At 36.1% G+C, this 270000-nt stretch overlaps 5 protein-coding genes and 2 long non-coding RNA genes across 25 annotated transcripts in view; 5 read left to right on the top strand and 2 right to left on the bottom strand.

Annotated features, from left to right (window-relative positions):
• Positions 1 to 37173, top strand: part of LOC6035297 (calmodulin-binding transcription activator 1) — a 380289-nt gene extending 343116 nt beyond the window's left edge. For 9 of the 15 annotated variants that reach the window (XM_038260373.1, XM_038260371.1, XM_038260370.1 and 6 more), the window contains exons 6-23: positions 1106 to 1173; positions 8088 to 8223; positions 8287 to 8503; positions 8561 to 8883; positions 14547 to 15347; positions 20518 to 21714; positions 21775 to 22044; positions 22110 to 22804; positions 22864 to 22989; positions 26554 to 26825; positions 27112 to 27321; positions 30162 to 30229; positions 30288 to 30457; positions 30512 to 30714; positions 30778 to 31201; positions 31271 to 31345; positions 35402 to 35429; positions 35537 to 37173. In XM_038260373.1, the coding sequence (XP_038116301.1) occupies positions 1106 to 1173; positions 8088 to 8223; positions 8287 to 8503; positions 8561 to 8883; positions 14547 to 15347; positions 20518 to 21714; positions 21775 to 22044; positions 22110 to 22804; positions 22864 to 22989; positions 26554 to 26825; positions 27112 to 27321; positions 30162 to 30229; positions 30288 to 30457; positions 30512 to 30714; positions 30778 to 31201; positions 31271 to 31345; positions 35402 to 35429; positions 35537 to 35653 (5400 nt within the window). In that variant the 3' untranslated portion in view covers positions 35654 to 37173. The remainder of the gene's footprint in view (positions 1 to 1105; positions 1174 to 8087; positions 8224 to 8286; positions 8504 to 8560; positions 8884 to 14546; positions 15348 to 20517; positions 21715 to 21774; positions 22045 to 22109; positions 22805 to 22863; positions 22990 to 26553; positions 26826 to 27111; positions 27322 to 30161; positions 30230 to 30287; positions 30458 to 30511; positions 30715 to 30777; positions 31202 to 31270; positions 31346 to 35401; positions 35430 to 35536) is intronic. The other 6 variants (XM_038260374.1, XM_038260376.1, XM_038260377.1 and 3 more) reach the window with 6 other exon arrangements.
• Positions 37174 to 68532: 31359 nt separating this feature from the next.
• LOC6035294 (elongation of very long chain fatty acids protein 7) lies at positions 68533 to 122676 on the top strand. 2 transcript variants are annotated; one of them, XM_001845462.2, is made up of 6 exons: positions 68533 to 69063; positions 119522 to 119712; positions 119823 to 119903; positions 119993 to 120155; positions 121270 to 121406; positions 121479 to 122676. In XM_001845462.2, exons 1-6 carry the CDS (start codon positions 68922 to 68924, stop codon positions 121962 to 121964), a joined length of 1200 nt encoding a protein of 399 aa, XP_001845514.2. In that variant the 5' UTR covers positions 68533 to 68921; the 3' UTR covers positions 121965 to 122676. The 2 variants fall into 2 exon arrangements, with proteins under 2 accessions (XP_001845514.2, XP_038118614.1); XM_038262686.1 differs by lacking the exon at positions 68533 to 69063 and adding an exon at positions 114779 to 114859.
• LOC119769602 lies at positions 77137 to 78649 on the top strand. Its single transcript, XR_005278445.1, has 3 exons — positions 77137 to 77402; positions 77461 to 77526; positions 77595 to 78649. It is a non-coding gene; the product is annotated as an uncharacterized LOC119769602 (long non-coding RNA).
• LOC119769603 lies at positions 85723 to 86738 on the top strand. Its single transcript, XR_005278446.1, has 3 exons — positions 85723 to 85988; positions 86047 to 86112; positions 86181 to 86738. It is a non-coding gene; the product is annotated as an uncharacterized LOC119769603 (long non-coding RNA).
• Positions 122677 to 127124: 4448 nt separating the features above from the next.
• Positions 127125 to 130132, bottom strand: LOC119769343. The gene is made up of 6 exons (XM_038261373.1): positions 130058 to 130132; positions 129723 to 129995; positions 129217 to 129639; positions 128667 to 129170; positions 127872 to 128477; positions 127125 to 127610 (listed from the first exon to the last, which is right to left on the bottom strand). Exons 1-6 carry the CDS (start codon positions 130130 to 130132, stop codon positions 127125 to 127127), a joined length of 2367 nt encoding a protein of 788 aa, XP_038117301.1.
• A 2702-nt stretch (positions 130133 to 132834) lies between these two features.
• LOC6035292 (RING finger protein nhl-1) lies at positions 132835 to 203789 on the bottom strand. 4 transcript variants are annotated; one of them, XM_038261867.1, is made up of 11 exons: positions 203502 to 203789; positions 196358 to 196660; positions 150685 to 151104; positions 149331 to 150617; positions 148193 to 148863; positions 147354 to 148105; positions 147110 to 147293; positions 146842 to 147001; positions 146628 to 146768; positions 145384 to 145460; positions 132835 to 133434 (listed from the first exon to the last, which is right to left on the bottom strand). In XM_038261867.1, the coding sequence occupies exons 3-11, from the start codon at positions 151096 to 151098 to the stop codon at positions 133221 to 133223; spliced, it is 3900 nt and encodes a 1299-aa protein (XP_038117795.1). In that variant the 5' UTR covers positions 151099 to 151104; positions 196358 to 196660; positions 203502 to 203789; the 3' UTR covers positions 132835 to 133220. The 4 variants fall into 4 exon arrangements, with proteins under 4 accessions (XP_038117795.1, XP_038117794.1, XP_038117797.1 ...); XM_038261866.1 differs by having other exon boundaries at positions 203648 to 203789; XM_038261869.1 differs by lacking the exon at positions 148193 to 148863 and having other exon boundaries at positions 147354 to 148125; positions 203648 to 203789.
• Positions 203790 to 217097: 13308 nt separating this feature from the next.
• LOC6035291 (5-hydroxytryptamine receptor) overlaps positions 217098 to 270000 on the top strand; it is a 160053-nt gene continuing 107150 nt past the window's right edge. The window contains exons 1-2 of the mRNA XM_038264335.1: positions 217098 to 218471; positions 257620 to 257643. The gene's annotated coding sequence lies outside the window, so the exon portion shown is untranslated. The remainder of the gene's footprint in view (positions 218472 to 257619; positions 257644 to 270000) is intronic.

Genomic DNA, 270000 nt, shown 5'->3' with positions numbered 1-270000 from the left:
CCCGTCCTTTGACGAGGGTGCCCGTGAGGGCCATGTGGAAGGTCTTGTCCTTGTAGGGGACGGCGAGCTTCGTTTTCACTTGATCGTTACCAATCGCATCGCCAACGGATCGGATTTCTTCAAAGGTCGCCGTGTTCCACTTGATGGGGTTTTTGAGTCTTGAAAGTAGAAAGACCACCGCCAAGTGTTTCAATTTCTCCTTTTGAAGATCTTCGCTGCTGCGGATCAGAAGAATTCGTAACGAGATCTAGCTTAGCAAGATCATTTCATACTTTGGTTTAATGGAGGACCTCCTCCGACACGGCACCCCAACCAGCACTCCGATCTTCTGGGGCGTCGGATTGGGCAGCTTCCGTTTGGGGGGTTTCTTCGGTGACGGTTCAATCTGCGAGATTCCCTTGGTGATGTCCGCGGACGGAACCTGCACTCGTCGGCTTTTGAACGGTGGTTCGACTTTGGGTTCCTCCTTCGGCGGACCCAGCTCCGTCTTCATGACGAGAGTTGAGGTTTCTGGTGGGATGTCGTCGGGGTCGATCAGCTCGCCGGTTTCGGACGTCATGACCTGCTGGCTTTTGGACTTGGTGAGTTCAACGCTGAACGCTTCTGTGGATGATTGTGCGATGGGGAAATCCGTGGCGTCCAGGTACGGCAAGGTGGCGTTGAGGTCAACTGGTTTGTCGTCTTTGGGGATGTCGGTGAGATCCAAATCCGTTTCTTCTATGGTGTCGAGGGTATCATGATAAATGGTGGCGTTGAGGTCAACCTCGGGGGTGGTGTCTTCTTCAACGTTGGCAGTGAGCTCAGCTTCAGGGATGGCATCATCCTGAGCGGTTTCGTTGAGCTCATCGGGCCTACGCTCCTCCTCTGGCTGTTGCTGAGGTTCGGAAGTCTCTTCGAGAGCGTTGGAGCTAGGAGATTCCTGCTCTGGCACGATTTCGGGGACGTCTCCAGGGACGTTTTCGGACGACATGTTTTTGGTAACTTTGAATTTTGACTTTTTTGTGCAAAACTTGTAAAAGTTTGAATTGAAGAATTTTCGAGCCTGCTTTGATCAAAACATCTAAATTTCGCCAATAAAAAACAATCCAACTTTTTTCTCTTTCAGGAAATCGCCGCCATTCTCATCAGCTTCGACAAACATTCCGAGTGGCAGTCCAAGGAGGTGAAAACGAGGTGAGTCGATTAACTAAAATTTCACCTGTTGTTTCATGAAGCCGGGAAACTGACAAGATCGTCACTTTTAAACGGTCGTCAACCGCGCGCTGTTTTTTTATGGTTCAGAGTTATGAAAAATGGGGTGCCAATAAAGCCGGTTACACACCACTTCCCCAAAAAAAACCTTAAAACACACGTGGATTCGCGTCGTCACACCGTGTTTGTAAATCGCGAAAACGAGCTTCATAAAAATAAAAATTCAAAATATGAACGCTTGTTACTGAACGACGGTTGACTCACCGTTTATGGCACGTCGTGGAAGAGGTGCCATAAAATTTAGCGCGCGAGGGTGTAAATTTCCCCAGCAGTTTGTTTGCCCAGCGAGCTTATTAGCCGTTTTACGTGACGATTCCCATGATGGTTCTGATTAAATTTAAATGGACACTTTGAGATGAAGGTTGATTAATTCTTGGGAAGCTCCCAGAAAACCCCTTTATTCCGCCTCAAGTTATGAATTTATTTTGGACGACATCTTTATGTCTGCTTGCCTTGAAGTTGGAAGAGGATTTTCGTCCCAAAAAGTGTGCCATAATTTCAACCCTTTCCCGAGAAAAGCATGATTTACACTCACAAATACATATTAATTAAACTTTATCACCCGGTGTCCATATAAAACAAAATAAACCTCACACCTCGAAACGACCTATTTATGATTGTTGGTCGTGGTGGCACTGTGAAAAGTTTACTTTTATTCCCATTTTTTCGTTTATTTTAAATCAACTCGAAAAAGGATTCTTTAATTTTTGAAGTCACTTTTAACAAAAATCTATTAACATTTTTTTCACAGTGCAATCGCCACCCAAGGACAACGTTGTAATTTTAAGCAGTTTTATTTCGCACTGTTGCAATCTTCAGCAGCTTTGGAACTGGAGGCTCAAAAATGGCCACATAATTTTTACTCTGTCCACTGTTGGTCCCTTTTGCCAGAGGGTGGAAAAGTACACACAAATAAATATGTGCAAACATAAGTCCTGGCTGGTTAGTGCTGCTGCTGGTGCTGGGAAATTTATGACGAGCTCCGCCAAAAACAACGAACTCCGTAAGCTGACACAGGGCTTATGCTTTCGTGGGGTGGGTGGATGCTGTGGATGGTACAACTTTATGAGGGGGGTTGTTTTTTTTCTCTCGATGTGACCAGATCAGCAGAGAACAAAAAAAATATGTTGGAAAATTGGGTGAGTTTTCGGGAAGCGTAATTAATTTTTGGTCATGTGTCGCTGGTGAATGCTTTGAACAAGCAAATTAATTAGACACTTGGGATTTTGCCTTGTTTTAATTTTGCCTATTCTTTCGAATAATATTCTTTTTGCAATTTTGTCGTGAAACTACTTACTTTTCCTGTCATTCTTGAACGACGAAATAGCCTACTTTTCTGTACCAAAAATAACAGAATCGAATAGCAACACTTTTCAAAATAAATGCTGAAAAGTTCTACTTTTCAGCACACAAATGGGTGCTGAAAAGTTGAACTTTTCATCACTTGTTTTGAAAAGTAACACTTTTCAACATTTTTTTGATTTAAACGATTTATTGACAAAATACATGAAAATTTGACATAAAATTTCACTCAGTGTGTGTTTTTTGAAATTGCAAAAAATGTTGTATGTTGCAAAACTTGATTTTTTCAGCACTCTTCGTATTTATCCAACTCGGTGAACCTCGTTGTATAAATGTACGACTCGTGCTGAAAAAATCCTCTTTTTGCAACTTGTTGCATAAACTACTATTTTGATAATTTCAATAGGACAGGCTTTTTCAATCAGTTAGGAATTCCCTTCTAGGCGCTATTATGAAAAGCCATAATTTATTTTTTAACATCATTTTGTGTAAAGTTGATAACTTAATTGTGTTTGGTATCAAAACAAAGGAGCTATTTTGTATCAGAAGTTCTTCTTTGAAAAATTATGTCAATATATTTTTTTTTCAAAATTTGCCTTCATCAGATTGGTATTCTGATCGATTCGATTTATCCTGCAATGAATTGTATGATATAAATGCAATTTTGTAAATAAATTGGGTCATATGAGCAATTTTTGTGAATATTTATAATATGATTAGGGAGCGTTCTAATATTACGTAATTTGACTTTTTAGAATTCTAAAAAAAAATATATGGAGCGTAACACGGCTTCCGACTCTCCCCTCCCTCCCCAACTGCGTTACGTAATAAAAGTACGCTCCCTTATGAGCTCACGAATTGGTCCACAAGTTTTTTTTTGCAGCCTAAAATATTGAAAAAACTTTCACGATATACAACAATCTCCAACTTCGAGATAACAACCATATAGACTGCAACTATGGATTTCCTTTAGATATTCTTTCCTGATAATATTTAAATGATGAAATCTGCCATATTTTGAGCTATAGCCAGGGTTACCAGGCCAAAATCAGAAAAATCTTGCTAAGTATCGATTAAAAATCGGGAAAAATCTGGCACGACAGAAATTAAACAATTCTGAATGGTGAAGGGAAGAAAGAACATGAATTTATTCAAAAGTTCTGTTCATCTGAATTTGATGGTTAAACTGATTGTAAAAATGTTGAATTTACATCTTATTTTTGAAAAATATATTCTGTTTTCATTTTATTTTTTTTGTATACTGTACATTGTAATCTTACAAAAAATCAAAATATTTTCGAATGAACCCAAACATGCTAAATATGATAATCAATACAGGAAAATGCATTTCTAATTGTTTTCATTTAAACTTTAAAGTTTTTTGAAAAAAAGTTTTTATTTCCTGATTTTTTGAACCGATTTTGAAGAGGAGGGCAATATAAACTTTGAAAAATATTTGCGAAGGCTTCAAAAATTTGCTCATAATAAACATAAAGTTAAAAATCTGACACAATCTGTCAATATCTGGCAAAGAGAACGGTGAATCATTATTCTGGCTGACATATGAAAAATCTGGCATTCCTAGATTTATCTGTCAACCTGGCAACCCTGGCTATAGCACAAGTCGGTAAACATTCATTTGAAATTTTTGTCATTTATAATTTTTTCTGGAGTTTTTGCTTTTTGGATATTTTTGATCAACCTCAGGTCAGGGGTATTCAAAAACACTCAAACAAGTGAAAAAAAAAATATGTTTGTTGGTCCTTTAAAAAAACTCTAGATCTGTTCTAGGTTTGTGATTTTTCCAGACAAGTTTCTTTAAGATGAAATCAGCATTAACTTTTAAACCGCTAAAAGAGTTTTTTATTGATCTTTTTATTTGAAAAACAAAAAATTCCTGAAAATCTCGTTTAGGAAAATGAGGAATACTTTAAATCAGATTGAAAATTAAGCAAAAATTAACCCTCTGCAACTCAACCCCGCCTTTTGACCGGCTTCGATTTAAAAAATCACCAAAAATCAATTTTTCAATCAATTTTGGATCTTTTGAGAGAAGTAAATTTTTCGTAGAACAAAAGTTGCTCAAAATGACCTCCTGAGCACGGGAAAAATAAAAAAATCTCGACAAAAAAAATTTGGGCAGTAGAGGGTTAACCAAGAAAAATTAGGTTGATTTTTATATGAGAATAGCGTCCATTTTTTCATTTTCATACGAAGCAATCACGTAATAATATTTTCAACATTTGTAAATCAATTCAGAAATTTGAAAGGGACTACGACCAATATAAAAAAAAATCCTAAGAAAATTCCATTTTTTTTTTTAGGGAGGCTAAAGTTATGACAAATGGTTCAATGATATATTTTAAATAACATTTTAAAATTTCTACTGGATTGATTACTTGAGCAGTTCTCTCAGATTTCGGTCATTCGATTTTTTTTTTTGTATTTTTTAATCCGACTGAAACTTTTTTGGTGCCTTTGGTATGCCCAAAGAAGCCATTTTGCATCATTAGTTTGTCCATATAATTGTCCATACAAATTTGGCAGCTGTCCATACAAAAATGATGCAGGAAATTTAAAAATCTGTATCTTTTGAAGGAATTTTTTGATCGATTTGGTGTCTTCGGCAAAGTTGTTGGTATGGATATGGACTACGCTGAAAAAAATGATACACGGTTAAAAAAAATTGGTGACATTTTAAAAGGCGTAATTCAAAAATTTTAAAAATATTTTCATCGAAAAGATCGGAAAATTTCACAAATGTTTCAACTTTTAACATTGTGAATCGGACCATTAGTTGCTGAGAAATCGACGTTAGAAAATGGTGGGTTGTTTGGGTGAGACTTGGCAAACATTAATTTGAATGTTTTAAACATTTGCATGGCAATATCTCAACAACTAAGGGTCGTATCAACAAAGTTCAAAAAAGCAAAATATAGAGAATTTGTTCAGCCTTTCAATTTTTTTTTTTCAAAAGTGGACAAACATGTGCATTAATTTAAAAAAAAATAAAAAGTGCGAATATTTTCAAAAAAGTTACCCAAAAATTGCTTTAACTTGAAAACGGTTTACTTTATCAAAATTTCACTGAAGTACTTTTTGATTGCAAATTTGATTTTTCAACGAAAAATTAAGTTGAAAAATGTTTGCGACCAACATTTCAATTTTTTGAATAATCAGTATTGATTAAAAAATTCATAACTCGGTCAAAGATTTTTTGCACAACCTGGAAATTTCTGAAAAGTTGGCATTTTATGTCCACTAAAAGATATTAAAAAGTAACAATAATTAAAAATAGTGTTTTTTTGCAAATTAAGTTTTAGTGACAAAAAGTCAAATAAAAATCACATTTTTTTTACCGTGTATCATTTTGTTTAGTGTAGTCCGTATCCATACCTACAACTTTGCCGAAGACACCAAATCGATCAAAAATTCCTTAAAAAGTTACAGATTTTTGAATTTTTATACATCATTTTTGTATGGACAGCTGCCAAATTTGTATGGAAAATTATATGGACAAAATGGCTTCTTTGGGCATACCGAAGGCACCAAAAAAGTTTCAGTCGGATTAAAAATACAAAAAATTAAAATTCTAAAAAATAACCGATTTCGCAGAGAATTACTCACTTGCTCTTGGACTCACGCTTTGAAATTGTTAAAAATATTCGACATTTTGATATCACGCTCTTTTTACATAAACACTAACTTAAAGTAAAACTATGTTTGCTTACAATACTTGCTTATGACTTTTTTTTTACAATTAGCTCAATCTTCGATTTTAGATTGCTCAGTTTGACTCATCGAATTACAATATTCTATGATAATTTGTTTTTCTAGGTTTTGTCAAGAGCTGTTACTTTTTTCCTTTTTTCATTTTTCTTTATTCACCTTTCTTTATAAGTTTTCCAAAATAAAAATTGCGTTACGATCTCTTCAAATGATAAACTTTCTTCTTTTGAGTTTTGACTTTCCGCCGAGCAAAATATAACTCGATTGGAAGAAAACTCCAGCAACTCAAGCCAAGCCTAACAATTTTGTATGGGAAAAGTCACTTTTCAGTTACTTGCATTTTAAACAGATTAGACATTTTTACCGTTTCTTTTTAAGCGAAAGAGAAAGTAAAACATATGTCGTTTACGTCGCTTTGTGAGAAAATCTCATGTTTTTTACATGAAGTGATTTAAAATTGGTTCAAAAATGGAATTTTACTGATTTTTTATATCGAAGCCCGCCTAAAGGTGGGGATGGGATAGATGTGATTAAAAGTTTGAATTTAGAGGATAAAACGTTGAATGATTTAGATTTTTAGAATAAATCTTGAAAAAAAATATTCAAATTGATACTAAAATTTTCAATTATTTTCATATTTCAATTCTAAATTTAAACCAATAGAATCTTTATGATCCGATAGCAACATGCATGAAAGCCTCAAGTTGAATGATATTTTCGTGTGCAACTAATTTTATACCATCCCAACACTTTGGTTTCCATCTAATCTAATCGTGACCATAAATTAACCCCATCTTCACTGTACGCACCCTCTCAACCACCGGAACAATTTCAACCAACTTTTCCAAGAATCTTGGAGCAACTTGCGGAATGTGATCCGCCAACCGGTGTTAAATAACTTTGCAAAAAGGCCCGCAAGCTAAATAATTAACTCCTTACCAAGAAAATACACACATAGAGGTGTGCCCATACTTTGTCGAAGGGAAAATTGTTTCAGGGGGTGTGCACAACTTTTCCACCGGAAATAAATTATGATATGCGAAACGGAGCGCGCAGCCCGGAATTTCTTCGCCGTGTGAAGCCAGTGAGCTTCGCGCCGGGTTGGGCACTGTGAAAAAAAATCATCAAAAACTAGTTTAATTCTCCAATTCCAATATTGATTAATTTAAGAAATATCAAACAATTAGTAGATAATTTTGACTGATCATTTTTAACAGTGCGCGTAAAAGCAAATAGTTTCGACAAGTGTATCCGTTTGTACCATATGTGTGTGTGTGTTCACCGTATGTGTGTGTGTGTGCTCAGTTCATGATATTAAGTGCTTACGCGCCCGGAGAGTGTGTATTGCACAAATTATCCTCTAATTAATTCCGGGGAAAAGCCTTCTCCGGGTAGAACAAAACGCAGAAAACTAGTCCTGGTGTAGCCGCAAACATCCCCCGTAGTTTGTACCGTTGGGGTTCCACTTGCCAGGTTAGTCAAGGTTGCAAACTTGAGCAAATTGGCATCGGCAGGTTTCGAGCAATTTGCCTTTCCCGAACGTGACTGTAATTGGTCACTTCTTGAGCTCGGGGAGGGAAATTGCACCTGTTGATGAGCAAATTAGTGCAAAGTGAGAAGTAAAAGTGGGAAAATTTTGACAATGCTAAGTGGGTAATTTTGTTGTTCAAATAGTTTTAGTTAAGCAGAAGTTTTCCTTAGCATAATGGAAAAAGACTTTAAACTTGTTTAAATATCTACGTGTTAGCATCAAATAAAGTTTTGACTGATTAGGAAATTAAAATTTGACCTTTTCTTCTCCTCAGACCCAAGAGTGGCTCGATGCTGCTGTACTCGCGGAAGAAGGTCCGCTACCGACGGGACGGCTACTGCTGGAAGAAGCGCAAGGACGGCAAGACGACCCGCGAGGATCACATGAAGCTGAAGGTCCAGGGCACTGAGGTAAGCTCGACTCTGCTAGCAACTCACCAATCGACCCAATGTAACGCCTATTGTTTCTCCCAGTGCATCTACGGCTGTTACGTCCACTCGGCGATCCTGCCGACGTTCCACCGGCGCTGCTACTGGCTGCTCCAGAACCCGGACATTGTGCTGGTGCACTACCTGAACGTGCCCTACCCGGACGACAACAAAATGGCCGTCATCACGCCGAACCTGGCCCTGTGGGGTGACAAGAAGGAGTGGACCAAGGAGGAGCTGGTCAGCCAGCTGAAGCCCATGTGTAAGTGTCGACCGCCGAGCGCAGGAAGTCAAATCTATCAACCTAATCGGAGGGCAGTTTTTCCTGCAGTTTTCAGCGAGGACGAACCGGACGCCACGAACGAGATCGAGATCTCCACGGCGGAAACGGTCGAGGCCATCGTGAGCCAGCTGATGGAGAAGCAACGGATGGCGCGGCAGTCGGCGCTCGTCAAGCAGCTCGAGTGTGGCTGCCCGGACGCGAACTGCGTCGACGGGAAGAGCTGCTCGCACCCGATGAGGCGGATCAGCGCGGCCAAGAGTGCGAGCACCGAGCTGGGCAAGCGGACGACCGAGGGAGGAGCGGCAGGCCATCTGGGTGGCGGCGTAGGGACGGCGCCGAACGTGCTGATCGGATCGAGGGTAGGTGGCTTAAGTTGATATGTTTAAATAACCTAATTCAATTTAAAAGTATTTAATTAAGTTGAAGAACTTCAATCACCTTCGTAATTCAACCAAAAAAAAAAAAAAAGGAAAAAAATAATCCATAAACGTTTGACTTTAAAATCACGCCCTTCCTTTTAATCCGCTACTTTTATGACAATAGTTATACACGACGGTCACCAAAAGCCCAGTCAAATAAATTATCTATTTAATATTCTCCCTAAAAAATAAGACAAAAAATGTCCAATTAACAATCATTATTTGTAAAAGGTTCGTTAAATTGTAGATATTTTGGTTTTAATAATTAAAAAAAAACTATAAAAATTCTGGAGTTTTTTTTTTTTGAAAAGGTTCAATATACCAAATTTCCAGTTTTTGCTTTTTGGGTGTTTTTGAAACTGCCTTGAGACAGTATTAAAAAACATCCAAAAAGAAAAAAAACTGAAAATTTGGTTTATTGGACCTTTTCAAAAAAAAAACGCCAGAATTATTAAATTGAGTGGAAAAATATTTCACATGAGCTTTCGGGCCATACGAAAAAAAATGTGTTTTTTTTAAATTTCAATCAATAAAACTTGAAAAAATACAAAATATTAGAAAAAAATAATGAATTAACAGTTTTGTACTAAAAACCTTGGTTAAGTTTTATTAAAATCAGAAAATGAAAAAAAAATATTATTCATCTGCTTTTCATTGCAACTTTTGTGCCTCAACAATCGCGATTTAACAATTTTAAAGAAAAATGTAAAGTTGTGTTTGAATTGATTTTTTAATTTATTTTTTAAATATGTTTTAGAAGGTGTGACACTTACTTTGTATAAGCGTTTTATTTTCCTTTTTTAAATTTTTTGCAATCCTAATTATAAGAGTTATTTAAGGATTTTTCAATAATCATTCCTCCAATTTTAATAAAATTTCAATAAATATTTGATGAAAATGTTGACATAATTTACTCTTTTTCATTACATTTAATCGTGTTACGATAAAATAGATAGATAGATAGATTTTTAACACAATATTTGTTTCATGTAATCGGGATCAAAGTATTGGTTTGCCATACTTTGATCCCGATTATACAATTATTTTTATATTGACAAAATCTATGAAGGGCCATTTTACATGATCATTCAAAATAAGTCCGCAGACCACAAAAAATGACCTCGCGGGCCACGTTTGGCCCACGGGCCATACTTTGGTCACCCCTGGCTTAAAGTCTCTTACAGAGACTAGAGTGGCCATTTCAAATGGGTGAATATATGAAAATGTTTCAAGTTATGATTAGAAGTTTTGAAAAAACAAATAAGCATTCAATTTTTTTTCGTTCGGTACAGAACTTCAAAGTTTGGCATTTTTTCAAAAAATCGGCCCCGGCAAAAAAAATGCGTCGCGCCTCGCGACGCCCTTGACGCCATTTGATTTTGCCGGGGCTGATTTTTCGAAAAAATGCCAAACTTTGAGGTTCTGTACCGAGCTCTAGGGTGCTCCAAATTTAAATGTTATAAATACCAAAAGAAGCGCAAGGATCTGGCCACACGTCAATGATGTTGAAAATAAACGCTTCAGTAACCAAAATGCCTCAAAAAGTGACATTCTTGAAAAAAATCTTTTCTTACGGGTTAAATCCCATTTAAAATTGAAGTGCGGAGCGCCAGCTCCTGTTACGTCAAATCAAGCTCATATTTTGGATTTGGGCTTAGTATGCCCACCGGAACAAACCCTTGAATGCCCGCAAAAAAGTCATTTTTGTTACATCCTAATATTTAAGTTTAGAAATTATGATTTACATTTTTATTGGTTACTGTTGCAGTATATTGATTTGATGTTAAATATATAAAAATGAAATTTGTTTGCAATTTTCTGAAGATTTTATAAAAAAATATTTTGAAAATTATGAAATCAATCCAAACATTTTTTAACACCTATTTGTTCCTATTTGACTTGATTTCGAAGTAAAGAAACTGTTATTACTTAAAATAGCAGAAAATTTCGCAATATTCAATTCGTGAACATTGAAATTCAGACAATTTTTTTCTAAAAATTTGAACTTCAAAAGGCTACATTTCAGCAGCCAGTTGTCCGACTAAAAATGTCCTAAAAAGAAAATTATAGACATTTTTTCATGTTTTCTTGCTTTTTCGAACATTTTTTCACTATTTTAAATTTATTTTCAAAGATTTAACAATCTAAAATAATACCAATAAAGCCAATAATTGTATACATTGTATTTTTTTATGTCTTTCAAAAATACATCAAAAAATCAGTGCATTTTGCTGAAAATCACCGACTCCAAGCAAAAAATTCCCAAAAAAAAGTGGGTTCAAAAAATATTATTGCTTAAAATAATATTTTCAATTTCAAAACATGAACAATTGATGTTGCACCGATAAAAATATAGGGAATAACGTTTATTATTGTATTTTTTTTTTTATCCAAAAAGGAACACTCAGAGAATTTGATAATTTGGCATTTTGAGACCAAAGATCGGAAAAGACATAAAACTTGAGAAAAAAAAATTCACTGATATTTTGCCAATTTCGGATAAGAAACCAAATTTGCATTTTTTATTACCATGGTTTTAAAATAAAATGAGAGCTCTGTGATCTCATTTTAGTCAATTTGTATATTTTTGAAATTAAATATGTCTTTATTGAACTTTCTTTTAATAATTACATTTCATTTACATTCTAAGTGGTATGGCTACATGCTCTTCATCTTTGTTATATTTTTCGTTTTCTTATTAACTGTTCACATTCATTTATTTACTTCAAATTGTTCTACATTTTTGCATTGAATCGAATACACTTGGGTAAAAAAGAAAAAAAAATCACTTCAACAACTAATCCTAACTTAAAACTAAAAGAGCAAATTCATTGAAATATTCAAAATTATTAGAACGAGTAAACTACGAACTGTATTTTAAGATAAATCCTCCAAGCGTTCTTACTTGTTCCGCACGAGTTTTGCACCCTCGCAGTGTTGTTGTCATCTCGATGAAAATGTTCAGAAGTTCTTGTGGTGAAAACAGGTCACTGCTGTCTTCATCCGTTGATGCTGGTTGGTTTTCCCTCTGTTGCTGACTGAAGCCAGGAGGTGTTGTATTCTCTGCAACTTTTTGCCACTGATTCAACGGCAATGGCTGCAGATTTGGAACCACTCGAACAGATCCCGCTCCAGGTGACGCCAAAGCAGGAAAATCCACGTCCGTGAAAGTTGGTGGTGTTTTGCGACGATTTAGTTGGTGCCTCGTCGTCGCTTGCTGCCGAATTTTCACAAACTCAGCTCGTTTTGGGCAGCTTCGATTCTTGGTCGAATGGTCACCGCCGCAATTGAAGCATTTCGCTTCGATGTTCTCGTTGATTGTGTTGCAAGCTTCAGTTTTGTGCTCACCTCCGCAGGTTGCACAACGACTCTTGATGAAACAGTTCCTTCCACCATGCCCAAACTGCAAACAGTTCGAACATTGCGTCACGTCACGGTGCACTGGACGATAACGTTCCCAAGTCACGATGATGTTGAAAATTGCCCGAACTGCTTTCAGCTCAGACGGCGTTGTAGATCCTTTCTCGAGATGAACCAGGTACAGTTGATCACGATACTTGATGTCCTTGTTGTGTCTCGTCATCTTGAAGACTTCGATCACGTTCAACTTAAGAGTTTTGAGCTCTTCTTTCAGCACATTCACATCCATGTCATACAGGCCTCGGAGGACCTGTTTCATGGGGCGTTTACCTGGATCGTCATGGCTGTAGTATTCAATCTTTGTGTTGTTCAGGAAATCCCGAACGTAGTTGTAATCCTTTCTGGTAGGTAGCAGAATTTTGAGTCCATCAGCACACAACCGAATGGAAGCTCGTAATGCACCAGATTTGATAAATCCGGTCAGCCACTTTCGCACCGAATCCGATGACGATGTTTTCACAAAAATGGGTGGCAACTTTTCCCGTCGTTCAAATTCTTCCTTCTCGCTCACGTCCACAGGGAGGGTAGCGAACTGGTTTCCAGACAATTTTTGAGCGTCCTTGCTCAAACTGCCTGGCTTTGCAGGTAGCGCTTCGGCATTCTTTAGCTTCTTCAAATCTGCCGATCCTGCTGGTGAGGACCGCCTCTTTTTCTTGCCGTGAGGCATTTTTTGCACTTTTTAGCACTTTTTTGGTTTGTGAGGGACGCACGTCTGACTCGCTTCTCTGCTGATCGCAGACTCCGTCAATTTGTATATTTTTTTTGATTGCCTTCTAAATTTGAAATCATTTTTTTCAACATGTCATCAAAGCCATTGTGGCCGCCATCTTGGATTTAAACATCTAAATTATTTTAGAGATGACCTCCGGATAATCGAGTCTGGAGTCTGTTTTGTTTGAATTTTTGTTTCATAATTTAGAATGTTGGGCTTGAAATTGTGTGTCATGTCATTTTCGATTGTAAATTTGCGATTTTGTATCTGAAACTAATTTTTTAGTTTGGTATTTTTATGTGACATTTTTTGTTTTTTTTTTTTTTTCTCAAAATGTTATGGCTCTGGTAACAGATTTTGCACCATCCCAAATTCAGGCGCAAAAGATCCCGGTTTTATTCTCATTCACAATACAAAAAAAATTAATAAAAAAATACCGCTCTCGACTTTTAATTTTAAAATTTAAATAAAAAATTGTATTTTTTTTCCTTGTATTCGTTTTAATATACAGTCCTAATCATAACCTAAAACTTCCACGACTTTGTACAACCAGTTCACAAAATTGATATGACAATGACTAATGATGCAAAATGAATTATTTTGCCATAGAGAAAAAAATGTTTACTGAAAACAAAACGTACAAAATTAATAAATCGCAAAAAAAAAATGCGAAAATGTTTGAGATAATTTTTTATTAGTATTCATAAATATATATAAAAAGTGTCTTTTTATCTCCGGAGAAAATTGCTGTTTCAGCATGTCCAAAATTTATAAATTCGTACTTTCACTTAAATTCTTTGATTTTACGTCTTTTAACGATGTTTAGTTCCAAAATTCAAAACTTGTAAAAAGATAATTTCCATTTTATTAAAAAAAACTCAAATAAGCGTTTTACAATGTAATAGTTTACAATCTTTTTAAAAAGTTTTTGTTTTCAATGAAAAAAATAATTTTAGTAAATATTTTTTGGCGCAAAGATTTTTTGGGCTTTTAAAAAAAAAAGCGTGGCGGGTGGAAAAAATTTCAAAAGCCTTAATAATCATTCAAGCAAAACAATGCAAAAATGCCGTTGTTGGTTAGCAAACAAAGAGTGTATCCCTTTTGCATTGTTTTGCTAGAGTTTAAACATCTTTAAATGAACGGCTATGATATAAATTTTATTTGGGGATCAAAATTCATTTACATACCACAGTCATCGGTTGTAACTCATGTTTATTACACTACATTACATCACCCCCGATTCCGAGATTTTCTCTCAACCACATCTCGGCACAAATCGAGCAATATAATCCAATAATCATCATCAATCGAGCCCAATTTAGCACCTTCTGCTCGATATGAACTAGAATCAACATCATAAGATAACTTTCCTCCCCCTCCATTCTCACGTTAACCACAAAATCTCAATTAACTTTCTCTGCTTCTCGTTTCCTCCCCTCTCTCCCCCTCCCACATCATGACCAACCCACAGATGTACCCCCGGTGGATAGACAACCGCCAGAGATCCCGAGAGCAACAGCAGCAAGCCCTCCTAGACAGTGCCCGACAGTCCGGCCAGAAGGACACTCCGATCCACTTCCAAGTCATTCCTACCTCTCAGCAGCAGCAGCAGCAGCAAAACTCAAGCAGCACGAATCACTCCAACAATCTAAATTCAATTAGAGCAGCAATTGCCGGCAATCATCACCCTTCCTCGGCGGCCGGAACAACCCCGGCTTCGTCGACCTCCTCCATCGTGGTCAGCAGCAGTAATTTAACGCTCACCCAACATCTCAACTCACTCAACGGCACCGCCAGCAACAACTCACAATTAACAAGTGTCAGTAGTCACATTACCAACGGTCATTTGGCCGCGGCCCAGCAGCAGCAGCACCAACTCCACCACCATCAGCAGCGGGCTCACATGATCATTGCCGGCAATAACTCGTCCTCGGTCGCGGCTTCTAATAATGGCCGCGAAGCTCACATTTCAATGGCGACCGCGAGGACGACCCCCACGTCGTCGTCATCGTCGTCCTCGGGGATGGACTCCAGCGTCGTCAATCAGCGGCAACCGGCGGCGGATGCTGGCAACACTGCTGGCGGGGGTGGATTGATTAGCAACGGCACTAATGGCAGCAATAGTGGTGGCCATCATAATCACATTACGGTTAATAATGGTGCGGTCACGAGTGCGTCAATGGTTAGTGCGAATGGTGGTGGTGGGGGTGGGGCAGTGACGTCGGGGGCGTCGTCCGGGGGAACACCCTCGCTGGTGCTGAGTCTGTCACAGGTGAGAGGAATCTTGGGGATCTTTAATCATGCTTATCAGACATAATCAGAGTAACTGTGATTAATTAAACAGATTATCAATCATTTATTAGAATTGACATAATTCACCTAGTTCGTAACTTTTTTTCAAAAATGTTTTATTTGATTACTTTCTAAATCAAATTTAAAACTCCAACACGTCAAACAAACGTGGAATTACACGCGTAGGCATTCGAATGTTGCTTTGGTGATTCATTTCTACGCAGGCAAGCCGTGCGCGATGTATCTCAGCTTTAATCGACAAGCCCCGCCCTAAAGAACGTTTGCATCAATTGGATTCAGTGCTTCAAAGGACCTTCTGAATGCAACTAAGGGAGTTGGAATTGATGAAACTTTACGGAAAATGCGAGCCATTTTAAGATTTTTATTTTATGTTTTTTGGACCTCAAACTTCCAAACCCGTTTTACCCCACTTCTATTTGTCGTAGAGGGCTCATATTTGGCAAACAATCGCAGCAAGTTTCATCCACGTCACGTCGATACGAACTCTTCACTTTGACGAAAAATTCAATCCTAAATCATTTGAAATTTAAAAGATAGGTACATTCTGATATTTCGAAAATTAAAATTCAACAATTATAAAATTCATTTAGGCCGTTGCATACATTTTTTTTGAAGTTTATGTGTCTCGACTCTGACCAAAGTTTGAAGCAAGCAAAAATAAATTAATAAATAAAAAGGTTACAAACCAATTTTTTTTTCAATTTGAATGAAAAAATGGATTTAAAATGCATTTGACACATGTGCACTTGTTTTGCAATTATAAGTTTCCAAAATATCCTAATATCTTAATACAAGTTGAGTTTTTTTGTGGAAAAAAGGTTTTTGCTAAAGTACATTGGAATTCCATAAATATTCAAAATTTAAAAATAAAACTTTAAAATTTATCCTTGCTGAATTTGATTATTAAGGAAGAAAAATGCATTTTTGATTGTTTTCAGTTGATAAGACTTTTATTTCCATTGAAATTTTAAAGTTTTTTGATTTTTTTGCCCCTTGATTTTTCGGAAAATTTTGAAGGGGGATTAACAAAATCATTCAATAATATTTGCAACGGCCTAATTGAAAACTCAAGAATAAAAAAAAACCTAAAATTAAATGAAAATTTGAGATCCAAAATTGTTAAACCTTAAAAATTTGGATTCTAAATATTTAAAAAAACTAACTTAATCCACCTATGTGGTTGATGCCTTCCTCACTTTTTACCAAAAATGGGTATATGAGTGATTTCATCATTTTTTTAGATCCAGAAAAAAAGAACACAATGTATAACTTATGTGGTCATAACTCGAGACAGGGTTGCCAGATCTTCAATGTTTTGGACTCTTTGGAAAGCCCTTTCAATTACCTAACCAACGATGGGTCGGATGAAGGATCCGGACATTGTTTACATACATTTAAGTAAGATCCGGCTTCAAAAAAGTACATAATTATCACTTAAGTGGTTATAACTCGAGACAGAGTTCCCAGATCTTCAATGTCTTGGACTCATTGGAAAGCCCTTTCAATTACCTAACCAACGATGGGTCGGATGAAGGATCCGGACATTGTTTACATACATTTAAGTAAGATCCGGCTTCAAAAAAGTACATAATTATCACTTAAGTGGTTATAACTCGAGACAGAGTTCCCAGATCTTCAATGTCTTGGACTCATTGGAAAGCCCTTTCAATTACCTAACCAACGATGGGTCGGATGAAGGATCCGGACATTGTTTACATACATTTAAATAAGATCCGGCTACAAAAAAGTACATAAATATCACTTAAGTGGTCAGAACTCGAGACAGGGTTGCCAGATCTTCAATGTTTTAGATTCGTTGGAAAGGTCTCTTGATAACCTAACCAACGATGGGTCGGATGAAGGATCCGGACATTGTTTACATACATTTAAATGAGATCCGGCTACAAAAAAGTACATAAAAATCACTTAAGTGGTTATAACTCGAGACAGGGTTGCCAGATTACCAATGTTTTGGACTCGTTGGAAAGGTCTTTCAATTACCTAACTAACGATGTATAACATAATGATGTTTGGTTCAGTTTACTGCCATTTATTCAACATCCAAAAAAATGCGAAAACACATTTTTATACATAACTTTTGAACTACTTATCGAAACTTCAAACAATTCAATAGCACCGTATGGGACCCTAAACCAAGTCGAATGCGACTGGTTTGGTCAAAATCGGTTCAGCCAGTGCTGAGAAAACTGAGTGACATTATTGGTCACATACACACACACATACACACACACATACCCACACACATACACACACACATACACACACACATACACACAGACATTTGTTCAGTTTTCGATTCTGAGTCGATATGTATACATGAAGGTGGGTCTAGGAGCTTTTAATAGAAAGTTCATTTTTAGAGCAGGATTATAGCCTTACCTCAGTGAGGAAGGCAAAAATCAGGATAATTTTTTTTATATCAAACATTCCATTAATTTTATAAAATTATTAATTTAAACTTCCAAAGATCATAAAACAAAAAAAAAAATATACACTCAAATGCATAGATTCTTGAATTCCCAAATGCCGCTATTTTGATGTCATCTTTGAGTGTAGATGTTTTTATAACTTGAAAAACATGGCTAACTTTGAAGCAGTATTGGAGTCATAGTTAAGATTAGAGAATCAAATTCTGAGAAAAATAAAAATGCGTGATTCGATTGTCAAACAAACTTTTTATATAAAATCAAATCCCTTTGTTTTGACCTTCTAATTTTTTGAATTTTAAATTTAATTGTCAATTTTTAAATATTTGTGCTTTTGAACCAATTTTGAACTACTGATCTTTTTTCAATTTTTAAGGCTTTGAATTTTAATTTTTTAATTTAAAATTTTTGGTTTCTGAGCAGTTCTCTCAGATTTCGGTCATTCGATTTTTTTTTTGTATTTTTTAATCCGACTGAAACTTTTTTGGTGCCTTCGGTATGCCCAAAGAAGCCATTTTGCATCATTACTTTGTCCATATAATTTTCCATACAAATTTGGCAGCTGTCCATACAAAAATGTATGATGCATGAAAATTCAAAAATCTGTATCTTTTGAAGGAATTTTTTGATCGATTTGGTGTCTTCGGAAAAGTTGTAGGTATGGATATGGACTACACTGAAAAAATATGATACAAGTTAAAAAAAAATTTGGTGATTTTTTATTTCACTTTTTGTCACTAACACTTGATTTGCAAAAAAACACTATTTTTAATTTTTTTTATTTTTTGATATGTTTTAGAGGACATCAAATGCCAACTTTTCAGAAATTTCCAGGTTGTACAAAAAATCTTTGACCGAGTTATGATTTTTTGAAGCTACACCGATTTTTTGAAAAAATCGAAATATTGGTCGCAAAAATTTTTCAACTTCATTTTTCGATGAAAAATTGAATTTACAATCAAAAAGTACTAAAGTGAAATTTTAACAAAGTGCACCGTTTTCAAGTTAAATCCATTTTTAGTTGACTTTTTTGAAAATAGTCGCAGTTTTTCAATTTTTAAAATTAGTGCACATGTTTGCCCACTTTTTAAAAAATATTTTTGAAAAGCTGAGAAAATTCTCTATATTTTGCACTTTTAAACTTTGTTGATACGACCCTGAGTTGCTGAGATATTGCCATGCAAGTGTTTAAAAACAGTAAAATTGATGTTTTCTAAGTCTCACCCAAACAACCCACTATTTTCTAATGTCGATATCTCAGCAACTAATGGTCCGATTTACTATGTTAAAATATGAAACATTCGTGAAATTTTCCGATCTTTTCGAAAAAAATATTTTCAAAATTTTTAAACCAAGACAAACATTTTAAAAGGGCGTAATATTGAATGTTTGGCCCTTTTGAAATGTTTGTCTTGATTAAATTTTTAAAAAGTATTTTGTATGGAAAATTATATAATGATGCAAAATGGCCAAAATTAAATCTTTGATTTCTTTTGGCCTGAACATTGTGTGAGAATTGTATTGCTTTTCTCCCTGTTTTATTTCTCTCTGAGCAAAAAGCTAAATCCGCCTTTTTAATTTTTCGAGTATATAAATAACATTGATGTTTAGAGCAACCTGGAGCTCGGTCCAGGCCTTCAAAGATTTGCATTTTTCTTCCGAAAAAATGGCCCCGCAAAAACAAGATAGGCGACACCATTTGAATTTGCTTGGGCCGATTAAAAAAAGTTTAACTCTGAAGGCCTGTACCGAGCTCCAGGTTGCTTGAAACTTCAAAGTTACAAAAACTACAAAAACTTGCGCAAGGATCTGGCCTACATACCAATGGTGTTTAATGTAAACGCATTAGTGACCAAAGAGTCTTGAAAATTACCTTTAAAAAATGTGTTTTTTTAAGAGTTAAATCCCATTTAAGCTCATGATTGGGATTTGGGCTTAGTACCACTAGAACAGGACGCTGAATGGCCGCCAGAAAGTCATTTTTGTTACACCCTGGTTTATTTATATAATTTGAAAACGGCTAAATACACTTAATTTTCATTAATTTTTAGCTTTTCAATTGTTTGAAGATTTGAATGGATAAATCAATAATGCAAAATAGGCTCTTTGGCCTAAGAAAAAATAATTTGATCGTTTCTTGCTTTTCGCTTACCGTAATCTGGGGTGAATCGGGACTACAGTCTGAATAGGGACAGCTGTTTTAAGAGCACTTAAAGCTTTTAAATTTGAAAATGGATGTACACATTTTGTTGGCCTGAGTCTGTTCTAACCGAAACCAACCAGAAAAATCAAAATATTGTGCTCCAACATGGTTAAAACTGCTGTCCCAGTTCGCCCCATGTGTCCCATTGACCCCGGTTTACGGTACTATCGTATAGGATTTTAGATTTTTCGGGAAAAATAATCATAGGAATTGGAAACTTAACATTCCACAATGGTACAATCCTAGTTTGGGCATCGTAGAATTGTAAAAAAACCAGAGTTATTTACAAAACGAAAAGAAATGTAAAATTGATTTGATTTGATTTTTGTTAAACTTTCATTTCAATTTATAGGCAAAAAATTTCAAATTCAAAATTATCTATAATAAATGTTATGCTTCGTGATAAAACTTGCATACCTTTCTTTGGTCAAACGAAATTATACTAATCAAATTTATATAATCTTGTTTCCCATCTCTAGCTCCAAGGCTCCCCCGGATCCTTGCTGATCCTGAACGGCCAACAGCAATCCTTCGTCTGCCATCCCTCCCAGCAACAGCAGCAGCAGCAGCAGCAGCAACAGCAACAACTCCACCAGCAACAACTGCTCCAGCAGCGCAAAGCTGCCCTGGAGAATGCGGCCGCCAAAGCGGACTCCAGCAGCAGCGGCAGCAGCTCCGGCGGAAGTATCAAGATGGAAAACTCCCCCTCGGACAGTTGCAGCTCGTCCGGGCTGGTGCCGAAGCAGGAAGTTATGGACGCCTCGTCGTCGTCGTCGGCCTCGCCGGGATCGATGCTGGGTCACCACCAGCACCAGGGTCCGACGTCGAACGGGCTGTTCGGAGGGTTTTTGAAGCACAGCCTGGCTGGGCAACACCATGACAACATGCCGTTCTTCAACGAAACGCTGGATCTGTCCCAGGAGGACATCCAGAAGACGCTGAGTGCCAACATGCCGTTGGGCCATGGCCAGGGTGGAGGAGTTGGCACGGGGACTCAGTCGGGGACGCCGACGGACGATGTCATGAACGGGGAGATTAACCCGATGGACTTTATCGAGAACTGTGGGGATAACCACGACGCCGTTGATGACGACGTGTTTGTCAACTTGGATGCGTTCGATATGCTGGTGGAGTTCCCGGAGCTTGAGCTGGACGCCAAGAGCAGTTTTCTGAACGAAAGCGAAACGGGTACGGACGCTGGAGGCGATCTGGACGATGCAGCGAGTGATCTGAGTCATTACAAGTTGTCCGCGGACAGTGGGATCGTAGCGGACGGAAGTCTGCATCATGGAGGCTCGAACGCGTCCACTATTACGGACTTTAGTCCGGAGTGGGCGTATCCGGAGGGGGGAATCAAGGTGCTAGTGACTGGCCCGTGGAGTGCCAGCTCGTCTTATACAGTATTATTCGACTCGTTCCCGGTGCCGACGACGCTGGTCCAGAACGGAGTCCTGCGGTGCTACTGCCCGGCCCACGAGGTGGGCGTGGTCACGTTGCAAGTGGCCTGCGACGGCTATGTGATATCGAACGCGGTCAACTTTGAGTACAAATCGCCGCCCAAGTTCGAGACCAAGTGCGAGGGCAGCGGGAACGACATGCTGTACAAGTTCAACCTGCTGAACCGGCTCGAGTCGATCGACGAGAAGCTGCAGATCAAGGTGGAGCCGGGCGAGCTGGTAAGTGCTTGTTACTGTTATTGACTTGAAACAAAAAAAAATCGAACCTTTCTTCAACAGCCCGAAGACTCGACCCTGTTCAAGCAGACCAACTTCGAGGACCGACTGGTGTCGTACTGCGAGTCGCTGACGGCCAAGATGTGGCGCTCGGTAACGCCGGGCTCGTGGCTGGGAAAGCACCGCGGCATGACGCTGCTTCATCTGGCGTCCGCCCTCGGGTACGCCAAGCTGGTCCGGACGATGCTGACCTGGAAGGCGGAGAACTCCAACGTCATACTGGAGGCGGAGATTGACGCCTTGAGTCAGGACCAGGACGGGTTCACGCCGCTGGTGAGTACAGGTTTTGGGGGGATTGTGTCTGTTAGATTTCAAATCTTGGCTCGCATGCTTCACAGATGTGGGCCTGTGCCCGAGGTCACATTGAGGCCGCCGTCGTCCTCTACAAGTGGAACCAGACCGCACTGAACGTGAAAAACAACGCCCAGCAGAGTCCGCTGGAGGTGGCCAAGTGCCGCGGGTTCTCCGGACTCGTTGCCGAGCTGGAAAAGCATGAAACCAAACGACTCCAAACCAAGAGCAAATCGCTGGCGTCAACTTCCGCTTCGGCGATGCCAACGCTGGCATCGATTACCTCATCCTGTACCACTTCCACTTCCACTGCTTCCGCCGTAGCCGCCCCATCGCGTCCTTCTTCCGCTTCAAGTATTGCTTCCGCCACTACGCTTGCCGCCGGTTCGCGTCGTAACAGCCGCAGCCGAACGGCTGCGATCGAGCCGCCAGAAGTGGCCGCCACCGACTCCAGCCCGGAGCATAGCTTCATCAGCGATCTGTTCAGCTACAACGACGCCCTCAACGCCAGCAACAGCGATAGCTGCAGCAACGACAACTTTGGACTGTCCTCGTCCTTCAACCCGTCACTGTCGCCGTACGGTGACCACAAAAGTGGCGGTTTGTCGACGAGCGGAACGCTGCACTACGCCCTCGAGAACAACAACTCGAACCCGATGCTGTCGAACGCGCTGTCCCCGAACTCGGACAGCAACCGAAGCCACGACGGTGTGTTTCTGCGACCGGGAGCGGTGTTTTCGAGGTGAGATTCGTGCGAAGAAGTGATTTGGGTCTTATTTGACGCATGTACGTCTTTTACAGTGGCCAAAGTCCGCCGGGGGCGCGCCTCTCCAAGCGGTCCTCCATCGACAGTGGCATCAACATGGAGACGCGTTCGTCGCTCAGCAAAGCTGGCAAGTCGCTGCGGGAGTCGCAGCGGCTGAACAGGTTAGTACAAAGTAACTTTTCAAGGCCTTGGACATGAAGATTTTGTTTACTGAATTCTAAATTCTTTAAAATTTTACCGGTTTCAGTATAAGAGTTTATACAATTTTAATTTTTTTCTACCGATATCGGTAGCTGATAATTTGATTAAAAATTTGGTAAAATTTTCTGAATTCGGTAACAAAAATATGGTAACGCAATTTTAGTTTTTTTCTTGGATTTTTCAACCGAATTTGGGTAGTAGTTTCCGGTAGTTAGTCGGTAGTTTTAGATTTTTTTAAACCAAATTCGGTACGTGATAAAACCGTAGTTTGAGATCGGTAAAGCATCTTTAAAAATTAACAAAAAAGGCATATCCTATTTTTTTTTACTGAAATCTAAAAGTTGAAAAATCGGTGAAATTCCACCGAATTCAGAAAAAAAAAGTCGACCATTTTAGTTTTTTTAACCAAGTTTGGTAAATTTTTCCAAGTTCGGTAAAAATATCTGAGCATATATAATTTTAATTTTTTTTCAACCGAATTCGGTATTTGATCAAATAATACTGGATTCAGTGAAAAATCTTTATTTATTATTTCAAAATCAATAAAAATACTTTTTTACAAATTTAAGGTTGAAATTCAATAAAATTTTAACGGAATTCGGTAAAATATCTTAGTTTATAAAATTTAAGATTTTGTTTGACGAATTCGGTAATTGGTAAGATAAGAGTTTAGATTGGTAAAGCATCTTTGAAAAGTAGCCGAAAAATTTAAGCCTAATATTTTATACTGAAATCCGTTGTTTGAAGTCTACGAATGTTCAGCAGTTGAAAAATGGCTGAAATTTCACCGAATTCAGAAAAAAGTAAGTTTATATAATTTTAGATTTTTGTTAACCGAATTTGGTAAAATTTTCAACGCATGGTAAAAAAAATCATAACTAATAAATTTTGAGTTGTTTTATTGGATTCGGTAAAAATTTTATCGGTTTTAGTAATAATCTAAGTTTATACGATTTTTTAAATTTTTTTTACAGATTTCGGTAATTGAAAATTTGGTCGGTAATTCGGTAATTGAAAAATCGGTGAAAAAAATAAAAACTTTTTTATAATTGAATTCGATAGTTGAAAATCTGTTAATTTTTTTTTGACAGAATTCGGTAATATATGGGTCATTCCAGGTCAACTGAGTACACTTTTGGACTCGACCTTCACCGATTTGGACCAAACTTGGAGGGAACGTTTATCTATCGATAGTTAACAGAAATCCCAAGTTTGGTGCTGATTGGACCATCCCTCTATTTTTGGCACCGCCCTCTTTTTTTGGCGATTTTCTGAAAAACTTTTTTTTCTTTTAATCATAACTTTGCAACTATTTGAGCAAAAGACTTTCTACAGGTTGCATTTTATAGAAAATTGTCCAAGGAATTCGATAAAAATACTATTTTAACCCTTAAATGCCCACTAACATTATATTTTAACGTTTTAAGTACAAAAATTCAGTTTTGACCAATTCATTATATTTTTATTTTTTTTATTTTATCGCCATCGTGTTCCCCGGACAATTTTACATAATGATTAATATAGACATCAAACTAAAATGAACTATTGGCGAGATACAGCGATTTTACTGAAAAAAGTTTGATTTTGCACTGCACTCTGTCCTATGAATTCAAATCCGAAATAAGTTTCTCACATATAAAAACCGAATTATGCGAGATTCATTCCTTTTTGTTGAAAAGTACACCATGAACTTCTGATTGCTGCGCAAAATCAAACTTTTTTCAGTAAAATCGCTGTATCTCGTCAATAGTTCATTTTAGTTTGGAGTCTACATTGATTATTATGTAAAATTGTCCGGGGAACACGATGATGATAAAATAAAACAAATAAAAATATAAGCAATTGGTCAAAACTGAATTTTTATACTTAAAACGATAAAATATAATATTAGTGGGCATTTAAGGGTTAAAATTTTATTTTTATCGAATTCCTTGGACAATCTTCTATAAAATGCAATCTGTAGAAAGTCTTTTGCTCATATAGTTGCAAAGTTATGATTAAAAGAAAAAAAAGTTTTTTAGAAAATCGCCAAAAAAGAGGGCGGTGCCAAAAATAGAGGGATGGTCCAATCCGCACCAAACTTGGGATTTCTGTTAACTATTGATAGATAAACGTTCCCTCCAAGTTTGGTCCAAATCGGTGAAGGTCGAGTCCAAAAGTGTACTCAGTTGACCTGGAATGACCCATATTGATTCGTAGAGTTTAGATTGGTTATGTTTTTAAAAACAAAATTTAAACCTGTTTTTTCCTGAAATCGATTGTATTAAGTTCACGAATGTATGAATGTCATTGAAAAATCGGTATAATTTTACTAAATCAGGAAAAACGAAAAAAATAAAATATTTTTTTATTTTTTTTCCGAGTCAGGTATTTTTTTAAATTTGATACTTAATATTTCTGTTCAATTTCTCAAACTCGGTAAAGAAATCTAAGTTGATAAATTTTGAGTTTTTGTTAATCGAATTCGTTAAAATTGTATCAGTTTCAGTAAAAATCTAAGTCTAAACAATTTTACAACAAACAGTTTTTTTTACAGAATTCAGTATTTTCCAAAATCAGTACTAAATGGAGTTACAAACAGAGTTATTAAAAAATAAGTAAAACTAAAATAAATAAAATAAAATTTAAGATTCTTTCGCCGAATTTGGAAATTGAAAATTTGGTAAATTTTCCAAAACAGGTAAAACATAAGTTTACGCATTTTTTTGTTTTTAACCGAATTCGATATTTAATTGAAAATTCGGTAAAATTTTACTGGATTCGGTAAAAAATCTAACTTTGTACGGTTTAAGATTTTTTTATCCGGATTCGATTGTTGATAAATCCGTAAAGTATAGATTAGTACTGCATATGTAAAAATATTATTATATTCTGATTTTGCAGTTTTAGATTTCTTTTTTTTCAATTGGGTAGTTGATAAATCCGTAAAAAATATACACTTAGATGCTGAACAGTTCGGTAAACTAAATATTGCCGATTTTGGTAAAAACTTACCGAAATTCGGTTATGCTGTTCATTTTTTTGTAGTTCAATTGAAATTCGGTAAAATTCTGTTAATTTTGACAAATGTTTTACAGATCTTTACTTTAACGATTTTTCAATTACCGAATTCGGTAAATAAAATCTTAGTGTGTTGATCGCATTCAAAAAAGTAATGCAAAATATTTAAAATCTGTTTTTTACTGAAATTGAACTCTCAGCAGTTGAAAATCGGTAAAATTTTAAAGAATTCAGTAAAAAGCTTAGTTTGTATGTTGGAAATCTGACATAAAGTTCACACATTAGATTTTTTTTACCGAATTCGGTAGTTGAAAAGTCGGATAAGTTTGGATCGTTAAACCGTCTGTCGAAATGAACATTTTTACCAGATTCAGTAATTTTCAGTTTACCGAACTGTTGAAAATTCGGTAAGCTTTACCGAATTCGGTGAAAAAAATCTAAGTGTGCAGAGATTTGAAAAGCTACTGTTACAGGCATAAAGTTAAAAGTTTAAATGTAATAATCCTTCTTTCTTTCCCCCACAGAACCGACCGCAGCATGTCGCTGCCACTGACCGCCGGTGGTTCCGTTTCCGGTGGCCAAGGGTCGTCACCGTTCGGGGTGTCCGCGGCGATCGTCGGATCTGCCACCGCCAAGGGAACCACCTCTTCCAGCGGTGGTGGGGGACCCGGCAGTGATTCCGACAACTTTTCCCTCTCGTTGAACGACCGTTCGACGGAATCTCCGTCGCAGAATTCCAGCAATCTCAGCAATACGTCGCTGCTTTCGCCACTGCGCAAGATGGACTTTGCACTGTGTGAGTACTTTTTTTTGGGGACATAAGCTTAAAAACGACAATTTTTTGGCATTTTATTAAATATCTTTTGATTGAAATCAGAGAGGAATAGACCCAGTTTACACATAGTTAATCAGCACACTTTAATACAGTAGAAATATATAAATCTTTACAGTGAAACTCAGAATTTACACTCTTGAACAGTTGTAGTGGCTTTTTCGCAAAATTTGCTCTTATGATTCGTTTCGTTTTCGTTTTTTACTCAATTCAATACAAAAAAAACAAAATCCACACACGCTCCAAACAGGTGAAGTTTCAGCGGCCGGATCGAGTCCGATGTGCGAGGACACGGATTCGCTGCAGGACGACGACCGGCACTCGGTGGTGACCATTACGGGGCACCACTCGCATCACGGTCACGTTTACCACCAGGAGATTGGAGCAGGAGGAGGAGGTGGAGGAGGAGGAGGAGGTGGAGTAGGTGGTGCGGCCGCCGGAGAAGGGACCTCGGGGGGAGGTTAGTTTCTGGTGCTGGTGTTTCGACGGGCTTTTCGTTGTTAGATCTTTTTTGTTTTTTTAGTTAGTTTTATTTTTTAAAGCCTTGTTTTGTCTCCTTAAATCTTGGTGTATTCTTTTAAATTGTTTATTTTTTTGTTTTTTTTTTGTTTAATCCTACTCCTTACCAAACCCTCATTCAACAAACTCTTGCAGTCCTGTAAATATTATTGTTCTTATAAATATATGTCTTATACATCTTTAGACTTGATCAACAGAAATTTAAATTTGTTTCAACTTCATCAGAAAATCTGTGCAATTGTATTTAAAATTTCTCTTATTAACTCTCAAAGATTCAACCCTACATCGATACAAAAATTCACCAGAAACATTTTCAATCAATCTTGAATCATAAAAAAAGAGAAATTCTGTAGAATTTCGCATTTTCTTTTTGGAGGTGGTCATACAAATGGACATGTGGAAATCCTAAAATCTGTATCCATGATTTTCTGATCGATTAAGAGTCTTTGGCAAAGTTTCAGGAGGCACTCAAATAAATATCAATTTTTGAAATTAGATTTTATTTTACTAAAATATGAATTTAAAATTTTCACATTTTTTGTTATGTTTAGGGGTGCCAACACAGGCATCTTTTGTAATAGAGTTAGGATAGCACAGATCTGGTATCAAGGATTTAAAAAATAAAACAATTTTTTTTAAATACAGAATTTGTGTCCGCAAATCGCAAATCGATTTTTCTTTGTTTTTTAATTTCATTTTGATGAAATATCTTCCTTGTTTTCGCTGTGTCTATAAAGCTCATATTTCGCTTGAAAAAAATAACTTTTTTTCTTTTTAAAAGCAGGTAAAATCTCTATGAATTGTAACTATCATCTTTCGTTCATTTATTTTGTCTCCAAATTTCATGAAAAGGAAAAAGAACCTCTACGATCTTGTTAAGATGACCCTCCAATCAATTTAAAAAAAAAAAAAAACAAATTTTAAAACCAAACCCAAACCCAAACCCAAACCCAAACCCAAACCCAAGCCCAAACCCAAACCCAAACCCAAACCCAAACCCAAACCCAAACCCAAACCCAAACCCAAACCCAAACCCAAACCCAAACCCAGAAACCTTAGAAACCTTAGAAACTCTGGGTTTGATTGAATGGTTAAAATGAATTGTTGATGAAATTTTCAAATCGTTTCAATAACTATGCCGAAGATAAAAATCAATACAATCAATTTAAAATTTTCATATCAGCCATCATTATTGAAAGGATCTCATAATATATAATTTTCCATATTGGATTACAAATTTGAAAAAAAAAAAATCATTAAAATGATCAGAAAATTTCACAAATATTTCAATTTTTAACATTGTAATTCAAATCAATAGTTTTGAAGATGTCGTGGTAATTCTGTGTGCTGCTTTATCTCAGAAGCTAATTGTTCGATTGTCATAGTCTCGGCTATTTTTTTTTTAAATTACTCAACTATTCAAATATATTTTTTTCTGGATTGGCTTTCCCTCGTAAAGATTTTTTTAAATGATTAAAATTTGATTTAGTTTTTTTAAAAATGTTGGATGTTTTTCAAAAAATCTCATTTTTTATGTAAATATATTGATCGAATCAGAAAAAAAACTTTAACAGAGACACCAACTCTATCAAAAATTTCCTACTCAAGTCACAGATAATCGAATATTGACATGTCCATTTTGTATGACCTGCTCGCAAAATTGTATGGAGTCTTGTATCGAATCACATAGGGGAAAGTGGGGCAAGTGTAACAAGCGAAGGAAATGCTCGTTATAACCCATTAAAAAGTTAAAAAATCTGTCGGATTTTATTTTAATAATCTTATTTCAGGTCTTGACTAAGACTTTGTTAGAACAAGTTTTGAAAAAATCCTGTTTTTGATCGTTTTACGAAAAAAATATTACTTAGATGATAATAAGTAAATTTTCATAACATCACTATATTTTGTATGGACAATTTTTTTTAACAATTGTTTATCAGTTTTTAAGTACTTTCATGTATTTATTTCCCAATAAAATATGTTGTTGCAGCAATTCGTAATTTTTTCCATACTAAAAATGGGGCAAGTGTACCCCCCACATGAAAAAGATTTTTTAAAAGCTCTCAACAAAAATAGCCAAAAGTTAAATCATACTTTGTAATAGGTGCATGTTATTGGTAGGGACACTACTGATCTAGGAAAAATAGCATTTTGATAAAATAAGCCTTTAAATGAACCCTAAGCCTTATTTTGTACTTTCCAAATATTATAAGAAAACAAAGGTTTTGAAAAAAAACTTCACTAAATCTTATGTCCCGTGGCGTTTACGTCGTTTTGGCGATTATGTGGTAGTAGAATCAGCTAATTGCATTGCTAGCAACAATTCCTCATACTGGAAATAATCAAAATTGTAAAAATTACGGCCGTACGAGCAATTGTTCCTCTTGCCCCATATGGTCGTCTTGCCCCACCTTCCCCTAATACAAATAAAGAGATAAATGTGAGTAGAGGGCTATATTTTAAATCTCACTACAGACTAAAACCGGTTACCAAAATCTGTAAATACTTTATAATATGATTCATTCACCTTTTCAACTAAACCTTAATTTTGTTTATTCTAGGTAAGTATCCTGCTTGCATGTGTCGGCTTATTTTCCTTCTCGCTTCCGCTAGACTGTAGTTAGTAGAAATTTTAAAACCCTGAACCCTAAATAACCTTCCAGCTGTTAGTCGTCCTTATTGGTGTTCTAGGTGTCTCTCTTCGATGTCTCCAAGTTGAGTTACCCGTTGTAGTTTCGCAAACACTAACCAACCCGGTGCGCCCTTTTCTATCCTTTCCAGGGGATTCCGACGCCAAGGTGCTCACCCTAGCGGAACAGATCATCGCCGCGATGCCCGAACGGATAAAGGTAACGTCTCTTGTTCTTGAAACTCTTTCGGGAATGATCTAAAAAATTTGTTTCTTAGAACGAATCCGAGGAGATCATGTCGCTGGGCAGTCCCATGCCAGAGTCCCTCAGCGAGGACACGTCCGGAATGGGGATGCTAAACGATTCCTTCATGGAGCCACTGCTGGACTCGCTGCCGTCGTCCCAGTTTGAGGAGTTTAACTTTGAGTTTAGCGATCACAACTATCGGTAAGTCATTCTTAAAATTTAAAGGTTACAGTTAGTTCAACGTTTTAATTCCAGGTACCACGACGTTGGAACGCCCTGCTCCAGTCTGAGTCCGGCTTCGTCCGGTCCGTTGCAATCGCCGGCCAGCTACTCAATCCCGCAGGATGCTCCCGTTGGATCTCCAAGCCCTCCACCAACGACGCAGGACTTTACCGAGTTCCTGCAGTCCACGAACGCAAACCCCTTCGAGAAGGACTTTTCCAACCTCAAACTGACCGGTAAGTTATCATCAGGAGCACCCTTCGACACAAACTCAACTTTCCAACCCCCCCGCTCCGCAGAACGTGAGCAGCGCGAGCTGTACGAGGCGGCCAAGTGCATCCAGAAGGCGTACCGCTCATACAAGGGCCGCAAGAGCCGCATGGAGGAGCAGGACAAGGAACGGTCGGCGGCCGTCGTCATCCAGAACTACTACCGGCGGTACAAACAGTACGCGTACTACCGCCAGATGACCCAGGCGGCCGTCATTATCCAGAACGGGTACCGCTCGTACTGCGAGAACAAACGCTTCAAAAAGTCCCAAGCCGGCGGAGGTCACCAGGCGCTCGCGTCCGGTGTGAGTGGCGCCACGGACGGTTGTCCGGAGGCGGCCGGGTCGACGTCGTGCTACTACAAGAAGCAGCATTCGCCCCAGCAGCAGCAGCAGCAGCACATGAACAATCAGGGTGGTTCGTCGAAGGAACCGAGCCCGTCGGGACCGTTGAAGTGAGTGGCGGCAGCAGGGCTTGATGCAGGATGTGGGGGACTAATTTGGGGTTTCTTTTTGTTTTGCAGACGAACTTATTCGCAACGAACTCAGAATCAAGCCGCAAGGAAAATTCAACAATTCATGAGACAATCGAAAAATAAGTGAGTAATGATATCTTTATCAAACCTATCTTAATATTTTATATTTTTTGGCAGTATTTTTATCATAGTGTCCTTCTAGGAGTTTCAGAAATAAATTTTAGATTTTTTTTTTCAGTAATTTGTCCGCGTTAAAGTCGATAACTTTGTCAACAACCTATATCAATTATTTTATTTGCTAATCATTGAATTTCAAATGGCACATTTTGTCATTCTGAAGACCGTGGACAATACCGAATCCATTTTTTCTACATGGTTTGTTATTTTACAATTGATTTTTAATAATTTTTGATGAGCAATTTTCCGAGACTTCGGACAACTGGTTATTATTTGTATTTGGGACATTTGGATCAAACTTCGTGTGTACTTTTTCACTGACCAAGGAATTAATTTTGTCTCATTCGTTTGTCCGTACAAGTCACTATACATTTTTGCCAACCTAAAGTACAAAAAGAATTTTAAAATATTCAAAAACCTGCAAATTTTAATCAATTTGGTCTTGTAGACAATAGTCAAAATCGAAAAAATACTCATTTTTTTTCACACAAATCTTGGATTGCGCAAAATATTCTACTGATTTGCAATATTTGAGATGAAAAAATCTAATAATTTTTAAATATTTGAAATATTTAAAAACATTGAAAGAAGATGTAGAAGATATAAAAATGTATAAACAACAAAGTTCAGAAATAAAAAAAAATAAAATTTGAAAAATCTTGGGAATAGGGGTAGCGGCTTCGGCTGCCGATCCCGATGATGCTATGAGACGCGGGTTCGATTCCCGCCTTATCCACTGAGCTTCTATCGGATGGTGAAGTAAAACGTCGGTCCCGGTTTCTCCTGTCTCGTCAGAGGCACTGGAGCAGAAATCCCACGTTAGAGGAAGGCCATGCCCCGGGGGGCGTAGTGCCAATAGTTTTGTTTTTTGGGAATTCAAAACCCAAATCGTTCATAACTTTCAAAAAAAAAACAAAATCATTTCATTACAAATCCAAAAACTGAATATTTTTAAATCAAAAAGTATAAAATAACATTTTAAATTTTTAATATTAAAAACATAAGAAATTTTAAAAATGTAAGACTAAAATTTCAAAATATACAGATAATCGAAAATAAAAAAAATATCAAAAAGATTCAGAAATATAAAAATTTAAAAGTTCAGAAACCAACAAAAAAAATATCGAGAATTTAGGAAATCTAAAACTTAGAGCTTGCCAAATTCGAAAATTAAAAATATTTTCGATTGTAAAATTAAAAAGTTTAAAAGTTCAAAAATTTAACAATTCAAAGCTTTGAAAGTTCGAAAACATAAAAGTAATATCCACAATTTCTAAAATTTGAAAATTTAATAATTTAAAAATTCTAAAATTTTAAAAAATGATAAATCTTTTTTTACTCAAAATCGTGACATTTTCGAAAAAATCTAATGATGGGAAAGGATTCAGCAGACAAAAATACATTATAAATGAGTAGTTAGATTGACGAGACATTTACATTTAGTCCTCTCTAAGTCATACTTTAGCATTAAATAAATTTTATTTTGAAAAAATCATCGAAAATTAAATTTTTACTCAAAAAGTTGACCTTTTTGAAAAAATCTAATGATGAGAATGGATTCAGCAGACAAAAATACAATAAAAATGATCAATTAGACTGACGAGACATCGACATTTAGTCATCTCTGAGTCATACTTTAGCATAAAATAGATTTTATTTTGAAATTCAATTTTTACTTAAAAATCTGACCTTTTTGAAAAAATCTAACGATCAGCAGACAAAATTACATGAAATATGATCAATTAGATTACCGAGACATACTTATTTAACGTTCTGCAAAGCATTTTTGATTTTTATTATTGATATCCCAGCATAATTTGACTTGCATGCAAGTTGGAAAAACTTTAATGAGAACCAACTGAAAATATAATTTTAAAATGGCTATAAATATTCGTAGAAACAATCAAATTTTAAAAACCAGGGGTGTTTCAGAAAGGAGAAAACGTGAACTATAAGATACATGTATTGGTTTAGTTGTTTATCCAATAGTTCTTTTGTAAAATAGTCAACAAAGTAGCTAATTTTGGCCTAAACTAACATTTCAAGCGGGTGTATCTCAAAATTGGGACCATTTGGAGCAATTCTGGACCCGGATTAGGATTCAGCAGGCAAAATTCTACTAGGAACACATATACTCGTCTCAGAGACAAGAAACATTTGATTTTTTGTTGAACTGTGTAATGAATTCAAAAATTAAATTACACAGATAATCTTAAATTCAAAGAATAATAAACAAGAAAGTTAAAAAGTTTTGAAACCAAAAAACAATAAAATTTGTTTTAATTCACAAATTAAATAGTTCATAAATTCCAATATTTAAAAATTCTTCTTTTTTAAATTCCAAAAACTCAAAATTTAAAGAGTATAAAATGTTGTTACGTCAGTTCGCAAAATTTTTAATTCATAAATGTTTCATAATTTAAAATCAGAATTTAAATATCTAGGGATGTAAAAAAAACTAAGCGAAGTACTACAGTGGACTCTCTGGCTGTCGATCTTCCCGATATCAATATTGCTCCAGTTCTAAATTTGTCAGTCCCTTAAATAGATTACTTTGATTTTTCGTTATATCATTTGATAACTTCCGCTCTCGACGGTCCCTTCAATATCGACAACGAGAGAGTCGACTGTATTACAGTAATATTCGAAGTCCTCAATAAAATTTTACTCCGAATAACTGAATAACTAACATCAGTGACCATGTTTGACCAACCGATAACGGACGATAGATCATTTTTGAAATCTTTCTTAAATTGACTTAATCCATCAATATCGTGTTAAATTTTCAATGCATTCGCTTAAAATATATTTTCTGATAGTGTAATAAATTTCAAAGCATAATAACTAAAATTTTCACAAAATAACGTAATTTTGTTTGAATGTACTCAATTTTTTACAATTAGCAATATGGGTATCAAACCATTCGAAATGTTGCTTGATTTTTCACTGTTTTGAGTTTTAACTCAAATACTCAAATTTTCACAAAAAAGTAATTTCTCGAAAATACTAAAATTTTTATAATTTGCAACATGGTTATCAAACGAATCGAAATGTCACGGTTATAGAGTTTTTTGAATGAAATACTATTTTTTTTACAAAACACCGTATTTTTTGAAAGTACTCAAATTTTCATGAGCTGCTTTTTCATTCAAATAACTCTAAAACATTTAAAATACATGCAAAATTTCGAATCGTTTGAAAATCATAAAAATCATAAAAATTTGAATATTTTTCAGAAAATACGGTATTTTGTGAAAATAAAAGTATTTTATTCAAAATCTCTTTAACAGTGAAAATGCATGCAAAATTTCGAATTGTTTGATATCCATATTGCGAATTATAAAAATATCAGTATTTTCGAGAAAATATGGTATTTTCTGAAAATTTGAGTATTAAATTCAAAAACTCTTAAACATTCAAAAAGTCCATAACATTTTTATACATTGAAAATCTTAAGCATATTGCTGAGTAAACATTTTTCTAAAATTTGACGCTTTTTTGAAAATGTAGAGAAAACTACATTTTTCCAGATTCCTTTAGTAAAAAAAAAAAAGTTTTTAGGTGGTCGGTCATCAATGTTAGGTTTCAAAGTTTTTCAAAAACAATGTTTTTTTTAGAAAAATTGGCAACACTGCCAAATGAATTTCAACTATCCTTGGACATAGAAACTAAAGTTTTTCGTCATCCAAAAATATGAATTTTTATAAATGGTTATTTTGCGAAGATAACAAAAAAAATGTATGGATATAGATTTCTGCTGTGAATTTTTTTAAAATTTCTATAGACGAACTAATGATGCAAAATTACTTCTTTGGCCATTGAAAAATAATCACTCTTCAGAGAATTGCTCTTCAGGATTTTTTCATGTTTTTTTTCTGAACACCTTTTTTTAATTTTGTCAAATTAAATCGAATTAGATTCACTGTAAAATAACATTATTGTTAAACTAACACATTGTGATTACATTTCCAATGCATTCCTGACGTATTTCAATAAATGAAGTACATGGGATGAACAAATGACAAACTTGGTAAGAATGGACTTTCTAACTATTAAGTAGAGCTAACCCTTCACGTCTCAATTTTGTTTATATCCCTAACAAACTTGTCTGTTTTTTTTCAATCTTCTCACCAACAGGCTACAGAGAGAACGAGCCGAAAGAGAGAGGCAGGTCCACCAACGCCGGGCGGAGTACCACCCAAGCTCGCCGTTTCACGGAGCAGCAGCGGGTACCAGCGATCCAAGGTGAACTGAAAGCAGCGGGGGGAGCCGACCATCGGGCGGAAACGGTATAAAGTGACCCAAGGGCAGAGCCAGAACTAGAGCCACAAGAGTGAGACTAAGCAAGAGTTTACTTTGTTTTGGGAAATTTGTTAACAATTTGTTATATCGTTTGCGAAACGCTGCTGGAAATGTTAGATTTCATTGAAATTTGTTTTTAAAATGTTAACCAATTCTTTACGTTATTAAACATTACTCAAAGTTTGCGTTCGCCACGTGTGTTTGCTTTGGGTTGAAACATTTCGCGCGCGCGAGCGCACGAGTGCAAGCTTGGGTGCAAGTTTGAACGCAAGTTGCGTGCAACGTATCGTTTTGTTGGCGCGCGGTGGCTTTGATTGAAAAAGAAGAAGAAGTAGAAAAAAACGTGCTAAGGGTAGAGTCAGCAATTTTGAGATGGCAATGACTACTAATCCAGATACCTGACTTTTAAAAAAACTTAGTAAACTTGCGATAAATATGCGGACATTAAATTAAAGGAAACGGAGGAAAGAGCAAATTGTGATTATTGACTTTTTTTTAGCGAAACTGAATTGTACTTTGTATAATCATCCACAGGAAGCGGTAACACACGGTTAGATAGAGTAGTTGTTTCGAAAAAGAGGGGGGAAACGTGGAGAACAAAAGTAACTAATTTAGCAGAAACGGAAATAAAAATCAGATATTTTAAATTGTAGATGAAAGAGGTAGACAGAATATTTATAGAGAGACAGATAATTTTTTATTCCGAATAAAACCGGATTGCAATCCGCAAAAGTTGAGCAGCAATTAAGTATTTTTATGAAAATAGTGTGTATAAAAATGGAAGAAAAATCTTTCGCAAAGAATAACTATATGGGAGAGGGCAAATCTCCGTTGTTTTGTACAGACAAAGGCTTATCAAGAGAAAAAAAAAATAATAATAAAAATCTGTTCAAATTCCTTTCTGAACACCACTGCTAATCAGTAGTTGTTAGACCCGTTCATTACAAGGGTGCCATTTGTAGATACGGATCGGGCTAAGCAAGTGTTAGGATCTTACGGAATAGTGAGCGAATTTTGCCGCCGGAAACTCTTTTAATTTTCTATTTGATTGTTGTTTTTGTTGTTCTTGAGATAGTATATAAAGGTAAATCCTAGTCATTGTAAGGTTGCAAACTTGAAGCAAGAAAAAAAATCTATTTATCTCTTTACATATAAACCGGAAAGACTATTTCGAACGAAATATTGATGAATATCGAAGCGCTGGCGATTCGTCAGTCGGAACCTAAACTGTTGAGAAATTAACACCTAAAAACACGCAGTGATTGCACACGGGGGAAATTAAACCGTTCTCTGTAGACAAATTACTTGCAGACGTGCGTCCATCTTATGACTTTGAAGACTTGTGAGAGGGAAAAAGATAAACAAAAAAATACTAGGACAAAAACGCATACAAACTGTTCATCAATATTTCTACCAAAGCGAAAGTTTATTGCATCCATTATCAACTTTATCAAAAAAAAAAAATCAAGAACATATTACTACAACGCATTCACAGCATAGAAAACTTTGATAGACAAGAAATGATAGGTCAACGCCACATTTGAGCAACAAAAAAAAAATCTCCCAATTCTATTCGATACATTTGACGAAAGCAAAATATTTAATCAACAAATTCCTACTTCAAGCAAAAACATTTTCATATAAAGAAAAACAACAACAAAGAGTGAAATTCATCCATTTAATCCAAAAAATCCATTTTCGCATTCGCATTAATCTCTACGAATTACGTATACATAATAGGAAATAACGACACATAACCTAGCACGTAAGAGCAGCAAAAAACGACCTCTAGAACACAAACAAACAAACAAACACTACTTGAAACAATTGGATTACAGTCGGTTCTCACAAACACCCAACACACGGACTTACAGCGTTTCTCTCTTCTCCAAAATATACAACAGTTAACATTTAAGGTTACCAAACTACACTCTGACTTTTTTCCCTACAAAAGTGAAAATACCGTCTTTAAACTGGTTAAAGTGTAATTAAGTTTGACGCACCGTGCACCTTAAACCTCTCTCACACACACACAAAAGAGTTTTCAAGAAACCTCACACTTTCAAACTTCTTTCTTACGCACACACACACACACACATTTGCCAAAAGAGCAACTCTACGAAATTTCGGCCACCATTTATTTTTTGTATTTATTAACTAGTCTTCAACTTTGTAGGGGCTTTCCCTATGACAAAAATAGCCATTTTGCGACATTAGTTCGCCCATACAAGTTTCCAAGCAAATTTGACTCTTTTTTTTTTGTTTATTCAAGGTCAAACATTAAAACGCGCTTTTCTCGGAACGTCAAAAAGCGACGTGCGACAAGACAGCACGAAAGCGTCGATTTTAAAATTGAGTAAAGAGCAGATTTGCTACTTCTGATGGAATTTCATTCGAATGACAGACAGCTGTCAAAAGCTCGAAACCACGCAAGGTATGTAAATTAGATAAGGTAAGGTGGGTTTTCGAGCTGTCAAAAAATTGCATGTTAAACAACCCTTCAGGAAAAAATCTGGTGAAATTTTCCCGGAAAATGGTTATATTTTCACTTTTCTGAAAATCTTTATATAAAATCAGGTTTTCATATGAACTATTTTTTGACAGCTCGCAAACCCGCCTTACCTTATCTAATTTACATACCATGGAAACCACGTGATCGGAAATCGTCGAACAATGGGGTTGAAATGTCAACATCAGTTTGACAACTGGTTGTGACGTTTGAGTGCTTTTTCATTCGAATTAGCGGACACTCGAAGTAGCGAAAATCGAATTAACGAATCCGCTCTGTACAATTTGAGTGATAACCAAGAAACCTCATTTTTTACATCTTTCTATTTCTAGTTGTATTTGTACGTGGTTCAATCCAATATTTTCTTAGACAATTTAGTGCTTTCCATTTCATTAGGGCACAAAACTTTTGTAAACAAGAGTGCAAACTGTCATTTGAGGGAAAGGAACTATTGTTTACAAAAGTTTTGTGCCCTTTTGAAATGTTTTGTTCCCTTTTGAATTGATAGGACATTTTCTTCCATCTTCGAAAAAAAAAATATTTTGAGCAATTTTTTCCAACTTTTTTGACCAACTATTCATAGTTTTTCAAAAATAAAGTAGATTGTCTTTTTAAGGGAAAGCCGTTTACCATATGGAAAAAATATCATCACTCTAAAATGCCCTGTATTTACAGTCATCCCACATATTCGGAACACCCACAAATGCGGAACACTTTTATAATAATTTGTCAATAGCATGCCAAAAGTAGCTTTTCTGACGACCTTACTATTTTTAGAACCTTCATTTGGACATTATCTTGCTATTTCACTAGTAAAAGTAGGACTTTTTGAACAAAAAACTTCATTCCAAGACTATTTTGTCCAGAGCAGCAAAATACTGCCTCCAAAAGGCCTGTTTCATGATTGTGGGATGTTATTGTGCCTCCCACAATTGTGGAACACCTGAATTTAACTAATATTTTCACAAAAAAAAAGTTATCAAACCATGTATAGAACATCACTAAGCTTGAGTTTCATTGGTTTCAGTGTGTGAAGTCATTATTTGGTAATAAATATGTACTCCTGGAGAGATCCAAAGTTTGTTTACATTCGTAAGAAAAAAGTGTTCCGAATTTGTGGATTTCAAGGGTCAAAGTAATTCTTCAAAAACTTCCTATAAAAGTTAAAATTTGCAGATGTTCGATACATCATTCGAAAGATCGCAAGAAAAGCTTTCAAATGAAGGTAAAAGCGAAACATTAAGTTCAATTATCGATTTGCTATGATTTTTTGAACATAGGCCGATCTGGAAACCGTTCCGAATACACTCAACCCCCGGTGGTTGGTCACTTTTTCGTTTGACACTTTTTTAGTTTGTACCCCGTTGGTTGGTCAAAGTCAAACTAAAAAGTGACGAACTGTCACTTTTTACACGGCGCTCACGCACACTATCAAAACAAACGTTTGGTAGTGTGTGTGAACTCCGTGTAAAAGGGGTGTCAAACTAAAACGTGACCCCGTTCGTTTGACAACAGTTGGTGTCAAACCATCGGGGTTTGAGTGTATGTGGGATGACTGCAATTCAATTTTAAGAATTTCTAAAACAAAATTAATAAACATGTGCTTGTGGCATTCTTGGATCCGCTGAAGGAATCTTTTTCAAAGTGTCTGTAAGCTACTCACTACACTCAACCCCCGGTGGTTGGTCACTTTTGCGTTTGACACTTTTTTTGTTTGTACCGCGTTGGTTGGTCAAAGTCAAACTAAAAAGTGACAAACTGTCACTTTTTACACGGCGCTCACGCACACTATCAAAACAAACGTTTGGTAGTGTGTGTGAACTCCGTGTAAAAGGGGTGTCAAACTAAAACGTTACCCCGTTCGTTTGACAACAGTTGGTTTTGCTTTTCCCCACCGAATTTTCCTAAAACTGCCGAATGCATCAGAAATCAGAAACATTCTCAAGATACTTTGAACACTTGAATACTTTGAAACAATGTTTGTATGAACAGCAATGCAACCACTGACGCAAAATAACTTCTTTGTTCACATTGAAAGCCCCCATAATGTTTAAGGCAAATACAAAAATGCAAAAAAAAATCAATTCTAGATAAAGTCGGATTTCTGGGAGAGTTGCTCAAAGACGAAGAGAACAAAACAAATCTTATTTCTTCCAACAACGCGTACATTAACACACACACACAGAAACTCACTGTCACACGATATCCAGAAAATTTAGACAAAAATAGTCCAAAACAGTACGATTTGTAGGTTAGGTATTGTCGACGAAAGCGAACGCGGATTTGTTTTTGTTGCTGTTAAAGCTTTCGATTGTTAAGTTTACCGTGTTAGTTTTCCTTTCTCCTTCTTTGCGTTCGTTCCACTTCCATTATCTAATCGACTGTAAAGTATCAAGTTAGGTTATATTTTTTGCGTTATGTTAGCTCTATATATATTTTTTGCAAGATGATAATAAAGAACGTGATACTATTTATTGGTTGTGGTTAAAAGTTGCGTTTTTCATTGCTTTTTTCGGTTCCTGCTGCCTCTCTCTCTTACGTTATCAGCTTTTAAAACAGTAAAACAGTGATACAATTGTGCTACAATTGGCACCGTCAATTTTCGCGCAGCGTGTGTAATGAACCGTTAGAAAGTCAAGGTGATGCAAGTCGGCAGAGGTGTGCACTTGTCAAACGCTGGTGTTTTTTTTTATGGCAACCTGCCATAATGGCCTCCAGCACACGCAGATGCTGGTGGTGCGTTATAATCGATATTTTACAACGGTTTGATCAAAACTGGCGGGAGAGAGAGAAAACAAAGGTGCCAGACACCAACCGAAAAGCCGAAGGCAGACCTTCTGCCGAGCAGCCGCGGTGCTTTGCCGAGTCTACCTTGGACATTGGACGCGCATCTTGGCGTGGAGTGTTTACTCTACGCGCGCGCGACAATGATGAATGGATTGGAGTCAACTCGTGAGGAGAGTGAGGAAGTGGAGTAAGACGAAATCGATTTCTAACAAAACTTGACTAGAGGGCTGTTTTGAAAACGGCTAGTTTGAATCAAGTTCTGACGTTTCTGGATTGATTTTTAAGTCAATATAAAATAAATTGTTCTAAGCAGACCATGACAACCCAAATCTTACCACGATCAACAAAACCAACACGAATTTCGCGTCCATTTATCCCTGGAACCAGATTCCATGCAAACTTTTCGATGATTGAGCGTGGCTACCGAGAAGCGAAGCCTTCAATCAAACACACGGAGCGACGTCAGCGACCTTGCCGAAAACACATTCACGCAGCAGGCAGGCAGCAGAGCGAGCGCTGGCTGTCGATTTGTGCCCTACTTCAAACGTCACACTGACTGTCTCGTAGATGGCGGCTGTGTGGCCTGTTCAAAGTCAAACGTCCAAGTAGTCATTGAACTGCAAATTGGCTTTAAATTTCGGAGTGGGTTTTCGGTTGCTTGTGGACTTTTTTGTGTTTTACCTACTTCCCAGTTATTTAATTAATTAATTTTTTGTTGTACATTTTCATCTCACGGAAGCTTGTGGGTTAATTTTTTCCAAATATTTTTACATTTTTTCCATGGCTGGAAAGTATGAATTTATTATGAATTTTTTTATAGTAAAGTTAAAATTATTGTAAATCATAAGACTTGGCTGAAAAAAAAACTTAAATATGATCAGTTGCCTAAAAGTGCGGAGATGATGAAAATTCCTATTTTTTTATTGGGTCATATTTTGCATACACATCTAACCCTCTACAACCCAACCTCGCCTTTAGACGGGCTTCGATTTAAAAAAAACGCCAAAAATTAATTTTTCATCCAATTTTTGTTCTCTTAAAATTTTAGAAAATTTCTGGGTTGGAAGTTTTACTTTTTTTTTGTGACTTTACCAATGTTTTTAAAAATGTCATTTCTACAGGGGTCAACTTTGGCTGTGTTTTTTTTACTAACATTTCACATATTTTAATTAAAAAGAAGTATGCAGTATTTTTTTCTAGTGCCCCAGACTATGCCTCTACGCATTTATTTACAATATAAATGATAATGGTGCCATTTTATAGCAGATATATGAAAACATGCATAAAATTTAAAAAGTTTCTGTAAAAACATGAAAAAATTGATAGGAGATGGTAGAGTAGGACTAATACTACCAAAAACAAACATGAATTAAACAAGATAAATGAAAATTAAAATACTAAAACTGATGCAACAAAAACATGAAATAAGAGAAGTAATGTTTTTCGTAGAACAAAAGTTGCTCAAAATGCGAGAGAAATAAAAAAAAATCGAAAAAAAATTGGGCAGTAGAGGGTTAATGGGCCAGCCCTGTTACGATCTGCTTGAAGTTGATTTGGAACCACCCTAGAGGTGCTTAAATGATCAAAAATTCTGAAAATTTCTGGAACTATCTTATCGCTGCTGTTTCTTTAGCAAAGTTGTACGTTTGTGCAAGTAAAACACATGGCAAAATAGAAACACTCTTACAGAAATAAACTTACATTTTTATATCACGATTTAACTGAAAAAATCATAATGCGCTTAAACACATTTTTTGTCATTAAGTTATCTCGACCTGGAATAGATCTTTGTAAAATAACAATGTTGATGTTTCAAGTTGTTTCTTTCATCTAATTGCTGAGATATCGGCATTTGAATATTCAGTATTATTTGTGAAATACTCAGAAAACGTTTGTTTTGCTTTCAGACACTGTTTTTCAACAAAAATGGTTTAATCATCAATCAATCAATGCCATAAGAAAATAGCAGGATTTTCAGATCTTCACAAAAAAAAACTATTTGAAATAATGGTTGAAAATTTTTACTCTTGTTCAAGAATCATGTTTTTATATAGCAAATTCGATTTAACATAAAAAAAAAATATTATTTTTTTCATGAGGCTGGTACAAATTTTATTTGAAATTTTTGTCACCCCCCTTCAAAGTTAGTCCGAAATTCAGGTGCAAAAAAATTTTTTTTTCAAAATACTTCAAAATTTCAATGGAAATTCATGTGCAATAAACTGAAATCAATTTAAAATGCATTGCCCTGCATTTAGAATCATTTTAAGCATGTTTGGGTTGATTTCAAAATATTTAGAATTTTTGAAATTTTTTGATGATAACTTTCGTAAAAAATTGTTTTCGTCAGATCTTACATTAATTGAAAACTAATGATGCACCCAAATGTTGAGACTATGGCTTGTTTTATTTTTTTCCCCCACCTGCCCCCTTCCTTGACCCCACCAGAGTCGAGGATCAAAAACTTAGAAAATATTTGCATTGGCCTAATTCAGACAAAATCAAAATTAATATGAAGCAGTTTATGATTTCAAAAGTTATTAAACATTTGAAATTGTTTTAACAGGTATTCATATAATTGAAACTTGTTTTGTTTGTTTAAAAAATAAAGTGTGGCAAAGTATTGAAAGGTATTAATTTTCCATTTTGTTGTTTTTCAAAGGGAAAAGTAGGCTGTTTCGTTTCTCCAGAAGGACAAGAAAAGTTAATAGTTTCACAGCGGAATTGCAAAAACTTTGACGCGGTTTCGGACCTGCCGTAACAAGGCGGAGAAATTCCTGGCCCTTGGGGAGCTGATGATCAAGCACATTTATAAAGGATAAATAACTGTGATCTAATTTTAAGCTTTCTCTATTTCTTTCCCCTTTCCCTTGCAATTTTAGTAAGTTTTTTTTTTCATTTTTTTCTTACTCTTGGTGACACCTTTATTTACAAGCAATAACTGATCCAAAATGGGTTATGATGTAACACACAGCTGTAAGGAACTCCAAAACTCTGTTATGTACCTCAAAAGAACTTATTGTATCTTGATTATTCACCAATAAAACCGAATTGAATTGAGGGCAGATTCAGATTCAGCGGGCAAAATTACATGGGAAAACTTTTATGTGTACAATTTTCAAATTTCGTTAGTGTGGTACCACATAGGTTCCCCTTCAAAATTAGACTTTTTCAAATGAAGATATCTCGAGTCCTCGATCTCCATTTTCAAATGCAACTTTGCCATAAAGCTGTCTTTTCTGATTCGCTTTTCCCATCGAGATCTAATTGAAGAATATCCTCTAAATCAAGTACATTCATTTTGTATCGATTTTGGACAATACGACTACTTCATTCCCACACTTCCTTTGCTCTTGGGAACTCTTTTATTCTGTGTGAATTAGAATTAACTCCACCACATTTGTCGCATACAGCTGAAGTCAAGTTTCCAATATTGTAACTTAATATTTTTTCTTTGTTTGGTAACAAATCATCTACGAAACCAAACATTTTTGCACGATCTTTCATTTCGAGGAAGCATTCACTACAATTTTTCCAAATTAAAGTCCACTTTAAACTCATTTCCATTCAATAGCTGGTGTTTTACTATTTAGTGAAACAAAATAATTATGCATCAATTTTACAGGATTTAAGTTATGATTGGCAACAACTGCCTTCCCTTCATTCAACCATTCCCTTGCATTACGTGTAAGTTTCTGCGGTGAATCTAAATCTATCAAATAACTTTCATCCAGTTGTGTTCCATGTGCATTTAAATTATAAAAAAATGTTTTTTAGAAATAATGCCATAGATTTTGCTTCTGGGTCAACAAGCCTAAGACCTCCTTTGAAAAAATCTAAATAAAGTTGTTTTCTATCTAATTTAAAAATGTATCCTTTCCAAATAAACTTTTCGCTCGCCGATTTTTTTTGAGCTAGATGGGAATTTACAAAACAATTGTGCAACGTACCATAATTTCGATAACATAGAGGTGTTCAAAACAATACATCTTTCGATGATGTTAATTTTCCTTACATTATGCTGAAGCATAGATAAATTGATATTCGTGACAAGTCGTTTATAATTATCATTCACAGTACTTGACCAACTTTTCTCAAATATAACCTCAAGAATTGGCTGAGCTTCCGTGGCCGTGAGGTTACGGGTTTCACCTTGTAAGCGTAAGGTGATGGGTTCGATTCCTGTCTGGCTCGGCAAAGTCAGATCCCTTCAAAGAGTAAATCTGCTCACTGGGAATACTGACCGGTAGGGGATGGGTTCCGACTAACGGCGTGCTGGATTTCCAATCCAGAGGTCGTGAGTTCGATTCTCGTACCGAGATGATGAAGTTTTTTTTTTTTAAAAAAAGAACTTTCAATGCTTCAGTCTCTTTGAATGCCTGCGGACCAATTTTAGCATTGTTCAGCCTTAAAAATACTGATTTAGAAAAATTTAAAGTTTTGACTCTTAAGTCCAAAATGACTTGTTATAAAATAAAAATGTTTGTTTTTAAGAGCTCTAAAAGTGCCTCAAATATTACTTTTCTCAAAAACTTAACCCTTGCAACGGTCAAAAAACGGATTTTTTAAGGTTTGCTCAGATGCTTTCGTAGAAGGCGTAGATTCTGAGATAAAATTTTGGTGTCTTCGACAAAGATGCTTGGGTTGACAAGCCCAACATTTTTTCAGAAGACAAAAAAATCCCAAAAATATTCCTGAAAAGTTTGGGTTTTCAAAATCACCCTAATCGTGAACCGCCCTAATTTTCAACCAAACCACTCTGACTCTTTTGAAGACACCAAAGCTCCAAACTTTGCAAATTTTTCGGCACAACCATTTTCCATTTAATTTTGCGATCTGGACCATTGTGCCGTAACTCATACGAAGTTCTATTTTTTTGCAGACGCTAAATAAGCCGATAGCAAGCAACCTGTCGAGTTCAGAATTTTTTTTTAGTAATTTTAGTTGAATCGAAGTTGTCCAAGACTGATGTCCCTTTTCATCTTGAGGATGCACAAAGAAATTTTTTATCTTTTTATTAAAAAAAATTCAGACTTTTGGACTCAATCCTGCTTTTATGTGATTATGAAAAAAGTCAAACTTTATTGTAAATAATTGTGTAGACAAGCGGATTAATGTTGATGTGCACTAGTGTGTTTGATATGTAATTGTAAGTTCTTCACGATCTGACAACACAATCACATGTGGTTATGTGCGTAGGCCGGCAGTGAAATTATGGGAAAGAATACTTTGACTTGGTATTGGGAGGTGAAGCACCAGAATGATCCTTGATTTTCTTTAGACCTTACAATACCCGCAGGCAAATCAACTTCATCATGTCATTGCTCGAGTGTAAACCTTCTGATTTTCGAAGGTTTAGCGCCCCAGAACTAAAAGGTATAAAATTATGACATAAAATCATATTAAAAAAACGTAGCAGAATCTAGCTCTAACTATGAACACCAGCAAAAAGAAGAACTTTTTATTACCAGTTCACACAGTTCAGTGCCCATGTCAAACAGAAAGCATTTAGGTTCTGTTTATAGGACAACTAAGTGGTTTCTCGCGGGCGGTTTACAATGTGCGAATAACGATGATAATTCTGTTCGGAGAAGGCACGTGCTTCATGTCTGGCAAAACCCCCAAGCCGTTGTAAATCAACTGGACACTTTTGAATCACTGTTTTTTTTGTTTTTTTTTTCGCCTTTTTTAATTTTACGTCTAGAGGATCGACTTTTTGAAAGATTTCAGCAAGTGACAAATTAAAACTCAAGAAGTTCTAGCAACAAAACAGCAGATGAAAACGTCCATAAATTTTCTAAAATAAAACCAACTTACAGTAGAAATTATAGAAAGAACAAAGTGAACACTACTAGGGGCAGGAGACAAGCATGGAAACGCAGTAGAATAGCTATATTAAGGCAACCAAAATGCTTGCAAAAAGAAGTTTATAGATAGTGACCGACTTACTCTAGTGATTCTTTCTCGATTTTCTCGCTCTAGAGAACAAACCCAACTAGACTTAATTCTATACGGTTCGACACATGAAGCATAGAAGTTATATATTTTTCTACTACCCTACCACTGAGAACCTCTTTCTACTAACTGACTTCTTTCCAGCTTGGTAGATTCCAACTAGAGAGCTATTCAATTCTGGGAAAGATTTAGAAGTGAGTTAAAACTAGTTTGTGATATTTAGAACGGAACGGAACTTACTTTTCTTCAGCTTCTCAAGCCACATACACACACTATCGAACTCTAGAGAGGGGAAACCACACAACAAAAAAAAATCTGCACCGTGTTTGTACTTTTCACTATGACGTCACTTTAGAGGAGGTAAATCTATAGGACAATTGACACACACACACATAGTTAAGACACATTTTTCACCTCAAGCAAATTTGGCTTAAAAAGTAATCAGAACTAAGCAGAGGATAACCCAATGTAAGCTTTAAGGAAAACTTATTCAAAACTCTTTGACAGAGGCGTAGTTTAATGGATAAGAAAACACCAAACCAAGAAGACAAGCGCTTTTTTCTGTCATGAAATATGCATTGAAAGTTTTTTTTTCTGGGAGATGAAACACAAATGCACAGGAGAGAAATTTGAAAAAAAGTCTGATGATTTATTGCATTGATTTTCACAGTTTTTGGTTTTGTTTTGAAGGGATCATTTTTATTTTTGATAATTTCATAGGTGTTTGAGATACTGAAATATCAAATACATTAAACTAAAACAAAATTACGGCGATTGAAATTTTTGCGATTATTCAACTCATTCACAAAAGAGTACTATGCTGAATATTAAAAGAAGAACAAAATATTTAGACTAGACCCAGAGATAGATAGACTTTTTCTCTACTTAAAATTTTTACACACAGAAATCAAGAGAAATCAGATAATAAACTAACGCACTAATGAAAAACAAAAAAACAAAAAAATACTTACACGCATACACGAAAACTTATTCAGCATGTTCGAATGAATGGCAACTGCTTATTTTCGTTTAATCAAAAAGATTGTAAATAACTGTAGAAAATGTTTGAGTCAACCGAGATAAACAGCAAAACAAAACTGAAGTACCTAAGTCCGACAAGGGAGGACATTCAAAAGAAAGAAGAACAAAAAAAAAACCACACAAAAAATGTGTTTGACACTATTTCACGACACGAAATCAGACAGTATTGGGGCAAAAGTTTGACAGAGGGAACGAAAACGCAAAGCAAATAACACAACACCAACTTGTTCTCGAGAATGGAGGAAACAACCATTTGCATACAAATAAGCAAATAAAACGCTATCAAAGTCAATCAAAAGTATCTAGGAGAAAGCTAGCGAATCGACGGTATGAAACATACACTAAATATCAATGAAAAATTCTTTGCAATAACCACTAGGAAAATGCATTTACACTAATTTTATTGTTCGTTTTCCCCACTTACTTGTTGACTATTGTTTAAGAATCGCAACTCACTCATACCCACAAATACGTTAGTTTTGAAGCGGCACGGTTGAACGAGTCTTCACCAACACCATTAACCATACAAACACACAAACTTATAGGCACATTGCATTCAAAACTTTCGCTACATTGGAATGATATGGAGGAAAGGAGGAAGTAGGTTGCGATAAAAAAGCAGGTTTAAAATCATTAAATTTAACATTTGAGAGGAAAATGAACTTACTATGCCATTTTTACTACACACAAACACACACACACCCACACACTACTAAAACTGCAAGCAATTAGAGCAGAATCAAGAAAAAAAACGCAGCAAAAAGAAATTAAAAAAATCTCTTCAAACTCTATTCAGCATTGTTTGTCATTCTCAACTAGAAAAGGATAAGCAAGATTGAAGGACACTGCAAAGCATAAACACGTATGTAAGAAAGGAAGAAAAGAAGAAAAAAGATAATTATTCTTATAATTAATTTATTGAGAAAACAAAAAAAAAGTTCTATTATATTGTAGCTATCTTTGAAAACAATTATTATACTATATTGTACTTACAAACAAAAAAGGCAACATTTAACGATTTTAACGATTTCAGAAATAAAGAGAAAATTCATTCAAAGCTGTTGTTGTGTCTTGTTTATTTATGAAAGAAATTACTTTTATCTATTTTTTGCTGCTGAACTTTTTACAGAAGACATTGTAAAATCTTGTTTTGTAATAATTGCAGTACATTCGAGAACACCCGAAAATGTATTGTAAAAATTAAAGCGGCCAGCCCTACTACGTTTTGCTCACCGCAGTGAGGATTCTGAGAACGGATCACATTTCACAGAGTCTAAATGAGAGGAAGGATGCGTGGACATACCGTACCAAACGCTCCAGTTTACAGTTTCATATGTGTTTTGTGCGATGTGTTTAGTGTAAAAAATATTGTTGATATATAATAAATTAAAAAAATATAAATATTTAAAATCCTTTTTTTAAGTATAATTGTTCGATTTCTTTCGTTCGTTTACATTTCAAAAATATCTCCTGAATGAAAAAAGCAACACTGAAAAATAGAGCGTCCAATTTCCCGGGGTTACAAAATTTCCGGGAAACAGGAAATTTTCAACAATTCCCGGGAATTCCGGGGAATTCTAAATTTAACGAAAATTATTCTGATCCTGTTTCTGATAAATCTTTAACAACAAAATTGTATAGAACAGCAACTATAATGGTCAAAATGAGTGCGAGGATCAATGAATGGCTTGACTGCTTGTCAAAAATCATGCAACTTTGAGAACATATATAAACTTTCTAATTTGTATGCCGTCTTTCAAATCGTCCCTAATAAAAGAAAAAAAATATTAGTATTTTTGTTGAAATGAAAATCTATGCTCCACAACTAGAGGGTGACGATTCTCGAGATTTTCAATTTCCCGGGAATCGAGAGTTGAATTTGGCCATTTCCCGTAAATTCCCGGGACCCGGGAGTTTTTTTTTCTATGCCAACAGTGGCAAAAATTTGAAAGATAATGAAACATATTAGAACAATATTAGTTTCTTTTCAATCATTTAAGTTATATTTAATTCATACTTATTCTATGAAACGTTAACTTCAGTATCCTCTTTATCTGAGGAACTATATCTACCTTTTGATTTTTTTTTTCTGAATCTGCAAATACAAGATCGTTTCTTGGGCTTTTTGGGACTCAACATTGTAGTTTAAAATGTTAACGAATCTTTATTCGCACTGAGTGATTTTTCAAAAGTTTCACAAGCTTGTTGCATGATTTTTGTGAAGTAAAAAAATATCCCCCTTCAAAATTGGTCTGAAAAATCAGGGGGCAAAAAAATATTTTTCCAAAAAACTTCAAAATTTCCATGAAAATAGAAGTCTAATCAACTAAAAACAATCTTAAATGCATTTCTCTGCATTGATAATCATATTTAGCATGTTTGGGCTTGTTTAAAAATGTTTAGAATTTTTATAAAATTCTAATGTACAGCACCGCCAAAAATTTTATTTTTCGCAAAAAATAAAATTTTCGTCAATACTTAGATATTTTGGAAACTAGTGATGGCAAAACAACTGGACAGGTGTATAATACATTTAAAAACACTTTTTTCATTAAAATGTTGAAACCATGGCTCGTTAATTAAATTTTTATACTTTTTTTTTATTTTTTTTTGCTGATTTTTTGGTCAGAGTCTAGGGACATAAACTTCAAAAAATATTTGCAACGGCCTTATTGGTATCGGGATATTTGCAATATGATAAACCACGAATTAAAAACAAAAATTTAAACTTTTTTTTTCTTTTATAAGGTCAACTGTAAATATTAATTGAAGAAATATTTACAGTTATTAGGAAAACCCAAATTGTTTTCCAAAATATAATTGAATATTGAGGTTGACGTGAAACACAAAATGACTTATATAGACATCAAAAAATGCTATGCTCGAGAGAAGATATGGAATATTTTTGAAAAAAGCTTTCCCCTCATAGAATCAATAAATAAAAATAAAAAAAAACTTTAGATTTCATTTCTGGGGTGTAACTGCTAAGTATGCTTCAAGATAAATTTTGGGGTTCAATTTTTGGTCTTCTCTCAATTAAAGTTATTGAACATCAAAAATTGAATTTCCAATGTTCTAAACAATTTAGAATTTGATAAGTTTATATAATTTTGCTTCGATATAAGTATAAAATTTATAAAGTATAAAATTTCCCGGGAGTCTCGACCGAATTTCCCGGGAATCGAGAGGTCCAAAAATGGTCGATTTCCCGGGAAATTTTTCCCGGGAATTCCCGCTCGTCACCCTCTATCCACAACCATAAAATTGCTTTTAAATTTGTCAAAATAAAATGAAAAAAAAAAAAATCATGCAGAAATTTTGTTTTTCATGATAATTAATCTCAGAACAAGTATTTTCAACTTGTGAATAAATAAATAATCATTGAATTTACCTTAAAAATCGTATATTTAGCGCATCTTAACTTGAAACACTATTTCATGAAATCACAACTCATAGTTTTCAAATATTTGGAGCGAGTTTTTTTTTTAAATATAGTTGCATTCTTTGGGTAACTTTCATATGATATGAAATTGTTTTTTAATGGTTTTTCATGGTTCTATAATATGATTTTAGTTATATATGGTATTATATATGGTATTCAGCCTAATAAATGCATTGGAATAAAATAATTTTGAGCATTTAAAAGTGGTTGAAATAAAACGATTTTTTTATATTTAACAGTTTATCAGTTTAATTTTCATCCTCAAATCTCAATGTTTAAAAAGTTTAAAAGGTTGTAAAACTAAAAAAGTTTATATTTATTCCGTAACAGCGTAATTTTTGTTGTCCAACATATAAGCAAGCAATATTCCTAGTGGTGAATGCTTCAGAAATAAATATTATCTGAATTAAACCTTGACAATTTCATTTTACAGACAAGCTGATTAGTTCAATATGAACAGTGTATTGAAATAAATAAAATCAAATAATTTCAAAACATTTGGGCCAAAAAGGCAGGAAAATGTAAACTTCTGCTTGTATTTCGGGAATTCCCGGGAAATTTGCAAATTTCCCTGGAAACGGGAATTATTTTTCCGGGAAATCCGGGAATTCCCGGGATTTTTTTCCCGGGAAATTGGACGCTCTACTGAAAAACTTTCAACTGACGATGTCTCGGAAATTATTGTTCAGATTTTCAATGTGTTTTGTGAAATGTTCAGATCTCTTGAAAAAAAAACAGCTACGAAATTCTTAGACAATTTAAGTTAAAAAAAAATAAAATAAAAAATATGATTTTTTTCCGTGATTTTTTTTTCCCGAAAAAGTCCTAATCATAACTATAGTTACGGCATTACGCTGAAAAATTGCAATTTTAAGGGAGACCACAATTCCAAATTTCCAAATTTCACAGATGTTTCACGGAACGTGGAAAATCTTAAAATAAAGTTAAAAATCTAGTGTTACAGAAAGCACTTTTCATACCTTATTTTATATTATTCTTCAATCAACCGTAGATTTTTTTAACATTATACTGATAAAATTAAGATTGCGTTTGACAAGACATTTTCTAACGAGTAAAGCTAAAAGTTTTTACTGATTCGCTTCTTTTAAGTTTTTTTTTACAGATAAGGCTGCTACAAATTTTATTTAAAGTTTTTGTCGCCCCCCTTCAAAGTTGGCCCGAAAAATCAGGGGGCAAAAAAAATATTTTTTTCAAAAACCTTCAAAATTTCAATAGAAATTTAAGTACAATCAGCTGAAATTTATTCAAAATGCTTTCCCCTGCATTTCATTTTACAGACAAGCTGATTAGTTCAATATGAACAGTGTATTGAAATAAATAAAATCAAATAATTTCAAAACATTTGGGCCAAAAATGCAGGAAAATGTATACTTCTGCTTGTATTTCGGGAATTCCCGGGAAATTTGCAAATTTCCCTGGAAACGGGAATTATTTTTTCCGGGAAATCCCGGGAATTCCCGGGATTTTTTTTCCCGGGTAGGGAAATTGGACGCTCTACTGAAAAAACTTTCAACTGACGATGTCTCGGAAATTATTGTTCAGATTTTCAATGTGTTTTGTGAAATGTTTGGTTGATTTAAACGTCTTATTGCAAATCCGTCGTGAAACTACTTACTTTTCCTGTCATTTTTGAACGACGAAATAGCCTACTTTTCTGTACCAAAAATAACAGAATCGAATAGCAACACTATTCAAAATAAACGCTGAAAAGTTCAACTTTTCAGCACTCAAATGGGTGCTGCAAAGTTGAACTTTTCAGCACTTGTTTCGAAAAGTAACACTTTTCAACATTTTTTTGATTTAAACGATTTATTGACAAAATACATGAAAATTTGACATAAAATTTCACTCAGTGTGTGTTTTTTGGAATTGCAAAAAATGTTGTATGGAACTCGTTGCAAAACCTGATTTTTCAGCACTCTTCGTATTTATCCAACTCGGTGAACCTCGTTGGATAAATGTACGACTCGTGCTGAAAAAATCCTCTTTTTGCAACTTGTTGCATAAACTACTATTTGAATTTTGGAAAATTTTCGATGTTAAGTTAATAAGTTTTTTTTTGCATTATTTTTGTTTTCTTTAAATCTTACTTTTTTTGAACTATTAATTGCAAAAAAACTGAACTAGCGAAAAATGCATTTTAAAACACTTTTGCATTAAAATGTTGAGACTACGGCTTGTTATTTATTTTTTGTTGCCCCACCTCGACCCCGACTGAGCCGAGGGACAAACATTTTGAAAAATATTGGCATCTTCCTTATTGAATTTAAAATTCAAACAGGATTTAATAGCCATGCCCCAAATTTGAAATTTGATGTCAAAGGGACTTTTATGTAAAATTAGACGCCCGATTTGATGGCGTACTCAGAATTCCGAAAAAACGTATTTTTAATCGAAAAAAAAAACACTAAAAAAGTTTTAAAAATTCTCCCCAAAACTTTTTTTCGTAAAATCGTGATAACTCGTGATGTTTACAAGCAAACCCCGTATGTCTATACATAAAAATTTTTGTAATTGTTTGCTCTAAACTTTGTAGAACATTGTTACACTCTAAACAATAACCCTGCAAAGTTAGAAAAAACACGAAATTTTAAAATGAAAAATTTTGTTCTAAATGAAAAAATGACCCTTCTGGGTCAATGTAGATTCGAAAAGTACATTAAATTCCCATAAATTGACATGTTTCAAAATTTTTTACAGTCATGTAACTTGAAATGGCAGAGATTTTTAAACTTTGTTGTATTTTTTTTCGATGAAAAATGCGTTTTTTCGAAATTCTGAGTTCGCCATCAAATCGGGCGTCTAATTTTACACAAAAGTCCCTTTGACACCAAATTTCTATCTCATCACCGTTTCAGGCTGCGAATTATTGAAAAACACCTCTTTTTTTCACATGTTCAAAAATGGAAGGGGTCGTACCGCCCCTCCGTCACGAGATATCAAAAAACGGACCTCGGATTCGTGATCAGAGACAAAAGTTACCTCTTAGGACAAAGTTTTACGCAAATCTAAGACTGGTTGGGGCAACTTTTCCCGATTTCGTTTGAGTTGGTAGAGAATTACTCATAACTCGTGAAGAATAAGTGCAAACCCCTTATGTTTGTACATCATATTTTTTTTGTTTTTGTCTACTCAACAACCTCGTAAAATATTGGTATGCTTTAAAAAGTAACTGTGCAAATTTACAAATTCATGACATTTTAAACTAACATTTTGAATAATTACTTAAATTACCTGGTCAAAATGATTAATGACTTTAATTACTTATTAACTTTAATTTCGGGATTAATTTTATTAATTGCACAGCTGATAACTTAAAAAAATAAAACTGATAAAAACACTGAATATCAAAAGAAGGACTGTAAATATTTATTTTGATTCAAAGTTATTGATCGTGCTAGTTTGATTTTGTTTTACATGTTTGGATTATGAGAATTTTACTATTAGCAAAAAATTTCACAAAAGTTTCAAATTTTACATTGTTTGCAAGTCAAGTTCCATTGAAATTTGAAAACTTTTTCGTTTTTATTTTGTAAAAAATATATTAAATATTGTGATTTAAGAAATTTTTGAGTATACTGTGTTAAAAAAATGTTTGAAATGGATTTTGAACCCTAACAATATACTATATTTTGAACAAGAACAATTTTCAAAATTTTAAATTGCTTTAAATACTCAATAATTAACTAAATTACTCAATATTTTCTTTAATTTACTCTTATTGCCATTAATTACTAAATAACTAATAAATTATCGAATCAGCAGCTTAAAATGAAAGGAAATAGTAATTATTTGCCAGTCGGAAACCCTTGAAATGTCATGCCTCTCGAAATTCGACAGTTGAATAACGGGAAAGTTGGTGGAGAACGATCAAATTGTGTTCAAAGAGACTGCTATCGGAAAGTCCAAAACTTCAGGTTCAAATTTTGCCATTCAATTTTACAAATCAATTATGTTACGAAAGTCGAAAAGATCAAACACCAAAAACAATGAGTTGATGGTTTCCCCCCTTTGCAAGTGCGTAATTCCCAACCGGATGAATTTTGGCAATTTCAATACCAAAACATCGAATTCATCGGCTCCACCTCCAAACCTTCCCGTGTTCTGGCAAGCCACCATATCGCACCATGTATTGGTTGGTGGAAGAATTCAATTATAACGAATCGTCATGAGGATCAATTTTGGAATTAATTACTTTACCGCAGAAAATCCCAGGCCAGTCACCCTGGCCAGCCAGCGTGCGCGGTTCGCCGTGGTTCGCCAAAGGGCGTTACAATTCAAATTGGCCACGGCACGGTGGGTTAAGCTATGGGTTGGTTTCTTTTTTTCATTATGGAACATATTTAATTATCATAAGCTTAAACAAAGTGTAAATATTTTTTTTTTAGGTGAAGACACTAAAGATGATCCGAAAAAAAAGTCGAGTCGTCTAAATAAAAAAAAAATACATAGATATCATTAAGTGGTCATAACATGAGACAGGGTTGCCAGATCTTAAATGTTTTGGAATTGATGGAAGTGTGTTTTTTCGAATACCTAACCAACGATGGGTTGGATTAGGGACCTAGACATTGTCTGTATGATGTCACTAGAGCTTCTGACGAAACATTTGTTCCGTGCGTTAAAACGGTTGGAAAATTGACCTGTTTTGTTTGCTCCCCGCCCCCCATCAATGTTTTCTCATCGATGCTAACATTGATTTACTGGAAAACAGATTCAGTGCCCGTGAACATGTAATTGAATAATTTATGCCCCACCTTCTTTCCCCTCGCCCCCCCTTGTCGGGAATTTTCAACGATGTGTGAAATATGTTTGCATAAAATATTGATTGATCGCCATTATCTTTTGGGAAGGAACTGTACAATAATTAAGCCCACCTGGGAACCAAAACCGGTGGGAAGCAGCTGCGATGAGTTGTCGCTGTTAATTAAAATTATACGTTTTTTTTGTTTGGGGTTTCCCTCGCCGCCGACATGGTTGATCCGTTTGACAAACACCGAACAATATTGGTGCAATTAATTTTTGCATATGTGCATTATTAACCTGTCAACAGCTGTCACTGTCAGTCCCTTTGAGTTGATTTGATTTAATTGTGGTTGTATTTTTTAATTATGTTTCTTTGATTATGATTTCATTGAATTACTACAAAATACAATCACAACTCTCAATGTTCAGCAAAATAGTCAAAAAATAAAAAGAAAACTATGACCTTCGTAAACGGATAGAAATCTTGTAAGCTTATCCAAAATTGTGAACATTATTTTCGATTTTGAAAACCTTGCAGCGAAATCGAGAAAAGTAACACTGTTATAATTTAATTGCATTTAAGGCCGTTGCAAATATTTTTCAAAGTTTATGTTGCCCCAAAAAAATATTTTTTCAAAAAAATATCAAAATTTTAATTGAAATAGAAGTCTAATCAACTGAGAACAATGCCCTTTTCTGCATTGATAATCATATTTAACATGTTTGGACTCGTTTAAAAATATTTTGAACTTTTATGAAATTACTATGTACGGCACGCACAGCACTTTTTTCTCGCAAAAATAAAATTTTCGTCAGTAGGGTAGAGGACCCAGAAATCGCCCACTTTATAGTGGCAATCTAGGAAATTTGATGAAAATTTGATGACAATTTATGGTTTTTGGTTCTATTTGTTGTAGAACGTTGATAAACTATTTGATTTTAAGTTTCCACAAGGTTTTTATCATTAACGTGTTCATTTTTTTATAAAATTTTGCGTTTTAATAAAGTGCTCTGAAGAGCCTATTTTCGCCCCCCTAAATCCAATTTTCGCCCACCCTTGGAACCAGTTTTCGCCCACGACAAAAATCAAGAAATCAAATGAAATTATGACACAAAGCTAAGCAAATATGGTCTCCTATTGATACACAACATGTTCCCGAATCTAAATTCCATTGATGTGCACATATTTTGTCGTACATATTATAAATTGAGGTTCAAAAAATCCTAGGAGTTTTTTTTTCAGATATCCTTCTTATTTTGAGATTCTCTGTCTATTATAACTAAAACCAAAACATGTTCTCACTCTCTCTAAAAAAAATATGACTGAATCAAAATTTGTGATAGAACTCATGTGTCCCTGTTCACCCAAGCTATGGGCACACAGTTACAATTAGCTCCATGTTGTTGTTGATTTTGTTAGGGGAGCTTTAACCCTATGGGTCATTTGCTCCCGAATTGACTTAATATAAAACATCAAATACCTTTTAATAAAATATTAAAGCACATGTGTAACTACTTCTCCATCCTCTGCTTAATTTGTACTCCTATGTACCAGTAAACTTTTACAACATTTGAACCAAAACCCCTTATGAATGAAAGTAATTAAAATGATTATTTAACATTTAAAAATAATCTAGAATGTTCCAAATATATTTTCAAGCACATTTCGCTGCGATTAGATTCGTTTTTATGGTAAACGAAAACTGGTTCTAGATAAAATTTGAAAACACAATAATAGATTTCGCCTTGGGCGAAAATTGGATCTCATGTTTTTTCATGACCCCAGAAATCTCCCACTTTATTTTATTGAAATAACCTTTGGTAAACGTTTCAAACAAGTAAATCACTAGATTTTCATGAAATTCAGACATAAAGTGAACTAATGAATTATTCATTTACATTATTTTCGGACAAAATGAATTGTTTTCCCTCATTAACATTATTACCCGCTGTAGTCTAAATTGACAAAAATATGGCGGCTGCAGTAAGGCTTTTTTTGAAAAGCTTATAAAAACTTAATAAACAATAGAAATTCATTAGGAAAGTTTAAATTAGTACTAGAAATGAATGGATATGTAAACCTGCATAAATAATTCAACCAAAAAACGGTATGAGTTTGCTAAATACAGATTAAATCCAGTAGGTGGGCGAAAACTGGAGCAGAGCGAAAACTGGGTCCTCTACCCTATTTAGAAATTTTGGAAATCAATGATTGCAAAACAACTGGACAATTGTATGATGCATTTTTAAACAATTATTTCATTCAAATGTTGACACCGTGGCCTGTAATTTAAATTTTTATACTTTTTGATATGTTTTTGTTTACATTTTTGAAAAAAAAAAACAAATAGATCTTATTTACTCTGTGGTCAATACGTCAAATGCTGTATCAAGTAGGTAAAAACCTGTTTGACACCTAATCCAACAAATTGACAAAAAATATTTTAATTCATTCTAAATGGCATTTTTTCCAATCAAATTTTCAACTCCAATACTTCTAACTATCGTGAAATTTTCCGAGGATTCCGAATATGACAAATTGAGACCAAAAAGTACCGCTATGGAAGCCTACAAGGCAAAAACTAACGTTGTAAAAAGTTTGTTATAGAAAAATCGAAAAACTAGGAGAAAAAACTGGCCAGTATGGGTGCAATTTTAAGATTTTTTATGTTTTTTGGACCTCAAACTTCAATGCCCGTTTTACCCCACTTCCCTTTGTCGTAGAGGGCTCATATTTGGCATGAGTTCATCTCATGTATAGACAAACAAAAGCTGAAATTTTCATCCAAATCGGAGCACCTCGATACGACCTCTAGAACAAACCGAGCAATATTTACAAATACTGCCTCTTAATTTTTTTTAAATTTATTGGTAAGGCATTTTCCTGTAAAAAAATCTAATATAAGAGTAAGCTTTACAGAATGCTTGACAAACAGAAAGAAGTAGCAACTTGATGGTTAGCGATATAAAAGCTTTTAAAAATTTTATGATTATGCAAACATGATGATTTATGATTATTCCGAGATGTGCGAAAACTCTTCAATGTAAACTAGAGGGCAGACAATTGAGACTACACTTATTGCTAGCATCATGGTCGAATCTGGCTGAGCTCCACATATTGCAAATATTGATGTTGTAAAGTACTGCAAATGGAATCCTTTTAATGCAGCTATAAATGCTATTACCCGGAACTCTTGCATTGAGATAAGACCTCTTTGGTGAATATGGGAGAGGCAATGGTTCAATGATTCAAGAAGAAACCCAACAAATCATTTGAAAATGCTAAGTGCAAGTTTCAATCAAAGTTTCGCTTTGTGATATTTTCAAACATGTTTACAGTTGTCAAGATGTGTCCTTTTTTATTCAATTTTTTTTGAGAAATGTACATAATTGTTTATTCCAACTTCAGTACGACTTTGCAAATCAATTGAATTAAATTCCAAAAATTGAGTTGATTTGAAAATGGAATATGATCCAAAATAAATAGTCTTTAAAAATAGTGGAACAAAGGTTTGATTAAGTCAACAAATAAAAACATAAATCACTGTTCCATAAGTGAAAATACTGGTTCTATCATTTTTCTCAGAATGACCCATTCCCCCAGAATGTTTTGGACCTCGAAAAGATGTTAGTTTTCCGTCCTTTAAATAAGGGAAAAACAAACTTTTGTCAGCAGTAATCACAAGTTAAGAGAGTTTTTCCATCTTTAAAAAATGAAAAATTGAACTCTTGACATCCGGTATCACAGAAAGGTGAAATCTCAACACATTACACTTTGAAACTGATCCCTCTTTGAAATAAAAAAGTACATTAAGGCTTCATCCATAAAGTATGTCACGTAAAAATCGGCCAAATTAACCCCCTCCCCTATGTCACACTTTGTCATACAAAGTTGAACCCCCCCTGACCTACGCTTGAAAAGGACACAATTTTCTTTAAGTTTGCCAACTTGTATTACCGTAATCTAGGGTGAATCGTGACTACAGTCTGAATAGGGACAGCAGTTTTTAGAACACTTAAAGCTTTTAAATTTTGAAATAGATGTACATACACATTTTGTTGGCCTGAGTCTACTCTAACCAAAACTCAAAATATTGTGCTCGAACATGGTTAAAACTGCTGTCCCAATTCGCCCCATAATAAATAAAAAAATGTTAACTTTATCATTTTTTTTTTAAGTTTACACTACAATCCATTAATCAGATTAAATTTTTTCCACCCATACTGGTGCGTCCATCCCAGGAAATCCTGGGACAAAATTCCCGGGATTTTTTTTCCAAAACTGGGAATTCCCGAATCCCGGGGATTTTTATATTTTGTCTCGGGGATTCCCGAAATTGAAAAGAAAAATAAAATTTTGATCTCGAAATCCTGATTTTTTTGGAAATAGATAAACAGTTGAATACTTAGTAATCGATAAGAGATTTACAACATTTAGAAAAATTATTCAGCATATAGGGATCGTTCTTTTATTACGCAACGCGAAAAATCGGATTTTTGATTTTTGATTTTTTTTTAATATGAGATCACCATAATTCTCACCAATTTATTGTATTGAGGTAATTAAATGATTTATGCTTAAAAAAACTTTACAAAAAAAATTTAAAGCCCTAACCCACGGGTGCCCAACCTTTTGGCCAGGTCAGATTTTTCTGAAGCAGTGGTGGGCCAGAACTAATATTTGATATAAGTTTAAAAAGTAAACACATTTTTTTTCAAGTTCGTTATTCTTTGAAATTCCAAGTTAATGAAAAAATATGTTTTTTCTTCCCTGATTTTTGACTCATTTCGAAATATTTTCAGTATGAATAATTAGGTTTTAAAGTTTTTTTAAACTTTGTCACGGAAAAACTGTCTATTAATTTTTGCTTAGTTAATTATTTATAAAAATAGAAAAAGAAAAAATCAATTCGAAGCTTAAACAATAAAAACTGAAACAAATATTAGTGTATTTTTGTACATTTTAGACAACAATCCTTGTTTATTCCATAAAAATTAAATAATTTAATGAAATGAATAATTTTGTTTTCTTGCACCATTTTACAGTTTAAAAATAACAATATAAAAATTACTAGAACTAAAATCAAACATGAAGAATGTTGTTACAATATGTTAGAATTTGATCTCAAGCTTTTTTTATTTAAATTCAGACAATCAATTTATATATTCAATCAATTTATTATTTGAAAAACAGCCTTAAGGGCCGGTAATAAAACAATTTTGAAAAGCTGTTGCGGGCCAGATGAAATGGCTTCACTGGCCTGCCCTATACCATACAAAAATCATTGAGCAATCAAGTTTAACTAAAAAACTAAACTTAAACAAAATAACATGTAATATTTAGCCGTAGTCTCAACATATGAATAAGAAAAGTGTTTAAAAATGTAACTAGTTCAGTTGTTTTACACTCATTAGTTTTCAAAAAATGTAAAAAATAGTCCAAAGCATAATTTTTTTGCTAAAAATGACCAAAAGAGCAATTTTGTGTCATTTGTTCACCCATACAAGTTTCCATACAATTTTGGTACCTGCCCATACAAAAATGGTACGTAAGTATTCGAAAATCTGTAACTTTTGAAGGAATTTTCTGATCAATTTGGTATCTTTGGCAATGTTTGTGATAAGGAATATTAAAAAATAGGTACCAGAAATCTAGCCGATTCTATCATATTTATTTTTTCTCAAAAACTATTTTTTTATGATGTTCGGGAATGTTTTAAAATACTTCTCTATGACTCAAAATTGCTAGTTTTTGTATTTTAAATCATAAGTACAAAAACTAGCAATTTCGAGCCATACAGAAGTATGTCGGGTTGCTAAGATGCAGCGTTTGAAAAAAAAAAAGAAATTGAATTGAAGTTTTTTATGTCATACCCAAACAACCCTGAGCAACTAAGGGAAATTCTCATATGTTTGGCAGGTTGAGCTCTCGCTTCTAACTTCGTCCAATTTGCTGCAACTTATTTTGCTAAATTATATATATAAACTTGCTTGTTCACTTCCTATCACTCGGTTTCAGTTATTTCAACGCTTTTTATGAGCTTTTATTGAACGTCAAAGTGCTGATCATATGGCAACATTAGAGGTTGATTAAAATAGAAGCTGTACCTCTAATGATCCGATTTTCAATGTTAAAAAATGAAATCGTTAAATTTTCCGATCTTTTCGGAAACAATATTTTTTAATGTTTTTGAAGCATGATTAACATTTCAAAAGGGCGTAATATTAAATGTTTGGCCCGTTTGAAATATTAGTCTTAATTTTTGAATGATTTATAATTAATTAATTAATATTTATTATTGTTTTGAATGTGGGGTTAGGACGTAAAATTTTTTCGGTGTCGTAAATTTGACGTTTTCTCCGGTGTTTTTTTTTCAAGTTATTTCTCGCATCTTTTGGCCAATTTTTACAAAATTCCACCACGGTTTCGGATTTGTTCTTCGGATGACTTATTCTGCAAGAGAATCTTTATGTGGCTGAAGACAAAAGTGAAGCTCACCGTGAACTTTTTCGTATGGCGGAACGGTGAAGATTCCCTTCCGGCAAAGCCAGAAGCTGTTTGCAACCTGCGGAGCCTTTCCCTTCACTTAAACAGCCCCTAAATGGAAGCAGATTCTATTCGATTTGGTTCGTCGACGGAAAACTATCAAGAACCTAGAGGAGGTGACGATCGTCACGCCGTCAGGCTGTGTCCAATTCCGGTTGCAGGAAAATGAAGATTGAAGCTGCTTATTTAAAATATCCAGATTTTGGTGAGATCTTTTCATATTTTTTTGCTGTTTTTTTTTACATGCATACCACACCAATATAAATCATATACTATTGATTAAATGAAATATCCTTCCTACCCCTTCTCCATCTTCCGTTTTCCCAATCCCCATTTCTCAATTTCCACGAACCCCCTTTAAATATAATTATTTGCTAAATTTACACTTACACACCCAACCACAACTATTTCGGAGCGTTTGGTACGGTATGTCCACGCATCCTTCCTCTCCTGTACATTCTGTGAAATATGATCCGTTCACAGAATCCTCTTTGTGGTAAACACAACGCAGTAGGGCTGGCCGCTTTAATTTTTGCAATTCATTTTCGGGTGTTCTTGAATGTACTGCAATTATTAATATTGACAAGAAAAGTGCTTGGAGCGTAATCTAATCACAAAACTTTCCAGCATGCTTTCATCGGACTGGCTGCGTTTGTGTTAGATTAGATTAGAGATTAAATTAGATTAGAATTATTATTGTTTTAAATGTGAACATTCGCACTGATGCTGTTTTTTTTTCTCAAATTAAGACACTTATTAGTTCAATATAACTCTAGTTGCCAGTTTGTAGCTCGAAACCGCGAAGAGATAGAAAATTGGCGGACGAATGGCGTACTCAGAATTCCGAAAAAACGCGTAAAAAAGTTTTGAAAAAATAGAGCTCGGGTTCGTGATCAGGGACAAAGTTTCACGCAAATCTAAGACTGGTTGGGGCAACTTTTTCCGATTTCGTGTGAGTTGGTGGAGAGTCACCCATATTTGAGCATTTTGTAATATTTTTTGCTATCTATCGATTTATTTATTGGGCAAAATGTGGTCCGTTAAGGGCCCGGCCCCGGTTCCTCTCCAAGCCAAGGTGGGCCAGTTCTCATTGATCTTCTCCCATCAGCGATGGATGCAGGTGAAGGTCTCACACACTTCTGCTAGGGCCTCAAAGACCAGCTCAAACCAATTCCGAAAAGGGCCAACAACGGGGGGCTGGACGGAGAGAAGGGTGGTGGGTGTAATTTTGAATTTTTAATTCGGACGCGGGAGGGCCTTCAAAATTTCGGTTATGAAACAATCGAGTTTTTGAGGTTTTATTGTTGTTGTAGTATTAATCGTGGTCCAAGCCCAAGCCCCGGGTTGTTTTGGTTAGTTTGGAATATCAACCAAAGTGCAACGGATCCACGGTGGGCGAGTTCGAATAAAGTTGCTTTATTTGACTGTTTTTCTTTTCTTAGGTTTGATTTTGATCTCGTGATTGGCACGAGTGTCACCGAGTCAGGGATGTGTGATTTTTTTTTCAACATCTTCGATAGCATTTATATTTGATTTTCATGTATGTCCTATGCTCATTTGATCGTAATTTTCTTAAAATGATTAATTTTCAGAAATTGATCTTTTATTTAGAAAAGCTTTCATCACTGCCCGAGTGCCTCCACCAATGTGGCCGTCGTCTTTTATGTAGGAAGAAGTTGGTGACTTTTGGGGTGTTTCAGGTTCATTGTGGCCCACGACGGCCTCAGCGGCAGCAGCTTCATTTTAATGACCCTGCGTCACGGTTAAGTGAAACGCATCAAACGGTGGCGTGGCATTCGCAGTTTGCCGACTTCGTTTTATGGCACGCTGTAATTAGTGTGTAAGGAAATTTGTTTTTCGCCGACGTAGATCTAGAAAATCTACGCACATCGCTGGGTGGACTTTGAAGCTTAGCTGAGAATGTTCTGAAGTTTGATGTGTATCATGGTCATATTTAAAAACATTTTTTTTTTCATGAATTAAGTTCAACTTTGTACTTGGTAATCGAACCGAATGTAAAAAGAAAACCAATAATAATAATTATTATAAATTTCGAAAATATTAATGAAAAATATTTTGTACAAAGAAATCAGTTTTTTTTCCTTTTAGTAATGATCATGTTTTTCTTCATATAAACAGAATAACTTCCAAAACATTTTTGAGAAGTTTTCCTTTACCCATAATTATATTAGTTTTTGTAATAATATATGTAATACTATTGTAAGTTATCCCTTTCATTCAAACATAAGCAGTTCTTAAAAAAAGTTCGACTCAAATAATCTTGTGGAAGTTTATTTTAATTTAAAAAAACATCACATAACGTGATTGTCATAATATTTTTGTGATTTTTTATTCTTTCAAACATGAGCAGACTTTGAAAAATAAATTTTACTGTCAAAAGATATTAAAATGTTTTTATTTTATTTTTGAAACAAAAACCTGCTCTTGATTGTAAAAATATTTTTGAAAGCTTTTCCACTATTTTATACATGATTATTCATAAAAAATGTGACTTTAAAACTTGCGCGGTTCCTTAAAAAAAGTTTGACTGCTAATATATTTGTTATGCTTATTTTTTATTTATTCTTGACTGACGCAATATTTTTGTGAATTTTTGCATTGTTTGAAATATGAGCTTTTTTTAAAAAATAGTACTTCTTAAATTTGTTGTAAGTTTTAATATTATGTATAAAAAAGGAACGAATATTTTGGTGGCTTTTTCATTCTTTCAATTATATACAGATCCGAAAAATATAAAAAAATATTGGTTGTTAACAATAAAATTATCGAGGTCTATCGTTATTGTAATCGATGTTCCGATAATTCTTTCGGCGATAATTTTATCGACGATAATGGACGATAACTTATTTAATATATATATTAAATATTTCTTAAATTGACTAAAACCAACCAAATTATCTTGAACTTGAATTTTCAAGCTTCCTGTTAGTAAATATTTTTTTTGATTATATGATGAGTTTTAAAGTGTAAATATCTAAAACAAAACAAAATAACGTATTTTTTGGAAGTACTAAAATAATTATAATTTGCAATATGGATATCAAACGATTCGAAATTTTGCATGAATTTTCACTGTTTTAGAGTTTTTTTTTGAATGAAATACTAAAATTTTCACAAAATACCGTATTTTCTCGAAAATATGGGTATCAAACGATTTTAAATTTTGCATGTATTTTCACTGTTTTGTAGTTTTTTGCATGAAATATTTAAATTTTCACAAAATATTTTCTTGAAAGTTCTCAAATTTTTAAATTCGCACTATGCAACGGTATCAAACGATCAAATTTTGCATGTATTTTAACAGTTTTTTTAATCAAATGCTCAAATTTTCACAAAATATCGTATTTTCTCGAAAAATTCTATTTTGTATGATCCGCAATATGGTTGTTAAATGATTTCAAATTTTGGATGTATTTAAACTGTTTTAGAGTTTTTTAAAGAAAAGCAGGTAACATTTCGCTTTGTTTGATACCCATATTAAGAATAAAATTTTGTTTAGTATTTTCAAGAAAATGCGGTGTTTTGTGAAAATTAAGTATTTCATTCGGAAAACTCTGAAACAGTTAAAATACATGAAAACTCCAAATCGTCAGATACCCATATTGCGAATCATAAAAAATAGTATTTTCGAGAACATACGGTATTTTGTGAAAATTTCAGTATTTCATTAAAAAAAAAACAGTTTAAATACCTGCAAAATTTTAAATCGTTCGAAACCCACATTAAGAATTTTTTTTTGTATTTTCGAGAAAATACGGTATTTTGTGAAATTTTAAGTAATTCATTCAAAAAACTCTAAAACAGTTAAAATACATGCATAATTTTAAATTATTTGATACCCATATTGTGAATTAAAAAAAAATTGAGTACTTTCGAGAAAATACGGTATTTTGTGAAAATTTTAGTACTTCGTTCAAACAACTCTAAAACAGTGAAAGAGCATGCAAAATTTCTAATCATTTGATACCTATATTGCAAATTATAAGAATTTAAGAACTTTAAAAAAAATAGTATTTTACTTTGAAACATACCATATTATTAAGCTTAATGATTTTTCACGCTCAAAAAAATGCGAATTTCTCGGGGACCTCAATTTCAAAACACCAAATTTCACGCAAGTTTCGCGGAACTTGAAAAATGTTAAAATAACTGTGAAAATCATTTGTTTAAATCACAGAAACTAATTTTTATGTTTAATGGTATATGATTCTTCAATAAACTAAAAATTCTTTACTAAATTTGAATGCGACACAAAAAAAAAATCTCCTAATTTTCAAAACAAAAATCTTTCTGGTTTATGAATGGGGATGGGCTAAATTTCGAAACAAAATGTCATTTTAAATTTTACAAAATTTCATATAACAATCTTGTCCAGTCGAAACATTTTTTTTTTAAAAGGGTTTTAACTCACTTTTCAAAAACTGAATTTAAAACCAATTCTAGATTTTTTTTTGAAAAAGTCCTATAAACATATGAAAGACAATAGCTTGAAGGACCTTTAAAAAAAATCAAGAATTTTAAAAAATAAAATAATTTTTAAACAAAATTGAAATTTTTATTCTAAATGAGAAAAGAAAACAGAAGAGAAGTATTTTTTAACTTTCACGGGAATTATCCACCCAAATAAACAAATATAGTTAAAATTAAACAGGCCGAACAAAAACTTATATGTTTTTAAATGTGATTCTTTAGATAGAATTTTTTATTTTGAATAAAACAAAGTTCAATTCTTTTATTTTTTTCCACTACCCCCTTCAAATAAAATAGCAGTAAAATTTTGAAATTTGTGTCCACTTTATTGACTCTTAAATATTGATTGATACTGATTTTGTTTTCTAAATGAAAGTTACTTTTATAAATATTTTTTGGTTCATGGTTCTTCGTTCAGTTTAGAAAAAAGTAAAATTAACATAAGGAAGTTTATTGCTAATGACAAAAATTTACATTTTCATATAAAAACCTTGTAAAATAAACAAAATTTTTTTTAGAAAAATTCCATAATGCTTGTTTATGGATCATTATCAAATAACGCCTTATAATCTTTTTAAATTTAATGAATTTTTAATAATTGAACAAAATTCAAAACCCCGATGCAAAATCGCTGAAATCGAAGTTTGAGCAGCTCTGGTGTTATGTTTTTTGATAGCAAATATAATTAAAACCAGCTAGTAGTTTCAACAAACCGCCCAATTTGGCGATACATTTTGGCAACAACCTTTTCGGTCCAATCGTCCAAATGTAGTGTGTTGTTTTTTTCGTTTGTTGTGCTTTACGATAACTGGCCCAGTTTCGTTCGTATTTTCAAGTGTATGCAATAAACTTTTCCGCACATTCAGCACAAAATTTGACATCCATTTGGTATGAACGATCGTCGACGATCACCACCGGTGCCAGTTTCGCGTACGCCACTGAACACCATCGTCTAGAAACACACACACAGACCGGAACATTAACCATCGAGACACCCCACCGATGGGTAGTCGTGGTTGTGCAAGATCTTCTTCCTAGTCGCTAGTCGAGACTTGAAGACGACTTCTAGCGGAGATCACCCCGCGGCGGCGTCGGCGTTGAGAGAACGAACTCTCTAGCTCGAGCTCCAAGGACGACCTGGCTGAACTTGATCTCTCTCTCTCTCGTCTGCGCCTCAGCCTCACTCACACCGTGCAAGTCTCGTGCGAACGGGCGCGAGCTTTTCCGTGTGATCTGACGCCTCGCAGCGAGGATCAACGCGCGAGAGAAGGCTCTTGTGTCGCAGGTGACCGCACCTGGCCGCCAGTTGCCGTTTCACTTTCGTTCGGTTCGGTGCGTTCAGCATCTCTCCAAGGGTGTCAACCCCGCGCGCTGGTCGATCGGTCGAGTGTGTAGCTAGAACTTTGCCTGCGAATTCCCAGTTCAAGTTCGTGCGTCCGTGCAACTGCTCGAGAAGAGATGATGCTCAAGATCGCCGCTGCTTGCCCTTGATGGTCCGCGAGGAAGAAGTGCTAATTTTTTGCAGGTGGTCCACGCAGACCACGCTGCCACGCCAAGTGCCGCAAGTTGACCGTGAAGATCGTGCTTGCGCAGTTTTGGCGTTCAACTGACAGTCGGGCCGTGAAGATCAGTGCGTCGTTTGGGGGTCGTTTCTTTGGGGTGGACCAGCAGTGTTGCCAGCATGAGTTTGGCGGATAACTTTACGGACTTTGCGGCCGGATCGCGGTTCGTGTTCCAGATGGCCGTCGAGGAGTACCACACCGGCCGGAACTGGTCCGGTCTGCTCGACCGGTACTGGCTGATCGTGGAGGAGCTGATCGCGGGTAAGTCCTCCAAGGGATCGTCAATGTGGGTCAATTTCGGTGGTGTTGAAATGTTGCTGCAGATTTTCCTTTGTGTACGCTGAGTTGGATTAAGTTTGACCAAGTTTTGGGCCGCGATGTTTACGAACCGTACAGAATGCGGAATTCGTTTTGGGGTTTCGGTTGGGAAAGCCATACGTGATGGTGAAGATGGTGTGTCACTTTTCGTTTGGACAAGGTGCTCGCTCGAGCGCGGCAGGTGACGTACGGCCAACGGGGTGAAAAGTGTCGAAAATGTCAGATGAGTGCAACACCTCAAGACGACGAACCTTGACTCTAATGGGGGTGGTAGCGAGTGTCACCAATGTGGATCATGTGTCGGAAGGCCCAAGTTTTGAAACAAATCGATGAAAAGTGATTACAGTAATACTCTATTCGCACGGGTTCCTTAAAGTTGTTTATAAGCATATTTAAAACTTTAACTTTCAAAGTTGAATGAGTTTTTAAATCTGGTTTGCATTATCAAACCGGTCATAAGAAGCCTGGGCGACTGGGGTACTACGAAGATGAAAAATTGAAAAAATAATTATTATTTACTTAGTAAAAAAATTCAGCCCGAGGCTGGATCAACTTTTAATGGAAACTCAAAAGCATATAATTTTTGTAAAAACAGTTAAAAAAGACTAACGAAAATTGCTGGATGGAGCAACTCTCCTAAAAAAAATACAAAAATCATTTGCTGAAACTGTTTTTTTGAAAAGTGCTCTAAACATCAGAATTCGATTCCCCAGACAATTTTACATAAAAATCTCCTCATACTTTGTTCTAGAAATCAGGAGGAAATTAAGATTTTTCGTGAAAACTTAACACGTAGCCTTATGTGTGGGACAAACTTCAAATGCGTTTTTCTCAGCTTGCTGTTTTTGCATATGGGACATTTATGCGAACATGGGCAGTGAACTACACTAAAAAAAACTGCTGTCGGGAACAATCAATGTGATTAAGCTTTTATCTTTCAGCCCATACTTCCAATTGAAATGCTGTCAAAGGCAAACTTATGGGAAATTGTACGAACTTACCTGTAAAAATATTTTTGAGACTAAAAATCAAGTCTGTCATATAGAAATTGCCAAAATCCACCAAAAAACTTTTTTTTCAACAATTTTATTTTTAAAACCGCTATAACTTCACATGGATTGGACTTAGGATAATGGTCAATATGGAGACTTTTAAATAAAATTGTGTGGAGAATCGATTCCCGTATTTGGTTTTGGAAAATTTTGACGTTTAGAGCACTTAAAAAAACAGTTTTAGGAAATTATTTTTTTTAGGTGAGTTGCTCCATTTTGCATTTTTCGTGAGTCTTGTTGTACCATCTTGGACTATTTTCACACAAATTTTGAGCGTTTGTCTTTACATGAGATGAACTTATGCCAAATATGGGCCCTCTACGACAAAGGGAAATGGGGTAAAAAGGGCATTGAAGGTTGAGGTCCAAAAAACATGAAAATCATAAAATTGCTCCCATTTGCGTAAAACTTGATGAATTCCAACTCTCTTTGATGCATTCAAAAGGTCTTTTGAAGCACTTCAAAATGTGCTATATACATCTAAGATTGGTTTGATTTTTCTCATTGCTTTCGCAAACTAGTGAAAAAAATTGATTTTTTAAAAACCTTAATATTTTTTTTGCAACAGCCTCCAACACCCATACCCCCATAAGTCAAAAAATAGGTAATTTAATGGACTATAAGCCTACTGAGTTAACTTTTTGGTCAATCGTAGTTTTTTCATAGATTTAAGATTTTTCTATGACAAACTTTTTACAGCGTTAGCTTTTGCCCTAATGCCCAATAAGACGGCATTTTTTGGGCTCAATTTTTACATATTCGGATTCCTTTGGAAATTTCACGTAAGAATAAAGTTAAAAAGTTGTTAATTTGATTGAAAAAACATTCAATTTAGAATGAATTAAAATAATTTTTAACATTTTGTCGGATCAGGGGTAAAACAGATATTCGCCTACATCAGCGATTCTCAACCTTCTTCTAGGCCGGTACCCCCTGCCATGTAAATCAAGTAGGCCCGGTACCCCCGTTGAGAATCGCTGGCCTACATGATACAGCATTTGACGTATTGATCACAGGGTAAACCAAATCTAACTTTTTTTTTTTCAAAAATGTGTTGTTTAATTATTCTTTAAAATCATATTACGACTCAAATACTTCAAACTTACGTGGAATTTCCCGAGGATTCCGAACGCTGAGAGTTTCATCCAAATCGGAGCACCTCGATACACACTGGTGAAAAACTCGCTCTTAAAACTCTTACGCCCTTCTCAAATGTCATCATCGAGTGAAACTGGCTCCATATACACAACAATGGCTTATATAAGTGTAGGATAACATGTCTACAAAGTTTCATTGAAATCGGAGATGGTCGAGAAAAAGTACATAAAAAATCCTGTTTTGGGCTGGAATTGCTCTTTCCTTTTCGTCGCTGTCATGCTATCTTGTCGCTCGTGCATTTTGGCAGAAATGGAGTTAAGGAAGCCATTTTGTGCAGCTCACCTATTGACCTTCCCAGATCCCCAAAATTCGATTTCAATCCTGAGATATTCAAAGAAACCCGAAACATCTCCACGGATTGTTTTTTTTCTGTTTGAGTATTAAGACACGGAATCCTGATTACAAGGACTATTGTATCGTGTTACCTATTTTTACTGTTATTAAGCATTTCCAGATCTATAACACAATTCCTATTGACAGGAAAAGTGCTGTTCCATCCAGATGCTGCAAACTCCATTCCTTGTGCCTTGTGCGCTATGTATCGCTAGAACCGCGGTGACAATTTTTACGTGTCATTTTTCAAGCTCTTCCCAGCAGCTATTATTTGCCGCGCGGGGTCTTGTAAAGACAATTGTCTTATATTGCGGCGCTACTCTTGGGAACACCTTTGCTCTGATTTGGACAATGTGACTGGACTGAAGTGCAATACCGATCGGCTGGGCATTATTTACATGCGAAGATACGAGGAAAGTATTTTGGGAAGAGGCGCAAAAGAATATCCCAAGATCGATCACATGCTTGAAGAGCACGTTAAGCAACCGTTTTATACTCATGCGGTTGCTGCTACCTCAGAACTTAAACTTAAGGCTGCCACCCTGAGAAGAACCCATGACTTTCCGCTTATGAGGCGAAACCCGTAACCATTCGGCCACAGGAGGTTGGCTCCACGGATTGTTGTCACCTTTCATATGAAAGAAGTTTCAATTTTGCCGAGCTATCTTGACACAACCTGAAAATTGACGTAAGTGTGACACCTGGCCAAAGGGATTTCAGGTTAGAACGCGGTTAAAACACGTACGAGCCCGACAACCAAATTTGATCCAACTTCGGGACAATACACATAATGTGGTAATAACGTGTTTTTATTGTTTACATTGCATGCTCTATGTTTTGTTTATTCATGGTCAAACATTAAAACGCGTTTTCGCGGAACGTCAAAAAGTATAAAGTTGCAATACAGTCATCCCTCATATTCGGAACGGTTTACAGATCGGCCAATGTTCAAAAAATCATAACAAATCGGTAATTGAACTTAATGATTCGCTTTACCTTCATTTGAAAGATTTTCATGCGATCTTTCGAATGCTGTATCGAACAACTGCAAATTTTAACTTTAATATAAAGTTTTGAAGAAAAACTTTGACCCTTGAAATCCACAAATTTGGAACACTTTTTTCTTACGGGTGTAAACAAACTTTGGATCTCTCCAGGAGTACATATTTGTAACAAAATAAGAACTTCACTCAGTGCAACCAGTGAAACTCAAGCTTAGTGATGTTTTATCCATGGTCTGATAACTTTTCTTGTGAAAATATCAGTTAAATTCAGGTGTTCCACAATTGTGGGAGGCACAATAACATCCTACAATCATGGAACAGGCAATTTGGAAGCAGTGTTTTGCTGCTCTGGATAAAATAGTCTTGAAGTGAAGTTTTTTGTTCAAAAAGTACTACTTTTACTAGTGAAATAGCCAGAAAATGTCCAAATAAAGGTCCTAAAAATAGTAGGGTCGAGAGAAAAGCTACATTTGGCATGCTATTGACAAATTATCACAAAAGTGTTCCGAATATGTGGGATGACTGTAATACCAAAAATCCATAAATTAATCCATAAATTAATCCATAAAACTACCTAATATGCGAATTACGAGAACATTGCATTTCCTAGTTTATCGACTAACAGTAGTTTTGTAAGTGCAGTACAGAGTTTTGCGGGACCCTTTCAGCATTTATCACAATGGGTGCAAATAAAGTTGTTTGTAAAGGGAAACAGAAAACAGGAAAACAACTCTTAAAAAACTATCACTATTGCTGGGAGTCCCCTTTTTCTTTTATAATTGGTGAAAAAAAGTATTTGTTTATGTCGCTATTAAAAAAACTGTCAAATATTAAATAATGCTCAATATGGTTGTTGAAATCAACAGTGATACATAAGTGACAAACATACTACAGCTGTTCAAATTTTACTTCCGTAGTTAGTTTTAACGCAGATTCTGACACACTTTAGTGTAGGTATGCAGCAAAATAATGCGACCAGTGTTTGATGGTTCATCCAATACCGCGTAAAATACTCTTACGTTGTTTTGCTCGATTTAATATGGCAGTATTCCACTCAACGAGCTTTTATGCTGAGCAAAGTTCCACAATGCCATGGACAACAGCGTTGACACTCAACACCCACGACAATCACCCACACGTTTTCACATCACCACCTCCCTCCCCCTATTCGTTTTGCTGTCACTGTGTGTTTACCTGTTATCAACCCTCCACACTGTTGTGGTGATTGATCTGGCCCAGCATCCTTCTCCTCCGTTGCCAGAGCCCCCCTCTCAGTGATTGACTCATTTGCCAACAACACACTGAGTCTGGTTTGTACTCCTTTTGTACGGAGTCGATGATGCAACGCATTCGACACACACACACACACGCCATGCATTGACCGGTGACTAGTGGTTAGTGGCTACTGCTAGCAGGTTTATCATTTGTCGTGATCACCTGTTATCTCAGCGCACGGTGAGAATGTTTTTTTCAACCAAAGTTAAACTTTTAAGAGTTCGCATCTTTTTGAATTTTTAGGTAATCATATTTTTCAGTCTAGAAAATAATTATGACACAAGAAAATTTCCCACCGTGCAACAGGGAAAAAAGAGAAAAACAAGAGGTGTTGACGATTCCAGCCCCGCCGTGCGCACTACGGAACCAGTTTGAGTCGGGGTGGCTAATGTGGGTCAGGGTTAACCACAGACCGGGCGCTAATGTTCGCCGGAGGGAACATATTCGGGAGATGCCGCACTTGGGGTCGCGCGATTTCGCGAAAGGGCGCACTGATCTTGACTTTGGGACGTTCCCTGCTTTTAGTAATTTCACAGTTGCCGAGCTTCTTTGTTGGGGGATTATTTATATTCTCCAATAGGGTTGTTTTGAAGAAAAACACTCATAGGAAATGTCTGAGATCTGGCATTTAAAAAAAACACAAATATCACTTAAGTATTTATTAATTTTAAAAGGGTCATCAAATCCCCAATAATTCAAAAAAAAAAAAATACAACGTTTATTTTCTTAAACATTGTTGGGTCGGTTATCCGAAAGCTCAATTACCTGTCGTATTTTTTCGGACATTGACATTGAACTCCAAACTGCTCTGCTTGCCGTTGGCCACAAGCGAGAGAAAGAGCAAGAGGGTGGTGGGGCTGTTGTACAACTTCCTCATTGTACAGTTGTGGCAAACTTGCATCATGAATGAGCTTGCTGAGAGAGGTGCGATATAAAAAAGGGTGAGAAAAGTTTCAACGAGTTGTGTTTGAAAGGTGCATTCTGCTGTAAGCTTCTCGTCCAAGCTGAACTTTTGCGATGAAAGGGTGGATTTTGCTGGGTTGATATCTAACTAGAATTGATTGCTCAATCAACGTTTCGTTTTACTTATTCAATGTTAAGATCATATGTGCGATTTCGTTGGGATAGGGTTATTTGAATGATAATTTAGATAAATGTATTTTAAACTTTAAAATGTTATTTACCGAATTCTAACCATTTGAAACAACTTTGTAATAATTCCTGCAAATTTCCATACAAAATTGAATCACTTTGCGCAAAGTGAGGAATTAACCAACTGTTCCCATAGTTCGGGAAGTTGCTTTGGAGTTTTGGACCCCAAAAAGGAAAAGGAAAATAGCTATGTTGAAAAAACGATTTTGTTATTAGACCCATGGACCCTGGGCAAAACGTAAAACCCCTCCCCCTTTTTCTCGAAGTATTTGCGTGGACAATTTCAAATAAATGTCTTTTAAGACTTTTAAAAAGGACAACAAACAAACAACAACAAAAATTAAAAAAAATCTGTGTGATTTCAAATCACCCTTTCGTCTTTCTTATATTATACTGACGATTCTTCTTTTTTTATGTTAAAAAAGAGTTGTTTATGTGCTGGCTCTCTTCTCTTTCTCTGTTAATAACTTCAACCAAAAAAGTAGGGTACAGAAATAATTAGGCATAGCGATTTATCACGCTAAAAAAGTTCAATTTTCACGGGGACCACTAAATAAAAAAACTAAAAAAAAGTTCACTAAGCATGAAAAATGCCAAAATAACATATAACAATTTTTGCTATGTACCTCGTTATGCATGAGTTTTTGTACACTATTTTTTTATGCTGGAAATTTCGAGGTTTCACACAGCAAATCAAACCATCAACATTCTAGAGTTTGAGGAAAAAACTACGGCAGTCTAGAAACGGGCTGATTTTCAAGGAAACAATAATAGTTTATAGTCCACGTCATTCAATATTTAATAAAACGAGATTGAATCCCCAATTTTCTCTTGAAATTGTACCTTCAAAATCAAATGGTAGTCGAATTTTTATAACACTGAATTTATCAATTTAACAAAAGTAAAAAAATGGCGAAAAAAACTCTCTGCCGAAATGTTTATGAAAAATTCACCTATAGAGCAATTCCAACTCAAATCAGGAATTTTTGTGGTACTTTTGTAACCGACTCTCTCCGATTTCAATGGAACTTTGAGACATGTTATCCTAAGCTTACATAAGCTAATTTTTGTGCATATGGAGCCAATTGCACTCGAAAATGACATGTGAGAAGGGCGCAAGTGTTTTAAATATTATTGTATGTTGATATTGAAAAATTACTGCATCTCAAAGCCATTGCATCGTATCAAAAAGTGGTCAAACACAAACTTGTAGAAATTAAACGGGTGTTCTGAAAAAATACACTGAAAGAAAAATACACGCAACTTCTACGAGATTTTTCAATTTTTAAGTTTAAAAGTTGAATTTTAAGGTGATGTCACGATGTTTTTTCGTTCAAAATTTTTGAGGAAATAGCCTAAAATGTTTAAAAAAATCTCACGAAAAATTCTGGATGGCAGGTCTCTCCTAAAAAAATAAATCATTTACTAAAACTGTTTTTTTAAGTGGTTTAAACGTACAAATTTTCAAAAACCGTTGGTGGAAATCGATTCTCCAGACAATTTTACATAAAAGTTTCCATATTGTCCATTGTTCTATGCCCAATCCTTGTCAAGATACAGCGGCTTTTGAAAATAAAAATGTTGAAAAATAGTTTTTTGGTGTTTTTTGCAAATTTCTATATGATAAACTTAAATTTTCCGTCTCGAAAATATTTTAACCGGAAAGTTTGTCCAACTTCCTATAAGTTTGCCTTTGACAGCTTTTCAATTGGATGTTTCGGCTTACAGATATTAGCTTAATTATACTGCTCATAACTGAAAACAGATTTTTTTTTTCAGTGTGTAATGCCAAATTGTGACCCTACCTTCTTTAACAATAACTCTTTTACTTTTCTTGAAAAAGTTTCCCTCATTAGAGCGCCATCTCTTGGTGGGAGGTAGGGAGATTACTGAAAAGCTTCGCGTGAGATCTCTACTATACGTTCCACGAGATCTCATTTAACTGTCGAGTGACCTACCAAATTTGCCTAAAGAAATAAAGAAATACGATTTAAAAGGAAACGGGAGCGGGACTCGACCTTTATAAAAGAGCCCGAAAAAACTCCTCACAAAGGCCCCGTTTTCCCTGATGCCAGAATGAGATGGAACTAGCCTCCAATTTGCTCCATTTCTGTGTGAGAGCGATCTTGTCGAGGCCTTTAGATCCTCGCGGGACTTTTTCTATCTTTTCACGTGAAGACCGTCAACCAGTAAAGTTGCTAGACCGACCTCTGTGGCACTAAGTTAGTTTAAAGTGTCATTAGCCAAGGATTGACTAGGGCAAACCCGGTAGAAAAGCCTACCGAAGCTTAAAACCTGTTACAAAACCGTAAGATTGTGAATTCCTGGTGTAAATGTTAAGAAAACTTAGAATGTTTGCTCTTTAGGCCCATTAGTTAATCTCCGGCATCTCCTCTGACCTTCGCGGGTGTGTTCTTTGCGACTTTCCGAAGGTAAGAAGCCCTGGCGGCATCAATTGTGAAGATTTTGCGACTAAAACGTGTGAATTAACGTTGGACAGGTGAATTTGCCCACCTCCCAGCGTGGGTGCGAGTTGGGGCACGACCGATTGCCAGCTGAACATCACGATTGGCCCGTTCGCGGACGAGCATTGCCGGTGAGGCACGCGGATTGGCCTCGTGGAGGAGATTTGGCCCATTTGAGCACCGCAACGCAACCTAGGACGCTCAAATTGTAGGCCCGGTCGGCCATCTTGCGAATATTGTTGTCCAATTGTCGTTTGGAGGCAACAAAACCATCGAAACACGTGCTCGCCATCGTCCAAAAGTGTGAACACGCGGTGATTTCGAGTGCTTGACGACCACTGACTGCGAGCGACCAGCCGATACGCTCATTTTCCGGCTTTGCAACCCCCTTCCGGTCGCTCAGTGGAAATTAGGAAACTTTTCACGTGAAATTCTACTCCTCAAACGTCTGAGGACTGCGGGTGGACTACCCGTCGGGAGTAACCGGTGCTGTCGCAGCGGAGACCAGGAGCTGGGTCGCGCGCGGAAACGTCGCACGCTCGAGGAAGCGTACTGCCATCTGGTAGTAAAAATCGGAAACCGGTTTGCGCAGCGCGTGCACACGCGCGTGCCTACCTGTGCCATACCTGGCGCGGGGCATCGCGATCGAGATTGCCGTTGGAGATTGCCGTCGGAGTGTTCCGGTCCCTTCGCCCAAGGATTAAGGTCAGATCTGAAAAGTTATTTTTTTTACCCTGAGCTCAAACAAACTTGTTAGTTGGTAAGATTAGGCGTGACGTCACAACCCATATTGTTAAGCTAAAACGCAATATAAGCCTAAATGCTGGTCCGTCAAACCATCCAGCGTGTTTGGTAACTGAATTGGGTGGCCGATTTGCGTGGACAACGTGGGTTAAGCGGGTCAAATACATGAATTATCGCACACAAATTTGAGTTTAGTTTCTGATTATTTCTGGTATTATTACGTTAACATCTAGTGCAAATTAATTGGTCCCTCGGGAGGTATCTGTGTTCTGGTGTTTGAGCCTCTATTAACCCGCCCTTAGAGTCTTTGCCGGGTCTCTAAAAACAGCTTCAGCAGTCTCTCGATCCCCGGAGTGGCGCGACACCTTCGGTGTCAAAACTGTTGATAGTCGAGGAACAAAACAATCCGTTACATTTTGGCGCCCAACGTGGGGCCGAGCAATAGTGGCAATAGTTCTACTATGTCTCAAAGTTGGGTTTAGTTTGGGTACTCAGTTAGAAGTTTGTTGGGTTTTCTGAACTATTATTGAGCATAGTTTATTTCAAGACAATCATATTTCATCATTTCGTTTGCAATATACCAAATACAATTCAAATATTTTGTTCCACCACCGTAATAGACCTAAATTTGATTCGCAGTCACCCTATTTCGGTTTGATTACTATTAATTTGAGATTTCGTTGGATTTTGTTTTAATATATTTTCGAACATTGTTGAGGAGTTATTTCAAAAGTGTTAGTTGGAATCAAAACAATGGATCACGTTTACATAAGTGACCCATGCAGCCTCAAAGAGGATGAAATGGAGTATGAATTTTGCCTTCGTGCCACACCTGTTCGTGGTGGATTACGCGAGCGCCAGCAGAATTTGCGTGCTTTGCTGCAAAAACCCGAGGATCCGGTAGAAGTACATTTTTCGACGTATTCGCTAGCGGAGGACTTGGTGAAGATCCCGAGACAGCTGAAGGAAATGGAGCGTTGTCTAGATGCTAATCTTGATGATGATTGCTACTCTCGACTGGTTCACTATCACAAGCGACTTCGACGATACTCGCCGGGAACGGAAGAACATCGGCAGCAGCGGAAGGCGTTGTTGGACAGCATCGAGCGACTCTCAAGAAGGTACTACAACATTGATTTAGCCCATGTCTGCCGACAGGTTCCCCTGATGCGAATCCATACGGTGCATTCGAATTTGGCCTCCGCGACTCCGGGACAGTTGGCCCAGGAGTTAGTGGATCTGACGACGGATTTCGAGGAAGGAGCAGTTGGCGGAATTCTTGACGATCGTCTTACGCGCGCGTCGTCCACAACGACTCAAAGGACGCTGCAGCCTTCGCTTAATCCGTATACTGGGACCAAACCGAAAGCATCTCGTGATCTGTTGGCTGCCCCAGTACCGGCCCCTAGAGGTCAATCGAGCTATAACCAATGGCTGTCCGGATTCTCCCCAGCGGCAACAAGGCAGTCCGAGTTGGGAAGACCGATGTCGAATCCACAGCGATGGGAGCAATCGGCCGCCGCTGGCGTGGACAACTCGACACTTGCCATATCGGAGGATCCAAGGCGAAAGGCGCCACCCCTCGGTGGCTTTGCGCGAACCTTGTTTGAACCGACGTCTGGGAGTGCGCATCCACTCCCGCCGCAGCAGCAGCCTCAACCAGGGAACATGGGCCGTTCAGCAGCTACATCGTCTCCAACGCCGACGATTCAGAATGAACCTGCCGATGAAAGGGATATGAATGAGTTCATTCATGCTTCCGACGTTCAAAATTACATTCGCGCGTGTCTAGAACATATGATGAGGCAGCAAGCCAACGGCGCATCGGTCCTTCCAGAAGCCGTAGATGAGTTGGCCGAACAAGTGGCCAAGGTTGATTTGCGTCGGGATTCGGAGATGTTACGGATTTCGCAGGATCAACCTCCAGCGAGGCGTGTACCCTCTCCTCCTTTCCAGTTATCCGCTCGAGAAACTTCAGGGAAGCCTGAAATGAGAAGCATGTCACGTGGAGAAGGATTATTTGAACTACCAGAGGAAAGCCAAGTTCATGGAGAGTCACGGCGCCGTCAGGAGTCTAATCCCGCCCCAGGACCGTCTTGGGATGTGAACCGAAGGTTTCCGGATGTCCAAACGCTGCAAGGTGAGAGATATCGACGACTACCGCACCAGCAGTGCAACATAATTGAAAAATGGCCGAAATTCACCGGCGGTACGAATTCTGTTCCCGTGGTGGATTTTTTGCGCCAGATCAATATTATGTGCGAGTCCTACCACATCAGTAAACAAGATCTACGAATGCACGCCCATTTGTTGTTCCGCGAGGGTGCGGCGGTGTGGTATACCACCTACCATGACAGATTCGACAGTTGGGAGACTTTGAAACATACCTCCGGTTGCGCTACGACAATCCAAACCGGGATCTCATTACTCGTGACCTGTTGGACAAACGTAAACAACGTCCCAATGAACCGTTCGGTGAATATCTCGAAGAGATTGAGAGATTAGCGCAACGCCTCACTCGTAAAATGTCTCATGCGGAGTTGTACTACCTGGTCACCAAAAACATGAAGATGAGTTACAAGCGTAGTCTGGTGTTGGCCACCATTCAGTCGCTTGATCACCTGTCCCAGCTGTGTTACAAGCTCGATGCGCTCGACGGCCTCGGAGGTCTACAAAAAGCTTCCGTTCACCAAGTGGACATGGACGAACGAGCTGCAGAGATTGATGAGGAGTTGTTGAATGCCGATGTGTGCGCGGTTCATGGTCGTTTCAAGAAGCTTGCGGACTCTACAGGTGAGAACAGGAAGCCGATGTGCTGGAACTGTCGCCAGGCAGGACACATGTGGAGGGAGTGCGACCAGAAAAAAGTGTACTTTTGCCATGTGTGTGGACACACGGGTACGACCGCGTTCCAGTGCCCAAATGGACATCCACTCCGAACTCGGTCGGATGAGGAGGAAAAAAACGAGTAAATGGGATGGATCCAGGGAATCGATCTACCCCATCTGATACTCCGGAGATTCCCAACCGTCCGTTTTCTGTCTTCAATACTGCGCATCGAATTAACACGACCCTCACCGTTGCCCACACCTCAAAGTTCGAGTTCTATCTGAGGAGATTGAAGCGCTAGCCGACACCGGTGCCAGTTTGTCGGTGATCAGCTCGCTGGGTTTGCTGAATAAGTTGGGCTTACAGATTCAACCTCTTCGCCTCCAGATTACGACAGCTGATGGTACGCCGTATCGATGTCTCGGTTACGTGAATCTTCCCTGTCCTACGAGTCTACCACCCACGTCCTTCCCACGATCGTCGTGCCTGAGATGAAGAAGGACCTAATTCTAGGCGTAGATTTCCTGAACAAGTTTGGATTCCGTCTGGTGGGTCCCCGTTTTTCCCCGGTTGGTGAAGAAACGGTCAATATGATCGAATTTCAGCGAGTTGAGGACTATTTTGGTGACACAAATGACAATATATGCTTTGAAATCCATCCAATCAGCCCAGCGGAATCTGCGAAAGACCTCGAGAGTTCAACCGATGACAGCTTGGAGATGCCAACCATCGAAGTACCGGAAAACACATCTGCGAGCCTAGTGACCTGGTCACGGAACATGTCTTGTCGGATAGCCAGCGAGAAGCACTTTTGAAGTAGTACAACAACTTCCGGCCACGCGAGACGGGAATCTAGGTCGAACTCCGATCATGTCCCATTCGATCGACCTTCTCCCGGGCGCAAAGCCGAAGAAGGTTCCTCCGTATCGTTGGTCTCCATCCGTAGAGGAAGTTATCGACGCGGAAATCGAGCGAATGAAGCGCCTCGGGGTCATAGAAGAGTGCCCTACGGCGGTCGACTTTTTAAATCCGTTGTTGCCGATTAAGAAGGCCAGTGGAAAGTGGAGAATCTGTCTTGACTCTAGGCGGTTAAATCAATGCACCAAAAGGACGATTTTCCCTTTCCTAATATGATGGGAATTCTTCAGCGTATCCAGAAGTCGAAGTATTTTTCCGTCATTGATCTGTCGGAGTCGTACTACCAGGTTCCACTCGACGAGGCCGCGAAAGACAAAACGGCGTTCCGCACGAACAAAGGTCTGTTCCGATTTGTTGTCATGCCGTTCGGGTTGACCAATGCTCCGGCGACCATGGCGAGACTGATGACGAAAGTCATAGGACACGACCTGGCACCCTGGGTGTATGTGTACCTCGATGACATCATTATCCTGTCGAACACCTTCGAGGACCACCTGGACCGGATCCGGATTGTCGCTGATCGTCTTCAGAAGGCGGGTCTCACCATCAACCTGTCAAAAGTAAATTTTGTCAGACGAGTATTCGATACTTGGGTTACGTGCTGAGTGAGGACGGACTGTCCATGGACGTTAGCAAAATCCAGCCCGTTTTAGACTATCCTACGCCTAAAACAGTGAAGGACATCCGACGCCTTCTCGGACTCGCCGGGTTTTACCAGAAATTTATCCAAAATTATTCTGAAATTACGACCCCCATCAGCAACCTCCTCAAGAAGAATCGAAATAAGTTTAGCTGGACCGAAGAAGCGGAAGTGGCCCTGTCCAAACTGAAGACTGCGCTGGTGACCGCCCCGATACTGGCTAATCCAGACTTTAATTTGCCGTTTATCGTCGAGACCGATAGTTCGGACCTGGCGATTGGTGCGGTCCTTGTGCAGATGCACCAAGGAGAGCGGAAGTGTATTGCTTATTTTTCTAAGAAACTGTCCAGCACTCAGCGCCGGTACAGTGCCACTGAGCGAGAGTGCCTGGCTGTCCTGCTGAGTATCGAGAATTTTAAGCATTTCATCGAAGGTTCCCGTTTTGTAGTGCAGACCGACGCCATGAGTCTCACGTTCCTCAAATCGATGTCCATCGAATCCAAATCGCCGAGAATCGCTCGCTGGGCTCTCAAGCTCTCAAAGTACGAGCTTGACCTGCAATACAAAAAAGGCAGCGAAAACATTCCCGCCGACGCCCTGTCCCGGTCCATAAATCAGGTCAAGGTGGACCTCCCCGACCCGTACATCACTCAACTCTTGAACCAGGTGGAAAAGTTTCCTGAGCGATTTCCCGATTTTAAAATCTCAGGTGGAAAACTCTTCAAATTCATCTCGAATAGCACGGGTCTGGAAGATCTTGGTTTTCGCTGGAAGTTCGTCGTTCCGTTGGCTGAAAGAAGGTCTATCGTGAAAGAAATTCACGAAGCGGCCCATTTAGGACCTCTGAAAACGCTGGCCAAAGTCCGCGAACGCTTTTACTGGCCACGAATGGCCACGGAAATTAAGCGCTTTTGTTGCAGCTGTTTGGTGTGCAAGGAGTCCAAAGTACCGAGTACTAATACTACGCCGGTCCACGGAAAACCCAAGCAGTGCAGTCGTCCGTGGGAAATGATTTCCATGGATTTCCTTGGGCCCTACCCCAGGTCAAAGAAAGGGAACCTGTGGATCCTGGTGGTGTGTGACTTCTTCTCGAAGTTCGTGATGGTTCAATGTCTGCGTTCAGCGACTGCTCCTGCGGTGTGCCAGTTTGTTGAGAACTTTGTTTTCAATTTGTTTGGCGTTCCAGAAGTGTGTATTACCGACAACGCGCAAGTCTTCAAGTCCGATCTTTTCCTCAAGCTGCTCAAGCGGTACGAGGTTACCCATTGGCCGTTAGCTGTCTACCACCCTGGTCCAAACCCGACGGAACGGGTAAATCGAGTTATTGTAACCGCGATTCGGTGTGCCCTAAACCAAAAGCGGATCATCGTGATTGGGACGATTCGGTACATCTAATCGCCAGGGCGATTCGCACGCACGTTCATGATAGCACGGGATTCACGCCGTATTTCGTCAATTTTGGCCGCAACATGGTGAGTTCCGGGGCTGAGTACGAACACCTAAGGGAAGTGGACGATAATTTGGCGCAGGACCCGGTCAAGCTCAACGAAGAAATGAAGAGTCTGCACAAGCTGGTCAGGAGAACTTGCTGAAAGCCTACCGGAAGTATTCCGCGCCGTACAACCTCCGAGTTAATCGGAAACATCAGTTCCAGGAGGGCGATGTCGTCTACAAGAAGAACGTCCTGCTGTCTGATAAATCACGAGATTTTGTTGGAAAGTTTGGAGCAAAGTACACGAAGGTTCGAGTTCGACAAGTTTTGGGAACGAACTGTTATGTTCTGGAAGATTTCGAGGGTAAAAGGATACCTGGAAGCTACCACGGTTCGTTCCTTAAGCGAGCATAAACAACGAGTTCCATTAGCTATGTCAGGTGCAGCGAGAGCTGCGCAACAACCACTGCTGATTAAGCACCACAAACACTCATTGAGTACACCAAAACGATGTTCGAGATGTCATTAACCTGTTTCCTCACATCAATTTAGTTAGAGAAGTTGTTTTGATTCCATTGTTTAGATTTTAATCGCGATATTCGATTCACTTGGCGTTTCCGTGCATCCATTCAATCATATTTCTCAACATTTTCGTATAAAAGTTCATCTCATCGCTCCATCGTTACGTTAAAACTTCATAATTAGCGAAAATAGACCAACTTTGTTAGAAAACCACATTTTCTTACCTTCAGTGAGATTTTGATTCATTTGTTTTGTTTGACAGAAATGACAGTTCACGGCCGAGATCGAACTCGCAGGGTCGAAGTTAGGTGACGTTAGAAATGAAACGTCTGATGCGATATTTGTTTCCAAAATATTCTGAGGGATGATTCGGTGTGAAATATTTCTGAACGCGTTTCGGTACGTTTGCGTTAGGCTTAGCAAAACATATTTTTCAATAGTTATTGAAGTTAATTGGTTTTTAATAAGTTTTCTCAGATCTTTCTGAGGTTTGTTGGATATTTGGTACATGGAAATTTGTCAGATATCTCTGACGTCATTCGGTTTAGTTAAGGTTAAGATTTGACTGCGAGTATGATTGTGTAGAGACCCAGATGAATAGGAATGATAATTAGAGTTGGAACAGAATATTTGGATTCAATGGATTTTTTTTAATATTAGAGCAGTCTTGGGAATCGGCAATTAAAACTGCATTTTTTTATGAAGATTACTTTGAACATATTCAGATGGCAACTTTTTAATGATTTCTTCACCTTGAACAATAAAAATTTTGAAATTTCTGATTTCAAAATTTTTATTAAATTAGTATTGGCGAGAATGTAATGCCAAATTGTGACCCTACCTTCTTTAACAATAACTCTTTTACTTTTCTTGAAAAAGTTTCCCTCATTAGAGCGCCATCTCTTGGTGGGAGGTAGGGAGATTACTGAAAAGCTTCGCGTGAGATCTCTACTATACGTTCCACGAGATCTCATTTAACTGTCGAGTGACCTACCAAATTTGCCTAAAGAAATAAAGAAATACGATTTAAAAGGAAACGGGAGCGGGACTCGACCTTTATAAAAGAGCCCGAAAAAACTCCTCACAAAGGCCCCGTTTTCCCTGATGCCAGAATGAGATGGAACTAGCCTCCAATTTGCTCCATTTCTGTGTGAGAGCGATCTTGTCGAGGCCTTTAGATCCTCGCGGGACTTTTTCTATCTTTTCACGTGAAGACCGTCAACCAGTAAAGTTGCTAGACCGACCTCTGTGGCACTAAGTTAGTTTAAAGTGTCATTAGCCAAGGATTGACTAGGGCAAACCCGGTAGAAAAGCCTACCGAAGCTTAAAACCTGTTACAAAACCGTAAGATTGTGAATTCCTGGTGTAAATGTTAAGAAAACTTAGAATGTTTGCTCTTTAGGCCCATTAGTTAATCTCCGGCATCTCCTCTGACCTTCGCGGGTGTGTTCTTTGCGACTTTCCGAAGGTAAGAAGCCCTGGCGGCATCAATTGTGAAGATTTTGCGACTAAAACGTGTGAATTAACGTTGGACAGGTGAATTTGCCCACCTCCCAGCGTGGGTGCGAGTTGGGGCACGACCGATTGCCAGCTGAACATCACGATTGGCCCGTTCGCGGACGAGCATTGCCGGTGAGGCACGCGGATTGGCCTCGTGGAGGAGATTTGGCCCATTTGAGCACCGCAACGCAACCTAGGACGCTCAAATTGTAGGCCCGGTCGGCCATCTTGCGAATATTGTTGTCCAATTGTCGTTTGGAGGCAACAAAACCATCGAAACACGTGCTCGCCATCGTCCAAAAGTGTGAACACGCGGTGATTTCGAGTGCTTGACGACCACTGACTGCGAGCGACCAGCCGATACGCTCATTTTCCGGCTTTGCAACCCCCTTCCGGTCGCTCAGTGGAAATTAGGAAACTTTTCACGTGAAATTCTACTCCTCAAACGTCTGAGGACTGCGGGTGGACTACCCGTCGGGAGTAACCGGTGCTGTCGCAGCGGAGACCAGGAGCTGGGTCGCGCGCGGAAACGTCGCACGCTCGAGGAAGCGTACTGCCATCTGGTAGTAAAAATCGGAAACCGGTTTGCGCAGCGCGTGCACGCGCGTGCCTACCTGTGCCATACCTGGCGCGGGGCATCGCGATCGAGATTGCCGTTGGAGATTGCCGTCGGAGTGTTCCGGTCCCTTCGCCCAAGGATTAAGGTCAGATCTGAAAAGTTATTTTTTTTACCCTGAGCTCAAACAAACTTGTTAGTTGGTAAGATTAGGCGTGACGTCACAACCCATATTGTTAAGCTAAAACGCAATATAAGCCTAAATGCTGGTCCGTCAAACCATCCAGCGTGTTTGGTAACTGAATTGGGTGGCCGATTTGCGTGGACAACGTGGGTTAAGCGGGTCAAATACATGAATTATCGCACACAAATTTGAGTTTAGTTTCTGATTATTTCTGGTATTATTACGTTAACATCTAGTGCAAATTAATTGGTCCCTCGGGAGGTATCTGTGTTCTGGTGTTTGAGCCTCTATTAACCCGCCCTTAGAGTCTTTGCCGGGTCTCTAAAAACAGCTTCAGCAGTCTCTCGATCCCCGGGAGTGGCGCGACACCTTCGGTGTCAAAACTGTTGATAGTCGAGGAACAAAACAATCCGTTACAAGTGTGGTAGAAACTTGGATAGTAAATATGCTTACGTAAATATTAAAGCGAGTCAAATTGAAAAGCTGTCAAAGGCAAATTTATGGAAAATTGGACGAGCTTTCCGTTAAAAATATTTTCGAGATGGAAAAATCAATCTTATAGAAATTGCCACAAACCACAAAAAACCTAATTTTTTCAACATTTTTATTTTAAAAGCCGCTGTATCATGACAAGGAGTAGGCAAAGGACAATGGTCAATATGGAATCTTTTATGTAAAATTGTCTGGAGAATCGATTACCACTATCGTTTTTTTTGAAAATATTGACGTTAAGACCACTGAAAAAACTATTTTAGTAAATGATTTTTGTATTTTTGTATTTTTTAGATGAAACATACCATTCTGCATTTTTTGTGAGTTTTGTTGAAACATTTTAGGCTATTTCCTAACATATTTTCAACGAAAAAAAAATTGTGACATCACGTTAAAATTTAACTTTTAAACTAAGAAATTGAAAAATAGCATAGAAGTGGCGTATATTTTTCTTTCAGTGTATTTTTCGACAAACCAAAAATGGCTATCAAAATCACCAGAAACTTTCCTGATTTGAGCTGTACTTGCCTTTTCAAAATATTTTAAACGAGCTGAAGTGATAATAAATGCAGGAAAATAAATTCGTTTGTAGTTGATTGCTCTACTGTTTTCACTGAAAATTTTAAAGCATTTAAAAAGATATTGTTTTCATTCCTGAAATTAAATATAGCTAAACATCGAATTAAGAGCACATTTTGTCAATTTGAATTAAAAAGTATTCATTAAAATGTTAAACAATTTATATGTAAAAGGATACTGTGAAAAATGCAAAATATGAATAAAGCCATCAAAAAACAATTTCCGGAGTGCTAACCCAAATAACATTTTGAAATCAACTAGCTACCACCTAGTTTTACTGAGGTTTTATGGTAGAATCTTGACTGCTTGTAAGTTTTATGTTGGCTTTCACAGCAACCAACAAGCATGAGCTGATTTAAAGGTTCTAAGAAGGTTTTATGCCTGTATGTATGTATGTATGTATGATCCCCATACCCGCAGGCAACTTGGTCCTGGAACACATGTGAGCGCTAGGTGAACAATTCGATCATCTTTACTCCGTAATCTGTACACCCACGTGCATAAGTTTTTTTGCACGAATTTTAGTGCTACAAATACCGGCGCATAGATCAAAATGGTTTCCCTCTTCCTCCCAAGCGCCGGAAATTTGTAGCGGGTGTAGGGACACTTTGCATAGACGCCCTTGCTCCCATCACGTCACTGAGGGTATGGAGCGACGAGAAATTAATAAGCATGCCCCCCCAGTCGAACCTTCATTAGAGAAGCAGGCAATCCACAACTCACAGCGAACGACTAAGGGAACACCCTACCACGTATATAGTAATAATTGGGCGTGGTTGTCTTGAATGATATGAGTGAATGTTAGAATAAGTGTTAGAATATTTGTTTTTATAACAAGAACGGGCTCACCAATTGTTGATATCGTCAAGTCTAGTTTTTGAGCTTCATTTACTTGCGATCTGCAGAACTTCAAACGTCGAAGATGACAAAACCTGCTACTGGAAACAGCACCGTCGGGCCCAACGGTTGACCTTGGAATTACACTGGGAGAAGAACCCCATCTCCCGATTTGCTACTGCTGCTCCTACAGATCCCTGTTGGCCACCGCGTTTTCTCCGGCTCGCTTGAACCTTCAACTTGCTCATCGACCGTAGAATCCTGGACCATTGAGCCTTCATCTTCGATCTGCTTTTGCTGTTGGTTGGCGTCGCTGACGATTGCGTTGGCCACCGTTGACACCAATCGGAAGAGCACACGAAACTCGGACAATTCCGGAACGAGCTAAACTTCCCGACGAATTTATCACAAAATTCCCTTTTCGTAAATCTTCATAATTCACATTTGCAAATAAATCTTTGATAAAAAACGTCATCGGAAAAAAACGCATCCGATCTCGCGCCAGGTTCTAAGAAGGTTTTATGCCTGGGACATAAAACCTGGTTGCAATAAAAGCCAAACGGCTTTCAATAAGGTTTTATGAAAGTTTTAAGAGAATCTTGAAAACCTGATGGCAATGTCATGCCTAACGGTTCTATCTCATGCTTCTTTAAAACCAAGGGTGTTGTAGCTGTCAATTGCCTTTAGGCATGCAAAAACGTACTTAAAACCATAAGCTCCTAAAAAAGCATTTTAAGCGGCCTGGGTATAAACAAAGGTTTTATTAAGGCTTTGAGGAGGTTGTTAGGATTCAATTTTAAAGCCTTGAATTCCTATGTAGGTTTTATAAATAGGCCGTGAAATCCTTTTGCGGAGGTCCTTTTGGGTTTTAACAGAGGTTTATGGGGTTCAGGGGAGGCTGTTACGACTAAGTGGTTTAAATGTTGGTTTTTGCTGATAGGTTTTATTGCGGTTGTAACAGCTTTGATAGTGCGTGCGTGGCAGTGCGTGGCCGAATGGTTACGCTGTCCGCTTTGTAAGCGGATGATTCTGGGTTCGATTCCCATCTGCTGTAACCTTCCATCGGATGAGGAAGTAAAATGTCGGTCCCGGCCTTGGTTGTTAGGCCGTTAAGTTATTCCAGGTATAGGAGTCGTCTCCATGCCATAAGTACAAACAACACACCAAACCAAGTCTACTCCGGTGGAATCGCTGGCGGCGGTTGGACTCGCAATCAAAGGTCGTCAGTCCAAACACTGGGGTGGAAGGTTCCTTGGAGTAGAAAGAGGTTTGGGTGCTCTCCCCATTCAAGCCTTCGGACTCCTAGGTTCGAGCAGAAACTTGCAATAGAGACCACAAAAGACCCGGGGGTCGTTAATGTGGATGGTTTGATTTTGAACAGCTTTGATAAAGCATATAATGTTACTTGGGAAGGGTTTCTCAAATCTGTGAATTCAAAATACAAAATATAGAAAAAGTGCCAAATTCAGATTAAAAAGCAAAAATAAACAAAATACAGTGTGCTATTTAGTGCAGTGACCAATTTTCCACGAAATCGGTCTTTTTTCTTCAATTTTAATTTTTGTATTTTTAAATCCGGCTGAAACTTTTTGGTGCCTTCGGTTTGCCCAAAGAAGCCATTTTGCATCATTAGTTTGTCCATATAATTTTCCATACAAATTTCGCAGCTGTCCATACAAAAATGATATGTGAAAATTCAAAAATCTGTATCTTTTGAAGGAATTTTTTGATCGATTTGGTGTCTTCGGCAAAAATGTAGGTATGGATACGGACTACACTGGAAAAAAATGATACACGGTAAAAAAAATTTGGTGATTTTTTTATTTAATTTTTTATCACTAAAATTTGATTTGCAAAAAAACAATATTTTTATTTTTTGTTTATTTTTTGATATGTTTTAGAGGACATAAAATGCCAACTTTTCAGAAATTTCCAGGTTGTGCAAAAAATCATTGACCGAGTTATGAATTTTTTAATCAATACTGATTTTTTTCAAAAAATCGAAATATTGGTCGCAAAAAACATTTTAAAAGGGCGTAATATTGAATGTTTGGCCCTTTTGAAATGTTAGTCTTGATTTGAAAATTTTGAAAATAATGTTTTCGAAAGGTCGGAAAATTTCACAAATGTTTCATATATTAACATTGAAAATCGGACCATTAGTTGCTGAGATATCGACATTAAAAAATGGTGGGCTGTTTGGGTGAGACTTAGAAAACATTAATTTTCCTGTTTTTTAACCTTTGCATTTCAATATCTCAGCAACTAAAGGTCGTATCAACAAAGTCTGAAGAAGCAAAATATAAAGAATTTTCTCAGCTTTTCAAAAATATGTTTTTCAAAAGTGTGCAAACTTGTGCACTAATTTAAAAAATGAAAAACTGCGACTATTTTCAAAAAAGTCACCTAAATATGGATTTAACTTGAAAACGGTGCACTTTATCAAAATTTCACTACAGTACATTTTGATTGCAAATTTGATTTTACATTGAAAAATGAAGTTGAAAAAATTTTGCGACCAATATTTCGATTTATTGAAAAAATAAGTATTGATTAAAAAATTCATAACTCGGTCAATGATTTTTTGCACAACCTGAAAATTTCTGAAAAGTTAGCATTTTATGTCCTCTAAAACATATCAAAAAATAAAAAAAAATTAAAAATAGTGTTTTTTTGCAAATCAAGTTTTATGTATGTATGTATGTATGATCCCCATACCCGCAGGCAACTTGGTCCTGAAACACATGTGAGCGCTAGGTGAACAATTCGATCATCTTTTACTCCGTAATCTGTACACCCACGTGCATAAGTTTTTTTGCACGAATTTTAATGCTACAAATATCGGCGCATAGATCAAAATGGTTTCCGCTTCCTCCCCAAGCGCCGGAAATTTGTAGCGGGTGTAGGGACACTTTGCATAGACGCCCTTGCTCCCATCACGTCACTGAGGGTATGGAGCGACGAGAAATTAATAAGCATGCCCCCTTAGTCGAACCTTCATTAGAGAAGCAGGCAATCCACAACTCACAGCGAACGACCAAGGGAACACCCTACCGCGTATATAGTAATAATTTTGCTTTGTTGTCTTAAGTGATGTGTGTGTGTTTCAGAATAAATGAAAGAATACTTGTTTTATAAAAAGAACGAGCTCACCAGTTGATATCTTCTTCAAAATCAGCTTCTCTTCAAGCGTCTCACAAGATACACCTAATATCGAAAGGCCGGTCCCCGGTTGGGCTGCTTCCGATTGCAAACGCTCCACTCGTAATCTGCTCCATCGTTCTTCTTTTTCTCTTTCGTCGAAACAGTGGCAATGTAGTCTCCCCGCTGCAACTGTACTCCACCTTAACCGGTCCCACGGCTCCGATTCCCGTTTCGTTCCTGGGATTTTGACTTCGACCAGGTCCATTCACGCGGAGATGGACTGCGCTCGCCACCTTCCCAATGCGCGTTCCAGTGTTCTCAGGCTTCCGGAAGTTGTCCATTTTCCGGTCGAACCTTCGTCGTCGGGGAAGTTTCGACGGCCTTCAGATTCAGTTCCGCAACCTACCCGGAATGAGGTAGGTTGCGGGGTCTTTAAACTGTCCTGCTCTAGCATCCCCACCTGTGCGATCCATCCATCCAGGCCGGTTTAGCAATCCAACATCCAACGGAACAGAACTCAACCAAAAAAAAAAAAAAAAATTTTACTCCAGTACTATTTGGTTTCAAATTTGATTTTACATCGAAAAATGAATTTGAAAAATTCTGGCGACCAATGTTTTGATTTTTTTTAAAAAATCTGTGTTGATTCAAAAATTCATAACTCGGTTAAAGATTTTTTTTGCACAACCTGGAAATTTCTGAAGAGTTGGCAATTAATGTCCAAAAACATATAAAAAAATAAAAAAAATAAAAATAGTGTTTTTTTGCAAATCAAGTTTTAGTGATAAAAAGTTAAATAAAAAAATCACCAAATTTTTTTTACCGTGTATCATTTTTTTCCCAGTGTAGTCCGTATCCATACCTACAACTTTGCCGAAGACACCAAATCGATCAAAAAATTCCTTCAAAGATACAGATTTTTGAATTTTTATACATCATTCTTATATTGACAGCTGCCAAATTTGTATGGAAAATTATATGGACAAACTAATGATGCAAAATGGCTTCTTTGGGCATACCGAAGGCACCAAAAAAGTTTCAGCCGGATTAAAAAATACAAAAAAAATCGAATGACCGAAATCCTAGAGAACTGAATAATATTTTTCTGGACAATTTTGAAGTGGTAGCGAAAAAAGCAAGCAAAATTAGCATTAACCTAACTACAGTTCTGTAATCTTACTTTTCTCACTTTTATATCATTTAATGAGTTCTAAAATAAAATATGTTTTTCTATTTAACATTTTTGTTAAATTTATTATTTTAAGCATTGATTTAAGAAAATCCACGAATTTTTCGGAATTTCGTACAGATTGTTAAATTTTACAAATAAAATTTACGTTACGATGTCCACGAAATCATAAAAAAATCAGGTGAACAAAGTGGTGATAAATTTGAGTTAATTTTTTGAACTTTTAAAACTTTGAAACAACTTCAATATTGATTTTCATAAACTTACAGTTCATTTTTGTAAGGACAATTGCCAAAGTTGTATTGATACATGTAATGGCGAATCAACGATACAAGTTTTGATTATAGAACAAAACTGTATCTTAGTATGAAAAACTAAAACTCGAAATATGGTACCTAAAAATATGGAGCCCCCCTTCTCGTAGTGTTCACGTAGTTCATGGAGTTTTCCTAACTAATTTTGTTCAAATGTCGACTAACCTAGATTCGATTATAAATCAGTTAACACACCTCGCATTGCCACTCTAAATTACCCTCAAAAATGGCTGCTGGACACGTTCCTGCGCCACTAATCGCTGCTACTACGAGACGCTGTAATCGATCCACAAACAGCAGAAAAAAAAATGAGGAGGTTTTATCATTTCTCAACCCCGTCGTCTGCGCTACCGGGCTGGTTCGTTATTGTTGGTTTGCCCAAAAACTTTCAACAGCACGTCGTTTATTTTTATTTTTCTTTGATGGTGTTGTGTTGCTCACTCGATCGGGTACGTTAAAATTTGGTCCGGTCTGACTAGCAGCTAGAGCCACCGACTAATTTCACAACTTCTTTCTGAAGCATGCGTTCCACAGCCGGGGACGTTCGGTTTTGATACCCGTGTGCCTTAGTTTGGAACCAGAGTAGGGTTTGGTTTTGGCTGTTTGCTGAATTGTTTGAGAAACTACTTTCGACGGTAGTTGATCCTGGGAATCGGGGGGAGGTGAACAAGTTTTGCACCTGAATTGTTGCTGTGGGGCCTTGAGGGCGCCGAGTAGCAAATTTAGGTGAATTTGTTAAATTTTATTACGACGAATAACATTTGGTTCTTGAGTGTCTATGACCTCCCTATAGAAAGGTCAAGCTCAATACCGGAGAAGACGCCCAATGACTAGACAGCCACTTCCTTCCTGGTAGAATTTGCCACCGTCGTCATCGTTACGGCAGATGACATCTCGTTAGCTAATTAACCAATTGTTTGATTACCTCCGAACTTGGTCTGCCCCAGAGTTCCAATTAATTCGTTTCCGTGCTCTGCTGTGGCTTTGCCTGGGCCTGGTTTTCGCAAAACATTCCCAAACGCCGTCCAACCGTACGCATCAAACCGTGTACAATGGTGAAGATTAATCACCTGCTCGGTAGTCTCCGTACGGTATTGAAAGTTTAGATGTCTCTGTGAAAGGCTGGGTCCACCCAGCTTGTTGACCATGGATTGTCAATGGGTCGTAGATTTTTGGCTGTGACTAGAGAACGTTATTAAGAGGGCAATTCTCTGAGATTTCGGTCATACGATTTTATTTGTATTTTTTAATCCAGCTGAAACTTTTTTGGTGCCTTCGGTATGCCCAAAGAAGACATTTTGCATCATTAATTTGTCCATATAATTTTCCATACAAATTTGGCAGCTGTCCATACAAAAATGATACATGAAAATTCAAAAATCTATATCTTTTGAAGGAATTTTATGATCGATTTGGTATCTTCGGCAAAGTTGTAGGTATGGATAAGGACTACACCAGGCCTGCCCAACGTCCGGCCCGTGAAGCCATTTCATCCGGCCCGCGACGACTTTTAAAAATAGTTCTATGACCGCCCCTAACGCTGATCATGAAATATTAAATAAAAAAATTGAGTGTCTAAATAAAAAAATAAACTTGAGATCATTTTTTTTTGCAATAAAATGTTGTGAATTCAACTATTATTTTGATTTGGATTTGTAATTTTTAAATATTTTTTCTTTAGAATGCATCATGTCATTTCTTTATTGAAAGTTTCAGAATCAACCAATAAACTGTAAAATGGCGCAAGATAACGAAATTAAAAAAAAATACAATTTGTACCATGTTTACTGCAAATTGAAGCTTTTCTTTATTGAGGAACTTGATTGAAATTGATTTTTTCAGTAAGTGAGTAAGCAAAACAAAGTATTTTTTTTAATAAAACTTTGCAGCGATAAAGTTTTGTTTGAAAAAGCTTACAGACAGCAATTTAGTCATACTGAAAATAAAGATTGCTGCAAAACATTCTGGAATTTTTAAAAAAGTACAAAATAAGTAAAGAAATTAGCGAGCAAAAACAATTTTAAACAAAAAATAAATAAATCAAATAAACATCTTTTTGAAATTTATCTTTGTTTATCTTTCTAAAATCAAGATAATGAACTGACACTAGTTTATTTATTGATAGGACACATAATGCAAAATGGCTATTTTTGGGCATACCGAAGGCACTAAATAAGTTTCAGCCGGATTTAAAAAATCAAAAATTAAAATTAAAAAGAGACCGATTTCGTAGAGAACTGTTCAGGAGCCCGCAATCATGCAGAAGCTTTTTTTAATGGTACCAAATGTATCGTAAGATTCTGTCAATCTGTTGAAGTAAAACGCAAAAGTGTCTGATTCCCGAGCAGACGGAAATAACTTGGGAATAACATTTTTTTGATATTTGAAAATACAAGGCCAATAACATTTTACGTCATTTATAACAAAATTTGTAATTCGTCGTTATGATTTTATTGTTATTGGATTGTTATTGTAATAACAGATTAATAACATTTTTACATCTTTGCTGTTATTTTTTTGTTATTTTAACAACTAATCCAATCTTCCCAATAACAGTTGAAGGTATTCTTCCATAACAAAAAAAGTTATTCTAAAGTTGTTTTGGCTTTCAACCAATATCAGAACAATAACAAATTTTGTTATGATAACATAAACTGTTATTAAACCCTTATGCAAAACTGGATTTTTCAAGAAGATTCCATAACACTTTCTGTTATTTTAACAGTATTTGTTATTGAAATGGCATGAATTTTGTTATCACCGTCTGCCCGGGTTTTAAGTACAATTTTTGCATGTTGGGTGGCTCTCAATAAGTGCAGCCACTCCAGAAGCTCTTTTGCGAAAGTCACATTTTGGAAACTGCCAACAGAAAAAGCCTGCCGTTACATCAGGAACGGTACGAGATGGCGGAAGTGCTTGCGGCTTGTCAGATTTGTTGTTTGAGCACTTTGCTCTTAGAACTCGATTTCATGCTTGAAAGGCTTGGGCAAACATTGCGTTGCAAACTAAATAGGGCCAAGTCCAAGTCGATGACTTGTTGACCTTCACAGATCCCCAAAAATAATTTCAATGTTGTTGTTGGGATTCAACAAAAACTTCGTGAATTGTCACTCTTCACATGACGGTTCAATCTTTTCGTGCTATTGCTGTAAGTGCGACAATTGACCTAAGGGATTTTAGGTCAGATCGCGTTTGACACACGTACATGCTCGACTACCGTAAACATTTGTAATTATAACTCGGGATTCCAGCAACCAAATTCAACCAAACTTCGCGGCGTGTTTGTTATTGTTTACATTGCGTGCTCTAGCTTTTTTTTTATTCAAGGTCAAACATTGAAAAGCGTTTTTTTTCCGGAACGTGAAAAAGCGACGTGCGACAAGATAGCACGATAACGTTGATCTGACGACATAAGCCATTCAAGCGAGGCAACAAACCTTTGAAAAAGGAAGCTCAGTTGGGCACATTTATTCAAATGTTGGGTGAAGCTCTTGTTTGAATACTCAGCTTTTGAGTTCTGCACTTCCGTTCGAGCAGTTTTTGCTTTTTTCTACAATGTATTCCTTATGGGAAAACTGTCATTTCTACCACTCGAATCCGGTGCTCCATTGCCGAATAGGATCTGCCAAAAGAAGAAGCATTGTTTCGTTACATTTGGAACTGTAGAGACGGCATTCATGGTTGAAATGTTTGACCAACCATGTTTGATTTTACGGAGCAGATTTACTTTAGGTCCTCATCGAAATTTCAATAATTATTTATTTTGCCTTCTACACCCAAAGTTAAAGAACGAGAGGATAGTCCTCACGAAAAAAAAAAGTGAGAAAAGTGCTATTTTGCGAGAGTATAGTCCTCTCGCGTGTTCATTCGTTCATTGAAACAGTTCATCCTATTGAGGGGCTTATATGAACACATGACCGCCACTTTGTCACCGAAACACGGTGGCCCATACGGCAAAGGCACGGTTCAATATGCCGAAGGTCTTGGGTTCGAGTCTCGGTACCGGTATTTTTTTTTATAGATGAACTTTTTTTGAAGATGAACCTATGAGAAAGTACTCTCGGTTATTTCGGGATTTATCCTCTCAGTCCGCACACAGTACCATTTTACTACCGAATCGTGCTCTTTATTCTCTCGTATGCCGATGCCCAGTTCTGGGTGTAGATTGTTGTATATTTTTAAATATTTCAAATATAAAAACTATACTGCCCGTGATCGCATAAATGTCCCATCCTCATTTTCATCAATTTCTAGTTATTGATGCAGTTTGGTTCAAAATCGTGTGCTCTTTCAAAAGAGCCTTTAACACCCAGTAGGGGAAATTCTCGTATGTTTGGCAGGTTATGCACTCGCTCGTAACTCCATTCAATTTGCTGATTTCCACTATCTAAACTAAGTTTGCAAAACTTTTGATAGAAACTTGCTTGCTCACTTCTTATTGAGCTATTTATCACTCGAGATCTATTGAAAACGCTTTTAATTAGCCTTAATTGAATGTCAAAGTTCTGACCTGCCAACATTAGAGGCACTCTGGAATTATATGCTGTTTCCCTGCTTTGTTCTTGAAATCAAGAGGAAATCCAGTTTTTCGCGAAAACTTACCACGTAGCCTTATGTATGGGACAAACTTCAAATGCGTTTTTCTCAGCCTTGCTGTTTTCGCAAATGAAACGATTATGCGAACATGAGCAGTATATACCCTCACACTACGAAAAAACGTGTAATTTTCGGTTAAATTAGATGCACATAACTGGAGCATCAAATCAGACCTAAATTAGCGTTGAATAAGACGTAAAATTACACGACCATCAATAATCCAAGGTCGTGTAAAATTACATTAAACGACAATTCGGTGGATCAGTTTTCGAATTGGAATCCTAAAAATCTTGTTGCAATAAAGAAAATCTGTTTTTTTCCAAAACTATTTTTTTATTGTTACTATATAATTTCATGACAAACATCACCCACAGCTCAAAATGTTTTTATTTTCAATTTTCCGCCGGAATTTCGGCCTCGGCTTTATTTCCACTTCCCGAGCAGACGGAAATAACTTGGGAATAACATTTTCTGTTATTTGAAAATACTGTGTGTGTGTGTGTGCAACCAACCAAACGGGACCACGCGGTCGCTTCTTACAAATTGAGTTGTTTCCATGTATTTTTAGATCTATATTCTATACATGCAAATAACTCGCATAGGCATTTGGAAGGTGTTAGCTCTGCCGAGCTTCGGTGACCCATTTCTACGCTGGCTAGCCGAGCGCGAGGTCCCTCAGCTTGAGTCGACAAGCCCCGCCCTGAAGAACGTTTGCATCAATCGGATTCAAACGTTATTTAGAACTTCCGAACCCTTGTCAAATGGACAAGGACCCAGCGCGTATATAGTAACAGTAACAGTATTCCTTATTCCAGCCATAGCCTACCAAGTCGCGATGGCCTAGTGGTTAGCATTTTTGCTTACCAATCCAAAGGACGGGGGATCGAACCCCGACTCGAGCGACTTTGATTTTTCGTTCATGTTCAGAGTTTCAAGATTCATATATCCTATGATTTCTCGTTGGGAGCAGATGGGAATCGAACCCAGGACCATTCGCTTACAAAGCGAACACCGTAACCAGTCAGCCACGGCCGCTCCCCCTTTCTGTTATTTGAAAATACTATGCCAATAACATTTTATGTTATTTATAACATTTATGTTATTTATGAGTTCGATTTGCGATGCCTTTTCGTTGGGTCGCAAAATTTTTCGCGTCCGTCGCAGTGTGTTTTTCGTTTTTTTTTCGCGTGCGTGTGTGCGTGTGAAGGTGCGGCTGGCTTTGACTGTCCCGATGACAGTTAGCCAGTTCGATTTGCGATGCCTTTTCGTTGGGTCGCAAAATTTTTCGCGTCCGTCGCAGTGTGTTTTTCGTTTTTTTTTCGCGTGCGTGTGTGCGTGTGAAGGTGCGGCTGGCTTTGACTGTCCCGATGACAGTTAGCCAGTTCGATTTGCGATGCCTTTTCGTTGGGTCGCAAAATTTTTCGCGTCCGTCGCAGTGTGTTTTTCGTTTTTTTTTTTTCGCGTGCGTGTGTGCGTGTGAAAGTGCGGCTGGCTTTGGCTGTCCCGATGACAGTTAGCCAGTTCGATTTGCGATGCCTTTTCGTTGGGTCGCAAAATTTTTCGCGTCCGTCGCAGTGTGTTTTTCGTTTTTTCGCGTGCGTGTGTGCGTGTGAAGGTGCGGCTGGCTTTGACTGTCCCGATGACAGTTAGCCAGTTCGATTTGCGATGCCTTTTCGTTGGGTCGCAAAATTTTTCGCGTCCGTCGCAGTGTGTTTTTCGTTTTTTTTTTTTCGCGTGCGTGTGTGCGTGTGAAAGTGCGGCTGGCTTTGGCTGTCCCGATGACAGTTAGCCAGTTCGATTTGCGATGCCTTTTCGTTGGGTCGCAAAATTTTTCGCGTCCGTCGCAGTGTGTTTTTCGTTTTTTTCGCGTGCGTGTGTGCGTGTGAAGGTGCGGCTGGCTTTGACTGTCCCGATGACAGTTAGCCAGTTCGATTTGCGATGCCTTTTCGTTGGGTCGCAAAATTTTTCGCGTCCGTCGCAGTGTGTTTTTCGTTTTTTTTTCGCGTGCGTGTGTGCGTGTGAAAGTGCGGCTGGCTTTGGCTGTCCCGATGACAGTTAGCCAGTTCGATTTGCGATGCCTTTTCGTTGGGTCGCAAATTTTTTCGCGTCCGTCGCAGTGTGTTTTTCGTTTTTTTTCGCGTGCGTGTGTGCGTGTGAAGGTGCGGCTGGCTTTGACTGTCCCGATGACAGTTAGCCAGTTCGATTTGCGATGCCTTTTCGTTGGGTCGCAAAATTTTTCGCGTCCGTCGCAGTGTGTTTTTCGTTTTTTTTTTCGCGTGCGTGTGTGCGTGTGAAAGTGCGGCTGGCTTTGGCTGTCCCGATGACAGTTAGCCAGTTCGATTTGCGATGCCTTTTCGTTGGGTCGCAAATTTTTTCGCGTCCGTCGCAGTGTGTTTTTCGTTTTTTCGCGTGCGTGTGCGTGTGAAGGTGCGGCTGGCTTTGACTGTCCCGATGACAGTTAGCCAGTTCGATTTGCGATGCCTTTTCGTTGGGTCGCAAAATTTTTCGCGTCCGTCGCAGTGTGTTTTTCGTTTTTTCGCGTGCGTGTGTGCGTGTGAAAGTGCGGCTGGCTTTGGCTGTCCCGATGACAGTTAGCCAGTTCGATTTGCGATGCCTTTTCGTTGGGTCGCAAAATTTTTCGCGTCCGTCGCAGTGTGTTTTTCGTTTTTTTTCGCGTGCGTGTGTGCGTGTGAAGGTGCGGCTGGCTTTGACTGTCCCGATGACAGTTAGCCAGTTCGATTTGCGATGCCTTTTCGTTGGGTCGCAAAATTTTTCGCGTCCGTCGCAGTGTGTTTTTCGTTTTTTTTCGCGTGCGTGTGTGCGTGTGAAAGTGCGGCTGGCTTTGGCTGTCCTGATGACAGTTAGCCAGTTCGATTTGCGATGCCTTTTCGTTGGGTCGCAAAATTTTTCGCGTCCGTCGCAGTGTGTTTTTCGTTTTTTCGCGTGCGTGTGTGCGTGTGAAGGTGCGGCTGGCTTTGACTGTCCCGATGACAGTTAGCCAGTTCGATTTGCGATGCCTTTTCGTTGGGTCGCAAAATTTTTCGCGTCCGTCGCAGTGTGTTTTTCGTTTTTTCGCGTGCGTGTGTGCGTGTGAAGGTGCGGCTGGCTTTGACTGTCCCGATGACAGTTAGCCAGTTCGATTTGCGATGCCTTTTCGTTGGGTCGCAAAATTTTTCGCGTCCGTCGCAGTGTGTTTTTCGTTTTTTTCGCGTGCGTGTGTGCGTGTGAAAGTGCGGCTGGCTTTGGCTGTCCCGATGACAGTTAGCCAGTTCGATTTGCGATGCCTTTTCGTTGGGTCGCAAAATTTTTCGCGTCCGTCGCAGTGTGTTTTTCGTTTTTTCGCGTGCGTGTGTGCGTGTGAAAGTGCGGCTGGCTTTGGCTGTCCCGATGACAGTTAGCCAGTTCGATTTGCGATGCCTTTTCGTTGGGTCGCAAAATTTTTCGCGTCCGTCGCAGTGTGTTTTCGTTTTTTCGCGTGCGTGTGTGCGTGTGAAGGTGCGGCTGGCTTTGACTGTCCCGATGACAGTTAGCCAGTTCGATTTGCGATGCCTTTTCGTTGGGTCGCAAAATTTTTCGCGTCCGTCGCAGTGTGTTTTTCGTTTTTTCGCGTGCGTGTGTGCGTGTGAAAGTGCGGCTGGCTTTGGCTGTCCCGATGACAGTTAGCCAGTTCGATTTGCGATGCCTTTTCGTCGGGTCGGTAAATTTTTCGCGTCCGTTGTCGATGTGCAACAACAACAAAACCCTATCATACCATTTCATCTCGATACATCGTAACTCGTCGTTCGCAAAGTTAATCAGTACCTCACTAAACATCAATCATTCAAAACTCGTGAAATCATCTCAAGTTAAAAATTACACTGTTTAACCCTTCAGTTTTAATTACAAATGATTTTGGTTCTATCTTTCCACAGCCGGCTGTCTAAGACTAGACCATTTCATTTAAAATTTAACAACAGATAAACGGGAAATGTCTCATCCGCAGCCTCCGATTGCTTGCCTTGAGAATAATACAAAATACCGTTCAACAAACACTATGATTTTGGGTCGCATCATCATCTTCTATGATGAATCCTGACCAAACACCCTATCCTACTAACAAGTTTTCAGGTTCCTGGCGCTCGTGGGGTGTAAGCACAGAGTAAATCAGCTGCCCTAGTAGCAACCTGCGCTAACTAACATTCCCGTCCCTTAAAATCGAGGTCTACAAACTGACATGGCGGGCGCCGTTGGTGGCCAATGACTGTTACCTATTCGCAACTGATCTAGCTTTAGCAATCATGGTGTTTTATCTTTTCAGCGCATTCATACATGCTGTTGATAAGGGAAACATCACTAGATCGTCGAAGCCTATAATCAGTAGTGCTGAAAGGATATTACGGTTCTGTTCAGCAACGGAGGGGCAACCATGGGTGATCTCTCATGCTCATGCTCTCATGCTCTCTTTATAACATTTATGTTATTTATAATTTATTTATAACAGGATTTGTTATTCGTTGTTATGATTTTTTTGTTATTGGATTGTTATCGTAATAACAGATTAATAACATTTTAAGTTATTCTTCGAACAAATCTTTGTTATTATTTTTTGTTATTTTAACATCTAATCCGATCATCCCAATAACAGTTTGAGGTATTCTTCCATAACAAAAAATGTTATTCCCAAGTTGTTCTGGCTTTCAATCAATATCAGACCGATAACAAATTTTGTTATGATAACATAAACTGTTATTGAACTCTTATGCAAAAATGGATTTTGCAAGAATATTCCATAACACTTTCTGTTATTTTAACAGTATTTGTTATTAAAATGGCATGAATTTAGTTATTACCGTCTGTTCGGGTTGCCATCTTCCGTCTTGCCGTTATGAGTATATGAGGATATGAGTTGGCCACCTTACGGGAGAAGGCATCAAAATGGCACAACTGGAGGGAGCTCACTACTTGCGCACTACACTTCAATCCACTTCTGGAACATCCTCTTCGGTGCAAAGATGGTATTCAGCCAAAAACATCATAAACAGCGGCTTGCCGGAACAAACCAATCATGTGTAAAGTTACATGATTCCACCCGCAACCTGACAAAAACAAGACGACGAAAAACATCAGCGATCTGTTTCACCACTATATTCATTAATAACTTTACCTTTATTCCAAACGGGTGCAGGTTCTGGTCAGTAAATGTTCAAAATTGAAGATAATCTAGAGTGCTTCTGCAAAAAATATTCCTAGCGACCTCGTGGCGAACGTTTTGACATTTCTCCACTCGGACAAAAATGTGACAGCTGAAGCGCGTGTATTTGGGTTTCATTTGATGTAAAATTACATCAAATTTGATGCTCCTGTTATGTGCATCAAATAAATCGTAATAATGGGTTATTTGTAATGTAATTTTAGGTTTCACATAATGTAGATGTGTGCCCATGAGCATTTCATCAATTTACGTCAGAATATATACAATATTACAGCGAAAATATGTTTACATGATTCAATAATAGGTTAATTAAACGATTACGTCAAATGTAATATTCCATTTTTTTTAGTGTGATTAAATATACTTACACCCAGAACTGGGCATCGGCATACGAGAGGATAAAGAGCACGATTCGGTAGTAAAATGGTACTGTGTGCGGACGGAGAGGATAAATCCCGAAATTACCGAGAGTACTTTACTCATGGTTCATTTTCCAAAAAAGTTCATCTATCAAAAAAAAAGTACCAGTACCGAGACTCGAACCCAAGACCTTCGGCATATTGAACCGTGCCTTTGCCGTATGGGCCACCATGGTTCGGTGACTAAGTGGCGGCCGTTTGTCCATATAAGCCACTCAAAAGGATGAACTGTTCCATGAACGAATGAACACGCGAGAGGACTATACTCTCGCAAAATAGCACTTTCCTCACGTTTCTTTTCGTGAGGACTATCCCCTCGTTCTTTAACTTTGGGTGTAGAAGAAGAAGAACCTTCTTCTCCATCGACGGGTTGATGACTTTCAAACATAAATTCTAGAGTTATTTGTTGACCGCTCTTTTTTGCCTCGACCGCTCTTTGATTTGCTTGAAACTTTGTCCTGTTTTTCAATAATTTGCAGCCTAAAATGGTGATGATTTTAATAATTGGTATCAATCAAAATTTTATGTTAAATTGGACGCTCAATTTGATGGCGTACTAAAAATTTCGATAAAAAAACTTATTTTCCATCGAAAAAAAAAAATACTAAAATAGTTTTAAAATTCTGCTATTGTTTTTACTCGACTGTAAAAAAATGGGACATTTCATTTTGTGGATAGTTTAATGTACTTTTAGAATCTGCATTTATTTTTTTCATTCAGAACAAAAAAAAACTTCAAAAAAATCTAGAACTATTTAAAAGCTTTTTTTTTTCGTAAAATCGCGATAACTCGTGATGTATACAAGTGAACTCAACATGTTTATACATTATTTTTTTGTAATAATCTGCTCTAAAACTTTTTAGATCATTGTAAAACCCTTAAAAAAACCCCGCAAGGCTGAAGGAAACACAAAATTTCAAAATGAAAAATTTTGTTCTAAACCATTCTAGGTTATTGAAGATTCAAAAATATCATGAAAGTTCCCTTAAAATTACATGTTCCACAAGAGGGGTCGGGGCAATTTGACGATTTCTCTGAAATGACGCAACATTTTTGCAATCTTTTTAACCCTTGGTCATATATGACCCAAATATGAAAATTTCTAGAACTAGCCTATAATTTTCGTATGGTCAAAAAGAAATATTTTTTGGAAAATTCAGGCCTGAAAGGGTTAAAGCAGTTTTTAGGTTTTGTTCAGATCTACAAAACGCGTTTTAAAGTTTATAAATTATTGTATGGTTTAAGAGAATTCGTCGAAATGAAAAGCGCAACGCTGCCGCGCAACAAAAAAGGTTTCTCTGCATGTCATGTCCATCTCAGAACGTGATTTGGTGACTCGGTCATAATTGATTGGATGGTAACTGATTGATGATTGAGTTGGGTTTGAAGTTCCGGTGGCTGGATTGGGTTCACACGAACGCTGAATTATTTAGCTTGGACGGGGAAGAATGTAATTCATCGATGAAATTCCGGAAGTGAAACAGACATTCGATTGATTTGTTTTCAACTCAAATTAATAGAACTCGTGTGCAAACAAGCTTCACATCAATCAGATTGAAATCAAATTAAAACATGTTGATTGTGTTGAATGTGTAAAAAAAGCTCAACCATTTGGATGCAATTTGCGTAAATTGTGATTAATAATAAATTGAATTGGTTCTCATGAAGTATATTGAAATTCAACAACTTAGCAACAGTCCCATTATTTGAAAACAAGAAAAACAATTTAGACGTGTCTTAGATGAAGCATCCAATATTAAGGGTAAATTAATCCAATCAATAAGCCACCGCGTGACACGTTGCGAAAACATCTAATCTAGCCTATCTACGGTGGCAGCATTATTTCCCTTTCCAGGTTGTCGCTAGTGATTGATCATCAAATGATGGTTATATTAGCTGACTTACTTGCCACTACACGGTGTGTTTTGTTAAAACAAAATAAATTCGAATAGATAATTTCAATGATATTTTTTTCTTGTGTGATCCATTGTTTAAAACAAAATCATCATCGGATTTGAATCATTGAAAATGTTCGACAACATTTCGAGTTAAATATAACTTCCGAATATTCCGCAAATATGGCATATGGGGCTCTCAATTATTTTATTCAAGCAAATCTTACATGAGGATACGGTGGAGAATTTCCCGTACCCTCATTAAAAAGTGTATCCGTAGATCTTTTCCGCGGAGATACAGTTTTAATAAGAAAGTTTTGTTGCATAACAAATAAAAACTAAATTAAGATCCTAACATTCAATAGATATAAAATGGCTTTTCTAGATATAAACCACACTGTGTGCCGTGTCTCAATGTTGTAGTCCCGGACCTGTGGCTTCATCCATCCATCCCAATAAATTTCATTATAAGCCAATAAATCACAATCACACCGTCAACCCCCCGAAAGCGAGCTCTCCACCACTTTGCCGCCACTGTAAGTACCGGTGCGGTAATTTCATGTCTCACGATGAGCCTTGACACTCCACTCGGAACAAACAAAAACCCGTCGAAAACAGCGCGACTTTGACCGTAGCCTTTGGAGCTTTTCTCCGCCGCTCAGTATACGGCTGATGCGTTCAAGTTCACCATTTTCTGCGTGCCCATGAACGACTCTTGAAATGTATGGAGTACCTAGAGAGAGAGAGAGTGAGAGAGAGAGAGAGCTAGAGTCTACTGAGCCAAGTAAGTGCGCGCTCGGTGCTGCTGACTGAACTTGTGCGAGGCCGCAACGCATTCCGTGGTGCAAAGGCTCCCCCACTCTGACGAACGCCTGCAGCAGTGGTTAATTCAAACATTCCCACAACCGTGTGTGTGTGTGTCCGTGTGTTCGGTTGGATTGTCTGAAGTTGTTGGACTGATGTGGTTTCTCTTCATCATTCGACTCCGCTACTGGGCCGGCTCTTCGTCATGGGTTGCTCTTAAACGTACTTAAAAATAAAGAAACTGAAATTAGCGGTACTGGTTTCATTAGACAGAAAAAAATCAAAACCTTGAAGATCTGGCAACCCTGTCTCAAGTTATGACCACTTAAGTGATATTTATGTACATTTTTGGAGCTCTTAAATGTATGTAAATTATGTCCGAAACCATCATCCGACCCATCGTTAACTAGGTAACTGAAAAACATTTCCAACGAGTCCATAACATTCAAGATCTGGCAACCCTGTATCAAGCTATGACCACTTATGTGATATTTGTGTATTTTTTTATCCTGGATCTACAACAAATCATGACATTTGTGTCCAAACCAACGATTTCAGATAATTTTATGGGAAATCTATATTTTCTTAAAAATAAATCTGTTATTCATCTGTGTCATGACAAATTCGACTCCATAGAAGATTTTTTTAAACCTTTAACTGCAGATTTAAGTTTTTTAATCATTATAAAGCATAATTTAATTATTAAATTGTTGAAATTTTCAGATCATTAAAAAAAATCTTTCTATACAGATTTTTATGATTTTTGGGATCGAAAAATCTGTATAACACAGATTTATCTGTATATCTGGCATGGCTAGTCCAAACACATAACCACATAGGTAGATTAGGTTAGTTTTTATTTAATTATATGTGCCAAAAGAGTTTCAAAAATGACAAAATTTTTGAATATTTTTAGATTTTTGTAAACCGTTCAATTTTTTTATATTTTTAAATGCAAAATTGATCGAATAGTTTTAAGTATCGTCATCTAAAAACAGACTTACATGATTTTATGAGAAAATCACATTTTCCTCAAAATAAAAACATTAGAAGGCTGTATCTGTAAATTGTATCGAATTAATATTTTTTTTTCTAAAATGTCCGTTAACTTCAAAACAGTACACATTATCATGAAAAAAAGGCATCATGTACATTTTGACACTTTCCAAGTTATTGCATATTCCGAAAGTACTCCAAAGTAGCTACCTCTTCGCCAAAAATGAGCAAGAGTTACTTCAGTAAAGTCTGTTTAATAATGATTTTAAATAAAGTAATTTTAAATAAAGAAAATAAAGTAATAATGATTTTTAAGTAAAGTAAATCTCTGACATCAGCAGTGCCTGTTTGTATAGCTCTGTCAACCTGTCAAATAAAAGACTACATGAACTTCGTGACGAAAAAAAGCATCATGAAAAAGACGCCATGTACATTTGCCGACGAAAAGCAAACCATAACAAAACTTCCCCTCCACTTGCAAATGAGGTTTTGCAGCGCGACTGTGTTTCAACTGTAGGTGGCGCCAAAATGAGGTTACTTGTCAAAAATCGTATTCCTTTCTGCTGGATTGAAGAACAAAATCGCTTATTTCTCATGATTCCCTGCATCAATCTTAATGGAACTAGTTGCAAAAGACGAGAAAAATTTTTTGCTTTAAAATAATGAACATCAATTTTTGGGTGCGCAAATATTTGTGAAATTTTTCTTTAAAATACATGTTTTGGAACACGAAAAAATGAGTTTCCCCGTATATATCAAAGAAATAAACAGTTATATAAATGAAAACTGATGTGTTTCATTGATTTTTGACAGATTTTCTTGCCAAATAGTCCAAATTACTATCTTTTTTCTAAATTTCCAGTTTTCTCATAGAAAAATCAAACAAATATTGGAAAGTTGTACACCAAATTGTTGGAAATAATTTTTCTCATCCGAATCCGGCAGAAGTTTTATAAAAATGTTGATAATGAAGGAAAAAACACATTTTTTCAAAAAATCATAGGTTTACGCTATTTGTTCATAGATGGAGACATGTGTCTTTTAGCTTTGCTGCAAATTCTCTAAAGGCGTCATGTACATTCGACGAAGAAAATCGAGTCATTAGGTTTTATGTCGACTCGATTTGAAGGTTAGAAAGGAGTGCACTGTTTACGTCGATTTTGTTCGGGGAAATTTGTCGACAATCGACGAAGACCATGTTTACGAGCTGTCAAATGACGTCACGGTGTAAAACCTAGTAACAAAACATCCCTCAAATGAGAGCAGGGTGATATAGACGTCGGTGATTTTAAAAAAAATATGTTTGTTTTTTTTAATACACCATATTTTTTTTTAAGTCACCTTTTTTAAATGATTCTCGGTTTACGAAACTTTTTTTAAGTCGTGACTTAAAAAAATAATGTCCAAAAATGAGTTCAACTTTTTTTTATCTTTCAAAAATTATGTTCAAACAGTTTAACTGTTAATGGATTCAGATGGTTAAAAAGTTTGAACATGAAAATAATTTATTGGATATTTGCCTCATATTTTGATTTAACTTTTTTTGGCCTGATTTTTTGTCTTATTGGTCCCCCTTAATTTTCATTTATTCTTCCACATTTATTTCATATTTTATAATTTTTTTTAAAGAAAATTTTAAACCTCACGATAAAATACCTATGGCTTTTGTTGCTTCAAAAGACTGGACGTTTAAGTGCACCGCAAAAACCGACAAACCGTACCGTACCGACCATGCTCAGACTGCCCAGCTGGGCAGTAGGGTGCCAATAAATAAATTCGTCACCCCCTGGCTCGATATTTTTTAGGTAAAAATAAGCAACTGTGTCAATTTTGAGCCAAATCGATTAAGTTCTAAGGGTCGCTATAGATCGTTAAAGCTAGTGAAAAAAACTACTTATACAAAAATGTATTCTTTAACTCGCTAATAACTCGTTAGTCTTAACTCTGGTCGTTTTGCAGTCTTCAACACATTTGTTAATCATAAAATTTTACATAAGATTCTCTTGCCAATGATCCGAAAGATTTAACGCCACCTTTTCTTCCCAAATCTTTTTTCCTTTTTCCCATTTTGGCTGAAAATTGGCTCAGTTACCTATTTTTACCTCTTAGGATTTTCCAAAATTTTAATATTTGTCCAGTCACCCTACCGGGCAGTGAGTTGGCCCCGCTACCGGGATTGCGTAATCCATAATCCGTGCAGCGGTCGCAGTCCAAAAGGGGCCTCAATCAATGCCATGGGCAGAGTTGTTGTTCATTCACTAGGCTCTTTATAGGGTTGAATTTCTGCATCGCTGCATACCGGTGTGGCCAGGCCAGTGCAGCCGCCGAAAGTTTGCCCTAGTTTCACGTTTCTTGATGTTGTTGATGGTTTGTTGGCTTCTACTCAAATCGATGTGCGTGTTTTATTGCGTACGGCTGCCCGGTGGGAAGTAAACTTGCACGTGTGGGGAGTACCTTGACTCAGTTTTCAAGGGAAGAAAGGTGGAAATGATGAATGAAGTTGTAGCAACTTCAAACTGGAATAACTCTTCTTTCAATCTTCTTCATTAATCAGATAATGATGATCATAAAACCATCGTCATTTAAATTTATTCACCAATTCATGCACCAACAAAATCATCCCTTCTCGTCGCAAACTACCCGTAGATCCTCCATTTAAATAATTTCGCAACGTGCACGTTATGTTCCACAACCCGCCACACGCCACTGCTGAACCGAACCGTCGATGGACAATCGCTGACTAATCGATTCCGAGGGACGAGTAACTGAACGTGGTTCGTCAAGTACGGGGTCCGCCTAAAGTTGAAAGTCCATCAGCCGATCCACAAGCCACCAAGTCATCCGTGGAGATCGATCAATTGCCCGTGGTCAGTTCTACCGTAATTGAAGGTCGAGTCCACGGTCTATGTTTTTTTTTGCATTGAAATTAATCGACGAATTATGTACTTATGAACGGTATACACTTGAACCTTCGTACACCATCAACACCGTTAGGCAGAGTAAGTGAAGCCCACAGTGGCTAATTGCTGCGGTGACGATCGTACACCAACCCACGGTACAGCAGAGACTTGCCTGATGCATTTGCACTCGGACTTGCCGGTGGGCCTTGGTCAGTGCCACTTGAAGTTTATGGGCCCACTCTTTCTTTTCGCACCAGTTCTGACCATTTTTTCTTCAAAACAATCTTTCTTGAATGAACTGGGTTAAAGGGTAGGCTTTTTGACGATGAATAGTGGGGTTGTGCTGTACTTTTCGCACCACGTGCCATTTTGGTGCGCTGTCAGTTCATGACCTTTGACGCAGGATTTATGCATAGTGGACACTTGTGGAGGGGAAAGGAGAGAAATCTGTATTTATTTGATAAAGAACTATCGTTTACTCACAACAGATTAAAAGATGTTTAAAGATGTAAAATGAAAACAGTGACTGGATAAACTGACTACACATTTTCAAGGGAAGCTGCTCTAAAAGATGAGACATGTTACAAGATAGCACACAAGCGACGATATGACAAATGATAAATTTTAAAAGATTGTAAATTATATGTTATTACTAGGCTTAGTGATTTTTCACGCTCGAAAATAGCACATTTCACGGGGACCTCAAATTCAAAACACCAAATTTCACGCAAATTTCGCGGAACGTAGAAAATGTTAAAATAACTCTGAAAATCTTAGGTTTAAATCACAGAAACTACTCTTTAAGCTTCATTATACATTATTCTTTACTAAAGTGAAAAAAATATTCACTAAATTTGAACGTGACTCAAAAAAAAATCTCTCAATTTTCAAAAAAGTTTTCAACTAGTATATGGCTCTTTATATAATTTGAAACAAAATGTAGAGCATGCGTAACTATTCTAATTTATTGAACTACTTTTTTAATATTCGACAATTAAAGCTAAAAAGTGTTAGCTGATTTTCTTCTGTTTTATCAGTTTACATTTTTTTTTGAATTTCATATCAAAGCAAGATTTGACAATCTTGTCCAGCCAAAATGAATAAAATAGTTTGAATTTTCTGCGACATTTAACCCATTCAAAATAGTTTTTAAGGTATTCATCTCATTTCAAAAAGTTAATTTGAAATCAATAGGCAAAAATACAACAATTTGTAACGAAATCGAAATTTGTTATCAGAATGAGAACAGAAAACAAAAACGGTGGATTTTTTTAACTTTCACGGTAATCATCCACCCAAATAATCAAATAACGTTAAAATTAAAACGGACTCTGAAAAATCTGAAATGTTTTTCAAATGTGATTTTTAAGAAAAAAAAATACTCTTCATTTTATTTTGAGTAAAACAAAGCATGAATCTTTAAATATCTTTTGAAATTATTTTTCTGCTATTCATAACTTGTTTTGATTAGGTCCTTTTAGGTGCTGTGGATTTTGAAATTATACTTTTCAAATAAAATAGTAGTAACATTTTTACTACAGCGAATGAAAATAATACTGAATTTGGTAAGTTTCTGAAAAACTTAAAAATCTGAATAATTCTTCAAATGGTTCAAACTTAGCATATCAATTGAAATTACATAAATAACCTCTGTGGTAGAAATATTTATTACGATCTCATTTGAAAAAAACAAAATATTGCTGAAACTTGATAAATTTCAAGAATTTTACACCATCCGCGAAATCGTCAAAATTCAATAACCTTATATTAGTAATTGAACAAGGGTATCCACTTGCTTTATTCTACTCTAATTCTTAAGATTATTTTCATTCCTATTTGATTTTTATAAAATATTTTGAAAAAATCGTTGCAAATTCACACAAACATAAAATTTCACGGGATTTCACGGAAAAAGCCAAATTTCGCGGATTTCACGCTGTCCGCGAAATCGCGAAATTTCACTAACCCTAGTTAATACACTTCACATACCCTACACAAGACCAATGCAAGCATAAATCGAAGCGTTTCGTACGGTATGTCCACGCACGCATCTTTCCCTATAGATTCTGAGAAAAGTGATCCGTTCTCAGACTCCTGTCAAAATTTCAATAAGCCAAGATAAACGTTGCTAAACTCTATTGAATCATTGATTGGAATAATTTGTTTATGAAAAACATTTTTGCGGTATTTTGCAGTTTTTCCTATATTTTACAAAAGATATTTAAATGATCTAAAAATCAACTTAAGATTTTTAAAATGTCGGAATGAAAAATATATTTTGCTCCTTGATGTTATTTTTGAAAAATATTTGCAACGATTTTTATTTTCAGAATGATTAAGATGCTTGTATGATAAGCAATGTTTTTTTTATTCAGAAAATTAATTCTGAATATTTTTTTTCGATGTATCAACTTTCCTTTCTCATGCTTTTTAAAAAATAATTTTATTTATGTTCCTCAACTAAGGAATCAAGTTTTTTTCCTTCATTCTCATTTTTACGGATTGAATTGCTTTTCATTGTTCACCAAAATAAATGATTTGAATATTTTTACAACAAAATAAATTCTTAATAGAAAAATATATTGCTTCAGTGTATGAGGAATTCTCTATGAAATCAGTAGTGAAAATTTCAAAATCTATTTCTTTTGAAGGAATTTTTTGATCGATTTGGTGTCTTCGGCAAAGTTTTAGGTATGAATAATAACTACACTGAGAAAAAATGATACACGGTAAAAATTTTGGTGATTTTTTATGTCACTTTTTGTCCATAAAACTTGATTTGCAAAAAAGTACATTTTTTAATTGTGAAATCAAAAATCACAAAAAATTACCTTGTATTATTTTTTTCAGTGTTGTCCTTATCCTAAAACTTTGCCGAAGACACCAAATCGATCAAAAAATTCCTTCAAAAGATACAGATTTTGGAAATTTCATTTATCATTTTTGTATGGACAGCTGTCAAATTTGTATGGAAAATTATATGGACAAACTAATGAAGCAAAATAGCTTCTTTTGGCATATCGAAGGCACCAAAAAAATCTCAAAAATAGAAAAAAATCGAATGACCGAAATCTCAGAAAATTGCCTCAGATTACGGAATTGATTCTATTTTTTTTTGTTATAGGGTGTGAATAAATGATCTCAAGCTTTTTTTTTAAATAAAACTGAAACTATAAAGTTATTTTACACTTTTTTTTGATAATGTTCCGTTTTAAAGTTTTATATATTTTAAGGCTAAAATTTTCGAAACATTAACATTTTCTGCAACTTTAAAATTCTTTTTGCAAGTCTTTTTGAAACTTATAACATTTTCTGTCATTTTCGCTTGACAAAAAGGCTTACTTTTATCTACTATTGTGGATCTAGTTGGTAGCTGGATTTTCTGGAATCTTCTCACGGTTCTTAATTCAAGTAAAAAAGTTATATTTATAGAAAAAATATGTATTAAAATTATGATTCTTAACCACTTCTCCGACACCAGGAATAATTGTTTGAACATGCTTGCACATTTTTCATTCAGTTGGAAAAATATATATATATATATTTTTTTTTTTTTTGAAAAAAGTTTCATTTTTAACCATATGATCACCCCTAGTTTTGGATCGATGCTGCCATCACGTGACCGCGTGCTCCGTTTGTTTATCAACAAAGCTGCAGCCAGATGTTGAGACAAAGTGAGAGGGGCAGAGGTTTTGACATATTTATGCCCGCATCTGGCCCACCGCCTATTTCGTCGGTCGTTGAGCCGACGGTCGTTTCCATCTACCGAGTTCAACAAAGTACTGATCGTACAATAAAAGTAATACTTTTCGATACAAGTGCTGAAAAGTTCAACTTTTCAGTACTTGTGTCGAAAAGTTATAAATTTCAGTGTTGTTTTGATTTTATCGGTGAATTGACTACTCTTTGCAAAACTGTACGATTGTACTGTGAAAAAATGTTTTCGCAACTTGTTGCATAAACTACTATTATGAAACCATGTAATTATTAATGAATGATTTTAACTTGTGTCTCATTTCTGAACCATTTTTGAGAGAAAAAGTTCTTCAAACCTTTTCCCCCCGCCCAACCTTCACCCAGTTTTCAACCACACTTTTTCCCCGCAGTGGCACGCTTCAAAAAGCGGAAAACCGGCTTTCCCACCGACAAGGCTGCGCCATGCAGGCCGTTTTGTTTACATATTGGAGGGAAAATTTTGCTTTGCAGGTTTGTGCCGCGACGCTGACGCCGCCCGGCGTTGAAGCCGGTTCCGTTTTCGCTGCTGCACCTTACAAAAAACAGCTCGGTTCATATAGGTTCTAGCCACCTCATCGATTTGCGGTAGTTCTAGTCCAGTTCTGAACGGTGGCTCATCGCGCCATCGAGTGACTTGCTTGGTGGCATTAATTAGTTGATAAGTTTAAAAAAAAAAACGATCGAAAAGTGCACCATTTTTGTTTGTGATAAAAGAAGAAAAAAGCGGTTGAGCATGGATTTCGACCCAAGTGCGAATAATATCAGCGATTTTGCGATGGATTCGAAACCGGCCGTGATATTAGCTGTCCAGGATGGGTACCAGGACGTGAGCTTTGCGGCGGTTGTGGCCAGCTCTTGGCGAGCGATGGTGGAATTAGCTGCTGGTAAATGAGAATGGAGTTGCGATTGTTTGATGAGGGTTATCGATCAGATGGCAAGTGTCAATTTGTGTGGTGTGTGACTTTGTTTAATTTGAAAAAAAAAAATTGGCAGCTGCTTTAAACCCCCAATATACAGAAATATTTGTGTCGCAATTTTGTACGATATTGAAAAACAATAATGAAGAGAAAATTCAAAAAGTGTTCAACTCGGTACAATCAAAACATCAACAAAAGAAAATCAAAATAAATTTGATGCAGAGATAAGTTAAACAAAGTGTATCAAGAAAATGCGGGAAATCCGGTCTTGCTGAACCGATTTGGACCGTTTTGATCTCATTCGATCCGTCTTGGGGTCCCACAAGACTCTGAATTGTACTTCAAAAGTTATACTTAAAAAACTATTTTGGCTAAACTTCGGAAGATTGTAAAAAGGGTGCTCTTTGTAAGAAATCCCGACTTGTTATACATTGTTAGAAAGGTATTTGAAAGAACTTTCCAACGAGCCCAAAACATCAAAGATCTGACAACCCTATCAAAAGTTATTAGCACTTAAGAGTTATTCATACACCTTTTGGAGGCCGGATCTCAGATATTTCGATAAAAATATTGTCCGAATCTTCCATGCGAATTATCGTTGGATAGGGGTTTATCAGACCTTGTCGATGAACCAGAAATATTGAAGGTCTGAAAAACCTATCAAAAGAAATGATTAATAAAGTTGATTTGTTAAACATATTAAGGGGGAATGTTGCGATTTTGAGCTGTCAAATCGCAACATGGAGTTAAACTTTCTGTGCAGTTGCTGTGAAGCTTACCAAGGCTTTTCAAAGAGTTTATCTCCATGTTGCACGCACACATCTCTCACTTTTAATTTCCTCTTTAAGAATGTGAGGAAGGCTCCAACCACCTAAAGGTGGATTAAGTAACGTTTTTATGATATTATTACCCAAAAAATGTAAACATGATGAAAATTCATCACAAACTGATAAAAAAAATACCAATTCTTGATGTAGGGGAGTAGTGGGGAGACTTGATCCCAAGCCTGTATCTCGTCAGCATGTGGGTAGAACAATTAGCTTTGTTCTAGAAAGTTGTGCGAAATTGACTAAAACTCATTGAAGAAAACAAAGAAAAAAAATAAAAAATGTTTGGATTGAGTAACACACATTTTTCTAAGAAGTGCTGCAAAAAACTTCCAATAGATCTTTTTCCTTTGTTTTGATAAGTATAGAAAACACTCAAAAAATATTCAAAAAAATATTTTTTATACATGAATTGTTTGATAAACATATCAACTCCAAAACCCTTACGCATTTGACGTTAAATTTATCGTCATACTATTTTTACAATCAATTGTTTAAAAAAGTGCGTTAAGGGAGACTTGATCCCTGCATTTTTACAGTCACTGGAATCAGCCTCAAGATTAAATAATTTGGATGGGTTTTCGTACATAGTTTCCTTTAGTATAGCTGTACATAACTAACTGCAGTTTGAACCATTTTTCAAAAGTTTTGTCAACAAAAGTTTCCAGCTTTTGTAAACATGCTCAATTTTGGTCTTAAAAAGAAAATTTTAGATTTTTAAATATTTTACATGCTAAACTTGTTTTATTTTGAACACAAACGTACAGGTTTAATGTGAAATTGCTATATCTTGTAGAAAATTAAAAGTTTGGATGAATAAGAAACATTTTGCTTCAGATTTCATCAAAATGTTGAAAGAGGGATCAAATTACCCCCAACATTTTGAAAATGCCGGTTTGAAATATTTTTTTAAAAAGCTTGGCATTATTCGAAGAGTTTATCTGATAAAATACCCTTATCAGTCAAACATAGTTGAATGTTTAAGCTTTCAATTCATGCAAAAAGATCATAGTTTTGTGAGAAATTGACAGAGTTATGTGCGATACAAAAAAAGGGGATCAAGTCTCCCCACACTACACTTTTTTTTAAACACAAAAACTGACTCCACCTAATGAGTACCGTAAACTGGGGTCAATCGGGACACATGGGGCGAATTGGGACAGCAGTTTTTACTATGTTGGAGCACAATATTTTGATTTTTCTGGTTGGTTTCGGTTAGAACAGATTCAGGCCAACAAAATGTATACATCCATATCCAAATTTAAAAGCTTTAAGTGCTCTAAAAACTGCTGTCCCTATTCAGACTGTAGTCCCGATTCACCCCAGATTACTGTAATACCATTTTTTTCTATGCTGGCAGGGATGCCAGATTTGCTTTTTTTTTGCAAATTTTCCGTTAATTACAAATAGCTGCAGATAATTTTGTGTTGCAGACATGTAAGGGGTCGGAAAATGGAGCTCGGATTTGTGAACAGGATCAAAAATTACCCCTTAGAACTATGTTTCACGCCAATCGAAGAGGGTTCGGTGCATCATTTTCCGATTTCGTGTGAGTTGGTAGATAATTTAATACAGCAGTAATACTTTGTGAAAACGATCTCCAGAAACCAAGGGTTATCGTAATTAAGGGAGCGTTCTTTTATTACGTTACGCGAAAAATCTGACTTTTAGACCCCCCCCCCCCCCCCCCCCCTTGTAACAAAATTTCCATACAAATTTTAAAAATTTTGTATGGAGCGTAACACGGCCTCCGACCCCCTCCCCCTACTGCGTTACGTAATAAAAGAACGCTCTCTTAGGTGCAAGTTGAGTAGACTTGACTTTGACCCCTATACTTATCGTTATTGCGTCAACTTGTATGCAAGTCTGAACGGTTGAGTGACTTGATACAAGTTCCCAACATAGTGTGGCATGTGATCTTTTGCGTTCAAGTCGTTTCAATTTTCCGTCGATCGGATGAAATGTTTCACTTTAAAACTTTTAGACTTTGAAAGAGTTTTCTAGCCTCTTTTATTGCGCGTATTCCCGAGAAAGACAGGCGGCAAACCAGCCTCGAAACGACGTGTCGCACTTTCGGCAAATGCGTCCTGTCAAAACCCATACTGCGCGTTTTGTTTTTGTTGATCTTCTTCTTCGAATCGCCCGGCATTGTTGCCAGGTATGTTTTATATTGCACCAAAAGTGCTGAAAATCGTTGGCAACAATGTCTATGGCATATTCTGAAATGCCGCAGGCGTGTAGGGGCAAGTATAACAAGCTAAGGAAATGCCCGATATAACCCATTAAAAAAGTTAAATAATCTGTCGGATTTTTTTTTAAATCGTCTTATTCCAGGTCTTGACTAAGACTTTTATAGAACAAGTTTTTAAAAAATCCTGTTTTTAATTGTAAAAAAATGATTTTAACATTTTTGATTTTCCGTACGTTCTACTCAACTAGACGAACAACTCGTTAGGGCAAGACTAACAATGCTTAAAACAACAAGTTAAATTGCTAACAATTGAACTGTTATAACTTAGATACATCAGATTAGAATGTATTTGAAACGATTCTTTCATTTTTAGATAAAAAATAATATTTTACTATAAATTTGATAATTTTTACGAAAAAAATAATAACTCAGATGATAAATAGTAAATTTTCATAACATCACTACATTTTGTGTGAACAATTTTTTTATCAACTGTTTATCAGTTTTTTAGTACTTTTATGTATTTATTTCCCAATAAAATATGTTAACCCGTAACAATATAACCCGTAAAACCTTCACGATTTTTGCATTTTTCAAAAAACCTCATGAGCCATGTTCCAGGGAACAACTTTGCCGAAGAGTGCGAAAAGATTCGTCCAAGTCGTCAAAAGATGATTTCCAATAACTTCTGAAAGTTTCATGAAGATATATCATAATTTAAGTGAGTAGAAGACGATTTAAGTTTTAAATTTTCCCAGGTGCAAAGCGAACTGTCAAACTAGCTGAGCGTTTTTTTATCCACTATCTTTTTAAAATGTTACAGAATGTATAACACAACTTTAAACCGCTGAAAACAGCAACTTTTTCTTCTTTCACTTCTGGCAGCACTTGCTGCTCCTGCAGGAAAAAAATTGAGGCATTCGTCGCGACGCTCATTCAACCATGCAAGCTGATTGTACTGCCAGAAGAGCTTGAGAAAAAGTTGATATTTTCAGCGGCGGTGTTATAAATTCTGTAACATTTTTAATAGATAGTGGATGAAAAAAACGCTCAGGTAGTTTGACAGTTCACTTTGCGCATGGCAAAACTTTAAACTTAAATCGGCTCCTACTCTCTTAAATCATGATATATCTTCATGAAAAGTTCAGAAATTATTGGAAATCATCTTTTGAAAAATTTTAACAAATATTCTGAAATATGAAATTTTGAGATTTTCTGCGTGTAACCGCATTTGCGATCTCATCGTGCTAACTGCCATAATTCTGCTAGAACAGTGGAACATTTCTGCTAGAATGCGAGAATTCTGGTAGAATCTTCGAACGTCGATATATATATATTTTTAATTTTGGTTTGGTTGCTCAGGATACCTAATTCCGATCGAGCTAATGGAGCACCGGATTCGAGTGGTAAAAATGACAGTTCTCCCATAAAAAATACACTGTAGAAAAAAGCAAAAACTGCTCGAAAGGAAATGCTCCATTGTATTACCATTTCCAAACGAATCTGCCTTCTTTGCGAATTTCGTTACAGCTTTTTGCAAACAATCACTGCCTCAAACACAGCCGGACAGATATAATTACATTTCCACTTCCATGTTTCCACTATTTGCAGACCCCCGCGCCAAGGAGCTGCCCCTGATGGCCGACCCGCTGCCCACGTGTGGCCTGATCATCTGTTACCTGCTTTGGGTCCTGCTGATCGGTCCGATGTACATGCGCGACCGGAAGCCCATGGACCTGCGGCGTGTCATCATCTTCTACAACCTGTTCCAGGTGCTCCTCAGCGGGTACATGTTTTACGAGGTGAGGCTTCCCGTACCGTTTTTTAGGGATGTTCGTTTTGCATTCTGTATTTAATTCTTGCGAAAATTATAAAAAAAAGAAAATTGATTGACCCACCCATCATTCCACAGCACTTGATGGCGGGATGGTTGCGAGGGTACAGCTTCTCGTGCCAAACGGTGGACTACGACGATGGACCCCTATCCAGGAGGGTGAGTTGTGTTCAATTCCTTTATGAAGTAAAAATAATTAATTATATTTTTGTGAACTCTCTTTTTCCCCCTCCCCCCTCCCACGACAGATGTTCAACCTGTGCTACGTGTACTACCTGTCCAAGCTGACCGAGTTTGCGGACACGGTGTTCTTTGTGCTGCGGAAAAAGCAGTCCCAGATTACGGACCTGCACGTGTACCACCACTCGCTGACACCGATGGAGGCCTGGATTCTGACCAAATTTATCGCCGGTAGGTGCACGAACACACCCACAAAGCCACAATTTGTACAAATTGAATGATTGATTGGATAAGCTAAATGTTTTTTTAATTTAATTTTTTTGGTTGAACATGCAAATATTGTTGTAAAACATCAAACAAGGTTTCCACAACAAGCACTGCCAACAGTTTCATACGAGAACGTTGCCCAGTTGCCTTCGACCCAGACCATTTAAAATTTATTGGATTTTGTGGATAGCGAATTGTTTGATGTTCGATTCAATGGTTTCCCCCTGACAGATTGAAATGGATTAATGGCATAAAAATACCGATCAGGCGGCAATGGCATCCCGATAACGAAAAGAATGATTTTTGTTGTTAAAATGGTCTGATACTAAGGCCAGTAACAAAAAAGTTTACAAGTTTCTGCTCGAACCTAGGAGTCCGAAGGCTTCAATGGGGAGGGCACCCAAACCTCTTTCTACTTTAAGGAACCTTCCACACTAGGGTTCAAACTGACGACCTTTGAATTGCGAGTCCAACCACCGCCAGCGATTCCACCGGAGCAGGCTTGGTTTGGTGTGTTGTGTTGTTTGTACTTTTAATTTTAAATTTCTTATGAAAAATTGTTGCTCATATGTGCAACTCTCTACGAAATCGGCCGATTTCGACCATTTTTATTTTTTGTTTTTTTTTTATTTGATTTAAACATTGTGGGTGGCAGTGCGTGGCCGAATGGTTACGCTGTCCGCTTTGTAAGCGGATGATTCTGGGTTCGATTCCCATCTGCAGCAACCTTCCATCGGATGAGGAAGTTAAATGTCGGTCCCGGCCTTGGTTGTTAGGCCGTTAAGTCATTCCAGGTGTAGGAGTCGTCTCCATGCCATAAGTACAAACAACACACCAAACCAAGCCTACTCCGGTGGAATCGCTGGCGGCGGTTGGACTCGCAATCCAAAGGACTCGTCAGTTCAAACACTGGGGTGGAAGGTTCCTTGGAATAAAAAGAGGTTTGGGTGCCTTCCCCATTCAAGCCTTCGGACTCCTAGGTTCGAGCAGAAACTTTCAATAGAGACCACAAAAGACCCGGGGGTCGTTAATGTGGATGGTTTGATTTTTTTTGATTTTTTTTGCTTTCGCTCCGCAGGTGGCAACGCGACCTTCCCCAATATCATCAACAACTTTGTGCACGTGCTGATGTACTTTTACTACATGCTGTCGGCGATGGGACCCCGCTACCAGAAGTACCTCTGGTGGAAGAAGTACATGACCGAGGTGCAAATCGTAAGTGAATGCCGGGCGGAACATTCGAAGGGAATCGGAGCGTAATCGGAGTGTTTTGTTTTGTTTTTCTAGATCCAGTTCATCCTGTGCATCGGCCACTGCATCAACGCCCTGGTCACCGGATGTCCCTTCCCGCGGTTCATCTCGACGCTGCTGCTCATCAACGCGTCCATCTTCCTGGCGCTGTTCATGAACTTTTACATCCAGAGCTACAAACGAAGACCGAAGGCCGTCGTGGCGGGTTCGACGGTGGAAAAGGTGGAAGAACCGGTCCAGGAAGCGCCGATGGAGGTTAAAGAAGTCAACAACAATACCGTTGAGTCGGTTGAGCTGCTGGAAAAGCAGGAGAAATCCGACGATGTTCCTGTGGAGGAATTGAAGCATGCCGAGGAAGTTAGTGAAGAGACTTGCGAGGAATCCGTTGTGGAAGAGTTGGTGGAGCCTGCCCTTCCAAAGGATGTTACGGAAGCAGTTGAAGGCCTGCGTCAGAGGATAGTTACGCTGGATGAACTTATTCCGGAAGATCGGCCCAGCAGGGTCGAGGAGGTCACCAAGTAAACCAGACATAGATAGGGCAACTAGCTTTATGGTATTAAATTAGGTGCAATCATGACAAATAACAGACCGAACGAGGTAATGTAGATTCTAGCGTAGATTCCTAAGAGAAGGGACGAGTTCAAGAGCCAATTTAACTGTTTGCATAAGTATAAAACATGGTTCAAAATCGTCCACCAAGCTGCCTCACAGCTTCACCTTGCATAGCGAAATGCTTCGGCTAAGTAAGCTTAACTTTTCCATCATTCACTTAGGAAAATCTAGTCTGTAACACTTGTTTTTTGCTCAAAGAACCAAGTAGACAAGTAAGAAACTGTATTGCTCAAACCTTTTCCCCCTGAATTCGAACGCCCCCAATCCAGCTTTAAAACGCTCCCCCCCCCTTCCATCTGTGGCGGTTTTCCCATCCGGGGAAAATGTGCCCCCTAGATTGGCCGTTCCCAAACATCCTTCGCCATCCGGCGAAGGTTGAAAGCAATTGTGGCGTTGTTGAGTTTGGCATGGGGGCTTTTAAAATGTGTGTCTATTTTCGCGAACGTATTTCTTTTTCTTTAGCTGGCTATTTTAGAGTGTAAGACAATGTGACTGAACTTGGCAGGTCAGCGTAGTAAATTAAGAATTTAGAGCCAGGTAGTTGCGGTTGATAGTGGAATCCTTCGTTAACTGCCACAATAAGCTATGTGTAAATGAATGGATTGCTAATAAAATGAAAAATTATGAAACATTATTTATTTCATTGAAATGTCCATCTTGCTTGATGTTCCAAATCTTTCTAGGGGAAACATAACTTTTCTTATAAAACACCTATCTTTGTCATATGAACAGTTTGATGCTCGATTGAAGCTCCAAAACTATTGTTTAGGCTATAAACTTACCAGCAACAGCACCGCCTCAAGTAAGCACGCAAATGTATGCCACTTACTGGCCAAAAAGATCAAATTTAATGCACTTTTGATCAAAATTTCTATTTTGCGAGACCATTTCTCACCATTTCGTTGGCACACACATCCACAAGCAAGATGAGAGCTTCACTGCTTAACGAAAGTCGCCATCAATACCTTTTCACTTGCACTAACGTTTTCAAAGCGCCTAAGATATGAAATTGCTTCTAACTACCGGCAACATGTTGTTTTGAACATTAGTTACACATTCACTTGAAAAATATTCCCGATACATGTAAATAATTAGCAAGCGCCATTAAAAAAAAAAACAAACCCGCTAAGTCGTTTGACGTTTGACATTTGGCGACCCATTCCAATCGAAGGCTGAAGAAAACCGAGCGAGAAGCGATGGCAAAAAAGAACAAAAGGCTGGCCACCACACCACCAGCAGCGCCTGTTGGAGAGAGTAAGTGATGCCAAACCACCAGCAGCGCAGTCAGTGATGCCAGGAAACTTTCTCTATAAATGCTAATTTTATTGAGTGTTCGCTTAAAATTTCATCACAATTGGCAGCACTAAGCAGACCCAATAGAGCGCTGGAAGAAAAAAGAACTAAGCTGAAAATAGAAAAATGGGCGTGGCCTAATGCATTCTAGTCGGATTGGAATACATTTGGTAAATATGTTTTTTAAATGCTTGTAAAAGGAATAGAATAACTTTTAGTAAAAGTGAAAATAAACAGAAATTTTAACAAAAAGTGGCTCTACTCGTTGGTGTACTTGGTTTAGGTAAATTTCAAGGAACACTACAGATTATCCAACATCATTCAAATACGACCGCTTATTAGGCTTAAAATGGGTATATTTCTCCTAATTTTCGGAACTAAGAACTTCTTTAAATTTAGATTTCCCAGAGACACCATATTTTTTTTAAGACTTTTTGGAAAAAAATAAGGTTAAGGAAAAAAATATTATTTATTTGACTTTCAAGGCAGTTGCAAATATTTTTCAAACTTTATGTCGCTCCCCCCTTTAAAATTGATCCGAAAAATCAGTCTAATCAACTAAGAGAATCTCAAATGCCTCTTCCTGCATTCAATCATATTAAGCATGTTTGGGCTCGGTTAATAATAACTTAAACTTTTATGAAATTACAATGTACAAAATAAATTTCGTCAATACTTTTTTAAAAAAAAAAAGAAAAAAAGAAATTTTTGAAACTGATTGCAAAACATCTGGACAGGTATATAATATATTTAAAAACATTTTTTTTTTAATTCAAATGTTCCTTTGCCCGTCATTTCAATGTTTTAATTTTTTTGCGAATTCTGATCGTGTTGAAAGTTCAATATTCGCCTAACGAGTGTGCAACCAGTAAGATCTTGAATTCAACTTGCATCCAATATTGAATTGTCTTGTTCTTAGGTTCACAGATTCCAATCAAGTTTCTTGGATTCTTAAAGCATTCTTAATCCTTCTAGTCAACTAATTTAAACCTCGATGGTCTGGTGGTTAGCGTTTTTGTCTACTGATCCAGTGGGAATCGTTAGGGTTCGCTAACAAAGCGAACAGCGTAGTCTTTCCGCTACGCCTACTCCCCAAAATGTTCACAACAAATCGAAAGATGTTCAAACGAGCCCAAACATGCTTAATTTTATTTTATGTTTATAAACGCAACAAAATGCATTTCAAATTGGGTCCTAAAATCATGCTTAGATTGCTCCTACTTGACAGCTCGTTCCAATGGGACCGTAGTTGATCCATCGAAAAAAATATTGTCTTGTCATTTTTTTTTGCATAAAATGGAAAAAGTGATCAGAAATGGGTTTTGATCGTGTTTTTTACCGTTGTAGATTTCCATTAAAATGTTAAAGTTTTTCAAAAACTGCTATTTTCACATTGAATTTAGACAAACATGAAAACAATGCGGGTATCAAAAGTGCAAACCAAATTTAAGTGGAAAAGGCAGTGTTCAAAAAAGGTCAGAGGTCCCAGGCTCTAACGTTGCTTTCTGCAATTGACGTTACGTGCACCGAAAGGATTGTGATGTCGATTTTGGTTTCCGTGGAAAACACGAAAGCTGTTTGGTGGGAATCATCGCCGATGACATGCATAATGACATGCAATACCGATTTTTCAGCGATACGTTTGTTTCCTTGCATTAGTTTGGTTTCAACCGAGTCGCCTTACATAACAGGATCAAATCGAAATCATTGATTGAGTGGACAGGAGGAAAAAGAACCCGAGCAAACTTAATTAAAACTGTGTAATGAGAATTTCCTTTAGTGCAACGTGTCCACTTTGCCTTTACCTGCCATGTACAGTCCATCTTTCCCAATCGGAGATTTGTTCGGAAATGCATATTCGATTACGCTCTGGTTCCGGTGTCCAATGCATGTGCTTCCCGCTAAAAAAATGAAACACTGCACTGTGAAAACTTCAACATTAGTCCCAATGAAGTATGCTGTTCAGAATATTCAAACATTTCTAACGGTGTGCAAAAAAGAACCCGCTCCTGCACTTAACCATATTAGAACTCTGCTGTTCTTTTGTGTTGAAAAAAGCTTTTGGAATATAGAGCAGATCTCTGTCTGAGCTAGTGTGCAGCTTCGCTCTGTGGTGGCTTTGTACCATTTCACCGATACACCATCAATACGGGACTGGATGTAAATGGAAGCTGCATTTCTTCGTTGTCGTACTAACTTGTCGCACGTATATTTTGGGCAGCTCTCGAGTGCCTCACGTTTTCATCTTCAAAAATCCTCGAAATTCAATTTCAATCCTTAGATATTCAACAAAAACCGAACAAACTCCGTGCATTGTTGTCACGCTTTATATGAAAGAAGTTTCAATCTTGTTGTGCTATCTTGACACACCCTGAGAATTGACGTACGTGCGACAACTGGCCAAAGGGATTTCAAGTCAGAACGCGTTTGGCACACGTACATGCTCGACTAACGTAAATAATTGTAATTGTAACTGGGGACTCCAGCAACCAAATTCAACCAAACTTCGGGATAATGCACAAAATGGTCAACCAAACCAAACGTGTGTGTTATTGTTTACATAGCGTGCTCTAGTTTTTTTTATTCAAGGTCAATAATTAAAGCGCGTTTTTCTCGGAACATTGAAATGGCAGGTGCGACAAGATAGCATGACAGCGTCGATTTGCTAACATATCATTCAATGTACAGTAGGGTGCCCAGAAAAAAAATGACACCCTGCTCCACAAGCGGAAAACTGTTTTTTTTTTGTTTCAAAATGCAACTTTACAATTTACAAGGAGTTGTTTTAGCCATTCTATTGTTACTTTACTAGTAAAAGTAGTTCCTTTTTCAGTACAATACTCCATTTTAAGTCTAATTCATAAAAAGCCTTTCCAATGACTCCAAAAGAACGCTGCTCGGTGCACTTTATCAAATTTCTTGAAATACTGAAATTGCAAATCAAAATAGTCCAAAACTTGGTCAGAACTCTTCGCCTATTCTGACTAAAGCCTCCAAATAATTTTTTAGTGAAAATTTTTATACGAAGTTTTTGGATGTGAGACAAAAGTTCGAAAGGCATAAGGTCGAGTGGACAAAAGATCGAATGAACAAAAGGTCGAATGCCAAAAAGTCGAAAAGCATAAGGTCGAATGGACAAAAGGTCGAAAGTGAACAAAAGGTTGAATGGACAAAGCGTCGAAAGATCAAAAAGGTCGAAAAGATAATACTTAGAAACGACGAATGATCGATTGTGAAAAAATTTAACAATATAACTATTTATAATTTAAAACTTCTAATTTTTTCTGTTATTTTTTTTTTGGTTTATGCAGCTATTTAAAAATCATGCTCCTGCCTCGGTGGAGTCACGGTAGTAGAGCGAATAATTTGATTTGATTTGATTTTCTTTATTTTAACAGAATAACTTCCAAACCATTTTTTGAGAAAATTTCCATTCTTTCAAACATGAGCAGTACATCAAAAAAAAATCGACTACAAAAATGTTTTTTTTTTCTATTTTAATAAATTTTTTTGAACAACTTTTTCATGTTTGTCGTATTATTTTTGTGAGTTTTTTTTCCATTCTTTCAAACAAGAGCAGTTCTTCTAAAATACTTTGGAAGTTTATTTTTATTTTTTAAAACAACCTATGCTTGACAGTCATAATATTTTTTATCAGTTTTTCTATTCTTTTAAACGTGAGCAGTTTTTCCAAAAAAAGTTTGACTTTTGAAATATTTTTTAAGTTTTAATTTTATTTTTAAAACTTTACTTTACTTTACTTTACTTTTGTTGGCGCTACACCATTAGCTTGGCCTGCTGCACGATTCTCCGCCAACAAGCTCGGTCCATGGCTGCTTGTCTCCAGTTTTGCGGGGCACTCACTCTCTCCAAATCGTTCTCCACTTGGTCCACCCACCTCGCGCGTTGCACCCCCCTACGTCTTGTTCCTACCGGCTCCGACACAAACACCAACTTCGCAGGGTTGATCCTCTGGTTCCGCTGGCTCAATTGCTCGGGTCGCTCCGGCATCCTAGCAACATGACCCGCCCACTGCAACCGTCCAGCCTTCGCGACCTTCCGGATGCTTGGTTCGTTGTAGAGCTGCGCAAGCTCGTGGTTCATTCTCCGCCGCCATCCGTCGTTCCCAAATACGCCGCCGAAGATGGTCCTGAGCACTCGACGTTCGAATACGCTTAGCGCTCGTAGATCCTCCTCGAGCATTGTCCACGTCTCGTGCCCGTAGAGGACGACCGGTCTTATCAGCGACTTGTAGATGGAACACTTCGTATGTAGGGAGAATTTCCGGGACCTTAGGCTCTTGTGGAGACCGAAATAGGCACGACTTCCAGCGATGATGCGTCTCCGAATTTCCCTGCTGCAGCTGTTGTCCGACGTCACCAACGATCCGAGGTATACAAACTCCTCTACCACCTCGAATTCGTCGCCGTCGATCGTAACGCACGGTCCAATGCGAGCCCTAAGGGACTCGGTTCCTCCTGCCAGCAGGTACTTTGTCTTCGCCACATTCACCCTTAGCCCAACCTTTTCTGCTACCCGCTTCAAGCCGGTGTACGCATCAGCAACCGCCTTGAGCGTTCTGCCGACAATGTCCATATCGTCGGCGTAGCAGATGAATTGGTTGGACTTGCTGAAGATCGTGCCCCGCATATTGAAGCCCGCTCGTCTCAAAACACCTTCCAGTGCCACATTGAAACAGAGGCAAGAAATCCCATCGCCTTGCCGAAGCCCCCCGAGTGAAGGAAACGAGTCCGATTCCGCACCCGATATCTTCACACAACACCTAGAACCATCCATCGTCATTCTGGTCAGTCTTATCAGCTTCCCGGGAAAGCCGTTTTCGTCCATTATTTTCCATAGCTCTTCGCGATCGACTGAGTCGTACGCGGCTTTGAAGTCGATGAATAGGTGGTGCGTGGGGACTTGGTACTCGCGACACTTTTGGAGGATTTGTCGCACAGTGAAGATTTGGTCGGTCGTCGATCTCCCCACGACGAATCCGGCTTGATAGCTTCCAACAAAATCCTCTGCTATCGGCGATAGACGGCTGAAGAGGATCTGGGAAAACACTTTGTAGGCCGCGTTGAGTATTGTGATGGCACGGTAGTTCTCACAATCTAACTTGTCCCCCTTTTTGTAGATCGGGCATATCACTCCTTCTTTCCACTCCTCCGGTAGCTGTTCTAACTCCCAGATCCTGACTATCAGACTGTGCAAACAGAACACCAGCTTCTCCGGGCCCATCTTGATGAGTTCTGCACCGATACCATCCTTCCCAGCCGCTTTGTTGTTCTTCAGCTTCTTGATGGCATCCTTAACTTCCCTCAGCGTGGGAACTGGCTCCACACCTTCTCCTGCTGCACCGATGTAGTCCTCTCTTCTGCCGTCTTGGACCCCTGCCTCTGCTTCTGTGCCATTCAGGTGTTCATCGAAGTGCTGCTTCCACCTGTCGATCACCTCGCGCTCGTCCGTCAATATCACTCCATCTTTATCCCGGCACATTTCGACTCGCGGCGTGAAGCCTTGGCGGGATCCGTTGAGTTTTTTGTAGAACTTGCGCGTCTCGTTTGAGCGATGCAGCTGCTCCATGTCCTCGAATTCCAACTCTTCGTGGTGGCGCACTTTCTCCCGGAAGAGCTGGTGCTGCTGCCTTCGCTTCTGTCCATACGCCTCTTCGTAATCACGGAGATTATACTGCAGCATTGCCCTCCGTGCTGCATTCTTCTCCTCCAAAATCGCTCGACACTCCTCGTCGAACCAATCGTTCCGTCGTCCTCGTTCCACAAATCCGATGGTGCTTTCCGCTGCGTTGGTGATGGCTGCCTTGACGCTCCTCCAGCAGTCCTCGAGGGAGCTTCCAACAGCTCACCCTCCCTGGCAACGCAGCCTCCAGCGAATGCGCGTACCGGGATGCGACTTCCGGTAACTTAAGCCGCTCCAGATCCAGCCGCGGAGGGCGGCGGTACCGAACGCTTTTCGCCAGGGAAAGTCGTTGGCGCATTTTCACCATCACCAGATAGTGGTCCGAGTCGACGTTGGCGCCGCGATAGGTCCTGACGTCGATGATGTCGGAGAAGTGTCTACCGTCGATTACGACGTGGTCGATTTGCGATTCCGTTCCTTGTGGCGATCTCCAGGTGTACTTATCTCGGAGGTTATGCTGGAAGCAGGTACTTCGTACGGCCATATTTTTGGAGGTGGCGAAGTCGATCAGTCGCAGGCCGTTTTCGTTCGTGCGTACGTGGGCGCTAAACTTTCCTATCACCGGTCTGAATTCCTCCTCCTGGCCAACCTGAGCGTTAAAATCTCCGATGACGATTTTGACGTCATGTTTTGGGCAGCTGTTGTACGTCCAGTTCAGCTGCTCGTAAATGCGTCCTTCTCGTCATCTTCGCTTCCTGAGTGCGGGCTGTGCACGTTTATGATGCTGATGTTGAAGAAACGGCCCTTAACCCTCAACACGCACATTCGGTCGGTGATCGGGGTCCACCCAATCACACGATCGAGCATTTCGCCCAACACTATAAAGGCTGTCCCGAGCCTCTTTTTCTTGCCGCGGCTCTGGTAGATTCTGCAACCCAATCTTTTGTACTCTCGTACCTCTTCCGCGCCTATCCAGCAAACCTCCTGCAACGCTACGATGCTGAACTTGCGGACCCTCAATATGTCGGAGAGTATGCGGATACTCCCGTCAAATCTGAGAGACCTGCAATTCCACGTCCCGAGCTTCCAATCGTGGGACCTCGTAAGATGTCCAGTTCCGTGCCGATTGGTCCGGCTCGCATCGTGTGCTTCCTGCACTGGTGTTTTACGGCGGGTTGTTTTAAAAACAACCTATTATTGACTGTCAAAATATTTTTGTGAGTTTTTCCATTCTTTTAAACATGAGCTGTTCTTAAAAAAAAGTTCGACTTCTAAAATATTGTTTTAAGTTTTTATTTTCTTTTAAAAAAGATATTCTTGACTCTAGAAATGATTTTGTGATTTCTTCCATTACTTCAAATATTACCGAAAAAAAAATTACCGGTACCGGTTTTTTTTAATCTAAAAAAAATAATTGTAAGTTCTTTATAAAAATCGTTGGAATTTTTTAGATACTTTTCTATTCTTTCAAATTTATATAGTTTCGAAAAATGAAAAAGTTTGGCTTCTTTAGTATTGTTGCATGTTTTCCATCCTTTTTAATCTATCTTTCGTGGTCACAATAGACCCTAAGAAAAATCTGACTTCAAAAACATAGCTGTTATGCGCAATCGATTCCCCAGATAATTTTATTCGAAAAAATGACTTTTGTCGAATTTTTGTTCAGCCTCCTTTTGAGTGGCAGGCCTAATTTGCGATTTGTACCCTTTTTCGCCCACTTTACAGTGATCAAAAAGGTCTTAAATAGAAGCGAGAAATGGGTTGACACCCTGTAGATGTGACAGTAGCGTGGCTCACGGATATATGAAAAAGACAAAAGTGTTCAATTTCGAACGCCTCGACCGGAATTTTGTAGCAATATGGGCCCAGAACATAACCTGAAATTTTGAGCGTATTTGGTTAAGGTTTAGTACTTCCACCATTGACCTGAAGTTAGTATGGAACTTCTAAAAATTTACTATGGGAAATTTTCACTTTTAACCTCTTCATAGAGAAAGTTTCCCAAAACCCAATCAAAATTTCCTATTCTCAGGTTTCTTATAGTTATTGATCCGGGGAACAACTTTGTAGAACATCGCAAAGCGCTAGTAATTGATCCCGAAAAGATACAGGATATTTTTTGGAGTACGGAAACAAAATTCAACGTTCTCTAAAAATTTGTCTGTATCTTTCCGGGATTAATTCCTAGCGCTTTGCGATGTTCTACAAAGTTGTTCCCCGGATCAAAACCTATGAGAAACCTCTATTCTGAAAAAAATCATACGGCATAGGAAAACTTTCTCGAAGAAGAGTTAAAAAGTTGAAAATAAATAAATTAAATTTATTAAAATTTCTTTATAACTTCAGATTAAGAGTGGAACAACTAAACATTAACAAAATGCGCTCAAAATTTCAGGCTAGCTTCTGCGGTTATAATGCTACAAAATTTCGGTCGAGGCGTTCGAAATTGAACACTTTTGTCTTTTTCATATATCCGTGAGCCACGCTAGTGACACCCTGTCTTCCAACCATATCAATTTCTTTTGGAATAAGTAGTTAAACAATTTTTCCTAAGACACCAACGCTATAAAGGGTCACCAGTAAAAGTTAGAGCTGGGTTAACACCCTGTAGGTGTGTCACCATGCATGTCAATAATTTGAAATAAGAGCCACATTCATATACAACAACTTTTCCTAAGACACCATTTTGCTAGGTTGCTTCCTTATTACGTTAAAAAATAAGATTTCGAAATATCTACCAAAGTACTGGCAGTGTTGGTAAGAAATATAATTTTCAGCACTTATTTTGAAATGCCTCTTTTAAAAACTCTGTATCTTTTTCCAGAAGCAATATAGAACCATAATTTCTTGCGCAAAGTTTTAGAGGACAAAAAAAAAGAAAAGGGTTTTCCCATATAAATTTTAATCGCTTTGCGGAAAGCCGGGTGAAACCCAATTGCTCCCAAATTTTGGGGGGTTTTTTGGGGGCCCAAATAGGACCGGAAAATGCCTGTTCTGACTGAATTAGTTTATTTTGAAATTTTCCCATACAACTTCAAGCCACCCTACTGTTTATATTTGTAATTCTGGAATTTGTTGATTTAATGGGTTTATATTATATAAAAAATCGATCGAATTTATTTATTATTTTAAAGAGAACCCCCTCTAACCCTTTAAACCCCCTTCTTTCAAAAAGTCTTCATCAATCCGGGGGCAAGTTTTAATTCAGAAGACCTTTTTCAATTTTCAAGAATATCGACGTGAAATTGAAAAAAAAAAACGTTCAAATCAGCTTTACATAGCTGCTTTTCAATATTTGTGCTAACAAAAAAAAAGTTTTGTAAAATGTTTTTTTTTTCATTCCAGCTTATGCCCTTTCGACCTTTTGTCCACTTTCGACCTTTTGGCATTCGACCATTTCTCACACATTTGTTATGAGGGATGACTGTAATTTAAGTTTTTGCATAATCAAACAATAAATCAAGTTTTTCTCGAAATTTCAAAAAGCAAATTGTGACAAGATACCACCATCCCGTCAATTTGCTGGGCCACATGCCAGATGGACTTAACCGTAGAGAAATTCATCTTATCGCAGTCACTTCAATAGAAAAAAAAACAAAGGTTTAAAAAATATAACTTTAATCAGCTGATCCCTGCAGGGGAGTGTCAAATTTACCTGATTTTCGCTATTCGAAAAGTCAACTGGCAAAAAAATATACAAATAAACTCCTTTTCATATTCACTTTTATAAAACGAACACAAGGGCAGTGATATCGAATGATATTACATTATTGCTGAAAACAGACTCACTGACTTCAACCATCATTCCATTACAGTGAAGGCATTTTTTGCAGAGCAAATAAGCTTTTCAAACACAATAAACTCAAAAATCTTTATTATCGAACTAGGTTGTGTTGCGTTCAATTTAAAAAACATTTTATCTTTACACTTTTCTATTCGCGTGCGCGAACTACAAATCCTTTAATTTTTTTTGTTGTAATTATGATTAAGTTTAATCAGGAAAAATTTGCAACAAGCTAGTGTGGGAGTAGACTGGTAATGTAGAACAAAAAAAAACACTTCAAAGGTTATCGAAAAAGGCACGCTTGGAGTTGAAGAAAAACAAAAAAGTGCAAAAAATGGTTCACTTTTGCTCAACGGCTGGCTTAATTGTGGGTAGAGTTGAAAAAAATATGGACTTCCGTAATCAGTTGATTGCCGCAAAACGAGAGCTGGGCCCAGCTCCACCCCTCAGAACACCTGGACGCGGTGATTTTCGCGATCGCACACCAGGATGTTACCGTTGGACATGATGGCCACCCCCTCGAGCCCCTTGAACTCGGCGTCCCCGGAGCCCCACGAGCCGAACGCCCGCAGGAAGCTGCCGTCCGGGTGGAAGATCTGGATCCGGTTATTGCCCGAGTCCGCCACGCATATGTAGCCCTGGTCGTCAACGGCCACGCCCCTGCAAATTAGAAGGGAGAAGAGAGCAGAACAAAAAAAAATGTTGAAGGTAATTCTGATTGAACACGAAATGAGCAGCTGATTTGCATGATAAATTCGTACCATCAATTTGGTGGCCTAATGGTAATGATGGGTCTGGGAGATGGAAAAGTTTACAGCCAAATCGAGTAATCGAATGGTAGTCATTACGTCGATAGAGCCATGATTGTGCAGAGCTTTGATTTTATGGACAGGAATAATATGAATATGATTTTTTTGTTTTCCATTGATTTCGGAAAAAAAACCCAGGAAAAATGAAAAAAAATCTCAAAAAATAATTTGGGTCGGCAAATTTAGAAAAAAAAAAACTTTTTTCGAAAGTTATTGTTAAAGTTACGGAGCCGGGTTTAGTGTAGTCAAGTATTTAAGGAGAGCTGGAGTCAAAGTCTTTAAGTCTCAGGGTCAGGAAGCTAATTATTTTGGAAGGGAAGAATGACTTTCCACTAAAGTTTGTATGCAGAATTGTTGCATACACAGAGAAAAAATGATGGTAACATTTATCAGAAAATTATGACAGATTTTGTTTTCAAAAAAAAAAATTGTAATTTAACATCAGGATTTTTACACAATTTGTAAGTAATATTACTCAAAAAAATGAGGTAATATTCAACAAAAAAAAAAAAACCTTTCGAAATTCAACTTTTTTTGCTGTTTTATATGGTGAATAATTGCGATAATTCATCATACAAACTAAGGAGGAAAAAAACATTATCCACCCTTGTGGTTGGTACCTTTCTTACTCCTGACCAAAAATGGGTCACACACAAATTTCCAAAATAATTATGATTCGATAAAACCAAGTGAAAACCAATATGATGGGTTCAGACATTGCTTTCATACACAGACAAAATAAATTGAATCTTGGAAGGACCTTGGAATTCAAAAATCTGTATCTTTTAAATTGTCTTCAGCAAAGTTATAGGTATGGATAAGAGCTACACTGAAAAAAAATATAGACGGTAAATTTTTTTGATGATTTATAATTTTACCTTTGGTCATTAAAACATTAAACATCCTGTGTGGACGCGCAGTCCTGTTTTTTCGTGTTATTTTCCGTCTCTTTTGTGTCGCTGTTCGGGTGAGTGCATAATTGGCAAAGGGAGCGCGTGGTCGTAAAAAAAATTTTCGTAGTGAAAAGTGATTTTTTTTTTGTGTGTGCCTTTTGTTTCGCATTTTTGTCGTGAATTGTGTGCTGCGAGGAGAAGATTACCCTCTGAAAATGCAGCGTCATCAGTGCATAATTGGCAAAGGGAGCATGTGGTCGTAAAAAAAATAATCAGAGTGAAAAGTGATGTTTTGTGATTTTTCAAAGCCCTTCCTATATCATCGTTGATCGGAAGGCACGGCGTCGGGTGGACTGTGTTTTTCGAATAAGGTTTTATTTTTTGCGGTGAAAAAGCTATTTCTATATAATGATCGAAAGACGCACTGACAATTTGGATCGTCGAGTTAATAGTGGAGCAAAATAACTGTGTGATTTTGTGTGTTAACCAGAAAGACCTTCCCATAGCATTGTTGCTCGGAAGGCTCGCCGACGGGTCTGTTATGAAAGTCCTCCCCATAGCGTCGTAGCTCGGGAGGCATCGAAAAGCCAATACCTTATCCTACTAACCAAAAAAAAAAAATAATCACGTGATGCTTGAAGGAGATGCTGTGGATTCAACGGTCTCAAGCGGTATCAACAAGTATATAGCGAAAAACTATGTGCTTGATGAGTCTGCAACTTCAACTATCGGACTAACATTCCTCCCTTTTGTTGAACTGCAGGCTTCTTGGGAGGGCGCCGGTATTGACTAATAAAGTCGGGGTCTTCAGGGGTTAAACAGTGAACGGATGGTTGGCTCCCACTGATCATTTTTGATTCATTGTTTAACTTCAGCTGATCTGTCAATAACGGAGTAGCAGCTCATTGGCAGTCAACCATGCTCATGCTCATGCTCATGCTCAAAACATAATTTGCAAAAACGCTTTTTTTATGTTTTTTTTTTTTTCATTTTCTGATGTGTTTTATGGGACATAAAATGCCAACTTTTTAAAAATTTCCAGAATGGGCACAAAATCTTCCACCGAGTTATGAAATTTTGAATCAATACGGATTTTTTCAAAAAATCGAAATACTAGTCGCAAAAATTTTTCAATTTCAATTTCAATCTCGAAAATCAAAATATACTTATTTTGGGAAACTGAATTTTAGTGAAAAAAAGTTGATTGAAAAATCTGCAATTTTTTCCGTGTACCTACACAGCTAAAAAAGTAGTAATCCAGCTGCATGTAAAAGGCCTGGGTGTAAAATTAATATTGCAATATTTTATGCAATTTTATGTAATTTTACACTCTGAAATATGTAGCCCATTAGTATGGGAAACCTACTTGACCGAAATGTCAAGCTCATATAAGCGTTTATCCTTACAGATTTTCATCGGTTTGATGGCCGAGTGGGCTAAGGCGCCAGTCCTTACTGTTGGTGCTGGTTTGAATCCCGTCGGTTGCAACTTTTTTTTGTGTTTGCAAAAAATGTACATGCAGTGTGTAATATTAAGTGTTTATTTTGACGAAGGTGATGTGCATGCTTTTGCATGCGATTTTACCATCGGATTTTTTGCTGTGTATTTTTTCTCAATAGTCCTCAAAAGTAACAGCTTTTCAATTTTTACGTACCATTTTTGTATGGACAGCAACCAAAAGTGTATGGAGACTTGTATGGGTGAACCAATGACACAAAATAGCTTCTTTGATTATAGGGAAGGCCCCCACAAAGATTGAGCCAAATAAAAAAATGAAAATGGTCGAAAAGGGCCGATTTGGTAGTGAGTTGCTAATTTTTGTATGGGCAGCTGCCAAATTTCTATGGATTTTTTTGGACAAACTAATGATGCAAAATGGCTTCTTTTGGCATACCGTAACTTACCAAAAAAGTTTCAGTCAGATTAAAAAATACAAAAATTAAAATTGCATAAAAAGACCGGAAAAATTTTATTTGAAGTTTTTGTCAGCCTCCTTCAAAAATGGCCAGAAAAATCATTGGGCAAAAATACATAAATTTCAATAAACTTCAAAATTTCAATGGAAATTTATGTGCAATCAGCTGAAATCAATATAAAATGCATTTCCCTGCTATTAGAATCATTTTATTTTATAATGTTTGGGTTGATTTAAAAATCTTTTCCAATTTTAAATTTTTTCGATTATTAGTTTCGCAAAAAAAATGCTAAAATTTTTGTTATCGTCAGCTCTTACATTTTTTGAAAATTAATGATTGCAAAACAACTGAACCAGTGTGAAATGCACTTTAAAACACTTTTTCATTCAAATGTTAAACTATCATGGTGTATTTTTCTAAGAACATTAAAATAAAAAAAATCGGCAGGACTGATACTTGGCACCATGAAAGAAGGGCTCTTTCCCGAAATTTTGCGGGGTCTGGCAAAATATTTCGTCGCAACTTTTTTAAAGATTTTTTTAGATTTTATAGGATTTTTCTTCGATAGAAATTGATGGGTTCATGTTCATATCCATCAAATTTCTTATGAATGTGCCTCAAGAGACTCTAAATTTCATATCTGACCGCAAATGAAAAGTTTACAACCCTAATTTACCATATTTTAAGCTTTCTTTAAAAAATTCCCAACATCCAAGATGGAATCCTCAAAACGACCAAATAAAAATCTTATCTTTGTACAATTCTGGAGATTTTTTTGAAAAGGTCCAATAAACCAAATTTTCAGTTTTTGCTTTTTGGCTGTTTTTCAAGACCCCTGACTCAAGGCGGTTTCAAATACACCCAAAAAGCAAAAACTGAAAATTTGGTTTATTGGACCTTTTAACAAAAACTCCAGAATTTATCATAAAAAAAAAAACAGATTGCCCGGATACAAATTCGAGCATAAAACTTTGCTAAACTTGTAGTATTACATTTAAAAGCAATTTATTACCAAAAGGTTCCAAACATTATGATTTCAATCCTCTGCCAAGCAGCACTATAATATTTTAAAACATTTTCGAATCAATCACATTTTAGAGAACAGTTTTCTGAGCAATTTCCATAAAAAAGTATCAATTTTGGTTCAATATAAGCAGAGATTTACACAGTTTCGTAAAATAAAAAGTGACTTTCTTCAAAATTTGTGGATTTCATTCCCACTGCCTACTATGATAATTTTTAGGATGAAAACATTTTGCTGAAACATAATACTTCCCGAGCAGACGGCAATAACCTAGGAATAACATTTTTTGATATTTGAAAATACTAGGCCAATAACATTTTATGTTATTTATAACAAGATTTGTTATTCGTCGTTAAGGTATTTTTGTTATTGGATCCCGGGCAGAAAGTTACATCTTCCTGCAAACTTGTCATGTTCGCAAAAACACAAACATGTCAAGTACCTGTTAACTTCCAGTTAAGAGTTAATCAAACATAAACGCGAACAAAATTTACTCTACGCATATCAAAAAATTATCAACTTAAGTTCGTGTTGGAAACTTCAAATTATCATGCTATGGTGCGGAAAAATATCATCCATAAACATAAAATTATCCCGACCAGTTCATTTTTTCCTGGAAAAATATGGGGCGAAAAATATCATACAAAAACATAAAAGTATCATAACAAGTTGTGATGTTTCCAGATATTTTTTCTGTAATAATTTTGTTGCTTTAGAAAGCGTAATACACAGTAAGAAGATATAAGTTTCATATAGACTGTTTTTCAATTGTATTTTAATAAAACAATATAATGTGATGTGATTTTCTAGTAAAATTTATTTTCATTAAATAAGCCTGAAATTAAAAAACTATAGCAAACAATCTGCTGCAAGACTAAACATAATGACAATCTTAATTTTTTTTAAATATTTGTATACAGTCATCCCTCATATTAGGAACAGTTTACAGATCGACCAATATTCAAAAAATCATAGAAAATCGATAATTGAACATAATGATTCGCTTTTACCTTCATTTGACAGCTGTTTTGCGATCTTTCGAATGCTGTATCGAACAACTGCAAATTTTATCGTTTTATATCAAGTTTTTGAAGAAAAACTTCGACCCTTGAAATCTACAAATTCGGAACACTTTTTCTAACGATGTAAACAATCTTTTTATCGCTCCAGGGTACATATTTTTATAAAAATAATGACTTCACATTCGGAAACCAGTAAAACTCATGCTTAGTAATGTTTTATGAATGGTCTGCTAACTTTTTTGTGAAAATATCAGTTAAATTCAGGTGTTCCACAATTGTGGGAGGCACAATAACATCCCACAATTATGGAACAGGCAATTTGGAAGCAGCGATTTGCTGCTCTGAATAAAATAGTCTCGAAATGCAGTTTTTGTTTTAAAAGTACTGCTTATATTAATGAAATAGCAAAAGAATGTCCAAATAAAGGTCCTAAAAATACAGAAAAGATGCATTTGGCATGCTTTTGACAAATTATCACAAAAGTGTTCCGAATATGTGGAATGACTGTATCATTTGCCGTATAATTCGAATTAATTCAAAGTTTAGTGTGAATAAGTAAGGCTGGTAAAAATTTTATTTAAAGTTTTTGTCACTCCTCCCTTCGAAGTTTGCCCGAAAAATCAGGGGGCAACAAAAAATTACATCCAAAATTGCATACTACTAACAATATTAAAACAAATCAAACTTTTTGTAAAGCCAAGTCAAAGAAAAAGCTACGAAAATCTGTACAATTGAACTAAACAAATCAATAATGCACTAATTTATTTGCATTGGCCGCTGAAAATTTTCCTGAAATTCTAGCAAACCTATTTGAAAGTGTAGAAATTTGTAAATATTGTCAAGGCGGAAGCGTTACAACTGGGCAACGTGGCTCGGTCTTATACAAACATTTAAATTTATAAAATTCCCAAACAAAAAAATAAACAAAAATATGGTCTTTAAAGGAAAGAATCAAAAAATATATGCAATCCTTATCAATAAATAATTTATTTTCAGAATTTTATATCAATCTGTCAAAAGTCAATAATGTGTATTCAAAATCAGCATAAATAACAAAATGAAAAACTGAACTTTGCTAAACAAACATTGAAATGTTTGAAAGAATTTCTAAACTGAAGTGATAGGTTCACTTTGAAATAATAATTCTCGTACATACCTTGTTAATCCTCATCCAATCCATCCAGAGAGCATATGATTGCAGCACAATCCATTTTTGGAGCTGATTGGTCAAAGTAAACAAAATTCTAGAAGCCGAATGTCCAGAAAATGCCCGTTAGTAGATCTGTAAGAGAAAATAAAACACAAAGCATCAATTCTCAAACAAAATTTATGGAATAATTAAAAATTCAATAGTAAACAAAGAAAAAAAAACAAGCAATACTTATCTGAGTTTTAAAAATCGTCGAAAAATATTTGTCGGTTGACTAGTAGAACCAACATCTGTAGCCACTTCAGGTGGACTCATCTTCCTCCGTGAAACTGCTTGCGAGCCACACAATTTAATCATCTCCTCCGGAATCACAAGAGGAAGGTTCAGAAACGTAAACAATCACACGCACACTCGCGAAAACACACGGACCAAATACGGTTCCTCCACAAATCGCGATTCTGATGACACGACGACAAAAACCAAAACAAATCGAAACTGCTGTTTTCCTCCACCGAGAACTGTCAAATTCGCCAAAATCATTCCGACGTTGATCCGCGTCTTGATAGCATCTGCTGGAGGAGGAGGAGGATGACCAGCGACATGCAGGCAGGAGGATTTCGATTCTGCGAACTGCGGCTTTGTCATGCACGCGCTAACGTAACTTTTTCTTCTCCAACGAGCCACCAAAACATCAACTTTCACATAAATAACAACATTTCGCAAATCTCATAAAATGACACCAACGAACGCACATTCCCACGGCCAAAATACGCACTTACAACCCGCGGCGATTCGTGGACTGTTGTTAATCAGTGGAAAACTACTGCACCAAAAACGTAAACAAACCCTTGTCCCTTGTCCTGGCGAATCCGCCAAAATCCTTTCCACGTTAATCCACAGCAGCATCTTGGGCAAGGGAATTACTTTTCTGGTGCAGCGGCTTGAAACTTTCCTTGCACCCGTCAACACGGGCGAAACTTTTCTTCGCCCCCAGCCACAATAACACAAACAATCACTTAAACACAACATATCACGGCTCCCGAACGCCACGGAACGGACGAACACACACTCCCTCGGCCACAGAACGTACTCACAACCCGCGGCGATTCGCGGACTACAATTTATCCGTGGAAAACTACTGCGCGAAAACGTAAACAAACCAGCCCGCCACGAACGCCAAAGCTGTCTGTCTGCCGATTGCCGATGCGCGCGTTGCGTGCGAGCATGAACGAAAGAAGAGAGAAAAGAGAGAGTGAGCGAGCGCGTGGGCTCATTTTTGCGTTTTGCGATGAAATTTTATATGCGGTAAAATACTTTTTAATGTGATTAGTTTAACTAGTGTATTTAAAGTAAATTAAAGTGGAAAAAGTCAATAAAAATGTCCATTAACAAAACTGCCATTTTAGCTAAGTCCGGCTTGAAAAAATTAACCTTGTAAATCATCTCATAATCCCGGGTTTTCAAAAATATTCTAAGTGTAGGAAAAGTGAAATTTTGTCGAGGAGTGAAAATTTTGCTAAGTCCAGCAAAAACAAGATAAAACTAGAAAATATCATCTCATGATAAAGAGGTCGAAATTTTTTCTAAGTCCCAAAATAATTTGGCTTTCGAAATTCTGCTAAGTCCAGCAAAAACAAGATAAAACAAAATAATATCATCTCATGATAAAGATTTCGAAATTTTTTCTAAGTCCCAAAATAATTTGGCTTTCGAAATTTTGCTAAGTCCAGTGAAAACATGATAAAACAAAATTATATCATCTCATGATAAAGAGGTCAATTTTTTTTTCTAAGTCCCAAAATAATTCGGCCTTCGATTTTTTTCTAAGTCCGGTAATATCATGAGAAAATGAAAATTTATCAACTGATGATAAAAAGTCTACAAACATAGAAAGGAACATAGATTTCGGCGCGCATTTTAAGAGTTTTTGGAACAAATATCAAACATGCCATGATATCAAAAACAACTCAAGTTATTTTTTTGTTCGTCCCATGATGCGACTTTCTGCCCGGGTTTCGAAATTTTGCTAAGTCCAGTGAAAGCATGATAAAACAAAATAACATCATCTCATGATAAAGAGGTCAATTTTTTTTTTTCTAAGTCCCAAAATAATTCGGCCTTCGATTTTTTTCTAAGTCCGGTAATATCATGAGAAAATGAAAATTTATCAACTGATGATAAAAAGTCTACAAACATAGAAAGGAACATAGATTTCGGCGCGCATTTTAAGAGTTTTTGGAACAAATATCAAACATGCCATGATATCAAAAACAACTCAAGTTATTTTTTTGTTCGTCCCATGATGCGACTTTCTGCCCGGGATTGTTATTGTAATAACAGACTTATAACATTTTGAGTTATTCTTCGAACAAATCGTTGTTATTATTTTTTGTTATTTTAACAACTAATCCGATCATCCCAATAACAGTTCAAGTTATTATTCCATAACAAAAAATGTTATTCCCAAGTTGTTTTCGCTTTCAATCAATATCAGACCAATAACATATTTTGTTATGATAACATAAACTGTTATTAAAATCTTATGCAAAAATGGATTTTTCAAGAATATTCCATGACACTTTTTGTTATTTTAACAGTATTTTTTATTGAAATGACATGAATTTTTTTATTACCGTCTGGCCGGGTTATATATAATTTTGATAAAATTTATGGACATTATTTTATTAGAATCATAAAAACTCAGTAGGCGATGTTCATCGTTTGAATGGGAATTTAATCCACAAATTTTGAAGAAAGTCACTTTTTATTTTACGAAATTGTGTATGTCTCTGTTTCTATTGAACCAAAATTGATACTTTTTTATGGAAATTGTTCAGAAAACTGTTCTCTACAATGTGATTGATTCCAAAATGTTTTAAAATATTATAGTGTTGTTCGGCAGAGGATTGCAAATATTATGTTGGGAACCTTTTGAGCAATAATAGCTTTTAAATGAAATACTCTAAGTTTAGCAATGCTTTCAGGTCGAACTTGTATCCGGGCAATATGTTTCTGTATTTTTATGACAAATTGTACAAAGAAAAGATTTTTATTCGGTTGTTTTGAGGTTTCCAGCTTGGATTCAAAAGGGGGGTTATTTAAAAAAAAGCCAGAAATCTGTTTAATTTGGGCTAGAAACTTTTGATTTGAGTTCAAATTTAGAGTCGCTTGAGACACATTCATAAGAATTTTGTTGGATATGAACATGAACCCATCGACTATGGTGAAGAAAAATCTTATAAATCGAAAAAAAATCCTAAAAAAATTGTTTTGCCGGACCCCGCAAAATATCCGGCTAGAGCCCTTCTTTCATGGTGCCAAATATCAGATCAGATTTTTTTTTTTATCTTAAGTTTGTTCTAGGAAACACACCGTGACTTCCAAAAGTTTGGGAGCGATTGGTTTAGTCCATCTTTTTAGGACAAGTTAGCACCATATTCGAGAAAGTTGTAGAGCACCTTCCTGAGCAGAGGTTACCCATCCCAAGCGAGGAAACTGATTCTTACCCGAGCAGACGGTAAAAACTTTGAAATAACATTTTTTGATATTTGAAAATACTAGACCAATTACATGTTTTGCTATTTATAACAAGATTTGTTATTCGTCGTTATGATATTTTTGTTATTCGATTGTTATTGTAATAACAGACTAATAACGTTTTCAGTTATTCATCGAACAAATCTTTGTTATTATTTTTTGTTATTTTAACAACTAATCCGATCATCCCAATAACAGTTGGAGTTATTCTTCCATAACAAAAAATATTATTCCCAAGTTGTTTTGGCGTTCAATCAATATCAGACTAATAACAAATTTTGTTATGATAACATAAATTGTTATTCAACTCTTATGCAAAAATGGATTTTTCAAGAAGAATCCATAACACATTCTGTTATTTTAACAGTATTTGTTATTTAAATGACATGAATTTAGTTATTACCGTCTTCCCGGGTATTTGTTAAAAATGTTGTATGCAACTCGTTGCAAAACTTGATTTTTCAGCACTCGTCGTATTTTTCAAAAATAAACATTTGAAAACTTGTTTGAAGCTACTATTTCGTCCGAAAAATGTATTTTACATCTGAATGTGAAGTCAATTGCCGCAAAACCTCTTGTTTGAAACCAGAACACAGTGTGCTTCCAAAATTAAGCATCGTCGTTCTTCGGGCGGAAGCTGATGGAATAAAATTTCCGCAAGCAATCAATAAGATACCACCAGCAGCAGCGGAACCGTAATGGTGAGGCTAAAGCGAAGAAGCTGCATAATTCAATTTCCAACGCCATTGCCTGCCGGACGTTCGAGTTTTGTTTGATCTTCGACGATGACAGCCAGGAAATTGTTAGCCATTTTCGAGGGCCCGGAGTTGATGTTTGGGAAGTGAACCATTAAAAATAAAAATTGACAAGTACGAGTCTGATCCGAGAATTTTTAGTATGAATTTTTGCTCGCAAAAGTTTTAATAAGTTTGGTCATGGACAACAAAAAAACTGCCACAGATGTAAGTAATCTCGCAGTTCATCGCTACCACAGAGAAGCTATCGATATGACGGGACCAAATATTTCCAATTTGTGGAAAAGAAAACCGCCCCGGGGGGAGAAGGCGAACAAAATCTGTTCAAATATAGAAATTTCATTACTGCGGGACATAGATTTCTCATCACCACAAGGCTGCGCTGCGCTGGGTCGGGTTTCTAGTCCCGGAGGCAATATCAACGGAGTTTGGCCGTTTATTGGCTGGGATTATTGTAAAAGTTTGGAGGGAAGCGAAATTTTGTTCTTGGTGTTTAATCAAGATAAATCATACCACAGAATGTTTAATGTTTAATGTTTAATGTTTAATGTTTAATGTTTAATGTTTAATGTTTAATGTTTAATGTTTAATGTTTAATGTTTAATGTTTAATGTTTAATGTTTAATGTTTAATGTTTAATGTTTAATGTTTAATGTTTAATGTTTAATGTTTAATGTTTAATGTTTAATGTTTAATGTTTAATGTTTAATGTTTAATGTTTAATGTTTAATGTTTAATGTTTAATGTTTAATGTTTAATGTTTAATGTTTAATGTTTAATGTTTAATGTTTAATGTTTAATGTTTAATGTTTAATGTTTAATGTTTAATGTTTAATGTTTAATGTTTAATGTTTAATGTTTAATGTTTAATGTTTAATGTTTAATGTTTAATGTTTAATGTTTAATGTTTAATGTTTAATGTTTAATGTTTAATGTTTAATGTTTAATGTTTAATGTTTAATGTTTAATGTTTAATGTTTAATGTTTAATGTTTAATGTTTAATTTTTTGGTAATTTTTGATGAATAATGATTCCTAAAATGAGCTCCCACTAATTTGCAACTTCCGAGCATTTCCCCCCAACATATTGGAAACCTTAATCCTTAATGGAAAAGTACAGATGCTATCTTGTCACTCGTTAACGGAATTTTTGAAGGCGTGCGACAAGATGGTATTGCGATCACCTACGTGTTGTACTTGTCAAAGCTGGTTTTCTTTCCGTTTATTTTTTTGCTCGCAAAAACCAGTCTAAGCTCAACCAAAACACGCGTTAACGAGGAAAAGCCGCTTAGAGAGCATTACTGTAGAAAAGAAAAGGGGGCAGCGGTTTTGAGTCAGTTTCAAGTCGAAGAGAAAATAAAAAGGACGCGGGGGAAAATTGAATTTTCCAGCTTTTCTCAAAAGCTGTTTCCATGTCCCGAGTAGATGCGTGAGCTTAGGGCAAAGTGTGTGGAATTTATGTGTTTGAATGAGAGGAGGCCAGATACACGTTGAATCGTCTTACCTTGGGAATTTAAACTGACCCTCGTCTGAGCCTTCACCACCGAAGGTGGTCAGCACTCGGCCGTTGACGTCGAAGATCTGCAATAAAGAAAAAAACATTCAAACTTGAGTACGGAAACCACTTGACGTATCTTATACTGTGACAAAAACTAGAGAGCACTTCGAGGAGCCTCGATGTCCACTTGGACGATTCATCGAAGGAATTGCTATGCTTGGGAATCTGTGAGGGATAAAACTGGGGAGGGGGAACACAACATGTTGCGTTTCTGTGCCACTTTCCTCGATGAGTTTGGGATGGTACCGAATACAGAGCGACCATCTGATGTGGGTTGTTGTGGCTTACTTCCTTCCGCCACTTCAAGTAGCAGGTACTGGTACAGTGGACAACTTTTATTTAAATAGTTTGTCCTTGAAAAAAATTTTTTTTTTGAATTACATCTCTAATGTATCATATTAATTTCATCTGAACAAACATTTTGAAGTTTTGAATAAATAATTTTATTTAAAATAATTTATATAAGATAATGTCTTTCGAACCAAATTCAGTCAGAATTCATTACGCATTCCATTTGTTCCAAAACAACCCACAGTACACGTGCAGAAAGCTTATTACCACGTGGAACGTTCCCCCGCAACACGTCCTGCTTTCATATCGATGAAATGTAGCGTTGATGAGGGTCTCTTGTCACAGGGGGGACAAGAGGTCCATTGTGGGTGTAACTGTATGAAAATCATTCTCAAATATTCTGCTGCCTCCCCATTACACCTGTCCAAGCTCCGGAAAACGGAAACATTTCCGTTGAGCTCATTTCCTTTTCTCCCGCAGAGAGTGTAGAATTCGTTCGTTGGGTCGGCCCAAGCCGACTGGATGGACACAATGGGCCCGGTAATCAGATTGTCAAATTATCGAAATTCCATCGCTCACGGACGGGGCCGTTGTGCCTTTTGTCGACGGGAGGCCGTCTTGTTGCTGTCGGCCCCGGGCGCTGGACATGCCACACCGTTAGCTGGATTCTTTGCTAGGTGTGTGGGGCAGTGTTGCCAAACTACGCGTTTGTCGGATGCGAAGTTTCGGTAAAACTTGGCACCACTGCACCTAGGGATGTCAGCTTTCCGGACAAAGGTGTGACAGCCATCACATGTTCCACAAGTGACACCCCAGTCAACGGGAGCGATAGACAATTTTCTGGACAAAATCCGGTGGGTGTTGACGGGCGACACCCACCGTCGGCCTTCGTCACTCACCTGGATGCGATGGTTGTTGGAGTCGGACACGATGACGCGGTTCGTGTTGGACACGGCGATGTAGTGCGGGTGCTCCAGCTGGCCCTCGTCCTTGCCGCACGAGCCAAACTTCCCGATGAAGGAACCGTCCGATTGGAATACCTGAATTTTTGAGGGGAATTCAATTAGTAAAGTTATGCTGAAACATCAAGTTGCTGACGGCAGCGAGACCTACCTGAATTCGATGATTTTCCTTATCACAAACGTAGATGAAGCCTAGCGCATCGGTTGTGATGCCCCACGGATAGTTGAACTTGCCGTCGGCCGTACCCTGGGAACCGAACGAGCGCAGGAAGCGTCCGGCCGGATCCAGGACCTGGATGCGGTGATTGTATCTGTTGAATTGAGAGACAAATTAGAATTTTCGGTATTTGGCTAAAAACTTCTTTTGAAAACATCCCAAAACATCTCAAAAACTAAAACTAAACGCAGCATCCCCTCACCTGTCGGCGATGATGAACTGGCCGATCCGGTTGACGGCTACACCGGCCAGGCAGTCGAACTCGCCGTCCCCGTTGCCGTACTGGCCAAACTCCTTCACGAAGATACCGTTGGAGTCGAAGACCTGCACGCGATGGTTGGACGAGTCCGCTACCACGATGCTATTGTCGGGACCCACGGCGATGCCTGAAGAAAGTTAGTCGTTAGCGAAACGGTTCTCCGGTTGTCAGCTTTGGGTGCACTTACCGCGGGGCCACGTGAAGGAACCGGGTTCGCTCCCCCGACCTCCTATCTGGAACAGTTGTCGGCGCTTCTGCAGGTACTGCGTCCTAGGGGACATACCTGCTGCCCCTGGTATACCGACTACTGCTGCCGTAGGAGAGGTAGGGGAGCCTACCCCGTTTTTTGAATCGTCATCGGAGCTGAGGATGTCGGACTGGCGCAGCGGCAAGCCCAGACTGAGGCGCCGGGCGGCGGCTGCTGACGTCGACGATGACGACGAGGTGGACGGGGAGGCCAACGATGAGGACGTGGCGGAGTGGGACGACGTCGAGGTGGAAGGTGTGTCCTTGCCGTCCTTGGTCGAACGGTTGCCGTACTTGTTCTTCAGGTAGCGGGCCCACGAGCTGAGGGCGGCACCGTCCTTGTCACTGCCGGTGTTACGATCCGGCGAGGGTTCGCGCGACTTGAGCGCATGCGTCGAGCGGCTGCGAGACAGATCGGCAGGTTGCGACGCTAGCGATGACGATGTTCCGTACCGGGACGCCAAATAGGCCGATGGAGAAGACGTGGTCGGAGACACCGGTTCGTCGTCTTCATCGTCGTTGCCGAAGTTGTGCGAGGAGCGGCTTCTCGCCAGGCGATTCCGGCGGTCCTGCAGGGCGCTGAAGCGGCTACGGTTACTGCCGAGGCGACTGTCGGAGTCGTCTCCGGTGGCATCATCCTCCGGGGCCACCACGGCCGTACTCTTGCTCTTGTTGAGGAACCGGCTGGTATATCTGAAAGAAGGCAATGTGTCCTACAAACGAGAAAAAAAGAAGAAAAGCAAGCGGCTAGTGTTGTGGCAACTCAAGCAGAAACGTTACCCGGAGCTGCCGTATTTGTTCTCCTCGGGTTCCACGTGGGCAGTGGTTCGGGACCGAAGGGCGGACGATCCACTGCCGTACTTGGGACTTTCGTCGCGATCGTACTGGCTGCGATAGTTCGTCGGGCTGGAGTATCCGCTGGCACGAGGCTCTTCACGAGACGTCTTTCTCGTGTCGGCCGCAGCCGCTTCACGGGCCTGGATTCGGCTGAGCAACGGTGAACTTGGCTGCTCCGTGCGCACCGGCGAGGAAACCACCGTCGGTGTAGGTCTCGCTGGCGCTGGCTTCACCTCCTCTTCCTCTTCTTCGGATTCTTCCTCGGAGGACGATTCCTCCTCGCTGCTACTGCTCTCGGATTCTTCCTTCTTCGCAGGCTGTTGCTGCTGCTGAGTTTGCGGCAAGAACCGGCTCTGGAAGGGTTTCTTCTCGCCCGTTGGCGACGCAGTGCTACGGGCCGGTTCGGAGTTTTTCAAGATCGATGCCTTCGGCTTGGCTTCTTCGGTGACGGTGCGAGCCGTTGCCGGAGCTGGCGATGCGCTGCCGGACTCGCTCGAAGAGTTGGAATCGCTACTGGCGGAACGGGTCGGAGTTTTCTTGGCAGCAGCATTGGTGGTGGCCCCTGCTTGGCGGGAACGGCTCGAGCGCTCCGAATCGTCCTGATCACTATCGGCCTGATTCGTGTGATGAGGTCGTTGTGGTGGTGGTGGTGGTGATGATGATGATGTTGTATGGAAGAACAGAAAACGGGAAGAGGGTTTCAATTGATGTGGAGGAATAGAGAGAGGTGCCTGGCCACGTGGCTGAAGGGAGCTGAGCGGTGTACCTAGAGGTGTGTGGGCTTTTTTGTTTGTTTGTTTATGTTTGTGTGTGTTGAGGGTTCAATTTTGCCAACTACGTGAGGAACTGAGAGATTCGGTGGGGCGTGAGTTCCGCTCGGTTTCGTGGAACTGGTAGCTTGGTAGCGCGCGCGTTGTTTCAGAACGGTTCTTTGCAGAGGACGAAACACACACAAAGGTAATACTTAGCAGTAAGTTCGGGATGTCTTTTAGTGGTAGAAGAATTTTAATCTATTGTTCGACTGCGTTGTTTGTGTAAGTGGGATAAGCTAGAGAGGCTATAGCTCTTCATCGGATCTCACCTCGACGTGTGGCGACGATCTTCGAGCAGGTGAAGAAGGCGTGCTGTCACTGTCATCGCTGGCAGCGGCGGCGGCCGCAGCAGCTGCTACGCGACCTTTCAGTGCGGACACTCGGTCGGCAGCTGGCCGTTCCGGTTCCGTGGGTACCGGTGAAGACGGGCTCGTCGTAGTCGTTGTGGTACTCGTCGAAGCTCCTTTGTTCTGGCGCTTGATCTTGGCGATTTCGTCGTCTTCGGAAAGCTGACGGGACGTGGTTACCTTGGGTTTGGTGGCCAGCGGGTTTGGTTTTGGCACTGTTGGCGTTGTTGCGGGGGATGCTTTCTTGATTTTACCCTTTTCCGTATCTTGCAGCCGTTTCATAACACGTGGCGAGTCCATCAACCGGAAGATACCACTCAACGGACCCTTGGCACAATCTTCGGTGCTTGTGACTTTGTTGGCCTTTTCCTTCTCTTCGGCGGTGCGCGCTGGCTTTGACTCGTTATCCGAATCGTTGTCCAGTTGGTGACTACGGGCAAACCGCGACCGGAAGCGTCCCTTGGTTGATCTGCTGGACGGCTCATCGTCGTAGTCATAATCGTTTCCACGACCATACCGAGATTCGTTTCCGTACCTCTCCTTCTCCGGCTGGGGAGGCTTCACCGGTCGTTCACCAAACTTGCGTCCACCGAGTAGCGGTTCGTCGTCCGGATTCCAACCTTGAGCTTCCTGCTGACGGAACTGAGCCGCCAACCGGTGATCGCTCTTCGATCGCATCAAACCTGGTCCGGAAGGCGGCTGCAGCAGCGTGCTCTGACTTTGACTCGTGCCGGCTCCATCGTTGGGCAGCTTCAAATCTCCGTACGAGGACACCTCCATGATCAGTTTGTTCGGGTCGATGTTCATGATGAAGCGCACCTTCCGACTGTAGTCCATCGTTTCGCAGTCAAAGTTCCGGATAAAGTCAACCGTTCGCAGGAAGATCTCCTTCGTGTCCATCAGCTCGCAGTCATCCCACTCGACGTTGCCTTCGTTCATAAACTTTTCAGCCAAGTCGGAGTTGCTCTGAATGTTGGCGATCTCCAACTCCAGGTTATCCTTCATCGTGATGACATTCTTCAGCTCCGTCGAAACGTACTTGTCCATGTCGGTGCGCAGGTGGTCGGTCCGATCCTTGAGTGCCTTCTGCAGCCTGCGGTAAATCTCTTCGATCTCCTCCGACACACTGCCGCAGTTGTTTTGCAGGTTTTGGGCGTTCTTCTCCACCACCGCAAGCACCTCCTTCAAGCGGTGCAGTCCTCGTCGGATCTGTAGGAATGGAAATTACAGTGAGACATCTGGGATACAATAATTTCTTCGCGGCCAAACCCGTTACCTGATTGTTGATGCGGTTGATCTCACGCCGCAGAATGTCCATGTGGGCTCCCTTGCAGTCGGGGCAGATCTTCTTCTCACAGTGGACGCACAGCGCGCAGTATGACTTCTCCGAGCAGACGCCGCACCGCTCCATGACCTGGCCCGAGGTCGGATCCGGCAGCTCGCCGGTGATCTCGATGTGCAGCTCCAGGAACCGCTGCAGCGTCACGTTGGTCGGGAAGCCCTGCACGCCCTGGTAGGGGATGCGGTGCTCGGCACGACACTCCGGACATTTCACCTGCCGCTTCACGTAATCGATGAGGCCGTCCATGCACGGCTCCATGCAGAACGAGTGCTGGCATGGTAGCAGCTTCGGGTTGCGGTATCTGTCCAGACACACGCAACACGTTAAAAGCTGTTCAAATTGCTCCATTTTTCACTGGAAACGGAAGAAAGGATACTCTTGTTAGAAGCTTGAAGCTGGTATGAAATGAATGACTTTTGAGTCAGTATTTTAGAAATGCTGTAATATTAAAATGAAGTCAAAAATACTGTAGTTTAGAGTACAACGATTTCTAAACTTTATGTTTCAAAGTGCATTAAAAACTGCATTCCCTATTCGGACTGTAGTCCCAATTCGCTCCAGTAGATGTTGAAATGTTCTGAGGATTCTACTGAAAGCGAAGAAATCGATACAAGTCCACTGTAAATCTGTGTTAATAAAATTGTTACACACTCAACCCCCGGTGCTCGGTCACTTCTTCGTTTGAAACTTTTTTCGTTTGCACCCCGTTGGTTTGACAAAGTCAAACTAAAAAGTGACGAACTGTCACTTTTTGCACGGGACTCACACATATTATCAAACAAAACGTTTGGGAGTAAGTGTGAGCTCTGGATGTCAAACTAAAAATTGACCCCATCCGTTTGACAACAGTTGAAGTCAAACCATCGGGGTTTCAGGGTACCACAATAGATCAAAGTCATGGTCGCAGTGGTCTCAACCCAAAAAAAAGGTCTCTATTCCAATTCTCCAACAACAGTAGTTACTACTGTTGCAAAACAATAAAAAAAATCTTTCATCATTTCCCGACCCGGATATTGTTCCACCTCGAGCATGCAATCACACCCAGCAAAGAGCTTCCCATTTGTGCCGGATTGAAGCCTGACACAACCAATTGCTCGCTTTCCACAACCCAAGCTGACTGACACTCGGATTGACTTTTTTTATCGGGCAAAAAAAAAACAAAAAAAATAAAAACGCGCCCAAAAAAGAGAGCGATTGGAAAAGTGAAAAATAATGTTCAACTTCTCGATACCTTCGGAGATTTTTCGTTCTCTTTGTTTGTTCACGTTTGAAATGGTATTTCGTTCCGACAGCTGGCAATCTTTCGCCTCAAATTGGACAGTTCCGGCTGCCAATTATGGTGTGTAACGTAAAACCAAACCAAGCGGTTTGATTGGTGGGTGCGCGTGGTTTGGAGCAAATTATCAAGCAAACATTCGCAAGCCCACTACCAGGACCACGTGTTCAACCTTGATTTGGTTCGGCGGTTCTCCACCGGGGTAGTTTTTGCGAAGGATACAATTGGGTACTAAAGTCTTATGTCAATTTTTAAGTACAACGGTAAAAAACACGATTAAAAACCATTTCTGATCACTTTTTTTCATTTTAATGCAAATTTTTTTTTTGACAAGACAACATTTTTTCGATGGATCAACTATGGTCCCCTTGGAACGAGCTGTCAAGTAGGAGCTTTTCTGTCAAGAAGGACCGCGAGGTTAATTTTTCAAAATTGATTTAAAAATCCATTTTAAACTCTTTGTGCTCGTACAAAGGGTCATTGTACTCAGAAAAATAAGCTTCATCGCTGTAAACAATAATATCAGCAATCTAAGCTTCATTTTAGGACCCAATTATGAGCTGATTTTACACATGATAGTTGTAAATTTACATGTTTGGAATATTAGACATTTTTCTGATGCAAAATCTATCATAATTCTCTGATTGATAGAACCATGACAAAAGAGGGCACACTCACAGATTTCCTCATGACATTGTCGAATGAGAGCTAAATTCAGGTCGATGGTTTGTGAAGATTTCCTGAGGTTTTCCCTTCTTTGTCTTTTTCGTTGAGAAGTTACATAATATGAAGCTGAAGGTTTAAGAACGTTGAAATTTTATGAGCAGAGGTGCAATAATAGCTAATTACAAGTACTGACAAGAATCGCCCTCTTATTTTTACTACCAGAAGTATAAAACTCAAAAAACATCAATTACCATTATTAAATAAAAAAAACATCCGACTGCCTGTTGTGGGGAAACCGTCTTTGTTTGATCGTCACTCACGAGAAAAGGTCTGGGGTTTGTTGTTCGTGTAACGCGAACGTCTTTCTCACAAATATATATTCAGTCAAACCCCAAACCAAAACAGCGTGATAGAGAGGATGACGGATGACTCACCCCACCAAATGTCAACGCGGTGTGATCCGGCCACGGAAAATGGCGGTGAGTCAAGCTTCCAACCCCGCGAAATAAGGCGCGGCGTCGTTGTGAAAGAACCACATTCTGGGGCATTCGCTGTAAGTAATGTGCGGTGCTGTGTATTGAGTTTAACTGAACAAAAAACAATGCATTTTCAGATATCAACAATGATTTCACACTCCAATGCTCGAATTCTTTCATTTATTTTTTTATTTTTCTCGTGTTAATGGTGTCATTTTGGACAAGTTTTTATCAACAAAAAACTTTTCTTCTTCTACGATTTTATTTGCTCATTTTTTTTTTGTTTTATTTGCGTTTTCATTGTTAAGGTTTTATTTGTTTCTGATACTATTTGGTTTATTCGAATACCTCTTATCACTAACTTTTAAATTTTTCAAATTTTCTAGCAATATTTGCTTGTTTGCACATGTTATGCTATTAAATGATACCATTATAATTAAAATTGTAAAAATGCGTAGAAGCTGGCACATTAAAATTTTTACTGAAAACTGATTTTCACTTAACATTAAAAAAAATGTAAATAAAAATACAAAATTTTATTTTATTGAGAAGTTTTTGTGGAAAAGTTGCAAATAAAAAACAAGTCAAGCTCAACGCATTAAAAAAAATTATAAATGATTTTTGGCGATTTGAAATCCTTTTCATTAGGGTTTTTTTTTTCTCAAATTTTCTCAGTTGAAAGGTTCTTCAAATCTCTGAAGTAGAACTGTTAAGTTCTAACAAAACACCAACTGGATTAAAAATTTAAATCTTTTCCAGCAAGTGCTGAAATATTTAACGCTTCAACTAAACGCTGGAAAGTAGACCGTTTCGTAATTCAACAATGTCTGGAAAAGTGCGTTTCAAAACGGTTTTGCAATATATACAGTCCAGACTCGATCATCCGAAGGCCTCGGAAAAATTTTACTTCGGATATTCAAAACTTCGAATAATCGAATCAGAAAAAAAATTTTTTCGTTGTCTTATTTTTGATTGTAGGTATGACCCAAAAACTACGCTAAAATTATTTTGAATTTTCAAATCCAAGATAGCGGTGATGCAATATTGAAAAATGCATTTTTTTTTCAAAGGCAATCAACAACTCAAATTCTTTCGTAATTCGATTATCTGAAGTCCCATACAAACCCTCGGATAACCGAACTTCGGATAATCGAAATTTCGGATAATCGAGTCCTGTATATTAATTTCAGATTTCTTAAAAACTGATTTAACTACCCGAGCATGGGTAAATAACAAGGGAAATGCGTAATAATACCTTTCTCTGGTATCAATACCAAATTTTGGTATTCCTGGACCCTTTTAAATTTGTCTTAAGGATTATGCAAGAGCAAAATGTGGTATCATACCAATTTAAGGTATTGTTTTGATATTGCAAAATTGCAGAATTTGTCAATGATCGAACACCACATTTTGGTATTCTTTTGGTATTACAGTATTTTATCAAATTCCTCTGCAACTATGGGAAAATTTTGACCAATTTTGACAAAATAATTAATTTTGCGCTAAAATGATGTCTCAAAGCGAATGCTTTCATTTAAAACCGGAAATTTCAAACTTGATTTTAAACATTTTTGATATACCCCCTATAGAAATGACTTGAAATTGTGGAAAATATTCTAAGTAAGGATGTTACATTTTGGTATTATTTGAATATTGAAAGGTTTAATCAATTTTCTCTGAAACTATGGGAAATTTGTTAAAAAAAATTTACGAGTTAATTAATTTTGCGCTTAAATGACTTGAAACCCAAAAATGTTAAAGATGATTTTAAAAATTAGTGTGATATACCCACTAATATTTTTTTCAAAAACGTTGAAATATCTCTAAGTCATGATAACCAAATACGAGTCAATCGACAGATTAATGAATTTTGGTGAATTTCAATTCAGTTTCATTTTAATAATACTTATTTTTCAATCTTGTTATTTTTCAGAAGCTTCAAGAACTTCAAGCACAGGCCGTTCATCAATGACAAATGCATTCGATGTGGTGAAGAATATCACTAATAACAACATGGAATCATCAGGTGAGTAGATTTTTGCTGTTGCATATGAATAATTTCCGTTTTTTCACTAACTGCAACTGCTGCACTAAAAATGGTATGAAAATACCAAATTTTGGTATTACTTGTTCAAATACCAGCGACCATAATGTGCTCTTGTTGCCCAGTAATAGATGAAATACCATGAAATCATACCAAAATCATGTATGTGAAAGACCACAGAAATACCAAAATATGATTTTCCAAGGGCATGGAATACCTAAAAATAAAACCATGGCAATACCAAGTTTTGGTATTCAAGCAATGTTCAAAAATCCAGAAGACCTCAACTTGGTATTGAAATGGTTTTATTTTGAGGTATTATTTTACCCTTGGAATAACATGGTTTGGTATTGTTGTGCCCTTACACATGCAAGATTTTGGTATGATTTCATGGTATTTTACCATCTATTACTGGGCAACCAAGGGCACATTTTGGTCGCTGTTATTTGCCCAAGTAATACCAAAATTTGGTATTCCCGTGTTATTTACCCCTGCTCGGGTATAGAGCAATTCCAGCCCAAAACAGGAACTTTTTAGGTTCTTTTTTCTCGACCCTCTCCGATTTCAATGAAACTTTGTAGACATGTTATCCTACGCTTATGTAAGCCATTTTTGTGTATATGGAGCCAGTTTCACTCGATAATGACATTTGAGAAGGACGTAAATATTTTAAATATAATTCGTAATTTGAATATTTCTGTATCTCAACGCCGTTGCATCGTATCAAAAAGTGGTCAAAGACCAACTTGTAGGAAATTTGACGGGCTTTCCGGAATAAATACACTGAATGAAAAAAACACGCCACTTTTATGATTTTTTTTTATTTTTAAGTTTAAAAGTCAAATTTAAAGGTGAGCCCTCGATTTTTTTTTCGTACAGATTTTTTGTGAAAATAGCCTAAGATGTTACAAAAAGATTAAAGAAAAATACAAGATGGAACAACTCACCTAAAAAAATATAAAAATCATTTAATGAAACTTTTTCTTGAAATGGCTCTAAACGTCAAAATTTTCAAAATACGAATACGGAAATCGATTTTCCAGACAATTTTACAAAAAAGTCTCCATATTGACCACTGTCCTAAGTCCAATCCTTATGAAGTTACAGCGGTTTTAAAAAAAAATGTTGAAAAAATTAGTTTAATAATGGTTTTTAACAATTTCTATATAACAGACTTTATTTTTCAGTCTCGTAAATAATTTTACCGGAGAGCTCGTCCATTTCCCATAAGATTGTCTTTGACAACATTTCAATTGGAAGTATGGGCTCACAGATATAAATTAGTTGCATTGCTCGGAAGCCTCCGCCTTTGTTTCCAGGTTTTAGTCATAGGAAAGACCACCACAAAGTTTGAACCCTATGACAAAAATACAAATAAAATCCGTTTCCATTCCAATCCATTATTTGACAGTTTTTTTTATTATTGTTGCTTGAATAGTTTAAAAATGTTACCTTAACCGTTGTTTTTTTTAGATAACCAAATTTTTTACTTAAATTTGAATTAATGAACTTTTTCATAACTCAACCGTTAAAATTTTCCAACGTTTTTCCAGCTTTCGAATCAACTGATCTGACTTGATCAATTGTGATGATTAGCTTGGAACATTCCAGGTTGACCTTAAATAGAAAAAAGAGGGACGAGAAAATGGAAGCGTGTAAATTTGTTAACCCTGATGGTGATGAATGTTTCGGTTATTTCTAATCAACTTGTTTACATTTTATTGCGATGACGTCCGTTCATCAGGTTGCATATAGAGTGTATGCGGTGTGGAATTTCGAGGATTCTAATAAACAGATTGTGACGACGGATTTTTCTGCGAATTCTACAAATTTGGAAAAAGTATTATCTTATCAAATTTGAATTTTACTTTAAATTACAAATTTTTATTGCCTTTCTTCTCATTAATTCCTACTTTATGCCATGCACTCACAACTTAATTGCATCGACGTCAGAGTCCCCTGTTGGGGCAGCTAATAATAACCCACTGGCATCACCTTTACGTCACAAAAACACAGTAGCACGACCACCAAGGCAAATGTTGTCCCGACAATTTTCGAACTACACCATCAATTCCAACCCACATCCATTTGGAGGGAAACCCGAAAATTGCTTGAGTTTCTACCAACTTTGTCTTCTTTTTTTACTTTTCTCTCACTCGCGCAATCCGCGTAACCGAAAACAGATGAGATCACTAGCCTTGGCTGACATTGAAAAGTGTTCGATTTTCGGACTTTTTCCCGATTAGTGTGTCTGAGTATGTGTGTGTGTGCGGTATTTGACGGGAGAGCTATTTTTGGACAAAAATAAAGCAAAATACTTGCAAGGCAATGCTGCCGGTCTGAATCTTGGAGTCAAAGACGGAACGAGTTTTTGTATGTTTTCTTTTTACTATGAAAATTACATTAAATTCTATTGAAAATAGTGCTTAATCTTCTCAAAATGTTAAAGCTACTCTAAAAACTCTCTAAAATTTCATCTTTTACTCGCGGTAAACATCCATAAATTCAATGAAGCCATTTTCTGAACGTGCACTCTTTCTTTTTCTTTTGAACGTTCCTTTTCGGAAGCGACGATATAAAGTGGGTAAAGTCGAATCGGTAGGAAATCGAATCTAGTCAATCAAATTGGTTTCGGTGGAAAGTGCGAGATGGATTCTCTGTTGATTCAATAGATCGGTGAGGCTAATGAAATTTGGTCTCCTTCGATTTCCATGTCAATTGCATTGGAGCCATCCTGGCACACTTTTGGTAATTTTGCACATTTACTATTTTCCTGTTTTTTTAAAATATGTATTGAGTAATTGTGAATATGAATAATAAAAAAACCTTATGCCCGAATCCATCACGCGACACATCGTTGGATGGTTAATAGGATGATAGTAAAAAATGATCTTAGAGGACACTTCGTCATTCGTATTCATAGGTAAAATAATGCAAGGTGAAAATTTTAAGCCAAATGTAACATCCACATCATCGAAGTAACATTTCAGGCTTTATCATAGATATTACAACCGCTATAAAAGCAATCAGCCAAAACCAAAATTAAAACCACTAAGTCGTAACAAGGTCCCCAGAACCCATCTTAAAACCCAAAATGTCCTCCGCAAAAAAAATGTTACGGCCTATTTAAAGACCTACATAGGAGTTCAAGTCTTTATAAGAGAATCCTAACTACCTCTTCAAAGTCTTAATAAAACCTTTGTTGAACCTATACAGTTTTGGGAAAAATGACATTTCATACGTATTGAAACGTCTTATGCCAAACAGGTTTTATTCTGGCAAACAACAAGGTATGTAGATTAGATAAGGTAAGGCGGGATTTGCACGCTGTCAAAATAGTTTGCACGAAACCCGGATTTTATATGGAGAATTTCAGAAAAGTGAAATTTTAACCATTTTCCGGGCAATTTTTGTATGGTTGTTAAGCATTCCAAACTGAACCAAAAAACGCGTTTAGTTTATTTTTTTTGTTTGAATAAATATTTTTGTTTTAAAAGTGTATTTCTGTTCAGTTTGGAATGCTTATCAATTCCATAGAAAATAAATCCGGTGAGATTTGCCCGGAAAATGGGCAAATTTTCACTTTTCTGAAAATCTCCATAAAAATCATGGTTTCGTGCAAACTAACTATTTTGACAGCTGGAAATCCACCTTACCTTACTTATCTACATACTTTGGTCAAACAATAAGTCTTCGTCTTGCCAAATGAAATAATGGAGATGATGAAATGATAGATATTGGAAGTGATTAAAAGAATTTTAAAGCTTGTTCCTTGCAATTGTTGGCTGAAATTCAGCTGCGGTTGAAATTTTGTCGATAAATGTGGAAGAGATAAAGCCAAAAAATCAACCCGCCTCATCTTAAATATTTCTTTTGTAATCACAGTTGTTATGATATCTTATATGCATTTTTTGTAAAACATTTTTAAAATATTTTAAAAACTTCTATGATCTTCTATCATCATAAATGGGCGTTTTCATCATATTTTAATCCAATTTCTGCTTTTACCACCAAGATGGCAGTCAATCATATTTAATCATACCACGCATTTAGCGCCATACTTAAGCGTAGCTATTTGGCTGCGTTAAATGCTCTTCATGAACATATGGTTTTAAGTGGAACTTGACAGCTACAACACCATCGGTTTTAAAGAAGTATGCGATAAAACCGTTTGGCATGGCATTGCCACCTAGTTTTCAAGACTCTCTTTAAACTTTTACAAAACCTTGTGTAAAGCAAATTGACTTTTATTTTCTCCAGGTTTTTTGTCCGAGGCATAAAACCTTGTTAAAACCTATTAATGAGCTTTTGCTTGTTGGTGGCGGTGAATGCAGAAATAATGCTAGAAACCTTAATAAAACTAGGATGTGGCTAGTTGATTTAAAAATGTTACTTGGACAATGTTTAGGGTTGAGCGTGTAAGATTCTTGTAAGAAATTTGTTTCCATACAACTTTGTCGAAGGGTGCAAAACGATCCAATTGGATTTTTGAAGATTTCTTTTGAAAAAAAAAATGTTTTTATTTATATATGCTTCCTACTAAGCTCTTACGCACTTTCAACAATATTGGACGACTTTTTTTCAACGGACCATTGGACAAAATTGTAGGAAACTGAGTTTTAAGATCATTCCGAAACGAATATTTTTAACTTTTTTTTAAATCAAGACTAACATTTCAAAAGGGACAAACACTCAATACTACGCCCTTTTAAAATGTTGGGTCTGATTAAAAAAATGAAAATATTGTTTACGAAAAGATCGGTAAATTTCACGAATTTTGCATATTTTAACATTGAAAATCGGACCATTAAGTGCTAAGATATCGACATTAGAAAATGGTGGGTTGTTTGGGTGAGACTTAGTAAACATCAATTTTCCTGATTTTAAACACTTGGATGGCAATATCTTAGCAACTAAGGGTCGTATCAACAAAGTTCATAAAAGCAAAGTATAGAGAGTTTTCTCAGATTTTCAAAAATATTTTGTTCAAAAGTGAGCAAACATGGGCACTAATTTTATAAAAGGAATAACTGCGACTATTCTAAAAAAAAGTTCCCGAAAAATGGCTATAATTTGAAAACGGTGCACTTTATGAAAATTTTACTGAAATACTTTTTGATTGAAATTTAATTTAACATCGAAAAATGAAGTTGAAATATTGTTCCGACCAATATTAAATTTCAAAAATTCATAACTCGATCAAAGATTTTTTGACCATTCTGAAAAGTTGACTTTTGATGTTCCCTTAAACATAACAGAAAATAAAAATAAATAAAAATAGTGTTTATTTGCAAATCAAGTTCCCAATCTAATCATTTGAAAGTAAATATTTCTCTATAAGTGTGTTTGTTGTCAAAATTTAAAAGCGAAGAACTTTCTTTCGGTCGACAACAATCCAACCAAACTGCAAAATTTTCCGGAGGAAAAACTTTCTTTCCACGTACTTGCTCGTTTTCAGTCAAAAATCTTCGCGTAGCTTTTCGTTGACGTTGTCGTTTTTGTTTTTGTCGTTCGCAGCACTGTATTTTTTTTGTGTTCCTTTCCAGCACCGAAAAATTCCGCAAAATTCTTCACAATTCTGCTGACTTGTAAATATTTTTGCCCCAGCACGACCGTTGCTTCGTTGCACTTTGCACTCACAAGAGACCTAGTTTCGTTCACTTTGAAGTTTTCCAACGGTGCAGAAAAAAAAATCCGAGCTTGCGCTAGTAATATTGCGCGGAATGTCTTGTCTTCAATTGCAGCTTTTATTTTCCGCGCGAAATCTCGCGGTGCAATTAGCTTATGAACGGTCCGGCGAACTGAGAATGACTGCAGCGGGATGAGTTTCCACTTCAGAGATGGCCAGCAGTGAGACCAAAGCACACACACACTCAAACCATGAAAGGAAAATAGTGGCGAACACACACACACACACACGTTAAATTTCGCGGAAAAGTTGGGAAAATTTTCGCGATCACCAGCACCAGGAGAAAAGTCACGAACGATCGACGCTGTGTTGGTGTGGTTTTGGGTTGTGCGAGGGCGAAGCTGACGATCGACCGCGACGTCGCGGCTTCCGGATAGTCGTGTTTCGTGATCGTGCACGGGTACAGACGGGAGATCCAGGGAAAAGGGCAGCATCGCCGCACGGGTTTGCACCTGTGAAGCAGACGTCAGACAGGAGACGTCGAGTGGAGTTGGTGTTCTAAGCCGGCTGAAATTAAAGGAATTTGCTGCTTTGCTGCTGACAAGAAAGTCTTTTGGATTGAAAAACAGAAATACTCTTAACACTACCACTTATAAACTTTTAGACTGTTTGAGACTGTTATAGTATTCAGAAATTTTCATACTTCCAGGAGGAAAAATATGCAAATCGAAGCAAAATTACTTGTAAACACCGTGGATAATATCCCTTATCCTATTAAAAAAAAGTGGAGCATCAACACTTCCCGTCTGCCGACTTTCCTAGCCTTGTTCTCTGGGTGGAATTGGTTCTATTCAAAATTATCAATTCCAAAGCAGCCTGGGCTTAGATAATCATCACACAAACATGATGAAATCCAGTCTGCAATTAGCTAATATCTCCGTCTCCAAGGGATGTCAAGCCTGTTCTAAAATTTTGAGATATTATTGTGCCTTCCACAATTGTCCGAATCCCATCATCCAACTAAAAAATAAATTTTTCAATTGTTGATGGTCACAACATTTTAATGAAAAAAATGTTTAAAAAAGCATTTTACACCACTTTCATTGTTTTGGAATCGCATATTTTCAAAATTTCTAAGTAAAAAGTAAGTAATTCAAAAAAAAAAAAATGTTTAAAGATCTGGCAATTCTGTCGATAATGTGGAAAAAAAGTGTGATCCATTCTTGGTAAATATTGCGATGAAGGCACAAAGCACATAGGTGGATTCATGTTTCAATTTTTTTCACACAACACAGACATACAAATATTGAGCCAAGGGATTAACAGCATCGGGTCAGGCTGGTCACTAATCCGGGATTGCTTGGAGTTTTAGGGAATAACTGAGTAATTCCGTATTAATTTTATTGATTCTCGATAGTTCTTGTAATAATGGTAATTCCATGAAAATTAATTCTAACGAAAATTATAAAAAAATAATAATAAAAACCAATTTTATGTTTAATCTTGACAACACTTTTTATATATTTTGTTGTTTATATATTTTGAAGGAGTTTCTAGCACTGTATTAGAATGGAAATTTGGCATCACTCTAAATATTTTGTTTTATTTTTCAGTATTATTTCATTGAGATCAAACTTTCGATGGCTATATCCAGAAAACGGAACATTTTATCAAAAAATTGGTAAAGTACTTTTAGATTACCAATATGATTTTACACAACAAAAATAAGAAATCATAGAAATTACAAAATTTTTTTTCAAAAAATCATAAGATCGATGTAAAGTTTTTGTTAAAGTCTCAGCATTTAAATTCATTTCATTTGCAATCATTAGTTTTTAAAAAGTATGACGAAAACAAAAACAAAAAAAACATTGCGATACTAAACATCGAAAATTTTCAAAAACTGAAAATCAACCCAAGCATGCTGATTCTAAACGTAGGAGAAGGCATTAAAATAGTAGTTTATGCAACAAGTTGCAAAAAGAGGATTTTTTCAGCACGAGTCGTACATTTATCCAACGAGGTTCACCGAGTTGGATAAATACGACGAGTGCTGAAAAAATCAAGTTTTGCAACGAGTTCTATACAACATTTTTTGCAATTTCAAAAAACACCCACTGAGTGTAATTTTATGTCGAATTTTCATGTATTTTGTCAATAAATCGTTTAAATCAATAAAATGTTGAAAAGTGTTACTTTTCGAAACAAGTGCTAAAAAGTTCAACTTTTCAGCACCCATTTCAGTGCTGAAAAGTAGAACTTTTCAGCATTTATTTTGAAAAGTGTTGCTATTCGATTCTGTTATTTTTGGTACAGAAAAGTAGGCTATTTCGTCGTTCAAGAATGACAGGAAAAGTAAGTAGTTTCACGGACGGAATTGCAAAAAATTGATTTAAGCTAAGGCCGATGCAAATATTTTTCAAAGTTTATGTCGCTCTGCTCTGGCCGGGGTCGAGGGAAGGTAAAAAAATAAAAATAAAAGGTATATAAAAATTGAAATAACAAACCAAAGTCTCAACATTTGAATGCAAAAAGTGTTTTAAAATGCATTTTACTCTAGATCAGTTGTTTTGCAAACATTAGTTTTCAAAAAATTCAATAAAAGTTTTGACGAAAAAAAATTTTAACGAAAAAAAAACTTTTTGCGATAGAGAACATCGAAAATTTAAAAAACAGGTGATTTTCAAATCAACCCAAACATGAAAAAAATAATTCTAAACGAAGGGGAATGCATTTTAACTTGATTTTAACTGATTGAACATAAATTTACATTGGCATTTTGAAGTTTTTTGAAAAAATATGATTGTGCCCTTTGATTTTTTGTTAATTTCAAGTAACTCTGGTAAATTTAAGTAATCCATGGCATATTTCCAATAACACTAGTGATTCCATCAAACTTATTTCAACGGCAAAATCGGATTTGAAGTTTGATTTTTGCAACTTTTCGATTTTATTAATAGTGCTCATGGTTGTCCAAGCCTGAAAAATTCTTCTCTGAAAATTCAGTAAATTTCCAGTACCTTTCTAGAAGAAACTTTGAAGATTGCACCTCCCACGGTCTGTTTCCTAGAACAAACTTGAGATAAAATATTCTGCAATGCTGCTCTTGCCCGACATTTTGCGGGTTCCGCAGATTTTTTTTTCGATTTAATAGGATTTTTCTTCAGATAGATCAATGAAAATCGACAGTTTCATTTTTTTTAAATTTCTCATAAATTCCAGATATTTAGCTGTCTTGGAAATAATCTTAAAATCCTAGCTGAAAACCCCAATACGGCCGAATAAATGTTTTTTTCTTTGCATAGATTAACATGAAAACACAGAATAAAACACCGCAAAATTTGATTGAAATAAAAATTATAATCCAGAACAATTTCCATAAAAAATGTATTTGTTTTGGTTCAATATAAGCTGAGATATGGCCAATTTCATAAAAAGGAAAAGTGACTCCCACCAAAATTTCATTATTTAATTACCTGTATACTGAGCTTTTTAATGGTTTTAAAAAAAATCTTGAATTTAACTATATTTTTTCAATGTTTTAACAAAATAATAAAAATATTATCATCATTACAAATTTCTTAGTAGGCTGTGTTCATCATGAAGAACAAAATCAAATACAGAAATTTTGGAGAAGGGCACTTTTTATTTCACAAAAATTTGGCATGCCCCTGCTTATATTACACCAAAATTGCGCTATACAATTTGATTGAAAATGTCATAGTTGCAGGGGATTGTAAAAAATATTTTTGAGAATTTTTGTACAAAGAAAAGATTTTTAATCGATTTTTAAGGGGTCATGTAAATTCATGTAAATCGGTAAAAATGTCAGATGTTGGTATAAGCACACAATTCAACTTTTTTTTTGTAAATTTGTTTAAAAAACTTTGAAATATACATTTTGATGTTTTTAAAAAATTAGTAAAAAAATATTTTTTTTTATTTTTGTTTAAAAAAAAGCTAAATTTTTTATACTGGGCTTCGTCATGCACACGGGATATGTATTCAGAGCCTTCACTCCAAATTTCAGCCAATTTGGTCCATTCAATCTCGAGATATCGTGGCACCCGTAAATCATTTGACAGTTCACTTAGCGCATGGCAAAATTTTGAGCTTAAATCGGCTATTACTCAGTTTAATTATGGAAATTCTTCATGTAACTTTCAGGAGGGATTGAAAATCATCTTTGAAGTTGATTTAAAAAAATTCTGTAATGTGAAATGAAAAGAAAGATAGAAATCTGGCAGATTTGGTTCGAAATCTGTTTATGTGACGAAATATTTCGACGGGCCCCGCAAAATGTCGGGAAAGAGCCATCCTTTAATGGTCCCAAATATCATACATACCGATTTGCTATCTTAATTTTTTTAAGGAAACACACCGTGTAGAGACTCGATTATCCTAAGTTCGATTATCCGAAAGGTTTGTTGGGACCTCAGCTCATCGAATCCCAAAAAAAATACAGCCGCAATGGGATCTTGATATAACAAACTTGAGAAAATATTACCTTTAATGTTATCATGACGAACGCCTTTGTAGCGTAGTAACTCACCTAAAAAAAAGAGAAAAAAAAATAGGTTAAGATTAATGGGTTGTCCGATTTCCGCCCACCCAGAACATTCATTCATTGTTAATCCTCTCCCAAAACAAAACACACTCATCCGTCGCCGGTTTTGTGCCCTGTTTCGTCTTCATTTCTCGACCGATCGTACGTCATTCACGAAGGCCGAACGTCGCATTGGAACCAGAATTAAAAAAAAAACACGATCATCACCATTGCCCGCCGGACAAGATCCATTCACACGGCGAACTGAAAGCCAATACCACCACACAGGCTCACACAATTTCGTTCGCGGTGAGCAACGCAGTGGAGTGCGAAAACTCAGGCACGCACTCACACAAACAGTCCCGAGTCACGATTGCGTTCGTTGGCGGGGCCGAAAATAGCCGCCGCCTGTCGGGCCGTGGCCGAAGCGGTTTATTTTTCTTGGTAGAAGTAGAGTTTATTTCAACGCTAAGAATAGAACCCGGTGCGGTTCCCTCATTTGGCCCATTTCGCGCGTGACACGAACTCACACATACGCACCACACACGATCCACGATGTTCACTTTACACCTCATCGCTGTGATCTTAGTTTAGTTGAATAAATCGATTTCTTACCATTTTTACAGTAAAATGAGCAAAATTCAAATATGTAAATAAAGTTGTGATCTCGAAAGCATCCATTCGACGCCGAATTCACAGTCACAATACATTATTTCTTTGTAAATTTCACGCATACCAAAAACATTTTGAAGCAGCTCACGCATATTTCGGTCTGCACCACAACAATTTCACAAATGTCGTACCAGTTTGGGTATCTATAAAAAAATAATGGCAAAGACAACGACCTACTAAAGAGACATTGTTTTTTTCCCTCCTTCTAACAAAACAGCATGACTTCCCGTAATAAGTTTAAATACTCTGCTCAGCTGGTCATGGTCGGAGTGCTGTCGGACTACCTTGACCGACGAATTTTCCGGCTTGGGTCGCACAATATTACAGTACAGGGCCATTGCTCAATGTATTGCAATGACCGAACATTTTCTTGTTAAGCTGTATAAAATATGCTGACAGATTTGACGTTCAGAAATGTCAACTTTTTCACTATTGACTTCAGTATTAAATATTTTTTTTTTCAATATTTATTGATCTTGTTCTCCAAATAAGTGCTAAAAATTCCAAAAAATGCCTCACGGCAAGAAAAAGAGACGGTCCTCGCCAGCAGGATCGGCATATTTGAAGAAGCTAAAAAATGCCGAACCCGAGCAGACGGAAATACCGTGGGAATAACATTTTTTGATATATAATAATACTTGGCCAATAACATGTTATGTTATTTATAACAAGATTTGTTATTCGTCGTTATGATTTTTTTGTTATTCGATCGTTATTGTAATAACAGACTAATAACATTTTTAGTTATTCTTCGAACAAATCTTTGTTATTATTTTTTGTTATTTTAACAACTAATCCGATCATCCCAATAACAGTTGGAGATATTCTTCCATAACAAAAAATGTTATTCCCAAGTTGTTTTGACCTTCAACCAATATCAGAGCAATAACAAATTTTGTTATGATAACATAAACTGTTATTAAATCCTTATGCAAAAATGGATTTTTCAAGAAGATTCCATAACACTTTATGTTATTTTAACAATATTTGTTATTGAAATGGCATGAAATTTGTTATTACCGTCTGCCCGGGAAGCGCTACCTGCAAAGCCAGGCAGTTTGAGCAAGGACGCTCAAAATTCGTCTGGAAACCAGTTCGCTACCCTCCCTGTGGACGTAAGCAAGAAGGAAGAATTTCAACGACGGGAAAAGGTGCCACCCATTTTTGTGAAAACATCGTCATCGGACTCGGTGCGAAAGTGGCTGACCGGATTTATCAAATCTGGTGCTTTACGAGCATCCATTCGCTTGTGTGCTGATGGACTCAAAATTCTGCTACCTACCAGAAAGGATTACAACTACGTTCGGGATTTCCTGAACAACACAAAGATTGAATACTACAGCCATGACGATCCAGGTAAACGCCCCATGAAACAGGTCCTCCGAGGCCTGTACGACGTGGATGTGAATGTGTTGAAAGAAGAGCTCAAATCTCTGAAGTTGAACGTGATTGAAGTCTTCAAGATGACGAGACGCAACAAGGACATCAAGTATCGTGATCAACTGTACCTGGTTCATCTCGAGAGAGGATCGACAACGCCGTCTGAGCTGAAAGCAGTTCGGGCAATTTTCAACATCATCGTGTCTTGGGAACGTTATCGTCCAGTGCACCGTGACGTGACACAATGTTCGAACTGCTTGCAGTTTGGGCATGGTGCAAGAAACTGTTTCATCAAGAGTCGTTGTGCAACCTGCGAAGGTGAGCACAAAACACTAGCTTGCAAAACAATCAACGAGAACATCGAAGCCAAATGCTTCAATTGCGGTGGCGACCATTCGACCAAGAATCGGAGCTGCCCAAAAAGAGCTGAGTTTGTAAAAATTCGGCAGCAAGCGACGACGAGGCACCAACCAAATCGTCGCAAGATTTTCCTGCTTTGGCGTCACCAGGAGCGGGATCTGCTCGAGTGGTTCCAAATCTGCAGCCATTGCCGTTGAATCAGTGGCAAAAAGCAACCGAGGGAAAACCAACCAGCTTCAACGGATGAAGGCAGCAGTAACCTGTTTTCTCCACAAGAACTTTTGAACATTTTCATCGAGATGACAACAACACTGCGTGGGTGCAAAACTCGCCAGGAACAAGTAAGAACCCTAGGAGCATTCATTTTGAAATACAGTTTGTAGTTCACGCGTTCTAATGATTTTGAATATTTCAATGAATTAGGTTTTTAGTTTAAAGTTAGGATTAGTTGTTAAAGTATTTTTTTCTTTTTTACTCAAATGTATTCTATTAAATGCAATAATATAAAACAATTTGAAGTTAATAAAATAAATGTGATCAGTCAATAATAAAACGAAAAATACAACAAAGATGAAGAGCATTAAGCCTTACTGCTAAGCATGTAGAAGAAATGTAATTATTATAAGAAAGTTCAATAAAGACATATTTCATTTAAAAAAATGCCTCATATTCTGAAATGCAGTAATAGAGTTATTCTTCAAAAATTAAGTCAAGGTATCATGAAAAAATACCAGCTTTTTTTCCTCATAGTATGCTTCAAATGGAGTCCCAAAAAAGAAAATGTTGTGGAAACCTTCGGGCTAACTCAAATTTCAATAGGTTTTTGCCTTTGGAGTAACACACAGTGAAAAATTCCCAAAAATCGTTCTATTAAAGTGGCTTGCTTTCAAAGAAAATATCCCACTTAATAAAAAAAAAAATTAAAATGATCTTACAATTCGCCATTGGAAGTTGTCACTTAAATATCAAAATTGAGCATATTTAGTAAATAAAAATGTCAAATTTTGAAAAATCCCCATGATCAATTTATTTTAACAGCATGTCAACGTTTCCAAAGCTTTTTTATTGGGTTTAATTATAAAAACATATTGGACTTTATTTTTACACTCGGGTAGTTAACTAGGATTTCGTAAATCTTTTGCTATTTTTTATTTTATTGTAAAGTCTTCAAACAATTTTTGGGGCTGTTCATACAAAATGGGTATGTAAAGGTTTGAAATTCTGAATCTTTCTTATCGATTTGGTGACTCCAGCAAAGTTGTAGGTTATGGCGTTATGGTTAGGGCTGTTTGAAAAAAAAAAAATGGGTTCACGGAAAAATCGTTTTTTTTAATTAATTTTTAAGGTTGCTACAATTTATATTTTTAATTTTTTGCTAACAATTGTTTTTTTTCATCAACTGAAATTATCTCTAAATACATTCCCCTGCGCTTGAAATAATTTTAAAGTATGTTTGGGTAAATCGAAAATCTTTTAAATTTTGATAAATTTTCGATGTACAAAATTGCAAAAAGTTTTGTTATCGCAAAAAAAAAAAAAAAAATGTCAAATCACATCACATTTTAGAATTTTGTGCATATCTTAATGTATTTCAAAATGGTTGTTTTTTCATTGAAATTTTGAAATTCTGGTTTGGAATTTCAATCATCATATATATATATTTTTTCTTCTTGACAGAAATGCACCCCTGAAAAAAATACTGAGACAATTCACAACACTTTTCTCTCAGAGACATTGAAAATCGGACAATTAGTATCAGTAATACAGCCTCACAAAGCATACGAATCGTCAATTGTCCCTTATTTTATCTCGGAAACTATTGGTCTGATATTGAATATAAAAATAGAAAATTATGCGAAAATGTCTGATTTTTTTCAATAAAAATATTAAGAAAATTTCAACATGTGTTTCAAATGAAAAATTAACCTTTTGTGTCTTTGGTGATTTCAAAAGTACATAAAATTTCTAATGAAATAAGCTTATACCACGATTTTTTACAGTTATGTAACTTAAATTTAAAATTTTGCGGACAGGTTTAAACACTGATTTGATTTAATTGATTGACTTTATTTACGGAATGGACCATCCAAATACAACGTAAACCTTTTTGAAAGGGGTCACCCGTTCATTCCGTGATGTCGAAAAAAAACGATAATGGATGGATATATGAAGTGATTAGTTTTTGTTTGTTTGTGGCTAAATTATGCACTTTTTGGACTTCTCTAAAATTTAACTTGAACTGCGTCAATTTTGAGCAATCAAAAATTCCATGTTAAAATATTGTAAATTTCTGAAAAGTTTGAAAATATATATTTGTAAAATGACCCTTTGACGCATCTGTAAGTGATTTTATAATTCCTTAAAATAAAGGTTAAGTTAATGTTTTTTTGTGAACCATTTAAGTTTTTGTTAATATAAAACCTATGGTTTCTCCATACTTTGATCCCGATTATGCACAGAAAAAAAATGATGGTAATATTCATCAGAAAATGGTGACAGATTTTGTGTCTAAAAAAATGATAAATTTTACTCCAAAAAATGATGAATTTTCATCAGTTTTTGATGAATATTCATCAGGTTCACACATTTACACATTTTTTTGTGTAATATTACTCAAAAAAAGAGATAATATTCAACCGACCAAATTTTCAACATTCCAAAAATCAACTTTTTTTTCTGTGTACGAATGAAACATTGTGTTGAAATATCTATCTTATTGAAACAATGTGATGTGATTAAAAAGAGTAAATTTTGTCAAATTTTCATCAATCAATTTAGGAAATGGGTTCGAATTTGATTAAAGCAGGAATCTGTAAAGAAAACCAAAATATAGGTATGGTATAATTCAAAGATCTTACGTAAGATTTTTTTATTATCTGGATCTCAAACTTATTTTGCATTTAGAAACCATCGACCTCGTGATTTGAAATAATAACGTAAGGGATTTTAGGTACCTAACATCCGATTAAGGCAGAATAAAATTTATTGAAATTGGAGGAATATTTTTTTAAAAACCCTTGACCAAAGATTTATCATTAAAGTTGCACATTAATTGAAAAAAAATTACGCACAATGGAAATTTTTCTAAAATACATCTATTTGAAAAAATAAAATAAAAAAAATCAATTACAATGCAAGTGTTTTAATTTTCACTATATTTGTGAAATCACGATAGCATTCAGTCAAACATATTGTTGCAATGAATAGCAAAAGTTGATTTTAATAAAATTAATCCAATTGCTTGGAAGCTAATGCGAGCTTCAAATTTGGCCTGCCATTCAAAAACTTTGAGCACCTCTGAGCTATTGTGTTTCATATGTTGAAAGGACAAAAAAAAACTCTAGATTTTAAGATTGAAAACTAATCACATATTGAAGATTTTTTTTGCAAACAGTGTTTGTTTTTACTATTAAAGGTGGCTTATTATACATAAAGAAGTCATGATCAAGTTGATCAAGTAGATCTTTGAAATTATTGGTTAGGGATTGGAAAATTTCCTAATTTTATAATTAAAGTGAAATGTTTCAATATTTTGAATAAAATTAAATTTAGAATTTAAAATCAACTCAGGTAAGGGAGTGTGGCTCGATTATCTGAAATCCTCCTTAAAAAATCAATGCAGATAATCGAATAAAGAAAAAAATACCTGGAAAATAATTTAAAAAATAAAAGTGATTTGATAAATTTTGAATCCTAGGTCAAAAGAAAAAAATGCATTTGATTATGAAACAGGCAATCAATCACTAAAATTTAGCTAAAATGGCGACGCAGAACTTGAATTAAATGTACCCTAGATTGAGCACAAAATCCGTTTGTATGCCGGACTATCAAATTGTCAAAAAGTGCCAGTTTGTTTGTTTGTCATAGTCTAATACCTCCTTTTAAAAGTCAAAAAAAGATCGTGAAGAATTTTCGAACCGATAAGTTGATCGTTAAGTTCTAAATTGTAGAAGTTGTATCTATCCTAATAGGTTTACGATCATTAGACTAGATATTTGTGTTTAACAAATACACAAATTTGCTTATGAAAATTTAACACCTCATATGGTCGATTATAAATTTCATGCCAAACTCTTCTTCTATGTTACAAGGAAGTGATCGCTAGCTAACAATAACTTAGCTCTGTCACAACTTGAGTAAACCATTCTTCAATCGGTCTATAACCTTGAAAAGAAAGCTTTCTATCAATCTTTCGCACACATACCCCCACACATACTCTTACACACTTTTCAACCACCGCAGTAGAAAGCAGCGATTGAAACGTGATATGGTTATTATTTATGACGATAACAATTTATGACTTTGTTTTCCCCGGTTTTGGGTTCCATCCTTTTTGATTGAATACCCTTTTTCAAATACACACCCACACACCACAAACTAATTCCCAGCCAGGGCTGGGCCGACTCAAGGACACACACGACGACGACGACGACGGCTTCCTGCTGGAAACTCTGTTCTGTTGCGTGTGAATGTGTGCGGTGGCACTTTACGACACGGGATGCTTGACACGTTCCAACGACCATATAACCGACTACGGGGCTGCCACGGTTGACTGGGAGGAAGATCCAATTCCCGACGGAACCGTGTGTGTGTGTGTGTGTGGTTAACCGCCCCGAATGACACACGTGCGCACATAAACACTTACACCTACACACAGACACATGCCAAGATATGCGATATCGAACACGCTTGTTTGTCGAGGATTGGAAAATGATGGTGCGAAGGAAAGAAAGGAATATGAACTCTCAAACCAGCTTTTATTGAAAAAAAAAAAAAAAAAAATCAGAACCTCAAAAAAGCAAATGATTAAACAAACAATACAGGATGAAATTTGCCTTTCCACGTTTGGGTTATTCTAATATTCAACTGGTCTGACTTGACCAGTTTTTTTAATAACAAACTCAAAGGATGCTCAGAAGAAGTTATCCTAATACAGTCCAGACTCAATTATATCAGAAGGCCTTGGGAAAATTCCAATTCGGATAATCTTTGGATAGTCTAATCAAGAAAAAGATAAAGAATCTATTTTATTTTATTTTTTTACTGTCGAGCATAGCTTAGACCAGGCCTGCCCAACGTCCGGACCGTGAAGCCATTTCATCAGGCCCGCGACGGCATTTCAAAATATTTCTGCGACAAGCCTTTAAGGCTGTTTATGAAATATTGGATAAATAAATTGATTGTCTACATTTAAAAAAAAAAACAAGCTTGAGATCAAATTTTAACATATTTAAACAAAAATTAAATTGAGAACATTAGGCTGTTTTTTTTTGGTTTAGCAATGTTTTTGTTTCAAATTCAATTATTGTTTATGTTTGAGTTATTTTTTATCATTTCTATTTAGATATTTTCAGAATCATTAATCAAACTGAATACTGGGACAAGAAAACATAATTATAAATTTCGTAAAATTGTAAAATATACGATTATAAAAAACTTTGTTTCAACTGATTGTTGTATAGAAAAATTCTTATATTGAATTTCTCAAAGTTTTTTTTTTTTAGTTTTTCTGTTAGTTTTTCTGCTCGAATAAACAGAATTGAATTTTAGAGAATTATCTGAAAATAAATAAAATTGTAAAACCTATGGAATCATGCTAAATTGTAAAAAAAAACTTTTTCAAATGGTTTGAGAAGGCGCGTACCATTTTTTCGAACTATCTCATAAAAATGTCCGATAATTTTTTTCGGCATTACCGTTACAGTGCATTACATGAGAAATTTATCACTGATATTTATGGCTTTAATATTATTGACTTATGAATTATTGTCGACCAAAAGTATTTTCTGATTCCATTTAGAAGAAGAATCATTGCCTTCAATTAAATAATGATGCATGCTTTTCAGTCTACGATACAGGCTTTAGGTTTCCTTGCAGAGTAATTGAAAATGCATTTTGTTCTGTTATAAGATTTTAAGAATTCTTTCAGGCTACAACAAAACTTATTTCCCAGCTCGACAGCATTATTTGTATCTTGTAGAGCTCTTTAAAGCATCAACAAAGCATACAATAAAATTATTCTGTCTCATGAAACTCTTCATTTTTGCTCTGGCTAACCTCCTAAAATAGTCCATTTTGGCTTTATTGCTTATTTAACTCGTATTTAATTCAGCATGTGGGACTAAAAAGCATTTCTCATAAATTTTCCGAAGTATTCTGTACAACCTCTTCAAAACTACAACAAAACTAAAATTGTTACTTGGGTTGGAGCGTGTTTAGGGAGCCCAAATCTATCATGCTTTGACGAAACTGAGGCGTTTACTGGCATTAACTTTAAAAATATCGAGTTGTGTTATTTAATAAATGAGTAAGCAAAAATTGATGTAGTTTTCAAAAAAATCTTTTAAATAAAAACATTTTGTTAGGAAAAAATAGAAAAGCAAATTAAACATGCAGATAACAATGTTCGCAGCACGTATTTTTGAAATACTGAGAAATGTATCAAATTGAGTCAAGAAATTATTAAAAAATATATTTTTTAAATAAGCTTCGATAGTTTGCAGAAATTCAAAGAATTTATTTTTGTTATTTTGTGTGTGTTTACAATCATTTTAAAAAATGAAAAAAAAAAAAGATATTTGAACAAAAGCGCACAATAACGCAAAAAGTGTTTAGTAAAGAAGATTTGAATTCAGATTTCGTTTAAATAAATTTTATGATGCCTAGTTGTTTTCTTTTTTTTTTTTTTGATAAATTGTCTTGATGAGGAAATCAAACTTTTAAAAACTAGCTACGACCATTTGTGTTTAATTTCAAAAATCCAGCTGAGCAATTCCATGTCAAATAGGGAATCGGTTGTACCCGACCCTCTCCGATTTCAATTAAACTTTGTAGACATGTTATCCTAGGCATAAATAAGCCATTTTTGTGTATATGGAGCCAGTTACACTCGATAATGACATTTGAGAAGGGCGTAAGTGTTTTAAATATTTTTGTATTCCGTAATTTGAATAGTGCTGTATCTCGAAGCCGTTGCATCGTATCAAAAAGTGGTCATAGACAAACTTGTAGGAAATTTGACTTTGTTGAGGATGAGTTGCTCCATCCTGCATTTTTCGTGAGTCTTTTTGTAACATCTTAGGCTATTTTCACAAAAATTTTGAACGAAAAAAAATCGTGGGCTCACCTTCAAATTTGACTTTTAAACTTAAAAATAAAAAAATCTCATAAAAGTGGAGTGTTTTTTTCTTTCAGTGTATTTTTTCGGAAAGCCCGTCAAATTTCCTACAAGTTTGTCTTTGACCACTTTTTGATACGATGCAACGGCTTAGAGATACAGCAATATTCAAATTACGGAATACAAAAATATTTAAAACACTTACGCCCTTCTCAAATGTCATTATCGAGTGTAACTGGCTCCATATACACAAAAATGGCTTATATATGCCTAGGATAACATGTCTACAAAATTTCATTGAAATCGGAGAGGTCGAGAAAAAAGTACCTAAAAAATTCCTGTTTTGGGCTGGAATTGCTCAGCTTCTGAATATAGGTCGTCTTTTAATGGAATCTTTCAGTGTCACCCTTAATCATAATTAAATATAAAATTTAATAAATCCATTTTCAAAATACTATCAAGAAAAAAACTGGATGCACACGATTTTGAACCAAATTGCATCAATAAATAAAAAGTGATGAAAAGGCACATGGGACATTTATGCGATCAGGGGTAGAACACTACTCCTAAGTGATTTATATTTTTTAATTCCAAGATTCCAAGGCGATCATGAAATATTAAAAAAATGCATTTTTAATTTATTACATTTGACCATTCAAATTTGACTAAAATGAGGTCGTAAAACTCGAATTTCATGTTAAAAGCAAGAAAATTAAAACAAACGATTTTTTTTGTTCATGATTCGATATCCGAAGTCCCATAAGCAGTTCTCTACGAAATTTATGTTTTTCTAAATTATAATTTTTGTAGTTTTTAATCCGGCTAAAACTTTTTTGGTGCCTTCGGTATGCTCAAAGAAGCCATTTTCCATCATTAGTTTGTCCATATCATTTTCCATACTAATTTGGTAGCTGTCCGTACAAAAATGATATATGAAAATTCAAAAATCTGTATCTTTTGAAGGATTTTTTTTAACGATTTTGTGTCTTGCGGAAAGTTGTAGGTATGGATAAGGACTACACTGAAAAAAAATGATACACGTTAAAAAAAAATTGGTGATTTTTAATTTAACTTTTCGTCACTAAAACTTGATTTGCAAAAAAACACTATTTTGAATTTTTCTTATTTTTTGATATGTTTTAGGGGACATAAAATGTTAACTTTTCAGAATTTTTTTTTCGGAGAGATCGGAAAATTTCACGAATGTTTCATATTTTAACATTGAAAATCAGACAATTAGTTGCTGAGATATCAACGTGGGTTGTTTGGGTGAGACTTAGAAAACGTAAATTTTCTTGCTTATTAAACCTTTGCATGGCTATATCTCAGCATCTAAAGGTCGTATCAACAAAGTTCTAAAAAGCTAAATATAGAGAATTTTCTCAGCTTTTCAAAAATATGTTTTTCAAAAGTGGGCAACCATTTGCACTTATTTTGAAAAAATAAAAAGTGAGACTATATTTAAAAAAGTTACCTAAAAATTGCCTTACCTTGAAAACGGTACACTTTATCAAAATTTTACTCCAGTACTATTTGGTTTCAAATTTGATTTTACATCGAAAAATGAATTTGAAAAATTCTGGCGACCAATATTTTGATTTTTAAAAAAAAAAATCTGTGTTGATTCAAAAATTCATAACTCGGTCAAAGATTTTTTGCACAACCTGGAAATTTATGAAGAGTTGGCATTTAATGTCCAAAAACATATAAAAAAATAAAAAAATAAAAATAGTGTTTTTTGCAAATCAAGTTTTAGTGGCAAAATGTTAAATTAAAAATCAACAATTTTTTTTTACCGTGCATCATTTTTTTCAGTGTAGTCCTTATCTATACCTACAACTTTCCCCAAGACACCAAATCGATCAAAAAATTCCTTCAAAAGATACAGATTTTTGAATTTTCGTACATCATTTTTATATGGACAGCTGCGAAATTTGTATGGAAAATTATATGGACAAACTAATGATGCAAAATGGCTTCTTTGGGCATACTGAAGGCACCAAAAAAGTTTTAGCCGGATTAAAAAATACAAAATCGAATGACCGAAATTTCAGAGAACTGCTCCCATACAAACCTTCGGAGAAAATTGAAGCATTAGAAAATGGGGTAATTTTTGGATGAGACTTACAAAACTTTAATTTTCTTGATTCTTTTTCTTTTATTCGCTATAATTAAGTAACTAGAGGTCCAATCTTCAAAGTCTCTTAGACAACTTTATTGGAAACTATCTAAACATTTATAAAGCAATATTTTTAGAAAAGTACAATCATGGACACTTTGTTTTTAATTGAAGTTAAGACATTTTCCAATTAAAATTAAACTGAACAAATGAAAATTTAATTTTGAAAGTAATTTTCCATTGCATTTTTAATTTTACATTAAAACTTAAATAAGAATAATTTTAATAATTTACTTAATGTAAATTCAAAAAATCATTACTCCGCGGCAAAAAATAAATAAATTAATAAAGACATCGCACAGTGGTCCAGATCATTAAATTATGTGGACAATGGATTTTCCACAAAATGGTGAAGTTTTGAAGTTGTGGTGTCTTCAGAAAGGTTGTTGCAAATGGAAATGGGCAACTTTTGGTAAACGATTTGGGTGAAAAATTAAAAAAATATTTTTAGGATTTTTTTGTCTTCTTGAAAGTTGTTGGCCAAATCAAGAAACTTTTTCTTAAAAATCAAAATTTTATCTCTTAATCTTTGATGGGCTCCATTAAGGGTTTAAAGTTTCAATCGTTCTAAGGTTAAAAGATACCAATTCATCACTTAATTATCTCGAAAAAACACAGGCCACATTTAAAGTGCAAGCTTGCATTCGAGAAGTCCTTCCTATATCATCGTTGATCGGAAGGCACGGCGTCGTGGAAATTAATGTATAATGTGAAAATCTTTCAACGTGATTAATAACCTCCGCTATACAACAAGTCCGGCTTCTTTGGTTATTGGGAAGGCCCTTACAAAGTTTGAGTCAAATAAAAATATACACGCAGAAAAATAAGGCATTTTTGAATCAACAAAACGTTTTGTTGATTTGAAAATCAAGATTTTTGTTGAATCAACGCTAAACGTCAAAGCAACTTTTTCAAAACAACAAAAGATTTTCGTGGAATTGAGAAAATCAAGGTTTGTTTCAACGCAAAATCGGCGTTGATTATTTTCAACAAAATTTTTGTTGAATCAAACCTCGTATAGGCTGATTCTACAAATTATTTTTCTGTGTGTACAAAAAAAAAGATGGTTGAAGTGGCCAGACTGAACAACTCACTGATATTATTTTAATTTATTAAAACAGCTAATCTAGGTGTTCCTGACCTCTTGAAAATATCAGATCTTGAACTTCCCGGTAATTTCCACCTGCTCAGTGTGAAGGACAAAAGTTAAACCATTGAAGTTGCATAATTCAATATAATTCAGAAATCTCATTTTTTGTTTAAGCAAATTGAAACCACTCCAGCTGTAGCCACCACTTCAAAAAGAGGGGAAAATCATACGCAGCTGTTCATCGGTGGCAAGTGAATTATCCCGACCATGTTTTGATCAACTCAATTTATCGCACACTCACGAACAGAGGCACACACATATTGAGCAAATTTTCCTCCCCCTAGGCCGACAGACATCTATTGGACAGAAAATGAAGGGGAGAAAAATCCGCCTCTGTCATCAGAAGAAATATGAATTTCGCGTCCCCAGCTTGGGCCACCCCCGCCCGCCCATCACCAAGGCACCGGAAAACCAATATTCGTCGTTGGCCGGAGAAAACGAAGAAGAACGAGACGCCGTGACATGCAGTTCCTCGATGATCCGACGTCGATGGTTAGGATTGATGCCTATCCCGGGGATAGATGGGGAAAAAAATGGTTAAAAATTCGATTACACCGGTCAACAAACACAGCGAAGGAAAAAGTTATCCTAAAACTTAATTTTTTGAGAAAAAAGGCTGCGAAGTACAAAAGTTTAGTTTTTTACTCGGAATAAGATTAAAAAAAAATATCATAAAGGTTACACCGTCCGACGAAAGATTTCTATAGCACCTCGGGGAAGACAGGCCTGAGGTCTGATCCAGGACGCTCCCCCCCCCCCTCCCTCACTCTTCTGGCCTTGGTCCCGGTTCGCTGTCAGAGAATGAAGCACACATCAATCAGACTGCCGACTCGATTCGATTCGATCGACGCCACCAGGCGCGCGCCGCGCACTTTCGCAAATGATTGACTTCAATAAAATTGCGAAAATTTTGATTGATATGTTTTTTTCGGGGTGAAAAACGGGGGATTTAATTTGACTTTTTTTTCGATTTAAATCAGAAAAGGATAAAAAAAAGTCGATTGACGTAAAGATTAAAGAAAACGTTTAAAATTTGCAATACATTTTGTGTTTTGAACATTCATTAACAAACAATATTAAATAAAATAGCATTCCCAAAATGAAGTAGATAAAATTCCTTGATATTGAAACAATCGGATTCGTTTTGTTTCGACCACTCACCTCTCTGTCCTTGCTTGTCCAAGCCAAAAGTCTATTGTTGACAGTTACGTGCAATCAATTGTGCAGCAGTGCCTGTGATGTGGCATCAAAAATGGAACGTTTTCCACTCGTTATTGCTTGCTAGAACCAACAACAACTACCCCCACCCCCCCCATGTTGATAGTCTGTGGTGTGGGATGTGTCGTTATTTTCCCGATGGCACGAGACACACACACAATCGCACAAAATCATTTCCTGAAATCGTTGGAATGAGTGTTGGCAGTGTGGTTGTGGGGCATGGACAAATAACCCCCAGGAGGTATACAATTTCTCTCGAAAAAAAGGAGTTGTTTGTACTTCGTGAACCGTTTACAGAAAATTGTGAACAGTTTTTCTCGTTTAATGAAAAAGAAGCAATTTTTGTGACCATAAATACATAAACTAGCAATTTTACAACATGTTTGATGTTTTATATTCACAGCATAACAATTTTAATAAGCTGAGCAATTCTTTCAGATTACGGTCATTCGTTTTTTTTTGCATTTTTTTATCAAAAATATTTTTTTCAAAAGTGGGCAAACATGTGTACTAATTTTAAAAAATTAAAAAGTGAGACTATATTCAAAAAAGTTACCTAAAAATTGCCATAACTTGAAAACGGTGCACTTTATCAAAATTTCACTAAAGTACTTTTTGATTTAAAATTTGATTTTACATCGAAAAATGATGTTGAAAATTTTTTGCGATCAATATTTTGATTTTTTGAAAAAATCTGTTTTGATTCAAAAATTCATAACTCGGTCAAAGATTTTTTGCACAACATGGACATTTCTGAAAAGTTGGCATTTGATTCCCCTAAAACATATCAAAAAATAAAAATTGCGTTTTTTTGCAAATCAAGTTTATGTGACAAAAAGTTAAATTAAAAACTAACTTAATCCACCTATGTGGTTGATGCCTTCCTCACTTTTTACCAACAATGGGTAATATGAGTGGTTTGGACACATATTTCAGCTATTTTTTTTAGGCCCAGAAAAATAAGTACACAGATATAACTTAAGTTGTCATAACTCGAGACAGGGTTGCCAGATCTTCAATTATGTGGACTCGTTGGAAAGGTCTCTAGATTACCTAACCAACGATGGGTCGGATGATGGATCCGGACATCGTTTACATGCATTTAAGTGAGATCCGGCTTCAAAAATGTACATAAATATCACTTAAGTGGTCATAACTCGAGGCAGGGTTGCCAGATCTTCAATTATGTGGACTCGTTGGAAAGGTTTCTTGATTACCTAACCAATGATGGGTCGGATGATGGATTCAGACATCGTTTACATGCATTTAAGTGAGATCCGGCTTCAAAAAAGTACATAAATATCACTTAAGTGGTCATAACTCGAGACAGGGTTGCCAGATCTTCAATGTTTTGGACTCGTTGGAAAGGTCTCTTGATTACTTAACCAACGATGGGTCGGACGATGGATCCAGACATCGTTTACATGTATTTAAGTGAGATCCGGCTTCAAAAAAGTACATAAATATCACTTAAGTGGTTATAACTCGAGACAGGGTTACCAGATCTTCAATGTTGTGGACGCGTTGGAAAGGTCTCTTGATTACCTAACCAATGATGGGTCGGATGATGGATCCGGACATCGTTTACATGCATTTAAGTGAGATCCGGCTTCAAAAAAGTACATAAATATCACTTAAGTGGTCATAACTCGAGACAGGGTTGCCAGATCTTCAATTATGTGGACTCATTGGAAAAGTCTCTTGATTACCTAACCAACAATGTGTCGGATAATGGTTCCGGACATCGTTTACATACATTTAAGTGAGATCCGGCTTCAAAAAAGTACATAAATATCACTTAAGTGGTCATAACTCGAGACAGGGTTGCCAGATCTTCAATTATGTAGACTCGTTGGAAAGGTCTCTTGATTACTTAACCAACGATGGGTCGGATGATGGATCCGGACATCGTTTACATACATTTAACTGAGATCCGGCTTCAAAAAAGTACATAAATATCACTTAAGTGGTTATAACTCGAGACAGGGTTGCCAGATCTTCAATTATGTGGACTTGTTGGAAAGGTCTCTTGATTACCTAACCAACAATGTGTCGGGTATTGGTTCCGGACATCGTTCACATACATTTAAGTGAGATCCGGCTTCAAAAAAGTACATAAATATCACTTAAGTGGTCATAACTCGAGGCAGGGTTGCCAGATCTTCAACGTTGTGGACTCGTTGGAAAGGTCTCTCGATTATCTAACCAATGATGGGTCGGATGATGGATCCGGACATCGTTTACATGCATTTAAGTGAGATCCGGCTTCAAAAAAGTACATAAATATCACTTAAGTGGTCATAACTCGAGACAGGGTTGCCAGATCCTCGATGTTTTTGACTCGTTGGAAAGGTCTCTTGATTACCTATCCAACGAGGGGTCGGATGATGGTTCCGGACATCGTTTACATACATTTAAGTGAGATCCGGCTTCAAAAAACTACATAAATATCACTTAAGTGGTAATAACTCGAGACAGGGTTGCCAGATCTTCAATTATGTGGACTCGTTGGAAAGGTCTCTTGATTACCTAACCAATGATGGGTCGGATGATGGATCCGGACATCGTTTACATGCATTTAAGTGAGATCTGGCTTCAAAAAAGTACATAAATATCACTTAAGTGGTCATAACTCGAGACAGGGTTGCCAGATCCTCGATGTTTTTGACTCGTTGGAAAGGTCTCTTGATTACCTATCTAACGAGGGGTCGGATGATGGTTCCGGACATCGTTTACATACATTTAAGTGAGATCCGGCTTCAAAAAAGTACATAAATATCACTTAAGTGGTCATAACTCGAGACAGGGTTGCCAGATCTTCAATGTTGTGGACGCGTTGGAAAGGTCTCTTGATTACCTAACCAACGATGGGTTGGATGATTGATCCGGACATCGTTTACATGCATATAATTGAGATCCGGATATATGTGAAAACACATTTTTATACATAACTTTTGAACTACTTATCGAAACTTCAAACAATTCAATAGCGATGTATGGGACCCTAAACCAAGTCGATTGCAACTGGTTCGATCAAAATCAGTTTATCCAGTGCTGAGAAAACTTGGCAAGATTTTTGAACACATACATACATACACACACACACACACATACACACACACACACATACACACACACACAGACATTTGTTCAGTTTTCGATTCTGAGTCGATTTGTATACATGAAGGTGGGTCTTCGAGCTTTTAATAAAAAGTTCATTTTTAGAGCAGGATATGTATTATTTTGTATTATTTTTGTCAGTGTTGTCCTTATCCTACAACTTTGCCGAAGACACCAAATCGATCAAAAAATTCCTTCAAAAGATACAGATTTAAGTCTGTGAAAAATCAATAAAAATTATTGAACTTATGTAAACACATTTGTTGTCAAATATGTAACTGTAGGGGAGAGTGGGGAGACTTGATCCCCGGGGACACTTGATCTCAAGCCTGTATCTCGTCAGCATGTGGGTAAAACAATTAGCTTTGTTCTAGAAAGTTTTTTGAAATTATCTAAAACTCATTGTAGAAAACAAAGAAAAAAAAAATTAAAAATGTTTAGATTGAGTTACATACATTTTCCTTAAACGAGCTGCAAAAAACTTCCAAGAGATCTTTTTTTCTTTGTTTTGATATGTATAGAAAACACTCAAAAATTATTCACAAAAATTTTTTTTATACATGAATTGTTTGATAAACTTATCAACTCCAAAACCCTTACGCATTTGATGTTAAATTTATCGTCATACTATTTTTACAATCAATTGTTTAAAAAAGTGCGTTTAGGGAGACTTGATCCTTGCATTTTTACAGTCACTGGAATCAGCCTCAAGATTAATTAATTGGGCTGGGTTTTCATGCGTAGTTTCCTTTAGTATAGTTTTACATAACTTACTGCAGTTAGAACCATTTTTCAAAAGTTTTGTAAACAAAAATTTCCAGCTTATGTAAACATGCTTAATTTTGGTCTGAAAAATAATATTTTAAGCTTTTTAATATTTTAAATACTAAACTTGTCATATTTTGAACACAAATGACAGGTTTTATGTGAAATTGCTGTAACTTACAGAAAATTAAAAGTTTGGATGAATAAGAAACATTTTGCTTAATATTTCTTCAAAATGTTGAAAGGGGGATCAAGTAACCCCTAACATTTTTGAAATGCCGGCTTAAAATATTTTTTTAAACGCTTGACATGAGTCGAAGAGTTCATCTGATGAAATACCCTTATTAGCCAAACATAGATGAATGTTTATGCTTTCAAATCATGCAAAAAGTTTTTAGTTTTGTGGGAAATTGACAGACTTATGTGCGATACAAAAACAGGGGATCAAGTCTCCCCACTCTCCCCTACATATATTTCATTGATATATACGGGAAAACATTTTTTTCGTGTTCCAAAACATGTTTTTTTTTTAATGAAAAAGTTCACATTTTTTTGCGCCTCAATAAAAGTTTATGTTGCATAACAAATTTTAATTATTGTCTGAAAAGACAGACGTTAAAAGTTATTTTTTGTTATATAATAATAACTTGTTATATGTGCTAAAATTTTTAAAAAATATAAAAAATCCCAAGTTTTTCCGTTCGAAAAAATATATTGAAAAAGCTAAGAAAATCATCAAAAAATTATTTATTTTGAACATTTTTGGGCCGATATCTTGGAAACATTGATCAGTTTTTTTTTCTTCAGATTTTTAAAATCACGACTGGATAAGTCAGTGAAAATGTAAGACGCCATTAAATAATATTTTTTTGAAGGATAAGAAAAAGGTGCACACAAGTTTCGCTTTATAACTTTGAAAATCTGATCAATGTGTTCTAAGATATAAACGATTGAAAATTGAGTAAACAACAATTTTTTCGTAATTTAACTCTTTGCGAGGTCTTTCTACAATCGCAGGACGGATAAACAATGTCAAAACAATGTTGTATGGAGAGTTGAAGCAAAATGGCTAATTTGTACATGAGTTATTTATGAGCAAAGTTCCGTACAAACGTATGTATGTATTAGGCGGTCCCAAAGAAAAAAATGAAAAGTTGTCAAATCTTTGGTGCTCACCCCTAGAACGATAGATTAGGATGTCAGGAACAATGTTTTCATACTACAAAAAATTCCCAAAAATGGTTTACAACTCGCGCGCGGTGCTTGAATGAAAAAAGTGCCTTTTTCGAGTATTTTTCAGAAATGCGCGTAACAATCATACTAAAGTCATTCAAATTTGGTCGCCTTGGGCTTCAAGTTATAGTTTAATGTTCCCTGAACAAATTCCTGTACAGATATCGTCCATAAAAGCTTGGTTTTGAGCATGGCAGGGCGCTTTGGGGAGAAAAATTTGTATTTTTTAGCTAAAAATTTTCAAAAATCACTCCCCAAAACAAGCCAAAAAAAATTTTTCCCGACACAGCAAATACACACACACACACTGTAGTTATTGCTTAAAGCAAGATGTTGATCATACCCCTTAAGCTCCACACCAGCGACGTGCCGGAAGCAGGTGGAAACAACAGACTCGGTACTCTTTTTTTTGTGTCAACCTTGGCAGATATAATGTGACAGCGATTTGGTGCGTGCGTTTCGATGATCTTGCGGAAGGGCACGTTCTACGTCTCAAAACGAGGTCACTCTCTGTCAAAAAGAAACCGAAACTGATTGTGCAGAAAGTTTCCTAGGCCTGGAGTCGGTACTTTTTGTGGACCTGGAATCATGTTGATAGAGAATTGCCCAAAGGGTTTGTTGAAAATTCAAAATGTTCTACTCAGTTGGTGAAAGCTTGAAAACTCTGGAGTTCATTCGAGTTGGTGCGATAAACCGCGACCACAATGCCATTGAACAACAATTGCCACCATGGTGTCCGGTCAATTTGTTCGCTAGCTGACCACCAACCATGGTGGGGACATGCAGCTACGAATAGCTGCCATTTTGGTCCAAATGGCTAGCGACGATCGATATCCGATTGATGCGATGCTGTTTCAATTCAAATCTGCCTGCGTCATCCAATTGGTGCGATTTGAAAGCGATAAATTGTATTAATCTGTACGACGTACTTGAAATTCTTTAATGTAAAATTTCATATTTTTACTCATAATTGAATTTGTACTAGAATTCAAATTGACGCATTGTACAGTTTGTATAATTCTTTAACAAGTTGACGCTGTCGTGCTATCTTGTCGCACCCGTCATTTCGACGTTCCGAGAAAAATGCGTTTTAATGTTTGACGTTGAATAAATAAAAACTAAAGCACGCTGTGTAAACAATAACAAACACGTTTTGTTTGGCTGACCATTCTGTGCATTGTCCCGAAGTTTGTTTGTATTTGGCTGTCGGAGTCCCGAGTTATAATTACAAATCGTCGCCATCGTGCTAACTTGTCGTACGTGCATTTTGGGCCAAATTGAGTTAAGAACGCCATTTTGTGCAGCTCACAATGCCTCACCTTTTGACCTTCACAGATCCCCAAAATTCGATTTCAATCCTGAGATATTCAACAAAAACCGAAAAAACTCCGTGCATTTTTGTCACTTTACATATGAAAGTAGTTTCAATCTTGTCGTGCTATCTTGTCACTCCATGAAAATTGATGTAAGTGCGACAAAAGGGTTGTGGGTCTCGTGGCGCAGGGGTAGCGGCTTCGGCTGCCGATCCCGATGATGCTATGAGACGCGGGTTCGATTCCCGCCTTATCCACTGAGCTTCTATCGGATGGTGAAGTAAAACGTCGGTCCCGGTTTCTCCTGTCTCGTCAGAGGCGCTGGAGCAGAAATCCCACGTTAGAGGAAGGCCATGCCCCGGGGGGCGTAGTGCCAATAGTTTCGTTTTGCGACAAAAGGCCAATAGGATTTCAGGCCAGGAAAGTCAGGATGCGTTTGTCGCACGTACAAGCTAGACTATCGTAAACATTTGTAATTATAACTCGGGAATCCAGCAACCAACTTCAACCAAACTTTGGGACAATGCACAGAATGGTGAGCCAAACAAAACGTGTTTCTTATTGTTTACATTGCGTGCTCTCGTTTTTGAATATTCAAGGTCAAACATTAAAACGCGTTTTTCTCGGAACGTCAAATTGGCGGGTGCGACAAGATAGCACGACGACGTCGAAATGTTAACGGTAGTCTAACTTGAACGTGCGTCAAACGCGTTCTGACTTGAAATACCTTTGGCCAGCTGTCGCACATCAATTTTCAGGGAGTGACAAGATTTTTTCGGTTTTTATTGAATATCTCAAGAGTGAAATCAAATTTTGGAGATCTGTGACAGTCAAAAAGTGAAGTGTTCTTAGCACAATTTGCCCCAAAATGCACGTGCAACAAGTTAGCACAGAGGCATCGAAGTGTTGCCAAAAAACAGGGTTTCCATTTTGTAGGGTAGCTAATACTCAGACTGCACCGGCAAGCGAAAAACGATCTACATTTTTTTTCAGCAGCTTTTTCTCTGTTCTCTTCCTGTGACGGGCCACTTTGTTCGTATAAAAGCTTTTCCACAATTTTCCACAAGGGACACTACCATGGGGACACACACACACCCACAGGACACCACTAGAGAACGGAACAGCATCACCCGAGTCAGATACAGGATTAATCTTGGTGGGAGAAAAAAAATATGTGTATTCAATATTCATTCGGAGCAGAATGGGTGGGTCTCGTGGCGCAGGGGTAGCGGCTTCGGCTGCCGATCCCGATGATGCTATGAGACGCGGGTTCGATTCCCGCCTTATCCACTGAGCTTCTATCGGATGGTGAAGTAAAACGTCGGTCCCGGTTACTCCTGTCTCGTCAGAGGCGCTGGAGCAGAAATCCCACGTTAGAGGAAGGCCATGCCCCGGGGGGCGTAGTGCCAATAGTTTCGTTTTTTTTTTTCGGAGCAGAATGGAACGATCGAGAATTATATCAACCTTTCATATGGGATTGATTGGATAGGGGTTTTATTTCTTCAATTTGTCGATGTGCCATTGAATGGTTAAAAAATATGCTTTCAAAAAAGGCAAGCCTTACAGGACCGATAGCCAATTAATTTGAAAAATTCAGTGAGTAAGTGAAGTATCGTCTACCGAGCAAGTGCCTTTGAGGCAAATCAACGAAATGAAAACTCCTTCAAAAATCCCAAGATCAGTTGCCAGTTGTCATGCCAAGAATGACCAGACCATTAGCGTCGGCAATCAACACCTCTAGGCCTTGAGGCCGCCTCTCAGGACCAACCCGAGCCGGGCGTCCTGAACGTGTATTGTTACTGGCCTCACAGAGTTTTTTTTGTTCGTTCTTTTTTTCATTTACGACTGACTAGTCCTGGCGGGAGGTATTCTAGGGTAGTAGACAATTTGTTCAGAGTGAAAATAAACGAGTTTAACTCGTTTTGATAACGAAGTAAATTTGTTAACTTTTTGATTGATTTTAACCATCTTAAACAATAATCACTCCTAACATTATTTGGTGCATCTGTCAAAAAAAAATATTTTTTTTATTGACGAATGGATAGAAAAGGATTGCTTCTTTGGACTTACCAAATTCGTTTGCAATGGTTTAGGAGTGAAATGAGCTGTTCATAGAAAAATGGATAAATTTTGGGTAATCAGCAAAGTTGCCATGATCCAACAAGTGCAAACAATATTTTGCAGTGTTGCCAGTTTACTGATTTTTTTTGTTTGAAAAAATTAAAAGACTTCACCTAATTTTTAAACGTAAAATCGAATTTGATATCAATAATTACTTTGAGACCATCCACAAACCACGCGGACACTTTTTTTAGAAATCTCAACCCCCCCTCCCCTTCGTGGACAACTGTCCGTACAAAATGGATGGAGCGTGGACAATCGCCATACCCCCCCGCCCCCCCTAAAGTGTCCACGTGGTTTATGAATGGTTCCTTTACAGAAATTTGGATAAAGAGCACCGGTTTCTATAATCTCAGAAAAAATCCTTAAGATTTGTCAAAGAAATTTTGAAGCTTGTATTTCTAGTAGCTGAAAAACAGTCACAAATAGAAAAAATAACCAGGAAACCTAGGTTTTTCGGTTATCACCTAAACCTCACTCTAAAAATTAAGCCTGCAATGTTAAAAAACACGAAATTTTAAAATGATTTTTTTTATTCTAAATGAAAGGATGACCCTTCTGGGTCAATGTAGATTAGAAAAATACATTAAATTTCCCTTAGAATGACATGTTCCAAAAAAAATACAGTCGAGTAATGGCAGAGTTTTTTAGACTTTTTTTGTATTTTTTCGATGAAAAAAAAGTTTTTCGGAATTCTGAGTTCACCATCAAATTTGGCATTTAATTTTACATAAAAGTCCCTTTGACACCAAATTTCTATCTAATCACCGTTTCAGGCTGCAAATTATTGAAAAACACCTCTTTTTTCGCATGTTCAAAAATCGAAGGGTTCGTACAGCCCCTCCGTCACGAGATATCAAAAAACGGACCTCGGATTCGTGATCAGGGACAAAAGTTACCCCTTAGGACAAAGTTTCACGCAAATCGAAAAAGGATCGGGGCAACTGCTGTGTGAGTTGGTGGAGAATTACCCTGACAGTATTTGCATTTTGAATAGTTTAAGAATAGATAGGATTTGCATAAAAAATTTAAAAATGTTTTATTTTGTGACATTGAAAATTGGATCAAAAAATGCTTTGGTATCGATTTTAGTAAGTTGCGTACAAATTTTCAGATAACCGAACATTTCTTTTGTTTGTTTCTGCACTATTTATTGATTCAGTCCTGTAAACAAATCTTACTATTGAGTATATTATCTCGCTAACTTCAATGGACATTGACATAAGGTGTTCCCACCTGTAACCAGGGTTGCCAGGTGTCCAGATAAATCTGAGAATGCCAGATTTTTCAAGTGTCAGTCAGAATAAGGATTATTTCATTCTCAGTGCCAGATACAAAATTTCAATGAAAATTCAAGTGCAACCAGCTGAAATCAAATTAAAATACATTCTTCTGCGTTTAAAATCATTTTTAGCATGTTTGGGTTTATTAAAAAAATCTTAAGATTTTTTGAAAATTTTCGATGCAAAATCTTTTTTTTCGATACAATTTTTGTTTTTGTCAGATCTTAGATTTTTTGAAAACTAATGATTGCAAAACAACTGAACTAGTGTAAAATGCCTTTTAAAACACTTTTTTCATTTAAATGTGAAGACTATGGCTTGTTATTTGAATTTTTATATTTTTTTATTTTTTTGCCCCCCCTTTGACCTCGGCCAGGGCCGAGGGACAAAAACTTTTTTAAATATTTGCATCGGCCTTATCAAAATTTCACTTAAATACTTTTTATTTAAAAAAATCGATTAAACATAAAAAATTAGTTGAAAAATAATTACGACCGACATTTCGATTTTTTGAAAAAATCTGTATTGACTAAAACATGCATAACTCGGTGAAAGATTTTTTGCACATTCCAAAAATTTCTGAAAGGTTGGCATTTGATGTCCTCTAAACATATCAGAAAATTAAAAATAAATAAAACAGTGTTTTTTTTTGCAAATCATGTATAAAAGACAAAAAATTACAAAAAAAAAAAAAATGATCCCTTATAAATTTTTTTCAGTGTAGTTTATCAAACTAACATGCAAAACATGGCAGTGCGTGGCCGAATGGTTACGCTGTCCGCTTTGTAAGCGGATGATTCTGGGTTCGAATCCCATCTGATGCAACCTTCCATCGGATGAGGAAGTAAAATGTCGGTCCCGGCCTTGGTTGTTAGGCCGTTAAGTCATTCCAGGTGTAGGAGTCGTCTCCATGCCATAAGTACAAACAACACACCAAACTAAGCCTACTCCGGTGGAATCGCTGGCGGCGGTTGGACTCACAATCCAAAGGTCGTCAGTTCAAACACTGGGTGGAAGGTTCCTTGGAGTAAAAGAGGTTTGGGTGCTCTCCCCATTCAAGCCTTCGGACTCCTAGGTTCGAGCAGAAACTTGCAATAGAGACCACAAAAGACCCGGGGGTCGTTAATGTGGATGGTTTGATTTTTTTGATGCAAAACACAAATACAAACTAATGATGCAAAATGGCTTATTGGGCAAACCGAAAGCACCATAAAAGTTTCAGCCGGATTAAAAAATACAAAAATTTATTGCGCAATTCTCACTAACTTGGACTTCGCACTAAATTATTGCTATCGATCGCACTATTGCGACTTTTCAAACTGGCTTGGGAAATTTAAATTTTCTCAAAAAATGATCAAAGCGATCCGATGTTGCTCACCTGTCAATCGCAATTTTAAAGTGCGAATGTCCAGTTTGGTGGAAACTGCGACTGGAAACGTAAATAAACAACTGCTGGTTGCCTAGTTTTTTGGAAATTTTGTTGTCAAAAGTGCGAGAGAAAAGTGCGGGCCAAATCCAATTTACAGTGCAAGGATCAATAAATAAAAAAATGATTTCGTAGAGAATTGCTTTATTTTAAAATAATTTCAAATATGTGACTGACCTTGAGTTGAAATGATGATTTGTGAGTCGAAACATGCAACCTTTGAAGAAAAGAACACCTGGACCTGCTTTATTTTTTAAAATGATAGCTTGTTTTTGAAGATTCAGCTTCTGCCTTGTTTTTTTTGCCTATATTGAAACTTTGAATATACATTTTTTTTAAATTAAAGTATTTACTTTGGCTAAATTGGCCTTGTGTATTGTGTCAACCCTATTGATCAGATTTTTTCAATCGAAACTCAAAAAACAAAACAGTTTCGAAAAGTAACGTCATGATTCGAATTTCCGGACGATTCGAAACCCGGACACCTCATCTTGTTTTATCAATTATTTCGATATAAGTTTACATTATGAATGTCAAAACTACAGTTGATGTTGGAATTCATCAAATAACACAGGTGTTATTTGATGAATTTCAACATCAACTTTCATTTAAAGTTTGTTTGAACGCTGTAGTTAATGGCAAAACAATTGTATAAAATAAAATTTAAAGCTCTCCAAAAATGTGAAACATTTCACTGAAATATTTCTCAGGCATCTGATGCATCGGGAAGGCAAAGAATTTATTTATAGCTTTGATTTACTTAAATTTTAGCAATTTGTTCTATAAAATAACGATTGTTTTTATGTTAACAGCTTATTTGAGACCTAAAAAATGCCATTCACTAACTTTTCAGTTCAAATTTGTGCGATTCATTAGCTAAATCGAGAGTCCAGAATTCGAAGCAAATGTGTCCGGATTTCGGATCAGCTTTCTTCTATGCCCGGGATTCGATGCACAACAAGTAACTTTAATTTAAAAAAATCTGATGAAAAATTGTTAAAAAAGACTTATGTTCTTTAAAATCGAACTTAAACACTTTAATAACTACTATAACGATCTTTTCAGCACTGTTATTTTTGGTGATTGCATGTTTCGATATCTTGCGCTGTTCAACAGTGGTGAACCAAAAGTCTCTAATCTCCCAAAACACACACACACAAAACCTATCACCCTCCCAAACAACTGAGTGAATTAGTTTTGCCTCGTTTCCTGACCTCTTGTCAACGGGCCCTTGCGGGGGTGGCCGGTGGGGGGTTTTCTCTCGCTTTCTTCGGTGCGACAATTATTCACCACACGGATGGGGCGGGCTGCTGTGGGAGGGGGGAAAACAGACAATCGCTTTGCGGAAAAAGCGACGAGAAAATTCTTTTGCTCTGTGTGTAGGTGTGTGTGTGTGTGTGTGTAACACCCCAACATCTTGGGGGTGAATTTGTCTTCTTCTTTTCCTCTTTTTTTTTGCTCGTTTCTTTTGCCTCAGTTGCGTTGTGGGTGGCACCTCGTAATAGTGTCTCGTAATCACCCATTTGGAAACATGTCTGTAGGTGGGGGTAGGTGTGTTTGCGTGTGCGTTTTCACTGACAGAAAAAGATTTTCCGAGTGCGAGGGAAAGCAACTATCACCGGTTGGACATTGACTGCAAATAGCTCATTAGTCACTGCTTGTTATTGGCCGTGAAGCCACCCGCACTCGAATCGTCAACACATAAGTGATACCGTAATTACGCTTCATCTGTTCCGATTGACAGCTGTGACGAGTGCCGAAGGGATTCACAGAAGGTTATATAACAAAATAAAGAATTAAAATATGTTTATGTATAAAATTAAAAATATTAAAAAAATAATTCTCATGTTGATTTTTTTAAAATAAAAATATTCAATTTTAATAAGTTAGTAAATATTAAGAAATTTTGACTCTTCAATATTTTCAACAGTATAACATTAAGCAGAATATTTAATTGCCCAATATCCAAAAAGTCATCCAAACTACCAACATCAACTTGATGTGCACTGATTTATTCCACTTGATAGCAACATTTTGTTCCTTAACGTCGTTAGCATTCGCTCAATACGAGCACTCGGAACTGATTTGATGCATTCTGCAGAATATTCCATGGCAGAACCCGGGCCTGCAACAAGCAGTATAAATACACCCTTGATTCCGCAATACATTGCTGCTGCATCGTGCGATGAAATCTCCGAGCAGGAAAGTCATTGGTGAAAGCACTCGAGCAGAAAATATCATCCTTGAACGGTTACTAGGGGAAGTTCTCGTATCTTTGGCAGGTTAAGCACTCGCTCCTAACTCCATCCAATTTGCTGATTTTCACTATTTAAACAACAAATTTTGCAAAACTTTTGATAGAAACTTGCTTGCTCACTTCTTATTGAGCTATTTATCACTAGATTTCAGTTGAAAACGCTTTTAATTAGCTTTAATTGAATGTCAAAGTTCTGACCTGCCAACATTAGAGGCACGCTGGAATTAGATGCTGTTCCCCTACCATCGAGCAGCGAGGCAGGATTGTTGTGGAGGATTGTAGTCGCATACCGTTTCAGGATCCATCAGAACAGATGTTGTGGCCCTTTGGCACAATAAGCGTGGAAGAAATTCTCAACGGAAAAGTGCACTATCACATGAGAGTGCAGAACATTTTATTGTTGGCAGGCAGTGAACGTTAAGAGAAAGTTAAGCAACTTGATAAAAAAAAATAAACAACTTGCTTGTTTACAGCACAACAACAAAAAATTGTAAACCTGGAAGGTGTAATTTTAGAAGGTTGAAGCTATTAATTTTACCTCAATTTAGACTGAAAAAGTGACATTACACCAGAATAGTGGTAAAATTACACATTTTCAGAGGTAAAATTACACATTTTTTGCTGACATAAAAGATGTACCCCTTCTCAGATGAAATATTACCATGATTTTTTTTCTGTGAGCGTATTGTTGATTTCGAAGTGGTCATACTATCATGATCTTAATAAACCTTCAGACACAGTTGCCAGATCTTCCCGCTGGAAAGGTCTTTCGATTACAAAATCAAGGATCAATTTGGAAATTGGAACGATTTCAAAATCATCCGAAGACAAAAAAAAACAAACTCAGCAACCAAAGGCCCGAACTAAATTTTATTTGGAATATTTGAAAACCAAGATTTTATCATGACATTTTGGAAAGTAAGTAATGAGCTAGAATTTCGTTGTCTTATTTTTGATTGTTTAGCTTTAGTATGACCCTTAATCTATTCTAAAGTGATCCAGAATTTTTAAACCCAAGATAGCAGAATGGTGCTATTGAAATTTTGAATAATTTTTTTTTTATTTACAGCCAATCAACCTTTTAAATTTGACTAAAATGTGATTGCAGAACTCGAGTTGGTTGTTTAAAGCAAGAATATAAAAAAAACGATTTTTGTTGTTCATGATTCGATTATCCGAAGTCCCATAATCGAGTCTGGACTGTATTCGAAAATATGATACTTTTGATGAAACTTTCTGATCAATTTGGTGTCTTCGGCTAAGTTTAAGGTATTGTTGAAAAATATTCTGAAAAGAACATGTACACGGAAAATTTTGTTTTTTCACAAAATTTTTTTTTCTGGAACTTGCAACTTTTGAGCCAAAGAGAAGTTTGGTCAAAAATTCTGCCGCTGAGTTATGAATAAAAAAAAGTAATTTTTTAACTTTTTAATAATTTTAACAAATTTTCAATTTTGTCAATTTTGTCAATTTTGTCAATTTTGTCAATTTTGTCAATTTTGTCAATTTTGTCAATTTTGTCAATTTTGTCAATTTTGTCAATATTGTCAATTTTGTCAATATTGCCAATTTTGTCAATTTTGTCAATTTTGTCAATTTTGTCAATTTTGTCAATTTTGTCAATTTTGTCAATTTTGTCAATTTTGTCAATTTTGTCATTTTTTTTTTTGAAAAAATAAATTTCCAATCGAAAAGTACTCCACATTTTTTTTGATAAAGGATATATCCACTAAAAGTTTGATTTCAGCGAAATAAGTGAGTGAAAATTATTGTTTTTGTTATTTTATGGCCATTTTCAACAAAATTTCACACTGATTCATTTTTTTAACTGGTTCAATCATAATCAAAATAAATATTAGTGCATTAAAATTATTTTGAGGTTATTGCAGGTCAAATTTCATCGAAATGTTGAAGATTTTTGACAAAATTGGTATCCTTATTTATCGAGCAAAATATAAAAGTTAAGAATATCCGCATCGGCCTGACTTGAAATTGATTTAAAAAAAGTTTTTTTGACGGTTTAAAAAAATATTATAACAATATTTTAATTTAAATTTTTAACAAAAAAAAAAATATTTTTTAAAATTCATAGCCTTGGTACGAATTAGAAAAAATGAAATAAAAATTCAGATGTTTTTCTGTGTACCTCTCATGTGGATCGTATAGACAATGTTTCATTCAAATAAAAAATCTTTAAAAAGATTACTTCATCAACTGAAAAAGGCGAATAATTTTTGATTATTACGCTAGTTTCAAATTTGGCTTTTTAACATTAGTTAATTTAAATGCGGACTTGAACAAAACAAAATCAAAATTTGAGGGATTATACAAAAAGTGTGCCTTAAGATATTACAAAAAGTTTGGTTTGGTTTATACATAAGTTTTGAATCAGAGCAAAATTTCCAAAAGTTTCACTTTAAGCGTTGAAAATTTGTCCCGAAAGATCAAAAATAATAAAGTTCAATTCGATTTTTATTTTTTGAAATTAGCTCAAATACATTGAATACAAATTAAACATCGTTAAAGATAAATTTTCAATTGGTTTCAGCTAATTCTACTTCTATTTTTTTAAATTCTAAAGCTTTCTGATTTGTCCCTTCTTCCTAATGTTTGACGTGAAAATTTTTGGAAAATATTTCCGACGATTTTTGGTTGGAATTCAATCAATTAATCTTTTTTATTTGCAATTAATTGGGTTATTGGACTAATACAATCAAATTTCCAATTCAAAAATCTGTATCTCTTGATGGAATTTTTTGGTCGAGTTTGTGTCTTCGGTAAAGTTGAAGGTATGGATATGGACTACACTGAAAAAATCATACAAGGTTAAAATTTTTTTGTGATTTTTAATTTCACTTTTTGACTGTTAAATTTGATTTGGAAATTAAAAACACTATTTTTATTTTTTTTTATTTTCTGATATCACTTTTCAGAAATTTTCAGAACGGGCAAAACATCTTAGTTGCTGAGATACTGCCATGCAAAGGTCCAAAATCAGGAAAATTGATGTTTTCTAAGTCTTACCCAAACAACCCAACATTTTCTAACGTCGATATCTCAGTAACTAATGGTACGATTTACAATGTTAAAATATGAAACATTCGTAAAATTTGTCGATCCCTTCGAAAACAAAATTTTAATTTTGATAGTTTTTTTTCGGAATAGTTCATTTTCATATTGAACTGAATGTGAATGAATCCCAGAATTCAAAATGTGATCACTGTCAGCATCTGCCCAGTTCCATCCACCTGAATCGGTGGCATATAAACATTCCTCCATAACAAAAATCTACTCCCGCTCTACTGCCGGTAGCCACACGGTGGTGGTTAGCTGTACGGTACCATACAGCAGGAGTTAGTTCAGAAGAGGTACTTACTTGTGTATTTTCGCGGCAGTCGCGGTAGTTCGTCTTCCTTGCTCGTGTAACGTCGTCGTCGTCGTCGTTGCGGTGATGTCTACAGATCATCAAAGCAAGAGCTCAATACTTCCTCCTCCCACGGAGCAAAACCACCCGACCAAGTGGTTGAGGGGGTGGGGGAGGAGGAGGAGCAGATGGACGCGAGAAGCTTTTACTGTCAAGTGCTTTTTCCTCCACTTCTTTTTTCCGGGTTCTACTGTTTTTTTTTTGTTTTTTTTTTTTCACTCGATGTACACACTTTGAACGCCGACTTTTTTTACCCTGACAAAAAAAAAAATAGACGACATCACACAGGACTAGTAAGGCAGGAGTTGAGTCGAGCTTTTATTTTCGAGCACCATTCAGCTACGGCAGTTTTATATTGCCAGTACACACATACTGGCAAAGGTAGATGATTTCCCCGTAAAGTTTCTCTTTGAACTATGCAAGGTTTCGCTACGGAGAGTTCTCCCAAAACATGTTGTCGTATTTTATTGCGGAAAATTGGCTCGTACATGCTGAACTCATTGTTGAGCCAGTGCACAACTGAGGCTCGCTGAGGTGGTTTTTTTCATGTAAAACGTTTGTTCCTCTCTTTTTTATATTGCAGAGCTTAACAGCCGGAGGCTGGTTTAGCTCTATCCCATTTTTGACCCTCCCATGCAGAGAGTCCTCTAGACCCCAAAAATGATGAATTTGGTAAACGAAGCCTCAAGTTGAAATTAAATATGTAAACAGAAGACAAAGACAGAAAAGACCTTGGACTGAAATTCGTGTGCCGACATGGCAAAATCTGATCGGAACATTTCATTTAAATTTTGCATAGATTTGCAATACATGTGTGTTTTCAGTGTCATTTGCACAACATATTTAATTTTTGAACATACCCAAATTTTCAAAATAAGCAGTATGGAAATCAAATGACAAAAAAAAAATAAAAACGTTAAAATTTTGTTCAGTGGAGCATTTCAACATACATAGAGATTAATTTTGATTTTACAGATTTTTTATGTAAGGACTTAGTAGCTATGAGATAATTTTGATTAAAAATGCCATTTGAAAAAGTCTCTTTGAATGAGATAAAGTCCATGAGAAGGGAGGGGGAGGGGGGAAGGGGGGCTTCTACCCGAGGAGACGGAAATAACGTGGGAATAACATTTTTTGATATTTGAAAATATTAGGCCAATAACATTTTATCTTATTTATAAAAAAATTGGTTATTCGTCGTTATGATTTTTTTGTTATTGGATTGTTATTGTAATAACAGACTAATATAATTTTTAGTTATTCTTCGAACAGATCTTTGTTATTATTTTTTGTTATTTTAACAACTAATCCGATCATTCTAATAACAGTTGTAGGTATTCTTCCATAGCAAAAAATGTTATTCCAAAGTTGTTTTGGCTGTCAACCAATATCAGACCAATAACAAATTTTGTTATGATAACATAAACTGTTATTAAACCCTTATGCACAAATGGATTTTTCAAGAAGATTCTATAACACTTTTTGTTATTTTAACAATATTTGTTATTGAAATGGCATGAATTTAGTTATTACCGTCTGCTCGGTATAAGCAAGTGTGACATCCCGAGCAGACGGAAATAACTTGGGAAGGTCAGTTTTTGATATTGTGAGAAGATCGAAATATGTTATTGGGATGATCGGATTAGTTGTTAAAATAACAAAAATCAATAACAAAGATTTGTTCGAAGAATAACTTAAACTGTTATTATGTTGTTATTGCAATAACAAACCAATAACACAGAAGGAATCATGAAGAAATAACAAGATTTGTTATTTTGTGCGGAGAGGTGGAGCAGCATAATAACAAAAAATGTTATTGAACTGGTATGTCTCCATAACAAAAAAAGTTATTGTTTTGGTTTATTTGTAATTTGCAAAAAAACCTGCAGTTGCCATAACTCCTCTGTACTAGTGAGGGCTGCAGAGTCGGGTACCTCCAAGCGACTTTGAATCCATACTTTGAAGACAACTCCGACTCTGGATGCAGGATATGACGTCAACGACGACTTCAGCTCTCCAAAAATACCCGACTTCACAGATTCCGACTCCAAGTAAAAGTTGCTGAAAATTAGATGAATCCGATGCAGTCTCCGAGGTCTCACTCCAGCTCGAACTTCAACGTCAGCTCCGACTTCCGCTCTGTGAAAATAATAACAGTTTTTGTTATTCACACTTCAAAAATTCTCAATAAATAAATCAATTCCGTTAGGGAATATAACAAAATTAAAAAAAAGGACTCTCAAAAGTTAACTTATCGTATTAATTTTAGCTTGAAACCCCTTTTCATGGTGAAATAAATGACCCCGATGAAATTCGTCAAAATTATTTCATAGTTCTAGCCAATTTTAGTAAAATCCCTTAGGGGGTATATCAAATAATTAAAAAAATCTACTTTCAAAATTTCAACTTTTCAGAATAATTTTAGCTTCAGGACCCCATTTCATGACCAAAATAATGATCCCGTCGAAATTGGTCAAAATTATTTCATAGTTCTAGCCAATTTTAGTAAAATCCCTTAGGGGGTATATCAAATAATTAAAAAAATCTACTTTCAAAATTTCAACTTTTTAGAATAATTTTAGCTTAAGGACCCCATTTCATGGCCAAAATAATGACCCCGACGAAATTGGTCAAAATTATCCCATAGTTCTAGCCAATTTTAGCAAAGTCCCTTAGGGGGTATATCAAATAATAAAAAAAATCAAATTTCAAAATTTCAACTTTTCAGAATAATTTTAGCTTAAGGACCCCATTTCATGGCCAAAATAATTACCCCGACGAAATTGGTCAAAATTATCCAAAGATCTAAACATATTTAACAAAAGAAAAAATAATAACAGATTGTGTTATGGACACTTAGAAACTTTTCCATTTGTGCGATTTATGGTTATTTTTATTTCTAAGTCAGTATACAGAACGAACAACAAATTTTGTTATTAGGAGAGTTTTTGAAATGTATAACATTTCCTCTTATTAGCGTGTTATTAAACATTTTCAATATAATATCACTTCAATACCAAATTTTGTTATTTTATCAGAAACTGTTATTTTTTCTTCTTGAAGTTGAACTTCAGGATAAAATAATAAAACTTTTTGTTATTTTAACAGGATTTGTTATTGAAATATTATCAATTTTGTTATTACCGTCTGCCCGGGATAGCATGTTATAAGTACCGTTGAACGGGGTGGCTTTGATAGCCGGGGTGAATTTGATAGGCTTACGATTTTTCCGCAACATGAAGAGCACAATTAAAATACGTACGGAATGGTATAGAATCATACTGAACTTGGTAGAGAAGTCCCGAGCAGACGGAAATATCGTCGGAATAACATTTTTTATATTTGAAAATATTAGGCTACCCGAACAGACGGTAATAACTAAATTCATGCCTTTTCAATAACAAATACTGTTAAAATAGCATAAAGTATTATGGATTCTTCTTGAAAAATCCATTTTTGCATAAGAATTGAATAACAGTTTATGTTATCATAACAAAATTTGTTATTGATCTAATATGGACTGAAAACCAAAACAACTTTGGAATAACATTTTTTGTTATGGAAGAATACCTCCAACTGTTATTGGGATGATCGGATTAGTTGTTAAAATAACAAAAAATAATAACAAAGATTTGTTCGAAGAATAGCTGAAAATGTTATGAGTCTGTTATTGCAATAACAATCCAATAACAAAAAAATCATAACGACGAATAACAAATCTTGTTATAAATAACATAAAATGTTATTGGCCTAGTATTTTTAAATATCAAAAAATGTTATTCTGAAGTTATTTCCGTCTGCTCGGGTAATAACATAAGCGTTTATAAACGAGAACAGAACACTGATGAAGTCTGCAAGTAGTAGACGAAATTCGTATCTGTCAAGATATTAAAAATATATAGCGGAATTAAAAGGAACAACTCGTCTCTTTGTATTCACAGTAATGCATTCTGCTAAAACGCTCAACCAAACCACACTTATAAACTTGGATGTTACATTGTCTATGCATTTTTTATCAAGGAAGGAAAAAATCCGATATGTGCTGGTAGAATTGATTTTAATTCTCCTATATTGTTGCAAATTATCGTTAAACAAATCTCAAGATTTCAGGATAGGACAGGATTTCAAGATAAAAAAATATCCGTGACCTAGAAAATATTTATCCTGTGGTTTTTTGTTTTTTATCCAATTGTAAATTTTTTCATATATTTTCATAAAGGCGCGCGACCAATCATAAAGCTTCGTTTTAGGTGAAGATGCAAGAAGTATCGCGCGCCTCCTTTTAAATACATAAAAAAATAAAAAAATTCAAATAAATCCAAAATTCCGAGGTAAAATATTTTCTAGGTCACGGATATTTGAAAAGGACCCCTTAAGCGTTCTTATCACGAAGATTTTTTAAGATACATTGATTTGTAATAATAAACTTCTTTAGCCTTGGCGTGATGTCCATGTACGTCTTATAAATTTCAATGGAGCTTTAAAAACTAGTTTCGTTTAGAATTGTTATTTAAAAATACAAGGTGACTATGACAGTCACTGTGCTTCTTATAAATGTCAACTTAAAAGTGAGCAAATTGAATTTATATGTTTAATCAATCATTAAGACCAGCTTTCTATTGATGTTCATTAAAAATATAACAATTTAATATTTTAGCTTTTTTCAATTTAATGAAAATTCGAGGTTAAGTAAATAAATCCAAATTTACTTGCCAAACTGTTCTTCTGAAAATGCCTCCAAAACTGGCGTTTTTTTATTTCTGTTCCAATAACGTCTAAAACTTGTAAAACTAGAAACTTTTTTCCGGTTTTTCCACTTAAAGAGTTTTTAAATAATCCTATTTATCAATGTTTTCGAAATAATAGTAAACTAACTTTTGAAATATTAAAAATATATGTGGAGTCGGAGTCGGAGCCAACTATTTTATGAAAGCTGGAGTCGGAGTCGGCTAGAGTTGGTGGGCCGGAGTTGGAGTCGGAGTCGGTTGGATCTGAAAGCCGAACCGGAGTCGGAGTCGGAGTCGGCTAATCCCGAAAAGCCGGAGTCGGATTCGGAGTCGGAGTCGGATTCGCTTGAAATATGACCCGACTCCGCAGCCCTGGTGGAAATAGATGATCAGTTGAATACATAGTAATCGATGACAATTTTGAAGCATTAGAAAATTTGTATTCGGCATATATCAACATTTATTTGGGTTTTTTTTATTCATAACTTATTTTTATTAGGTCCTTTTAATATTTATTTGGGTTATAAGGGAAAATTATTATAATTATAGTTTATGGATCCACAGAATGCCTAGGGCTTTAAATATTTTCCATTAAATTTCATTTATTTTTTTAACATTTACTTTTTATGATGATTTTAAACATGAAAACCCATATTTGATTATTTTTCATCAGACATCGGCATCTGGAGCAAATTAGGACAATAGTAACGAATTAAGACAGCATAATGTTCTGATATTTTTTAATTAACAAAACAATTAGTACACCAATTTTCAAATTAATTGCTCTTAAACATCCTGTACCTATTCAGATTGCAGTCCCAATTTGCCCCAGTTGGCGGTAATGACTTAAAGAAAACATGAATTTCTTAACTTTTCTAAAATGGTTTCATTTTATTTGTTTTCGTTTCCTTCCTCACTGAGGTAAGGCTATAATCCTGCTCTAAAAATGAACTTTGTATAAAAACGTCGTAGACCCACCTTCATGTACACATATCGACTCAGAATCGAAAACTGAACAAATGTCTGTGTGTATGTGACCAACAAACTAGTTCACGTTTCTCGGCACTGGCTGAACCGATTTGACCCGAACCTGTTGCATTCGACTTGGTTCAGGGTCCCATAGATCGAGTTTTATACAGATTGAAGTTTCGATAACTAGTTCAAAAGTTATGTATATAAATGTGTTTTCACATATATCCAAATCTCACTTAAATGTATGTAAACTATGTCCGGATCCACCATCCGACCGATCGTTAGTTAGGTTATCAAAAGACCTTTCCAACGAGTCCAAAATATTGAAGATCTGGCAACCGTGTCTCGAGATATGGCCACTTAAGTGATATTTATGTACTTTTTTATTCCGGATCTAAAAAATAGATGAAATTTGTGTACAGCTACTGTTGGTAATGAGTGAGGAAGGCTCCAACCACATAGGTGGATTAAGTTAGTTTTTTGTTTTTTTTAAACAGTTTCAATGAAATATTTTAAGCTTTTGTAGTCATTTCATATAAATATATAAAAGAAATATATTAATAAGAACTACATGGTTATTCATATGAAATAATTTGAATCACATTGGATTAAAAATAATGATTCATTAAAATTGTAAGCAAAACAAAGAACAAAAAACATTTTTTTTTATTTTTTTAAACTTACTAAAACTGCTGTTCTTGTTCAGATTGATGTAAAGATTATCACCAATTGACAGCATTGAGCTAATTATATGATTGTAAGCATGAAAAACGTAACAAATGTAATGACAACATATATTTTATGACTGTTTGATAAAATTCCAGGAAATTCCCGGGATTTGGAAAATATATTTCCCGTTTCCCGGGAAATTCAAAAACCGGGAAAATTAGCCGCCCTTACAAAAATAAATCTTGACAAATTGTTGTAAAAGTAACTTAGTAGTAGAAGTCCTTTAAAATGTACTTTTATTGATTCATAATTCAAATTAAATGTGTAAATTTTGCTATTATAATTGATTATTAATTAAAAACTCAGGATATTTTATTAGCTGACCCACGGCTTAAAAATTCTTATCACGATTTATCTACAAATAATTTTCAATTTAAACTGAACCAAAATTATTTAAAATTTTCCCAAAATCTTCCCTCACTAAATCCTGCTGGTATTGCTTTTCCCAGCATCCCAACCGAGAACCGAACCGAGCAACATTCACACACAGCTGAAACGAGAAATTCCTCAAGCGTGGCATCTCTTTTCCTAGTGTCAAACTGTTCTGCGCAAGTGTACTGATCTGCGCACGCACCTGTACACACACACACACTTGCGCATCAGCACCCACAAAGTTGCCGAACACTTTTGGTTTTTCCTTCTTCTATATTGGTCTTATATGGGTGTACCGCACTAGGATGTCATCGATATTTTTTCACAGGTGACATCTCGGAATTTTCTGACAACTCACTGTCACACACACACACACCCCTCGTAACAAACTTTAGCCAAAAGTTAACTTCCGGGAGTCTTCGACCCAACCACGTGGCCTCACCGCTTTTCGAGAGGACCCAAAAGGTCACACACTCCGAGTGGTTCGCCCGATCACCGGCGTTGAGTGGGATTTACCACCACAGAGCAGCAGAGACAAGACTAGACAGACGGGCCCGAAGGCCAATGGTCGACTGACCGCGCGCGCTCGCCAACCCAGCTGATTCGGCCACCGGCTTCGGCATGGGCCTAAGCCGTGTTCCCGAGAAAGGGGAACGAGTAGGAATGACTTTTTTAACGTCATTCGATATGAATTCAAACTACACCCAAACCAATGACTGTTGGAAGCGATGATATCTCCAAAGTACTGACATTAAATTACAGCTCTTTTGCTAAGGACCTAATCAGCAATTTTCCACTAAATCTCAATTTGTCATCCCCAAGTCATCTTCCCCTGCTCGGGGCATGCCGGGAGGGGCCGATGATCGCCCGAAGATCACCACCGGCCTTCGTCGAGCTGTTCTTCGAAGTCGTCGTCGGTTTTTCGGGCGTGGGAATTTGTTTTTCGCAGGTTTTCCACTTTCGATACATCGCGGCATGGTGTGAATTTTCGTTCGAGTGGGTTGCGCCACCGCCAATGTGGCGGAAAATTTCAGCAGAGGTGATACAAATTTCAAAACTTACCTTTAAGCAGGTCCAGGGGACTGTTTGGATCGTGTAGAATTTTTTTTATTAAATGATGGCTTCCAAGTAGAACGTCAAATTGCCCGGCTAATTTCCTGGGAAATCTTGCGAATTTCCCGGGCAGACGGTAATAACAAAATTCATGCCATTTCAATAACAAATTCTGTTAAAATAACAGAAAGCGTTATGGAATCTTCCTGAAAAGTCAATTTTTGCATAAAGGTTTAATAACAGTTTATTTTATCATAACAAAATTTGTTATTGGTCTGACATTGGTTCAAAGGCAAAACAACTTTGGAATAACATTTTTTGTTATGGAAGAATAACTCCAACTGTTATTGGGATGATCGGATTAGTTGTTAAAATAACAAAAAATAATAACAAAGATTTGTTCGAAGAATAACTAAAAATGTTATAAGTCTGTTATTACAATAACAATTCAATAACAAAAAAATCATAACGACGAATAACAAATCTTGTTATAAATAACATAAAATGTTATTGGCCTAGTATTTTCAAATATCAAAAAATTTTATTCCAAAGTTATTTCCGTCTGCTCGGGTTCCGGGGAATTTCTTGACTCTGATTTAAATTTTGCAACAAAATTGTATTGAACAGCGACTTTCATGGTAAACATAAAGGTTGGCAACTAAAAAACTATCGGCGATAATCTAATCGCCGATAAGAGACGAAAACTCATGTTTGAAATCTTTCTAAAATTGACTTTATTGAATCATATCATGTTAAATTTTCAATGCTTTCACTAAGAACATATTTTTTAAATCTAGCAAGGTTCAAAGTTAAATATGTTCTCAAAATTGTTAACATAATATCATATTTTTTCGAAAGTTCTATAAATTTTTATAAGTTGAAAAATATTTATATTTTCTGTATATAAGAGAGCTTTTTTTGAAAAATACTAAAATTTTTACAAACTACCGTATTTTTTCGAAAATACTCAAATTTCAAAATTAGCAATATGGGTATCAAACGAAGCGAAATTTGGTTTATTTTACACTTCATTAAGGTTGATTTTTGTAAAAAAAATAAAAAACCGTATTTTTTCGAAAAATCAAATCAAATTATTCGCTCTACAGCATTGCCTTGGCGTTCTCAATTGCAAGATTCCTACTCGAAACTAGGTGTTCGAAGGCTTGATTGTTGAGGCAATTGCAAACCTCTTTTTACACCTTAGCTTCCATCCACCCCGGGATTCGAACTGACGACCTTTGGATTGTGAGTCCAACTGCCTACCAGCGACTCCACCGAGGCAGGACCCAGGGAGACGACTCCTACACCTGGACTGAGCTAACGACCTAACCTTTTTTTTTTTTTAGGTTAGTCCGGGACCAACATTTACTTCCCTTCCGACGGAAGGCGTGATCAGACAAATCTCGTCTCGAAAAATGCCACCGGGACCGTCTGGGATAATACTCAAATTTTTAAATGTACAATAATTGTGTCAAACAATGCAAAATGTTGTATGAAGCCATGTGGTAGCTGCCTGCCGTATGGCGTCGTGGTGTTCATCAAGCTTTCATAGCATGCTAAGGAAAATTTGATGCTTTTTGAGGGAAAACCGTTGATTCCGGAGACATCGGATTATTTGCCGATGCGCCAGGTCTAGGGACAACGAATCCATATGCTCTCTTCGGGAAAAGTGTTCTCCAGACCATTCCCCTTAGGCCTGACCAAACCAGAAGTTGGCGCGTTATTTTCCTAGACCTGTAGGAGCGTTTGAACAAAAAGTTCCAATTTCCAATAGTAATTCCCATGTAAACTTTAACCCTGATGCGCGCAGCCAGTTTACAACCAAATGAGCTGATATTTGGCATGAAAGTCCCTATGGGCATGCTCTACAAGGGGAACCATACTGAAACTTGATCCGAGAACTTTTTGAAAAACGTACCCACCATATTGTACAATTTACCTTCGTTTGATACCCATATGCATATTTTGAAAATTGGAGTACTTTCGAAAAAAAGGGTAATTGGTAAAAAATAGTATTTTCCGAAAAAAAAAAAAACTTGAATAAATTGAAAAAGAACGCATAATTTTCGCTTCGTTTAAAATTCATAATTAGAAATAAGAATACACCCTGAACTGGGCATCGGCATACGGGAGGATAAAGAGCACGGTTCGGTAGTAAAATGGTACTGTGTGCGGACGGAGAGGATAAATCCTGAAATTACCGAGAGTACTTTACTCATGGGTTCATTTTCCAAAAAGTTCATCTATCAAAAAAAAAGTACCGGTACCGAGACTCGAACCCAAGACCTTCGCCTTATTGAACCGTGCCTTTGCCGTACGGGCCACCAAGGTTCGGTGACTAAGTGGCGGTCATTTGTCCATATAAGCCACTCAATAGGATGAACTGTTTCAATGAACGAATGAACACGCGAGAGGTCTTTACTCACGCAGAATAGTACTTTCCTCACGTTTCTTTTGGGGAGGACTATCCCCTCGGTCTTTAACTTTGGGTGTACTTTTGAAACAATACGGTAGTTTAATAATAAATTTTAATAAATTGATTAAGCATACATAATTTCAATTTGAATGTATGTATGAAGCATGCAAAATTTACTGTCGTTTGATACCCATATGCATATTCTGAAAATTTGAGTATTTCGAAAAAAGGACGGTAATTTGTAAAAAAATATTTTTTTCCGAAAAAAAACATAAAAACATTGAAAAAGCATACACAATTTCGTTTCGATTGATATCCATAATTGAAAAGTTTGGATACTTTCGAAAAAAAGGGAATTTGTGAATTTTTTTGTATTTAAAGAAAAACTTTAATAAATTGATGAAGCATACAAAATTTCAATTTGAAAGTATGTATGAAGCATGCAAAATTAATTTTCGTTTGATACCAATATGCATATTCTGAAAATTTGAGTACTTTCGAAAATAGTAAGGAAATTCGTAAAAAAGATATTTTTTTCCGAAAAAAACATTAATAAATTGAAAAAGCATACACAATTTTGCTTCGTTTGATATCCATTATTAAAAAAAATTTGTACTTTCGAAAAAATACAGCAATTTATAGAAATTGTAAATTCCGCTTAGTTATCTTTAATTAGAAAATTTGAGTACTTTAAAAAAAAATACAGTAATTTGTGAAAAATGATATATTTTAATTTATTTTTTTTTTAAATAAATTCAAGAAGCATACATAATTTCAATTCGTTTGATACCCATATTGCAAATTGTGCAAATTTGAGTATTTTCGTAAAAAATCGGTGTTTTGTGAAAATTTTTGTATTTTAGACAATTTTACTTCGTTTGATACCCATATGGCAAATTATGAAATTATGAGTATTTTTCGAAAATAATGCAGTTTTTTGTGAATAATTTCAAGTACATTTTAAAACATTGAAACTTTTTACATTTTCAATAAAATATATTTTGAGTAGAAGCATTGAAAATTCAACATGATATGATTGAAATAATCGAGTTTAGAAAGATAAAAAAAGTTATTGGCGATAAGATTATCGCCGAGAGAACTATCGAAATAACAATGACGATAACTAAAGTAAGTTTAATTTCACGATTTCGCGGATATCGTGAAATCCGTGAAATTTGTCTTTTTCCGCGAAATTCCGTGAAATTTGTGTGAGATTCAATTCAATTCAATTCAATTCGGTTTTATTTGTGAATAATCAATTTACAATGAGTTCATTTAGGTACACAACAGAGTTTTGGTGTTCCTTTCAGCTGTGATTTATATCGTAATTAAATCGAAAAATTATTTCTTATAACTATGGAATAGACAAGAGTAAGAAAAAGTTATTTTGTGTGAAACTGTTAAGATTTTTCTTAAAATGATGTTTCGAACTCAAATAAGAATAATAATAATCTTATGAAATACTGTAGAATTAAGCGAGTGAATACTCTTGCTACTCTTATTGACGATTTCGAGGACGGCGTGAAATTCGTAAAATTTATCAATTTTCTCAATTTTTTTTTCAAACTAACAACATAATAAATATTTCATCCACACAGACTATTGAAGTAAATTTTATTAGTAAACAATTGAAAAGCTAGTTATGAACCATTTGAAGAATTGTTAAAATTTTCATTTTTTTTAGAAACTTACTAAGTTTTGTTATTTCAAATTTATTGGAAACGATAGCCTGTTAGTATAACACATTGTATCAGATTAATGAAGGACCTTGTGATGGTTACTCTAGGTTAGTTTTGTTATACTTTCATTCGCCGTAATAAAATTTTTACTGCTATTTTATTTGAAAGGATTAGTTTCATGTGAAATTAAAAGAATCAAGCTTTGTTTAATTCAAATTAAAATGAAGGGTATTTTTATCTTTGAAATCATTTTTTTCGAGTCCTGTTTAATTATAACGATATTTGATTATTTGGGTGAATTTTGAATTTTTCTTTCAATTCAATTCAGTTTTATTGGTGAATAATCAAGATACAATTCGTTTTTTTTGTTGTAATTCATAACCGAGTTTTGGAGTTCCTTTCAGCTGTGTGTTGCATCATAATCCATTTTGGAACAATTATTTCTATAACTAAAGCACTAACAAGAGCAAGAAAATTAAAAAAAAATCTTGCTAAAAATTTCATTTTGAATATAAATGTTGATTTCGTTACAAATATATAATTTTTGCACATTGATTTGAGATTTAAATTTGAATAGGGAGATTAAAACTTTTAAAATTATTTTTCATGTGCTAAATGTCGCAAAAATTCAAATTATTTTACTCATTTTGGCTGGACAAGATTGTTAAATCTTGCTTTGATATGAAATTCAATATAATGAAGTAATTCAGCGAAAACTTTTCAGCTTTATTAGTCAAATATTAAAAAGCAGGACAATTAATGAGAATACGCATGCCCGACATTTTGTTTCAAAATTTATATATAGAGCCCATCCATAAACCAGTTGAAATCCTTTTGGAAAATTAGGAGATTTTTTTTTTGTGTCTGGTTCAAATTGAATGAAATTGTTTTTAGTTTATTTAAATAATATATAATGAAGCATAAAAAGCAGTTTGATGTGATTTCAACATAAGATTTTCAGAGTTATTTTAACATTTTTCACGTTCCACGAAATTTGCGTAAAATTTGGTAGTTTGAAATTGAGGTCCCCGTGGAATTTGCAATTTTCGAGCGTTAAAAATCACTAAGCCTGTTCATAACATACTTCTCGTTTGCTCAACAAAACCAAAAACATACATGAATGAATATTACCAAAAAATCTTCTTGTCATTAGTTCCGACAACCACATGCCAACACCCACAAAGCTACAGACTGGAGTCCGTCCGAAAATAACGCAAAACGGTTAGCGTAAAATTTTAGTGTAATGGTTCTTTGTAGAACCTCCGATACTGACCAATGTTATTCAGCAAGTGCAATGCAGCAATGCAAATGCTATATAAATTCAATATAAATTGATAAAAAAAAGTATGTTTATTTTTCATAAATCATATTACTCAACACCGTACATAGCAATAATAATGTGTCCTTGGAACTTCCAAGCAAATTGAAAAAAAAAACTAACTTAATCCACCTATGTGGCTGTTGCCTTCCTCACTTTTAACCAACATTTGTTGATATGATGAGTTTGGACACAAATTCTATCTATCTTCTATATATATATACAAAATTTCGACGGTTTTGTTCGAACGCGAATCAATTCAACACGGAACGTCCGATCGAGGTGCTCTTTGTTGCGTTGGGTTCGTATGGTAAGTTCGTAAGTGCCAAAAAGTTACAACCGATTCCGGAAAATTTGCAGACTGTATGGGAAAGGTTAAAATTAAGTTTTGATCACAGGAGGCTGAATAAGCAAAAAAGTCAAAAACGTCAACAAACGAAAAAGGCAGAACGAAATTTGGCTTGTTTCTCAATAAAAAAATAAACAAATGTCACCTAAGCGGTCATAACTTGAGACTGAGCGTTGTCAGATCTTCAATGTTATGGACTCATTGGAAAGGTCTTTTGATTACCTAACCAACGATCGGCCGGAAGATGGATCCGGACATAGTTTACATACATTTAAGTGATATCCGGCTTCAAAAAAGTACATAAATATCACTTAAGTGGTCATAACACGAGACAGCGTTGCCAGATCTTCAATGTTTTGGACTCATTGGAAAGGTCTTTCGATTACCTATCCAACGGTAGGTTGGATAATGGATCCGAACATAGTTTACATACATTTAAGTGAGATCCGGCATCAAAAAAGTACATAAATATCACTTAAGTGGTCATAACTTGAGACAGGGTTGCCAGATCTTCAATGTTTTGGACTCATTGGAAAGGTCTTTCGATTACCTATCCAACGATTGGCCGGAAGATGGATCCGGACATAGTTTACATACATTTAAGTGAGATCCGGCTTCAAAAAAGTACATAAATATCACTTGAGTGGTAATAACTTGAGACAGGGTTGCCAGATCTTCAATGTTTTGGTTTCATTTGAAAGGTCTTTTGATTACCTATCCAACGATGGGCTGGATGATGGATCCGGACATAGTTTACATGCATTTAAGTGAGATCCGGCATCAAAAAAGTACATAAATATCACTTAAGTGGTCATAACACGAGACAGGGTTGCCAGATCTTCAATGTTTTGGACTCATTGGAAAAGTCTTTCAATTACCTATCCAACGATTGGCCGGAAGATGGATCCGGACATAGTTTACATACATTTAAGTGAGATCCGGCTTCAAAAAAGTACATAAATATCACTTGAGTGGTAATAACTTGAGACAGGGTTGCCAGATCTTCAATGTTTTGGTTTCATTGGAAAGGTCTTTTGATTACCTATCCAACGATGGGCTGGATGATGGATCCGGACATAGTTTACATGCATTTAAGTGAGATCCGGCATCAAAAAAGTACATAAATATCACTTAAGTGGTCATAACACGAGACAGGGTTGCCAGATCTTCAATGTTTTGGACTCATTGGAAAAGTCTTTCAATTACCTATCCAACGATTGGCCGGAAGATGGATCCGGACATAGTTTACATACATTTAAGTGAGATCCGGCTTCAAAAAAGTACATAAATATCACTTGAGTGGTAATAACTTGAGACAGGGTTGCCAGATCTTCAATGTTTTGGTTTCATTGGAAAGGTCTTTTGATTACCTATCCAACGATGGGCTGGATGATGGATCCGGATATAGTTTACATGCATTTAAGTGAGATCCGGCATCAAAAAAGTACATAAATATCACTTAAGTGGTCATAACACGAGACAGGGTTGCCAGATCTTCAATGTTTTGGACTCATTGGAAAAGTCTTTCAATTACCTATCCAACGATTGGCCGGAAGATGGATCCGGACATAGTTTACATACATTTAAGTGAGATCCGGCTTCAAAAAAGTACATAAATATCACTTGAGTGGTAATAACTTGAGACAGGGTTGCCAGATCTTCAATGTTTTGGTTTCATTGGAAAGGTCTTTTGATTACCTATCCAACGATGGGCTGGATGATGGATCCGGACATAGTTTACATGCATTTAAGTGAGATCCGGCATCAAAAAAGTACATAAATATCACTTAAGTGATCATAACTTGAGACAGGGTTGCCAGAACTTCAATGTTTTGGACTCGTTGAAAAGGTCTTTTGATAACCTAACCAACGATGGGTCGAGTGAGGGGTCTGGATATAGTTTACATGCATTTATGTGAGATCCGATTCGCAACTCTGACACTTTTTTATACGTAACTTTTGAACTACTTATCGGATCTTCAAACAATTCAATAGTGCATTATGGGGCACCAAACCGAATCGAATGCAACTTATTTGACTTAAATCGGATCAGCCAGTGCCGAGAAAACTTGGCAAGAATTTTGAGCACCAAGGGGAATACGCACACACATACACACACACACACAGACATTTGTTTAATTTTCGATTCTGAGTCGATAGGTATACATGAATATAGGTCTACGAGCTGTTTTTCAAAAGTTCATTTTTCGAGCAGGATTATAGCCTTACCTCAGTGAGGAAGGCAAAATCCCTTCACAGTAGCTAGCGGAAAAACGTCACACAATCATTCAAATTTCCCAGTAGAAGATGCAACAGTTGAGTGCATAGTTTTACTCCATCGACGACCATCCATTATTCAGCAGCTCTCCGCTCTCATCACAACAGACCCACTCATCCTTTGCCCTCTCCCCCACTCTCCCCCCTCCGCCCTCCGCCCTCCTGTCCCACAAAAGTGGGCCAAACAATAAATCAATCCACCCAAAACTAGCCGACGAGGTCGGCCGCCGGAAAATTGCTCCACTGGCACCTTCTCCGCGTGATGTGTGACACTTGCTCTGGTTTTTTTCTTTCTTTCTCTCTCACTGCCACACACACACACACACTTTGCGTTTTTCCTGCCTCAATTTTCACGGTTCACGTTTTCACTCTCGACAAAGTCAACATTTTTTCTTTCTCTCTCAGTTCTATTTGCATTTTCCCCGATGTGTGTGTGTGTGTATGCGCGAGCAGGAGAGTGAGAGAGTGAGGAAAATCACAATCTACGACGGTCAGTTCGGTTGACTTACGAAAACAAGTGATAAGGAAGTAAGAGAAGAGAGGGAGAGTAAGTGTGCGAGAGCGTATAGTCATCAATGATGATTGTGGTTATGGTTTTGGTGAGAAGATGGAAATTGAGAGTTAATGGAAGGATTAAATTTCTCGATAACAGAGTGAGAGCGAGAGATTTTTTGGGAGGAATTTGAAAGGTACCGGTACATGGTGATTGTTTGTTCGGCAGCACTGTGTCATTCATGAAATTATTATTACTGATTTTGAAATGTTAAAATTGAGTTTGGATTGTTAAAATTGAGTCAGGAAAATATAACACATCAAAAAAAAAATGGAATAACCAAAAAATATATTAAGACTCGAAAAAAATTGTGCTTGAATAGAGAAGAAGGGATATGAAAAAAAATATTTGCAGCGGCCTCATTATTTTAGAATTTTTTGAAGGAGGAGGGAGACAAAAAGTTTAAATAAAATTTACAATGGCCTGATACAAACACTAACAAAAATTGAAATATAATTTAACAAAAAAATCTTATGATCGAAACAATCCTAAAACTTCAAATATCGTTTTTTTTTGTATCAATAACGTCTTAAACTTGTACAACTAGAAACTGTTTTCCGTTTTTTTCCACATAAAGAGTTTTTAAATAATCTTATTATCAATGTTTTTGAAATAATAGTAAACTAACTTTTGAAATATTTAAAAATTTGTGGAGTCGGAGTCGGAGCCAACCATTTTTTGAAAGCTGGAGTCGGAGTCGGCTAGAGTTGGTGGGCTGGAGTTGGAGTCGGAGTTTGAGTCGGAGTCAGAGTCGGCTAATCCCAGAAAGCCGGAGTCGGAGTCGCTTGAAATATGACCCGACTCCGCAACCCTGAATATAACACATAAAAAAATAAAAATTAGATGTTTTAATCAATCAAATTCCGTGTAATATTTTGTTCGGTATAGTCCTCATTCATAAATAAAACATTGCCGAAGATACTAAACCTAAATTCCTTCTAAAGATTTGTATTTGGTATTTGGAGTTATCAGTTTTTTACAGAAGCATTACTGTATTGAGCACTCTAGGATATTTTTAGTCAATTTTTTTTTTGAAAATAATTAGCTATCGATAGATTTGGGATCACTTCTTCGAAGATTTTACTTCTTGCCCTAAATCATGAATTTTTTCAAGGTTCGCATTAAGTTGGACGTATAAACGTGTGTTTAGCTTTGAATATTGAAAGAGTGCTGAATGTTTTTTGAATCCAGGAATATCGTTTTAACCGTAAATAGTTCAGTTTCTTGCAAACCCTTAAAAATGATGCAATAATGTTTGAGCCACAACATGACTTTTCAAGGCAAATTTCATGAAAAAAATATGAACAAAAAAAGCAATCGTTCCAAAATTAAACAGTAGATCCGGGTTCGCAACGACTGATTATTTTTTAATCTTTCTGGTGAAGTAGAGAAAATCTGTTTTTCTTTTTCGACAAGACTGCTCGCCAAAACCAGAAAGATTAAACAGTAGATCTTATTTACAAAAAGTCCATTTGTGAAAAGAACGCATGAAAATTCTAGCAAAGAATAATAAATTTTTGACTTTCTCTCAATGGTGCTCTATCTTCTCTCTATCCCCTCTCTATCTCTCATTTTGTGTTTCTCACGCAAAGTAAGTGTAGATCCGCTCAGATAGGACACGCTTCCAGGTTACTTTTTGTTTTGAAAAAGTCACGTAATGAAAAAATGCCAAATTCTTTCGTTTTCGAAATCCATGGTTGATCAAGTTTGATTCAAGTTATCCATTCCTGAACATCTTTCCTGATGAAAACTTCCTTCAAATAATAAAAACATAAACACTTTATTTGAGTCAAAGAGTTTTAAAACTACAGTTTTATAAAAATGTTTATGTTTATTTAAAAAACATATTTAACACAACGTTTATTAAAAAAAACCCCTATTTATGTCACTAACTATCTACTATCCAAACTTTTATAATATTTGTTATTTGTGATCAGGAAGTTATTTTCACAATATTTTCAGCAAATTTTACTCCTTTTGTTTTTAGTTTTGTCTTTTTTTTATTATTTTAACTTGCATTTATTGTGTTTAGGATTTTTTTTATTTGTAGTTCAAACGCTTTGAAAATTATCATTCACGGTTGACCATGTGTCGGCTATGTTCGCATTAGAAAAATAACTAAATTTAAATCATCAACTAAAACTGGTTTAATACATCTGAATTCTAATTATTCCGATTTATTTTTCTACTACCTTAAGGGGTTACGTACATCGATGCCTCTTTGCTCTCTTATGCTAATTAGATAGTAAAACTAGCAACAAGACTAGCAAGCTTAGTACAAGAGAGCACAGAGGCATCGACATGTTAATTTTTTTTTATTAAATCCACTTTAAAGATTATTTTATATCACTCCTGAAAGTTTCAAGAAGATATTTCATTACTTAACGGAGTGAGAGACGATTCTAACTCTAAATTTTGCCATGTGAAAAGTGAAATGTCAAATTTTTCTTCGATTTTCTCTAAACACCGACTTGATTTGCAGATGCCACGAAATCTCGAGATGGGATGGACCAAAGCGGCTGAAAATCCCGTGTGCATACCGAAGCCTGATTTCTAAATTTTGCTTTTTTGAAAACATACAAAAATCAAAAACTGTTTTTCTTTATTTACAAAACAAAAAAATATGTTTACCTACATTTTTGCCGACTCACATGTACGTAACTCCTTAAACCTTTTCTTCAAACTCCAGTCAATATCATTTACCTATATTATGTTTTTTCAAAATTTTCCATAATCAAATCATTACTATTATTTTGTGTTTTTCGCATTTTCAAACGTTAACCTCAAGAAGATCGCAATTTGCTAAAAATATTGCTTTAATTTTGGACTGATTAATTGGCAAAAGGTTGTTTTGAGACCACTTAAAAAAAGTTTTGGCAATTCCGTCGTAAAATTACATATTTTTTCTGTCATTCTTGAATGATGAAAAAGCCTACTTTTCTGTACCAAAAACAACAGAATCGAATAGTAACACATTTCAACATAAATGCTAAAAAGTTCTACTTTTCAGCACTGAAACGGAGGCTGAAAAGTTGAACTTTTCAGCACTTGTTTCGAAAAGCAAGACTTTTAAACTTTTTTTTCTATTGAAACGGTTAATTGACAAAAATACATGGAAATTTTACTTTTAATTCCACTCAAAGAGTGTTTTCGGAGTTGCAAAAATGTTGTATGGAACTCGTTGCATAGCATGATTTTTTCAGCACTCTTCGTATTTATCCAACTCGGTGAACCTCGTTGGATATACGACTCGTACTGAAAATATCAATATCAATATAAAAGCCTTTTTAGCCCATATGAGGGTTTTCAGAACCATGATAAAACCTGTAAGTTTAAAAATATTACTAGGGGCAGATTATTATGATCTAAAACTGTTTTTTTGCACACATTGGCGAATATTTCCTAATTTTTGTGCTGTTACGCAATATATTTTAGAAAATTGAGGGGTAAGTAAAACATCTGCTGAGCTATACGGGACTTTCTTACTTAAAAACGTGATATCTCGAAAAGTATGGAATTTACTCTGAGGTTTTGATTGAATTTATTTCAAAAAACTCTCAGCAATCGAATGTAACCGTAAGTTCTCGTTCAAACGGTTAAAAATGCATTTCAAAACTTCAAGCGCAAAATGTTCATATCTGGCAACACTGTACGAAAATTTTGAGTACGCCATTGGATTCTAAGTTAAAAAATCTTCAAATTACCATACCCAAAAGTTTACTTTTTGGTTTTGTTTTCTCTTTGAAAAATGCATTCTAAATATGAGTTTTTTTTTTCAAAAATTTAAGAAAAAGATAGGGTTGTAAGAGGCGCGGGCGTGAACCAAATTTCACCAAACTTGGGATTCTTTATTTTTGAGGCAAACAGAACTCGACGCGTGATCATTTGGGTGGAAATGACACTAGAGCATTTTCTTTATTTAACACCCAAAATTCGTTTATTTTTAATCTAGTGATTAAAAAAAGGGCTTTTAATGGAGACTGGTGGAATAGTTTATTCAAATGAAAATAATTTTCAAAATGTTCAACAGTCACAACAAAAATCATTGCTCCACTAGGGAGATCGATCTCACCATGCCAATACGTGCTGTAACTTTCATCAAAATAACTCTCTCAGCTGTGACCGCCAAAAGAGAGCCTCCCCCGACTCGAAAAGAGCGGCGAGAGCGGGCCGCTGACTGGATTTTGTAATCTTGGCGGTCAACGCGCTGGCACTTACTTCCTGGATTCTGCGGGACTCGAGCCAGAACCAGTCGGGGTGTTGCTTCCGTAGCGAGAGGACTCTTGGGAAAGTGCCGGAAGTTTTGGTAGGACGCGCTCGTTGCCCATCGGTGTCACGCGTTCGTGGTTTTCTTTTTTTTTTTTACTTTCCGAAGACATTTCGGTGATCAAAAACAGCTTCCCCGCCGAGTTACGCCCGAAAGTATGCACAACCCATCAAAGTGTCGTCAGCGGCCTTAGAAAGTTTGGATTTCGACGGAACCGACGACGCCCCAAGATTTTCGCGTTGTTGTGATGCTTCTGTGTGCTTGGGAGTGTGTGTGTTTGTGTAGAAAGGTGTCCTTGCCCAACCTTTAGAGGGTGAGGAAGGGGCGGGGTAAAATGTGATTTCCCAGCGAGCGTTAGATCTGATGCTGATGATGATGATGACGTACGCTGCATAACCACAGGCGAAACCGTGGAGTACAGCGCCATCTATTGGGTGCAGCCAGTGATGTCAGCTGTGCTACGGGTTTGGGGAGGCTAAGGGTGAGAGTGCACGAGAGTGAGAGGTACTCCTGAAAGTATACGAGATTAAATCTCGACGGGGCGTAAGGATTCCTCTGGAAAGTCGTAAAATACAAATGTTGTTGAGGAAGAAAAAAAAGCGCACAAGCGGAATCAGTGCAGTGCAGCCATAAAACAAAACCTCGATACAAGTCGCCGTGCCGTGTAATCCGTCGTCGAGTCGAGTTATTCCATCAAAACGTGAAAAAAACGAGAGGAAAATTCACATAAAACTCAGCCAGAACACACAAAGTCGTCGCTGGGATATTGTGGCGCGCGCTCTGTGAAACGACACAACGTGGAAGTGTAACAAGCAAAAAATACACTCGAAAAGCGAGATATAAATCGCTGATGGAACCGGTTCCGCGGTATTCTAAAAGAAGAAGAAGCCAAATAAAGTGAATCGCGTCAAGACGCGTTCAACAAATAGCAATCGAAACAAGGAAAAAACCCATCAACACAAAAAAAAAGAAATAAAACCAGGAGAAAACTTTATGAGTTGTTGTGATACAGTGGTGTGTTACGAGTAGCAAGGCAGCAGTACTGGAAGCTGTCCGGAAATTGGCAAAGTGCTTCCTCTTCTTCCGTGCTGCCAACAAAAAGTGAGTGCCGAATCCGGCGGCAAAACACAATAATCATAGCAATTGTAAGAAGTCGCACGTTTGGTGCAGACAGCAGAGTCGTCGTCGTATCCTGTTGCATAAATTTAGGGGGATCGTGAATTTTTATAGCTTGCTCGACGGAACGGAACACACGAAACAAAAGGAGTCGAGTCGAGTTATTTCAAATGTCGGTGGCTCCAGAAGGGATTGCTCGGATTTGAACCAGAAACAGCCCCGAAAGGGGGAAAAAAAGGTAAATTTTAGCTGCCAGCAATTTCGGTTTGCATTTATGTGGTGTCACACCGATAAACACCTCGTGGTTTAGGGTTTCCTAGCTTTCCGACCTAGCAGGTGACCTTTGAGGTTCTGTTATCGGGCCAATTGGAACGAGAAGAAGCACGTTTTCTGCGGGAGCACCACGGAACGAACGGAACATGTTCGTAGATGATCAGCTACCCGTAAATTGAAAACTGTCAATTCAAACCCGTGAAGGTCACCTGAAGGTCAACCATCGCCAAAGTAACTTGGATGTTGGAAACATAATCAAATTCTTGGAGCTTACAATAATGTTTTGAAAAAGTCCAAAATGTTGTTCTGTCAATCGGGGTGACATTAGGTTTAAGGGTGAGATTGGGTCATAATTCAGCATTTTTGTACGACCCAATCTTACCCCACAGACCCAATGTCACTCCTGATGCGATTATGCGACACAAATAATTCACAATTTTAATGCGATTGAAAATGTTCTTAAAAAATTTCTGATAATCTGATATAAAACATATTTTTTTTACTAAAATAGAAAACTGTAAAGATAACATAAATAAAAGTATTCCAAATTAATTTAAAAGACATAACACGTATTTGTTTATTGGCTGATCCTCAAACGTATTTGGCACTCGGGTTCAAACTCAAGGCATTAGGATTAGGAATCTGTGTAACTAACGTGTGATTAAGGCAGAAATCGGAGAAAAATTTAGCAAAAAAGGCAATTTAGAGCAAAACTGTCAAATTTCAATGGACAAATAAGTGTTTTCTGATACTAAATGACGAATGTGTCTTAAAAAACTTCAATTGAAAAATTTATTTTACTGTAATTTCATTTCTTTCGCACAAACAATGGTTCACACACGCTTAGATGAGTTTTGAATTCGGCCTGCCATTTTAAATCTTTTAGCACCCCTGTTTTGGAACATATTTTTTCTATTAGAGCGTTTTTTGATTAATTTTTTGATTTTATTTTTTATGCGTAACGTTATAAAAGAACGAAAATTTGCAAAAAATAACTGTTATGTATCTATTTTGCCGAAGATACCAAATCAATGCTCAAAGAAGCCATTTTGCATCATTAGTTCGTTCATATAATTTTCCATACAAATTTGGCAGCTGTCCATACAAAAATGATATGTGAAAATTCAAAAATCTGTATCTTTTGAAGGAATTTTTTGATTGATTTGGCGTCTTCGGCAAAGTTGTAGGTATGGATATGGACTACACTGAAAAATTTTTTATTGGTTATTTTTAATTTCACTTTTTGTCATTTAAACTAGATTTGCAAAAAAAAAACAGTTTATTTAATTTCTTTTATTTTTTGACATGTTTTAGAGGATATCAAATGCCAACTTTTCAGAAATTTCCAGAATGGGTAAAAAAATTTTGACCGAGTTATGATTTTTTGAATCAATAAATATTTTTACAAAAAATCGAAATATTGTTCGAAACTTTGCTGAAGACACCAAATCGGTCAGAAAATTCCTTCATAAGATACAGATTTTTGAATTTTCATACATCATTTTTGTATGGACAGCTGCCAAATTTGTAAGGAAAATTATATGGACTAACTAATGATGAAAAATGGCTTTCTTGGGCATACCGAAGGCACCAAAAAGGTTTCAGCCGGATTAAAAAATACAGAAATTAAAAATTACAGAAAACAGGCCGATCCCGTACAGAACTGCTCTTATATAGAAATTTCCAAAAACTGCAAAAAAAACTATTTTTTAAAACATTTTTATTTTTAAAACCGCTGTATCATCACAAGGATTGGACAAAGAAGAATGGTCAATATGGAGACTTTTATGTAAAATTGTCTAGGGAATTGATTCCCACTATCAGTTTTTGTAGTGCGTCTTTTCCGAGAATTCCCGGGATAAAAATCCCGGGATTTTTCCACAGCGGGAATTCCCGAATCCCGGGATTTTTTTATAATTTGTCCCGGGAATTCTTGAAATTGACAAAAAAAAAATCTATTTTTTTCGCGAAAATATATTTTTTTGTAGAAATACATAAAAAGTTGTTAAATTTGAGTTTACAGATTTCGAAAATTCCTAGTGCTTTATATATTTTTTTATTTATCGCTCTGTATTTTTAAATAGACTACTAATTACATTTATGAATAAAAATAATTTTAAAAATTGGAAAAATATATTAATCTATTCAGACTTTAGTCCCGGTTTTCCCCAGTTGACCATAGCAGAATAAAAAACAAAAAAAAAATAATTTGTTTTAAGGGGTTACATGCATCTAGAAAATGCAAAAAAACTTATTACAGATTTTTTTTAAATCCGCTCACTCCTTTAAGTTTCATGAAGATATTTTATTTTTAAACTGTGTAAGAGACGATTTAAGCACAAAATTTTGCCATGCGCAAAGTAAACTGTCAAACTTTGTGAACATTTTTTTCTTAAGATAGGATAGGCCAAATCGGCTGAAATTGGGGAGAAGACTCACAAGACCTCACGTGTGCATGACTTTTTTGAGTATCGGCCTTCGTCAGGCACACGGAACCAGTTTAACGAGTGTTCACCAAAATTATGAGCCGATTTGGTCAAAGCAGTGTTGAGATATCATGGCACCCATTTTTTAAACTGCCAACTTCAAATTGTTATATCTTGGCAATGGTACAACCAAAAGTTTTCAAATTTATTTTGTTGATAGATGAAAATATATATTTTAATGTCTTGAAAATAGATTTGAAAAAGTTTAAATGTGTTCTCGTTCCAACCTCTGACATTTATGGCGATTTACATTTATGTAAGCCCTTAAGCTATTTAAAAGCTGTCGTATATGTTTAGATTGAAGTGAAGATTATCACCAGTTAATATAATTTTTAGCTTGAAAACAAAACAAATATAACAAAAATATAAATTTTATAAATGTTTAAATAAAATCCCGGGAAATTCAAAACCCGGGAAAATTGGACGCCCTAAGTTTTTGAACATTTTGAGGCTTAGACCACTTTTCAAAATAACAGTTTTAGTGAACGATTTTTGTATTTTTTAAGGAGGGACATACCATCATGTAATACTCGTGGGTCTTTTTGTAACATTTTTGGCTATTTCCTCAAAAAAATCGTGACATCACCTTAAAATTTAACTTAAAACTTAAAAATTTGAAAATCTCAACGGCTTGGAGACAGAGTTATTTTTAAATTATAAAATACAAATATATTTAAATATCTCACGCTCATCTCAAATGACATTTTTTAGTACAATTAGCTCCATATACAGCAGTTGCATTTGAAAAGAGCCTAAACCGAAAAAAAAGTTCTCCGATCGGGCTCAAAATTTTCCTTGGCCAAAACAATTAGACCCGTATTTTTTTGTTTGGCCATTAGGGTTACCTACATCGTGCTAGGGTGGTTCAAAAAATGGCAATTTTCGTCATTTTTCTCAAAAACCTCTTTTTTCGAAAAATCATATCTCCGCGCCATTTCATCCGATTTAGCTGTCCTAGACGCAAAAAAAGGTGAGTTTGGCTATTTGGGAAAAATAGTGAGAAGTTTCAAAAATCTAGCTTAACATTTCAAAAAGTCGCATGAAAACTTAAAATGGCGTTTTGACCGTATCTGGACCAAAAAGCCTATGTCTGAAAATATTTCTATCGGATTCCTCGGAAAATTTCACATATTTTTCAAAAAATTGGCGATGTCGAACCGTACGTTTTGGAGATATGATTTTTTGAAAATAAAAACTGAGTTTTTCGACGCGCCACGCGCAAAAACGGGAAAATGACGAAATCGGCAAAAAATTAACTTTTTTCACTAAAACTGCGATAACTTTAAAATTTCAGCGATGACCTATAGATGGTTGGGTATCTATAGACCATAACATCTATAGGTCATCGCTGAAATTTTAAAGTTATCGCAGTTTTAGTGGAAAAAGTTGATTATTTACCGATTTCGTCATTTTCCAGTTTTTGCGCGTAACGCGTCGAAAAACTCAGTTTTTATTTTCAAAAAATCATATCTCCGAAACGTACAGTTCAACATCGCCAATGTTTTTAAACGCTATGTGAAATTTTCCGAGGAATCCGATAAAAATATTTTCAGACATAGGCTCTTTGGTCCAGACACGGTCAAAACGCCATTTTAAGTTTTCATGTGACTTTTTCAAATGTTAAGCTAGATTTTTGAAACTTCTTACTATTTTTTCCCAAATAGCCAAACTCATCACCTTACTCTTGAGTCTAAGACAGCTAAAATCTGATGAAATGGCGCGGAGATATGATTTTTCGAAAAAAGAGGTTTTGCGAAAAATGACAAAAATTTCCATTTTTTGAACTACCCTAGCACGATGTAGGTCACCATAATGGCCAAACAAAAAAATACGGGTCTAATTATTTTGGCTAAAGAACCTCTAGAAAAATTTTGAGCCCGATCGGAGAACTTTTTTTTTCGGTTTAGGCTCTTTTCAAATGGAATTGCTGTATACATAAAAATTGCTTATATAGGCCTAGGATAAAAAGTCTAAAAGTATCATTAGATTTGGAGAGGTTCGGGTACAAAAGTATCAGACAAATTCATGATTTCAGCTGGAATTGCTCTATTTTTACAAGTTGGAACAACCGACACGATCTAGCATTCCCGATTAAACAAAATATTATATCGTGTTATTTGGACCCTTTTCAAGAAACTTTGAACGTTGAAATTGAAATCTAATTGGTTTGATTTATTTAACGGCTTTTTTGAAATGGTATGCTAGAGCACCATTAGACAGTAGGAGAGCAAACATTTTTAAGGGCTGATTTTCCAATGTGCTTTCAAATCAATAGTTTTATGACAAAAAAGTTTGAAATAATCAGTTTAGTGTTTGTAATGCCAGTCAATAAACATGTTGTAATTTTTTCTTCTTCTGATATTTTTTATTATTTTTCAGCTGATTTTTTTTAATAAAACTTTGATGAATACTTTTTGCTTCAAATTAAAAAAAAATACTCGTAATTTTATAAACAACAATTCCCCACGAAAACAGCAAGGCCAAAAACAAAAGTGCTTCGATTTGGCTCAAAATTGGGCCCGTATTTTTTTGTTTGGTCACACAGCATTTAATATTGTATGAGAAAACGTGTACACAAAAAGCATGTACAAAAGAAAAAAAAGGTTTGCATACCTAAAAAATAACATCAATTTGGTGAGAGTCATATACAGATTACCAATTACACGCCCCAACCATCTCGGCTATCTCACCGTCTTGTAATATTTGGTTCAACGCCGATGTACGTACGTGTCCCGTACACCGTTTTTTTCATTTGTACATGCTTTTTGTGTACCCGTTTTCTCTTACAATATTACATGCTTTTGCTCACAAAGGTGATGTGATGCAATTTTACACAGAATTTTTTTACTGTACATTAGAGTGACCTACGCCGTGCTAGGATTGTAAAAAAATGCGATTTTCGATGATTTTTGCAAGAACCACTTTTTTTCAAAAAATCATAACTTCCCTCCATTTCAACTGATTTTAGCGGCTATTAAGGAAAAATATCTTGATGTTTCCAAAATCTAGCCTGACCTTTGAAAAGGTCGAATGAAAACTTAAAATGCCGTTCTGAACGTCTCTCTTAAATCTATAATTTAGGATTGATTGATTTTTTTGATCCAGTTAAAAAATGCTACTGCAAAAATAATAAAAGGCCTTATCAAAATAAAAATGATGCTCTCCTACATCTGCTAACCCAACCTTAAAAAATATCTCCAATCACAATGCTTTGAATAAACCGATCCGAATAATCGTGTAAAACAAATTGGCTGCTGAAATCTGATCCAGAACTCGCCGCTGCATAGTTAATTAATAAGAACAACTTAATTCCGCCCCAGACCGAACCCAACCGAACCAAAAATTCATTTTATCACTGGATCGGATCAACTAAGTCCCCCCCCCCCCCGAAACGGAGTTTTATCGGAGCTATGAATTTTAATGATGTCCTACGGCGGGCCATCCCAAGCCAAGCCAAGACACAATTCGGTGGAACGTGCCCGCCAGCACTGCTGCTGCTGCTGCTGCGTGTTACCCTTCGAAATTTTTGCCGACTATCCGCAATGAATAAGTAAGAGAGGAGCTGCAAAAGTTTGCTTTTGTTACAGAAGCCTTTCGCCGGGGGGCAAGTCAGCAGTGGGCGGTGCAGGTTGAAATTTGCATATTTTTACGACTCGGGCGACACCTCCCTCGCCCTCCTCCTACAAAGAAGGCGCGGCGACCGGGAACGCCTTTCCGACGTCCTGGCCGGACTTCCTGTTGTCGCCCTTAGCACTGGTATTATCTGCGGGGAGCTTGGTTTGGACGATTTTTTTTTTCTGGAGGGACATCTAGTTAGATGAATTTAGTAAAAAGAAATGCCCGGATTTGCTCAATTCGGTCTGGGTCTCGTAAGTCACTATTAATGAGTATAAAATTATTGATAAAATGTGTGTGTGTGTGTGCAACCAACCAAACGGAGCCACGCGGCCGCTTCTTACAAATTGAGTTGTTTCCATGTATTTTAGATTTACATTCTATACATGCAAATAACTCGCATAGGCATTTGGATAGTGTTAGCTCTGCCGAGCTTCGGTGACCCATTTCTACGCAGGCTAGCCGTGCGCGGGTACCTCAGCTTGAACCGACAAGCCCGCCTAAAGAACGTTTGCATCAATCGGATTTAAACGTTATTCAGAACTTCCGGGTCCTTGCCAAATGGACAAAGACCCAGCACGTATTTAGTTGGTAGTAATAGTATTCCTAATTCCAGTCAAAGCTCACCAAGCCGTGATGGCACAGTGGTTAGCGTTTTTGCTTACCAATCCATAGAACGGGGGATCGAACCCCGCCTCGAGCGACTTTGATTTTTAGTTCATATTACGTATTTCAAGTATTTTAAGTCTTAAACTTTCTCGTTGGATGATGAGATGGGCATCGAACCCAGGACCATTCGCTTACAAAGCGAACACCGTTGTCAGTCAGCCACGGCACTCCCATATTTTTTTCTGTTATGTAATACATGAAAATTAAACGTAGATCCAAAAAGGAAAGAGCTCACCGGGATGGGACAACACGATCCAGGACGAAACATAAAGACAAATCCATATTTTTGACTCGATCATCTCGATCACCATTCAGCATGAATCGATCCCGACAGCACCGAAATTTCCACCAGCAGGTTCAAAAGGTTCTGCTTCTAGCTAGGGCAAGCTCACTCTTGAAGGTCCCTGTCTTCGGATTTGCTTGCCAAACAAAACTGCCACCGTATTTCCAGTTTACGAATCATATTTCTCTTTGACCTCCAATTTGAAAATTCGTCGCTCAGCATTAAAATATTAAAATTAAAATTCACTTAGAAAACTATAACAATCAAATCAAGAAACGGAAAAATCGCGGAGCAAAAATTGAAAACGTCACGACACGCGCACGGCTTGCTTCGATCTTCGAGTATAAAATTATTGATAAAATGATACAAAATTCTAAGGTTTGGCGAATCCAATCAAAAACTTCTTCAAAAACAGAGACTTTCTTATCACTGCGTTCCTGCCCAAAACTCTAGCACCTTTATCGCCACGGCAGTAAATTGGTAGAAAAACACATAAATCAGTGCGGCAAACCTCCCCTGCTGAGCTCGTTATTTTCCCATTATCCTGCTAAAACAACCAGCTTTTAGTCGTAACAAATGAGTAAAATTATCATCTGCTGCCACACTGCCGGTGTTTTTTTCCCTCTCTCTCGATTTCTTCTTCTGCCTTTCACGGCTAGGGACGAGACCAAACCCTCCCCTCCCCCACCACCCAAAAAAGGGGTGTAATCAACCTGCTACCTGTGCCGGGTTAGCGTGCAAGGCCCAGGAAAGCGATTAGCATTTATTTACTACTCTCTGCCACCTCACCTCTCCGAGAAGCAAGCTGGAGGGATAACACGGAGTCCTTTTTTGTGTCCCAGCAAGGCGACCGACGCGATGTTCCAGCGAGCGAGTTCGCCTATTAGAAAGGCTAATCAGGTTTTGGTTTTTTGTGCTTTATTTTTGCTGTTCCAGCTGATTGCCGGATCAACTCTGATCGTTTTGCACCCTTCGACAAAGTTGTGCGAAATTGATTTTGTCTTCAAGAATCTCACACTTGGATAATATTGGGTGATGCCTGCGCCACCTGCTGGAATCTCGAAACGATGTTTTTCCCCATACATGTTTTCTCTTACCAACTTTAACGAACAATATCGACCGCCAAACCTAGACCTGATTTTCTACAATTTTCAATTTTTCTTGTCACCCTAATGAAAAGTTAGTTGTCCTGATTGCAAATTTGAGTGGAAATTGGATTTTTTCTAAACATCTTTGGTGCTTTCGAGGTTTTCGGGTGGTTCTAGACTTCGGTGTTTCAGCAAATTGAACTTCTCTAGTTTTTTTTAGGGCGTCTCAATTAAAGCAACTTTCTGAAGAATTGATTTTGGACTTATAAGTTGCATTTTAACGTAGAAAAAAAAAAATTTGGAACTAAAAAACCTCGAGAAGCACAAGCGATATTTTATGTTCAATTTTTAAGGGAAAATTGGGCAAAAATAAGTTTGTTTTTTTTTTTTACATTTGCGATATTTGTATTTTAAACTGAGTAATTCCCCAAGTCGACTTTTCACTGTAATCCTGGATTTGAATGAAACTTTGTTCAAGCGTCTCTATGAAATCGGTCCTTTTTAATTTTAATATTATTTTTTGCATTTTTTTTAATCCGGTTGAAACTTTTTAGTTTGTCCATATAATTTTCCATACAAATTTGGCAACTATCCATACAAAAATGATGTACAGTATGAAAAAAAAGTATTTACACCCCCTGGGCACTATGCACATTTTGTGATGAAACATGGAAACAATTTAAAGTTTGACATAAACCTAGTACTACGTTTTGTTCAGAAATTCATGCCGAACATTTTGCTACAAAAAGCTTATGAAAAGATAATTTTTATAAAAAGTTATATAACTTATACTATTACAGAAATCAAAAAAGGTGCAAAAAAGTTTGTACACCTTTCGAAAAACTAACATAAATAATGTTATTTGTTCACAAATCACCATAAATCCATTCTCCCAACTCCAAATAGGCATCCTTGACTGATTAAAAAATTATTTGGATTGAATATATAGTTAACTAATTACTTAGTACAAAAGTTTATATATTTCTGGAAATTCTTATTAACTTATCTAAACTTAATTTTGCAAACTTTCAATTTAACTAAATGTCAATATATAACCATAGAATTGCTAAATAATCATTTTGGAGTGGGTATAACACCGTTTGGGGGTCTTTTACTTATTTAACATACTGTATGAAACTTAAACAATCTGTACCTTTTGAAGGATATTTTTGATCGATTTGGTGTGTTCGGCAAAGTTGTAGGTATGGAAAAGGACTACAGTTATGCCTTGGTTTAGCACCGCATATGGGGGATACAAAACCGAGACGTGCATAACTGAAGCACAGAGCTATGGTATTTTGACTATAATCGAATGAAAAATCATATAAACATAAAAAAATATATTTTTTATAGTCGGGATGATGGCAGCTATCTATTGTATTGAAAATTACATGAAAATTTTTCACAAAAATACGTATTTTTCCTGTATTATTAAAATGCAATTTTTTACTCACAAAATATTTGTTATTGCAAAATGGGTATCAAATGATCGTGTTTTTGTCATAAATTTCGAAAGTCATACAACTTTTTTTGAAAATACTGTAAATTTTCACAAAACTAAGTGTTTTTGAAAAAATACTCAAAATTTCAGTTTGTTGCAATTTTGGAATCATATGATTTTGATTTTTTTATACATTTGAGCAGTTCTCTACGGAATCGGTCTTTTTTATTTAATTTTAATTTTTGTATTTTTTAATCCGGATGAAACTTTTTTGGTGCCTTTGGTATGCCCAAAGAAGCCATTTTGCATCATTAATTTGTCCACATAATTTTCCATACAAATTTGGCAGCTGTCCATACAAAAATGATATGTGAAAATTCAAAAATCTGTATCTTTTGAAGGAATTTTTTGATCGAATTGGTGTCTTCGGCAAAGTTGTAGGTATGGATATGGACTACACTGAAAAAAAATGATACACGGTAAAAAAATGGTGTTTTTTTATTTAACTTTTTGTCACTAAAACTTGATTTGCAAAAAACACTATTTTTAATTTTTTTTATTTTTTGATATGTTTTAGAGGACATCAAATGCAAACTTTTCAGAAATTTCCAGAATGGGCAAAAAATCTTTGACCAAGTTATGATTTTTTGAATCTATACAGATTTTTTCAAAAATTCGAAATATGGGTCGCAAAATTTTCCAACTTCATTTTGCGATGTAAAATCGAATTTGCAATCAAAAATTACTTTAGTGAATTTTTGATAAAGTGCACCGTTTTCAAGTTATAACCATTTTTAGGTAACTTTTAAGAAAATAGTCGCAGTTTTTCATTTTTTTAAATAAGTGCCCATGTTTGCCCACTTTTGAAAAAAATATTTTTGAAAAGCTGAGAAAATTCTCTATATTTTGCTTTTTTGGACTTTGTTGATACGACCCTTAGTTGCTGAGATATTGCAATGCAAAGGTTTAAAAACAAGAAAATTGATGTTTTCGAAGTCTCACCCAAACAACCCACCAGTTTTTAATGTCGATATCTCAGCAACTAATCGTCCGATTTATAATGTTAAAATATGAAACATTCGTGAAATTTTCCGATCTTTTCGAAAAAAATATTTTCAAAAATTTTAAATCAAGGCTAACATTTTAAAAAGACAAAAAAATCAATATTACGCCCTTTTGATATGTTAGTCTTGATTTAAAACTTTTGAAATTTTTTTTTCGGAAGGATCGGAAAATTTCACGAATGTTTTATATTTTAACATTGTAAATCGGATCATTAGTTGCTGAGATATCGACATTAAAAACTGGTGGGTTGTTTGGGTGAGACTTAGAAAACATCAATTTTCTCGTTCTTAAACCTTTGCATGGCAATATCTCAGCAACTAAGGGTCGTATCAACAAAGTCCGAAAAAGCAAAATATAGAGAGTTTTCTCAGCTTTTCAAAATATTTTTTTTCAATGGTGAGCAAACATGGGCACTAATTAAAAAAAATGAAAAACTGCGACTATTTTCAAAAAAGTTACATAAAAATGGATATAACTTGAAAACGGTGCACTTTATCAAAAATTCACTAGAACACTTTACCCATTTTTATACCCATATTGTGAAAAACTGAAATTTTAAGAATTTTTTAGAAAATACGTAGTTTTGTAAAAAAATGTGTATTTTCGAAACGTATGAAAAATGACGGATTGTTTGATATCCATATTATAAAATACTGAAGTTTTGAGTGTTTTTATTCGAAAATTGTGATAACTTTGAGTATTTTCAAAAAAATGTTGATATTACATTCGCAATGTATGAAAATATTTTGATCATTTGATATCCCTCTGCTGAGAAATTAAATTTTGAGTACTTAAAAAAATAAAATTTAAGTATTTTCAAAAAAATGTGATATGACTTTCGAAATGTATGATATAATTCCGATCGTTTGATACACATATTGTAAAAAAACTATAATTTTGAGTATTTTTTTCAAGAATATGTAGTTTTGTGAAAATTCTAAGTATTATTAAAAAATAATTACATTCAAAATGCATGAAAAATCAATATCATTTGATACCCAATTTGCAATAATTCCATGAGCTCTGTGCTCTGGGCCGTGCTTAACCAAGGCAGCTGAACGAATCAAAACCGGGACATGACTGTATACTGAAAACATGATACTCATTTAAAAAAAAAAAAAAAATGGTGATTTTAAGTTATCTTTTTGTTACTAAAACTTCTAGTGAAATTTTGATAAATTGTACCGTTTTCAAGTTGAAGCCAGTTTTAGGTATTTCTTTAAAATAGTGCACATATTTGCTCACTTTTGAAAAAAATATTTTTGAATTGCTGAGAAAAATCTCAATATTTTGCTTTTTGAACTTTGTTGATACGACCCTTAGTTGCTGAGATATTGCCATGCAAAGGTTTTAAAAACAGGAAAATTGATGTTTTCTTAGTCTCACCCAAACAACCCACTATTTTCTAATGCCGATATCTCAGTAACTAATGGTCCGATTTACAATGTTAAAATATGAAACATTCGTGAAATTTTCCGGTGAATCGAAAAATTCCTTCAAAAAATTTGAATTTTTGTTTATAATTTTTGTATGGACAGCTGCCGAATTGGATAATATTATCGCCGATAACGGACGAAATCTCAATTTTAAAATCTGTTAAACTTTCAATGCTTTCAATATGATTTTTTTTATTGAAAATATTGAAAGTTTTACTTAAGATTTTTCAAAATGACTCAAAATTTTTGTAATTTGCAATATAGGTTGATACCCATGAAATGGAATTTAGTATGCTTTTTGCTGTATTCTAGAAAATACTAAATTTTTCACGAAATACTGTTTTTTCGAAATTACTCCATTTTTCATAATTTGCAATATGGGTTTCAAAAGAAGCGAAATGTTGTATGCTTTTTCACTTTAATTACAATTTAATTTTCACAAAATACCGTACTTTTTAAAATGCTCACATTTACAAACGTCAAACGTGGCGAAATATGTTATGCCGTTCACATTATTGGACTTTTTCATTAAAAAAATCGAAAATACCGATTCTTTCGGAAAATACTAAAATTTTCATAATTTGCACGAATACGAAACGAAGAAAAAAAAATTTGAAGCATATCAAATTTGAATGTATGCATGAAGCATGCAAAATTTTAGTACTTTCGAGAAAACAGTATTTTGTGAACAATTTTAAGTATTTATTCAAGTATTTCTCTGAAAGTAACATCATTTTCAATAAAATATATTCTTATTCTTAAAACTTAACAGGATATGGTTGAATTAATCGTTTTTAGATTTTGAAATTGAATTATCGTCCGTTATCGACGATAAGATTAGCGCCAATTAAAACGATAACGATGGCCAATTAAACGATAACGATGGATAATTTAATTGAATAATCTCTTGAGATCAAGTGTTATTTTGAAATTAAGTGTAAATATACATATAATTTACAACCTTTTATTCATTTGAATCACCTTTTTGATTTTTTTTAATTTAAGTTTAATGATTGAAAGTTAACATGATCAACCTAATCTAATCTAATCTAATCGAACACAAGCGCAGCCAGTCCGAAGAAAGCATCCTGGAAGAACTTGGGGTTAGATTACGCCCCAAGTTCTTTCTTGTCAATATTAATTATTGCAGTACACTTGAGTAACCCCGAAGATGTATTGCATAAATTAAAGCGGCCAGGCCTACTGCGTTGCATTAACCGCAGAGACAGATTCTGTGAACGGAGCACATTTCACAGAATCTACAGGGGAGGAAGGATGCGTGGACATACCGCTCCTGTTTACAGTTTCATATGTGTTTTGTATAATGTGTTTAGTTTAAAATATAGTGTGGTTATATAATCAATTAAATATAATAATGCAATATAATGATCATTTAATAAAATCCCTTCACCTATATATAATAACCACACACCCAAGCACACAAACAGCGACACAAAAGAAATGAAAATAAGCATGCAAAAACAAGACAGCGCGTCCCCGTGGTCAGCGCACTAATCTTGAAAGTTAACATGTTCAACCAAAGTTTAAATAAACATTTGCACCCCCTGGCCCGATTCTTTAGGCAAAAATAAGTAGCTAGGCAAATTTTGAGTCAAATCTGTTTTAAGGTTTAAGGGTCACATATGGAGAAAATCGCGAAAATGTATGGAGAAAAACATCATTTCAAGGTTTTTGCAGCAGGTGGCGCAGGTCTCGCCCAAATTGGTTCAAGTGTGAGATCCGAGTTGATCCTGATGAGTTATTAGCAATGCGATGAAAAGAAACATATTTATATTCTTGAAAGGTATATAAGGAGTACATAGGAAGTATATGAAAAAAAATAATTTTACTAAAAAAAATCACCAAAAATCAGAATCACCTCGGAGCGTTTTGCAGCCTTGGACAAAGTTGTAGGAAAGTGAAATTCCTATCAACATCTCATAGTTAAACAAGTTTGAGTGAGAACTCCGCAACCTGGCGGAAAAAATCTGAAACGATGTTATTCTACATTAGGTTGACAAGAAAAATTGAAAATTTTGGAAAATCTGAAGAGATACCCCCTGGCTTGATTCTTTAGGCAATAATAAGTAACTGTGCCAATTTTGGGCCCAGTTCAAGTGTGAGTTTCAACTTGGAGCGTTTTGCACTCTTGTAGGAAATTTCCCACGAGAATCTCACATTTGGACAATTTTGGTCGAGAGCCGCGCCACCTGGCAGAAAAATACTGAAACGATGTTTTTCTGCATACATTTTTTCGATTTTCCTTATGCAAACTTCAACGATAAAAAGTGACCCTTAAACCTTAACCGATTTCTCTCAAAATTGGCACAGATACTTGTTTTTGCCTGAGGAATTGAATCAGAGGATCTCCCTAATGCCGGTTTTTTATCTTGTTACCCTAATGTGCAGTCTCTAATTCCCGCAACAGGAACCAAATAAAACTTTTTGATGAAGCTTATCTGCACGAACTCACCAGCAAATCCGTGCCGATGCCAAACTGTTCGTTGCAGGGCTCTTATGCTTCAAAGTGAACGTTCAGGACAAGGTGACCCGCATGATCAATCCGACATGCTACGTGCTCCGTTGATGGAGCATTATTTTTTTTATCTCATTTCTGGAGAAAAAGTTTTTTACGTCATTTGGCTTTCCCCCAGATGACTTCCCACTGTGTAATGATCGTGCTGCAGGCTGATTAAGTTTGTCCTCACAAACTGCTCGATTGTTAAATGTTCGTGATGGCGCTTAAATTTGTTCAAATAAGCTTCTTGGTGAGATTTTTTCTGCTAGAAACAATTTTAAACTATTAAACATTGTTGATGCAAAAATGAACTAAAATGATTTGAAGACCCAACCAAGAACAGATAAAGCTCATTTCACTTACCAGTACCCTCAAAACACCTAAATGCCGACGGTTCCCCTTGGACACCCACTCCCGTTCCGGGCAAGCAAGACGCTTCCGGGGGCCACGAACAAGCTATCTGTCGGAAACTTTTCCAACGGATTACCGCAGTCATCCCACTGGCCGACGAGGACGACGACGTGAGCCCAGTATCTCCTCTGGCGCTCCTCTCCCACATTCATTACCATTTGGGTTAAATGAATGCTATTAACATAATTGATTAGATTCGATCTGTGCTGATGCCGGTGCTGTCCCGGATCATCGCATTTGTGCCACCTTGGGATTAGAGAAGGGCTTCGTGTTGGCGGTGGCCGCAGCGGAAGGAGATTTTCGAGTGGTAACTTTTTGGTTTAAGTTGTGAAATTGTAGTTTTTGTGCAACAAGTTGTACAATGATGATTTTTATCAGCACGATTGAGGCTGCTGCAAAAAACAGTTTCGAAAAGCATTAATTTTCGAAATTTGGCGTTCATCATTTTGCAACTTGTTGCAGAAAAAACTATTTCAGGCAATGCCCGCAAAAGAAATCCATTGATGTCCCGGTGACGGGCTCCGTGTTGCCAGATGGGACCAAACCCCCCACTTTTTTTGCGCTCTCTCTCTCAGAAATGGGGTGGTAATTCCCAAAACGACAAACGTGGGTGCCAATGGGAGCCACGTGTTGTGTCTACGTGTGGATTTAATGATGAGATCGATAGATCGACTAGATATTGGGAATCGCTTCGCGCTTAATTGCATAAAACAGTTTCGAAACAATGGTCCATAGCTGTCGAGGGGTGGGGACGCTCGACACGTGGGGCTTTAATGGATATTGACGTGAACTTGGACGTGCGTACCATGTAACTTTGTAATTAAATTGTAGTGTTCACAGTTACGAACTGCTTCAAAGTGTTTTAAAGGTGCACTTTATTCCAAACTTGAAAGCAAATTTTCAGAATAAACGAAAAGTGCAGCTTATCCCGAAGCTTTTCCACTGCTTTCAAGTGCGCACTGACCCAAATTCATTGCACCGTTGCTTGTGCAAGGCAGAGACTTCACCACTTATTATTCGACGAGACAAAAGCTCTACTCTAGTGGAAATAATGAGCTTCCATGCTGATGGCTGGATGACTCTTGTCACGACACATTCATTCGCTCTCAATGCAAATCCAAAAGTGTGTTACGAGAGATAAGCAGAATTTTCTTCACATGTCAGAAACTCTGCTTGCCACAAAATTCCTGAATTAATTTTGTCGAATTCATTTTTAATCAGATTTTTGCATTGATAAACAAGATCATAAAAACACAACACGGTAGACGATTATTTGTGAAACTGTTTACTTATCCCGAAAAAAAGTCCACGAATGATTCCAATTACCACACCTACGCCGGATAAGCGCAGCCAAATGGGTGATTTTTAGTGCACGAATAAATCATTTACGTTAGGGGAGTGCGGCTTCTAACGAGCATGGTTGCATTTTGCTTGGCTTCTGCCCACCTCCTATATTTTGTTGCAAACTAAAAAAAAGTCTGAAACTCTTCGGAAGCTGTGGCAAATTTCACCCATTTTTTTTCTTTTTTTGTTTGAGAAAAAAAATTTCCCATCGTAAGCCGATTAATGTCCATCTTTCCGATCGGGCGGCGCGGCCTTCCCATTTGCTACCGCTGTCAGATAAATAAACAGTTGGAATTTTTAATGGGATTAAGGAAGCACGCGCAAAACACGGTGTTTATCTTCTTCAGAAAACCGTCGTTATACTTGGATTTCGTAGTCCACCGTATATAATTCGCGGTCGTGACAAGGTCACGGAGATGGCCGTCAAGTATTTTTTTTGCCTGCTGAAAAATCCCTTCACAATTTCAACATCAGGTGTTGCATCAAGTATGAAGTCAAAATTATGTGTTTTTTTTTATTTTAAAATGCTAGTGTTAATTTAGAAAGATTAAAAGTATTACTATTCGAATTATCGAAAAATTTCACGATGGTTGCTGAGTTATCGTCACTCAAAATTTGACACTATTTTGTTGATGCAGAGAAAAACTAATTTTGTTCTGTTTGCTTTAACATCAGAGGCAGTATCTAAGAAACTAATCTTTAATGTCTATAGACAAAATTTATAGGAAATTTTCTAATTGTTTTCGGAAAAAAATGTTCAGGATTATTTCAGCTTGACCATAACTTTAACAGGTGGGTAATTCTCTACCAACTCACACGAAATCGGGAAAAGTTGCCCCGACCCCTCTTCGATTTGCGTGAAACTTTGTCGTAAGGGGTAACTTTTGTCCCTGATCACGAAACCGAGGTCCGTTTTTTGATATCTCGTGACGGAGGGGCGGTACGACCCCTTCCATTTTTGAACATGCGAAAAAAGAGGTGTTTTTCAACAATTTGCAGCCTGAAATGGTGATGAGATAGAAATTTGGTGTCAAAGGGACTTCTATGTAAAATTAGACGCCCGATTTGACGTACTCAGAATTCCGAATAAACGTATTTTTCATCGAAAAAAACAATAAATTTTTTTTAAAAATTCTCCCATTTTCCGTTACTCGACTGTATGAAATTTTGGAACATGTCATTTTATGGGAAATTTAATGTACTTTTCGAATCTACATTGTCCCAGAAGGGTCATTTTTTCATTTAGAACAAAATTTTTCATTTTAAAATTTCGTGTTTTTTCTAACTTTGCAGGGTTATTTTTTAGAGTGTAACAATGTTCTACAAAGTTGTAGAGCAGACAATTACAAAAAATTTGATATATAGACATAAGGGGTTTGCTTATAAACATCACGAGTTATCGCGATTTTACGAAAAAAAGTTTTGAAAAAGTTGGTCGTCATCGATCATGGCCATTCATGGTCACCCGCGACAGACACGGACGACGAAACAAAGAGAAACGCAAAAAGTAACTTTTTCAAAACTTTTTTTCGTAAAATCGAGATAACTCGTGATGTTTACAAGCAAACCCCTTATGTCTATATATAATTTTTTTTGTAATTGTCTGCTCTACAACTTTGTAAAACATTGTTACACTCTAAAAAATAACCCTGCAAAGTTAGAAAAAACACGAAATTTTAAAATGAAAAATTTTGTTCTAAATGAAAAAATGACCCTTCTGGGACAATGTAGATTCGAAAAGTACATTAAATTTCCCATAAAATGACATGTTCCAAATTTTCATACAGTCGAGTAACGGAAAATGGGAGAATTTTTAAAAAAAATTTATTGTTTTTTTCGATGAAAAATACGTTTATTCGGAATTCTGAGTACGCCATCAAATCGGGCGTTTAATTTTACACAAAAGTCCCTTTGACACCAAATTTCTATCTCATCACCGTTTCAGGCTGCAAATTATTGAAAAACACCTCTTTTTTCGCATGTTTAAATATGGAAGGGGTCGTACCGCCCCACCGTCACGAGATATCAAAAAACGGACCTCGGATTCGTGATCAGGGACAAAAGTTACCCCTTAGAACAAAGTTTCACGCAAATCGAAGAGGGGTCGGGGCAACTGCTGTGTGTTGGCGGAGAATTACCCAGGTATATTTTTTATTATTTTATTAATGTAGGTACTTTATTGAATCTTTCTTATAATAATTACATTAAATGTGGTCAGTACATCATGGATAACCTCAGACAAGATTCCTTAAGAAAAAATAACTATCTGTGACAATTTTGAGCCAAATCGGTTATGGTTTAAGGGTCGCTTTTTATGGGGAAAATCGAAAAAATGTATGCAGAAAAACATCGTTTCATATTTTTACTACCGGGTGGCGCGGGTCTCACCCAAAATTGTCCAAGTATGAGATTCTTTTAGGAAATTTAATTCTCTGCCACTTTGACGAAGGGTGCAAAACGATCCGAGTTATTCCTGGTTTTGATGATATTTTTAAAGAAAAAAATTCTTTCTTATAAGAGCAATTCTCTACGAAATCGGTCTTTTTTGATTTTACATTTTTTAATCGGTCTGAAACTTTTTTGGTGCCTTCGGTATGCCCAAAAAACCGCTTTTGCATCATTCGTTTGTTCTTATAATTTTCCTTGCAAATTTGAGAGCTGTCCATACAAAAATGAGGTATGAAAATTCAAAAATATGTATCTTCTGAAGGAATTTTTTGATTCATTTAATGTCTTCAGCAAAGTTGTATGAATGGATAAAGACTACACTGAAAATGTGATACACGGTAAAAAACTGTGATTTTTAATTTCAATGTTTGTCACTTAAACATGATTTGCAAAACAAACACTATTTTTATTTTTAAATTTTTTAAATGTTTCAGGGGACATCAAATGCCATTTTTTCAGAAATTTCCAGGTTGAACAAATAAATCTTTGACCGAGTTATGATTTTTTTTAACCAATACTGATTTTTCAAAAAATTGAAATATTGGTCGCAAAAATTTATCAACATCATTTTTCGATGTAAAATCTAATTTGCAATCCAAAAGTACCGTAGTGAAACTTAGATAAAGTGCTGCGTATTCAAGTAAAAGGCATCCGAAAATACTTTTCTTACTTATTTGAATAAAAATGTAAATTTTACCATTTTGTTAATAAAAAATCATTTGAATCACATGATTCAACAATCTTTTAAACAAATGCATATCCAACCTCTCCATTTATTCTTACGACTGCCAGATTTTTCCAAACTTTTAATGGTACTTGGCCAGATTTCTTCAGTTTTGAACTGGCAATCCAGCATTTGACTTAATATTTGGAATTGCAAAATATGTTCATTATCTAAAAATAAAGTCATCTTTTCCGACTTCTCTCTAAATTGGCAATGATTCTTGAAAAGTCGAACAAGTACAACAAGCCGAATATATCAAATTGACCAGATAATCCTTCCCGAGATATAGTTTTTAGAATATTTTAATTTTGATTCATTAGGAATTTAGAAAATTTTGCATTTTCGCCATAATTTCTACAACTAAAATACTGAACATTATTGATGCAATCCAAAGCAATTTTACTTTCTTTTGATTTTCTTATGTAGGCGGTGTTCATCGTATTGAATGGGATTTAGATCTAGAAATTTTGGAGAAAGTTACTTATTTATTTTTCAAAATTTGGGTATATTTCTGCTTATATTGAACCAAAATTGCTATTTTTCTAAGACTGTTTTTGAAGACTTTTTTTAGAAAACTGTTCTTGACAATGTGATTGATTCGAAAATGTTTTTAAAATGTCATTTTGGTTTTTCGGTTATTCAAGGGTAATTTTTTCTTAGCTATAAATGGTGTAAATTTGGGTTTGCAATTTTTTATTGGATGTCAAATATGTAATTTATAGTCTTTAGAGGCATATTCATAAGAAATTTGATTGATATTCACAACAACCTATCGACATTCATGATGTTTTCTGAAGAAAAATCATACAAAATCGAAAAAAATCTTCAAAAATAGTTGCTCTAAGCGGAGGGTCGGGATGATGAAATATTTCGTCGGACCCCGCAAAATGTCGGGAAAGAGGCTTTCTTCCTTGATGCCAAACATTAGTCCCGTCGAATTTTTTTATCTTATGCTTGTTCTAGGAAAACACTAGAATTTTCCTGTAAGTTCTCTGAAAAAAATTTCATACTCCTGTCTATTCCATAGTTAGGGGAGATGGGGGTAAGACGGCCACCCTAAGGGAGAAGTCTAATAAAATGTACACAACAGATTATTTTGATCTCAAATTACGTACATATTGTTCTACTACTAGTCCATTATAGAAATGACATAAATTAGTTGGTCTAAAAACCAATTTTCAATACTTTTCAGCAATTTTAAAAAAATAATTGAAATCGTATATATATGAAATACGCGGGGTAAGACGGCCACCCATGTGGGGTAAGACGGCCAATGTTTTAAATTAACTTAATAACTTTGCTAAATCCACCCAAACACCTACATGGTTGGTTCAACAGACTTCTCTGAACATCAAACTATGTTGGTTGAAAAAAATCAGGTTTCAAATGTGAAGAAAAATGCTGTTTAAAAAATTTCATATTTTGGCTCATTGAATTTCATTATTGCGACCACATTTTATAAAAAACTATGAATTTTTACTACAAAACAAACACAATTTGATACAAAAAAAAAATAGTTTGTGTATTTCGATTAGAATAAGTAAATAAAAATAATGTAAACAATATTAAATTAGCGATTTTTATGAAAAGTTTGATAGAATTTCATACTATTCAATGAGTTTTGCTATATCACAGTAAAGAATGTTGTCAAAACGGTAGTTAACAGCATTTTGATTGAAAATGGACAGTTTTATTGAAAATGCTTTTCCTTTATCTACCAATATGTCCTAATAGTCAAAAACCGTCAAAAATATAACCTATATCAAATAAAATCTACAAATTACGGGTGGCCGTCTTACCCCCGGAGGAGGTGGCCGTCTTGCCCCCAAATAAATTATTTTTTTAAAATGCCTAAGTTGTAATTCATGAAAATTACATCAAGTTTCAAGTTCAAAAAATATTTGTTTATTTTGAGCTATTTTTATACTATTTCAAACAATATTTCTGGCAAAGGTGACTCCATATGCATTATTTAGCATGAGGAACCGTATTGCTGAACATTTTAGTAATATTCATTAGTATACTTATTAAAACAGTGGGGTGGCCGTCTTACCCCGCCTGGCCGTCTTACCCGCAGCTCCCCTTTAAGTAAAAATGTTTTCGTTCGAATTACGATGTAAAACACAACTGAAAGGAACACCAAAACTCTGTTATGTACCTAAATCAACACAAAGTAACTTGATTATTCACAAATAATACCGAATTGAATTGAATTGTACTAGAATTTTCTTCGACATTTGTAAAAAAAATTTTTCTAGATGTTCTGATTTTTAATATCAACAATCACTACTAAGCAAAACTAAGTTAAATTTAAGCATGAATCAAGTTTGAACCTTTTAATTTTTTGGTGACTCTACCTTGGAAATAAAACGGTAATTAAACACCAGGCAATTAAACATGATTAAATTATGTAAGCGTTCGAAGAAAAGCTGATAAAATACTATCGATGCAAAAATCGAAATCAAATGATATCCAATTTCACAATATTTGTGTCTACTCCAGTCCTCATTTACAATGATTCCTCCAACAAACTTGTAATGGCATTTAGAAAAAATGTTTAAAATTTTTAATGAAAAAAATTGGTGCAATCGATGGTTTCTTGGTTTTAATTAAACTGTTATTAAACCCCCTAATTATCATTTTACCAGGAAAATATTGACCAGGAACGTACATTTTCTAATTTTTGTTTGGTTCAAAGTATCTCAATTGAATTAAAATGACCAAAATACGTTGTAGGTTTATGACATGTCTTCGAAATAGTTTACACAAACTGACCAAAATTATAATTATAACATTCCGAATAATGTTGAACTATTTAAATAACTAGCTTACTGATCAATTACAAGTTATGAAGAACATCATAAAATTATATCCAAACAAAAACGAATCAAACTGCTCCACCAAATTGTTTTATTGTTATTTTTTAATTGGCTATTCGCCGATGATACATGGTCCTTCCACCCACTCAACTTTTCCACCTCCTCACCCGAAAAAAAAGAGAAGTGAGTAATGAGATTCCAATTCGAAATCAATCGAGCTGAATGATTCATGGCAGAAGCTATTAGGGAAACGCGACGAATGAGAGATCCAGAACCGGGAATTAATCGACTGCGGTTTGTTAGTGGCTCTGTGTGTGTGTGTGAGTTTGTATGTGGGAGGAAGTTTGATACAGAGCAGAGTTTATTTTTTCCTTGATTTTTGTTTTGTTAGATTGCCGACAGACAGCGAAAGTTATGCAGGAACGTGGATTCTTTTGGAAATTGATTTACGACGTGAGGTTAGTTTGTAACTAGAGAGCGAGATATGGCCGTTTTCTTTCGCAATTCGGTTGAAATAAAAACAAGTCAAACTAATCTTAGCGGAATTAAATTTAAATAATTCGGTTTATGCTTATTTTTCAAAGCTTTGACTCTATCTTAAAGGTCACAAAATAACGTCGCAAATTTTGGGGGCAAAACATTCATAGTCTAGACAAGTTCAACATTGATGCTCAGCGAATTCGATATTTTCGGTATCTTTTCTACCCTGTGGGAGAAAAAACGATGACTACAGCTCCAATGGAAGATGGAGCCGTTCCGGTCTTGTCGTAAAGTTTTATTTGCTTACAAATAAATCGAAACCCCTTTTTTCTTGACCCTGCAAAGTCCGTTTCTGTCTTTCTGAGTGAATTTAAGAAGCACGAATTCTTTTGTTTTTGCTGCTGCATTGATAATATTAAAAACATATATTTTTTTAAATGAAGTTTTATAAAAAGCCCAGCAAAAAAGTTTTAAAAGTGGTAAAAATCACAAACAAACATGAAAATCAACAACAACAACGCGAAGCAGCAAAGAAAATAACAAAGCTGAAGAACTTGCCCCAAAAAAAGGGTTGCACCGGGAGGGGTGTAATAAAGTGAGCAGAAGGAAACAAACGAGAAAGTTGCGTTTCCGGTTCAATTTCCGAGACTTTGATGAGAAAATGGACCGTAAAAGTTAAACGGCATCGCGTTGCAAATCTTCTGAAATGGCTAAAATTTTACGAGCCCATCAGACATTGATGATCGCAGTAATGAGCATTGGTGATTGGAGCTTTTACTCTCTCTATTTTTTTTCGTGTTGCCCTATTTTATTGTGTGTGTTAGTGTTTTTTTTCAATTTCGTGTATAGATTATTTTTATTTTATGTTTAACTTGAAACACTTCATGTCAAATATCTTTAATATTTCAAAAAAAAAAAAAAATGATTGAGTTAAGGGTTTACATACATGTAGAAAATCACAAAATTTCATATTACAGAGAATTTATTTAATCCACAAAAAGATGATTTTGAATCACTTCTGAAACTTTCATGAAGATGATGAACATTTTTTAATTGGACTGGTTATTACTACACCCAAAGTTTAGAGTCGAAATATTCGTTACCTCTAAAATTATTGAAGGCTCAAAGCCAAAATCGAAAGAATAATACTACCAACTCACACCATCATAACAAACAGGGTGATGGCGTCGCTAATTTTAGACCGTGTTTTCCACTTTTCCTCCATCGAAACCGACTACTTTATCGACTTCTTTTTGCTGGGCGATATAGGAAGCCGTCTATTTTTAGACGATGACTCAGCACGATGTAACGCCACGTCCCTATGTGTTCATTCGTTAATGGATTCGATAAATCCTCGAGGCAGTTAAGTCGTTAGGTAAGCCTGTCAAAGGTATCTGGTTCGATTCCCGTAGTCGACACTTTTGGTTTTTTTTGTTTTGATGGATGATTTTTTTTTTCAGATGAACCTCGAAGAAAAAATTCTTTCGTCCATCTCGAGCTGTGTTCTCTGTATCCCTGAATAGTATTCTATCGGACGAGCGCTGCCCAGTTTTGGATGTAAAACACAGCATTCAAAGTTTTGAAAAAAGGTGCCATCTAATCAGCCTTTATTTCAACGACTTTATTTGATTTTTTGCTTTTTTTATGAGACAAAAATCGCAACTTTTAAGCAATCATAAATAATTTACAAAAATGTTGCCGCCGGTTTAAAAAATTTCAGAAAAAACGTTACTTAATCCACCTTTAGGTGGTTGGTGCCTTCCTCTCATTTATAGAGTGATTCCAATCCCCCTAAAGTGTCCACATGGTTTATGAATCTCCCCTAACGTGATCGCAGCACCTAAGAGGTCCTAATAAAAATAAGTGATGAGTAAAAAAACAGTCTACCTACAGACTTTTTGTCAAGATTATACAGACACTACCTTTGAGGAAAATGGCATCCCTCTTCACGGCTTTTTCGTGGCGATCTGACCCGACCATTTGAGGTTTTGTAAATTCAGACCATTTAAAAAAATCAAATTATTCGCTCTACAGCCTCCCGAGCAGGGGTAAATAACACGGGAATACCAAATTTTGGTATTACTTGGGCTAATAACAGCGACCAAAATGTGCCCTTGGTTGCCCAGTAATAGATGGTAAAATACCATGAAATCATACCAAAGTCTTGTATGTGAAAGGGCACAACAATATCAAAACATGTTATTCCAAAGGTAAAATAATACCACAAAATAAAATCATTTCAATACCAAGTTGAGGTCTTCTGGATTTTTGAACATTGCTTGAATACCAAAACTTGGTATTGCCATGGTTTTATTTTTAGGTATTCCCGCGCTTTGGAAAATCAGATTTTGGTATTCCTGTGGTCTTCCACAAACATGATTTTGGTATGATTTCATGGTATTTTACCATCTATTACTGGGCAACCAAGAGCACATTTTGGTCGCTGGTATTTGCACAAGTAATACCAAAATTTGGTATTTTCATACCATTTTTAGTGCAGCAGTTGCAGTTTGTGAAAAAACGGAAATGATCCATATGCAACAGCCAAATCTACTCACCTGATGATTCCATGTTGTTCTTAGTGATATTCTTCACCACACCGAATGCATTTGTCATTGATGAACGGCCTGTGCTTGAAGTTCTTGAAGCTTCTGAAAAATAATAAGATTGAAAAATAAGTATTATTAAAATGAAACCGGATTGAAATTCACCAAAATTCAATAATCTGTTGATTGACTCGTTTTTCAAAGTATTTGGTTATCCCGACTTAAAGAAATTTCAACGTATTTGAAAAAATATTAGTGAGTATATCACAAAAAAAATCAGCTTTAACATTTTTATGTTTCAAGTCATTTTAGCGCAAAATTAATTATCTCGTCAAAATTTTTAAAAAAATTCCATAGTTTCAGAGAAAATTGATGAAACCTTTCAATACCAAAATAATACCAAAATGTGCCATCCTGACTTAGAAAATTTTCCACAATTTCAAGTCATTTCTGTAGGGGGTATATCAAAAATGTTTAAAATCAAGTTTGAAATTTCCGGTTTTCAATGAAAGCATTCGCTTTGAGACATCATTTAGCGCAAAATTAATTATTTTGTCAAAATTGGTCAAAATTTTCCCATAGTTTCAGAGGAATTTGATAAAATACTGTAATACCAAAAGAATACCAAAATGTGGTGTTCGACCATTGACAAATTCTGCAATTTTGCAATATCAAAACAATACCTTAAATTGGTATGATACCACATTTTGCTCTTGCATAATCCTTAAGACAAATTTTCAAGGGTCCAGGAATACCAAAATTTGGGATTGATACCAGAGAAAGGTATTATTATGCATTTCCCTTGTTATTTACCCATGCTCGGGCTTGGCGTTCTCGATTGCGAGATTCCTATTCGAAACTAAGTGTCCGAAGGCTTGATTGTTGAGGCTATTGCAAACCTCTTTTTACACTTAGCTTCCATCCATGATCAGACAAATCTCGTCTCGAAAAATGCCACCGGGACACTCTGGGATCCAACCCAGGCCGACTGGGTGAGAGGACCATTTTTTAAACTGCTTGTAATTTTAAGTAGGTAAGTCAGATCTTGAAAATTCTTAATCCATAAGAAAGGCCATTTCAGAACCTTTCTAAATTATATAATATGGCAGGTTTCCATGCAAAAAGCACCCTTTTTTGCAAATCTTGAATTTAGTATGCAGCAGTTTTTTAGCATAACTATTGATGTGCTTAACTAAATCTTATAAATTTCAATATGGGGTCCCAAGACGAATCTAATGAGCCAATACGGTCAAAATCGGCTCAGCCAGTGACACATGTCTACACACAGCCAAACACACAGACATTTGCTCAGCTGGTGATTCTGAGTCGATAAGTACAAATGAAGGTAGGTCTAGGAGGTTTAATTGGAAAGTTCATTTTTCGAGTGATTTTATAGCCTTCCATCAGTAAGGTGAGGAAGGCAAAAATGTTTTTTCTAAGCATTAAAAATTCCTTTAATTTTTTTTTTACATTGGTTTTGATGAAAAATATTTTTTTTTATCAAAAACGAAAAAACGAAACTATTGGCACTACGCCCCCCGGGGCATGGCCTTCCTCTAACGTGGGATTTCTGCTCCAGCGCCTCTGACGAGACAGGAGAAACCGGGACCGACGTTTTACTTCACCATCCGATAGAAGCTCAGTGGATAAGGCGGGAATCGAACCCGCGTCTCATAGCATCATCGGGATCGGCAGCCGAAGCCGCTACCCCTGCGCCACGAGACCCAAAAAGTACTTTTAATAAAATGCACCGTTTTCAAGTTATCTTCAGTCCAGACTCGATTATCCGTAAGCCTTGGAAAAAATCTACTTCGGAAAATCGAATCACATAAAAAAAAGTTTTTCGCTGTCTTATTTTTGATGGTTGAGCTTAAGGGGTTACATACATGTAGAAAATCACAAAATTTCATGTTTCAGAAAATTTATTCAATCCACTTAAAATATGATTTTCAATCACTCCTGAAAGTTTCATGAAGATATTCCATGATTAAACTGAGTAAGAGATGATTTACGCTCAAAATTTTGCCATGCGCAAAGCGAACTGTCAAACTTTGTGAGTGTTTTTCTCTAAACGCCGAATTGATTTACGGGTGCCATGATATCTCGAGTTGGGATGGACCAAACTGGCTGAAATTTGAGGTGAAGACTTGCAAGACATATTTCGTGTGCATTTTTAAAAAATACAAAAATCAAAAACTGACGAGTTTTTATATGAAAAACACAAAAATATTTTTATTTTTTTTTTTAAATAAGTTTTTTGAAAATCGGTCTTCGTCATGCACACAAGACCAGTTTAAAGAGTCTTCACCAAAATTTTGTGCCGATTTGGTCAAAGCAGTGTTTAGATCCGACACGCTACCACCGCGCCATGGACGCTTGATGAAATGTGAGTGAAAGAGCAGCACCATATTCTTCTCTTTGGAGTGTTGATTGGGGACGGGCCAGCATTATATGTGTTGGTGAGAACTGCAGATCGCTGAAATGTTTACACGCGGGCAAAAATGATCTACGGGTTTGCTGCAAAAAATGTTATAAAATGTGACATTTTCTGCAGCAAGTCCACTGTTGCAGATTTTGAGATATATTTTTCCTTTGGGTGTACTATCAAAACAATTTTGAAGACATTTGGTTGTATCATTGCCAAGATGTAGCTATTTGAAGTTAGCAGTTTCAAAAAACGGGTGCCACGATATCTCAACCCTGCCTTGACCAAATCGGCTCAAAATTTTGGTGAAGACTCTTTAAACTGGTCTTGTGTGCATGACGAAGGCCGATTTTCAAAAAACTTATTTAAAAAAAATAAAAATATTTTTGTGTTTTTCATATAAAAAATCGTCAGTTTTTGATTTTTGTATTTTTTTAAAAAGCAAATTTCAAAATCGAGCTTCATCATGCACACGGGATAGTTCTTGAGAGTCTTCGCCCCGATTTTCAGCCAATTTGGTCCATCCCATCTCGAGTTATCGTGGCACCCGTAAATCAACTCGGTGTTTCGAGAAAAACGCTCAGAAAATTTGACAGTCCGCTTTGCGCACGGCAAAATGATGAGCTGAAAATCGTCTCTAACTCAGTTTAATCATGTAATATCTTCATGAAAGTTTCAGGAGTTATTGAAAATCATCATTTTAGTGGATTCAATAAATTTTCTGTAATATGAAATTTTGTGATTTTCTACATGTATGTAACCCCTTAAGTAAGAGCCATGAACTACTCTAAATGAATTACAATTTTTATATTCAAGATGGCGGTGATAACATATTTAAAGAATGCATTTTTAAATTTAATAGGCGATTGAATATTCAAATCTGACAAAAATGGGGTCGCAGAAATCGAATATGATTTTTTTTTTGATCGTGATTTAATTATCCGAAATTTCATACAAACCTTCGGATAATCGAAACTTTGGAAAATCGAGTCCGGACTAAATAGCTACTTGAAATTAAAATTTAGCTAATAAATTTTCGTTTTAAGATTTTTTCAAACATTCCTAGATTCCAAAAATATTTTTTCAAAAAGTTTAGATAATTTCCAAGAAAATTGCTACAGAGACAATGAAGATTGTACTTCTGGTTGCTAAAATCCGGCGAATAATAGAAATAGAAGCAAGAAAATTTAAAGTTTTTAAAGTCTTATGCAATCATTCCCAAATTTACTAATGCCAACATCTCAACAACTAATGGTAAAATGTTCAGTGTTGCATAATGAAACATTTGTGAAATTTTATGATTTTTTTTAGAAAATATATTTTAATATTTTGCTGAATTAAGACTTACAAGACAAATTGCCTGAAACTCAATAAAACGCCCAATTAAATTTAGAAACCGGGAAAAAATGTGTGCTTTTATCCTTCTTAATAGTCCTCATCAGCACAACAAATCAAACTCGATCAATGAATAAATGCACTGTTAAATTTTCAAAGCTTGACATTCTATTTGTTTATCAATTTGTCAATTGTCAATTTGATTAATACTTTAGCTTTTATAAGTTAACCTTTTGTCGAATATCATTGCGTAAGTGCAAATATAGTTCAATTAATATAATGAAAAGAAACAAATCCTTCGATTACTGCATTTTTACCAGATTACAACACAGCACATAAATGCAAACATCCTTAATCCACAAAATGGCCAACTGGCACTAACTTTTGCCAAAACAAAAAAAAAAAAAAGTAAAAACGACACTATGCGAGCGCAATAATCGTTGGCTTACGCATTTTATGGTCCGCCCAAATTGGCCAGGTCTCAAACTTTGCATCCCTCCCCCCGTTTTCGGCACGGACATGTCACGTGTCGTAAAAGTCATCCCACGTCACTGGCCTGGCAAACTAACTCGCCCGGAATCCGGTGTCGTAAACCAGGAACATGATCGTAAGGAGCTTTGGGCACACTTTGACTATATTCCCTTAATAAACTGATGTTACCCCCGCGACGGACCATAAATAAAGCAAAACATGGCAACAGAGTGGGCACAAGTGTTGTGGAAAGTTGAGCAATGTTTTAGTCTTTTTGGCGAATATTTGTGAAATTTGTATTCGACAAATCACTTTTATTCACTGTTTAATAAGTTTCTTTGAATTTAAATTCTGATAAATATCATACAACTTCCAACTCAAAAAAAAAAAAAAAACTTTCAGCTTCCGTTGCAGACAGACAACTGACCAACACAGTGTTTCCCACCCCACCCCACCACAAGCAACCCGGTCCCTGTGGTTTGCTGGTGCTGCACCGAACAAATAGTCATTATCAACTTAAATTGGTCGAGATGTAAAGGGATTAGTGGGATAAGCAAGGCGCAAATAAAATTATGGCCACATTAAAACTTTCCCCTAATTGGGTTTCGAAGCTTCGCTGGCTGGCTGGCTGGCAAAAATGGTTGGCTGGCTTTTAAGGAAACTTTTCCCAAACCGTTTGCTCGCCAGGAACACTCGGGAAAGTGCCATTGGAGTGGAAAAAAATGCCACATCGGTGACACTGATAAGTGCGCAAAAGTTTTGTTTGCAGAAGTAACGGAAGGTTTATTCAATTAGGGAGCGCCGTAAATTTGCAGTCCGTTATGAAAGAATTAGGAGCTATTAAGAATGGTGACATTGTAAATTAAGAAAGCATAAAAAGGATACTCGTGGGCAACCAGCAATTTTCAGCTTAAATTGAAGAAATTAGTTTCAGATGGACCTTTTTCAGAAACATAATGATAGTACCCGTGAGAATTTGACCTTAACCTTTGAATCTTTTTAGGCTTAATCTCGAATGCCATTTTACTTTAAAATGCAGAGGTACAGGTACACAAAATTACTATATTTAATAAGGGAAAACAAATTGGATCCACATCATTAGAGAAAAGGGTACTCAGTCTTCAATTAGTCTAAGATTTAATTTAAAAAAATGCATCGATATAGCACTTTGTCTATCTATTATTATAAGCCAGAAAAACCGTTTTCACGCGCAGCGTAAAACGTGTAAGCGTAAATGGGCTAGCGTTTATGCTTCGACTTGACGACTTATCGATCTTTCAAGCGAGAACGAGCCGGGTCTTCGAATTTTATGTTCAGTATATGATTCTGTATAAAACCAAAAATTTGATAGGAATAAATAGGGTAAAAATAAGACCTAAAACACTAATAGGACGATATCTCTGGAAATAAATTTTGAAAAATCTTTAAATTTTGGGCCCAAGCAGTTAATCGCGCATGTTTTCCAATGGTTTTTTGTTTGAAACTGAATTCTTCTAATTTGATAGTGTTATCTGTAAATAGTCCAAAAAATACCTCTAAAAATGGCTTTGACCACATTTATTGGTCGAAAATTGCAAATCGAAAAATAAAATGCTCGTCTCCGACCCCACGGCTACAAATCTGACTTATAAAAATTGTGGTTTTTACGAGCGGTTTTCCAATGATAGAAGACACAAATAGAGCGGTTTTGAAAAAGTTACTTTTTGCGTTTCTCTTTGTTTTGTCGTCTGTGTCTGTCGCGGGTGACCATAAACGGCCATGATCGATGACGACCAACTTTTTCAAAACTTTTTTTCGTTAAATCGCGATAACTCGTGATGTTTATAAGCAAACCCCTTATGTCTATTTATCAAAATTTGTGTAATTGTCTGTTCTACAACTTTATAGAACATTGTTACACTCTAAAAAATAATCCTGCAAAGTTAGAAAAAACACGAAATTGTAAAATGAAAAACTTTGTTCTAAATGAAAAAATGACCCTTCTGGGTCAATGTAGATTCGAAAAGTACATTAAATTTCCCATAAAATGACATGTTCCAAAAAAATTTACAGTCAAGTAACGGAAAATGGGAGAATTTTTAAAACTTTTTTAGTGTTTTTTTCGATGAAATATAAGTTTTTTTCGAAATTCTGAGTACGCCATTAAATCAAGCGTCTAATTTTACATAGAAGTCCCTTTGACACCAAATTTCTATCTCATCACCGTTTCAGGCTGCAAATTATTGAAAAACACATCTTTTTTTGCATGTTAAAAAATGGAAGGGGTCGTACCACCCCTCCGTCACGAGATATCAAAAAACGAACCTCGGATTCGTGATCAGGGACAAAAGTTACCTTTTAGGACAAAGTTTCACGCAAATCGAAAAGGGGTCGGGGCAACTGCTGTGTGAGTTGGCGAAGAATTACCCAATAGTAATTTTTTCTAGGACCATTCGTCGCCGTGCACGAATTATTAAGATTTCTGAGAGAAGCGGTTTTTCCAAAAGCAAACGTTAAACCTTTCTTTTGTAAGAAAATCAAAAACGTACAAGGACATTCTGTGACCGGGCACACTACATGTTTTAAAAATATAAATCATCAGGGTTTAAATAATATTTCAAAAATAAATTTAAATCCCGGAAATGTCACCCTGGTTTACGATACTTAAAATATTGTCAAAACTACGTAATTTCAGAGAAAATACTGGAATTGTTTTTGCGTTTTTTGATGATTTGTTATATGAACATGAAATGAACTGTAATTAAAATTCAATTTGATAATTTCTTATACCATTTTTTTAAACACACGTAAAGAAATCAAAAAGAAAACAAAATACTTTCTAAGAAAATAATAGATTTTTTAATACATGTAGTTTTCTGAAAAATGAGATTATTTTTCAAAGAAATGCACGACGTGCCTAGAACAAAATATTATAAACCGAGACACCCCATCGGAGATTTATACGTGAGCAGTTCTCTACGAAATCGGTCTTTTTTTAGAATTTTAATTTTTGTATTTTTTTTATCCCTCTGATACTTTTTGGTGCCTTCGGTATGCCAAAAGAAGCCATTTTGCATCATTAGTTTGTCCATATAATTTTTCATACAAATTTGGCAGCTGTCCATACAAAAACGATGTATAAAAATTCAAAAATCTGTATCTTTTGAAGAAATTTTTTGATCGATTTGGTGTCTTCAGCAAAGTTGCAGGGCAAAGTTGTTGGCCTAGTATTCAATGTTACGCCCTTTTTAAATGTTATTCTTGGTTTGAAAATTTAGAAAAAAAAAATCGAAGAGATCGGTTTGGGCGACACTTGGAAAACATCAATTTTCATGTTTTTAAACTTTTGCATGGCATCTCAGCACATAGGATTGTATCAACAAAGTTCAAAAAAGCAAAATATAGAGAATTTTCTCAGCTTTTCAAAAATATTTTTTTCAAAAGTAGGCAAACATATGCACTAATTAAAAAATAATGAAAAACTGTGACTATTTTCAAAAAAGTTTCCTAAAAAAGGCCTTAACTTGAAAACGATGCACTTTATCAAAATTTCACTGAGGTACTTTTTGATTGCAAATTTGATTTTACATCGAAAAATCAAGTTGAAAAAATTTTGCGACCAAATTTGGTTTTTTTTAAATCAGTGTTGATTCAAAAATTCATAACTCGGTCAAAGATGTTTTGCACAACCTGGAAATTTCTGAAAAGTTGGCATTTGATGTCCTCACACATATCAAAAAATGAAAAAATAGTGTTTTTTGCAAATCAAGTTTTAGTAACAAAAAGTTTTTCCCAGTGTAGTCCATAATCATACCTACAACTTTGCCGAAGACACCAAATTGATCAAAAAATTCCTTCAAAAGATACAGATTTTAGAATTTTCATACATCATTTTTGTATCGCCAGCTGCAACATTTGTATGGAAAATTATATGGACAAACTAATGATCCAAAATGGCTTCTTTGGGCAAACCGAAGGCACCAAAAAAGTTTCAGCCGGATTAAAAAATACAAAAATGACGAATGACCGAAACCTGAGAGAACTGCTCACGTAGAAAGTTGTGTTTTGCCGGCCTAAACTAAAATCTATAAATATGAAAATATTCGATCGGTGAAAATTACGTTTTTCAAAATTTTAAGGTTTTGGATATTTGGTATGGGTTTTCAATTGATCTTGCCTTGTAGGTGGATCGATCATTAAAAAATATTTGTTATAACAAATTTGTAGAGAAATCTCTCACCTTAAAAACGCTTTTCAGGGTTTGGAATTCGGTTTTGATTGTCGGTGACATCGGTCTTTTATGCCAACTTCGTTTTACCTTGAACCTCTGGGACCATATTTGTCACTCAAAAATCAGCCAAAATATTTTAGGAAATAACAAGTTTTACCTAAAATTTATGTGTACTTTTGAAATGTTTATAACCTTAGTGAACTATAAAATAGTGCATGGACCTAGTGTGGCCTTCCCCAGTACATATTTTTTAAATAATAATTGTGTGATATACCTTACCAGTTGAAAATATTCAAAAAATATTTACTTGAATTAAAAAAAAGCGTCCACGTGGTTTGTGGATAGTCCATAAAGATATCACGAAAATAAGAAATTTTGTAAACATTTTTAGTCTTTGAAAATTCCTTTAACTATCGATATCTATTAAAAATTTCCGATCATTCGAAACCAATATCACAAAAACATGAAATTTGGTTATTTTTTCAAAAAGTAAGAATTGTTCTAAAAATCTGGAGTTTAAAACAATATAGAATGCTTTTGAAATCCTTGATAACTAAAATATTGTTTTCGAAAAGATCGGAAAAGTTTACCAACGTTTCATATTTAAAAATTAAAATTGGACCATTTGTTACCGAGATATCGACATTAGAAAATAATGAGTTGTTTGGATGAGACTTAGAAAACATCAATTTTCCTGTTTTAAAATCAAATCAAATCAAAGTCGTATCAAAAATGTTCAAAATTGCAAAATATAGAGAATTTCCTCAGCTATTTAATTTTTTTTTTCAAAAGTGGGCAAACGTGCACAAATTTCAAAAAATGAATAACTGCGACAGTTATCAAAAAAGTTACCTAAAAATCGCTTTAACATGAAAACGGTGCACTTTATCAAAATTTCCCTACAGTAGTTTGATTGCACATTCGATTTTAAATCAAATTTTTTTTAGACCATTAATTCGAATTTTTGTCACAATGACTTTTGGCCCATTCTGAAAATTTATGAAAAGTTTGCATTTGATATCAGAAATAATTGTGTTTTTTGCAAATCAAGTTTTATTGACAAAAAGTGAAATTACAAATCATAAAAAAATATCATTTTTTTCAGTGTAGTCCTTATCCATACCGACAACATGGCCGTAGACACCAAATCGATCAAAAATTCCTTCTAAAGATATAGTTTTTTGAACTTTCATATATCATTTTTGCATGGACAGCTGTCAAATTTGTATGGAAAATTATATGGACAAACTAATGATGCAAAATGGCTTCTTTGGGCATAAGGAAGGCACAAAAAAAATCAGCCGGATTAAAAAACACAAAAATTCAAATTGATTAAAAAAGATCGATTTCGTAGAGATCTGTTCCTCTTTTTTCAAAAATTGAAGGGGTCGTACTAAGTTACCCTTTAGGACTAAGTTTCACGCAAATCGAAGAGGGATCGGGGCAAGTTTTTCCGAGTTCTGTGAGTTGGTAGAGAATTACCTACTTTGAAATGTAGAAATTCTAGCAGAATATTCAAATGTACTTTTTAAAACCTGCAGTTGCTGAAACTAGTTTTTAATGGAGACGCACTAAGTTTTTTTGCTCATCTACACGAAATGTGACCCAGGTTGAAACAATTTTGAACTGGATTTTGCTGATTTAACCTGGAACTGCCCAATGTTTCGAAACCCGTTGAGCAAAGCTCTCCTGATGTTTATCATTCCTCAATTAGTCACTGACGTGCCTGCGGCTAATTCCCAGCGTAGTGGTGGGCGGCTTTTGCTTTATATTTACATAAAATGTGTGTGTTTTTCAGCACCGCTCTACGCGATACTAAATCATGTGGATGTGGACACGATCCGTTGGAGAGCGCGGACAATCTGCCAAACGGTGATAAAAGCATCCATAGGTCAACAAATCAGGCTGACGTGGAGGCTGGGCGGACTACGGAAAGACTGATTTTTTCTTTCTTCAGAAAAATATAAAGGTTTTTTTCTAGACTGTTGAACAAATCGTTCAAAGTTTACTGTCTACCAAAAAAAAAATGATTTTTTTTTTAATTTTCTCATTTATTTCTGTTTTCAAACCCCCGAACCAATCCGTGGCGGTGCAGCTATTCAAGCGGCTGACTAATGTTTGCTCTTGTGCTAAAAGCCAGCGAGTGCATCAAATTTGCTCTCGTCAATCCCCCCCCACCACCCATCGCGTTTAGTGCAGCTGCTCCCCCCGTCCAAAATGTGTTGCCACTTTTGCCGGGCACCACGCTGAAAAACATGGCATTAACGGGTTGCTTCCAGTTCGACGTTGTCGTGCTATCTTGTGTCAAGATAGCAAGACAAAATTTAAACTTCTTTCATATGAAGAGTGACAATAATGCACGGAGTTTATTTATTTTATTTTATTATTATTATTTTTGAAAGAATATCTCAGGATGAAATTGAACTTTGGGGATCTGTGAAGGTCAAAAGGTGAGCCATTGTGAGCTGCACAAAAATGGCGTTCTTAACTCAATTTTGCCCAAAATGCACGTGCGACAAGATTGCACGACAACAACGGGTTGCTTTCGCTGGTCCTGGCAGTTTTGCTTGCGGCTCGCTCGAAGTGGCGGGGGAGCAGTTGTTTCGACGAGGCAAAATTGTGTTTAAAATAAATAAATCATAAATCGAGCCTGCGCTAGCTAGTGGGAGCCAACAGGCTGGCAGCAACATTTGGAGCAGATGTGGCAGTTAGGCTTAGTGTTTTTTTTTTTGTTGTTTCTTTTCTATTTTGTTGGAGCCTGATTGAGCTGTTGATTGGTTTTACGATTTGTTGAAAATTAATGCTCGTTGGGACGTGACGTTCTCACAGTCTACGACTTTAATGTGGGTGTCAATGTTTGTTGAATTTTAGGCATTCACATTACACTGACCTACAAAAAATTACAAAAAATGACTGCGAAGGCTCAACTCGAGGGGAAACATGAAGTTTTTGAATTTTTCAAAAATAGTAAGACAGGGCCGAATACCATCTTTTAAGAAATTTGCAGAGTGTGCAAAAATTCTTTGAATAAGTTGTGATTTTTATACTATTTTTTCAAAAAATCGAAATATTGGTCCAAACAATAAATTTTACGCTCTTTTGAAATAATAGTCTTGATTTGGAAAAAAAATTGGATATGGGTAATTCTCTACCAACTCACACGAAATCGGGAAAAGTTGCCCCGACCCCTCTTCGTTTTGCGTTAAACTTTGTCCTAAGGGGTAACTTTTGTTCCTGATCATGAATCCGAGGTCCGTTTTTTGATATCTCGTTACGGAGGGGCGGTACGACCCCTTCCAGTTTTGAACATGCGAAAAAAAGGTGTTTTTCAATAATTTGCAGCCTGAAACGGTGATGAGATAGAAATTTTATGTAAAATTAGACGCCCGATTTGATCGCGTACTCAGAATTCCGAAAAACGAAAAAAACACTTAAAAAGTTTTAAAAATTCTCCCATTTTCCGTTACTCGACTGTAAAAACTTTTGGAACATGTCATTTTATGGGAAATTTAATGTACTTTTCGAATCTACATTGACCCAGAAGGGTCATTTTTTCATTTAGAACTTTTTTTTTCATTTTAAAATTTCGTGTTTTTTCTAACTTTACAGGGTTTTTTTAGAGTGTAACAATGTCCTACAAAGTTGTAGAGCAGACAATTACAAAAAATTGATATATAGACATAAGGAGTTTGGTTGTAAACATCACGAGTTATCGCGATTTTACGAATAAAAGTTTTGAAAAAGTTGGTCGTCCCTATGAATTTTCCCATTTTTTCATAAAAAATTTCTCAAATATGGGCAAAAATGTGAACTTATTAAAAAAAATAAATAACTGCAACTTAAAACAACTTGACTGAAAATGGCTATAACTTGACAATTGTGCACTTTATCAAGTTTTCACTTGAGTACTTATTGATTACAAATTTGATTTTACATCGAAAAATGAAGTTGAAAAGTTGAAATTTATTTTAAACACAATTTTGCCTCGTCGAAACAACTGCTCCCCCGCCACTTCGAGCGAGCCGCAAGCAAATCTGCCAGGACCAGCGAAAGCAACCCGTTGTTGTCGTGCAATCTTGTCGCACGTGCATTTTGGGCAAAATTGAGTTAAGAACGCCATTTTTGTGCAGCTTACAATGGCTCACCTTTTGACCTTCATAGATCCCCAAAGTTCAATTTCATCCTGAGATATTCTTTCAAAAAAAATAATAATAAATAAAATAAATAAACTCCGCGCATTATTGTCACTCTTCATATGGAAGAAGCCTTAATTTTGTCTTGCTATCTTGACACAAGCTAGCACGACAACGTCGAACTGGAAGCAACCCGTTAAAAATCATCAATTTTGTTACCGTGTATCATTTTTTCAATGTTTTCCTTATCTATACCTACAACCTTGTCGAAGACACCAAATCGATCAAAAATTCCTCCAAAAATACAGATTTTTGAATTTTCATAAATCATTTTTGTCATTTTTATTGAGTTGTGGTAGCTGCCAAATTTGTATGGAAAATTATATGTACAAACTTATTATGCAAAATGGCTTCTTTGGGCATACCAAAGTCACTGAAAAAATTTCAGCCGGATAAAAAAAAAATTAAGAAAAAAGACCGATTTCGTAGAGCATTGAGAATTCACGTGGATTTGGGGACTCCAAACTTCATGCTTCCTCTCGAGTTGAGCCTGCGCAGAAATTTTGTAGGTCAGCGTTATCAAAAAAATGTGATTGTTCATTGTTTATTGTGTATTGTTCATTGTTCATTGTTCATTGTTCATTGTTCATTGTTCATTGTTCATTGTTCATTGTTCATTGTTCATTGTTCATTGTTCATTGTTCATTGTTCATTGTTCATTGTTCATTGTTCATTGTTCATTGTTCATTGTTCATTGTTCATTGTTCATTATTCATTGTTCATTGTTCATTGTTCATTGTTCATTGTTCATTGTTCATTGTTCATTGTTCATTGTTCATTGTTCATTTTTTCATAAAATTATTTTCTATTTGGTCCTTTCCAGTACTGGGACCTGGTTAGGACCAAGTCGGCTTTTGTAATAACATTGATCTTAAAGCTAAGAGTAATTACAGAGGTCTTCCTATTGTTCATTGTTCATTGTTGTTGTTGATTGTTGTTTTACGATTTCCGATTCTTATTTTTTGCTATATTTTGACAGATTGCATTTAGTATGGTAAAATTTAAAGTATTAGTGACATTTGATATTAGTTACTATTTATTTTTGATACATTCTACTGCTAAAAAACTTATCAAAGACAAACTAAAGATGTTTCTTTTTTTTTCAGAACTCGAATTGCAAGCAATAGTTGGTAAGTTTGGTAACACATTTTTTTTGTTAGTTTGTTTTCGTTTTTCCACCTAGGTAACACTATTACCACAGGTTAAAAAACCAACGTTGAGATTAAAGCTTCTTCGAAAAGTTTTTTTTAGGAGCTTACAACAACATTGTTTTAAACTCTTCGATGATACAATAAAACTAACGAAGACAAAGTAGTAACGCCAGTGTTGCCGTTGAGTTTTGCTTTTTTTTCGACTTTGATGACGGCAGACAAAAATTAACGAATCACCATAAGTACTCCGGTGCCAACGCAAAAGTAATTATGGCAAACTTGCCCCAATTATGGTTGACACAGTACCAGTACGGAGAGGACTAAAAGGCTAACCGAAAGTGTGTCCTCGTTCGAAGCCAGGTGGCGTCGCTCGAGTGTGTACCCAAAGAAGATGCTGTGGAACTTTGAGTAACGAGCGGACGTGATTGCGTTTAAGTTGAGCCTGCCGTGAGCCCGCAGGGCGTGACGAGAGTAGAATCGGGAGGGGAGATAGAAAAAAAGTCCTCGCAAAACTGTCGTCCACGATAAGGGGAACCGTAAAAATGGAGCAGCATCGGCGGAAGATATTTTCGAGTGTATCCACTAGCAGTGAGAATGTGCTGGGAATTAGCCATAATTGCGAAATAAAGATTAAAATTCATAAATCTGACTATTTCTTCATTTAAAAAATTTAAATTGTTTTTGAATATTTTCCTTTTCTTTCTCTGTGAAAAGTGATTTTTGCTTCTGAGCAGCCGGTCTCGTGCGGACAGATAAGGTCAAGCAAGTGGGAAAGTGGGTCGAACTTTTTTCTGCTGCCTCCTCGTTTGCCTCGCTCAGTTAGTGCTGTAAAAGGTATTTAGCCTTCCAGAGTCCACTTTCAGCTATGCTGAGGAGGAAAAAAATCCTGCCTCAGGAAAATTTTTGTGGACCAATCTGATGCTTGAAATGCAGCATTTGCATTGATCTATAGAGATTCGAACAAACGAAAATCTAGAAAAAAGACTTGAACATATTGTTTTACAAACATGAAAAATTTGACCTTTCGACATCGATGAAGGTAAAAATGTAGGGAACTTAAAATAGCGCTAATAAAGAAAGTCAGAACTAAGCATGTCTCTCCGAAATCAGCCGATTGACCGAATTGGGATACTCGAAAACTAATTGGCAGATTTAATTTTCCTCAATTTCAATTCTATAAAAAAAAAAAAAACGAATGTTGAAAGCTCAAACATGGCAATGTAATGACCTTTTTGATCTGAATTAGGGTGCCCAGAAGAAATTACCCCCTACTCGACAAGTGGAAAACTCTGTGTAAATTTTGAGCGAAATTGGTTAAGATTAGCCCATTTATTTCCGAGCCTAAAGTTGGTGAAAAAACGGTTTTCATACAAATATGACTTTTTTTAAATCGCAAATAACGTTTCAAGATCGAGTTTTACTCCCTTGGTATGTTGTACAAAGTTGTAGAGCCTTAAATTTCTAATGATAATCTCACTTTTCAGAATATTTGCATGGAAGTAGCGCTTCGCGAGGAACAAACCGCAAGAAAATTGGGTTTTCCATACATTTTTTTTCGATTTTTCCCATACAAAATTCACCTCCCAGTATCAATGGGTAAATGTTGACCGATTTGGCTCATATTTGGCCCAGAGTCCTCAAATAGCTCAAAGAACAATATTCAGCTCGTGGAGCGAGGTTTTGAAAAAAAAGTCCCATATTCTGGCCACCCTAATCTGCAGCCATCCAAGTACTTATGCTGTATTCTTCAATTTGCTATGTTTTTTTTTTTTGCAATTTGAAAACGCTTCGCGGCGGAAATGCTCACCAAAGCAATTGTTTTTCCTAATGCTGAGAAAATTTTAACCCTGTACTGCCCAAATTTTTTATTTTTTCCGTGTTCAGAAGGTCATTTTGAGCAACTTTTGTTCTACGAAAAACTTTACTTCTCTTGTTTTATTTTTATTATTTTAATTTGCATTTATCTTATTTAGTTAATCTTTGTTTTTAGAAGTATTTGGCCTATTTTACCACCTCCAATCATATTACTTTTTGCCTTTCTATTTTTTTCCCTGTTTTTAGTCACTTTTTTAATTTTTTGCTTGTTTTCTACGTTTCCTGCGTAGAGGCATAGTCTGGGACACTAAAAAAATACTGCATACTTCTTTTTACTAAATATAAAGGTAATAGTAATCAAAAACGCTGCAAAAGTTGGCACCTAAAAAACGACATTTTTTTCTAAACATTGGCACATTGGCAGTCACATAAAACAAGTCAAATTTCCAAAACATGAACTCATTAAAATTTTAAGATTTCTTCTTTCCAATGCTTTGCAGAGATCAAAAATTGAGTGAAAAATGGATTTTTAGCGATTTTTTAGATAGAAGCCCGTCTAGAGGCGGGGTTGGGTTGTAGAGGGTTAATGTTAGAATCTTGAGAAAAATTAGCGTCCATCCCGGGAATTCCCGGGACAAAATTCCCGGGATTTTTCCAAAATCGAGAATTCCCGAATCCCGGGATTTTTGTTATTTTGTCCCGAGAATTTCCAAAATTGGAAAAATGTAAAACTGTTGTCTGCAAATTTAGGTTTTGTTGTAAAAATACACCCAAAACTGGCAGCGCTAGTCCGAGAGAATGATTGTTTCGAGTCGAGAGAATAGTGGTACCATTCATGGACGCAGAGAACACATCTCGAGATGGGCAATAGAACTATTCTCTCGAGGTTCATTTGCAAAAAAAGTTCATCCGTCAAACAAAAACCAAAAGTGTCGACAACGGGAATCGAACCAGAGACCTTTGACAAACCAATCCAATGACTTAGCTGCCTCGGCCACCACAGCTTGGTGACCAAGGAGGAGTCAGAAGTCGATGTATGACACTTGTTGGAGATTTATTGATTCAACTAACGAATGAACTCATTTGTTATGATGGTGTGAGTTGGTACCATTATTCTATCGATTTTGGCACTGAGCCCTCAATAAATTTTGAGAGAACGATTATCTCGACTCTGAATTTTGGGTATAGGTAAACATCGATAAAAAATAAAAACAAAATATAAAGGATGTATCCAGAGTTTTTGTTTGAAAAGGTCCTACAAGCTTTTATGTTTTCATATGTTTATTTTGTTTATAGGACCTATTCAAACAAGGTATCAGCATAAATTTGACTTACTTGTAAAAAACTGTAACTTGTAAAAAAAAATACCGATCAGTAAACTGGCTAGCGCTCTAAATATTTTGTACCAAATTATATATGTTTTTGGAAAGACTACGTATATTTATGATTATAAATTTAAATAATAATATCATTTTAAATTATTTTTCATGAAACATTTTTGGCAAATCAAGACAAATTTATCGAATGAACACAGCTGTTTTAATATTTTTTTATTGCATAATATTTTAATTATTTAGATTGATTTTGGTTTAAACAGGAACAGAGCAAAACAATTAGTACACCGATCTCCAAATGAACTGCTCTCAAATCTCCTGTACCTAATAAGACTGTAGTCCCGATTTTCCCAAGTTGGCGGTAATGACCTTAAGACAACTTGATTAATATTTTGTATATACAACATGAATGGCTAAACTTATCCAAAATTTTACTGGTATAATTTTATTTGTTGTATTTTTATTTGTTATTTAAGACATTTAAAAAGAGGCTTTTCTAGTCATGACAGATAAAAAATATGTTTTGATAAGAGACTTTGTTAATTTGAAACACATTGGATAAGATACAAGATAAGAAACCAAAGCTCAACAAAAAAAATCTTTCAAGCTACCTAAAAACTGATATCCTTGTTTAGGTTGATGTGTAGATTACCACCAATGAATAGTATTGAGCTTATTCTATGATTTGAAGCTTGAAAAACATGCAAATATAATGAAAAAAAAAAGATTTTAATACTGTTTTAAAATTTTCCCGGGATCCCGGGATTTCAAAAATATTTTTCCCGTTTCCCGGGAAATTCAAAACCCGGGAAAATTGGACGCCCTAGAGTCCTATTATACCCAATGCCTAAAAATGAATCTCTTGAGAAATTGTTGGCTTTTTGTAAAGTTTATTTCGAAATTTTAGAATCAAAAATTGATACAAAAATAATATCAAAATTCTTTTAATAAAATTGTGCTAAAAAATTAAATGTTACATTTCATATCATTAAAAATCAATCAAAAAATTTCATAAATATCCCGAGTTGAATACTGAGAGCCGATTTTGGAAATAATTGGCTTTAAACGATTGAATATGTTTGAATGTTTTTGTCTTCAAGGGGTTAATTTAATGTAGAAAATCACAAAATGTCATATTACAGAAAATTCATAAAAAATCACAAAAAAGATGATTTTTATTCACTCCTGAAATTTGATGAAGATATTTCATGATTGAAATGAGAAAAAGATGGTTAAAATTTGAAATTTTGGCCGTGCGCAAAGGCAGCTGTCGAACTTTGTTAGCGTTTTTCTCTAAACACCGAATTGATTCATGGTTGCACGATATCTCGAGATGGGATGGACCAAATTTGTTGAAATTTGAGGTGAAGACTCCTTAGATATATTCCGTGTGCTTGACGAAGTCCGATTTTTTAATTCTGCTTTTTTTAATGCAAAAATCAAAACTGACGTTTTGAATAAGAAAAACAAAACCATATTTTTATTTTTATATTTTTTTTTCAAAATCAACATTTAGAAAATCGGCTTTCCCATGCACACAAGATCGGTTAAACAAGTCTTCACCCAAATTTTGAGCCGATTTGGTCGAGGCAGTGTTGAGATATCGTGGCAACCTTTGTCTGCATTTTTTTTTAGTTAAAAATGCATATTTTTATGCCCTGGAAACAGATTAAAAAAAAGTTCAATTGTGTGCTCATACCAACCCCTGACATTTTCCACTATACATGTTTATAAAGTTTTAATGGAGAATTAGGGCGGTTCGTCTTTCTTGCATATAATTCAAAAGTTGCATGCAATATTTGGATTAAGCGAACAGCACTAATTTTATATGAAAACTTTGGAGAAAAACCATTCGGCCCTGTCTAACTATTTTTATAAAATTCAAAGTGCATGTGTTTCTGAGGACCTCAAACTTCATGATTCCCCTCGACTTGAGCCTGCGCTGAATTTTTGTTGGCCGGTGTAATCTTCAAATATTCGCAACAAAAATGAAAGCTACAGCTTTTAATATCACTTTATTGGTTCGTTCAAAAACCTTGCTGCAAAATCAGTAAATTTTAATGAATAAACGGCATAGATTATCCTTGAAAAAGCCTCATGCAAAATTTTCGAATATAATGTATTCCCTCAGTTCATCCTGATCCGTAATAAATTTCCCTAATGATTTCAACAAAAAAAAACTCCTTACTCCACCGAATGAAACCATAACGAATGCCTTTCCTGCAAAAGTTTGCAAAAACAAAACAAAAAATAACAATATCACAAAGAAAAATATGAAACAAAAACGCAAACAACTCTGCCGGATCGGGCCCTCGTACAAAAATCGCACTGCGCGCGGGGTTGGCTGGCAGGAACTTTTATTTTTTTTTTATTTCCCGGCCGAAAACTTTATAAATCCAAACGAATGGCCCCGGAAAAATTGCCTTTGTGTGCCACCGAAGGATCTCGGGCCGGCCCTGAAAGACGCGTTATCCCGCCGCTGCTGCTGTTGCGATACGATGCCCGAAAGCTACTTATTTTCAATGAAAAGGAAAGCGGGGGAGACAAAAAAAAATCAACCAAAATTGTGACGGCCGCTGAAAAAAAAAGGATTCCTTTTATGTTGGCTGTTTTTTTCCATTTCCTGATTCGCACTGCTGCTGCCTCCCTCGAAAAGCAATTAAAAATCGTTTAACTAAATGAGTTTCGGATTAAAAACGTGTGCGGGCAGGCTGAAAAATCATGATTTTTTTTTTGAAGCGCAATTGTTGGTTGTTGTGACGTTTATTTTATTATCTTATGAATCTTGTTATCTTTTTAAAATATATTGTTTTGTTAAAAGTCTCATATAATTAAGAGCGAATCCACGAGCAAAGCATTTCCATCTCGCATCGACATCACCAATCTGCCTGAAATTTTCAGGGGTTGTTTGTACATATAAAACTAGCATCTGGCCAAAATAGCAAATCGGCAAAATTAAAAAAAAAAAAGTAAAAATTCAAAATGCATCTGAAAGTGCTTAAAAAATGCAACAAAATGTAGGAAGAAGCACCCCAATTGATTAAATCTAAAGGGAGTTATTGGCATTTTAGTGAAAAAATAGCATAATTTTCAAACTGAAATAAAAAAGTGTTCCATCCAGATATCAACTCGGTTTGACCTGCAGCTTGTAGGGGACATCTGGGACTAACATCTGAGACTAGAAACGCTTTGGGCAGTTTAACACATTATATAGACACTTTTACTATTAGTGATTTTAGATCCCATTTTCTGATGATAATTTTATCATATTCGTGCTCCTGAGACAATTTCATAATAGAAACATGCATAAAAATGTTTATTTTCATCCATTTTAACCCTTTAAAAAATAAAAGTTAAATAACTCTCTTTTGAAGTTAAATAACTCCCTTTAGATTTAACCAATAGGGGTGCTTCTTCCTGCATTTTGTTGCAGTTTTTAAGCACTTTCAGATGCATTTTGAATTTTTACTTTTTTTTGAATTTTGCCAAAGTTATAGCCTTTTTAAGATTTTTGACGTTTTTGAATCTTCAAACTTTGTGTCCCGATTTGCCCCACTTCCCGTTGACCTAGATGCTAGTTTGAGGTGAGATCCAAACGACGTCCCATACAAAGGGGTATGCCCTGTTCGAGGACTCGCTCTTAAGTTCATGAAATGGGGTCTCAGAACTTAAATTTGATGTAAAAAGTAATAAAAAAAACACAAAACAAAATTTTGCTTGGTCATGATTCGATTAAACGAAGTTACATACAAACCTTCGGATAATCTAGGCTTCGGATAATCGAGTCATTTTGATGTTTTGAAGTGGTTTCGATTAGACCAGACTCAGAGCAACAAAATGTCATCATTTATTCCCAAATTTTAAGTGCTCTAAAACGTGCTGTCCCTATTCTGACTGTAGTTCCGATTCGCGGTACCCATTTTTTATGATCAACCTGCAAAGTTGCACGAGATATCTCTTTTTAACATAGCGAATGCATGGACACAGTTTCATCAAAATCAAAAATATATAAAGAAAAGACGATTTGCAAAATCGTAGAAATTCATTTTACTTTAGAGGTTGAGTTTAGTTAAGATTTTTTTCCAAAAAATTGTGATTTTTCGAAAGTACCGTACCGTATTTTCGTACCCCCCAAAAAAAAACCAAAACTCATTTGAAAGTTGGAATTAAAAAGTACTTTTGTGAATGTTCGATAAAATTCACCGTTTTCGAGTTAATGCCATTGTAAATTTAAAAAATTTTAAAATCACGTTTCACAAGTCTCACGACTTTGAATCACAATCTGAAAATATGTATTTCAAAAGATTGAGAAAATTTTAATCAAGTTTCTTCTTCTCAACATTAAAAGTCGGATCAATAGTTTCTAAAATATCATGCAGAATTTAGAATCAAATGAGTATCGCTTAGAAAAACAAATTTTTCGTAATTTTAATTCTTTGCTAGGCCATTTTTCAGCTCCTAAAGCTTGGTCCTAGAATGTCCAATTTGTTTTTCGGAGTGAGAGAACTCTTTAAAAAATAAAATAAAAAAAATTCCTAAAATTTCAACCTAAAATTAGCTTTTACCTGAAAACGAAGCTTTTTATAAAACAAAAGAACCGTAAAACGGGGTTACTTTGATTGCCGGGGTGACTTTGATAGGTTTGAGATTTTTCCGCAAAATGAAGAGTACAAATTAAAAACGTACGGGATGGTATTGAATCAGACGTGTTAGAGAAGTGTTTAAAGTACATCAAGAAGAACTTATCATAACATTTTGAAAATTTTAAAAAGTTAGTTAACTATGAATAGCATTATTTAAATCTTCTCAAAATGTCATGTTTTTCTCAACGAACATGGTTTCGAATCGGAAAACGGAATGCATTTTCGGATTCCTTGAACAATTTTCCACTAGGAGAAGGTAAAGTATGTTTTTAAATAATAAATATTATGTGTTTTTGAAAAATTAATCAAAAAATCTCTAGTATTATGGGCATGTTCAGTTGAACAAATTTCATACAAAATGTGAAAACTTTTGATTTTTGCTTCTAATTCGGTTCAAAACGTAATATTAAACGGTAATTTTATTAAAAAAAAAGACTAGTTTTAACAAATTTCAGGTAAAAATCTGACAATTTAACCTAAAATTTAAACGTATTTGTTAAAAAGCTTATAAACTCAGTTAACGAAATATAAACATTGATTTTTCTCCTTTAACCCTTTCGAGCCTGATGGGTCATATATGACCAAAATATCAAAATTTCCAAAACTAGCCTTTAATTTTCGTATGGTCATAAGAATCATTTTCCCATCATTGACTAAAAAAATATTTTTTTGAAAATTCAGGCCTAAAAGGGTTAAAACTATGTTAGCAACCTTAAAAATGGTACATTTGACTTAAAAATAAAGTTTGAACACCTTAAATCTGATTTCAACAAGAAAAACTATGACTATCAAAGTCACCCTGGAATTCAAACTAAGAATTTTTAAGGTAAATATTTTTAAACACTACTGTTTTTTTTTTCAACAATGGTGTGTGGAACTTGTGTGGGCTACCCCAGTCCATGTTTTAAAATAATAATCTTAAGACAAACCTTACTAGTTGGAAAATATTTCAAAAGTAAATTGAAATTCTATCAAAGTGGTGTGACTTACAGTGTCTACGAAATTGGTCGATTTTGTCATTTTTTTTTGATTTGGCTAAAACATTGTGGGAGCCATTCCTAAAACCAAAAAAGCCATTTTGAGTCATTGGTTCACCGATACAAGTCTCCATACAATTTTGGTACGCAAATATTCGAAAAATATGTAACTTTTGAAGGAAATTTCTTATCAATTTAGTGTCTTTGATATTGATGAGGACTGTTCAAAAAAAAAGGTACACCAAAAAAATTTTAACGACAAAAACTCATTTTTTTTATATTTTGATATGTTTTAGGAGAAAAAAAACCAACCACTTTTTAGCCATTGAGAAGTAAAGTCAAACATAGTGCCGAAAAGATATGTGTTATGAATTTTAAAAAGTGATTTTTGGAAAAACATGCAGTTTGATACATACATTTTTTGTTCTCATTTTGTATGTAATTTTGAATTTGAAATCGAAGTGAACTTTACAGATTGTTTGATAAAGTGCCGAATGTTTGATTTCAGTGAAATATTTGCAGTTTTTCGTTATTGAGCAATTCTCTACGAAATCGGTCTTTTTTCTTCAATTTTAATTTTTGTATTTTTTAATCCGACTGAAACTTTTTTGGTGCCTTCGGTATGCCCAAAGAAGCCATTTTGCATCATTAGTTTGTCCATATAATTTTCCATACAAATTTGGCAGCTGTCCATACAAAAATGATGTATGAAAATTCAAAATCTGTATCTTTTGAAGGAATTTTTGATCGATTTGGTGTCTTCGGCAAAGTTGTAGGTATGGATACGGACTACACTGAAAAAAATAATACACGGTAAAAAAATTTGGTGATTTTTTATTTAACTTTATCACTAAAACTTGATTTAAAAAACACTATTTTTAATTTTTTATTTTTGATATGTTTTAGAGGACATAAAATGCCAACTTTTCAGAAATTTCAGGTTGTGCAAAAATCATTGACCGAGTTATGAATTTTTAATCAATACTGATTTTTCAAAAAATCGAAATTTTGGTCGTAAAAATTTTCAACTTCATTTTTCGATGTAAAATCAAATTTGCAATCAAAAAGTACTTTAGTGAAATTTTGATAAAGTGCACCGTTTTCAAGTTATAGCCATATTTAAGTGACTTTTTTGAAAATAGTCGCAGTTTTTTATTTTTTAAAATTAGTGCACATGTTTGCCCAGTTTTGAAAAAAATATTTTTGAAAAGCTGAGAAAATTCTCTATATTTTGCTTATTCGGACTTTGTTGATACGACCTTTAGTTGCTGAGATATTGCAATGCAAAGGTTTAAAAACAGGAAAATTGATGTTTTCTAAGTTTCACCCAAACAACCCACCATTTTCTATCGTCAATATCTCAGCAACTAATGGTCCGATTTTCAATGTTAATATATGAAACAATTGTGAAATTTTCCGATCTTTTCGAAAAAAATATTTTCAAAATTTTCAAATCAAGACTAACATTTTAAAAGGGCGTAATATTGAATGTTTGGCCTTTTTGAAATGTTAGTCTTGATTTGAAAATTTTGAAAATATTTTTTTCGAAAAGAACGGAAAATTTCACAAATGTTTCATATATTAACATTGAAAATCGGACCATTAGTTGCTAAGATATTGACGATAGAAAATGGTGGGTTGTTTGGGTGAGACTTAGAAAACATCAATTTTCCTGTTTTTAAACCTTTGCATTGCAATATCTCAGCAACTAAAGGTCGTATCAACAAAGTCCGAATAAGCAAAATATAGAGAATTTTCTCAGCTTTTCAAAAATATTTTTCAAAACTGGGCAAACATGTGCACTAATTTTAAAAATGAAAAACTGCGACTATTTTCAAAAAGTCACTTAAATATGGCTATAACTTGAAAACGGTGCACTTTATCAAAATTTCACTAAAGTACTTTTTGATTGCAAATTTGATTTTACATCGAAAAATGAAGTTGAAAAATTTTACGACCAAAATTTCGATTTTTTGAAAAAATCAGTATTGATTAAAAAATTCATAACTCGGTCAATGATTTTTTGCACAACCTGGAAATTTCTGAAAAGTTGGCATTTTATGTCCTCTAAAACATATCAAAAATAAAAAATTAAAATAGTGTTTTTTGTAAATCAAGTTTTAGTGACAAAGTTAAATAAAAAATCACCAAATTTTTTTACCGTGTATTATTTTTTTCTAGTGTAGTCCGTATCCATACCTACAACTTTGCCGAAGACACCAAATCGATCAAAAAATTCCTTCAAAAGATACAGATTTTTGAATTTTCATACATCATTTTTGTATGGACAGCTGCCAAATTTGTATGGAAAATTATATGGACAAACTAATGATGCAAAATGGCTTCTTTGGGCATACCGAAGGCACCAAAAAAGTTTCAGTCGGATTAAAAAATACAAAAAAAATCGAATGACCGAAATCCTAGAGAACTGCAAAATAGTGACTATGAGTGAACATTTTTGAATTTTTTTTTAAACTTTAGAATGTTCATTATCAAATTGTCCAATACATTTAAGAGTGAACCGCAAGTTGCTGAAATACAGCAGCTTAAAGGAAAAAAAGGAAAATTGAAGTTTGCTAAGTCCAACCCAAACAACCTTCCAATTTCTAAAGTCGATATTTAAGCAACTAATGTTCTGATTTTCAATGTACAAAAATGAAACATTCCTGAAATTGTCCCACCTTTCCGAGTTGAAAATGGACATAGTGTATTATTTCGTCTTTTAGGAAAAGTTTAAATTTTGCATCATTATTAGGTAATGTTTTGTAATAAAGCAGATTTTTCTTCTACCAGCCTTTCACAATATTTACTTACAAAAAAAAAGTATCTATATGAAAGCTGAGCAGACACATGTTTTCACTAGTATTTTCGATCAAAAGTTGTGCTCTCTGATTTATTTTTCGTTAGAAAGCACTTCATCCCAGGAGCCTTTACCACCCCATTCCGTGAAACATTCTTTCTCGTTCTGAATTCCTCCGTATGGTTTTATAGGGGTTGAAATGTTGGAAAATGAAAACATATGAATCCGCCTTTTTCGTTCTCCTAACCGAGCGTGGAAAACATTTCACACGATGAAACCATTCTCACGCATATAAACACACACACACACATACACTGACTGTTGTTGGAAAAACTACCCCTTAACTGTGTTTCGCGTTCGCCGGAGAGGTTCACAAAATTCAGCAACAAACAACCACCAAAATGGGAGTTGGAGTTGGACGCGATTCGAGTGAGAAAATTAAAATTTGTGGCAAGCAAACTTTTCCACGCAACCACAGCCAATTCACACGGAAAACGGCTGAGCGTATTTTGCAACATAGAGCAAACAGCTGACGTTACGAGGAAATCGAGAACCTCGTTGTCGAGTTACACTAAACTGCTGCTCGTTCACTTCAAAATCCAACCCGAAACTTAACCCTGAAAGGGCGAGTCGAAAAACTTTTCAATTGAATTCCGGGTGGAAATTAAATTATCCGAAATCTCGAACACAGTACGGAAGATGACAGTTGAAATGGAAAAAAAGAACAAGCCGTCGAAACTGTCAGAGGAACTTGCGGCAAATGGGCA

Source organism: Culex quinquefasciatus, chromosome 3 (genome assembly GCF_015732765.1).
Source record: "Culex quinquefasciatus strain JHB chromosome 3, VPISU_Cqui_1.0_pri_paternal, whole genome shotgun sequence".
Lineage (NCBI taxonomy): Eukaryota > Metazoa > Arthropoda > Insecta > Diptera > Culicidae > Culex > Culex quinquefasciatus.
Note: the sequence above shows the minus strand (reverse complement) of the source record. Positions and strands in the feature narration are given on the sequence as shown.

Excerpts from the sequence above, each read along its gene's own strand:
- LOC6035294 (XM_001845462.2), top strand. The coding sequence starts at position 68,922 with ATGAGTTTGGCGGATAACTTTACGGACTTTGCGGCCGGATCGCGGTTC. Across the intron at positions 69,064-119,521 it reads CGTGGAGGAGCTGATCGCGG|ACCCCCGCGCCAAGGAGCTG; the intron begins GTAAGTCCTCCA and ends CACTATTTGCAG. Across the intron at positions 119,904-119,992 it reads ATGGACCCCTATCCAGGAGG|ATGTTCAACCTGTGCTACGT; the intron begins GTGAGTTGTGTT and ends CTCCCACGACAG.
- LOC119769343 (XM_038261373.1), bottom strand. The coding sequence starts at position 130,132 with ATGCGAGCCGGACCAATCGGCACGGAACTGGACATCTTACGAGGTCCC. Across the intron at positions 129,996-130,057 it reads GAAGCTCGGGACGTGGAATT|TTCAGCATCGTAGCGTTGCA; the intron begins GCAGGTCTCTCA and ends AGGGTCCGCAAG. Across the intron at positions 127,611-127,871 it reads TGAAGCGGGTAGCAGAAAAG|TGTTCCATCTACAAGTCGCT; the intron begins GTTGGGCTAAGG and ends CTACATACGAAG.
- LOC6035292 (XM_038261867.1), bottom strand. The coding sequence starts at position 151,098 with ATGGAGCAATTTGAACAGCTTTTAACGTGTTGCGTGTGTCTGGACAGA. Across the intron at positions 150,618-150,684 it reads TCAACCGCATCAACAATCAG|ATCCGACGAGGACTGCACCG; the intron begins GTAACGGGTTTG and ends CCATTCCTACAG. Across the intron at positions 147,002-147,109 it reads CAGTTCATCATCGCCGACAG|ATACAATCACCGCATCCAGG; the intron begins GTGAGGGGATGC and ends TCAATTCAACAG.